General features: G+C 39.3%; 2 protein-coding genes and 1 long non-coding RNA gene across 8 annotated transcripts; 2 read left to right on the forward strand and 1 right to left on the reverse strand.

The window, feature by feature from the left end:
• The first annotated feature begins 330 nt into the window (after positions 1-330).
• On the forward strand, positions 331-164,483 carry CDC14A (cell division cycle 14A). 6 transcript variants are annotated; one of them, XM_012748620.3, is made up of 17 exons: positions 331-558; positions 2,476-2,566; positions 19,855-19,930; positions 25,368-25,412; positions 31,641-31,733; positions 63,381-63,460; positions 78,008-78,074; positions 80,943-81,005; positions 92,661-92,748; positions 99,742-99,972; positions 105,644-105,782; positions 126,671-126,830; positions 138,641-138,756; positions 139,832-139,879; positions 142,310-142,432; positions 143,158-143,569; positions 161,598-164,483. In XM_012748620.3, the coding sequence occupies exons 1-17, from the start codon at positions 462-464 to the stop codon at positions 161,625-161,627; spliced, it is 1,959 nt and encodes a 652-aa protein (XP_012604074.1). In that variant the 5' UTR covers positions 331-461; the 3' UTR covers positions 161,628-164,483. The 6 variants fall into 6 exon arrangements, with proteins under 6 accessions (XP_012604074.1, XP_012604066.1, XP_012604067.1 ...); XM_012748612.3 differs by lacking the exon at positions 161,598-164,483 and having other exon boundaries at positions 143,158-143,777; XM_012748613.2 differs by lacking the exon at positions 161,598-164,483 and having other exon boundaries at positions 331-534; positions 143,158-143,777.
• Positions 164,484-185,756: 21,273 nt separating this feature from the next.
• On the forward strand, positions 185,757-191,096 carry GPR88 (G protein-coupled receptor 88). Its single transcript, XM_012748649.3, has 2 exons — positions 185,757-186,131; positions 186,567-191,096. The coding sequence occupies exon 2, from the start codon at positions 186,640-186,642 to the stop codon at positions 187,792-187,794; it is 1,155 nt and encodes a 384-aa protein (XP_012604103.1). The 5' UTR covers positions 185,757-186,131; positions 186,567-186,639; the 3' UTR covers positions 187,795-191,096.
• Positions 191,097-240,364: 49,268 nt separating this feature from the next.
• Positions 240,365-243,515, reverse strand: LOC142868463 (uncharacterized). The gene is made up of 2 exons (XR_012917469.1): positions 243,286-243,515; positions 240,365-241,657 (listed from the first exon to the last, which is right to left on the reverse strand). It is a non-coding gene; the product is annotated as an uncharacterized LOC142868463 (long non-coding RNA).
• Between the last annotated feature and the right edge of the window lie 44,843 nt (positions 243,516-288,358).

Below are 288,358 nucleotides of genomic sequence, written 5' to 3' on the forward strand. Positions count from 1 at the left end.
CTTCACTTGGTCGCGCGCTTTCTCCCCGGAGGTAAACAAGCGACCGCGAACGAAAAGGCCGGCACAAATCCTTTCTGTTTCTCGAGAAACCACTCAGAGCGCATGCTCTTCTGAGGGTGGGTGTGTAGCGCCATTTTCGTATGGAAGGGGCTGCTGGCGAATTAGGCACCCCAAAAGGACACTCTGCGTTAAAGTTGCTCACACAGTATGACGAGAAACTAGTCAGGGGCCTCTCGGAGACAAACCCCTTTCTGCAGCGCTTCAGCTGAGACTACGTAGAGAAATTCCTTTGTGTTAATTTTCCCGGGACAAGCGGCCCTCTCCTCCTCCCCCCGCCCCCGCCCGTGCTGGCCTTGCAGTGCTGCCCCGCCCTCGCCCGGAGCGGCGCAACATAAAGATTGGGCATTTCGATGACTTGGTGCTCACTGTCGCGGCTCCAATGACAGGCGGTGGAGAACCAGATGGGAACGTTTCTTTCCCCCGTGAGAACAAAGCACAAGTTGTATCAGAGTCCAGGATGTGCAGAGAAAATCAGTACGTGTACTTCTGAGCTAGGAGGTAGCGCTTCTCTTTTAATTTTGGTTTTTATAAAGATGGAAATCCCCCAGGTGGTGGGAATGGAGGTTGGTTGAAAGGTAAGCTAGAGGTAAGGCAGTGCACAGAGAGGATCTGAGGTCTTATAGAGTGTGTGTGTGTGTGTGTGTGTGCGCGCGCTTGCAAGAGTTTAGAAGAACCTGGGTGAATGGGGCGAGAGATACAGGAGAGAAATCTGGAGTAGAAGACTTGGCGGGTACAGAAAAGGAAGGGGCGCCAGTGCATCCCTGCCTCTGAGGCAGCAAGAGCGTCCTCCGCAACATCCACTCCCACCCCCGCCGGTTCATTCATAAGTTTGTGGCCTAGAGGCCCCGCCCGCTCTCTTGGGCCAAGGGCCCCGTTTCCTGTACTGCAATTGGTGAACGGCACAAAGCCTTAGCAACTGGCTCCTAGAGACCCGCCGGGCGCCTGGTAACTGGGGCGCGGGGTGGCGCTGAGCAAGTAGCTAGGCTGTCCCTTTAAGGGATGGCCGCGGAGCCGTGAAAGTGGAGGGGGCTGAGGGAGGGCGGGGAGGAAGGTCTGGGGGCGGACCTAGGGGGAGGAGGAGGAGGAGGAGGAGGAAGAGTTGCTGTTGAAAGGAGGTGGGGAAGGAGGAGCCGGAGCAGCTGCGGCCAGCCCGCGGGCACCGGAGTCCTGTCCGCTGTCGCACGAGTAGCCACGGGCGCGATCGGGGCCAGACGTCTCCTCCTCCATGATCACTTTGGGAGCCGGGGGAAGACTTTGCCCGGCTGTGAGAGCTGGTCTGCGTTTCCCAGGCGCGGCGGCGGCGGTGGAGCGGCAGCAGCAGCCGGGTCCAAATCCGGGCGGCCACAGCCCCGAGCGTGTGCGCCCCGCGCGGAGCGGGCTCGGGTTCCCCACGGAATGTCCCCGGGGCACCCGGCGCACTGACCCTGCAGCCGCCCCCACCTTCGGCGCCTGCTGCCTCCCTCGGCCGAGCTTGGTGTTCGGGACTGCAAGCTTCCCGGCTCCTGGGCAGTGGGGAAGCCCCCGGGGGCGGGTGACCTTAGCTGGCCGCGACCCAGCCCTCCCCCGTGCGTGTCTCGCTTAAGATGGCAGCGGAGACAGGGGAACTAATCGGGGCTTGCGAGTTCATGAAAGGTGAGGAGCAGCCGCCCGGCATCCTCCAACCCTTCCTCACTCCCAACTCTTCACTTTTCGCCCCTACGTCCCACCCGCTGTCCCCTGCTTCTCTGGGGGCCCCCAGTGTCCTGCAGCCGCTGCGCGCGTGCTCGATCTCTGTCGGCACTCTGCCCTCCCCGAGGACCCCCTGCTTCCGGCTTCTCTGTCTTTCTTGCGTCCCTCCTTCCCTCTGCAGCTCCCTCGGATGGCTTCCTGGCCCGGTAATGGGACAATGCCGGCTTCTGCCCGGGTTTCTGCACTCAGCAGCTTGTGGGGATCCTGCTTCGGTTGACCCACTCTTACTGGCTTCGGTTTTCGGGACACCCCCCCCACCACCACACCCCCTTGTCTCTCCTCCCTTCCTCTTTATGAAGTTTCCGAAGCTTGCAGGGCAGAGGCTCGCCTCTCTTCCCCTTCCGCAGCCGCTGAGGTCTGGAGATTTCGGAACAAAACTTGCACCTCCAGTTCTGCGGGTACCCTCAGTTCCTGTCTCCTCCGGCTGGCCTGAAACGAGAGAGATGCAGGAGCTCTGCCCCCTACTGAGTCCCTGGGCCAGGTCCTCTTCTCGCCTCTCTAACTGTTGTGCTCCTGGGTCTCTTTTCCTTGGAGAGATCAGGTTTCAGCAAGAATTCCACGTGTTAATGGGGCCTTTAAATTATGGGTAGCAGTTTTTGTTTTGATACTTCATATATTATCAGGACCCTTCACCTCCACTTCCCTGCTTCTCATATGTTTTCTCCATCTTTTAAACTTGTCTTTCAGATCGGTTATATTTTGCTACTTTAAGGAATAGACCAAAAAGCACAGCAAATACCCACTATTTCTCCATCGATGAGGAGCTGGTCTATGAAAAGTAAGTTTCTATTTTGTTTTTTCTCTCTCAACCATTTATTTAGTTGTTGGCTTTCTGGTATGGAAACACTATATGCCTTTTCGGTAGTTTTATTCATTTTCTCCCAAAAGTGCAAGTGACAATACCAACTTTTTTAGGCTCAGGTGCTTGGGGAGAGGTGCAGGGAAAATTAACATAATTTGAACCTGTCAGCACCTCAGTTCTTTTAGACATCTATCTGTATTAGTTCTTCTTACCACCACAACAAACAGCAACTGTAGATTCCTAACACTCTTCAGAGTGGGAAGGGACCAGGGAGACACATACTTTTTGTCATTGCCAGACTCTGTAATTGATCTGTGACTCTGTCACTAAGTATTTATGGAGCACCTAGGGTACAGGGCAGTGTGTGCTTAAGCTTTACAGTTCACAAGACTTCTGTTGTATCTCAAGATGTTTTTGTTTGCGTACCTCGTTTTCAGAAAGTGAGGCACATTAGCCACAGGGAGCTGAATCCGAGTCACATCTATGAGTAACATCTATGAGTAACAAATTGTAGATTTTTTATTTGGATACCCCAAACTTCATGATATTCTTTTCTTTGGCTCTGAGATAATGGTATAGGAGTACTCTTTTACTTTCTTTGGTTACTTTGCTTCTGTGGGATTCGAATTTGGAAGTGTAAAATAAATGTGGGGAACTGTTTTCTGTGAAAGACCATTAATCTACGGAAAAAGATATCTTAACACTTTAGCCATAGTAAAAAATTAATTGAAGAGAGATTTATCTCCAATAAAAGCAGCAGATAAGAATAAAAAGGCTGAATTGACTTGATTCTCTTCTTTTATTAAAAGAACTGGTGTTTCAGAGGAGTCTGATATATTCCAATTTAAATATTTAATTTTACTTTCTTGTTATCTTAACCAAATGTGCAATTAAATGAACATAGTTAAATGAACCATAGTAAGCTTTCTAGGATTTCTCTGTTAGGGATATTGGCAGTTTTGCCTAAAGATTTGTCTGTACCACCAGGCCTTTGAAGAGTGAGTATTCTGGACCTTCAGGAACATATCTTTTATTTGATGGCAAACAATCTTTAATAGTTACTTCATCATGGGGATTCTTGACACTGATGTCTTCAGAACGTTTTACCTAGTGGTTCTTGGAGAGGAGGATGCTTCTTGAATGGTTGGAGTGGGAATGAAAGAGCCCTTTGCTGCTGTTCTTGAATGCCCTGAGTTGCTGAGGCAAAGAGGTCTAAATCCCTGGTGTCAGATTACGACTATGCTTCTAGACAGAATGGAGTTATGCGAGGCCATGTACCTGGATGATGTCACTGCCAGCAGTGATAATTGAGTGGTTCACTCTATTGTTGGGAATGTGCATTGTTGTGGTTTTCTTTTTGTGAGTTTAGGGTTTAGGAACTACTCTCATGAGTCTGAGAGTAGGGACTGTCTATATGTCATTATGTTCAATTCTGCAGTGACTCACATGCTAGAGGTTGTTAATATGTCATCGAACAAGCTCTAGTTGCTGAGGTCTGGATCATTTCTCTTGGGATTGCTAGGTAGTAGATCTAGCATAAAATTACATTTAGCCAACTAAACACAGTGCACAATGGCTTTTTTTTTTTTTTTTTTTTGAGACAGAGTCTCACTTTGTTGTCCAGGCTAGAGTGAGTGCCGTGGCGTCAGCCTAGCTCACAGCAACCTCAAACTCCTGGGCTCGAGTGATCCTTCTGCCTCAGCCTCCCGAGTAGCTGGGATTACAGGCATGCGCCACTATGCCCGGCTAATTTTTTTTTATATATATATCAGTTGGCCAATTAATTTCTTTCTGTTTATAGTAGAGACGGGGTCTCGCTCTTGCTCAGGCTGGTTTTGAACTCCTGACCTTGAGCAATCCGCCCGCCTCGGCCTCCCAAGAGCTAGGATTACAGGCGTGAGCCACAGCGCCGGGCCTTTTTTTTTTTTTTTTTTTTTTTTGAGACAGAGTCTTGCTCTGTTGCCCTGGGTAAAGTGCAATGGCATCATTGTAGTTCACTGCAACCTCAAACTCCTGGGCTCAAGCAATCCTTTTGCCTCGGCCTCCCCAGTAGGCTGGGACTACCTGTGCTCACCATGACACCTGGTTAATTTTTCTATCTTTAGTAGAGATGGGATCTCACTCTTGGTCAGGCTGGTCTTGAACTCCTGAGCTCGAGCAATCCTCCCACCTTGACCTCCAAGAATCCTAGGATTACAGGCGTGAACTACTGCGCCTGGCCCCCAGTGGCTTTTTGATTCTAATATTGATGATGAGAAAAGTTTTTTGTGTGATTTTAATGTTGGTATTTTAGGATAGGCCTACAAATTACATTCCTCTTCTATTTATTCTGCTGTATTTCTGGTGTCTTATAAGGAATGACTTGCTGGAGAAGCCTTTAAGTTTATGTTGTGAGTTTGGATGTCGTTTGAAATGATGACGAGGACTCCAGCCTGGGTAGAGTGTGTACTTCTCTTAGTTTGGACTTGCCCTGCCGTGCCACAGTAGTGGCTGTGGTTCTGATTACCCACACCTCCATCTCCATCTTTTTTGTTATCCCATTTTATTGCACAGTGCTAGGTGATGCAGAGAATAAAACAATAGGAATACCCATGTTACCTTCAAGGAGTTCCAAGCTGATAGGGAGAATAATAGGACTGCAATTTGAGGTATATGAAAGATAACTGCCTAAAGAGAAACATGACCCCTGTGTGTTAGGAGAGGAATTCACAGGAGGGTTAAGACATATCTGGTGGAAGAGTCAGAAAAGGCTTCATGGAGGAATTAAGATTGTCTTGAAGGATAGGCAAGGTTTTGTCAGGCAGGAGCATGAAAGGAGGGATCTGAGAAGAGAGAACAGCAAGGGTGAGGAGGGAGGCTCAGGATGTGTGTTTAGGGCACGGTAAGTCCTCCAGTTTGTCTGGTGTCTTTACAGGTCACATGTACGGGATGGGGAACATCGAGCTGAGAGGTCGGTTGGGGGCAGAATGAAGCCAGGATGAGGAACCTGCAGTTTCCTTGGTACACTATGAGACTCTCTTAAGGGTTTTGGGGCAGCCATAGTATGACTTGATTTGTGCTAATTGCAAATAATGGGAAACATTTATTGAGTATTTAAATGTGTACCGGATGCTATTCAGGGTACTTTGAAACTATTAATTCATTTTGTTTTCCCAACAATTCTGTGAAACGGGTATTATTATCATCCTATCATCTGAAGATGAGAATAAGGCACAGAGAAGTTAGGTAACTTGCTCAGGGTCACAGAAATAAGAAGTAGCTGAGCTGGAGTTTGAAACCAAGTCATTTAGTTCTAGAGGACATATATCCTTTTTCAAAAATTAATATGATAGCATTACTCAAAACGGATTGGAGAGGAAGCTAAGAGCCCACTTAGAAAAATTCTGAGATGTTCCGAGGGAAGAAACAAATGTCTTGATTAGATGCTGGCAATAGAGATAGAAAGAAGGGATTTGAGTCCATGTGACTTGAGAACACGGGAGGGTGGGGTGGAGGGGTGCTGAGGAAAAAGAGGAGTCAAAGAAGTCCTTAGGACAGCCTGGGTCAAGGTGGGCCTGCTGGGGCCATTAACCAAGATAAGAAGTGGGGTGGAAGAATTGGCTTTGATAGGAAGATTAGGCATTCTATTTTGGCCAGATTGAATTTAAGACATTGAAGGGATATTTACATCACTGTTAGATATCACATAAATTTAAAGTTCTTAAATTTGGGAGGAAGAGAAGACATCAAGGTCTGTATTTCATAGGTAGGCCCAGGATGAGAGGAGCAAGGGTAGGAGGTGGAAATGAGCAGCAAGGGGGTAGAAAAACACTGAAGGTGAGAGGAAAAAGGGGAGAGGGACTGATGCAATGACTCCATCTAGATAGCTCTGCGTCTTGGAAGTATAGGCTGAGAGAGACTGCAGAGCCCCTTGAAGGACCTGTCATAACCTGGGTTCTGTTTGTGGAGGATGTCCTGTGGTGAGGAAAGATCTTGACTGTCACATAATAATGTGCATGTCTCTAAGGAAGGAGTGTATGTATATTCATGATCACATAGTACCCATACAGCCTTCTGTGTAATTATTTGCTGAATATTAAAATGAAATGCTGCCTTTCCAGCCAGGTGCAGTGGTGCGTATCTGTGTCCCATCTATTCAGGAGGCTGTGGTGGGAGGAGTTCAAGGCCAGCCTGAGCAACATAGTGAGGCCTCATCTCTAAGAAACAAACAAACAAAAAGAAATGCTACTTTCTGGCTAAATTATCACCATAGAACCTGCTACTTTTGAATTGAGAAATAGACTCTTTAAATATCGGTCTATGGGTACTCTAGACACAGCTGTGTTTTGTGCAGATGTTTATTTAGTGTTAAAAGAATGATAGCACTCTGTGATTGAAATGGCAACCTGCTGAGACTCTGGTAGAGCAAATTAAACAAAGTGTTCTCATAAAGTAAGGCTGTTAGAATGAAAGTTTGAATTTTCTGCTTGATTTTAAAACAGAACTTATTAGTATAAAGGCATGAAGAATTTAATAAAATGGAGATGATAAGAAATTGTACTTTATCCTTGGGTTATGATTTCACAAGGCAGAGTAAAGATCAGTGTATAGGCTAACACATTTGTGGTACAAAAATAGCCCCATAAAAAGAGAGCCTTTCAAAGATTTATCTGTATTTGATTAAGCTACAAATAACATACAACTCTCCAGAAAGGCAGATTCTTTGTTATTGGAACTGGGCCCTGTAATACAAATAGAGGCTTACTTTTAATAATTTGGCTCATATTTTTTTGGCTAAAAAGTTAGAGAAATCAAATATGTTAATTTTATAAACTTTATGTGTCCCTCCTAATGGTGATCATGGGTATAGAGTTGGACATTAATGACACAAAAAGCCAGTTTGCTGGAAAGGATAACATATAGGGTCTTCATTTTCAGCCTTGTTCATTATCATTTTTTTTTTCTCCTTTGGTTTGTAAAGGAAAGGTATTGAAAATGCAGAAGAGAGCTCTTTGTGGAGATACTCTGGGAACTGAATTTTAAGCAGTTCCTTAAGTGACTTGAAGAATTTCACCAAATGTTTTAGCATGTTAAAAATGAGCAGCCTCTAATGAGGACTAATTAGCTAAATGGAATATTTAAATAATTTAAAACATTCAATTTTCATTTAACCTTAATTAAAGTAACCTGATATTAATGTAGCCAGGAATTTTTGAATAAATAATTTATAGAAAAATGATTTCTTTTATCTTGTCTATAGCATAGGTTTGAGTCAGAATGTGAATGTAGGACATCTTTGGGTGAATTACAGAAGAACTTCTCTTGCCTAGAGATGTTGGTGGAAATGAGTATTTAGGTTAGATGTAAGTGAGAAAAAATCCTTTTGGTTTTTCCATTTTTATTTCAAATTAAATATAGAGTAAGTAGGATAATTTAATAGGAAGTTAAATGCTACCTAAGCACATACATACATACACATATATATGATCTTATAGGGTCTCAGGGTCATCATGTAGAACCTCAGTTCTCATTACAGATTGCTATGGTATAGACAGAAGAGGAGATTTTGTTGAATTTAGAGACAGATTTCATTGTGAGAACAATAATAAAGCTGTAACAACAACAACAACAACAGCTAACATTTTATAGTCCTCTGCCAGGCAGTAAAGTGTTCTGAGTGCTTTATAAGCACGTATTAACTCAATCAATCCTCAGAACAACCCTGGGAGGTAGGTGTTGTTACCATCACTACTTAACAGATGAGGAAACTGAGGCTCAGAGAGGGTAAGTATATTGACTGAGGTCACTAGCTAGTAAATGACAGAGCCAGAATTAAGGAACAATTAGTCCTCCGAGGAGTCCAGGCATTTCCCAGTTGTCCTGAGCCTAAGGCTGGTGGGGGTGGTGTGAGACAGCGTTGCCCTTTCCTGGCAGACTCAACCCCTTTAACTTGGGTAGTGATGGCTTTAGTGAGAAATATGCCACTGACAGTGTGTGCACAAGCTATGTCCAGATCCTGTCTGGGAATGTATGGTGATTATTAAAATTTTTCTTTATAATCTCATTTTTGTAGATGTAATTTTGTCTTTTTTTCCTTTCGGTGTACTGCCAAAAAGAGAGAAGAGAAATTGAGTTAATTATTATTATATATTAGTAGGACATATGGAAATGAAAGAAACCTAGTTTTTGTAAGCCTGTGAAAACTGCTTTTGTAGGCTGGTGAAATGTTCATTCTGCTTAACTGGTATTACTTAACATATAATGATTTCTGCATAGAATTCTAAAAACTATTTAGCTTTTAAAAGATAGTAGGGTTTACACTTTCTTCTTCCTTTCTCTTTCCCTCTCTCTTAACCTGACAAAAATAACCCAGCATTGTTTAGGGCTGCTTTTTTTTTTTTTTGACCCTCTGTTTTGAACACATTGAGTTTTTGGTGTGTGCTTGTGTATATGCATACCTATGTATACAACTAACATTATGATGTAGTATACATTATGAGGAAGTAGATATATCTGTTTATTTCACTGTTCTTAGTTCTGTGGCCCACTACAGTCAAATTTTTCTTTCTAGATTTTGATTTATGTATAGTTGGTCTCTAATCTTCATAATAATGATAAATTGTGATTGAGTTATTTAAGTTTGTTTGAGATAAGCCTGGTGAAAACATAAAACATAACAGAGGTGCTAAGGAGAGTTTTCTTAACAGGGCTAGTCTTAATCATGCAGCCTGAAAAAGGGATCCAAGTGGGCTGCAGGAGAGCCCAATGGGATCTGTCAGCCATCCAAGTTCTTTTGTGCCAGGTCACCACAGGGCGGCTTCATTGTTTTGTTTGAAGTAGATTCCTAAGACATCAGATGTTCTCATTTGTAAGTTCATAAACACATTCCCAGCCGAAAATAAATGACTTCTACTTAGCAGCAGCTCAATATACCTTTGTGCTTAAAGAAAAAAAAAGGACTTGAATTTTTATGGGAAGTGAAAAGCATAACTTAAAGCTTGTAAGTGGTTGAAAATTGCTACATAAGAACCTAACATTTAGGTGAGATAGATTTTGATGCAAAGCGCTATACTAATGCAGTGGAGATACACGCACATATGTAAGGAAGGAAGTGGAAACAAATATAGTGCAGGGCAATATATGACCAGAGTTGCAAACGTATATGTTAGGAGTCCAAGGAAGGAAGAGCTTATTACTGCCCAGGATTATACAGACTTCATAGAGTGTTGTTTGAACTAGCTTTTGAAGGGTGTGTAAGAGCAAAGAGTACCTTTTATGATCTCTGTGAGGACCAGTACTACTTGTTTTTGCTCACCAGTATGTCCCTAAACCTAGCACAGTGCCTGGCATAGTGATGGGCTTCAGGAATTTTAGTTGAATGAATGAATGAGTGAGTGAATGAGGAAGGAAGTAAAAAAGGAAAGAAGATGTTTTCTGCAGAGTCCTGAGAAAAGGCATAAGTGGTATTTGTGAACTGCCAGATTGTATTAGATGAGGTGTAATATTTGAATAGAGAGCAGTCACAGGTGAGGCTGGACACTTAGTGGGGACTGGATTGTGGAATGCCATTTGGATGTCAGTCAGTTCTGCTTGTTTATGAATGGCAGAGCGACTGATCTACTTCAGGCTTTATTTTAGATGAGTACCCCTTGGCTGGGAGGTGGGGGTCGTGGGAGGTAGGCCACAGCAGGACTGGATTAGGGTTGTAGCAATGGGGAACAGAGAGACCACATGGGGCCGGGCGTTCCGAGGTGGGTGGATTGCTCAAGGTCAGGAGTTGGAGACCAGCCTGAGCAAGAGCGAGACCCCCGCCTTTACTAAAAATAGAAAGAAATTAATTGGCCAACTAAAAATATATAGAAAAAATGAGCCGGGCATGGTGGTGCATGCCTGTAGTCCCAGCTACTTGGGAGGCTGAGGCAGCAGGATCGCTTGAGCCCACGAGTTTGAGGTTGCTGTGAGCTAGGCTGATGCCATGGCTGTCTGGCCCGGGCAACAGAGTGAGACTCTTGGCTCAAAAAAAAAAAAGCCACATGGAGGGGCTAGAAAGAATGGATTGAAGGAGGTGGATTCAAAGTTTCTGGCTTGGGCGAATGGGAGAAAGTGATAACTTTAAGATGAAATACGTAAATTAGAGAAAGGAACAATCTTTTTGCTGTTTGGTTTTATTTTTTTTATTTTTATTTTTTTTTTTTTATTTTATTTTTTTTATTTTTTGCTGTTTGGTTTTATTTTGGGGATGGGAGATAGAAAGTAAAAAGAGGGGTCATTATAATGGAGTTTTTGTCTTTTGTGATCTTTAAGCAGAAAATAGACAATGTCTGTCTTGGATATTTAGATATTATTTAAAAATCAGGAGAGGTGGGTGAGACAGCTGATCTCAAGTCCCTTTCTGGCTTTGTGATTTGAGTTGGGTTTTCTATACTGAATTGTGGAATTCATTGTTTCTTTAAAATTTTTTTAAAGCTTTAGTTTCAGTTTACCTAAAGAAAAAAAAAAATGTTGGTTTTATTAGTCAACTAAACACTTCTAGGACACCAAAGAATGATATGTTGAATGAGAGCCATCAAAAATACTGCTCTATTTATTGAAAGTATGTACTATTCCCAGTCCTTGACAATGTGGAAACATTTGGTAAATGATCACAATTATTTGTGGTTGACAGTGAATTCCTTTATAAGAGGTAGTTTGTGTGAACTATAGTTTTTGAATAAGATATTTCCTTTATTAATTAACTTATTTAATATTTTGGTCTTAAACATGTTCAAATCCTAGTGATAAATTGAAGAATTTGCCAGTTTGGACTAATTTTGTTATAAAATTTTGTTATAAAATTTAAATTTCTTTTGAGAACCAGAAAGAGTGGTTTATTTCAAATTTAGTCACAATGATTGATGTTCTTTAGTAAGGCATTTATTCAGTTTTGTCTCTCTGGGAATGTGGCATTTCAGTGAAGCAATTCTACAGAGAATTGAACAATTATTAATACATCTTGAAGTATCAAAAAAGTTTTATACTTTGAATAATTTATGGAACCTTTGTGAAATTAATCTACATTTCTGCCTTACTGCTCATGATTTACTTTTTTTCTATAATCCTCAGATTCTATCGTTATGAATACATTGGTTGAACGGTTTCGCTGTAATTCAGGGATAGTTTTAGGGGCTCCTGAGGAATAAAGGGTTCTTCGCTCATTTATCAGATGGCCTTTGTTTGGTAAACATCTTGTATCTTTTAGTGGTTTTAATTTATTTGGTCATTTTTTTATTGATGACTTGCTACTGTGAGTTGAGTACTTTCTAGGTACTGCTTGCTGTGGGGTTAGCTTTTGACATTGCTGTCAATGGTACCGGTCACTAGTAGCTGCCTCTTCCCTATGGTCTGCTGATGAGCCTAACTTACCATGGGCATGGAAACCAGATTTCACATTTTAGAAGCATTTGGTCCAAAATAAGACTAAATAGACTCTATGTGAGACTGTAACTCTTTTATAAACATAGCTAAAGGGCGTGGGTTTGTGGCAGGATTTAGAAGAAACAATACAACTTTGTTTTTGGCTTACTTGGGATCTCACTTATATTCCAGATTGGTGAGATTTCTGAATCAGGGATTCTTGTATAAATGATTTCTTACTCTATATATTTTCCTTTCTTTTAAGGATGCGTGGAATTAATATAGTATTTACATTAGTCTTGATGGCCAAATTATTGAGTCTTACCAGTGGAATTAATCTGAAATGTTAAAAATTTTCTATTTTTTTTTGTAAGTGTGAGACAAAGAAAAATGTTTTAAAAGGTCTCTTCCAGGAAGCTGTGAATAATGGGCTTATAAAATACTGTGGTGCCTTCCCAGTTCTGCTAGAACCCTCACTAGTGTTAGACAAGTTTCCTTCCACAGTGCCCTAAAGCAGATTGCCTATAGCTCTAGAAAACCCCAGAGAGTAAGCAGATTTTAACTTGATAAGACTATCAGACACAATTGAGGGGGCTTCTAAGAAAAAAGGAGTTGGGTGATGAATAGTTGGGGTGAGTCTTTTCAGATTGGGGTTACTTTTGGAGCAGGCCACATTCGGAACATTCCAGTAATAAAGATGTGGCTGTCAGGTGAAGGCTGTGGGGGTGCACCTAACCTTTCCGTGCTTAGAGAGGGACAGAGGACCTTGCCACTCTTAGTCTCCTTCCTTCTGAGGTCATTTTTGTCAATTTTGTCTAGTTAGTCTTATTTTGTACCCAAAGCTTATAAGATGTGACATATGATATCTCTCCCCACATTTAACCTGGCATATAGTTTAGAAGGATTAGAACGGAAGAAGGAAGTATTTTTGCAGGTGAACCATCCACGTCACAATCTTTTGCTTATTTGCTCAGTCATCTCTGTGTCAGGTGCTAGGGAAATAATAGTGAGTCTATTTTAACCCAGCCCTGTTCTCAAGGTGCTTATAGTCTAGTGGGTGGTAGGGATGATATAAATCAAATGTTCAGACATAGGATTACCTGTGAGTGCTCTGAAGGACCCACAGTTCTTTGAAAACACATGACAACGGACCCTGTGGGTGGGGTGTGGGGATGGGAGTGGGTCAGGGGACAATTCCCTGAAGCAGCGTGACTGGGGCTGAGACCTAAAGGAGGAGCAAATGTTAACTAGGCTCCAGAGGGTGGCAGGAACTAAAAGGAATCTTGTGGTTGGAGTTTACTACTAACAAAATTGGGGGTGGGGGGGTGCAAAACAAGGCCCCAAAGAGAGAGAGAGGTAGAAACCGTGCCATCTGGGGTCTCGAAGGCAAGGTTAAGGGTTTTGGTTTAAATTCAAGAGCTCAGAGAGGTAATGTGATCATCACAAGTTTTAGAGTAATTATTTTCCTTTCAGAGCCTCAGCCACTTTGTAAAATGTGGGGATCAGTCATCATTCTGTTTTCTACCAGAGCTACTTGTCCACTGCCTGCATAGCCCTCTTGTCTTCAGTACCAGTTATTGAATAATGGGGTTAATTTACACTGCTTGAGAATGCTTCTGTGTGGGAGTGAATTTTAATCTTGCCAGTGCATTCCTGAACACATCTCCTTTCGTTTCCATTAATCTGAGTCTCAAAGGGGGTTTTCCTTAATTAACTCTCTGCAAAGAGGTAAGTCACAGAATTATGGATCCTGTTGCTAGACAGTTCGTTGGTTCCTTGGGATGTGTTGTTTGGCTTTAAGGCTCAGTGGCAGCATGCAACCATTTTATAGGAGCGGCAGCTGGAGCTTTTCCTGACCTTGCTACTTGACTTGGGTCAAGAAGGTACCGAGTAGAGCAGGAGGGTTCCTCACACTCTCATGTTGCACACCTGGACTTTCCAGAAACCTAGGTAATGCATCAAAGGACAGGATTGAGGGTTGGTATTGGGGTTCTCTCCTTCCTTTATGGTCTCAAGCAATGTCCAACTTTATTCAGATAGGTAAATAATAATGATGTCAAGGTTTCTAATATATGAAACTGCTTTCTGTTCTGTGGGAGAACAGAAGCATAGTGAATTTCAGGGAGAAAGTTGTGTACTTCTCCTTCCCTGAGGAGACACTCTGAGAGAAATGCCTTCTGGACCCAGACCCAACACACTGTGAGGACACAGTGCATCAAATAGGGCAAGCAGCCCTTGAGAAACGTTTGAACCACTGGCAGGGGTCCAGTAGGGGTAACTATAGTCATAGACTCTGTAGACTCTGTAATATGTACATATAATAGCCAGAATTGTGATATATGCAATGACGTGATAGCTGGAAAGCACTTTAGAAGCCATCTAATTCACTGGCTTTCTTGATAGATGAGGACGTGAAGTCCCAGAGAGGCTGAGACACCAGAATAGGGACATTGAGTGACCAGACTGAGACTGAAACCACTTGGCTCCTGTGGTGTTTAGCTCTAGGTCAGACTGCTGCGTGTGTGGGAAGCTTGCTCAAAGTACAGCTGCGCTTCCCCAGGAAGTCGGCATCAGTGTGACTGTAGGCAGTTATGCTGTAAGGGCTTGAGCAAAAAACTCAGACTTGTGCCCTCGCCTTAGGTTAGTATTTACTCAGCAGTTAGGCCCTTTTAGAAATGGGATCATTTCCATACATGGCGTTTCAGCCATGTATGGAAACTTTATCATCTGACTGGAAGGGTGCTGATAATATTCTAGTGATAGGGACTATATCAGGTGGTGTGTCTCACCCAGAAGCAGTGCTGATTAATACATTTTATACATGCCACGCATACATATAATCTCACTGTGCTATCACTGCTATCTTAACATTTATCATACGGTAATAATATCTTGTCTTCTCAGTAGGTGGTAGAGGGACTGGTGGTCAACAGGCTTCGTGTGAGTAAGTAGATAAATAGACAAAAAATATCAGCATTGCTGATAAAAAAATTAAAAGACTGGCATGTCTTAAAATGATCTTAAAGATTTTTTTCATCCTATTTTAAAAGCAGTTAAATTTTGAGGGGGGGATTTGTTTTTGTTTTGCAAACACTCTTTGATTAATATACTAACTTCTAGTGCCTTGCTCAGATGAGGTAGTTATAAATTTTGTTGAGTGAATGGGTGATGCTTGGAATGCAGCTTATCTTTTTGCTGAGGAGTTGAAAATTTTCACATGAGGCTTCTAATATGTAGAATAAGGTAGAACAGTGCTTCAAACAATGATTCTTCTGGGAATGGAGTCATATCATAGTTATTAGAAAAAAAACAATGATAGGCTAGGCACGGTGGCTCACACTTATATGGGAGGATTGGTTGAGCCAGGAGTTCAGGACCAGTCTGAGCAACACAGTGAAACCCCATCTCTACAAAAAAAAAAAAAAAAAAAAAATTAGCCGGGTGTGGTGGCACCCAGCTGTAGTCCTAGTTACTTGGGAGACTGAGGTTGGAGGATTGCTTGCGCCCAGGAGTTTGAGGTCTCAGTGAGCTATGATGACACCACTGCACTCTAGCTGAGTGACAGAACGAGACCCTGTCTTAAAAAAAAAAAAAAAGATAAGAAAAACCAAAGATAAAATGATGATACATCATAAACTTCATGAATCTTGTGAAATAGACATGCTGAGTATGAATGACAAAGAGGCTTCTAGCCCCAGGTTCTATTTCCCTTTAAATCTATAGGATCAGCATTTGTGGGTAGTGAGTGACCCTGGTGAACATTTGCACTGATCCTTGGGCTCCCATTTCTTTGTCTTGCCCGTAAGGAGATGACCCACCTTCCTCCTCATTCCCCTCCTCTACTTGTAGGACTCCAAATGCTCCAATTCTTTTAATTTCTTTTCTGTCAAAACAGGAAAGAATTTGATTTTAGCTATTTACACTTATTGAATAAAAGATTGACTAATTTTCACTTAATAATTCATGAGTTTCATTTTAGTTATTGACCTTTAATTTTCCAGCTTTGCTAGAGGAAATTTGCAAATTGGTGGGGAGATTCATTTGCTCATTCTTTCACTCATTTGGAGATGAAGCTGAGGGTACTCTGAAGTAATAACATAATATATCCAACCTTTTCCCTGCCCAAATGAGGCCAGAATACTCCTCCTTTCTGCCAAGACAAAGTGGGGGCTCTTGCTTGGCTGTGGCTCTGGAAGCCTTTTCCTGGGAATTGCCAGAATGGAGAGACACAGTCCAGTGTTATTAACTTCAAGTTCAGGAGCCCATTCAGCACTCAGATTTATTCACAGAGCCTCTAATAGGCTTATCTTTGCCATTTCTCCCCCCTTTTTATGTCCGCTGGTTGATGACCTCCCATTCCTCCTCTTCCACCCCGAGCCCAACTCTCATTTTCCTGCCTTTGTTCCAAGTTGCCCAAATATGTATTTTATGCTTCTTAGCAAATTTTACTTATTTCAGTTGATTATGAACTGATTTTCATTTTGATATTTCCATCTAGCTATTGATTATAAATGTGTTTCCATTTTTCTTCACCTCTGGTGAAGAAGATTCTTACAAAGAAGCATGTCGTGGGAAGGTATCTTCTTTATTCATGGCATTTTATTATACCAGAGTTATTGATAACCAGAATGGTGTGAGTAACTATGACCATTTTTGCAATGATCTTGACATTTTCAGAAATGTATTTAGCTACTTAGAAAGCTACATCTATGTGAAACTATATTATTTTAATATTCTTATAAACATAAGCTTTGTAAGGAAAGGATATATCAAATGACTTTAAGATAAGAGTTTGTTGCCTTTATTGCTCCTGGCTGTGCAAAGTTTTTGACTGAATTTTTTAGTATGGCTTGAAAGCTGTTCTTTATTTTGTGGGCTATGAAGGCTAAGTTTCAAGATATTGTGGGGTAAGAAGAGATATTGTGGGTTAGGAAGTCCTCTAGGTTAAGATTGCTTGTTTTTTCTCCACCTTTAACCTGGCTGTGGCTAAGAAAGGCATAACTTCTTCATTGCAGCTATCTTTGGATAGCAACCTGCTTTTATAGCAACTTGTCTCTTTGAGGGACAGTGAAAGGAGGAGAGAACTACATTTCCTATTTTTCCATTCTCCCCTGCTTTAGTTCCCACACTAGCTTTTTGGAAATATGACATTCTTGAACAAAAGGGGATAAAAATTACCAAGACCTAATCTCACTGTCCGGAAATACATGGGCCCTTGAAAGGAAAGGATATTAATTGTCTTCAAATATTTTATCTATACCTCATTCATGGTACCTGTCAGTTTCTCTAGTCTTTTATAGTTATTTTTGTTCTTGTCTTATCTTTTCATCTTGATCAATATTGTCCATCAGCACAGAACATTGTGTGATTTTGTAGCCATTAGCCACATGTGGCTTTTGAACACATTTCAAGTGACAGGAGAATTTTTAATTTATGTAACTCAATTAATTTAAATTTAAACAGCAATGGCTAGTGGCTAACATGTTGGAGAGTACAGATCAACTTAAAGATGAGGTCTGTATTTGATTTACTTTTCCTGTGTTATTGGATATACGAATTATTAATATTTTCCTGGTGTTTGGTGAAATAGGATCATCTGTTAACCACATTGCTTCCAAAAGTACAATTGACTCTTCCAGCCGTATTATTAGAAACTGTGTAGCTTTGAATTTGAGATTGAAGTTGGTTCGTAATGGTTAGTATGAAGCTGGAATTACATGACTTGAATTCTTTGTGCTTTCCTGAAATTTGTTCAAAGTGAGTTTAAAAAGCTCAAATAACCATAACTAAAAATTCCAGATTTAACTTCAAATTCTACTGGTGTCAATATTCATGTTCAAGTAGAAAAAGATAAGGTATGTTAGTCAAAAGTCTTGCTTCTGTTAACCCAAGGACAAGAACATCTCTGTTTTAGAAACAGGATTGCCTTAATCAATTCTGGTAGGTGCATATTTGCATACAGGTATGCTTCGAGATGTTGCAGGTTTAGTTCCAGACCACTGCAGCCCAGAGTGAATATTGCAATAAAGCGAGTTATGTAAATTTTTTGGTTTCCCAGTACATATACAAGTTATGTTTACACTATACTGTAGTCTATTAAGTCTACAATAGCATCATGTCTAAAAAATCAATGTACATGCCTTAATTAAAAATACTTTATTGCTAAGAAATGCTAATGATCATCTGAGCCTTAAATGAGCTGTAATCTTTTTGCTGGTGGAGGGTCTTGCCTCAATGTGAGGGGTTGCTGACTGAGGGGTGGTAGTTGCTGAAGGTTGCGGTGCCTATGGAAATTTTTAAAAATAAGACACCAGTGATGTCTGCCAGATCACTTGACTCTTCCTTTCATGAAAGATTTCTCTGTAGCATGCGATGCTATTTGATATAGCATTCTACCTACAGTAGAACTGTCAGAATTAGAGTCAATCCTCTCAAACTCAGCTGCTGCTTTATCAGCTAAGTTTTAATATTCTAAATCCTTTGTTGTCATTTCAGCAAAGTTCACAGTTTCTTCACCAGGATTAGATTCCATCTCCAGAAACCACTTTCTTAGCTCATCTATAAGGAGCAACTCCTTATCCATTCAAGTTTTATCGTGAGATTGCAGCAATTCAGTCACATCTTTAGGCTCCACTTCAAGTTCTAGTTCTTTTGCTATTTCCACCACATCTACAGTGACTTCCTCCACTGAAGTCTTGAACCCCTCAAAGTCATCCATGAGAGTTGGAATCAGCTTCTTCCAAACTCCTGTTAATGTTGATATTTTGACCTTCTCCTGTGAATCTTAAACCTGAGGAATCAATCAATCTGTGCTAGCTTAAAACTTTGCCTCTGCAGCTTCCTCACCTCTCTCAGCTTTCTTATAGAATTGAGAGTTAGGGCCTTGCTCTGGATTAGATTTTGGCTTAAGTGAATGTTGTGGCTGGCTTGATCTTCTATCCTGATGACTAAAACTTTTTCCCTATCAGGAATAAGGCTATTTTGCTTTCTTATCCATTCATGTGCTCACCAGAGTAGCACTTTTAATTTTTTTTTCCCAAGAACTTTTCCTTTGCATTCACAGCTTGGCTGTTTGGTGCAAGAGGCCTAGCTTTTTGCCTTTCTTGCCATCGTCACTAAGCTTAATCATTTTTGGGTTTTGATTTAAAGTGCAAGATGTGTGACTCTTCCTTTCACTTGAACACTTAAAGGGTTATTTGTCTGATTTCAGTATTGTCATGTCTCAGGAAATAAGGAGGTCCCAGGAGAGGGAGAGATTCTGTGTTCTTTTCATTTTAGTTTTTTTAGAGTGAGTTCTTGTTGATTGGTCTTAGACTCGTCAGTAACTGGGTTATAAGTATAGCTCATTTTGGATTCATGGGTATTTGTTTATATATACAGCATAGCACCACACTGGGAACTTTAGAAATAAATCAAGAATTTTTATTTCTTTTTTCTTTGCCTTTTATTTTTTATGTTTTAAATTTGTATACATTTATGGAGTACAAGTACAATTTTGTGTAGTAATGGTCAAGTCAGGGCTTTTACAGTATCCATCACCCGAATAAAGTACGTCGTACCCATTAAGTAATTTCTCATTATCTAGCACCTGCTCCACTTCTGAGTCTCCATTGTACATCATTCCACTCTACGCAAGAACTTTTATTTCAAATCATTGTAGGTTTTCTTCTTTGGCACCTCTGTGTTCTTCTCACTAGTAGCTGGAGGGCATTAGTAGAGTGAAAACATTAGTTATTTGGATTACCATAAATCAGATTAGTTATATAATGATCCTTATTTCTCTGAAGATAATTGGAATTTGATTGCAAATTTATCGAAAATAAAAACGAGCTTTGACATCACTGATAATTCTGCTAAATATTACATTTTTTGTTTGTTTTCTTATGTCTTAGTTTCTATGCAGATTTTGGACCTCTGAATTTGGCAATGGTGTACAGATATTGCTGTAAACTAAACAAGAAACTAAAAGTGAGTATTATAGTGATGTTTATATTTTGGTATTAAAATGTTTGAACCACATGATCTGCCCAGTGGGATTGTTGTGCACACACCGTTTACTCAGATAGTCTTTTTTCTTTTTTAATTATAAATTTAAACATTTCAGAATATCACAGGGATACAAACACTTTAGTCAGGTAGTCTCGATCTTTGAAAATTTGAGTAGTTCACTTAGAAGTTGAAATTGATCCTCCCGATGACACCACAAAGGACATGGTAACCTCTTTCATTTTTCAGTATGAATTGCAATGTGAGCTGAATGAAGTCATTGGCATAGTGATCTAAGAAAGAAAAAGCACAGGTTCTTTTTAGCTTATTGTTAACGAGTCTCTATCAAATTCCCTGCTAGGATAATTTTTCTGAAACCTTCAGATCCACTTGTAGACACTGTTACCAGTGATGAAGGGGCTCATCAGGGCTGAAGCTCTGGGACGTGACCCTTTTCTGTCTGATCAAGATTGAAATTTTTGCATATTTCTTGAATGTTATCTCCATGTAGTTAACAGCCGAGTGAAATTGATGAGCCAGCAGTGATGGGGCATTGACTTTACCTGATATGGCAGAATTCATATATTTAGTATTCATTTATAGTTTTGATTTTATGTGGGGATCTGGTTTCATTTTCTGTATTTATACGTGGGTTTTGGCATGTAGCTTTCTTTTTTTCCTCTTTAACCATATGAGGAAGAGTGCCATCTATAGTCCTAGTTTTGGTAAACTTATTTCATCACACAGAAAGCAATATTTATCTATTTCTTCCAGTTTCTAAATGGAGATCTTAAATATTTCAGTTTGAAAGGCAAAATATTACAGAGCAGGTTTTTAAGGATAACTACTAAATTATAATGCTCCGGTATTTTATTGTTTCTGTTAGGTAAAATGTTGCTAGTGTTACATAGTACAGTGCCTTGTACATATTAACTGTTCAATGATTATCTTTTGATCTGTTTGGTATTTATTGAACTTAGGTATACAAGGCAGTCTGATGGAGAGTTTCCTATAGAATATATTATGTATTTATGAATTTATAAATTTTTGCCAATTGATCCCAAAGTGCTAAATGGTCATGGAATGATAACAAAGAGAGATCTTTTTAGTCAGTAATCATATAACATAAAATCTATTGCATTCAACTTTTCTAGGAGTTAACTTACAAAGTTGTGTGGCTTGAAAAGATATATGTAAATTCCTTTAACTAAACCAGATCTGTTTTTCGGAAAAGAAGCAACTGACAGTAATTTAGAAAATAAAATAGAGATTTTTGCAATCATCAAGGAAGTAAATAATAATATCCTTTTTATATAAAAGAACTTTTAATTGCTGAGTTAGCAAGGAAAGGATAATTAACAAATAATTGAAGTTTATCTCTTCTTTTTGAGGACTAAGGAATTTCTTTGCTTTCCTAATTAGTCATGTTGGTATGAGTTGGTATGAACTGGGTATTAATGATCTGGGAACTGAGTACTATGTGGAGTGACCAAAGAGAAAGTGCATTATTAGGAAAATAAAATCACTGGTCTGACTCAGTGTTCTACTTAATAGAAATTGCACAAGAGTAGATGGATTGAATTAAGACTAGTTTTTTTCTACCATATTCTATACTGTACAGTATGGGTAAGTACATATAAAAACTTGTTTTGATTTTCTTTCATTTACAAAGCTTTCTTTCAGCATTATGAAAGTTTAATCTAGTCCCCTTGGTTCGTTTCTGTGATCAGGTAATCTATTGGATGCCTGGAATGAATTAGCTTTAGTATAATAGTGGACACTTTCCTACTTGCTGAAGGATTGAATTTTCAAAACTCAAATGTTAGTAAGTCATGGGTTATCTCAAAGAAGTGTGCCAAATAGAATCTCTATTTTAGGAGAAAAAGATTTACTTTACCAATCCAAAGTTGCAATTGCTTCAGGCTTGTGGAATCTCCATTTCTTCATCTATAGCATAGGAATTACAGAATTCTCACGGGGTGTTGGTTAGTATTATATTAGAAAATAGATGTAAAAAGCTTAGTAAATTTTAAGGTCCTATACAAAATAAAGTTACTAATATAACATTTGTGAATTCTGATTGGAAATATAATAAAGACGGTTCTTCTATAAAATTTATGAACACCTTCTTTCCAGACTTAATGCTGTCATTTCCATATGGGAAAGCTGCCCAATATAATTTTAGGAATCTAAATGACCATTTAGTCAAGACTTAGAAAGGGAGACCAGGGAGAGGTATGTGACTTGCCCAAGGCTGTAAAGTCAGGCCTAGATTCCAGGGTTTATGACTGCATCCTTCCTGTTCTTCTCTCCACCTTCGGTAGTAACTGCAGCTTCTGGTTTACAATCTTCCTGTGTTCACTTGGAGTGTTGTCCCAACTGCTTCACCTTGTCCCATGGTGGCTTCAAGGCTTCTCTGCCTCTTCTGCTCCAGAGACTGTTACTGGCACCCTGGTGGCACTCCAGGCACCCAGAATCCAGACTCTCCCACTTAGAATATGCCCTTCTAGTTCCTTGCCTTGCGCATTCTGTCTCTCTCATCCTACTGGGATCTCTAGACCTTCAGACTCCCTGTTCTCTCAGTCTATTGGAGCCTTGCTGATGTCTTTTGTCTATAGCCCATGGTGGCTTATTTCAGTAAAGGTTTGGACATCTTGCTTTTCTGCGTTTTCCCTTGCGTACCTTGCCAGCTACCACCCTTGGTGGTGTCGTGGTGGATGGTATCATGCACTAATTTACTGGGAAACTGCAGTATCCCTGCCACTCCCAGCCTTGCACTTTACCCCACTGCACGTTAACTGTTCATGCATTTGTTTGTGACGCCCAGTCTGACTGGAATGCCCTTCCCCTCTCGCTCGACAACTCCTTGTTCTTTAATACTTTGCCTCAGCTACCATCCTCTAGGAAGCATCTTCTTGCCCTTCTGGACTGGGCTGGAGGTGCCTCCCTTGTTTTCCCATAATTCTCTGTGCAGGTCTCTATTGTTGATGAATTATAATTAGTTATTTGTACCTGCTTCTCTCTAGACTATGAGTTTCTGGAGGATGGGAGCATGTTATATAACTTTGTGTCCCAGTACCCAGCACAGGGTCACCAAACAGAAACTTCTCTTGACTTTGTCACTTGAAGATCTTCTTTTATCATTTTGCTTCCCAAGGTTTCAGAAGGATAGCCTGCCTGCAGTGTGTTTACATCCTTGCTACTCGCTGATTTCTTTTTCTTTTTCATGTATTTACTTTTTATCGAATTTGTTAACATTATGGAGTTCTTCCACTGCCAAACCATGCCTGAGAATTCAAACAAAGAAATGGTACAATGGACAGCCTCATCCACCTATCATATAATATATTAAAACTTGATTCATGTACATTTTGATATTTTCACAGTCCTTTAAAAAGCTGGAATTTAAATCTGCTCTGGTCTTCCTCGCTGATTTCTTAATCCTTTGCTATCCAACTTTTGCCTTCCCCACTCTACTGAAACTGTTCTAGTAACATCTTAAATGCTGAGTCTGATGACATTTGCTAGGTCCTCAAACTCCTTTACTTCTCTGAATAATTTAGCACTATTTTAATAACTATGTCCTAGGATTCTTCTCTTGTGTGACTTCCTAATTCCTTTAGGCACATTTTATTTTCCAGTTTGGAAATTTTTATTCTTTCCAATAAAGCTTTTGTGATTCCCACCCTTATGTGATAACTTCTGCAGACAGGTAATATTTTGCTGTGCATTCTAGTCCAGACCCAAATTTCCCTTTTTTTATCTCAAAATATATTTTTTCCAGTTAATGCTTTGAAGTGGTGGTTTATTGCTATTTTTTTGTATCCATTTGCATTCTATTCCCAATGGCCTCAGTTTTAATTATGTTGATTAGAATGGAAAATTATCCATCAAACATCTGCTTAGATTAAAAATTCAGAGACAAAACTCACCACCACTAACAAAAACCCTGCTACCTATTTTAAACTGTACTTTCAAAATTGTGTTAATAAATACTACGAGTTTTGCAGTAATAGGTTGCAGTTTGCTATTTCTGGTCAATAGTTATTGTGATGGAGGAAGCAATCAAAAGAGGGAAGATTTACTGAAGTGAGAACAATTTGTAAAACTGGGTATGTTATTTAATGTAAAATGTCATCAATGATTGATGAGTTGACTTATTAATCTGGTATTCCAAGGAATCCATAAACCCTTAAAATTATAAAATTTTGTGTATATTTACATTTTTCTTCTGTTGGATTTATAGCTTTTTGACAGGTTTTCAGAGGGATCCTTGGCACAGACAATGCTAAGAACGCTGGGCTTTAGACTATAAGGGCTTCTGAAAGAGAAGACTGTATTAATAAATAACAAATTGTGCTATTTAACAAAAAACCCAAATTTAATCTCCAAACTTTATTAGTTAAAAATATCTTTTAATTACTAATTTGATAATCTAAAAGTTTTATAAAGGTAATATGACTGAATTGGCTTTTCCTAAAATAGTCAATACAGTTTTAATTATTGATTTCACTTTTCCTCAGGGAAAAATAAAACCCCAACTTGGGAGGAAAAAATATCTCTGAAAAAAGGGGACAGTTTCTAGGGCAGCGATATTTTTTTTTTATTTTAATACCCGGTGTTATGAATCAGTGGGATAATTACAATAATCTCGAGGACTGTTTTAAAAAGGATTAAAAGAATATTCACAGAAATGTAATTTTAAATATACAAAACATCCCACATAGTCCTTTCATTGTAAAAGGGGCAGGGGATGGACATCATGAAATGAACGATTGTACTGAAGCACTGGAAGTACCTGGCAGATGGTGGGGCCCAGGGAATGTCCTTGTTGCTGAATGAATCAGTGCAGTAATCCTATCCTGGAAACCAGGCACCTGCCACCATATCAGGTGGTTGTACACAAGTACTCTTTTGATTTGATTAGACCACCCTCTTATTATAACTATAAAAGCATGTTGAGATTTCAACATGTTGAGATTTCTTCACGTGGATCTCTTCTGTTTCAGGTTCATGGGCTTTGGGGGAGGAAAAAAGCAAGCTACATTCCGGAGCTAGTTCATGTAGTTTAAAGAGGTACAAAGCAGTGTTAATGCTCATGGGCGTGAGCATATACAAAGCTGGCAAGGCATGGGCCTTTTATGCCCATTCGGGGATCCTCAGGCAAGAAGAGCCCCATTTATAGAAAATGCCCACATGCCTTCAGTAGTTATGAACATGATCAAATAATCTTTATGAGCAACTTTTCCTGACATTTTGACTTCTACTTTAATGAAATGTGCTATTTCATTAATGAAATGTATTGGGTCTGAGACAAAATGGACCATACAGAGACATCTTTTTCTTTTTTAAAGAAATTACTCACCTTAGTTTATCATAGCACTAAGTAAAAACATAAACCATATTTTGTTTTGTACAGCCAAAGAAAATTTTCAAGAATATCCCTTTCCTGAGAAAGTTGGAGGTAAAACATGTAAAGGTCGTGGCTGCTCACAGCAAGACCTGTTCATTTTATTGCTTTTGTAGTGAGATGACCACTGATTGCTATGGAGATGCTGATTGCTGTGGCCATTCCTGGGCTAGCCTAGTCACCTGTGAGAGAATGGAGCCTTGGTCATCATGGTCCCTGTGCTGTGATCTATTTAATCAGACTGCCATCATTGGCGGGAGCTTGCTTGTTTAGGGAATTGCATGGGCTCTCTTTTTTATTGAAGAGCATATTATACGGGCTGCACTAATATCTTCTTTAGCTCAGACTGATTCATACAATTTCATTAAACATAGCAATCTAACCAAATAACTTGAAGATTTACTCTTAAGCATGGCAAATGACTTTTCCAAAAGGCTGCTTAAACTCTGTGTTTCTTGTTATTTTGAATTGACCATTACCACTTTTTTATTTTTTTGGCTTTAAGCTTAATTGCATCCCCTTTTATTGTTGAATGGGTAACACAGTTTGTGGTCTCCTGACTTAAGCTGAACAAGTGCATGATTTGTGTTTGTTACCATAAACCAAGGATAGCCTGGCCTGTTTGTTATTTGTGTAGCTTGTCATCATTTTCTTCTCTCCCTGACTTCTTACAGCTTGTTTTTCATAAGGAGTAATCCCACTAGAATGCAACCTTTTACATAGCTTTTCTTTCTGAGATAGAAAATGTCTGTCTGGGCTCAATACCTTTATCTTAATTCGTATTATTCTATTATAGCAGTCATTGTTCTTTGTTTTACAAGTACAATTAAATATTTATTTGATATATTATACACTTACCATGATTTACATAAGAGGGGGAAAACTTTGACTCTCAGGTAAGCAATACAAGTCTAGATGTTTCTATTAGTTTGATTATATTAATAGGTATTTAATACTAAATCCCATCTGTTATCTACTGTTGTTTTGGCCTTGTTTTTTGTTTTCTTTTTGAGGCAGAGTCTCACTCTGTTGCCTGGTCTAGAGTGCCGTGGCGTCAGCCTAGCTCACAGCAACCTCAAACTCCTGGGCTCAAGCAATTCTTCTGCCTCAGCCTCCCGAGTAGCTGGCACTACAGGCATGTACCACCACACCGGGCTAATTTTTGTATTTTTAGTGGAGGCGAGGCCTCAGTCTTGCTTAGGCTGGTCTCAAACTCCTGAGTTCAAGTGATCCTCCCAGAGTGCTAGGATTATAGGTGTGAGCCACCACGCCTGGCCTGTTTTGGCATTTTTAAATGTAACAATTATTATACCTGTAATTAATATCATTTCATTGGTCCTTGTGTGCTGTGAATGCATCCCTATGCAGTTATTCTTTTCTGTTTATAATAAACCTTGGTTTGTAATAAACCAAGATTTGTAATAAACCTTGGCCAATATTTGCATCAAATAGTCATTAGATTGTGAACCTATGAGGCTACAGACCAGGGCACCCTCCCCTGTCACCTCATTGCTCAGCAGTGTTTGACACACAACAGCTGCTCGATTCATGCTGCTAGAACCAATAGAACTTTCTTCAGCCGCAGTATCCTGGCACCCAGATCCAGCAAACTGGTCACCTGTGGGCTGCATTTGGCCCACAGACATGTTTCGTTGGACATGAAACACTGTTTAAAAAAATTAAGATTCATAGTCAACATCTTCAATTTATGAAAACTTCCACAAAATTCTAGATTTTTGGCTTCTTTTAAATATTACAATATCTGACAATTCTGGGCCCAGATTCCTGCATGTGAGCAGCAAGTTGGAGCTTAGAGTACTTTGGACAGGGAATGCTTTTCTAGTTTGCCAACTGCCCCACTTCAAATTCTTGGCCACTGAGAACATCTGAATTTGGAACCTTTAGAATAATGCCATTTAAGACAGCTTAATTATGGAATCATTAAAAAGAACTTGTTCCTAAGTTAACACCTGGAATGCATGATTTACAAATTGTAATCAAGTTTTTTGAGGAATCTGGGGAAATGTATATATTGTAACATGCTTTTAAAAGGCTTATGGCATGATTTGAAATTCCTTTATAAAAATTTAAAGTTCTTTTGGGGTTACTTGACCAGATGGGACAGTGTTTTAGGACCCATGTAAGACATTTCCAGGAGTGGGACCAGTCACATGTTTATGCAGTTCTTCTCCAAAGTTTAGCAATATCTTGCAGTAGTGGATTTCAGTGTGTGGTTCCTGTACCAGAAGTGTCAGCATTCCCTGGGAACCCATTAGAAATGCAAATTCTTAGGCTCTACTGACCCAGATTCTCAGGAGGTAAAAATCTGTGTTTTAATAAGCCCTCTAGGCGATTCTGAACCAGTCTTTTAAGAGGATGAAATATAATGCAATAATATAATAATAAAATATAGTTTCAATTTAGATTTAGTTTTTTATTTCTAAGATATTTTAGTAATATTGACCAATTCAACCTGACAATTATTTAAATTCTGAGCCACGAAACTTGTTATGGCCTCATAATTGAGATTTACACAAATTATCCAGCTCAGTGGAACAGTTATGGGTTTATCCTGCTTATTTGACCAATTTTTAACGTCACTTTGCTATTGCACATAGTATTTTTGTTTTGTAACCTGTAAGCTTCTCATATAAAGCAAAAAGAGTCTGTAATAGAGCATATCGCTCACTGAAAGCCAGCGATTATGGCATTACTTTGCAAGTGTTCTTCTTGAAAGTTTGGGTCAGTATACCAGGCTTCAGAAGAGACAGACTAGAGTAAGGAAGGGGCTGCTGTCCAGTTTGGAGGCATGATGTTCTCCTGGCATTAGGGCAGAATCTGAGAAAACATCTACTGGGTTCATTTATAAAATAGAATCCTATTGTCTCCAAATGTGACTTACTTTCCCTGTATTGTAAAGTTCTTTCATGAAAGATCTGGGAAAATGAGTTAATGTTCTTCTAAAGCTAATTCAGTTATCAGTGTCTCCACTGATACTGTTTATTGTAGGTCCTTTGATTATGAATAGGTTTTTTTTTTTTAAAGGGAGGGGCATATTTAATATTTGAGAGGAAAAAAACATTAAAAGAGTTTTGTATATCAGCCCAATCATATAAACATCAGCTAAACGATTGACAAAATGTTTTGTTATCCCTGAAATTTTTCATTCTGTTACCCAAATATCTCCTCTATTGAACAGTGTTACTAGTATTGAACTATGGGGCAGGGTGACCATAAGAGGGAGGCCTGGGTGTGGTAAGGAGGGAAATTAGGACAGGCCTACAGTATGTAAAATTTTCCTCTGTTTTCATTCACTTTGAATTAATTTTGATTCCTTGAGCCAATTGTACTCTTAGTGATCTGATCCAAGAGATACTGTCTGAGCTTTGCTGAGCAGATTATTTCTTGTCTGTAGTGCTTTTGAGATGTAACTGAGAAAATTGAATTCCAGAAAAATCTAAGCAAGGTAAATATTAGGAGCTTTAAACTTTTCCCTAAAAACCAGTTAGGAAGCTCTCAAAAAAAAAGTAAAAAAAAGAGTTGTATTTACTTTCTGTAGGCAGCTTCTCATAGGAAATCTTTTTAAGTAGTTAAAATTATTTCTAGGTAGACTTTTTGAAAGCCATTCTTTAACTGATATAATTTCTGAAAGCTTGTAAAGTTTAAAAAAATTCTTCTAAAATCTTTAAAATTTTAGTTTGTATTATATATACTTAAAAAGCATTTTTTCCCCCACGATTGGGTATGGTTAAGTTTATGGGAGAACAAGGCAGCTCTTTTTTTTCCTTAAGGAGTATTTATAGGTATGCAGTGAAATGATCTCTATCAGAATTCTGTCCTTTACCTTCATGCTTCCTAGTCCAGAATGGACTCTGTATTCCATATACTTTAGACTAAGAGAAAACAAAAAGCAAACAAACATAAAAACTTTCCCTCAAAACCCCCAAACAAACAAGAAATGAGCATCGGTGATGAAAGAAAAGGTATATGAGTTGTCACTTTGGCAAGTAGATTTATAAAATAAACACAGTTCCATGTTGTTAAATGATTAACAGTAGTTCGTTATGAAACCTAAATTCTTAGGAGAAAAGAGCATCAAAACAGATAATCTAGGCCAGGCACGGTGGCTTACACCTGTAATCCTAGCACTGTGGGAGGCTGAGGCAGGAGGATGGCTTGGGGCTAGGAGTTCAAAACCAGCCTGAGCAAGAGTGAGACCCCATTTCTACCAAAAATAGGAACAAATAGCTGGTCGTGGTGACATGCATCTGTAGTCACAGTTACTCTGGAGGCTGAGGCAGGAGAGTCCCTTGAGCCCAAGAGTTTGAGGTTGCAGTGAGCTATGATTGTGCCACTGCATTCTAGACTGGGCGACAGAATGAGACTCTGTCTCAAAACAAACACAAACAAAAAACCCCCCCAAATAATCCAGACTTCAAGATAGATTTTCTTTCCCACAAGTATTTTTTTAGGGAAGCAGGAAATGTAAATAGTGAGAGGCTGGGAGCCAGAAGAGCTGGTGAGTCCTTATGCTCAGCCTTATTCGTGTGTATGGAGAGGCTGGCCTATGTCAGGCAATCTTTAGGTATTTGAGATTCAGAGACAATAAGAGATGCTTAGGTCTGAAGAGACTTTACTCCCCTTGTGATAAATCAAACTTATGGGTGGGGAACAATAAGTGGCAAAACCAACCAATCACCCAACAAACAAATAATAAAATAGAAAGAGGAAATGTCCAAAAAGTCAGTAGTTCCAAATTGAGAAAGCAAGGAATCAAGTGTCGGCACCAGTGGTTAGTAATCTTGAGGTCTTTAAATAACTTTAGTGCGTTAACTTGACTGAGCTGAATTAAAGAAAATATTGTACTTTTTTTCTGTCTATTTCATAGGAATATTTTCACAAGCCTGTCAGAAAATAAGGGCATTGATAATAAGAGATTTTCTTTGAGTCAAACACTGATTTTTAAAAGTTCAATTAAAAAGGGCACTACCATTTTCAGAAAATGTGATTCTTGGTTATCAAGAATAACCTGAAAGGCCTGATTTGGAGTGATGAAGGCCTACTGGCTCATTGCTGGGGTATGCTTAGCTAGTAGCTATGTTTTCTGTGGTTATGTGCTAGTAGCTACGTTTTCTGTGGTTATGTGCTAAAGCCAGAATGTAGCAGTTTCATCTTAGAATATTCTTCAGTGTGGGAAGAGTTTTTTTTTTCTTTGTAGATAATAGCAGGGTAAAGAAGAGTATGTAGTTGAGCTCTGTTTATATTTTTAAAGGGGTTCTAAAAGCAGGGATTCTCTGTTCAATGTATAAGGTATAAAAAGATGTTTATATAGTCACTATGAATTTATGGACAAATAATAAAATGTACTTATGTGCCTATATTTTGAAAACCATTTGTCAACATACCACAACTTTTGAAATAGGAGGAAATTGAACAAATGTCTTTGAGTTGTGTCTATGTTTTCATTGTCTTATATTTATTTGAGTTTTGATTTATAATTTGGTTTCATTTTAACAGATCTTTTCTGTTACTACTTTTCTTGTTTAGCATGTATACAGCATACCATGTTGATTATTTTGGATTTAGTTAAATACCTGAGCATGCAGCATATTGCTTGGCATACAGCAGGTGCTTAATAACTTTTTGTTTGAATCCATGAATTTAATATATGGATATTGTATTCTATTAAACTGTTTGTTAATATAGTTCTTCTGATGGTTCATCTTTTCTGTTAACCATTTATTTTCAGATTTTCAGATAATTAAAAGGGGATTATTATAGAACATCTTAGAAAGGAAATATTAATATTGGTCTCTAAAAATGAAAAAAATTTAGAAGACGATAGACTGGTTGACACCTTTAAAAACAAACTGTACAATATAGAAAATATAGGTAACTTTCCTGGGAGTAGGAGTGGCACATAGGGAGTAAAAAGGGGTAAATAGATTTTATATATAAGATCAAGATTAAATCATAAAAAATGATTCCTGCTAATAGAGATGCCAATAATGTAATTGTTATTCACTATATGAATTTCTTTTCTTGGAAAGAAAAATATTTGTTATATTGATTCTTATATCATAATTGGGCTCTAAGAAGTCTGAGCTAGTAATCCTCCACCCCCCAATGCTCATGTCCAGATGCCATAGAAATTAAAGTTGAAAGTGATTAAAGTTTACACATTGTGACACATCTTGAAATTTAAGAGATGATATTTGTCTTGTGTGTATTTTAACGTTGTTTCTATGGTTATTCTAACCCTTCTTTATCTCATCTTTCTAGTCATACAGTTTATCAAGAAAGAAAATAGTGCACTACACCTGTTTTGACCAACGGAAAAGAGCAAATGCAGCATTTTTGATAGGTGCCTATGCTGTAAGTATTTTCTTCATAATTATTTTCTATAATCAGGCCAGTGAAATGCCAATGCTGTCAAATAAAATCCAGGTCACTTTTTCAGTGGGATTGGGAGATGGTGGAGATTATTAGCAGTCTGGAAATTGATCTGGGGTGGAAAATGTGGACTAGTGTTGATGGGGTGTTTATAGTCTAGATTTTATTTTCTAGTAGTCAGTGAGAGAATCTTGGAATTGCAATGTGTACCTTGGATTCCACAGTTGTTATAGGTGTTTTAATAAAAAGAGTGTCTAACAGAGCCATTTCCAGGAAAAAAATACATATATGTGTGTGTCTGTGTGTGTATGAATATGAATAAAGTATAATATTATGGAAGTTTTTTTTTTGAGACAGAGTCTCACTCTGTTGCCCAGGCTAGAGTGCTGTGGCATCAGCCTAGCTCACAGCAACCTCAAACTCCTGGGCTCAAGCAGTCCTTCTGCTGCAGCCTCCCGAGTAGCTGGGACTACAGGCATGTGCCACCATGCCCGGCTAATTTTTTCTATATATTTTTAGTTGGCCGATTAATTTCTTTCTATTTTTAGTAGAGACGGGGTCTTGCTGTTGTTCAGGCTGGTTTCGAACTCCTGGCCTTGAGCAATCTGCCTACCTTAGCTTCCCAGAGTGCTAGGATTATAGGCGTGAGCCACAGTGCCTGGCCATTATGGAAGATTTTTTTTTTTTTTTTTTTGAGACAGAGTCTCGCTTTGTTGTCCAGGCTAGAGTGAGTGCCGTGGCGTCAGCCTAGCTCACAGCAACCTCAAACTCCTGGGCTCGAGTGATCCTTCTGCCTCAGCCTCCTGAGTAGCTGGGACTACAGGCATGCGCCACCATGCCCGGCTAATTTTTTATATATATATCAGTTGGCCAATTAATTTCTTTCTATTTATAGTAGAGACGGGGTCTCGCTCTTGCTCAGGCTGGTTTTGAACTCCTGAACTTGAGCAATCCGCCCACCTCGGCCTCCCAAGAGCTAGGATTACAGGCGTGAGCCACAGCGCCCGGCCTATGGAAGATTTTTAAAGACAGTTGAGTGGTTCCTTTTTTGGGAGAAGAGGAAATCCTAGATTTTATAGTGGAGGATTGTTATTATTTTTATCATCCATTCATTCATCTTTGCAAATGTTTGCAATAATAGGCAAACAGTATAAATCTTGCGTATATTATAGCCTCCCTAATAACTAGATAAGACTTTTTAGAAAATAATTTTGATTAGAAATTTTGTTCTCTGCCTGCACTAAAATGTCAATATGAATTCCACATGACCCATGCTAGAGAGTTTTGAAGTGGATGTTTCTGGAATTTCCTATATATGCTGGGATTGAGCAAAAACATAGAAGGTAGAAACCATCAGGGCTAAAACATACTTGCAGCCTATAATATCTTTTCAGGGATGTGTGTGTTATCCAGTTAGTAGTATGCTGGTATAAAGGTTGGAGAAGAGAGGTGTCATTTCCCCTCATTGGGGAGGGCCTGTGATCCTCTGGTGCCTTCGAAGCAACACTGCTGTATGGCGTTTCAAGGGCCTTATTCTAACGACCTTGAGGGAAGGGGCACCAGCTACTAGACATCAAATTCTGCCACATCAAACCTAAAGCTCCGGGTGAAGAAAGCCCAGCGGTATTGTTGGAAAGGCTGTCAACTGCTGCAGGGTGAGGCTGAGAAGAGTGACAGGCTGTCAGCCAGGCTGAGGCTGGGGCCGGGGCCTTGCTTCTAGCACTGAGGAACCCATCTCTGCCCACTTATCCTCCCTTGACCTGGCTGCAGCAAAACCTTGGGCCATTCCTTGTGGGACTGTTGCTTTTTTGCCCTGTAGTTGATAGCATGGTATAGTACAAAGAACAGTTGCTAAGAATCAGAAAAGTTAAGTTTTTCATCCTGAAGGGTCTCTGTGATGATGGACTTTATCTCTCTTAGCTTTACTTAGTTTCCTTATCTGTAAAATGAGAGGGTTGGATGTAATGACTCCCACATTTCCTTCCAATTCTTAGGATACTAGGATTATTTGTAGTGCCAGCCAGGCTATTGCTTTTATTTTAAGAGCACACATGAAAAGGCATGAAGGTTCCGTGAAGTGCTGATAAGCTGAAGTAAGCGGGTGTGCTTTTTACTTTACATTGATAATTGCTATTTATTTGTAACTCATAATTGACATTGTGATTAAAATATAGACAGCGTGTATCATCTCTCGATTCATGCTTTATAAACAAGCATGTCTTTCCTGCAGGGGTTTGTAGTGCTTTGTGAACATGTTATTTGTGGATCCTTTGTCATAAAGGATTGCCATCAAGAAGAGGTCATCTGCTGTTCTTCTCATTTCTTTTTCCCTCTTTCCCTCTCTCAACCTTTCTCTTTCTTCTTTCCTTTTTAACTCTTATTCTTCCTGTTTTGTTTGGTGTGGGTCTTTCAGCAGGCTACCTCTAGAATTTTGAAAGGAATTTTAGTTACAAATGTATTGAGCTTGTGATAAAATACTCTGTGATAAAATGTGTCTTCTAATGCAGAAGTTTCCATTACTTTAAAGCAACCAAAGGGAAAACAAGCAGTCCCAGCGTGGTGGAAGAAGTGCTGAGCACAGCATGAGCTTGTCTTCCACACCAGTTAAAGTCCTGAGAAGCAGTGTAAAGTGATTATTCTCGTATTGGTCATTTCCAGATTGATTTTCTTTTCTAATTTTAGAAATGCATTCCCCAGAAAGCTTTTTGACACAAACTCTGAATAAAGAAGAAACTAAGAATTATGGTCTATTTTTAAAGAGAATTTTATGCTTCATATCATGTGTACTTTAATTGTTGATACAGTTAAGAAGATAGTCAATTATGTGCATCCTTCATACATCTCAGTTAGATGTCACATATGTTAAATGTTTCTAGTTGTATAAGTCTCAAAATAGGGCAATCTTCTCTGGATGTAAAGGACCTTTGGATCAGCAGTATAGCCTATATGGAGCAAACTAGGTAGGTGTGTTTTATCAGAGAGAAGTTCTTAACAGTGAAACTGTTCCTCTTTTAAAAATGTATAATCAGCCCTCTCTCAAAGGACATTGACTAATAAAAATATTATGTATTAAAACAAGCCTTTCTCTCTGAGCCTTATTTTTCTCATTTGTAAAATTTGGATGATCCCAGGGTTTCCTTATCTACCTCACAGGATTATTATGAAGATCAAATATCCAACTGCCTGTTTGATAGCTCCACGTTATATATATAAATGATATCTCAAATTTATTGTGGAAAAACAGGAATTTTTATTCTTTCTTTCTCCAAATCTATTTATTCCCCTAGTCATTCTCTTTGTAGTAAATGGGCCACCATCAGTGACTTGCTACATCAGAAGACATAGTCATTTTGATTTCTTTTGTTTCCTCATCCCACATTATACTTTTTTATAAGTTTGGTCAGCTTTACCTCTGAATCATGTACTGAATCAGAATATATCTTTCCATCTCTACTGCTATCACGTAGCCCAAGCCACTGTCATCGTTTTACCTGGATAACCACTACAGCTTTATATGTTATCTTCTTTTTTACATTCTTGCTTCCCTCTAATTTAGTTGCCACACAATTATCAGAGTAATCTTTTAAAAATATAAATTAGATTCCGTCATTACCCATAGATCTGTCTAATGATTGCTCACTCTTCTTGGCATAAAATTTATTCTCCTTACTAATGCCATGAAGATCCTTTCTGATCTGACTCTGTCTACTCTGTGATCTCCTTGCTTGAGATGTTCTTATCACGCTGGCCTTCTAACCATGAACATCCTATGCTTGCTGCCACCAAAGGGCCTTGATATTTCTGCTTTTTATCTGGAATGTTCTTCAGAACTTTGCATGCCTGGTTCCTTCTAATGTGTTCATCTCAGAGATTTTTCTCTCAAATTCCACCCTGTAACCCTCACCCCTAGTCACTCTCTAGCCCTTTACTGTTTTATTTTCTTTACAGCATGCTACTATTACCTTGTTTGTTTATATTTTTACTTACTCATTATCTCTTTTCCAGACCTGAGGGTAGGGACCTTGTCTGTTTTGTTCATTGTTATATCTAGAGGGTGATAAAATATTTAACAAGGGGTTAGACCTAGGTATTCACCAATTAAATTGGAAGGTGGCGGGGGTGGGGGGGGGAGGGGGGGCAGAATCCTGGAGGCTTCCTGCTTTGCTAACCATGGGCAAGTCTAGGGTGGGGGTGGGGTCCCAAGGAAGAGATCAGGGTTGCCAGTGTGGAGTGGGATGGGATACTGTGGGCAGCAGCTATTTACCAACTGGTATGGAACTATTTAGTATTTGAACACTGAGTATCTGCTTAGAGCAGTGCTTGGCACAAAGAGGTGCTCTTTAAATGTCCACTGAATGAATAAATAATGGGATGAGAAAATAAGAAAGAAAGCAGGCAATATATGGGAAACTCCTCTGAAAAAGATCAAGTTGGACATAAAATATAAAGTGATGTCTTCTCCATTACCAGAGTATTTGTGCTAATGACAGGCCAACTGTGCTAATGATCAAAGCCAAGATTATAGACCAATGGTAGTACCTGGTATACAACGTCATATCACTACCTTGCTTTTTCTTTTCTTTCCTTTTTTGTTTTTAATAAACTTGTATTTTCTCAATTTTTTATTGTGGTAAAATACACATAACATAAACCTTCCTATCTTAATCATTTTTAAGTGTACATTTCAGTGGTATTAAGTACTTGCATGTTGTTGGGCAGCTGTCAACGGAAAAAAAGCCAAACTCTGTAAAATAATTTTAAAGAGATTTATTCTGAGCCAAATTTGGGAACCATGACCCAGACAGAGCCACTCCCAACAGGTCTTGAGCAAGTGAACTCGATGTGGTTAGGTTACAGTTTGGTTTTATACATTTTAGGGAGGCAGGGACTACAGGTAAAGTCATCAATCATTACATAGGAAGCATACATTGGTTTGGCCCAAAAAGGTAGGACATCTCGAAGTGGGGGGGGCCTTACAGGTTATAGGTGGGTTTAAAGTTTCTTTGGCTTGTAAAAGACATGAAGCTTTGTCTAAAGGCCTGAAATGTTTTAACATAAGGAGCTGTTATCAGAGATAATCCACTGGACATAGATTTGTTGTGTAAATTGAGGACCTGCAGGTTTGTCTTGCGGGGGGGGGGGCATAAGGCATGTCTGACTTCCCTCCTCCTGGCAGAGAATTTAATTTTAGGATATTCCTTTGGCCACTGAGGGGGTCCATTCAGTCAGCCGGTGGGGGGTGAGCCTTAAAATTTTATCCTAGTTTACACAGCCATCACCATACCTCACTTTTGTGTGTTCCATCATGTAGCAAATATGATGTGCCTACAGAGTCAGGGCTTTGCTTGTGGTTTCTTTGTTAGAAGATGACTTCAGGTATTTCACAGAAGCTTTTGTGTTCCTGTTTCTTTACATCTAAGTGGAGGAAAGCCTTACTATGCTTCATCTCATAGGGCTGTTGTGAGGGTCTAAGGAGATAAAATATAGACCATCATGTTCAGTAGGGAATCCAGGGAGAAGGAAACCCTTCTCTTTGGGTGATCTTAAAGCCAGGGTTGTTGGAGTGATGGGGTGATCTTAAAGCCAGGGTTGCTGGAGTGATGTGACCACCAGAGATTACAGTGGCACTTAACAGATGATAGGTACCCATTTTAAGGAAGTCCCTAAGCTGTGACATTGTGCTTCTTAAAATGGAGGGCTCAGGTTTAAGACCTACTTTGCCAGAAAAGTATTTCCCTTCTAGGGCAATACTCAGTGCAATTTTAGAGTTAGGGTGGTTAGATCATTATAGCATCCTAAACACTCTCATGTGAATTTGAAGAAGATAGCTTTTAAAGATCTTGAGTGTGAATTAATTAGGTTCTTGCCATGTGCATAAAGACCAACTCCTCACCAGTACCTGCATTATTATACTCTGTCACTTTCAATTCACAGGCCTATGGCAAGACAGTCCAGGAGAATTTAGATTAGGTCATGATGACTGAAGAATTGGGAAATCATATGAATGAGGAGAAATTAAAATAAATGTGATTGTTTAGCTTAGAAAATTAAGTTCAGGGTTTAAAGAATTAAGACTCTCTTTTCAGCTGTGTGGAGGAAGCTTAAACAGAGGTGGTAACCACATTGCATTTTCTTTAACCCACTTGCTAAGTCCTCACCTTGCTAAATGAGAGGTCTACATTATGCATTAACTGAGACTAGCCTGAACCACATGTCATGTCTGAATTGAGGATGACATGGCTGAGGTTTATAGACTTTCTAAGCAAGTCTGCATCTGCCATTTATTTTGTTGAGTACTTAAATGGCCTAAAGCTGTACTCCTATGTCTATGGCTGATTGCAAAGAAGCCATTTTCCATCTGGCATGGTGGCTGAGAGCTGTGACTTTAACATAGCCGCAGGCTCCCTTACCTTCGAGTCCAGCTCTTAGTTGTATGTCCTGAGCAAGTTATTGAACTTATCCAAACTCTGATGTTTTTCATCTTTGAAACAGGGATAACAGCACACTATTTTAGTTGTAGTGAGGACTAAAGGAGGTCACGCATGTAAAGGTGTCATCTGTGCAGTGTCTGGCATTGTATGCACTTAGGAATGTCTAGTTGTTCTGGGCAGGGAAGCTGTGTGGCCTTCCAAAAAGTTTTCTGAGCCAATCTCCTACTTCCTGTTACCCTTTTGGGCTCAGACACTTAGGCTACCCCCTGAAGATCTGATGGCCGCTTCCTCACTTTTTGTCTGTGTATTTCCCCCTGACCATCCCATTTTAGGCTTAAATCCTTCCTTGGCTCAGTAGTACTCAACTGCTGCTAATCTGATTATTGCTTAGTGTGATTCACTGGAAGGTGTGATTGTGAACCCCCTCCCCCATGTTGTTTGCATTTTAAAGGAAGAACTAAACCTGATGAGTTTCTTATTTGTGAGATGTGTAGTTAGGTATTCATTAGCTCAGTAAATATTTAGCTCCTATGAGCCCTGGCTGGCACTGTGGTAGGCCCTGGGGAATAAAAAAAAAAAAAAGAAAAGAAAAAGGAAAAAACAATGTCTAGCTTCAAATGGGGCACAGATGAGCAATAGATAATTGTGAAATGTGCAGTAGGTGCAAATTTGGATAATTGTGAATTCATTCAACACATGTTTGTCAAGCTGTTATCATACAAAACAGGCCTTGCTCTAGGAGTTGAGGATACTAAGGTGAATGAATGACTCCCCTGCCTTTTGGTGTGGGTGTGGAGGAGGCCTGGAGTCAAACCTGGGGAGAGGGAAGGGTCAAGATGGCCAGTCCCAGCAAGCCAAGTGGTAAGGGACTGTCAGACAGGGGGAATAGCATGAAGGTGAGGATGATGTTTCTTTTGGTTGAGAGAAGATTGATTATTTTAAATTTTTTATTTTGTTTTAAAAATCTAGTATGAAAAGGGGAAATTTAATGAGAAGATGGGGTCTTTTTTTTTCCTTATGATTAAAAACTTTTTAAGACTTCAATATCCTCAGAAAAAATAAAAAAAAAAAACTTTAAAAAGTGGCATAACTACATTATAAAGAAAAGTCAGAAAATTCTTCTATAGTTACATCACTCTAAACCTGAACTATTTTTTAGATGTAATTGCAGTGTAATTTTGTGAGCTTTTTAACACTTAGCCCACATGTTTTGCCATTTGCTACTCAGATGATCAAATATTAATAATATTCCATTTAGAGGGTATAACATCACTTGTTTAACATTTTAGATTTCCTTCAAAAATTTTTATAATGTGACAAACATCTTCTGCATTATAAATCTTTCTTTTTATAGATTTTTGTCTAATTCTAAAGACAAAAATCCTAGAAGTAGGATTCATAGATTTTAAAAATCAGCATTTATAAGGCTCTTGGGGTATAATGTTATATTTAAGCTAGTTTATACTAAATTTGGTATGTGAAATTTTCAGTTTCATATACCTTTGCATATTGGGAATGAGCATTATAATTTTAGAAATTTAATTGGTGAAAAATGCTACCTCATTGTTTTACTAATCATGTTTTTGATTAATGAGGTTTATTCTTGTAGTTTTATTTATAGGTTTACTAACTTTGAATGGTTCGTGTTTTAAATTTGTTTCCTGTAATTGGACCATTTAAAAGTTGAAAAGTGGCAATTAGTTTCTTTCCTTTAAAAAAGGAAGTCATTTACCTGTCTCTAACTTCTATTAATAGATGCAGACCACTAGAAATCATGCCCATCATTTGAAGTTTCCTTGATAAATTAGGAAGTCTATAGACCTTAAGTTCTGTTACTCGTCAAAATGCTATATTAATAAGTACTTCTGTATACCTATATACAAAGATGCTTAATTGGAACTCCTGATAATGGACCTATTGATTATTCAACACTGAGCTGTCTGCTACCTATTCAGAAAGTTATATTCAGAACAATATTCTTTAAAAATGGTCAGAGGCTGGGCATGGTAGCTCAGGTCTGTAATTCTAGTACTTTGGGAGGTCCAGGTGGAAAGATCTCTGGAGGCAGGAGTTGGAGACCAGCCTGGGCAACATGATGAGCCCTTATCTCTAAAAAAAAGTAAAAAAAAAAATAACTGGGTGTGGTGGCACATTAGTGCTTGTACCCCTAGCTACTTGGGAGACTCGGGGGGTGGAAGTATTGCTTGAGACGAGGAGTTCAAGGCTACAATGAGCTATTATCGTGCCACTGTACTCCAACTTGGGCAACAGAGCAAAACCTTATCGCTAATTAAAATTAAAGCAAAATAAAAGTGGTTAGAGTGTGTATGTATTTAAATCACTGGTGGACATTGATATACCTGGTCAATTAACTGTGAATTTGTTTTTCTTTTTGTTTGGACCACGTATGTTACTTTTCTTATTCTCTAACTCAATTTATCCATAAATTGTGATTTCAGAACTACTTTAAATTGTCATTAAAATTTGTAGATTAAAAAAATGTCATATAGAGGTAAAATTATCAAGAAAAATGGTTGTTCAAAATAATAAAGGCATTTACTTTAAATATTTTTTAAAACAGTCATATTAATATAATGGATGCCAGCTACTAGTGTTCTGTTATCCTTCTCTGTGTCTTCTTGGTAAATCTAACAGCGATTGCTACTGCTATAGAAATTTTTGGAGAGGAAGGGAGGGGTGGTGCAGGGCTAGGGCAGGGCACTTTCCTGTTTTCAGTTCCTTCCTTTCATAGTTTGATCAGTAAGAACCTTTTTGTAATAATGCCTGTAAATGGGTCACACAGTCTTTTATCCTTGTAGGCTTGTGTTTTTTGTGGCTTTAAAACAGAACAGGCTCCCTAAAATCATACAGCATTTTCAATTTCATACTCTTTGAGATTGGGAGTTCTGTTAGTCTTCTGCATATGAGTAGAGCAATAACATCTCTTAATCAGCTCTGCTTGCATATTTCATTTAGCTGTGGGCTAGGTAAATTAGCTGTTTGCTTTTCATTTTTGTGGAAGGTTTGTTTCTCAAGTTAAACTGCATAAATCTTTTCAGTGTTTTTTTCTTTTCTCTTTTTCCTTTTGGCATTCTGATAACAAGCTTCCTATGTGTGTAGATAAACTCTCAAATTTATCAAGACATTTATAGTTACACACATTCATTGTATTTAGTGCTATATATTTAGTAGTGATGTACTATGTATGCTTACAGTAGTTTATTTACAAATTTCTGAATCTTATCGGAATAACATATACTTTCTATGTGAAAAAAACTTACATCTGCTAAATTTATATAGTGAGTTAAGGGGATGTACTTTTTTAGCACTTGAAATTATTTATTTACCTGTTTATTATCTCTCCCTTTAAGGGAAGGAACTTTGTCTTGTTCCCCACCATAACCCCAGCATCTAGAATAGACTGACACATCCTGAGTGCATAATACGTCTTTGTGGAATGAATGACTAGATGTTTACCTGATCAATAAGTCTTAGTTGATTATCTTCCACAGTTTAGTGGAAGTTTAATATGGAGTAATTTAAAAGCTGGAGTGCTTAAGCATAAATTATGAAGTCGGTACTAATTGTAAAAATAACAGCAAGAATCACAGTGTTTTGAGGCATTTATTAATTTTCTTAAAGTTACTGAGTAAAACAAGATGTTTTATATAGAACTAAATTTGTTCTACTGTATACATTAATACTGTACATATTAACACAAACATTTGAAATTAGTATTATGGATGATAATCTTAATTTTAGCTCCAGCATAATTTCTGTTTTTCTAAACAGATGAAAATCCTTGTTTATATACATATGAGTAGTTGCTAACAAATGTCAGCAATTTTTTTAGCAGCCATTCTTGCAGACTCGGGATAATTTTCAGTAAAAGTAATTCAAATGCTTAAAAGAAGAATGCTAGAAAATTTTTAATCAGAGTTGAATCTTTAAAAATTTTAACTATGGGCCAGGCCTGGTGGCTTATGCCTGTAATCCTAGCACTCTGGGAGGCCGAGGCGGGTGGATCGCTAAAGGTCAGGAGTTTGAAACTAACCTGAGCAAGAGCGAGACCCCATCTCTACTAAAAATAGAAAGAAATTAATTGGCCAACATAGAAATATATAGAGAAAAACTTAGCCGGGCATGGTGGTGCATGCCTGTAGTCCCAGCTACTCGGGAGGCTGAGGCAGGAGGATTGCTTGAGCGCAGGAGTTTGAGGTTGCTTTAAACTAGGCTGACGCCACGGCACTCTTGCCCAGGCAACAGAGTGAGATTCTGTCTCAAAAAAAAAAAAAAAAAAAAAATTAACTATGTGCATTCATTATGGGAAAAAAAATTTCAGAAAAGAGGCACTCAAAGCCCTGAAGACGTTATCCATTATCGGAGTGTGACTTGAAGTGTGTTAACCGTGCTTGATGTGACTGACAGCATGTCCTGTACATATGCACCTGGGCTTCAGCTGGCATTCACCCGAGTGGGGGCCATCAGTGTTCAATTTTATACAAGTATCTGGGCAGAGCAGGCTCACATTTACACATATTCCCTGTGCAGAGCACAGGCTTCTTAATCAATGAACTATTTACTAGAATATATACAGAAACTGAAGGTGATTCTTTTAACTTTTTATGCAAAATGAGATTATTTGGCTGCCTGATAATTGCACCATGGTAAAATTTGATATATTTCTTTATTTTTTTTTTGAGACAGAGTCTTGCTTTGTTGCCCAGGCTAGAGTGAGTGCCATGGCATCAGCCTAGCTCACAGCAACCTCCATCTCCTGGGCTCAAGCAATCCTACTACCTCAGCCTGTAGCTGGGACTACAGACATGCGCCACCATGCCCAGCTAATTTTTTCTCTATATGTTAGTTGGCCAATTAATTTCTTTCTATTTATAGTAGAGACGGGGTCTCATTCTTGCTCAGGCTGGTTTCAAACTCCTGACCTTGAGCAATCCGCCCACCTCGGCTTCCCAGAGTGCTAGGATTACAGGCATGAGCCACCGTGCCTGGCCTAAAATTTGATACTGAATGCATTTGTTGTGTCTACTGTTTTCTCTTAGTTTAAAAATAAACATGTTAATTAAAAAGAAAAATAGACCCACTTTTGCAGGAATGCTGAAATATCTCCACAGGAAACTCACTAGGAGGAACCCTGCTCCAGTTCTTCTTTCTCATGTTTCAGTTGGAGAATCTGAACCCAGAGAGGTTGAGTACCTTTGTCCAACATCAAACCCACTTAGTGAAGAGAAAGATGAGAATCCAGATCCCTAAGTTCCTAGCTGGGAGCTTTATCCAGTGACAGGATGTAACTGAGCACTGCTAGTTTTGGGACAATACACTGCATCTAAACCGTAATAGTCTGCAGAAGATTAAAAGTGACATATAGTGTGGAAGGATAGAATTTTCCAGTTAGTAAGCAGTGTTATAGGCTGGGTGAGGTGGCTCAGACCTGTAATCTTAGCGCTTTGGGAGGCCAGAGGTAGGAGGATTGCTTGCGGCCAGGAGTTAGAGACCAGCCCAAGCAAGAGTGAGACCCCATGCCTACAAAAAAATAGAAAAATTAGCTGTGCATGGTGGCATGCTGCCTGTAGTTTCAGCTACTTGGGAAGCTGAGGCAGGAACATCACTTGAGCTAGGAGTTGGAGGGTGTAGCACTCTAGGCTCAGCAACAGAGCAAGACTCTGTCTTAAAAAAAAAAAAAAAGAAAGAAAAGAGAAAAGCAGTATAGTAGTGTTTCAAACACATTAGTCATTCAGTTTGTCCAGGTAGCATCTGAGCTTTCATTCTGGTTAATGGCGCTAACACCCAAGATACTTCTGTGTACCAACCAAGTACAATAGCAGTTCTTCTTATATTGGTGGTGTCTGTCGATGTGTTAGGGAAGGTCTAAGTGTAAGGAGGGATGGGAAATAGCAGAATCAAGGGTGGCTTGGAGTGGGTTGGGCTAGTATCTCAGGACAGAGTTTTTCAAGCTTTTTTCACCGTAATCCACTATAAGATACACACTTAACATTATAGCTTAGTACACGTACACACACCCATCACATGGATAATTGAAATAAAAGGTCCATGAAAGCATTTTTACCTTAACAGTGTGTGAAGAATACTGACATTTTATACTCTGGTCTATTTTATTTTGAAAAATTGTCTTTACCCATAAAATTGAGTTCTCTACTCACTAATGGGTTGTGACCTGCAGGTTGCAAAACACAGCCATTGGAGAATCTACCTACTGTGCTTAGATCCAAAAGGTATTTACATGTTTTTTAGGGCATCGATTTTGGCACTGAATGTGCAGGTGATTGTTCGGCCCATCTGGGTTAGTCTACAGTTAACGTGAACAGCTTAAGGAAAACTGAAAGTGTTCTGAACTCCTCAGAGGCTCTTATCTCTATCAAGATGTACATCTGGCTTCAGATCTTTTTTGTTTGTTTGTTTAATTCAGTTGCTACTTGGTTCTTAGGACAAGCTGAGTTTGTCTTAAGCCTTTCAATAATCTTTTGAAATGTATCTTTTCTTAATCTCACTTTTATTTGAATCATTATGGTGCTCTCAAATTTCTTTCATATGCATCTCTTCTTCCTGGCAGCCAAAGGTGCATTTATTCAGCTTAGGACAACCTTGAATGAGAAAAGCCTGTGCTTGGGTCAGCACTGAGGAGCCTGCTTTCCTGGGTCCCTCATGTTGGTGGCTCCTCTGGCTTAGTTTCTAAGTTTGTGCTGCTAAGCTAGCTCTGTAATGCTCTGGTTTTTTTTCAATTTGATAGAGTGAGTAAAATTGTGGCCTTTTCCTCATTTGGGAAAGTGAATTAATACATTAAAAACCCTCTCCAGAGGTACTTTCTGAAATTTTAAATAAAGGAGGAGCTAACTGCAACTGCTGTTGAGGTTGCTATGTGTTCAGCTGTTCCTAAGGTTTTTAGTACTCAAAACATGGTTGTCACGCTCATAAGCTTAGACCTTGTCCACGTAAATTACTGGGTTCCCATGTTAGCGCCACTCTGGTCCTGTGTCTTTCTTAATTCTTTTTCTTGTTGCTCCTCTGCCTTAGCCTTGCTTCCCCCAAGTCCCCCATAACAAATGCTTGTAGGGCCTTTGAATTTTCATAATGGAAATCCAGGCTTTTAATTGATGAGGACCTAAAGCCAGGGATGTAGTTACCCCATGGGTAATAAAAGTAAATGGTAGGGCTGGGAAAGTGTAACCTCAGACTCAAAGAAATATTTAGAGGTGCTGCAGTACCTTGTAGAATTATTTAATAGGGGAGAAACATTTGTGGTTCATAGTTTGAAATTAATGAGCAGAGAGACAAGCTTTTCCGTGTGAGTATACACTGTAGGATGAATCAGACTTACAATTCTTTTGAGAGTGGGTGTGTGAGTCATTTGGTGGGCCTGCTTTGGGAAATTTCTTAGTTAATTAAGAAAACCATAATCCTCTTCTCAGATAAACCTTTCCTGATGTTTTCTTTCCTTAATTTGTCTGCCTACCCCTCACTCACCCTCCTACCCCTAGCTGTTCACTTTGTCATTTCCTTACCACCAGACCCAGAATATGGCTTCCTCCTAGTTTTTCTCCCCTTATCTTGCAATTCATTGTGTATACTATGATCTATTAGAATTGTCGGGTTTCAGGTATGAAATGATGGTTCTTGGTGTGCTCATGGCCAAAGAAAGACGAGAGGCACCAAAGTAAGGCAAGCATGAAAATGAGGTTTATTGAGAAGAGAAAGATAGGATCATAGAGCAAGGGCAAAATACAAGTTTACAGAGTGAGATACATATGCCACAGATGACGACCAGACCCATTGTCAAAAGGAAGGGCTTGGTTATGGTTTCAGTCTTGTTGGACTGAGAGAGTTGACAGTTGGACAGTTGAGAGTTATATGACCTGAGTCTTACTACACATGCGGATCTCCCATGAGCCTCTCAGAAAGCTGGCTGTTCTCCTAGGCCACTTTCCAGACTCTGTGGTATCTATACCCCACTTGGGCTGAGGGCTAGAGAGTCCTTTGGATTCTTTTACAGTTGGCCACCAAGTTCTGATTGGCAGATTCGAAGGGTGTTACCTCCTCCCTCAGGTATGGGAGTCACTCTGGACAGGATTAAGGTGGGGTGGCACCAGGATGGGGGCCCACTTTCGTCCCTAGGGGACCTGGAATCCCTCACTATCTACCTACCTAACAGAAAGAGTTCCTTGCAGTTACTTGCTTTGTACTCTCTCCCCCATAAGAATGAGCTCCTTGAGTAAAGGGATGACTCTTACTCATATTTGCAACCCCAGTGCCTAACAGAGTGCCTCTCTGCTATTTCTTAAAATGTTTTATTTATTTTTTTTAATTGACTATAACATCCATATTTAAGGAATGCATAGTGATGTTTTGATACAGATTAATCAGCATACCAATCATCTCAAACATTTATCATTTCTTTGTGTTGGGAATATTTAATATCCTCCTTCTAGCTATGTGAGACTATATCTTGTTGTTACCTATAGTCATTCTATAGTGGTGTAGAACATTAGAACTTACCCTATCTAGCTGGAATTTTGCATCCTTTAATAAATCTCTTTCTATTCCCCCCACCTCCTACCCCTCCCATCCTCTAGTATCCTCTGTTGTACTTTTTATTTTTATGAGATCAGCTTTTTAAAGCTTCCACATATGAGTATCTCTGCTATTTTAATGAATAAAGGAATGAATGAGGGAAACAACCCTGGAGGGAATTTTGATTCCCAAAGGAATCTTGTGTTAAAGAAGAAATGATGCAGAGGGACTCCAAGCTCAGGGTCTTCATCATACCACTTCCACCCCTAGGCCCTGCCTTTATTGTTGTCTCTAAGGTCCCAGCTGCAAGGCTTTTGATTTGAAATCAACTGCTTGTTAAAACTTATGGAAATGGATCCATCATGTACAAAGAATTTAGGAATATGCTGTACCTCACTTAATAGCATTATGGGGTATTTACCTGTCTTGGAATTGGGGAAGCCTTAAATCTCATTAGTTTGAATGTGGTAAAGTATTTATGTTCCCTTTAGAAATGTCTGAAATTTTGAGAAAATTCTCAGTTCCTGCAAGTGAGTTAGAGTTTTGGCAGTGAGCTACATATTTTACCCAAATTTTAAGGTTTTTGTCCTCTCTCTCCCCACCCTCAACACATCTGTGAAATGTAATGGAAATAGTGACAAAGTGAGGATAACATTTTAAAAGTTTCCCAAGATCATTTTGTTTTACTGCCTCTAAGATATATGAATTAAAACAAAAAACCCAAAACGTTTAAAATATCCTGGCATTGGGCTGTGCTATTAATATCATTAGCACATAGTTTTAAAAGTATGTATTAATATTAGATGCTAGATTTTACATGTGTACTGAATGATGAAAGTATTTTTACTTTACAGAAAAGGAAATCAGGTTTAAGTTGTCGATTAGGATTCTTTTGTTACAATTTAACATTTTGAGATTTACCCAGAATGGGAATCACAGGACTCCTTCTATTAACTCCATTTCACTTATTTGCCTTTTTTTTTTTTTTTAAGGAACATTGGTTGACCTAGACCTCAGGTTAAGTACAGAAACTTCAGGATGAGATTGGAGGGTCTCTGACTTTTACAGTGTCTACTCCAGCAGTCCAGAGAATAACTTCCCCTCCGAAGAACTGCTCTAGTAGAGCTGTATGCAGTGATTCTTGGTTGAGTTGCAGGAACAGACACACCTTAGAGAGGCTCTCTCCTGCCCTGCCAGCCACCGCCACCCCTCTCCACTTCTCATCCTCACCCAGAGAGAGGATGACCCAGAGAGATTAAGTATCTTGTCACAGGAGGCAGAACTGGCAGGGACAAGAACCTCCAGTATCATTGGTATTCTGGTCCTCTTCCCCTCTCCCTTAGCAGGCCTAGCTGACAGAGACATCCCTCATCCATTGTGTGAAATCACCAGTTACCTCTTTTCTCATCGACCACAACTTCTTTTCTCCCTGTGTACCTCTCCCTCTCTGTTATTGTTTTTTTCTATTTTCACCCGTTTCTCCTTCCTCTGTTCTAACCACTCCTCTCCTATTGCTGTGTTTTTCCTTCTGCCTCCTCCTCTCTTTTCTTAATTGGCTAATATATAGAATGGCAGGGAGTATTGTCATAATTGGAGTTTTCTGGTTGGTTGTAACAGAAATGGGCCCTGACTTACTGAAGCTCAAAACTTAATAATTTTCCAGGTAGTCTAGTCCAAAGGAGAAAGTAGAGAGTTGCCCGAAGCCTTCCCTGTTTAATAAAAACTCTGCATTCATTTTGATGGGGGAATAATCTTTCCTTCTCCCCTTCTGTCTGGTTCATTTGTTCATTCTTTCATTGAACAAACATTCATTGATCACCTGGGCCAGACACTCTTCTGAGCTCTAAAGATATGGCAATGAACAAGAGAGGTAAAATCCCTGTCCTTGCAGAGCTTAGATTTTGCTTGGGCAGCAAATCAAAGGTCAGTGAAAACCACTGGTGAGGTGCTGGTGAGTGGCTGGCTACTTCACATTGGAATGATGAGGAACCCTGGCAGAGCCACCGTGGCTAGAGCAGACGCTGCAGAGGCGACTGCAGGTGATGAGGGCTGAGGTCTCTGCTGGGCCCACATGTGAGAGTGAGTTTAGATTTTAGTCTCCATGATGTGTGGAGTTATTAGAGAGTTGAAATGATCTGATTTGCACCTATAAACACCTTTTAAACTCATCTTTTAGAATGCCACTTGAAGCTCTATATGATAGGATGATCTACATGATTCAGATTTCTCTTTTTTTTTTCTTGTCCCATAAAACACAGAACCATTCACAGATTTCTCTTATGCTACTATGCCACAATGGTCTAATTTCCCTATCACTTTCCCTATCGTCTGCATATTTATGTCCCTAAAATATAACTCAGTGCCTACAGGTCAACATGTGAACTAAGAGGTGGATTTGTTACATGGGCTGTAAAGGACATTGGCAAAGCCTATTGGTGTTGTCTTGGAATTTCATTGAGAATGTAGACCTTTGTTTTTATATCACCTGTCTCTTAAAGCTAAGGGAATCATATTTATTTCTTTCTTTAAATTTATTTTTTAAATAAATAAATAAACATGATTTAAGCTTATTTTTAATTAACACATAATAATTATACATATTTATGGAGTACAGTATGCTATTTCAATACCTATATACAATGTATATTGATCAAATCAGGATATTTTGCTTATCTGTCACCTCAAACATTTATCATTCCCTTTTGTTGGGAACATTCAAAATCCTCTCTTCTAGGTATTTGAAAATATAGGATAGATTACTGTTAATTATAATCAGCCTACAGTGCTATAGAGCACTATAACTTATTCCTCCTATATAGCTGTGATTTTGTATCCATTAGCAAATCTCTGTCTATATTTCTCTCCCCTCTTCCCAGCCTCTAGAAACTACTATTTTGCTCTACTCCTATGAGATCAACATTATTAGCATCCACATGTGAATGAGATCGTGTAGTATTTATCTTTCTGGCTTATTTCACTTAACATAATGTCCTCCAGGCTCATTCATGTTGCTGCAAATGACAGGATTTCATTCTTTGTTATGGTTGAGCAATATTCCATTGTCTGTCTGTCTGTCTGTCTGTCTGTCTATCTATCTACCTACCTACCTACCTACCTACCTACCTACCTACCACATTTTCTTTATGGATTCATCTGTTGGACACTTAGGTTGATTGTATATCTTGGCTGTTGTGAATAGTGCTACAATAAACATGTGAGTACAGATATCTCTTCAACATACTGATTTCCTTTCCTTTAGATAAATGCCCGGTAGTGGGATTGCTAGATCATTTGGTAGTTCCATTTTTAGTTTTTTGAGGAGCCTCCATATAGTTTTCCATAATGGCTGTACTAATTTACAGGGAATAATGGTTATTTGTAGTTCTGTAGTATAATTCAGGTATTTAGCCTGCTAAATTGATTTACAATTGATTTATAATTGATCTACATTGATTTACAAAAGGATAGTACCTTAGTGGTCCCTATCATAATTATATAATATAATAAATACCCATAGGCCTGACCTCATATTTGGTGAATTAGAATCTCAGGGAGGAGAGATCAGGATATCTATATCTTTTCTTTTTAATTTTTAAAAAGTTTTTAAAATTTACTTTTATTTAAAGAATTTTTTTTTTTTTTTGACACAGGCTCTTACTCTGTTGTGTAGGCTGGAGTGCGCTGGCTTCATCATAGTTCACTGTAGCCTTGAACTCCTGGGTTCAAGCAATCCTCCCACATCTGCCTCCCAAAGTGCTGGGCCTACAGGCATGTGCACCCACACTTGTCTAATTTTTAAAATTTTTTGTAGAGACTGGGTCTCGTATTGCCCAGGCTGGTTTCAAACTCCTAGGCTCAAGTGATCCTCCTGCCTAAGCCTCCCAAAATACTGGTATTACAGGCATGAGCCACTGCACCCAGCCAAAGATATCTATATCTTAAAACAGCTTTAAAGGTTTTTGTGAGTAATACTTAAAGTTGAGACCCCCTGGATTCGAAAATCTAAAAATATCAAAGGTATACTCGATGAAGTCAGGAACATATTTGCTTTGTTCTTGGTATTTTCTATGGTGCCTGGTACCAGTAACTCTTTGATGAGTGAAGACATGAATTATCTGTATGTAGAACTGTGAAGAAGTCTCTGCTCATCTCCTTCTTTCCCTTTCTCCTTCCTCATTTTCCTTACTACTAGTAAACATTCAGTGCAAGTCTTGTTGTTGATCAAAAGATGGGGGTGGAAAATTGCTGGCCAGGGGTGAAGGGGGGCTGTTTTCTGGAAGTAGTGAGGTCTACCTATAGTAGTTAGCCAGGATGGGAGAGAGGTCCCCAGCAGCTGTAAGGAAGGTGGATAGACTTCCTATATATTATGTATACTGGATATATATACAGTAGATCTGTTGGTGAGTTAAAGTTACTTTTTTAAAAAAAATTGATAGAATTACACTGAGAATTAAGTTACTTTTTTTTTTTTTTTTTTTGAGACAGAGTCTTGCTTTGTTGCCCAGGCTAGAGTGAGTGCCGTGGCGTCAGCCTAGCTCACAGCAACCTCAAACTCCTGGGCTCGAGTGATCCTTCTGCCTCAGCCTCCCGGGTAGCTGGGACTACAGGCATGCGCCACCATGCCCGGCTAATTTTATATATATATATCAGTTGGCCAATTAATTTCTTTCTATTTATAGTAGAGACGGGGTCTCGCTCTTGCTCAGGCTGGTTTCGAACTCCTGACCTTGAGCAATCCGCCCGCCTCGGCCTCCCAAGAGCTAGGATTACAGGCGTGAGCCACAGCGCCCGGCCTAAGTTACTTTTATTTAAGGAGTTGCCTTTACTCATTTCAATTCTATTTGTAGAATTAGTAAACCAATGTATATAGGGAACATGGTTACTTAAAAAATTTGTGCACATTTAAGAGTGATTAATTCTGTTATCTTCTTGAAGGACAGTCCTGTCATGTGGCATATGTTTGAACAGTTCAGGCTAATGCATAGAAAAATTGCCACAGAATCCTGTCTGTAAACATCTGACTGGTGGGCAGAACTCTTGTTTCTCCTGCTTTCTCTAAGCAGCAAATCTTTTGTAAATAATGGAAGAGAACAACCAGTTCCTTGTTTGATGTTCATTGTTAGTTTTCTTTTCTTAAGTAAATTCAAAGAACTTTGGCTTACAAGTTATTATGAGATTGTAGACCTGAGATTTAGTTCACATGCTGTGTGCCTTCTGTCTTAGAAGTTTGGATAACATCTCACAAACTTCTTAAAATTTGAAAAAGAATAAGATGGCTGTATTTGAAAAGGCTTTTAAAAATTTTAATTTTAAAGACAATTTTATTTAAAGTCCCTTGGATACATGCTGTAGTTACTAAAATGAATACCTTGGGTTGTCTGGTCTACCTCCTTCCCTTCGCCTAGGAGATCATGGGCTGCCTTAAGTTGCCTTAAGTCGATGAGAAACAACCCACTCTCATTGAGTTCTATCCCCGGCAAGTTTGGTAGGCTTCCTCCTATGTATACCCGGAAAGTTTTTGAACCTTTTTGTTTACTTTTGTTCCCAATTGTTTCCCTCTAGTTACAATAAGAAAATCTTTCTCCTCTCATACTTGCTCTGCCTTTCACTTCCTTAGATTTGCAGTCAATCCTAATCATAATGCCAAATATTGAGAACAGTTATGCATTTCAAAGTGGAATTATATATAACAAAGTACCAATCAAGACATTAGAAATAATTAAAGGTTTACTTTAGAGTCCTTATAAACATATTCTTGATTTCGTCATGTTTTTCTAATCTAGTTTTTCCTCAAGTATTAGCATTGAGGGAAGAGAATTTAAAAAACAAACACACTTATTTAATTTGATTATTTTAGTTTTAAGTTTCTGAAATAATGTCTTCTACATTTTATTTTAGATATATGATTTTAATTATAATATGGAATATAGTATCATTTTTAGACTAGCCTAGGAAACTTACAATCTTAAGATTATAACTTTGGGAAAATATTTCCAGAATTCAAAATATTATCCCTTACAAATCCACTTTTGGACTATAGTTTATTTGCAAGTTAAGGACTGTTTGTAGTTGATAATAGGTGTTAAGAGGATTAAAACATTGAATCATAGTCTATTATAGTATATCTACATCAGTTCTTCATCATAAATAGATGGTTGGTTGCCTTTTAAGCTTGATCAAATTCAGTCATTGGTTTAAAGAATACACTTTTACCTTTTTTCACTTTTCTTTCTTCATTTGGAAGGTTTTTTGAAATAAGACTCATACTATACTCAGAAGTAAGCAGTGAACTTCAGCACCAGGAGTTTTTAACATGAAACTATTCCATTTGAAAGTATGTATTATTCAAGTGATATTCAGGAGTGAGTCTATTTTGTGTTTTATATAGAGGCTGCCTTCTGATGACGAGTGATAGATGATGTATGAGGTCATGTTGTAACATAACAGCTCTGTGCTCAGCTTGTGTAAGGCTAGGGACTTAGGTTTTCTCCTTTCCACCTTTAATGGGTCCTTTAGGTGTCTGTTTGCTGAGAGCATTGGCTTGATGTTTCCTTGGTTTGCTTAATAGAGAGTTGGGCTATTTCAATGTGATACAACCAGCTCAGTGATGTCTGTGTTGTTGGAATGTGAGCTCACCTCAGGCAAAAGAAGGCCATAGTGCCACTGACACAGTGCTAGCAAGAGATGTATATTTGTCCTGGCTGTAGCTGTCTTTTTTGGAAGGATATCTTTTTAGGCTAATTATGAAAATGCCAGCTCCCATCAAATTATATGGGAAGACACACATGGCTAATGTTGTCTGTAATTCTCCTAAATTGCCCATCAAAGAGCTCTCACTGGTTTTATTCTAATTATACCCATGAGAAGGGTGGGAGAATATTTCTATTCCAAACTAATTCTCAAATGCATAGAATAAAGTCTGCTCCTTGTTGACTGTATATCAAATCCCAACTTCAAATTAGATGTCACATGAGTATTTCAGAGTAAACATCACCTCGAACAAAAAGCATAGTTATTTCTGGACCTTGTTCTTATAAGGATGCGAAATTAATATTTTTAAAATAGAAATAAGCAATGGAGATAGGGACCTGATGTCAGCTTCTGCTTTAATTCTATAATTAGTCTATCCTCCATATTTGTTAAGCAGATGCATTGTCTTGTATTTTGCTGACTTCATAATCTGTGATTTATAATAGACTCAAAACTTGAAGAACAGGAAGAGTGACTTACTTTCTTTTACAATATGTTCAAACAAAGACTGTAGAAGATAAGATGCATTCATTCTTATTCTGTTTTAATTAGACTATTTAGCATGACATTTTAAATAGAATGAGCAAAATACAAATTATTTTAAATATACAGTTGCATTTCTGGTTTGTAATCTGACTGACCTATCTCATTTGTAAGTAATTGTTTAACACTGAATATTTCTATTTCCATAGGCAATTAAAACAAAAGAAGAACTGTCTCTACATTTGAGAAATGTATAACTTCTTCCATTTTTTTAAAATTGTAAAGTTGAATACAGATATTGTTTTCTCAGTCACTGGATATAATGGGAGGAAATGATTAAGAATAATATGTGGCTAAAAATAAAATGAAAACATTTTATTTGTGCTTGTGTATGACAAGACTTAATGTCTTCAGGAAAAAGCAGTTTATAAATTAAGTGCTCTGACATTTAAAAAGTCTGAGGAACAAGTTTTGAGAGCTAAGGAAGAGACTTTAAAAGTTTTATGTTTCAGCTTTTTGCAGTTTCTTGCCTCTTAGTGTGCTTTTGTAGATGTTCTTTCCATGGACTTTTGTGATTCATTCTTTGCAGGTAACTGGTAATTGCTTTTCTTTCCTAAAAATAAACCCAGCTTGGTAATCTTATTCTTTTGTTCATGAGAAGTTCAAACAGGAGAAAATGAGTAAGGTACTAGTAATATTACCTCCCTTCTGTTGACATGTGCTTTGTTGGAGAAGGACATGGCCACCTCAGGGAGCTCCTGTTATTTTGACAATGGGTTTGATAAAGCACCAGCTGGTGGCATTTATTTTATGGTTGTTGATACCAAGGCACCAGGAGACTAGGGAGGCTGTTTGAAGAGGCAGAACTGAGGGTAAGGTCAATGTCTGTACTTTAAAATAAGAGGGTTGAACTAAATGATGGTCTCTGTGTTATGGTTTTGATATATAGCAATTATGAGGGATGTTTACAACTTCATGCTTTGATGTTTGTGTACATAGATAGGCTTTAGGGCTTAGGTGTGACAAAGAGAAACAGTGTGAGTCCAGCCTCACATGGATATAAGGGAGTGAAAAGGAGAAAAAAATATTTCGGGTGCAAAGTTTTCCTTTCTGTGGGCCCTTGCTACATGTAATAGAAGAACTATGTGCTAGATATAATTCTGAGCACTTGACATATGTTATTAAATCATTTACTCTTCCCCACAAACAGCCTTGTGAGGTAGTTACAGTTACTGTCCCCTCTTTACATGTAAGGAAACAGAAGCTTAGATAATGTCATGCCTCCTGTAGGTGAAAGAGCCTAGATTTGAACCCGGGCAGGTTGGCTCTGGCCTCCAGATGCCTAATCACTACACTCTGCTGCCTTATTCTCTAGATGATGGTCAGTGTTCTGTGTCTGTGTTGTGCTTCTCCTCACACAAAGTGCCCGCTATTTGTGCAGCCATCCAACATGTTTTCAGAGTGTGCTATGTGCCAGGTACAGTGTTGAGTCCTGCAGATGCAGAAGAAATCTTGCTCTCATTAGCCTAACAGCTTAGGTGGGGAGACGGACTAAATCAAGTAACCACAGAAACAAAGTGGTGTAAGAATTCGAAGAAGGGCAGAGAGCTTTGAGAACATAAGGCAGGAGCCTGATCTTATCAGGTTTCCAACAAGCCTGTCCCAGTTTACGGGCCGTGATCCCAAGGAAGGGGAGGAGGTGGCCATCTGAATGGTACTATGATGCAAGGCTGGCTCAGCTCAGGTCTGGTCACCTGGGACCATTCCCCACCCGCTTTAGAGCTTTTACTATCAATGTCTTTAAGCTCCTTAACGTGGTTGCAAACTCTCTTGTGTCCTCATATGCATGCCAGTTCCTGTGCAAATTGTAAGCATTAAGTAAATACTTGTAGATTGAATTACTGTCAAGCCTGGTGATTTGTGTTCTGTTTTACCTCCTGCTGGCTGCCTTTTATCAGGTATTGGGAGTGGCTGAGTGTAGCTTCAGATCAGACACAGGGGAGGTGGGAGAATGAATATCCAGATCAGGGAGTCTGCCTTGACTCTAAATACTTTCTGTAAGCAAATACAAATCATTTGAGCCAGAGCTTTTATTTCTTAAATCAGTCTCTTTATTACTTTGTCCTGTAGCACGTTGGAGAATTGACTCTACGTGGTTTGATGCTCTCATACAACTGGGCTTGGGAAGTTAATTTTACTAGCTCCTCTGGGCATTACCACTAAAGTTATAGTGACACATTTTTAAAAATCTCATTCACTAATTATTAATTACGCTGAATTAACCCTCTGGGGTGGATGCACTCTTACCTTTGTAAGTTTAAAGCTCACTTACTAGATATACATTTACTGAGCATCTAGTTGATAGAAGGCATTGGCAGGTTTATAAACGTAGGGAGAAACTTGGGTACTGCACTACAGAAGCTTTCTACTTTAGTCTAAAGGAAAATAATCACAAAAGAGCTGTGAGGGGGGCCAGGCGGGTGGCTCACGCCTGTGATCCTAGCACTCTGGGAGGCCGAGGCAAGAGGATTGCTCGAGGTCAAGAGTTCGAAACCAGCCTGAGCAAGAGCGAGGCCCTGTCTCTACTATAAATAGAAATTAATTGGCCAACCAATATATATATATATATATATATAGAAAAAATTAGCTGGGCATGGTGGTGCATGCCTGTAGTCCCAGCTACTTGGGAGGCTGAGGCAGTAGGATCGCTTGAGCCCAGGAGTTTGAGGTTGCTGTGAGCTAGGCTGATGCCACGGCACTCACTCTAGCCTGGGCAACAAAGTGAGACTCTGTCTCAAAAAGAAAAAAAAAAAAAGCTGTGAGGGGCCCATCAGGAAGTGGTTATGAGTGTCTCTGAGGGAGACAGACTGCCTGACTCCACGTGCCCTAACCCTGTGACCTTGAGCTACTGATGGTGGTTCACATGTAACATGGAAATGGGGATAGTGATTGAGAAGATTGATGAGCCAAATGAAAAGTGCCTAGAATAGTGCCTGGCAACATAGTATGCACTGTATGACTTTTGTTTTTTATTATTTTCATTTTCACTTTTATAGTTGTATTTGGAGTCCTAAGAGTAAGGGTTCTGAGCTAGAGAAGAAAGGCATCATGGAGCTGGTGTTTGAGTTAGGTCTAATGAAATGGGAATACGTTTAATAGGCAGAGGTGGTGAGCGAGAACATTCCAGAAAAAAGGACCCCTCAGATGCCAGAAGGTATCAAGTATGTTTAGGGAATGGTGAGGAGTCCAGGTTAGTGGGTGGGGTCATTTGATGAACAATGACAGAGTCACCTGGAAAGCGAGGCTAGGACCATATCTTGGTGAAGTGTTGGCAGTCTGGGCTTTTTGAACAGGATTGAAACTTCAGAGTCTTGCTGTGGCGCCACTGGAGCAGGCAGGAGGAGGAGGCAGAGAAATGGTGTTAGTCCTAGAGTACGGTGGTAAGGATTCAGAAGTGGTGATGATAATCACAAAAGGAAGGCGAAGTGTAGATTCACGAGAGAGCTAATGAAACTTAAGAGTCAGGGCTCTCACTTGCTCTGGCCCCTCTCTCAAGGTTGTTGAAGGGGCAAATTTTTACAAAATTTGAAAAGATATTTGTATCCTCCTTCTTCTCTCCCCAAACGATGTGTTTCAGCCTCCCAAACTTAGGTCTACCTGCTAGCTGAGAGAGACTGTGGAGAGAGAATCAGTCTGGGTATTGATTTGATGAGAGTGGCCCAATGAAGGAGAGGCCAGAGTCAAAGGTGACTTTTGGGATTATAAGACTGGGTGACTGGGAGGAACCTCAGATGGGAAAGGGGGATGTTGGGACAAGCCAATTAGGAAGCAGTGGTTTCAAACCAAGTGAGTGCGCTACACCAGTTAGCTTTATTAGAGAAAGAAATATTTTCTTACATCTGCACACCCCTGTTCTCAACTGTTGTCTTGCAAACCTGATAATTTTAAGTTACATGGTACTGAGGAAAAGGGCATGAGCATGACCTCTAATTAATGAGCTAGATAGAGCCCAGAGCACATATCATAGTGACATCTTTGTAATGTCAACATTAATATTCTGTGTCTGCTAAACCTGGTTGTCTGAAACTTTTAAAGAAAATCTTTTTTTTTTTTTTTTTGTATAAATATTCCATGTTTGGCGATTCTTAGTGCTTTTAGACTATTTTCAAGTAGTAACATCTGTTTTCTGGAAACTGCTATTTTGAAGAAATTTAATTGACTCAGAAATGGTTGGAATGCTAATTTCAATGCTATCATGTCAATATTGTTTCAGTGGCAGTACCTAACTGGGAAAGGCTGTCCTCAGCATTTGTTTCCTCTTTTTCAAACAAGTAAAATATTAAACAAATAACAGGAAATCAACTTCCAAAATTAAAGAATACTGTCTCAGATAGCCAAATTGAATATTCAAGAGTATTGTCACTTTCCAAATCACAAAATATAAATATAATTAAATATAATTAATTATATTTAAATATAAATATAATTAATTATATTTATATTTAAAATATGAATATAATTAATTATTTATATTAATAAATAATTAATATAAATATAATTAATAATTAACAGGTCTCATTTTTAAATATATTTAAGGAGTATATGTGTGTGTGTGTGTGTGTGTGTGTATGTGTATGTGTAGCACTTTGCAGTAAAACTTTTTTTGGGAAACAATAACACCTAAAAACAAAGCTGAAAACATAGTAAGGTTTGAGGCCAATGTTTCCAGGGAAAGATCATTAGCAAATTCATGACTCAGAGTCTGGTTTAGACCTCTATACTAAGCTATTTGTTGTTTTAAGAATAACTCCTTGTGTATCAGAGAGATTAAATTATCTAAGTAGAGAAATACAGTTGTAAATTCCAAAATGCTTCTGAAATTCACATATATTATTTTTTGACAAGCTTTAAGGATTTAATAACCTTAGGATTTAGTTAAAAACATGATTTAGAAGTATTTGCAGATGAATTCTAAGAGGATTTTATTTAACATCCCATGTTGGTCTAGTGTTCCTGTATAAAATTAGTATGAACTTGGTGTTTGTTACATTATTTCTCAATGTGCAGCATACACAAATGTTTTAAATTTTGAGAGTTGTGTTTTAATTTTCATTTATGTGTAGACTCAATGGCAGGTTTTCCCTTTATAGCAATGATATAAAACATTTTACATCAAATTGATTTAAATTAAACGAGTATGTCTATTTAAAAAGAGATGGTAATACAAGATGGTAGATGTGTGGGAAATTGGGAAAGTTAATGCATGATTAATTGAAGTTTGGGCAACATTGGCTTGTTGGTAAACAATATAAATTATATTGGCTTGTACTATAATTTTTATTATGTCATTGAATAAAAACCTTATAGCTGTTGATAATATATATGTTAGAATACTGACTCTTTAAGACTCTTTTATTAAACTGAAAATTATTTGGCTTCTTGGTACCTGGCATCAAAGTTAATTGAACAGAAAAAAAATCGCTGTAATTGGTTAACTCCTACTCAGTTAAAAATAAAAGTACATGTTAAATGCTATTCTATTGAGACGGTTTCTAGGACTTCTTGGCAAGAGTTGGGCAATTTTATAAAAATGAGGCATGTACTGCTTAGTAAATTGGTCTGGTGTACCAAGCATTATGTGAACGGTGTTTGTTAAGTTGTATCAGTCAAAACTTTGGGAAAATTCTTCTGGTTTGGGTTTACATAATGCTTATACCTAGTGGTAAGAGTAGACGCTGATTTTTTTCCCCTTAGAATCAGAAAAGGAAAAAATCAGGATATTTAGAAGATGCATTGAAATTACTTTTTTCTAGAAAATACTTTTAGAAATATTAAAGTATCAGGTAACAAATTTTTGAGCATTAAATATAGACCTTATTTTTAGAAAGAATATACATTTAACATTTTTTAACTGATTTACTTACTTCACATTTAAAAAACAAATTTATGTGCATCTGTACAAAATATAAGAAATGTGGTGATAGTAAAAAATATAAAGTAGAAAGTTCCCCTTTCTCCTTCTAATCTTCACCTAGCCCTATTCTTCAGTGACAGCTATGACCTATTAACAGTTGGAAGCCATCTAAGTTTTAGAGTCAAGTGTAATGGCATTTAGGAACTTGAAAGAGTCTTTTTTCCATAGTTATGCTTCCAACTGGGTTTATATTTTCAAGCAGATGTGATGGAATTACTGTGGGCTTTGGAGTCAGATCTATGTTCGAATTCTAATTCCATCATAGAAGCAACAATGTGAATTTGGCAAATTCCTTACCTTTCTGAGCTTTAGATGCCTTGACAGCAAGGCTTAATAACTGTTTCTTTCTGAGCTTTAATCTGAACTAATCTTTCTTTTTTTCTCTCTCTCTTTCTCTTTTTAATAAGAAGTTTAAGAAAATGTGGCATAGGAATACATGACATATTTTCTCCTGGAGAAACAGATTTTGGTATTTTAGTGACCCAGCATGTATTCATTCAGTAATACACTCATTTATCAAGAGAACATTCTGCCCAAGTACCTACCTTCAGGTTGTAAAAGGTCAACCTGTAAAAGATGCCCCGGGAATCTTCCTGGAATTTAGATAGCCTCTGTTGGGTTTCACTTTGCACTTATCAATAATTGAGCACTGGGATAAAAATAAAAACAAAGGCTCTCATCTTACAGTGTGCGAACATGGGTCATGTGTGCTAAGTCATGCAGGTAAGATGAGGAGCAAAGCCCTGTGGGGTAGCCAGTCTAAAGAAGTGGGCTGGTGCCTCCCTCCTACAGAAAGACTGCCTCAACATTAAAGGGAATTAACGTAATTGCTCCCGAGGAGGGAAATGTATTTTGCTTTTCAATGGTTGTTGTATAAGCTTTAATTATCTAATCCATACACAGAAGGTTTCTACAAGCAGCTTTCCCTTTTAGCAGCCGTGGTCACCTTTCAAATACTGCACCGTCTTTAGGCTTAAGAAATCACTGCCTTATAACCAACTCTGTTATATAACCTACCCATTAGGGTACAGTAAAAACCTTTTGTAACGTTGGTTACTGAAAATGGTCTTTAGAGTTAGGGTTGGTTTAAATGGAATTTTGTGATTATTTGAACTGCAGCTAGAGTCGTGATTCTCCATTTGTATAGACTCTGTGCCTCATGTCTAGCTGCACTTTTACAGTTATTTCCTTTTCAGTCTTGTTCTTTTTTTTTTTTTTGAGACAGAGTCTCACTTTGTTGTCCAGGCTAGAGTGAGTGCCGTGGCGTCAGCCTAGCTCACAGCAACCTCAAACTCCTGGGCTCGAGTGATCCTTCTGCCTCAGCCTCCCGAGTAGCTGGGACTACAGGCATGCGCCACTATGCCCGGCTAATTTTTTTTTTTATATATATATATCAGTTGGCCAATTAATTTCTTTCTGTTTATAGTAGAGACGGGGTCTCGCTCTTGCTCAGGCTGGTTTTGAACTCCTGACCTTGAGCAATCCGCCCGCCTCGGCCTCCCAAGAGCTAGGATTACAGGCGTGAGCCACAGCGCCCGGCCTCAGTCTTGTTCTTGTTTCATGCCTGTTTAGCTTTGGTTGGTGTGCACTTTATCAGACCTTCATGTTTACTTGCCAGATGAAGTAATGGGCTTTGTCATTAAAGTTAGAAGTTTAAAAAAATCTATTTATTTTACTTTTCTTTCTTTAGAGAGTTCAGAATTGACATGTTTTCTAGCACTTAAATTATTAGTAAGTAAATACATGTAATATATTGCTAGGGGAATAGCTGAAAGCTCAAAGAAGCTTTGTAAGTAGAGAGCAAAACCCTACTTTTTAAGAACTGGGACTCTGCCATTCTTGTCACCGAAATGCATAGGGTTTTGATGTTGGGATGTGTTAAAGGAAATAATGCCATTAATTATAGGTAGAGAGGATTTTAAGAATTAAATTAGATTCTAACTATAGAGGAAAAGGACCAATGTCCTCAGGTGAGAATTAAAAAATTAAATTGCACTCTTTTTGGTTTGTATTGCTTTTCATATCCTCCTGACCACTGCCTGGCTTTCTCTTGCCCTTCCATCCTCTCTCTTTCCCTCCCTCCTTCTCCCTGCCCTAGCCACACTGAGCTCTCTGTCCAACTCTCTAAGCTCTTTCCTATCTCAGGCACCCTTGCCCTTGTCATTCCCACTCCTGGAAAACTGTTCCTTTTTTCCCTTAGCTTTCCCCATGCATCTCCCCCTCCATTTTTTTTTTCCCTAAATGTCACCCAGAGACTCCTCCCTGACTACCCCAAGTAGCCCCTTTCTATTCTCTTTCCAGGACCCTGTTTCTTTCCTTTTCAGCACTTGTCTCAGTCTATATTTATTTTTGTTAATTCTTGTCTTTGCTCCACAAGAATGTAAATTATATTAAGGGAGGTACCAGTACCTGACATAGTGCCTGGCATATACTACAAAGTCAGTAAGTTCATTAAATGAAAGTTGTTCGCTGGTTTTAAGAGCTCCTTTTTGTTTGTGTCTTTCTTTAAGATTAGTTTATCATGCTGAACCAGAGGGATTTAAGTATTCCTGGTATCAGGAGTCAAGCCAAGGTCTGGCGCGGTGGCTCAGGCCTGTAATCCTAGCACTCTGGGAGGCCGAGGCGGGCGGATTGCTTGAGGTCAGGAGTTCAAAACCAGCCTGAGCAAGAGCGAGACCCCGTCTCTACTATAAATAGAAAGAAATTAATTGGCCAACTAATATGTATATAGAAAAAATTAGCCGGGCATGGTGGCTCGTGCCTGTAGTCCCAGCTACTCGGGAGGCTGAGGCAGTAGGATCGCTTGAGCCCAGGAGTTTGAGGTTGCTGTGAGCTAAGCTGATGCCAGGGCACTCACTCTAGCCTGAGCAACAAAGTGAGACTATAAAGAGTCAAGCCAATATGTTTTCCAGTCCTTCTTACCTATGCTCATTTTCACCCATTTCATTGTGATTTTATTGAGCATGTAGAGAACAACATTGGCTTTCCACAGAGTAAATAGACACTTCAGTAGATCTCCCATGGGTATTGTTCTCACTGTGAGATGACTTTCAGAATTCACCAAGCACTGAAATAACTCACAGCAGATCTTTTATGAAGGACAAGGAAGCCTGCATTGGTCTTTGGTGAGCACACAGTGTAATGATGGAGGTGCAACTGTCGCTGCCATTGTGTCTATTCAGTGCATCCTTGTAAACAGCCCAGGATGGCCTCTTTGTAGATCTGCCCTCTGTCTCTAAGCCCTTTCCTATCCTTAAGCCAAAGACTGTTGCTTAGCTTCAAGCTGAAGAAGAAATTTTGCAGTTCAGCTGCTATCTAATGATCAGCACTATCACTATTGACAGTTGTCACTTAAAATGGTAGAAGTGAAATGCAAATTTGGTGAGTAATAGAATTAGTTTTGTGTCATTCTTTGGTATTCTAAATGTTGCTATTTATCTGTCTTAGGTAATCTATTTAAAGAAGACACCGGAAGAAGCCTACAGAGCACTCCTATCTGACTCAAAGCCCCCCTATCTTCCATTCAGGTATAACTGCTTGTCAGATGGGCTAGACTTTTACTAGAGAGCTCACTACTTCAGAGTTGGGTGATGGTGTTTTGAAATTGTCTTAGGATTGTAACTATTAAATGGAATCAAATGAGATGGTAGTTTTTCTTATTATATTTTATAGAGTTTTTACCCCCCCTAACTAGTAGGAATAAAATAGCTTTCTTCTTTTAGGAATTTATTTTTTCCTTTGAATCCTTTCTATATCTTGATGGTTTGCTTGAAGTACCAAGAGTACCTGATGTATGAGCTAATAACCATGTCAAGATTTGTTAGATTTCAGTAATCTATATAATTGATCCAGCCATTCTTTCTTTCATTTCATGGATGTTGATTGAGCTGTGACCATATGTCAGGGGCTGGGGATATAGAATAAGACCCTCTAAGTACCTTCTAGGAACACATGTTTAGTGGGGACCCTAAATCATCTGTTTAGCACACAAATCTGACATCCCCAGGAAGGCTTTTTCTCATTACAGTGTTGGAAAAGAATATAAGTATCACTTAAAGAAGATCTCTTAAAAATTTGGGGAAAACTTGAGCTTGTTTAAAAATTAAAAGGTAACATACATCAAAACTCCCATATCAGTGCATTTCTGATTGCGAATCATTCTAATATTTTTGCCTTTTTGCTTATATGTATGTCAAAATCTACAAGCATGGATATTACTTATTATTTTTACTATTTATTGTAATTACCAACAACAATGAGAGAAAGAAACCAGATGACTGAGGAGACCTTTTTGTTTGTTTGTCTCCCTCATTCTGCTGTAAACTCTCAGAGGGCAGGCCCCAGTGCCTTACACTTAAAAGCGCTTTTAGTAAATATTTGAATGAATAGACTAAGACCTAATGCCTTAAGATCCAAGGGTTTCCCACCTCTGTCTCTGAGACCACAGGATTTATTTCCCTGGGTGAGTGAGTGTCAAGGTGTGCATTAAGCACAAAATGCAACACCCATTGTGCTTAATCTCAGTGAAAGCATTTGGTAAGGTATTGGATTGGGATTCTGAGAGGAAAATGTCCTCAAGCAACCTGAAGTATGAGCTTATTAGCCATTGAAGGACAGGTAAAACTTGACAGGTTATGTAGAAGAGAGTTAATGGTAAAAGCATTTTGTTTTTCCTTTCACTTTTAATGGCTCCTATAATTTGAAAGTCCTTTGTGAAATATAATTGTGTTTTTTTGGAAAAGGGAATAATGATAATAACTTCATTTAACCTCTAAGCAAAATGGTTAGGAGTTATACTTTGGAGGCAGAGACACTTCAAAGGAAGCAGAACGAATCTTCTTACTATTTGTAGTAAATAAGTATAAGTAACTTGGGCAAATTAGCCTCTCTGAGCCTCAGTTTCTTTATCTGTACAATGGCTTCAGAGCTATTCTGGGGATCAAATGAGGTAATGCACTTATTCCTCTGCCAGATGTAGTATCTGCTTTTGTTTTTCTCATTGTTGTTAGTACATCCACAAGGATATCCTTAAGCCTATAAAGATGAATAGGAGTTATTTCTTCTAATGATCTCACATTCTAGAAGGGGCGGGCAGATCTGCAGGCTTACAATGAATTGTAAAAAAGTTAGGTTGTATAAAAATAGAAATAAAGACGAATTCTGACAAAGATTTATGAAAGTGTCAGACTTATTCGAATTAAGCTTTTAAAGAAGGATAAGGGTTTGACAGATAGAGAATGGAGAGGTGGGAAAGTCAGGCATGGGTATGCCTTGTGGAAAGCCCTGGAAACGTGTGTGGTGTCTGAGCCAACTTCAGAAGTCCGCTGACCACAGCGTCTGTGGTGGGAGGAGGCACCTACTGTGGGGATTACAGGCGCACTTTTCCTGTGGACAGTCAGGGCACCTTACATTTGTTTTTAAAATCAGAAAAGCATTTGCAGTTTTTCTTTTTTTTAATTTTGAGAAAATACATATGCACCTGGAAATTGTAATGTTATAGTATTTATAAAATTGTAATGCCCATTAATAGGCCCAATGGATAATGTAGATATTTAAAAACTTTTTAACTGGAATGTATAGATTAATTTCAATGCTTATAATGTCCAATTAGAAGTTAAAGGAGATACATTTCTGTTTCACTAGCCAGATAAGCCTGGCTATCCTTAATTGTTAATTTAGATGAATAAATTGGAGGAGGAGGAACTAGTTCTTACTTTAAGCATAATTATATTTTAGCTTTTTTGTGCTAGGTAATTAATTTGTTTCCTGAGAACTAGAATTTTTGAATAATCAAAGGCCAGAATGGAAGAGAAGATAGTAAGGAAATTATTACTACTTAACATAGAATTGAATCATGATGATCTCAATTGTAGCCTATTTTTCCAAATGTTTTTCACCCAAATGTTTTTATTTAAATATTTGAAGATATAAATACATTAACCTAGTTCAGAAATTTAAAAAATATTTAGGAAGGTTTAAATGGAAATTCTCCCTCCCTTGGTCCTCATCTGTCTAATCCTTTCCAGATAACCTCTGGTATTAGTTGATTCTATATCGTAGAATTTCTTTATGTACATATAAGTAAATACAGACGTTTTTCCCATTTTTATCACTAAAGGTAGCATACTGCATATACTATTCTGTACCTTGATTTTTCTTGTTTAACTCGTGGTTATCTTTCCATATTAGTAGATAGAGAGCTTCCTTCCTCATTCTATCTTATTGCTGTATAATGTACAAGAATGCATTTCACCAGTGTCTTACAGGTAGATACACAGGTCATGTCCTATCATTTTAATTGTAGTTTTTTAATTCACATGGTCTCAAATGTATTTTAAAAGTAAGAAACTGAGAAAATGCTGTAGCAGATTATTATAGCATTGTTGTTAGACATAAAGAGATTTTAATAATCTGTTTACATAAAGGTACTCATTATATGAAAAAAAATGCTTAACACATGAGGCATTGTTCCTTAATTTAGGCACCCATTTCCTATTAAAAGGTTGACCTTGAATGTAACTTTAAGTTGGATCTTTCTGATAATACAGGATACCAAGAGTTGTATTTACATGAAGCTGCATTTCTAAATCTAGACTTTTCATAAACCATGCATTTGAAGCAGAAGATACCACAAAGTACTGCATTTATAATTTGGTGAAGGATTTAGTTGAAAGAATACTAGTAGTTTCTGGAAACTTTATTTTTTTGTGTGTTAAGACCTGAGTTGTTTTTAGTCTACAGCCCAGGCTGGACTGGGACTAATGGAATATTACCAAGAATCATCTTCATACTAATTTTGCACAGTCATCATGGCCATAGTCATCATTATAATCTGGATTTTATCATCTACCAGATTTTTTTTTTTACCCCATTTCTTTTTAAATTATACTCAAAATTATCTTCATTGTCTATATTTTTTCAACTACTGCTAATTAAAAATGGGAAGCCTTAAAGGAAGTTCCATTTAAATGTAATTGTTTTAGTGTTTAACATTTTTAAAAAATGAAGATGATTTTGAAGGCTTGTTGAAGGTGTGGTTGGTATGTTCATATGCACTCTTCAGTGAAATGCCTGTGCTCCATTTGTGCTATATATTTTAGTGTCTTTCTAATAAAGGAGTTTTATGGCTACTATGAATTTAAATAATGCTGTTCTTCAATATTTATTCATTTAGCAAACATTTATTTGGGCAATCATTTCTTTAAAGGTTTTCCTTGTTTTTATAGAGGCTTGGCAGGTCCTTTGCCTGTAATTCCCTATGATATTTTATGTGTTACAATGCTACATGTATCATTAAAGCAAACATCTTGTATTATAATGACTTATTTGCATGGCTCACTCTTCTCTTGAAGGATAAGATTGGGTTCTTTTCCTGTTTGTGTCCTAGGGGGAGTACATTAATTTATTATTATTGCTTTTTCTGTGCCAGTCACTGTGATAGTCCTATGGATCAAAAGATGTTTAGGACTGCTTGGTTCCTGCTTCAGGGGAACTCAGTGTATAGTTTGTATAAATGTATAGTATGTAAAACAATTAAAGTGCTATATTGGAATTAGAAGATAGGTGTTAGGGGAAGCACTGAGGGAGAAGGTTTAACTCTGGAACTGAAGATTGGAGAAGATGTTAGGGGTAGGCCTCATAGAATGCCTTTCATGTTAGGATGAAAACTGGAGAATAATAATCCAGGTGCTGATTTTAGGTGCTGGAATTTTTCAAAGAGAAAAAAAGATTCACTGATCAAATAAGTTTTAGAACTCTCCATCTTGGAGATTTGCAAAGCACATTCCCATTTTAAAGATTCTGAATAGTTCTGAGTAATGAAGTAACCTTTTAACTTGTGTAACCCAGAATTTTCCAAAGTACTGATTCGTTTCCTCCTGCCTTGCAGTTTCTATTTACATCCACTAGAACTAATGTTCTGAAACACTCTGAGGCATGTTTCCTGATCCACACCTCTGTGGAACAAAAATCCCTTGGGATTAGAATAATACGCTGCAATTTGTGGAAATGTTTTTTTTTGTTTGTTTGTTTACTAAGAGTCTTGGAAATAGATGGCTCATCAAATAGTGGTATTTTATCTAATGTGAACAGGAATATCCAAGTTTTCTCTTAGAGCAGATATGTGGCCAGACATATCCCTTAACAGAGGATCTGTAGACCTCCCATGGGCAATACTTTAATTACATTAGCATTAAAATGGACCCATAATGTTGGTGTTGAGGGAGGTGTTTGTTGTGTTTTGGGGGATGACCCTTAGTGATATCCTAGTTGCTGAGCTATGTGGTTGAGTCTTAATGGGAAATCTCAAAAGCAATTATTTTAGATCTTCTGGGCATGCTAGAACTTGTAGGTCTTTTAACAATGGCTCAAAAGGGTCAACTACTTAGGACTTGGCATCAGGCTGCCCTTTTTCTTCTGAAGTGAAGTAAACATGTGCTGGTAAATGTTAGATGTTATCATAAAATATTAATATATCTCTTTACATAAAACAGTGGACCAGATATTTGTTAGCTTAAGTATGACATTGTGATTTTTGTCAGTTTGTGTAGCAATTAACATGGTACTTCAAAGGGAAAGTTCTCCTTATTATGTTTTCCTCTTGAGTATCAAAAATATGAAAACAAAATTTATTGTATGCTCATTTAAGACATTCCTTTCATTCTCAGCTTTTCCTCACTGTTTCTCAGTCTTAGTCTTTGGGGTCAGTTCAGCCCCATGGATCATTAATAAATGTTTGCTTGTGGAGCTTGGTATGATGGAAAAGAATTCACATTAGTTTTGAATAGTGAGGATGTGCCAATTTCCTGAGTGTTGAAAATAGATGGCTTATCCAGTCCTAACTTTTGAATCCATTCTTAACAGTCGGGGCATATTTGAGTAACTTGGACCACCATGAAAAAAGACGCTTTATGAGCTTTTTCTTGCTAAAGTGGTAAATAAGTACCACTATGCAGCATCTGATAATAGAAACACTGTCAGTGCCTCTGTGACCCATTAAGTACACACATGGAGGTGAGTTACATCTATTCCGTTTTTTTTTTCTGCTGAAACAAGACTGTGCTTCAGTGTTGTGACAATTGACTCAGACTACTTTTTTATTCCCGCTTTTATGGTTCTGGATCACTATTACCAAACTCTCTGTAGTAGGGTTAGTGCCATACTTTTTGTACTCTTTATAATAGTACCTTTCCAGTAGCAACTAAGTACCTTAGTTGATAAAGATGATTTAGTATCAGATTGCAATCATTTACCTTAATGGACATAGTAATGGTTATTATTTTGTTGAATGTCTATAATGTAAAGCTATTATTTTTGATACTTGAGTTAAAGACAATTAACCATTATTTATATTTTTGAAGAAAAATTAATGTGGTTAAATGGGTGTCAGATATTGATCAAAGGCCCAGAGCACAGCTCTTGATCAGTTTTTATGGTGTTTTTGCTAGTTTTAGACAGATTCTATTCTGCTGATTTTATGTGATCTTTTAAACCATGACTTAAGAATTGAATTTTCACATTATCTCTGTTTCTTGAGATGAGCCAAATGATAAATGTGTAGCCTTGTGTTAAATCTGAAAAGCAGGAGATATTCTGTTATGTTTTTTGTTAGGTACTGGTTGTGTTCAGCTTTTGGCCCTGTTCCATGAAGCCATTTGAGTTTGCTCTTTCATGAGTGGGAGATGGTTTTGTTCTCCACACTAATTCTCACCAAGCATATTTTCATCTTGTAGTCCTCAATAATATAAGCGAGTATCTCTTTCTTTTCCTGGTAGCTGGTACATAAGTGTCATGAATTTATTTAGAGACTGGAAGCTAGGGTGTACTGTGGATAATTGTGTAAAGTATTTTAGGCATTGCCTAGTTCCCAGGTGTACCTACAATATAGTCTTAGGGTTCAACTGTCCAATCTGGTAGCTACTAGCTATATGTACTATTGAGCACTTGAAATTTGTCTAGTCCAAATTGATAGAGGTTATAAATTTAAAATATGCATTGGATTTCAAAGATTTAGTATAAAACAGGAATGTAAAATATCTTATTCATAATGATGTTGATTAGTGCCAAAATGATAATGTTATAGGTATATTAGATAAACAAAATATGTTATTAAAATTAATTTTACTTTTTTTTTCTTTATTTAAATATGGTTATGAAAAAGTTAAATCACATATGTGGCTTTCTTTTGTGGCTGGCATTATATTTCTGTCAGACAGCAGTGATGTAGAGTATGTTTTTGCGACTGTACATAGCTTATAATTAAAGATTGTTTTATATAATTTTTGTTTTAAAATGTCAGTAGTTTCCAGCCACTAGAGATATTCAGGCATAAGCCGAGTGAATTCCTGGTAATGATCATTTATTCATTCCTCCATTCATTCAACAACATCTATAACATAGTAATGTGCCCAACATTGTACTATACTCTGCACACACAGACATAAAAAAAACATTTTCTGTCCTTAAGAAGCAGACAATCTTATGGTGGTTGTGAGAATGGGATTCAGTTCCATGCTTAAAAGCATCCTTAGATGACCTTTCAGATCCTTTCTCACCCATTGTGCTGTAGATTTTACATGCCTCCTAATTATTTGTTATCCAGAGAATTTACAGAGAATCATGGAATCAAGACATATGTAGATCATAGTCATTCCCAATATTTCTTAGTCCCCTTTCCTTCAGTTCTTTTTTTATTTTTTAGTGTAGTCTCCACACTGTAGACATTGTGCCTCTGTTCTCTGTTCTTTCCTCATTTTGAACAACTTTATTGCTATTATAGAAGTGCTTTCTTATTGTTTTGTGTAAATATAGTCTTTCCTCTCTGATTTCATCTTTCCATTATTAATATTTATAAGGTTGCTGCATTCTGAGTGATTTCTTAGATTCTTAGGTTGCAAGTAGTGGTGTATTGGCAAACTGGCTGTATAAGTAAAAGCTCAATTTCATGGTGTAAATACACGCATCACTGCTGGGCTCTTGAAATTTCTGAATATTTAACAATTGACTGTTGAGAGCCTGGATAAGACAGCTCTAGGACACCAATGAGTCAAGTCAGGCCCTTTCTTTTAGTATCCGATTGTTGATGGTGATTCTAGTTTTCCTAAGTTTAATTTTCCTTTTGCTTTTCTGCAAAACAAATGCAAAAACATAAAATGAACAAAAAAAAATCCCAATTGCTCCATATATTCAAATATTCATTCCTTTGGTTTTTCATTGAACAAATATTTATTAACTATAAGCCCCTTCTAAGGTCATAGTTGGGTGGAATTTTATACTCACTTAATAATAGCTTATGGTTCAGTTGACTATCATGCCAGAAGTCACATTTAGAAGGATAGAATTGCTGGGATGGATGGAGTTTAGATGGCCAAACATGAGGCTGAGTTAAATTTGTATTTCGATGTCTATAGACAGCTGTTGGCTGTAACATTAGTCTTCTGTATTGGGGGTTAGAGACACATGATTTATTCTTCAGCAGAGATGAATGATTAGAAACCCTGGGTGGTTGGATATTACCTGATCTCCTGAATGAAGAGCAGCCTTGTGTTTACCTGTTTAGCAGAGTAATGCAATACATGGTAAAACTATCATGATAGATAAGGGTAAGAGCCGAGTTTTCCCAGGCAGCAAGGGGTGTGCAAATTTATGAGGGAGGTGGAAAAATCCATGTCGTCTTAATTCTACTCAGTAGATAGTTGGGTCAATAAGTACGAAGGAGTGAATGAATGAATGTATGAATGAATGAATGAATGAAAGAGCAAACCAGGAGTTAAGTAAACAATTGGGAACTATAACTACAATTAAAAAACTGGGAGTGTAAATTTTTTAGCACATTGATACAGTGATTTAAATCCTGAAAGTTCTTTGTAGCCCTCTAAAGCATCTGGGTTAAAATAAACCAGTGTGTTTAATGCCACTTGACAAAGGAAGAGAAAACTACCTTGAGCATTACTGCTCTCAGCTTTATTCAATTAATACTCTTTGGCAAAGAACAGAGGAAATGATCTTAAATGGATGGAAGGGATTTGGGGTTAATGCAAAAAGCTTTTCTTGCTAGTGAGGATTGAGGTGTTAGGCTACTTGAGTTAACAAAAGAAGTCATAGGAAATTTTCTTGGGATGCGCTCCCAAGCTTCTTTACTTAATTTAAACATTTATTATCTGTTTTGTGCCAGGTGCTAAGGACACACAGTGAATAAAAAATGTATAGCTCCTGCCTTCTTTGAGACAATTATATATAGAGAGACAGAATCAAAATAAGCACACCAGGATAAAATTTCAAACCGTAGTTAAGTCCAATGACAAAAAACATTTAGTGACCTGACCTAGCCAGGGTGGGGTTGGAGATTTTCCACCCAAGACAAGTAATCTTGGAGCTCAGATCTGAAGGATGAGGAGGGTAACCTAAGGCAAGGGGGAGTAGAAGAACATGTGACTGGCGGATGTGCAAGTTCCGGGGGAAGAGCCCAGTGCCCGTGTGAGGAGCTCAGGGAAGGCAGGGCCAGATATCCCAGGGCCTGTGGCCACACTGGGGATTTGAACTTTACCTTGACAGCAATGGGAAGTCAGTGAAGGCTTATACTCAAAGAGTGACCCAGATCAAATTTGCCTTTTAACAATAATACTCTGGCTTCAGTGAAGAAAAATGTTTGGGTGTAGGAAAGCTGTGGAGTTGGAGAGTAAAGTGCATTCGAGAGATATTTAAGAGGCCAAAACAAGAGTGCATAGTGACAGATAGGATAAGGGGAATGAGAGAAAGGAGGGGCGTCTGGGTCCTAGCTTGAGGGACCATGGAGCTGCCTTTAACTGAGACACGGTGTGCTATAGGACTAAATCACTGTTACTGTTGTTTTTTTGGGATGTGGGCAGATTCAAGACGTCCTTCTTACACAGTGAGTTTGAGACATCTTTAAGACACCGAATGGAAATGCCGTGTAGGTGGTTGGCTACGCTGTTTTTTTTTTTGAGACAGAGTCTCATTTTGTTGCCCAGGCTAGAGTGAGTGCCATGGCGTCAGCCTAGGTCACAGCAACCTCCAACTCCTGGGCTCAAGCAATCCTCCTGCCTGAGACTCCTGAGTAGCTGGGACTACAGGCATGTGCCACCATGCCCGGCTAATTTTTTTTTTCTATATATATTAGTTGGCCAATTAATTTCTTTCTATTTATAGTAGAGATGGGGTCTCCCTCTTGCTCAGGCTAGTTTCGAACTCCTGATCTTGAGCAATCCACCCACCTTGGCCTCCCAGAGCTAGGATTACAGGCGTGAGCCACCTCGCCTGGCCCGGCTATGCTGTTTTTGAAGGTTTAAGGAGTTCGTGCTAGAGAGGTGAATTTGAGGGGCATCGCAGAGAGATGGTAGTTTAGATGACATTGTCTGGGGCAGTGGCTCTCAAAATGTGTTCCCTTCTAGCAGCAGCATCTGCACCACCTGGGAACTGGCAAATTCTCAGGCCCTCCTGAGGCCTGTTGAATCAGAGGTTTCAGGTGGGGCCCAGAAATCTGTGTTTTAAGGAAGTGTCCAGGTGATGCTGATGGACACTAAAGTTTGAGAGCCCCTGGTCTGGGGAAGGAGTAGGGCGTGAGATGAATTTGGGCCTAGAATTGAACGTGGAAGAGGTCTAGCTTTTAAAGACTGAGAGGTGTCAGGCGCGGTGGCTCACACCTGTAATCCTAGCACCTCTGGGAGGCTGGGGCGGGCGGATTGCTCGAGGTCAGGAGTTGGAAACCAGCCTGAGCAAGAGCAAGACCCCGTCTCTACTATAAATAGAAAGAAATTAATTGGCCAACTAATATATATATGGAAAAATTAGCCGGGCATGGTGGCACATGCCTGTAGTCCCAGCTACTCGGGAGGCTGAGGCAGAAAGATTGCTTGAGCCCAGGAGTTTGAAGTTGCTGTGAGCTAGGCTGACGCCACAGCACTCACTCTAGCCTGGACAACAAAGTGAGACTGTGTCTCAAAAAAAAAAAAGACTGAGAGGTGAAGGATGATTTTGCACAGGAGATTGGGAAGTAGTGTTAAGAAAAGTAGAAGGAAAATCCGAGAGCCAAGAGAAAGAGAGTATTCAAAGAGGGGAGTTACTTGTTGCTGACATATTAAGTAAGACGATGCTGGCAAAATGTTCCCTGAGCTTACAATAAGTAAATCCAGAGAGACAGAAAATAAATTAGTAGATTGCCAGGGCCTGAGGGGAGGGGAAATGGCGAGTGACTACAAATAAATATAGAGTTTCTTTTTGGTGTGATTAAAAAATGAGTGGGAATGACTGGCGATAGTGCACAATGTTATGAATATACTAAAAACCACTGAATTGTACACTTTACAAAGGAAGATGAGTAATTCTTTAGAGAAATCTTGTTTCAGAGGCCAAAGGGAGTGGTAGCTGAGGGGAAGATGTAGAGTTAAGGAAGTTTTGGATGGTTTGTTCTTTTTAAAGATAGTAGAGACCTGAAAATGTTTAAATTCTGAGAGAGAGAGAGAGAGAGAGAGAGAGAGAGAGAGAGAGAGAGAGAGAGAGAGAGAGAGAGAGAGAGAGAAGAGAAGATCAGTAGTGTTGAATGGTGATATAATCTCAGAGTAGGAAGGGATTTTGAGGTTAATAGAGCCTGCTGGTGTTTTCCTAACCCCTGACCTCCATTTCATATTATAACACAGGTGAAAAAAGGTCGTCAAGAGGGATCTTGCAATTCAAGTTTGAACAAGATGTGGGGCAGGTATCTTTGCTTCCTTCCAGGGCTAACCTATTTTGAGATAGTTCTAACTGTATTGGCGGGTTGAGAAAAATCAGCAGGGAAGATTGATTTATTAAATGGGAGGTAATGTTGCTTTCATAGAGTAAAATCTCTCAGCTTCTTAAATGAACTTTTAATCCAGTCTTTTCCTTCATTTTCACTTCCATAAGAACCCAGTGCTGCCAATTCCCAAGCCTTTTGAGACTTATATGGTATGTAGTGTGACAACCATGTCTGATCTTTTCACTGTCAGCTTAGTATTCAGTTTTCCTGGTCTTCGAACTTATTTACCACTTGTCCATGTGACTTCCAGTTTTCAAATTTTTTTGTCTCTTCTTTTATTCTCTTTGTCCTTTTTTGGATGCCATTAAAAAAAAGATGCCTTTTAAAAATTCTCTTTTTAGTGGATTGGTAGATGCATGGGTTCAATCTTCCATTTTTACCTTTCTCTCTTTTTCTCCCCCAAGAGAATATATAACACAGTTGTGTGTCCCTTCACTGTTAGAGTTACTCTCCTGTGACTATGTATGAGCCACACACTACAATAAGCCATTTCTTTTCTGCTCAGTCTTGGGGGGTAGGGAGGAGTAGGCTTTAGGAAACTAGTGTCACCATGTGGCTGTCATGAGAGTTAAATGTGCCAATGCATTTAATATTATCCAACACAGTAGGCACTCAAAAAAAGGTGTGTCATCTTCTTTCCTCAGTATGGAGGATATGACTTAATTTTATTGCATCCCTCATTATATTTCAATTTGTAAACTTGTGGGTATCTTTCCAGCCTGCTGTGACTGATTTGTATCCTAATTCTGTCAGATGGCTTATTAACTCTCCCTTCTAGCTTTACAGACTTGCAGATTTGATCACCAAGTTACCAGAGCTCTCTTTTCAGTCATTGGTAACAATCGTGGCTATGATAGGACAAGAGATGTCATCACAGTCTCACCATACTTTGCAGACATTCTGAAAGACTAGGTCTGGAGCTTTCTCAGGAAACTTGTATTTATGAAATTGTTTGGCTGAGTCTAGAGGTGGGAAGATATACTTGAAAGAATAAGGGGTATCTGCACTTCTCATAATTTGATTTTACTCTTTTTAAATACAAATACATGTTTTAACCCCTTTACAAAAATTAAAGCAGTAGTTTTTAACCTAGGGTCTGTGGAGAGAATTCAGAGTCAGTTCATTTAGATGAGAAAAAAATTATATCTTTATTAATACTAACCTTACCTTATACCTTATAAGAATATATTCAATTATAAATGTTGGATATAAACTGTAGTAGTATTAGCAATATAAGTGAATTTGTCACAATAGAAATCACAGAAATTTTTATATCATGTTATAGCTGTTATATCTTAAAATATTATTTATGCTTATTCTTTCCTCAATTATAGATTATTAGAACCACCACTAGGTCTTGTTATATATTAATTTAAAAAGTACATATTGGAGTATTATGAATTTGTTTTAAAATACTTTGCTAACTTTATTTAAATGGAATTGAATTAGTTTTCTGTTAATCCTATGTAGTTTATTTTGTGCATTAAAAACATTATTCTCAAAAAATGGGTCCACAGACTTCTTCAGATCACTGAGGGTCCATGGCACAAAGATTCTGAGCCTTTGTCTCAAAAAGACAAGTGTCTGCAAGGGAATGCATGGTTATTTATATAAGCTAATATTTTATCTTAGATCCCCAGATACTCTTTTTTTGGCATAGTCCATTAAAATTTGCTTCCTAATGTCTACATCTTTGCAAGATATTTGAAAGGGGACTATTTTGTTTTTTTCTGACACACGAGTTTGATGGTATTTAAAAACAAACATAAAAACCATAAAACCACCTCTTGAAATCAGACTCAAATATCTGGAATAACTTTGAAGTTTCAGGACTTAAGAAACATTTCTGTTAAGCTGCTTTGCTAACTTACTATTTTTATATTAGGCTATCAGGATGTTGAAACTCAGTGATGATGAAGTTACATTTTAATTTATGGCTTAGCAACCATAGGTACAAGTTACCTTGGATGGTTAGTGATAAAAGGCTTTGTTTTATGCTAATTATATGTTAAAGCCCTTAAAGATTGTGTTCTCCTCAAAGGACATCTTTTGACACCATCCTGGAGGGCTGATGTTGTGTACGTAGTTCATTTGACTTTGTCCAGGGCAGGTGCCTGACAGCTCTGCTCCTTGCATCAGCAGGTCAGCAGTGGGGGCTGGGCAGAGAGACTGAGAGCCTTGGGGTCAAGTTTCTTGCTGTGGACACCTTGGAACATTGCTAGTGTTAAAGCTCTGGTGCCAGTTCTTGCTTAGCTGACCTGAACATGATACTTTAGTTTTATGTTGCCTAAAGCAGGCCTGCTAAATTGCTCTAAAAACTTAAATAAAGCATGAAGCACTCAATTTTCGGTGCAGTGGGTTCTCACTCCTTTTGATCAAGCACTTCATGATGCATTAGGAACTCTCATGGATCCTAGTGACGCTGAGAGGAGATTGTTTAGAAGCGTGACTACACTGTTTTTTTTTGTTGTTGTTTTGTTTTCTTTTTTTGTAGGAGAGGCATGGCATTTAATCCAGGAAAACACCTGCTAGGTTCTGTTGACCTACATACAGTGTCCCCTTATCTTTTAATGCTTGTATTTGCCATATTCCTGGTAGGAGTTTGTTTCTCTGCTAGGATACCTCTCATAATGATGACTGTTTTACTTAAACAGTTCAACTCACTGTTAATAATGGTTATAATATTTTGTTTCCCATATGTCAGGATGTGAAGGACTTTACATATTTTATTTATTTTTATTAAAAAAATTAAAAAAATTTTTTTAAGAGATGAGGTTTTGCTATGTTGCCCAGGCTGAACTCGAACTTCTGGGCTGGAGTATCCTACCGCCTCAGCCTCCTGAGTTGCTGGGACTACAAGTGCCACTCTCAGCTGACTTTACATATTTTCTTGATATAATCTGATAAGAATCCTATGAATGATAGCTACTATCATTAACTTTATTTCACAGATGAAGAATCCAAGACTTGTAGAGGTAAAATGACTTGCTCAACTTCCTGGGCAGTCCCTGGCGGGGTTGGAAGTGGAACGAAGGCAGTCTGACCCTGGAGCCCAGGCTCGTGAATCTGCTTTCTTATTAATTCTGCCTATTAGATTAAAGTGATTTCAGAAGTGCTTCAGGTAAGCCTCAGGAGTAGTTCACTAGTAGGACATAATGTGTAAGTTTGCCTTGTTGATAACTGTGAAGCCAAAAAACACGTCTCCAACTGACTTTGGTATTTTATTATTTGAATGTTCTACATGCAAAGTTTTTAATGTTGAGTTTATTTATGTTTATAGGGATGCTTCCTTTGGAAATTGCACTTACAGTCTCACCATCCTCGACTGTTTGCAGGGAATCAGAAAGGTAATAATTCTCCTTGCTATAATTGACACAATAGTTTAAAAATATGAACAAGGAATAATCTCAGCATCCTTACTTGTGGTTAGGAGAGAAGAAAGGGGAGCCAGTAAGTAGAAGGTTTTCACCTCTTGAGTGAAGACAGATTTGCAAAATACAGATAATAGGACAAACTAGGGGGAGGAAGAGAAGGACCTTTTTTTCTCATTTAAACTAATTATGTTCTAGGACAGATTTATCAGCTCCATCTGCTGCTGTGCCTGTGACATTGCTTGTCAGCTTCATTGTTGAGCTTCATTATCAAGCTTGATCTTGGTGTGAGAAAGACAGGAAGTTATCTAAGCCACTGTTCTCCTCTTTTAGTTGGTCTCCACCCCAGACCGACTGAATATAAAACTCTGAGGTTGGGGCCCTGCAGTATGTGTCCCTCCAGGTGGTTTGATGCACTGTAAGGATTGAGAACCAAATTATAGTTATATAGTGTGTGTGTGTGTGTGTGTGTATATATATATTTTTTGAGAGCTTTTGGAATATGTTTTAGAAACATGAATTTACAATCTGAGAAGTCATACAAGCTATTCTGTAAATTCTTGAGTGTGGGCTCAAATTACATAATTCCATATTGAACATCTAGCCAGGATTTGGTATCCATCAAGAATGTGTATATTATATAACCCATTGGGAAGGGTCACCATGGACTAGAAATACAGCAATATTGGTATTTGGTAGACTAGAAATACTAAAAATATTGGTAGCAATTCTAGCTCATTTCTTTTCTTTGATATAATATAAAACCAATTTTGCTATGTTTTCAGTTGAGAAAATCAGTATAATAAATATGCTACCTGTTTTATTCATGTTTGTTTCTGACTTTGACTTATCATTTTAAAAGGAATTTAAAACCTCTCAAACTTTAAAATAGTTTTCAAATATTTTTTTCATTTAAAAAACAATGGAAATACTCTAACCCACCCTTGCAAATGATATCACCAAAATGCACTTCCAGTAATACCAGTTAAGAAATTTTATAGAGATATAACCTAACATTTAAGCCATAATTATAGCATTTAGGAAATACGCTTGAGGGGGAAAATCATTTATTTATTGTTACTATTATTATTTTGCCTTTCCTACCATCTGGTACGGACATTTCTTTTAACACATAAGAAATTCACAAAGAGTTCACATTGGAATATCCCTGTTTGTTATTATGGTAACTAGTAACTTGCTATAGATATGAACATCCTTCCTGCTGTAGAAGAAAGGTATGGCTTTGTTTATAAATAAGGTCTTCTGTAAACTTATTGTTTCATCAAATGTTGGGGGTTTACTCAAATATAGATGAGATCTTAGAGGATCTGATAGATTGTTTAACAGGTGTTTAAGCAACTGAAACATTTCCCGAATGTCCATTCTCTTAGGTAAGGCACCATGTTCTGGCCTATTTTTATGGGAATAAGTGGTACTTTTCTGAGAATGCCTATAGAATATGGCCACATTTTTGCCTTTTAGGGAGCATAATTTTTCTGATTTTGAAGTATTGAAATTATCATAAGAATAGTTTATATGTTACGTGAACTACTATACACAGAGACGTATATAAACACACACTTCGAAAACAGAAACAAAGAAAAGTGGATCCTTCAGAATCTGTTTTTCTCACTGTTTTCTCTGGAATGGTGCATATGGATTAACTAGGTTGTTTTTTTCTTTCTTTTTTTTAAAGGTGGAATAATTTAAATAATTTGTTCTGCTTACTCTAAGGGTTGTTTAAGCTAGTGTTGTCAGAATTTAGCATGTATAAGAATCACATAGGAAGGCATGCTAAAATGCTGATCCTAGGTTATATCCCCAGAGAATCTGATTTAATAGTTCTGGGATGGAGCCCAGGAATCTGTTTTTTTTTAAAAATCTAAGTTACTCTAAGTGTTTCTGATGCAGATGGTCCTTGTTCTACGTTTTGGAAAAAACACTGGTCTCTGAAGTGTTTTCAAAGATAGATGTGCTGGAGCTTGGCTTACTAGTTTCTTTTTCTATTTTTAATGACTTGATCATGTAACTTTTAAATGTACTTGTGGTTTTGTATTCTCTTGTAATCTGTATAGCTTCACCTTTTATAAAATAACAGACTCTTTGTCCACTTTAAAATATTAGATCTGAGCAAGGGGTAGTTTTTAAAAGTTCTAAATCATTAGTTACAAAAGGAGTATGAAGTTTTTCCTTGTGTTGTTAAAAATATCAGTTCTTCCTTCTGAATTGTAAGAGCAGTCAGGTATACTTTTACTTTGTCAGAAAGTATCGCCATGAAACAACTTCGCCCAAGGTAGAGTTTTAGGAACAAATAAGTACCTATTAGGTAGAACTATTTGGGTTGTGGGTTGGGAATGGGAAGGAAAAAAGAAAAGTAAAAATACCTTTTTTTTCCTTGTGTTAAATAACTTTTTATGATAAGAGGAAAATAAAACCTACTAAAAATAACTGATTTTTCTTCTCTTATCTGAGATGTTAATCACTATGATATATTTTATGATAGGTATAGTTCCCAATGGGTTCTAACTGTAAATGTGCTATATTCCATTTTATATACATAATTCATTGTACATATAAAACTAATGTAAATTAGAATTCAAGAGGCATCTTTTGTGGGACATATTTTCATGTCATTCTAAGTATTTAGTTTCACTTCTAAGACAAAATTAAGGCAGTATTACCAATGTTATAGGATGATTTCTAGGTATACATTAAAAAAAAAATCAAAGGTTTCAAGCTTTCTCTTCTAGGTCAATAAGGATCATTTTGTAAGTAGGAGTTCCAAAAATGTATTGTAGATATTATTATTTAGTGTGGAAAAGCTAATTCAAATTCTGCTTTTAGGGATTACAACATGGATTTTTTGACTTTGAGACATTTGATGTGGATGAATACGAACATTATGAGGTTTGTACTTTTAAATTTTTTACAAAACATAATTTCATGCTGATTAATTTGTTTTTTCCCCTTTCATGCTCAGGTATTGCAAAGTGAGTGGCTGTTAAAGAAAAGCATTCTGGAATTTTCTATAGTTGTCAGCTTCATCCTTTCAGCTCTGGTTATTGCCTTTGAACCAGGAATCACCAAAATTTTAGTTTGAGAACATTCTATCGTCTATCTATCTATCTATCTATCTATCTAGTCTCTTAACAAACTTTTATTGACAGTCACTTTGTACCATGAGTTTATAAAAGAAGACAATTTAAAAGTATAGCTGGGTAATTAAATTATATGTTACATTTATTTTAAAATTCAGGTTTTATTTAAAACAAAACTGGATTTGTGTTTTATCATATTTTTCACCTTATAAATTTTAATTTGAAATATGGCTGAATTACTTAGGTCTAAAAGTTGGCTGAAATTTTTTCCCATGGCACCATTAGAAAGTTTTCGAATACGTCTTCTTGCCTGCTCACTGGTTCAGAGTTTATGCAAAGGGTGTCCATGCTAGGTTGTGCCAAAGGACACATTGAAGAAGAGCACTGTCTGAGTAGTAGAAGGAGGAGTCTAGAAGTAGTTAACTTTTCCTAAAAGATGAGAATCCTGTAGAATGTGAGGAGGCTTAACATTCTCTGAAAGTGAGCTCATCTGTTGGGCTTCTCCAGATGAGTAATACAGTTCATTATTGTCCTTAGTAAGACAGGGCAGCCCTCACATTATGGGCTCTAATCCAGCATACATCTACTTGGCTATCATGCTTACATGTTAAATTTAACTTATCTGAAAAGGAATTGATCATCTTTTACCCAAATATGGTCTTCTACTTTATTTGTTAATGGCATTGCCATCCTACTGTTCACTTAGACTCAAGACTAGAAACATCACTTTCTTTTCCTCGCTAATCTAGTGAGCATTTGAATTCCTGTTGCTGGTACCACACGATGTTATTATGTCTCTCCTTCCCCCTCTGTTCTTACTTCTTTTCCCCTGGCTCAGGTCTCACATCTTCTCCTGTGGACTATGTATTATGACCGTTCTCTACCTGAGCACTGTCCCCTCTCCTCCCAGGCTGTCTGGCACACACTCGACTGAGTGATCTTAAAACCGAGCTCTCATCTTGGCTTGTTCTTGGCCCCCAAACTGCCTTTTGTTCCCATTGCCCTGCTAAAATGAGGGTACACTCCCTTGTCCTGGCAGTCTTAGCTGTGATGATCTCCAGCCTGCTCTTCAGCCTTGTCTCCTGTTTCTTCACCGTACGCACTGTGTGTTCCCGCCCCTGCGAGCTGCTTATGTACTGTTTTCTGAATAGCTCTGTGCCCTGGCTGAGCTTGCTTTCTCCCAGATCCCCGTCTCCTTTACCTTTCCTCTCCTCCACTTGATGTGTGTTCAAACTCAGGCGTCACCTCTGAAGTATTCCCTCCCCCTCAATTTCATGTGTTGCGGTTTGTACTTTCCATTTTTCTTACATCATGGCTATTTGTGTACAAGCTTTATTCTCCTTATTAGATCAGAAATTCCCTATGGATGGGATTATGGCCAAATGGAAAAGCATATACTGTGTTCTTGGATAGAAAATCTTAACATCATAAAACTGCTGTTTTCCCCCCAAATGAACAAATTTAGTGCAATGTATTAACAATCACTAAAGAGTGTTCTCTGTTTTATACCCTAAAACCATTTTTTGGTAGCATTTTTAGCGGAGGCAAAAGGACCCTTACCTCAAAAAACTAGAAACAAAGGGAATATGCACTTATAAGGGAGAAGGTTGGATAATCTGTAGTATATATAAAAATCATGTCATATTATGTAGTTACTCAAAAAATGAATTGAACTGCAGCACTTGTCTTGGAATGATTTCTATAGTGTATTGTTAAAAAGAAAAGATACAGAAGAGTGCTTATAATCCCTTTTTAATAAAACAAACAATATTCTCATTCCATTCATGTAGGTCTATGTCTGTATTATATGGCCAGATTTACTTTGAAGCTAATGAAACTTAAATTTTAGAGATTTCCCCCAACCTCCATCCACTTGCATGGGTACCTTTTAAGGTCATATGCCTAATTTTGTGTTAATAATTTTGCATGTTTAAAGTAGGCTCCCAAATTAGATATGTTTTAGGGCCTTCCAAAACCTGAATCTCTGCCCCATGTAATGTAAGCATGGAGAAAAATATATGGTGAAACAGTAAAGCCATTTCAGTTGAGGGAGAGATCCAAGGTGAGTGATAGAGAGGAAGAAACAAATATCACACTAAAGAGAAAAAACTAGTTGACATTTTATTTATTCCTTCACTTCTCTCTCTCTCACCCCCCCCCAACTTTAATGGTATTATTGAGAGTTAGTTGAAAAAGCTATTGAAAAACCTGATGCAAACAAAACAATTTCATTCTTGGAAAGCAACCAACAAATAAGCAAAAATCTGGAAGAATGTGGTCATATGTTCACCTGAATTGACAATGATAACGACCAGGTATCAAGACGGAACAGTCAATTTTGATGAACACTTGAAAAGTTTTCTGCCAAACAACTTCCTTTTTGAGAATGATTTATCTATTCTATTGTATAAAGCCTATAGAATAGAAAACCACAATAAAAGTGTGATTGGCAGTTGCTGGCATTTCATAAATGTTTTCTTAAGGAATAAATGAATAAATAAAGGAGCTCTTTTCTGACAATCCGTGAGCCCAGTCATTTGCTGTCATAACTTCTCTTGCTATTTGCCCTGGTCTAGTGAGTCTGGACATTTGGTGGGCTTGTGGATTAGCTGAATCCATACATTTCATTAGCTCCAACAAAGTTGGTATTCCAAGGAAGGTATGGTAGTTTTCAAAGTAAAATTTGATTGTTGACAGCAGTTGGTGAGAATGTAAGCCTTAGATGATTGGGTGATGTTCAGGATGCTGCTTTGCAAAGGCACTTTTTTACTAAATACACTTAATATATAATATGGCTGAAGAAAAAGCCTAAACCAATAAGACTGCGTCTGTATGTGAGATTAAAGGGGAATCTTATGATAAGAAAGCTACTTATAAATGCTACTAATGATGAGGTCAGCAGAGCATGGGAAATGCTTGTATAAAGTCTGCAGATACCTCTGCTCATTCTGCAAAAGGTTATATCTATCTTCCTCCTGGAATTCAAGTGCCTAAAGCAGCACTGTTCAATAGAAATATGAGAGTCTCATTATATATCCTAAATACTCTAGTAGCCACATTTAGAAAAACTAAAAAGGAATGATGAAATTAATAATATATTTTACTTAATGCAATATATCTAAAATATCATTTCAACATGTAATCAATGTAAAAATTGTTAGTGAGGTATTTTACACTTTTCCCCCCTTTGAATTTAGCCTCTGGAACCCAGTGTGTAGTTTATACTGTGGCGTAGCTTAATTTGGACTAGCCACTTTTCAAGACACGGTAGCCACATGCAGCTAGAGTACAGATTCTGCAAGAAGGACAGGCTAGCCAATGTACAGTGCACTCATGTCCATCAGAGTGACATGAAGCCTAGGAGAGGCAGAAGAGATTGTATATCCTTACTTCATATGATATAATTGTTCACACGAGGGTTAATTTCAAGGCCCTGTCATATTTAGAAGGCTTGGGGTGAGACACCTCAGGCTCTTGCTTTATTTTCATGTGACTTGCAAATGGCCTATTACATTTTGATAAACAACACCAGGCCTTGTCTTCCATCTTGCAAAAATATTTTCCAAAATGTGGTCTTTCCAGGTCCTTTGCCAAGCTGTTGTGGAACTGTGCAGTTCCTCACATTTGCACTTACCGAGCAGATATAATTCTGGCAGCTAAGCTGGGAAGGTTCAGAAAAGTAACTGCAAGGTAGTGGTCCAAAAGCTTCCTCTCGGAATCAGTGTCAAAACATTTGTATTTTCCGAAGAGATTTCTTAAGGTATTCTCAAAGAATCTGAAAACTGAGAAAACAGCCTCTCCTTTGAAATCTAGCCATGGATCAGTTCAGTTCAGAAGAATAAAAATAGACCTTTTGTCATAGGGAGAAATAATGAAAGTGAAAGAGCTTGAGCATCCAATTAAATTATGTACCTGTGGATATGTGAGGAACTGTACACTCTCCAGTAATAAAGTTTAGTGGTTAATGCTAGTGTAGGATTATGTTATCCTTGAAAGAACTTGAAGTAGCACCCATATATAGAGTTTGCCTTCAGTCAACTTTTTTTTTTTCTATTTTTGGTGGGGTAACTGTCCTTACCAAACAATACTTTTCCTAAACACCAGTGATCACTAATGATGCTACTCTTAAGCAGTTGTTACGCATCAGATAGAATTTGAAGTTGTCTTTAGTTGGTTATTTTAGTTGTTCCTGAGAGGCTTTCTACTGTTGGCCAGAAGGCTTGCCATTTTTGATGATGTCCGTATGTTGGTCATACACAGATGAACTCGCAGAGAAGCACAGAGGAAGTGTTATCCTGTAGCAGTACCCTGTTGTTAGTTGGGAATGGGGGAAGAAATGCAGAGAAATGGCACTTCAGTGGCAGCATTTGGGGGTGCCTCATTACTGTGGCTTCCATTTGTTACCCCATTCTAAACTTGGCCCATGCAATTTCAAGGCGCTGCCTTAAATACCCTTTTGGGGATTAGATAGAGCTTAAAGTTCAAAAACGACTTTAAAACTGAGAAATTACTTTGACTTCTTTCTCTGAGTTATTTTCTATCTGCCATTATCTTCTTCTCCCAATAAAGCATTCTTTTTTTTGGGGAGGGGGAACCCCCAACTTTCTGTGAGGTAGTTTTGTCAGTATGAAGATATTTTCCGGAATATCAAGCTGTTACTATTGCCTTGACCCTGTGCTTTTACACACTGCCCAACCTGGGCCCCTTCATTACCTTAGCCTGCTTGATGGAAGTCCGAGCCTCACTTGGCGACCACTTGCCCCATGACAGCACCGGTGACTGCCTGCTGGAGAGCAGAGTTACCGCACAGGGCTTCCTTTTGTTTCTTTCTTCATGGTGCCAAGAGAAAATGATAATATTTACTCAATACCCTGTGAGTATAGCTCATAGCTGTTGGCGACTGGCCCAGGGATTCTGGCTACCCAAGTCCCTGCCCGGGCAACTCCATCTGGTCACACTGGTTGGGAAGCTTTGTTTTGCAGAAATAATGGTGCACAGATGAGCATTTGTTATATGAGTCAAGAAGCCACATTATACTCCTTATGGCCTCACTCTCACAACTTTTCAGTTCATTTATTGAACAGACGTTAAGTGCCTCCTATTTGCTCAGTATATTTGCTAGGTCCAATTTCTTTTTTTTTTTTCCAGGAGACCACTAGTAATTTTATCTCTCCATATGTAGGGTTGGAGCCTTTGCTCTTGTCACCTGATACCCTAGAATCCATATGTTCTTGTGGCTCATTCTGCAGAAGTTATCATAAGCGCCATTTTCATGCTTATCGAATTAATTGTCTACACAGAATTTCTCACTGATCCATAACAGGCTGAATGTGGAATATTCTCCTCAGACATTGTAGCATTTCACAGGTCACCCTTATTGCTGTCTTTATCTAAGGGTGCCCTTTTGGGAAAAGAGCATTTCTATTTTATAAAGCGATTTCCCACGATCGTAGCCACATTACAATGCAGCCCATCTGGGAACTGTGTATGAGAAAGCATTGGTCCGTTCTGGATTCCTGGGATTGGGTCTTTCTTGAATCTTGGGCCTCTTTGATCAAGTCTTCACATTACTATCAGAGTGTAGGTTTTAAAAATTAAGGCTGATTATATTATTCCCGTTTTAAGTCCTTCATGGGCTCCATGCTGACTAAAAGTGTGGAGGAAATGCAGACTCCTTACTATGGCACAAAAGGTGCTTGATGTGGGCTTGTCCCTCCTCTCCACCCTTGTCCTTTCCCATTTCTTCCTCATACCTGCATTCATGTAGCTTCCCGGATGGCGGTGCTTCTTCATGATTTTGTGTCTGTGGACATGCTCTTGCTTCCTCCTGCGTGTGAGCTCCTCTTTCTGGTCCACTGTGTTTATGTGGCTGACAGTCCTCAGTTCTACGGAAGCTGTTCTCATAGCCTTGCATGGTACTCTGTTTGCACACCTGGTCTTCCCTGTACTCTGTGAGTACTTTCAGGCAGGAACTGTGTCTTATTCCTCTTTGTTTGAATAAGTAACCTAGTAGCACGATACATTCATACTGGGCATTAAATGTTTTGAAACCAAAGAACTAGTGAATAAATGAGTGAATGAATACTAAAAACAGGAGTATACGACATTTCAAGATATTTTATGTGACCTGTTTTCAGTGGAAAAGTGACTAAGATATGTTAATTAAGAATCCAACCTGATTTTGCATAATACTCCCCAGGGGACAAATTTACCGTGGTAGACAACTTCTTGAAATGACGTTTCTTTCTTTCATCACCAGCTAATCGGTGCTACAAGAGTAAAGTTTTTCTTAAAACAGTTATTTACAACATGGATTGCTGGATATGTAATCTAAGGCTAGGTCTGCATGTATCATGTAATTTAGTTTAATATATGCCTGGGGACTGTCTCCAGGGTGACTATATCGTCCTTCATTGCATAAGTAAATTATCAGACTTACCAGGTGGTGTAGACTCCTGACCATTGCCCCTTAGCGTGTACCTGTAGAACCAGTAACGTTTATTAGGCTTCCTATCTCTCAACCAGTCAGTCACCTCCGGTCAACAGCAGGAGTTGGTGATGTTGAATGCCCAAGTTATGATGTTTCAAGATGTTGCTTTGGATTGGAATTTGTATGGCAGATTATTAATAGAATGTAATCTGGATGCTGCTTGGTCTTTTTCATGGATTATGGAACTAGAAGAATGGGAATTCTTGCTAAAGGATTTGGGTCATGCAAGCCCCAGAATGGAAGCGTGTGGGCATGTCCTCACCACTTGGAACAATTAAGGAGGTGTGTCTCCCATGGTGATTTGACTATTAGAAGAATTCCCCTGGAGCCATCCAATTGAGTACACCACTCAAAGGCCACAAGTTTAAGGAAACAAAATTACTTCCTGGCCACTGCATCTGCAAAAGTGGAGGGACCCACAGTGTTCCCACAGCTACAAACGAGTTCTATCCATTGTTCAGACATCTTGTTGGTTAAGTCTGTACAATGTTTTTGAGGTCCACCCTGTCCTAAGCAATTCCTCGTGGGTTTTTTCCTCATCTTTAATTATTGTTTGGTCTCTGTTTCCTCTTTTATCTCCAGACTTCCTTAGAGAGCAGTCTTGACTCTAATTATGGTCTGAACTCCACTGAAACTGATCTTGCTAGCACAGGAATTAGCAAAACCGAGTGGCTCTGCTTGGTCTTCTTCCTACTTGATTTGCTCTGTGGCCACTCCCTAATTTGCCTTCCTTCCCTAACTCATAAGGCTCTCTTTCATCTCTCCTCCCTCCGTGTCTGGCCATCTTTCTCAATCTCCCCCGCAAGTCCTTTCTCTTCCTTTGCCCACCCTTATATGCTGCTGTTCCCAAGGGCCTCATGATTTCTGGTTATATACACTTTCTAGGATTGAGTGCACCTGTTTCCAAGTTATAAAACCATGTATGTGCTGCTGAGCCCCAATCATTATGTCTTTAACCCTGGAATACTATCTGCAAATGCGCACTGTATTTTTGCTCCCCGTTATTGTATCAAGCACAGGTATTCACTGGTCTGGATTGTCAGACAGGTCCCCTAAATGTTCACCCTCCCCCATGGCTCTCCTGCTGTCCCTCCCCCCCGCCCCCCCAGCTATTGCAGCAGAACTGGAGCAGTCATCCACACGAGACACTCACTCCTCCTTCCCTCCACCACACTGTTCTCTCAAAGGCAAATCTAAGTTAATAATCTAGAGTTTGATTATGATGTGACGTCAAATGGCATGTCAACTTGATTTAAACCAAATAGTTCAAAGGTTTACTTTATAAGCTCATAAAGTACCAACCTTCACAGTATATTTGCGTTTATATAACACAGCTATACTGTCAACACTTGCTTTATTGTTTTAGAAGTTAGGGAAATATAAAGGAGGCACTTTTAAAATGAATTTAAAAAAGACGTTGTATCTTTTTAAAATTTTACAATAAAAATATTTCATAATAGTCTTTGTGCCACCATTACACTTCTTATGGACTTCTATTATAGTACTTAAAGTTTAATGCAACTTTTTCTTCAATGAGCAAAATGGAGACGATAACACCTACCTCATAGGGTTGCTCTGAGGATTAAATGAGTTGCATGGACTAGAGTAGTTTCTAGCACAGTCAGCGGTATACATGAATTTGCTGCCATTATCATTACCCTTGTTTGTCCCTCCCAGTTCCCTTTGGACTCCTTAAAAGCACAGAGAGAAAGCTTTTTATTATTTTGTGTGCAGCAGCAAGTTGTAGTCCTTGATATATAAAAAAAATGCTCAGCAAATGTTTGAATGAATGTTGAATTGAACTTCAAAATTGTTTCTCCATGTAGTCTTAGAAAACATACCTGTTGATAAAAGGAAACCGATCTTGTAATTGTCAACCTCAAAGACTATCTTTTCTATCTTACCTGTGGGTTTATGACAATGGTGAGAAGGACAAATATTTTTCAGTGTTTGGACTGAAATATATATTTGTGACCATTATAATAGAAACATAGATATATTACTTAGAAGTTATAAAAATTCATGCTTTCAAGTCCAATTATAGTTTAAACGCACCAGGAGAATTATCTATTCAAAACAAATCTAGTAAATCTTTTGTAGACTGAAGAATCCTATGGTAAAGTGAATAATAGCACCTAAAATATTAATTTCAGGAATTCAGATTTTTTATTTCAGGGTTTTCCTATAGTGAAGAACATTTATAGTTGTTCTACATAGTATTTGGTAAGTAGTAGGCTTTAGATTAGAAGAGGTTAAATCATACTTTTACCTCATCCTTGCTTAAGTATTTGTTTACCCAGTGTGGTAGGGTTGGAAAGTACCTTAAGTTGCTGTCTCATCTAGATTTCTTTGAAGACAGAGAGAGAGAGAGAGAGAGAGAGAGAGAGAGAGAGAGAGAGAGAGAGAGTTTGTAGTGTTGAATTAGAAAAACTAATTTGTGTCATGTATTTTATTATTGATAAATATTGACATTTGTATTAGTAACTATGAAAGAAGGCATAGATATTAATTTTGGAAGATTACCAAAGTAAGCTTATATTAGTTCAGTTAAAAGCTGTAACTTTTATTAATTTTTTTAGATTTAGATCTAAGGCCTAAATATCTTTGTTTATTCCATCAACCTTATCCAACCTGCTGAATATAGCCCAGTGTTATCTAATGTTTATCATTTTGTGTAGGAAGATTGAGAACATATCCTTTTGGTTCTGAGTAAATGTATTTTAGTGAGTCCCTTGCCTCTCTGAACATGATTGGTTATAAAAAGTTACTGTTTAACCAAACAGATGTCTATAATCCAAGTAAGCAGATACCCCACAATATATTTATCTAGCCTACTTGGTGGTCAAGAATACAGAAATAGTGAACATGGAAACCTGTTTTCTTTTACTGTTCGTAAAGAATTGGTTTTGGTCTTGATTAGAATATACCTATATTCTTGAATCTTTAAGTAGTATTTTAAGCTTAAGAATTACTCATGAGGAATAGTGGATCATTAATTTGAGACTTTTATTTAAACAAGAAAATATTTAATTACCATAAAGAATTATATATATGTATGTTTTTTTCAAATTGTTATGAATAGCTATGTTCAAGGTTTAATTTGGCATGTTTACTCCTCATAAAACTCATAGTGTCTCTAAGATTTTACTTAGGGCATTCTGGAGATGCTATGTTTGTTACAATTAGATTGATACAATCAGACATTTATAAGTTGTCATGTAAAGTTTCATTTATAACTTTTTAGAACTCTGCATTTTAAAAATGAAAATTACACAGTCAAGTTTTGATTTTCACAGAAATAGTAACAGGTAATGTAAATAATTAAAGCAGTGACCCCAGATTTTCTTGATAGCATTATTATAACCTATTCAACAAATATTTATTGAGTTCTTATAGCAGAGTGCAGACCCTATAATTGGCTCACATTCCTACCATTGTGGTCCCTGAGATGTAATGGGGTGGGAGAGAGCTTTCCGTGTGGGTAGCCTGGGATGGCGCTGTGAAGAGCACCGTGTTGCGCCCCTGCCCTGAGGATGGAGACTAGGTTGAGGGTGGGGGTGGGTGGCTGGTGGTGGTAAAGAAGGCATAAGTGAAGAAGTGATACAAATATTTTGTGATACATTGCACAGATGCCTCCCAGTTACCTGCAAAATCTTGGGTACCCTGAGCCCTGCCCCACTGTCCCATGGGTCCAGGCACATGGGGAAGGGAAGAAAGCAGAGGAGATGGTGGAGCTATGGGAGAGGGCTTGGCCCCTTTCTTGGTCTTTAAGCCTTTTCTGAGGTTCGCTTAGCATGTATAGACTAGAGACTGACAACTGGTGATCAGAGTCAGCCCACAGGTATGTTTTATTTGGTTTCAGAGTATTTAAAATCTTTTTTTTTAACTTGTTGTAGGTGTATATATATATATATATATATATATTTTTTTTTTTTTTTTTTTTGAGACAGAGTCTTACTCTGTTGCCTGGGCTTGAGTGACGTGGCATCAACCTAGCTCGCATCAACCTAGCTCACAGCAACCTCAAACTTCTGGGCTTAAGCAGTCCTCCTACCTCAGCCTCCCAAGTAGCTGGGATCACAGGCGTGTGCCACAACGCTCAGCTAATTTTTTCTATTTTTAGTAGGGACAGGGTCTTGCTTTTGCCTCAAGTGATCCTCCCGCCTCGGCCTCCCATAGTATTGGGCTTACAGGCATGAGCTACTGTGCCTGGCCTTTAAAATCTTAAAGTAGTTGACATTTTAAAAATAGATTTCACATGAAAATCCAGATGGAAGGTCAGCTGCATTCAGTTGGCTTTCCTGCAAGGTGACCAATTAGCTAGAGCTAAGGAGCATCTGCCTTTATGTATGTCACCTGTCTGACCCTTGTTTGGGTTTGTTGCCCCTGTGATATACCTTGGCTGACTCTGGTTTTTGCATACTTTGAGGGTTTGATGAGCCTCTAACCTTCACTCCTGCCTCCTGCTGTTTCCCAGTCTAAAAATCAGCATTGACAGCAGATACCAGCCTATAAAAACAGAAAAAAAATTGGAAGTGTGTTCATCATGAATCTGATATTTACAGATTTTTTTTTCCACTGTTTTAAAGTAAGTTTACCATGTTCATGGAAAGTGGTTACATTTTCCATTTTCTCTTACCTCCCTTTATTTATTGCTGGGACAAGCAGTGTTTGTTTTCATTTCATTGCAGAGTGACCAGGAGACAAACGTATTTTAAGCAAAATACCTCTATCATAAATAAAGTTTTCTGAAATTTTCATACAGTCTAGACAGAAAATTTTCTGAAGTGGATTGAATTCATAAACAGCATTTTGAGAATCAGATACATGTTTTTATTTTAAGCTATATTATTTTGTTTTCATTTATGTTCAATTTGCACTAAGTGTGAAAAGCAGTTTTATGTGTACGGGTTTACTATATTGTATAAGAATTATAAAATATTTTTCTTCTCTTTTCTCACAAAATTCTGCCAGCGAGTTGAAAATGGTGACTTCAACTGGATTGTTCCAGGAAAATTTTTAGCATTTAGTGGACCACATCCTAAAAGCAAAATTGAAAATGGTAGGTTTTTCTTTCCTTTATCATTCAAAAATTTATTTTAGTTCATCTTCTTTAATTTCTTAATTTCCTCAGATAATCCTTTCCTTTGATAATATTCTCCAAAGTATTAACAATTAAAAAAGTAGTAACTAGTGTGTTAAATATTATACGTCCAGTAGGTGGAGCTGTAATCACTGTTTTAAAACTAAGACATTTTTAGGTTGCCTTAAATAGTATGTTGAAACCAATAAGCAGATTGCTAGAATTCTATCAGTGGTTCTTAGATTTATTGGCAGTAGGAGTCCCACATATCAAGGTATTCTTTGGGGAATACCATATTGAGTAACGATGGTAGCAGTAAGTGTCATTTATTGAGTACTTATTAAGTGCTAGTTACTACGTAATCATAGCATTATTTCGTTTAATGCTCACACAACTCTATGAGATGTAGATATTATTGTCTCCATTTTTACAGAGGAATGAATTGAGGCTTTATTAGTAGGGAATTTGTCCAAGATCATAAAGTTAAGGCCGAACTTTTACTCAACCCAGAACTGGGCTCCTAAACATTGCTGCTGCACCTGATATTTTTAGTTCTGTTGTGACAACTAGGAACAGTTTTCTAGCTGATAGTAATTAAATTACTTATTTGCAATATATGGATAGCCATGGGCATACATATTCAGGAAAAAAAAATAAAAGCAAGACAAAAAATAAACCTGTTAAATAAAATATGATCAGCTATGCAAGGTTTTGCATTAATACTTATTTTCTACTTACACATTTTTTTCCCATCTGCTAACATTCCCTAGAAGAAAAGTAATGATACACATGAAAGATTTAAGAATAATTTATGGAAGTACATAAAATTTAAAAAATATTATTCATGAACACAATACTCCTGTTTTGCTCTCTCTGATCACAGAGGTGGAACACCAGTGTTCTGAGGGAACCTAATTTGAACCCCCTGGTCGAGGTTTATTCTTCTTTTATCATCATCATCATCATCATCATCACCACCAGTTATTTCTTCTGAAATGTAGTTTCATTGTGTATTGTTATTCATGCATTTAGATTTTATAATTTGTTTGAGTTTCCACAAACATGCTTATCATTTCATACCTGTGACATATCTAACAGGGAACTCTGCTTGAATCATGGTTTTTCTTTGTGGATGGGCAATCCAGGTCTAGAGAGTTAACAGGAGACCTCTATGGTGAAGCCAGACTTAGATCATCTTATTATAAGAAAAAAAATCTTTTTTACTCTGGACATTGATTAATTAACCTTTGTCATGTTGGGTTTTGGGGAATAATATGCTGCGAACCCAAGGGAACTGCTTTCTGACAGTTGATCTTTGAGATAAGATTGATTAAACCTGCTTTCTGTGCAAAATTATCAGACTCAGTCCTAGGAAATCTTAGTAGGGGCATTGTGTCAGTGGTGGCTTTATTGTTGGGTATTTGTTTGGCAAAGTTGAAAGAAATTCGCTATTTGGGATTCATGTATTTGACCAAGTTTTCCTCAAATGGAAGTTGAGAAGTAAAATTTAAAAAGTCATTTAAAATGTTTTTATATAGGTAATATGTATGTATTCATAAAAAGAAAAGAAAATGCAGATGAACTGCTAAAAATCATAAAAGTGACCTATAATTCTACCCAAGTTTACTAGTTTTATTAGTTGGTGGTAGGTGATTCTAACTTCTTCCATTGGCCTTTCTGTATTTATTTGTATACATTTTAACTCTCGATGTATATACACATTTTATATGTGTATGTATACACCCATTAGAAATTTTTTTTAATAAAAATGAGGTCATAATTGCTGTCTTATAGCCAGCTTTTTTCTCTTAACATTTCACAGACTTCTTTCCATGGCAGTAAATGTAGATCCACATTATTATTTTCGATGACTGCATTGTATATTGTTTAACCATATGATTGTGCCATATTTTGTTAATTTATTTTTGAATGAGACCTAAATTGTTTAGTTTTTCAGTTTTTTAAAAACTGTTGTGGTTGGCAAACATGTTCATACATCTTTTTAAAGCTCTAGTTTCTTTTCTAAATTTTTAGAAGTAGAATGAGTAGTTAAAAGATATGCATATTTTCTGTAATCATTCCTAATTGTCAAAAATCTTAAAAAAATTTTTTGGTCCTATATTGTAATATGGGGAAAAACTTAGAGCCAACATTTATTTACCTGCCAGGAGTGGTGCTAAGCCTCTTGTACACACATCATCTGTTTAATAACCAGAACCATCCTCTGGAGGAGGTGGTATTTATTTTATGGAAGAGAAGATGGAGGCTTAAAGGAGTTACCTAACTTGCCCAAGTTCATACAGCTAATAAGTGGCAGTGTATGGATTCAAGCATAGGGTTTATTTGATTCCAAATTCTGTGTTCTTTTTAATTTTATTATAGAGGACATGACATACATGCTCTGTAGAAAATTTAAGTAGTAGAGAATAAAACTCTTTAAAAAATTATATAATCAAGAAATAACAACTGTTAAGATATTGCTCTCTTTTTTTCTATGCAGATATTGTGCCCTCTCATATTGAGAAAAAAGGTCTGAAAGTGCTACTGCCTAATATTTGTCTGCTTTTGTGATGTCTAGAATAATTTCATTTAAGGCTGCCATTGATAAAATATTGATGTTTTACTGGAATCCTTAAGACCTGATAATCATTGGAAGCTTCATTTTTTTTTGTAAAGGACTTTGTAAATATTTTTGAACTTAAGAAAATAATTTTGTGATGGATGGAATTAATAAATTTGATCCAATTACAGTGAGATCTTGGTCTTGGTATTTTTTTTTTTTTAACTGAGTTGAGAAGCCGTGTGTTTTCCTGAGGAGGCCAAAAGTCATTTTAGGGGTTTGTTAGTAGAAAAGCTGAGATTTTAAAGGGATTAACAATCAATTAGCTGTTGCTAGGAGGTATCAAAAGGAAGCCCTAACATCTTGGGATTTGGGCAGGATGCATTAGAAGAGTCTTAAGTATGTGTTGTGTCAACAGAAAACAACCATCAGTTTCTTTCAGCCATCTTGATTCACATTGTTTTCATAGTGGTGAGACGAGCCCAGCTTTTTTTGTTAAATAATTTTGAATTGATAAATGAATGATAGCAGAATGAAACATGTTTTGGATTTCAAATTTTCTGAAAAAAAATCTCTCTTAAGGGGCAGTATCACCTAATTTTATTTAAACACATGCACCAAACATACATATACAGAGAAAGATAGCTTGAGACTGAGAACCCCAACAATTTGAAACGGCAGCCTGCTCATTTAAATGAGAGAAGCCTCTGTAAAGAGCCCAGGCAGGAAGAAGTCTGGCTGCATCCCTTGCTGGCTGTGTGAACTTCAGTGAGCTCCACAACTTCTCTGAGCATGAGTTTTCTTGTATTAATATATCACAATGGAGGAAATATAATGGACATTGCAGGTATCTAGTGAGGATTAGAAATATTGTATGGACTGCTGTGCACAGTATCGGGCACATAATTCAATAATAGGTGCTTATTAGATAGCAGATACTATGAGTATATTTTTATTATGAACAAACCTAATTAACATTTTGTCTCTCTACATTTGCCTGCTCAATTTGAAGTTTTTATTTTTAATAATGGATGAGTGGACTAGTTACTTGACTCTGCTGTTCTTTGGTTTCTTAACTTTCAGATGAGGGCCTGGGAAGAGATGCATTTTAAAAGCTCTGAAATTCTGTTTCTTTGATCAGTTCAACTCCTGGGCTCTGCTTGTGCGTCTCTGATGCCAGGGCGCCATCTAGTGGCCAGATAGAGTAGGGGTCAGATGAACTCTATCAGCTCTGGGTAGGCTGGTGCACAGTGCTAAAACCGGTCTCCCACAAATAGCATCCAAATACATCGATAACACCTACAAACAGTACCTAGTTTCCATTTCTTAAAGTTATAACTCATTTGAAACAGATTCAAGGATTTTTATAAAACCTGTTCACTGACTCGAGGACGTACAGCTCCTAATGTTCATGTCACGTTCTCTTGTTCGGAGGCCTAACAAACAGAGACAAGTTGAGTCTTACTTGAAATCAGCCCCAGCCCAGGTGTTAGAGTCTGACCTCAGGGTTCAAATGCTGGCTCTACCTCTCAATAGCTGTGTGTGCATGGCCAGTTCACTGTCCAGCCATCAGTAATTGAATAATTGCAGGGTTTACGGAGATAATCCACTTAGCATAGTGCCTAGCACATAGTAAGTGCTTGATAGATGTTAGGTGCAATCATTGTCATTATTGTTATTATTTTCAATGTTCTTTGGCATAATTGGACAATTCTGTTCAGCATTCCTTTCTTAAAAGCTGTCCATCATTTCTCTTAATAGTCTGTTTAGGTATATTAGCTATCCTGCCATTTACTCCTGATGGAAATCCATGTATCAAAAGAGAGATTCTTACAGCCTTGGTTTTGGGGGGAGGGGATAGACACTAAACCAACCATTAGCACACTGGGTGACAGGTGCCATCATCTCCATGGTGTGCTGGGAACACAGAGGCAGATGCTCTCTGCCTGCCACACCTAGAGAAGGCTTCCCAAGTGTGTTTGTGAGCCCTTCTTTCCATTTCTCACATGATAGAAAAACTATTATTTCCTCATGTGAACCACAGTCCTTTTCCCCTTTAGGCTATATATCTGTTGCTGGGAAATAATTCGAGCAAATAAACCAACTAAGTAAATAAACTTGATTTTTGCAAGTAGAAAGCATGTGTTTTCTCTACATGTGTGTACAAGTTACTCTTTCTGCACAGAAGATTTTAAATAAGCTCTGTATTATCTGTTTGCTCAAAAGCAACATGACCTGTGAAAATCATGTATGTGGATTAGTTAGGCCTGCCTTCCAGTACTTTCTCTATCCCTTGTATGACTTTGGCCAAGTATCCCAGTTGGGGCTCTGGTTGCAGGCAGAAGAAACAACTCTGGTAAACTAAACCAAAAAGCCATTTACTGGAATATGTTGGATAGCTCACAGACTTCAAGAGAAGTCTGGGAATGAGGCTTAGAAAATAAGCAAGGTAAAAGGGAGAGAGTATGTCAGCAAGAATATGGGCCCCACATTAGGTATTTCAAACAGAAGGAATTTAATACAAGGAATTTGTTACTAAGAAGACTAAAGTTTAAAAAGGCAACCCTGAAGAAGCTAGAGTATTATGGAGAAAACAGCTAGTACCTTTAAGGCTGGGGGGACAAAAGGGACAAAAGTGGAGTTCCTGAAACCTGAGGGCTCTGAGGAGGAGCCAGATAGCTGGTGCACTGACCACTGAGGGGAATGCTGCACAGCTAGTGTTTAGACTTGGGGGCTGAGGAGTGGAGACCGTGCCCTTACCTTAGAGGCCAATAAACTGTGAACTAAGTGCAGCTGGCTGGGGCCAGGAGTGCCAAACTCAGCTGGGAGCTCTGGCTGCTCCAATCTTCTGCTGCTAAAGTGATGCTGCTGGGAGAATAGGAAGAATTTCTTCTCCCTCCTCCAGTTGCCCTTTAGTCCCCGCCCCCTTGTCCCCATTTTTAGAACCAACAGGAAGCCAACTAGAAATGTAGTCCAGGAAATGTAATATGTATACAGACCCCACCCCCAGCGTCACAGAGCAGGGTATAAGAGGGTTGGCTTGGAGCTGAGAGGAAATAGGAAATGACTAGCATAACAGGAGCCAAGGCAACAGGAACTACAGCCAAGGGCATGGGGCAGAAACTGCCTGGTTCGCTTTCCTAGCTGCTGCTGATGCCATGCTTGGAGCCCACCTTCATGAATGGATTCTGAGTAAGATCGGTTCACTCACCTGGCATACCATGAATCAGTGAACCCTGAATGGGTTACAGATACGGCAAACCACTATGCTGATGCATTAACCCTCTTAACCCCTGAAGCTGCCAGGCAAGGCCTACGGTGGCCAAAGCCCCCACTGGTCACCTTGGCTGATTGGCCCAGGCTAGGTCTATAACCCAGTTGATTCTGTCACTCCCAGGAATACTCACTTGATGGTGGAGCCACTTAAAGATAGAACAGTGTTAGAGACTGAGCATGTTTTTCCACAAAAAAGAGAAACATGCACAAAAGTTACTCTTTTTGGTTTTTTAATTAAAAATTATTTTTAATTGACAAATAAAAATTATATATATTGATGGTGTACATGATGTTTTGAAATATGTATGTATTGTAGAATGGCTAAGTTGAGTTTTACATATGCATCACATCACATACTTATCATTTTTTGTGTGTGGTAAGAACACTTAAAATCTACTTTCTAAGTGACTTTCAAGTATACCATACATTGTTATTAACTATAGTCACTACGTTGATCTCTTAGACTTACTCCTCCCGTCTAACTGAAATTTTGTATTCTTTGATCAACATCTTTCCAACAACCCTCTTTTAGTTTCTTTTTTTTATTTTTTAGTTTCTTAATCTGTTAAATGGGGTTAGCCATTCTTCATTTAACAGGTTGCTTTGAGAATTATAATAGAAGAAAAATTATATGCAATTGTGCCTTGTACATAGTAGGTGCTTAATAATCATTAATCTCTGTTGTGGGGGGTTATACTATACATTAAACTAACATATGTCAAAAAAGTTTTAACTAGAGTTATTAAGAAAAAGTACTTGTCAAGTGGCAAGTAATACTCCATGGGGAGTGAAGTCACCAGGAATCATTGGAGATCTCCTACTACTTTAAGAATGCATTTGTTTTGGGTGTAGAAAGGACTGTGCTTCCAGGATTTGAATCCTAGGATGTTGAGGTTTCCAACTTCAATGAGCTATTTCCAATACTTATGGAAGTTTTTTTTTAAACCTCCGGTGGGGTTTACAGTTATACAGACTGCTGCTTTCACCAGCTTGCTGTGACCTTTTACTTTTTCATGAAACATGCTTTCCTCCTGAGCTCTGTTGAGACTTACACACTTTATTGTTGAGGGTTTTGCGTTTCTGGTTATGGAAGATGAAATGCATGCCTTTCGCTGACTGCTCCTTCCTTCCTTTAGGTTATCCTCTTCACGCCCCTGAAGCCTACTTCCCTTATTTCAAAAAGCATAACGTGACTGCAATCGTGAGGCTGAACAAAAAGATTTACGAGGCAAAGCGCTTCACAGATGCTGGCTTTGAGCACTATGACCTCTTCTTCATAGACGGCAGCACACCCAGCGACAACATCGTGCGAAGGTTCCTGAACATCTGTGAGAACACGGAAGGGGCGATCGCGGTTCACTGCAAAGGTGCGTGCCAGGGCCCAGTGGTAGCTGTGCTTGTGGGAGGGGGTGAACCCAGAAAACAGCAAATAACATAAAACAAAACCAGTTAGTGCCTTAGAAAATAAGGACGTTTTTTATTTCAGAAAACTGGACTGGAACACAAACCCATTTTAATAACTCCTTCCTGGTCAGGCTTGCTTGGGTGTGGACCATTGGTGGTGGTGTGGCTTTCTTGATGAGAGACTTTTTCTGACCTTACTAACTTGGCATGCACGTGCTCATGGACACCATGTGCCACGATAAGGGGAAAACAGAAGCAGCATCCTTGGGTTGGCAGGAACACCTTTAAATAGGTACAATTGTCAAGAGCATGGGTTGTCAGTTCCCTGTTCTCTGTTTCTTTCAGAATCCCTCATCTGTTTGCCATCCCCTTGCACCTAGGTGCTTCTGCTTTATGAGCCAGCTATCGGGACCCCCATTTCCCTTTCTGCCCTCACCTGCCCTCCCCATCTTCTGCCTGCCCTCCCCATCTTCTGCCTCCTGGAGCAGAGTGTCTTCCTTTCCTGTTGCTAGGGGCAACGGCTTACTTGCTGCTGGTGTGGTCCTGCTTTTTGGGAAGAACTGAAAGACTTGGTTATGCAAATTAACCTCTGGTTTCTGGGGTGCGTGCTTCGGGGCAGGAGTAGTTCAGAGTATAAGAAGGTGCAGGATTGCCAGATGTAGCAAATACAAATATGGGATGCCTAGTTAAATTTCAATGTTAGGTAAATAAGGAATACTTTTTAAAGTATAACGTATGTCCCAAATACTGCAGGGAACATACACTCTACTTTATCTGGCAGCCCTGCGTCAGCTAATTAGAAAATATGAAATGGCATTTGCTCTAGGCTTAGTTGTTAGATTCTGAGGAGCCTCAAATTCCATTCCATTCCCGATCTTTCAGTAGGGTGGAAGTTATTTTACTGGAATCTTTGAATTCAGTGATTAAGAAATCACCTTGGCCACCCTTAGGATGGATGGAGCCTCGAGCTCCTCAGGCGCAGCTTTCCAGAGCGCCGCTGGGTGGCGCCGTGGTCGTGGGTTTGTGTCTGAGAACCGGTTTCCGTCCTGTGTTAGGCTGGCGGTCTGTCTCGCAGGCGTTGGGGCTGGCGCTGCTCTTTTCCCGTGCCTGGTGCTGCTCCCGCTGACTTACTCCGGCGCGTGTGGCTTTGGTTCTGACAGAAATTTTAAAGATGCCGTTTTGTAGGCCCTTGTTTCTATGTTTAAGGTTTGAGCAGGTGGAGGTAGTTTGCTGAACGCGGGAGCAGGGATGGGAAGCTGCGGTTCCCCGGAGACCGGGGAGACGCTAATGAGCGGCCCGCGATTAGATGAGGGCTCCTGTGTCAGGCTTGGTCCACTGGCTCTTCCCTCGCCCCTCCGCGATTCCGAGCCGGGCGGGGCCCTGGCTTTGGGGACATCCTCTCTCTGGTGTGTGTTGGGGGGGGGGGGTCTGTCAGGCAGGTGACTCTTGTTCATGCGTTTGTAGGTGCAGCTTTCAGGCCAGGGTGGGGTGGCAGTGAGTTGGCTTGTCCCGGGCGTGATTCATTTACACCCTAAGTTCGCCTTTCCATTTCATGTTAAAGATTGCCCAGGCATGAGGGAAAAGCCTGCATTTCACATATTTTAACCATCAGAACTTGAGAGCTAATGGGAATATGGCAGCTACCAAAGTTTAGTAGGAGACAGTCGTATCTTCTCTTTTGGAGTTTAGTTTCGTGTCATAAAAAGCAGCATTTTACCTGAGATTGATTTGGTTTTGTTTCCTAGTCAATAAATGTTATGACTACCAGGTCATATAGTTTATCCATGGATTAACCATCCGTATCTTGGATTGGCAAAGGGCAAAGAAATGCAAAGATGTCATTAAAACTCAGCACCTGGCCGGGCGCTGTGGCTCACGCCTGTAATCCTAGCTCTTGGGAGGCCGAGGCGGGCGGATTGCTCAAGGTCAGGAGTTCAAAACCAGCCTGAGCAAGAGCGAGACCCCGTCTCTACTATAAACAGAAAGGAATTAATTGGCCAACTGATATATATATATATAAAAAAAATTAGCCGGGCATAGTGGCGCATGCCTGTAGTCCCAGCTACTCGGGAGGCTGAGGCAGAAGGATCACTCGAGCCCAGGAGTTTGAGGTTGCTGTGAGCTAGGCTGACACCACGACACTCACTCTAGCCTGGACAACAAAGTGAGACTCTGTCTCAAAAAAAAAAAAAAAAAAAAAAAAAAAAAATTCAGCACCTTTCTCGGTTGTATTCCTCTCCTTAGAGACTCTGTGAAAATAAAATTCTCTAGTGTTAAACATTCTTGTTATAGATATTCTCTGTATATTCTTGACCTGTGAATGTTTATCTTTTAAGAAATATATATGCATATATATATTTATTTTATATTGTAGAGGTTTTTAAATCTTTATTTGAAATCAGAACCTTTTTAAAAATTAATTAATTTATTTTTTTATTTTAGTGTATTATGGGAGTACAAGTGTTAAGGTTACTTATATTTCCCATGCCCTCCTCCCCCCTTGAGTAAGAGCTTCAAGCATGTCCATCCCCCAAACGTTGCACATCTTACTCATTGTGGTTGTATATACCCATCCCCTCCTCGCCCCTCCCACTTTCCCACCCTCCCGACACCCGATAAATGTTACTCCTATATGTCCACTTAGGTGTTGATCCGTTAATACGGATTAGTATTAGTAGAATGGGTTCCAGCTGTATCCAGGAATATACAAGAGGTGCTATAACACCATTGTTTCTTAAAGCTGAGTAGTATTTCATGGTATACATATACCACATTTTATTAATCCACTCATGAATTAGATGGGCACTTGGGTTGTTTCTGTAGCTTTGCAATTGTGAATTGTGCTGCTATAAACATTCGAGTGCAGGTATCTCTTTCATAAAGTGACTTTTGATCTTTTGGGTAGATGCCCAGTAATGGAATTGCTGGATCAAATGGTAGATCTACTTGTATCGCTTTGAGGTATCTCCATATTGCTTTACACAGAGGTTGAACTATTTTGCAGTCCCACCAGCAGTGTAGGAGTGTTCCTCTCTCTCCGCATCCATGCCAGCATTTATTGTTTGGGGACTTTGATAAAGGCCATTCTCACTGGAGTTAAGTGATATCTCATTGTGGTTTTGATTTGCATTTCCCTAATGATAAAATCAGAACCTTTAACAATGAGGTCAGTTCTTGCATAGGAAGGTCACATTTACATATGGCGACATCTTGTTGAGAGTGTTATTTCATTTGTTTCCACTTGTACACACATGTAGTGTTCTTTTATAAGGATTATACCTTTGGTTTAATTAGAGTTGTATTGCTTTTCATAGCATACTTATCTGCTATAGGCCTGCTAATTATTTTGACATCTGCCCTAATTAAGTCAGTTTAATTTTCTGGGAATTCAAGCAGCACTCAGCATTTTAATTGAACTAAAAAGAGGAAGGAGAGAGAATCTTATCCTATGTCAAATGAACTTGGGTAGCTGCTGAAAAGAGAATGAATATGTCATGCCTCAACATAAGGTATTTTATAAAGAGATAAACTAGAAATGAATTTTCTGGGAATGTGTGAAACCTGACAACGATTCAATACCTGCATTTCACTTTGTGGTTGATAAAAGAGATAGCTGTGAATTCCTGAAATTTTCTGCCACAAATAATAGTCTAAAACACAGCAACATTGTGATATTCCAGGATGTGATTATTGATGTTCTATAGGGATTTCAGAAAATGCCTGGAACTGTAAAGCAATTGGTGTTTGACTTGGTATAAATAGAACACTTTTCAACATCTTGTCATGCTGTGCCAGGGAGCCCTTTAATTACAAATGCTTTAAAAATTTTGTTAAAGTTTTTATAGAAACTTAGTGAAATGTTCCTATTCTGTTCAATTGTGGTAAGAGCTCCTAACTATTGAATGCTAAGTACGTTCTTTTTATAGATCTAAATTATAGACTCTTTTTAAAAGGGGGAAGCAACTTTAGTTTCAGAGAAATTTGAAAATTTTCTGCACCTCATTTTTGGTTGTGAGTATAAGTAGGAGCCTGAGTGAGGGAGGCAGACAGCTCCGTGGACGAGGAGGGAGCAGTGAGGGACTGTCGTTTGCATTAAGAAGGCTGTCCTGTGTCCAGACACATACCCAAATCAGTGGCTTGAAGGAGGGACTCTGGAAACCAGCTGGGCCCTGGCTTCTCTTCCAGGACGTTCAGTTGTGTTTTATCTACGTGAGTTACCTATAGTCTTGTCGGGTATCTGGGGAATTAACATCTGTAGGAACTGGCAGAAGCAGAAAGGCCAATTACTCTTAACTCTGGCTATTAAAGGAAGAGTCCACTGAGACCGTAATTAAACCTCACCCTTTTCTAAAGAATGTAGATGTTTGATCTGGGGCAAAAGGTACGTCAGGTGAAAATAATACATATACACTCCCCTCTTCTAATAAAACAGTGTATATTGTATATATACTTCTTAAAAAGGAAGGGTTACCAGGAAGGAAATGTCAGGCATCTGTAGACATGAACTTGATTGTCATTTCATTTGCATTTTTGATATGTATTGTTAACCCAAGCAATATTGCCCCCAAGGAAGCAAAATTGTTTTTTGGGGGATGAAAACCCTTTTTTTTTTTTTTTTTCTGTATAAAGCACAGATTTACATCCACTACATAAACAGATATGCAGTATATCTGTGGCAGGAAAATTTTGTGGAGGACAATTAGGAAAAAATATATTTTAAGAGGCTCCCAAGGAAACAATAATGTAAAAGAGGTTGAGGGACATTGATTCAAAGATGTACCTTTTTCACATTTAAAAAGTTTTGAAATTAGGATGGCTCTTAAAATTGATAGCATGTCATAGTTTAATTTCTTACTTAGTAGAACTTAAATAGTGGTATATGTTACACCATTAGACAACATGATGGTGTCTTCCATTGGCAGAAATATTGTATGTTTTAAAGTACTGGGGAGATCAGAGAAGATTCCCTTTATTATTTGACCAAAGAAAGCTGAAAAAAAGAACCCCTCAAAAGTAGAAGATTCTTAAACATATCAAAAATGAAGTCATCATATTTCCTTTTCTTTTAAATACATATATATTTTAAAAATAATAAAAAATATTTTTTTTACATTTTTAAATTTTTTCCCTCTATTTCCTCTTCTAACAAAATGTTTTAATGGATGAAATTGGCATTGTACCAGATCCCTAGGTCAGAAATGTGAGTCGTCTTTAACTTTTCCTGTGATCCAGTCCTAATGGATTTCGAATGCAGCTCTTTCTCCTTATTACTGCAGCCTACCTTCATCCCACCCTCCTTTCCTACCCTCCTCCCAGCTCCTTTCAGCCACCTTTGCTCTCCTGCCCTTGCTTCCATTTCTCGTCTCTGGCCTTTCCTATACAGCTGTTATGCTGCTGCCAGACCCATTTGCATTCATCATGTCACTTCTTGCCTCCAAATCTATGACAGCTTCATTTTGTCCTTTCCACTGTTTGAAGAAAAATACAGATTTTTACAAGATAGTAGTTTATGTTTATTAGCTGTTGATAATGCCATTACACTTGAATCCAGTGTAATTTCTGGTTTGATTTCAGTGTTTTTGTGGGTGCATTTGTTGTACTTTGTATTTCTTATTCTGTTTCCCTCTCTTACAGCTGGTCTTGGAAGAACAGGGACATTGATAGCCTGTTATGTCATGAAACACTACAGGTTTACACATGCTGAAATAATTGCGTGGATCAGAATATGCCGGCCGGGCTCCATTATAGGACCCCAGCAGCACTTCCTGGAAGAGTAAGTCTGTTGTCTCCATTTAGCACATTACACCCTGTTCCTGGTCCTCTCTACTCCTGTTCTCTGGGTTGTGGACCGTGTCAAGCCTGTGGTTATAAAATGGCTGCATTGTTAGAGAAGTGTGTGCCTTGAATAGAATATTGTTGATTTGACAGCTAATGCATTCTAACTCTGTACCTTTTATATCTCTTAGATCAGGTGAGAGTGAGAAGAAAATCACAGAGCCATCTCTGCCTACCCTTTTTCTGTCATTTTCTATGTGTGATCTGGCTACAGTGCAATTTTCTTATGTCATCCCACTTGGCACTTTTCATTCTTTTCTTTTGTTTGCATGTCTAAAAGCAGAATGGAAAAAAAAACAAAAAAAAAAAGCACAACTAAGGTCAGTCAGTGATTTTGGTAAGATTGCTGCTCTCCTGACAACTAACTGAGCTGCTGATGCAGCTAGAAATGCACCCAAGAAGTTACCAGGGAAGGAAAAATAAGAGAACAGGCCCTGCCACTAACTAGCTTTTTGACCATTATTTAGAAGAATACTTATAAATTCATCCATTCACTCATTCATTCATTTACATATTCATTCATTACCTTTCTGTCTCATCTCCAGTCCATGATATGGAGAGATTTAACCCATAAGGACACAGTCCTTTCTGGTCCTTCTGCTTTCTCTTTAAGCTATTAGAACTTATTATCAATTCACTCATTAATAAAATTGGCACTAAGTTGATATAGGTTGAGCTCTCAGTTGTTATCAATTAGTGATATACTGAAACTTCAATGTTTTTCTTTTTAGCTGAGATGGCTCTATTATGATTAGAATTCTTTTCTATATAATTATTCCTTTCCAATTTGAATAATTTTAAGTTAGTAAGAAACAATGATCATGACTTTCATAGAAATTCATGTGAGATGCCCATAAAACAATTCTGTTATTTTAGAGCTTTATTCTCGATCAGATTCTTAGCCAGTGGTTTTCTCTATTTTGCATTTTGTATGTCGGTAGCATGGAGCTTTGTGTTGTGTACCTTCTAGATCCTTGTTTTACTAATTGCTTGCTAAAGTTGGATAAATGGCCTTCAGGTTAAAAAACAAACTACTTCTAAGCCTAGTTCTTTAAGCCATTTAATCAGCCTTTTAAAATTATTGCCTGGAAGAGTGTTCATTCAATAGTTATTCCTTGAATGTTCACGTTGTACCGGGCAATCTACTTACTAGGTGCAGCTGACAAGGCGAGGAGATACAGCAGAGAATACCAGCGGTCAAGGTCACTTAGTTTTCTCAGGGTGTCAGATACCACAACCCACCCACTTATGCCTGTGCATTCCTTCCTTCCTCCCTCTTGTGTCCCTTCTCTCTGCTGTATCTCAGAATAATACAGAGAAAATTAGAGTTATGAGGCAGAGGCACACTAGGTTGAAGAAAGGGTTTTTAATTTATAGATACTTAAGCTATAAAATTTAGAAAATTTCCTTAGGTGTGAGTCAATACCATAGTTTTCCAAGTAGTTGTCTTAGGTATAGGAATGACTTACTTGTATAACTACAGGAGTGAAATAAATCGTAATGCTTAGATTACAACCTTCCTGAAAACAGTTTTTTGTTTGGTTGTTTAGGCACTATACCTTTTATATTTTGCCATGTTTCTTATAGAGCTTGCATGGAAAAATTCGGTGTTGCTCATGGGCTTGCCCAGGCTTTATTAGATCACCTCCTTTATTAGAATGGTCTATGGCCCATTCTGCTTATGCCTCTGAATGGCACCAGAGCTATTAATAGTATTTTGCTTGATGTGTTGTTCCTTTGTTTTTTCCTCCTCTTTGCCCTCTCCTCTCCTGTTTTTCCCTTCCAAGCCTGCGTCTTGATGTACCCCATGGCAAAAGGCATGGCTTAGTGCATTGGTGACACTATGCATCCTACAGATATTTGTTGGGTGTGCTATGAAAAGTGTGAAGAAACCAAGGAGGGGATGACTGGTGGGGATGGGAGAGGTCTTTGCATTGGTGGTCAAGGAGGGCTTCTCTAAGGAGAACTGAGACCTAAAGGGCAAGAAGGAGCCAGTCCTGTCAAAAACCTGAATTGTGCCCCATGCAGGGGACATGTGAAGTCCTGAAATGGGAGCAAATTTACCATTTTAAAGCCCAGAAAGAAGATGAGTGTGGATGGAATATAGGCCAGGAATGGGTGGCTTGAGAGGTAGGCTCGGTGAATTTTTACAAGGCCAATATATCATGTAACCTTCCTTAGATAAAGAAATAGAACATTTCCAGCACCTGGAAGTCCCTCCTTTGTCTTCTTCCATTCAATGCCCAGTTCTTCCACCAAAGTAACCATTATTCTGACTTCTGACACTGTAGATGAGTTTGCTTGTTTTTGAACCTCATATAAATGGAACCATACAGTTTATATGTCCGGCTTCTTTTACCTCGCCTTATCTTTGCTGTTGTGTATAGAAACAGCTTATTCATTTTCATTGCTGTATAACATTTCATTGTTTGAATATGTGACATTTTAGTTCTGCTCTTGGTGCATATTTAGGTTGTGTCCAGTTTTGGCTGTTGCATATCTTTTGGTACACTTATCTGTTAGAGGTATACCTTGAGTAAAACAGTTGGCTATGTGTGCATTAAGCGTTAGCAGGTACAATTAAAAAGTTTTCCAAAGCAGGTACACCTGTGTATGTTGTCGTCAGAACCGGTTTATCAGTCTTTTAAGTTCAAGCCATTAGATTTTTTTGGTAATGATAATTTGCTTTGTAGTTTTAATTTGCTTTTTCCCTGATGACTAATGAGGTTGAATAGCTTTTCATTTATTTATTGGCCATTTGCATATTCTCTTTTATGAAGTATCTTTTCATGTTTCTTGCATATTTTTCTATCAGATTGTATTTTTATTGTTGATTTGTAGACATCTAAATATTCTGGATCTAAGTACAGTGTTCATTATATGTAATGCAAATACATTCTTTGCTCTTGTGGTTTGCATTTTCACTCTCTTAGTAGTGTCATTTTTTTGTTTTGAGACAGAGTCTCACTCTGTTGCTTCGGCTAGAGTGCTGTGGCATCAGCCTAGCTCACAGTAACCTCAAACTGTTGGGCTCAAGTGATCCTTCTGCTTCAGCCTTCTGAGTAGCTGGGACTACAGGCATGCGCCACCATGCCTAGCTAATTTTTTAAATTTTTTTGTTAGAGACGGGTTCTCACTTTTGCTCAGGCTGGTCTGGAACTCCTGAGCTCAAACGATCCTCCTGCCTTGTCCTCCCAGAGTGCTAGGATTATAGGCGTGAGCCACTGCACCTGGCCAGTAGTGTCTTTTTGAACAGAATTTTACAATTTCGCTGCAGTCCAATTTCATTAATTTTGCCCTTATGGGTAATGCTTTCTGTGTACTACCTAAGTGACTATCACTGTCAACTCCAAAGTATGAATGTATTATTTTATGTTACATTTAAGAAGCTTTTTTGATTTTTTTATTACATTTAGACCAATAATTCCTCAGGAATTGCTTTAAAAAATATATTGTGAGATAGGAGCCAAGGTTCTTTTTTTTTTTTCTCCCCATGTGGGTATCCAGTTGACACAGCAGAATTTATTGAAAAGACCATTTTGCATTGCTCTAAAGTGTCACCTTTATCATAAATCAAGTGTGTGTATATATGTGAGTTTGTTTCTAGACTCTGTATTCCATTCTATTGGTTAATTTGTGGGTTTTGACACCAGTATTTATTTCAATGTCATAATTGCAGTTCTAAACTAAGTCAATATCTAGGAGTTTAAATCCTTCAGCTTTAATTTTATTTAAGAAAATCTTTGTCTCTTTTTTTTTTTATCTATCTATCTATCTATCTATCTATTTATTCTGGGTAAAGATGTTGTATATTTCTACTTGAAGTTATTGGATGCATTATATTAATAAATGGTATAATCTTTTGGGTTTTATTTTCTGATTGTTTGAGGCTGGTATATAGAATTCTTTTCCTGCCCTGACAGTTATAGCCATCTTGCCTGGAAAGTTTATTTCACATGCTTTTCTCTAACCATTCTAAATGTAACCTCATACCTTCTCTGAGCTGCATGTTATGGCAAATATGGTTTTTCTTTTGCCCTTCTTATATTGCTCTTGCTAGTTGATAAAAGCCTATGTTTCTGTTACATGTAAACCATTTAGAAGAGAAGGACAGAGTTTATTCCTGGTCCACCTTTCTTTCAACAATCATCCCTAAGTTCCTTTTAAATAGTTATTTTCCATCTTAACCTTTGCTTTTTTAATTGTCTGTAAGTTTCAAGTTTTTCTTAGTGGTCTTTAACGTACCTGACCCTGTTCTTATCACTCCTGTCTACCTTTGAGATAGTCTCAAAGGTGGCAGGGATCCCTCCCTTCCTCCCTCTCGCCCTTCCTCCTTTTCTTCCTTCCTTCCTTCTACAAATATTGGTTGAAAGCCACTATGTGTTAGGTAGCGTTCTAAGCACTTGAGAAGTTGCAGTAAAAGTGAAAAATGAATTTCTGACCCATGGAGCTCACATATGAGAAAGAAAGAGAGATAGAGAGAGAGAGAGAGAGAGAGAGAGAGAGAGAGAGAGAGAGAGAGAGAGAAGGAGGGAGGGAGAGGGAGGGAGGGAGGGAGGGAGGGAGAGAGGAGAGGAGGGAAAGGAGAGGAGAGGAGAGGAGAGGAGGGGAGGAGGAGAGGAGAAGGTATTAACAGAAATGAATAAATTTTATAGTTTCTCTGATGATGACAGGTACTATGCAGAAAAATAAAATAAAGCAGAGAAGAATAAGGGGTGGAGGAGAAGGCAGTTTTAAATATGTGGTGCTGAGGGGGCTCACTGAAAAGGCACTTGAGCAAAGATCTTTAGAAGTGAGAGCAAATCATGTGGGTAACTTAAAAAGTTTTTTCTGTTTGCTTTTATTTTTTCCTTTTTTTACTGACAAATAAAAATTGTATATTTATTGTATATGACATGATGTTCTGAAATATATATATGTATATATATAAATATATAGTGGAATGCCTAAATCAAGCTAATTAACATATGTATTACCTCACATACTTATTTTTTGTGTGTGAAATGTTTAAAATCTACTCTCAACAATTTTCAAGTATACATTAACTATAATCATCATGTTGTACAATAAATCTCCTGAACTTGTTTCTTCTGTCTAACAGAAGCTTTGTATTCTTTGACCAACATCTCAATTCAATCCCCCTCCTCCCCTCTCCCCCAGCCTCTGGTAATCACCATTCTACTCTCCACTTCTATGAGACTGACTTTTTTAGATTCTACATGTAAGTGAGATTGTGCAGTATTTATCTTTCTGTGCCTAGCTTATTTCATTCACTTAGCATAAGGTCCTCCAGGTTCATCCATGTTGTTGCAAATGAGTGGATTTCCTTTTCATAAAAGGCTGACTAGTATTTCATTGTGTATATATACCACATTTTCTTTATCCATTTGTCCAGTGATAGACACTTTGGTTGATTCCATATCTTGGCTCCTGTGAATAGTGCTGCAGTGAGCATGGGAGTACAGATATGTTTTTGACATAGTGATTTCATTTCTTTTGGGTATATACTCAGTAGTGGGATTGCTGGATCATATGGTAGTTTTTTTAATTTGTAATTTTTTGATGAACCTCCATACTATTTTCCATGATGGCTATACTAATTTACATTTCCCACATGGGTAATTTGGAGAAGAAGGTTTCACACTAAGGGAACAACAAGTGCTGAAGGTCTGAATGGGAATGTGCTGGAGGCCACTGTGGCCCAAAAGGAGAGCAATAGGAGCAATAGGAGGTGAGGGCCAGCAGGTGAAGGGGGCAGATCAATCTTGCAGGCTTTTGTGAGGACTTTGGCTTTTCTTTTGGTGAGATGAGAAGTCAGTGAAGAGTTTTGAACAGAGGAGTGATGTGGTGTGAGTCACATATATTTTAATTAAAATTTTTATTTTGAGATAATTTTAGATTAACATGCAGTTGTAAGAAATAACACAGAGAGATACTGCATACCCTTTACCCACTTTCTCCAAATGCAACATCTTGCGGAACTACAGTAGAATATCACAACTAGGACATTGACGTTGATACAATCAAGATATAGACTATCTCCATCACTACCAGAATGCTTCACATTGCCTTTTTATAGCCACACTCACTTCCCTCCCATCCCCATCCTCATCCCCTGTTTAACTCCTGACAACTGCTAATCTGTTCTTCTTTTTTTAAATCTTATTTCAAGAATGCTATATAGATGCAGTCCTAGTGAATATAACCTTTGGGCTTGACATTTCTCACTCAGTATAATTCTCTGGAGATTCATCCTGGTTGTTGCATGTATCAGTAGCTTGTTTTTTTATGGCTGAGTAGTATTTCAAAATGTGGATGTTTGTATATAGGTTTTTATGTGAACATAAAATTTCATTTCTCTGAGATAAGTACCTGAGAATGTAATAGCTGGGTCATATGGTACATGTTTAGTTTTTAAGAAACTCTCAAACTATTTTACACAATGGCTATATCATTTTACATTCTTACCAGGAATGTATGAGTGATAAAAGTTTTTTTTTTTTTCATGTTTGTCTGCATGTAGTGGGGTTATTATTTTTTATTAGCCATTCTGATAATGATATCTTATTGTGGTTTTAATTTGCATTTTCCCCTAAAGTAATATTGTTGAGCAACTCTCCATGTACTTATTCACTATTTGGATATCATTTTGCAGGAGTCTCTGTTCAAATTGTTCACCCATTTTTTGTTGAGTTGTTTTGTTACTATTGAGTTTTGGTAGTTTTTTATATATTCTAGTACTAGTCCTTTGATAAATGTTTTGCAATTTTTTCCCCAGTCTATAAATTGTCTTTCATCTTCTTAACAGGGTCTTTTGTAGAACAAAAGTTTTAAATTTTGATGAATTCTAATTTATCAGTTTTTTTTTTTTAGATCATGTCTTTAATATTATCTAAGACTCTTCACTTAGCCCTAGATCCCAATGATTTCTCATATTTTTATTGTAAAAGTTTATGTTTACATTTAGGTCTGCAATGGATTTTGCATTTTTTTTTTTTTTTTTTTGGTGAGATTTGAGTCAATGAATTTTTTTGGTCTATGAATATCCAGTTGCTTTAGCACCATTTGTTGAAAAGGCAATCTTGTCTCTATTGAATTGCTTTTATGGCATGATCAAAAATCAGTTTGGTATATTTGTGTGTATCTATTTCTTTGTTTTCTATTCTGTTTCGTTGATCTATGTGTCTCTTCTTTCTCCAATACCACATTCTCTTGATCACTGAACCTGTGTGAGCTTTAACATCATGAGAGTGATTCCTTTCACATTCTCCTTTTTTAACAAATTTGTCTTAGCAATGCCACTTCCTTTTCCTTTTTTTTTTCCCCTTTTCCTTTTGATGTAAGTTTTGGAATAATTTTGTCTGTATCTACAAACAATCTTGCTGGGATTTTGACAGAAAATGTGTTAAACTCCTGTAGCAATTTGGGGAGAATTGACATTTTTACTGTTGTTGAGTCTTCTTATTTATAAATATAGTGTTTCTCCATTTATGTAGATCTTTGATTTCTTTCATCAGCATTGTATAGTTTTCTGGATTTAAGTCCCTTTTTTAAATTAGATTTACACCTAAGTACTTAATTTTTTGAGTGATTATAAATGGTATTTATATTTTTAATTTTGATGTCCACATGTTCATTGCTAGTACGTATAAATACAATTGACTTTTCTATGCTTACTTTGTATCCTGAAACCTAGGAGTTTTGTGTATGTGTATGTGTGTGCACATGCACATGTGTGTGAATTCTTGGAAATTGCTGTGTATATAATTATATCATCCACAAAAAAGACAGTTTTATTTCATTTCCAATCTGTATGCATTCTATTTCCTTTTATTCCCTTTTTGCACAGGCGAAAACTTCCAGCACTGTGGTGAATAAGAGTGATGAGAACACACATCCTTGTCTTGCTTCCAATCTTGGGGGGAAAGCATTCAGGCATTCACCATTAAGTGTAATGCTAATTGGAGGTTTTCTGTAGGTGTTCGTTATGAAGTTGAGGAAGTTCACCTCTATTTCTATTTTTCTGGGAGTTCTTACCATGAATGTATGTTGAATCTTGTCAAATGCTTTTTCTGTGTCAATTGATATGATCATGTGACTTTCTTTTAATATGGTGGATTACATTGATTGTTTTTCATATACTGAATGAACCTCGAATTTCTCGAATAAACCTTACTTGGTTATGGTTTGTAATTCTTTTATATAGTGCCGAATTCTGTTTGCTAATATTCTGTCAAAGATTTTTTATATCTATATTCATAAATGATATTGGTTTGTAGTTTTTTGGTACTGTTTTTGCCTGGTTTTTGTGTCAAAGTAATACTACCTTCATAAAATGAATTAGAAGTTGTTCTCTCTTCTATTTTCTGGAAGATTGTGGAGAACTAGTGTTGATTCTTTAAATGGTTGGTAGAATTCTCCAGTGAAACCCTTTGTGCTTGAGGATTTCTCTTTTGGGAGTTTTAAGGTTATAAATGTACTTTTTCCTTAATAGATATAGGGCCATGTAAACATTCTACTTCACATTAGGTGAGTTATAGCAGTTTGTATTAATATTTTTAAAGAACTTAGCCCATTTCATCTAAATTGCAAAATTTATTCCTTTATGTTTACGGGATCTGCAGTGATATTCTTGGCTTCATTTCTGATATTAGTGATTTGTGTCTTTTCTCTTTTTTTGTCAGTATTGCTAGAAGTTTGTCAGTTTTATTGATGTTTTCAAAGAACCAGCTCTTTTTGTTTCATTGATTTTTCTCTATATATTTTTTGTTTGTTTTAAATTTCATTTATTTATGTTTTTATATTTATTATTTCCTTCTGCTTGCTTTGAGTTTATTTTGCTCTTCTCTTTCTAGGATTTTGAGGTAGGAACTTAGATTATTGATTTAAGACTTTCCAGTTCTATTCTAATGTATGTATTTAGTGCTATACATTTCTCTCTCTTAGCCTTGCTCCACAAATTTTGATTTCATTGTATTTTGATTTTCATTCAGTTCAGTATTTTTTAAATTTCCCTGAGACAACTTCTTTGAGCCATGGTTTTTGGTTTTTTTTTTCCCTGAGACAATTTCTTTTCTTTAGGTTACATGTGTTGCCTTTCACTCCCTCCTCACCCATCCCAGTCAGAGCTTCAAGCATGTCCATCCCCCAGATGGTGCATATTGCACTCATTATGTATGTGTATACCCATCCCCTCCTCCCCCCTCCCATCTACAGAAACAGCAGTGATATAGCACCTCTTGTATTTTCCTGGGTGGAGCTGGAACCCATTCTACTAAGTGAAGTATCCCGAGACAAGTTCTTTGACTCATGGATTATTTTGAAGTGTGGTATTTAGTTTCCAAATATTTGGAGATTTTCCTGTTGTCTTTGTTATTGATTTTTAGTTTGATTCCATTGTGGTTAGAGAACATACACTGTATGATTTCAGTTATTTTAAATTTGTTGAAGTTTGTTTTATGTCCTAAGAGATGGTCTATCTCGGTATATGTCCTATGGGCAATTGAAAAGAATGTATATTCTCCTGTTGTTGGGTGGAGTGTTGTATAAATATTGATTTGATTCTGTTGGTTGATGGTGGTGTTGAGTTGTTGAATCCTTGATGATATTCTTTCTGGTTGTTCTGTCATTTATTAAGAGGGGTTTTATAGTCCGTAACTGTAATTATGAATTTGTGTATTTTTCCTTTTGATTCTATCAGATTTCGCTTCATATATTTTATAGCTCTATTATTTGGTGCATATATGTAGGATTGCTAGGTCTTCTTGGTGGATTAACCCTTTTATCATTATATCATGTATCTCTCTATCCCTGGTCATTTTCATTGTTCTGAAGTCTACTTTCTTTGTTATTACTATAGCTAGTCCTGCTTTCCCTTGATTAATGTTTGTATAATATTTCTTTTTATATCTTTGGGTTTTCAATTTGCCTATATCATTATCTTTGTAGACAGTATATAGTTGGGACATGGTTTTAAATTCACTCACTTAATTTTTGTTTTTTAATTGGTATATTTAGATCATTACATTTAATGTAATTATTGATATGTTGGAGCTTAATCCTGCCATTTTATTTTTTGTTTTCTGTTTATCCTGTTTTTTTTCTGTCTTCCTGTGTGTTACTTGAACATTTTCTAGAATTCCATTTTGATATGTCTGATTTTGAGCATCTCTCCTTGTGTGTTTGTGTGTATGTTGTGTATATAACTTATCAGAGTTTAAAATGCTGTCATTTTACCAATTTGAGTGAAATATAAAATCTTACTTCCCTTTATATCCCTTTACCCTCCCCATTTATATTTCATTAATGAACATTTAGAAGCACAACAGTGTTAAAATTTTTGCCTCAACCATCAAACATCATTTAGAAAGTTAAAAGGAGAAGAAAAAGTTTATTTCATTTACCTACATTATTGTACACTGTAATCTTTCTTCCTTCCTAATATTCCAAGGTTCCTTTTTTTATCATTTCCTTTCTGTTTAGAGAACTTCTTTTAGTGATTCATTTAGAGTAGATTTGCTGCCAACAAATTGTTTTTGTTTTCTTTCATCTAAGAGTGTTTTGATTTCCCCTTCATTCTTGAAAGATATTTTTGCTGAATTCCCATGGATTGATAGTTCTTTTCTTTCATCATTTAAACACTTTTGTGTCATTTCCTTCTGTCCTTCAGGGTTTCTGGTGAGAAATCTGCTGCTGTTGAAAGTTTTACCCACATAGGTATGGAGTCATTTTTTTCTCATTGCTTTCAAGGTGTTTTTCTTTGTGTTTAGTATTTTGGCTATATGCCTCTTGGTATGGATTTCTTTGGGATTACTGTTTTTTGAGGTTTGTGAATGTTTAGATACATGTCTTGTCAAATTTGGAAGGTTTTCAGCTATTATTTCTTTAAATGCTTTTTAGCTCTGTCCTCTTTCTCCTCTCCTTCTGGAGCTCTGTTAATATGAATGTTAGATCTTTTGTTAAAATCTCACGTGTCCCTGAGGCTGTGTTCATCATTTTATTTTCAATGTATTATCTCTTTGTTATTTAGATTGGGTAATTTCTATTGTTCTATTTTCCAGTTCACTGATTTTCTCTCTTGTTACTTGTTCTGCTGTTTAGCCCACTTACTGCATTTTAAATATTTGTCATTGTGTTTTTCCATTCTAAAATTTTGATTTGGTTTTTCTTTGTACCTTCTATTTCTTTGCTGAAACTTTCTATTTTGTCAGTTGTTTCATGTGTGTTTGTAATTGTTTGTTGAAGCATTTTTGTCATGGCTACTTTAAAATCTTTGTCATATAATACATCTCTGTCTCATCTTGGTGTTGGCATTTACTGATTGTCTTCTTTTCATTTAGTTGATTTCAGTGCCAGAAAATGTCAACCTGGATATGTAACTACTATACTGTGAGACTCTGGATCTTACTTAAACACTGTTTCAGCAGGGAGAGGTGGTGGGTGAAGGTTGCCACCTTAATTCTACCAGATGGAGGCAGAGGCCCAGGTTTCCCACTCAGCCTCTGTTGATACCTGAGGTCAGGGTACTTCTTGTTACTGCTGGGTGGGGGTGGGAACTCCAGCTTCCCCACATGGTCTCTATTGACATTGTGGTGGGGTGGCCGTGTTACTGAAGGGTGGTGGTGAAAGTCTTACTCTCTGCTAGGTTCCTCTGACACCATTCCAGCTGGTAGGGTAAGAGGTGCCTGCCACTGTCTGGTTGGGGTGGAAGTAGAGAGTGTGGCCAGGCCTCATTACCTGGCTTTCTACTCAGCCTTCTTTGATACTTCCCTGGCGAGGGAGAGAAGGGAATAGAGGTGCCTCCTTACAGCCTGGCAGGGGTGGAAATCTAGGGTCCCCTCTTAACCTTTGCTGGCTTGATGGAATAGGGCCGTAGTCTTTCTCTCTGCTCCTTCCCCTACCCCATGGTGTTTGGCTGGAGTAGAGCAGTTATTGTCTAATAGTTCTTTTGTCTTACTAGGATACCATTTTTCTGGTCCTCTGACTAGAGAGAGCAAGCTTTTGTTGAGGCTTAAAAAAAAAAAAATCAGTTCTGTTGACATTTCTGGATTTCCACTATCTTCAGCTCCAAGACCAGAATATGTAAGGCAAAAAGAAAACCCGGGGAACTCGCCACCATGTTGTTACTTGGGTCTCAAGATTCTAATCAGTCTTCCTTCTTCTCTTTATTTTTCAGAGTCTCCTTATGTTTGTTTTATATATAAAATATAGGATTTTAAATTTTGCTTAGTGAGAAGAATAGGGAAAAGTATATCTACTTCATTTCCTGGAAATGGTGTCATTGCCTTATGTTTTAAGATAATTAGTCTGGCTATAATTTGCAGCATGGAATCTGCTGTGGTAGGCTGAAAAATGTCCCCAAATATGTGCATGTTATAATTTCTGTCAGTGTTACTTTATATGGAAAAAGGGACTTTGCAGAAGTAATTAAGGATCATGATGTGGGGAGGTTATTGTGGATTATTTGGGTGGACCCCATATGTCACAAAGTCCTTATAAGAGGGACACAGGAAGAGGCGAAGGCAATATAACAGAAGCAAAGATTGCACTGATACAGTTTGAAGATGGAGGAAAGGACCATAAGTCAAGGACCGTGGGTAGCCCCTGGAATTTGAAAAAGGCAAGGAAAGAGATTCTCTCCTCAGATCTCCAGAAGGAACCAGCCCTGCCTACACCTTGACTTTAGCTCAGTGAAACTGATCTCAGACTTCCAACTCCATATCCGTAAAAAAGTAAATTTGTCTTCTTTTAAACCACTACATTAGTGGTGATGCTTTATAGCATCCATAGTAAATAAATACATCTGCTTTGTGTAGATAGACAATATGTACAATAGGATGTGCAGATCCTAATGATGAACATGCATATTCTGAACTTCTCTTATTCATCATACTTTCTAATTTGGAGCATTTGACGTAGAGGAGTCGTGTGATTTAAGTGTTATTTAAGGAAGATTGGGCTGCAACAGTGTGTAAGATGAATCAGATGAATGAATATTGGAATAAAAAAGGCTAAAAAGGCTAAAAAGGAGACTACTACCATCCATCTCAGGGAGACAGGGGCTAGAAGTGGGGCTGAAGAGTTAGAGATGGGTCAGGGACATTTCAAGGAAAACAAATACAAGGCTTTGAAGACTGAATAATGATAGAAGATGAAGTGTGAAGTCAGTGATGACGCAAAAGCATGAATAAGTAATGTGTTCATTAAGAAAGAAATAAGAGGACAAAAAAGTTTTCTGATGAAACTGTCAAAAATGACTGAACAAGCTAAAAGGATTGTATTCTTTCAGAGGCTAAAAGCCAATCAGTGCTTTTTAGATAATGTTAATTCCAAATCTGTGACTGTAGAAAGGCTGGCTTGTCATATCCTGCCAGTCCTTGAGGACCAGAATAGGTCCAGGTGTGTAATTTCTGTGTCTTAAACAAACATTCCTCTTAAGTCACTGGCAGTAAGAGGGATGTTTATTAGCATCCTTGTGAGTTGTTGATGAATTTGCTTATTGGCAAATCCAGATCTCTCCTTTGTTTCAGTATAAAATCGTATATTTAATTTTTTTTAGAATACAAAGATCTGTTTGTAAAACAACCATCAAGTATTTTCCTTCTACTTAAAGCTAAAGTTCTTAAGCCAAAAATACCATTCTGAACCCCAAATGTGTCTTCTATCAAACATCCTCAAGGTTCTTAAAGTGATACACAGATATGTCTTTTTATTATTGAGCCAATTCTGAACTTATCCTTCTTACAGACAACCTTTTGAAGTATAAAGGTGGATTCAGGCTGCTTTTTACAATTTGGTGATTCTATTTATTGAATGTTCACTCTGTGGCACTATGCTGACCTTTCGATCATGATCTGTGAAAACTTTAGTTCCTTATAAAGGGGTCATTGAGGGGCTAGTGTTGGGCTTCCATGGGGACTTCCAGCCCACAGAGATCCTTTACTTATAGGGTGCAATATGACATTTTTATTTTAAATTTTCTCTTGAGACAGACAGAACTCACATCAAGCCTAAATCTGCAGGTAGTCCAGTCTCTGCAATACGGAACTTCCATTTTGAATGAAGCTGTCTTTAAGAAGTATCAATTTTATGGTTGAACTTTTTTTCATTCTTAAATCCACAAATCAAAAATTCCCCCCATTCTGCTTTATTATCATAGATGTTTTCATCAGCTTTCAGTCAGTTGGATATTTTTCAGCATTTTAACTTAGCAGTATGCTTTCGGTTGTCTTCAGTTCTTCTCAAACTTAAAAGAGCATAAGAATCATTTGGAGATGTTGTTAAATGCAGTTTAACAAATGCAGTTCTGATTCAGCAGGTCTGAGGTGGGGCCTGAGATTCTACATTCCTAACAAGCTCCCATGTGAGGTGGTGCTGCTGGTCAGTAACAAGGGTTTTGGCTCATCCTTACTCTGTAGCTATCAGTTTGGGCTATATTTCAGTTTGGTGTTGATAAATTTTGGTAAATTTGGTGTTTGGTAAATTTCACAGTTGGATTGAGCTAGATCGGAAATTAATAGCTTAACTAACCATTGCTTTTATTTCAGGAAATTATCAAAAATAATAAGAAGAAAACCTGTTTAGAAAATGGAAGAATGGGTGAAAAAGTCTGTGATGGTTTACATTTTAGTTGGAGTTGACTCCTACCACTTCCTTTTATGATTTTCTTTTAGATACATGCTTTAGGTCAAGGGATGTGGATTAAGTTTTTTTTAATAATTATGTTAACAATTGAAAATTTTGCCTTTCCTAAAATCTAGAAATTAAAATCTGAAATGTTATAAAAATAGGAATTTCACAATAGAAGATGCTGTTTATTAGAATAAAAAACATATTGCATAAGTTCTAGTTTGTACTATTTATTGAAAGTGACATTTTTGTGGTAACAGTTATAGAAGCTTCTGATTATCTTTGCAACATTTACTGATTTCATCATCTGATCCATTTATTGATGGTTAGTTGACACTGAAACTTTTGGCTAAGCAAAAAAAAAAATCCTAATATGGGTTCAAGTATTAAGGATAATTAAGTATATATCAGAATTTTTGGCAGTGGTCGCATCAGAAATTTATCATTAAATAATCATGCCAATTACTACTCTTAAAATAGAAGATCGAATTTTTAAATAATTTTTGATTGTAAAAAATGTGTAACATAAAACTTACCATTTTAACCATTTTTAGGTATACAATTCAGTGACTTTAAGTATGTTCACAATGTTGTACAGCTATTACCACTATTTCCAGATTTTTTTCATCACTCCAAATAGAAACTTTGTATCTATTAAACAATAAATTCCCATTATCCCCTCCCCACAGCCCCTGCTAACCTCCATTCTACTTTCTGTCTCTATGAATTTGCCTGTTCAAACTAGCTCATCTAAGTGGAATCATTCAATTTTTGTCTTTTTGTGTTTGGCTCATTTCACTTAGCATAATATCTTCACAATTCATCCATGTTGTAACATATAATAAGAATTTCATTCCTTTTTGAGGCCAAATAATATTCCATTGTATGTATATACCACATTTTGTTTATCCATTCATTTTTGGATGGGCATTTGGGTTGTTTCCACTTTTCAGCTATTGTGAATAATGCAGCTATGAACATTGATGCATGAATATCTGTTTGAGTCTCTAATTTCAGTTCTTTTGGATATATTCCCAGAAGTAGAGTTACTGGATCATGTGGTAGTTCTATGTTTAACTTTTTGAGGAACTGCCAAACTGTTTCCACAGTGGCTGCACCATTTTACATTCCTACCAACAATGAATGAGGGGTTCAGGTTCTCTGTATCCTCACCATGAATGTTTTTTGTTTGTTTTGTTTTGTTTCCTGTGCTCTAAATAAAACTATATGAAAAGGGTTAGAGATGGGAAAAAAGTATTATAAGCAGTAACGCATTAGGCTTCATTATAAAGTTTGTGTTTTGGCATGGCACACCAATGACCTAGCCCCTGATTATGGGGTTCTGTACATAAACTAGATGTAGCTAGTTGAATCTTTTGAAGAATTCCCTAATATTTTTCCTTCTAGCTTTGTTTTCTTGTGTATTTCAGAATCAAGAGCCTTCTCCTATACCTTCAGAAATTCTTTTTCTGAACATCCTCCTGCTAAATCTTCCACTTGTACCACAGTATCTGTAGAACTCCCTAAGTACCTGTCTCCTTCCCATCCCCTGCATCTGGGTTACTGCCTTAAATCTGTATTCCTTTGATAACAAGTTAGACCTTTTCATTAGTCTGATTCTTTTTTTTTTTTTTGAGGTAGAGTCTCACTCTGTTGCCTGGGCTAGAGTGCTGTGGCGTCAGCCTGGCTCACAGCAACCTCAAGCTCTTGGCCTCAAGTGATCCTCTTGCCTGAGCCTTCCGGGTAGCTGGGACTACAGGCACGTGCCACCATGTCCGGCTAATTTTTTTTTCTTCTATTTTTAGTTGTCCAGCTAATTTCTTTCTATTTTTAGGAGAGATGGGGTCTTGCTCTTGCTCAGGCTGGTCTCGAACTCCTGAGCTCAAGCAATCCTCCGGCCTTGGCCTCCCAGAGTGCTAGGATTACAGGCGTGAGCCACCTTGCCTGGCCTAGCCTGATTCTTTAGGCCAGGAACTGTCTCTGTTTGCATAATAGCCCTGGGAGGGTGGAGTAAAAGGTACACAGGACAGGTTTGGTGCTCAAGTCATAGCTAGAGGAGGCCTAGACAAAACTAGAAAGTGGGTTTGGTTTCTATACAAAATGACCAAGTGATGGCTTTGGATGAACACTGGGATTAGGGCTGGGTTGTCCTGGAAAAATATGTCCGGGATGGAAGAAGTGATGAAGATGAAGAGTTAAGATGGTGTAGAGGTAGGATTAGGTTGGACTTAAGTGAGAGAGAATAGGTCAGCAACAAACAGAAGCGGCTGCACAATGACCTTCATTGTGTTCTGGACTCAAAACCAGAAATATTTATCATAGTGCAACTGACTTGAGTTTTGATAAAGGAATGTTAAGAAGGAAATTTTTAAAAAGACCTGTGAAAGCTCTGTGTCAGAATCAACTACAACTTGGCTCATAATGAAGCCACGTTATTTAGTCTTTTTCTTATGTCCCATTCCTGGCTAGCCCAGACCTCCTAACCCAAGTCCAGCACATGGCCAAAAACAATTACCCCAACACTGGCTGCATCTCTCAAGCCTCTCTTCAAGCCAAGACAAATCTCTTCCTTTCATTTTTAAAGCATGTGTCCTATTGGCAGAGGGTCAGTATTATTTCATATTCTCTTAGAAGATGTGCTATGTTATTGGAGAATTTACTCTGAGCGGATGTGTTACATAAGGTTTGATTTTTAAATGCTAAATACTTAAAACTATGTGTTTTACTTCTTTTGTATGAGATGAGGCTTTTAAGGAGTAATAGACGCCACAATAAAAGCTAGCGTGGTTTTCATTGTCAATAAAAAGGCATTTGCGTGAAGTGCTGCTTTTTCTCAAGAAGCACTTGCGTGCAGCATCGCTTAGCAACACACAAATCAGCTTTGACACCTTATTCATCTTTAACATTCAGGTTCAAATCAAGTCTTTCCAGAGATGGGACAGATTGAGTCTTTTAAACCAAGCAAGTGAAAGTTGTCACTTTGTAATTTTCATCTTTAGGTTGGCAGCAGCATCAGAGTTTTTATTTTATAACTTATTTTGGAATTGGAATTTTTCTTAATTCAGCCTCTTCAGTCCTCCTTCTCTGCCTCTGTTTCCACTTTGTTTTTTTAATCCTAAAGACCCTTACAAGGTCTTCCCTTCATTTTGGGGATCAAATTTAAATTCCTTAGCATGGCATGCAGGGCCCATAATGAGCTGGTTCCCGCATACTTCTCTAATGTCCTCTGCTTCAGCCAAATGAAATCACTCATTTCTGCAAACATGCTGTGTTCTTTGATATCCCTATTTCTCCAGCCCACATCGTTTGCTTTGCCAACACTCTTTGCTGGCTAAGTCCTGCTTATCTTTCCAGGTACTTTAAGATTCTTGGAGAACTTCTCTTTGATTCCTTTAGATTGAATTGGGGGTCACTTCTCCTAAAATCCTGGGCAAATCTTGATGCAATCATATTGGATTCCAGTTATTTACTTTTCTTATCCGAAACTGGGAATTTCTTAAGGGATAGAGATTCAGTCTTTTATCCTTATATTCCTGTCCTTTCGGTGTATTTCATTTATCTAAATTTCTCACTGTTTGTGACAGAGCTGAATCTTCTCTGCCTTATAATAGTATTAATAGGTCTTTATTCCTGGTAGTTTTGACCAGAGGTTCAAGGCATTCATTTATGAATTTAACAGTTATTTTTTGAATTGTTCATTCTCTGTCAAGGACTCTGCTACTTGTTTACTGCTATTTGGAGACCATTGATTCAAGCATCAAATAAGGGGTTATGCCAGATCTAGCATGAAATAGAAAATCTGGAGGTATAAATAATTAAAACAAAAATTTTTAAAGATGCCAAATGTAAGAGAGGCTATTCCATGGTTTTATAAAGATTTCTACAAAGGAGAAAAATGTTAACAAGAGTGTTTTGAATACATATTTTTACTGTTGGTATAGAAAAATTAACTGTGACTATGTGGTATGCTAACCTCACCAATTTACATATCCTAAGCTCAGAAAGTACTCCTTGGTGGTTTGCTTCCATAAAGCAAATTCTGCCATGATAAAAGGCAGGTACTGGCTTGCTCCCTAGTGAATTGGTGTGTGTAGATTTCTAGAAGTTTTATTTTATTCATATATTTAAAAACTCACCAGATTTTTGTTTTTATATTCAGTCTATTTAGAGAAATATACTGGAAGTTTCTTAAGATAATTTAAACTAGTTTCAATTTTAGAACAATGTTAGAAATGGTAAGTTTATCTTATATGTGGACAACATTGTATGTTTAGAGCCTCTATTCTCGCTGTCTCAGAAATTGGATCTATTTCTTTTTCCTCTTTGTTTTATTGGAAAATATTGGAAAATGGACAAAAATTAAAAGCAAAAAATTACCTCTTATTTGGAAGGATAGGATATTGTATTTAAAAAAGTCCCCCAAACCCCCAGTCCTATGTCATACTGTTAACATTTTCACATTATTCTACTGACTTCTAAAGGTGCCTTATAAATACTATTGTTTAAAAAATAAAGTGACATATTGTCTATCTTTTGTGATAGCAACTTAAAAGGTTCCTCTTCATACTTATCTAGCTTTGCTCTGCTTTGATCCTTATTTTTTAGATCACTTAAGTTTTCCAAAAGTAAATGAGACACACTGTTTAAAAAGAGTCTAATAGTTTAGGCATTATGCAGTAGAAAGTGAAAGTTTCCCTTATCATGATTATTGGGGAGGGGTAACTAATTAATATTTTGGTATACATTCTTCTATATGATTGTAACTTTTTCATTGTAATATCCTCCCTCTCACCTTTTTTTGAACAAAAATGGGAATCACACTTTCTACACTCTGTCACTTGTATTTTTCACTTATTAATTCTTTATTTCATGGCCACTCTTCCCTGTTGCTACATGTAGGTCTGTCCTAGGCTTTTTAGCGGCTGCATAATATTTCACATAATGGGTCTACTAGAATCTAATAACTTGGTTTTCCACTAGGGTGTCTCCAGTATTTTGCTGTTGCAAATAATATTGCAACAAGCATTTGTGTATCTTGTACACAGTGTGAATTTCTGTAGGTGATACCTAGATGTGGAATTGTGTGGTTGGAAAATCACATGTAAAATTTTGCTATGCTTTAAAGGTTAACCTTTTCTTCAAGACTTTCTATAGCATTTGACCATAAACAATAAAATTCTGATTTGAGAATAAACTTTGTTTAATAAGAAAGAGGAATTCTTTTCCCGACGGCCCAATGAAACATTCAGTGAGAGTTTTGTTTGTTGGTTTTTCTCCTCATCTTTTGACCTAAATTTTATGTGATATGTGGAACCTTTTAGAGAAAATATTACTTGGTCTACCTGTTGCTTTACAAAAGAAATCTATGTTTTTATTGGTGCCATCTCCTTGATAATGCTGTTATTTCACTGGAGATTGATATTCCTCGTGATGAACCACAATATTTTTAGTTCGATTCTATTCTGCACAGCGTGCTATACAGTAGAGATAGAACTATTCTGTGAGGAAATTTATCTTAAAAGAGATGTATGAAGGTGACCCCATCAATAAAAATTGAAGCCCTGGATTGTCTTCTTATAACTTTGAAAATAGTTGTGATTGTGCCTTGTTGAATTAAAGCTTATAGATGAACTTCAAACACATTTTCTTTTCCTAAAGGAAGATCTAATTGAGGCTATAATCCTTGCCTTTAAATTATAAGAGTGGGTTTCTAAAGTTAGGTGTTGAGGGCCTTTCATGGTGACATACACAAGTAGATGTTTAGTACTTTTTGGGGTAATGAACTGTTTAACTCAAGTTCTCTTGCCTACATTTTTGAGTTCCATTCATTTCCTTTCTTTTTATAAACAGACTTATCAAATTGCCATTTGAGAAATATCTTGCAGATTTGAAATGCATATTTAAGACAATGGGCTCATGGTCTTTACTGCTGTGGAATTAGTCTTAAGCATCTGAGGGTCTCAACAGTCAACCCACGCATGTTATAGAGACAAACTCCAGAAGATGGATGTTTGTGTTTAAGATAGAACTTTATTTTGGCTTTTTGAAAGTGACTTTATTTTTCTTTATTCTAAGATTTCATAACCTTTGGTTTGTAAATATTTATCTGCTAACCATTTTCTTTTTAAGACATCATACTTTTGAGGAGATGATGGTAGTTTATGTTAAAGATTACTTTGTTTTCTCTCTTTTTTACAGAAAACAAGCGTCATTGTGGGTCCAAGGAGACATTTTCCGATCCAAACTGAATAATAGATCATCCAGTGAAGGAAGTATTAACAAAATTCTTTCTAGCTTAGATGATATGTCTATTGGTGGAAACTTATCTAAAATACAAAACATGGAAAGATTTGGAGAGGTGAGTTTTCTCCATGAAGATTCTATCTCCTTAAGGCTAACACTCTGCATTGGTTTCCCAGTTGAAGACGTAACATAGCAGTATCTTTTCTCTGAGATGCTGAGAGTTCCAGATCAGCAAGAAGTGGAGCAAAGAAGTCAATTACCCTTAAAAAGAAAAAAAGGTGTAATTTAAGGGGAAAAATATAAAGGAGGCTCCTCTGGTTTGGAGAATATTTACAGAAAGGAAATAGAAAAGCAGACTTTTTACTTGAAAATTAAAATAGATATCAAGAAGAAAAATTTAATGTGACAGTTGAAGAAATAGTACATACCACAAGTGGTACTTTGAAAGCCTCAAATTGGCGATGACTTCTAAAGTAAATGCAGAGTTGAAAACATAATTAGGGGCAACATGTTTTTTTAAAAAACTAAGACTATACTATAAGTGAACCACTTTAAATAGTTGGTACATATTGCTTGATTTAATCTTCATAACTACCTGGTGAGTTAAGTTATATTGTCTCTATTTTATAGTAAGGAAATTGCATATAACTCAATGTAAAACATGATTCAATCCATGTCTGTCTGATTTCAAACTTGTATTTTTTTCTATTATACCCTGCTACCTCTGAATAAAAACAGAAGTGACTTACTAAGAATTGGGATTATGAGCATTTTTGAAACTAGAAGCAACCTTGAAACCATTTGTTCTAGTTGCTCCCTTGTACAGATAAGAAATTGGGGTCCCATAAAATTTGTTATTTGCCCAAGGTCCCAGAATTGTTTAATACTGGCTCTACTTTGAGAGCTGGTCATTCAATTTCTAGTTTAGTTCTTCCTAATAAATTATGCCTGAGATAAAGCTAAGTACCTGGTTTATATTTGGTTTATATTTGTATATCCCTAAAGGAGCAAAAAAAAAAAAATGTTAAAAATATTTAAGCAGCAAGTGTAGATTTACATTCTATGAGATAGTGACCCTTTAGACCTGGACAAATGCCTTAAAAAGATACTGTGCTTCCAGCTTAGCCCTCAGGGAACCCAGAATGGAAGGAATGCAGCATAACTCTTTCAGGTCAATGATTGGCATCACAAACCAATTTCTTTTAGCAAAAAAAGAGTGGCTGGAGATCAGAAGAATAAGTTTTCTTCAAGGACACAGGATGAAGACTACTGAAAAACCTGTTTTTTAAATCCTGTGGTATGTTCTCCAGGACAGCCACTGATGAAGTGGCTAAGTTTACTTGTTTGAGTCATCTGTCCTGACAAAATGCAAATCGTAGCCAAGGTTATGTTGATGTTCAGTGCCGTTGTTGACTTTTCTTGTCTCTGTGTTATAACCTGGCTTATTATAATAAAAGGCAAACAAAAAGAATCTGAGCTAACATTTTCATGTGATCATAGCTGAGCAAGAATAATTTTTCTTGCTCTGGTCAGTATTTCCTTCCCAGATTGAGTTCAAGTCAACAGGCCTTTGAGTTATGAACTCTGAAAAAACAAACATGAAAGTTTATCCCTCTATTGGAGAAACATATTTACCTTGCAGGAACATAGTGCATTCTATATAGTGATCTGTATGAAATTAACATCTGGTAGTTAGAATATTTCATTCTTTTAAAAATTTTCTTATAGATTTATGGGGTACATATGCAGATTTGTTAAATAGATCTATTGTGTAGTGGTGAAGTCTGGGCTTTTTGTGTAACCCTCACCCGATTAGTGTACATAGTACCTACTAGGTATTAATAGTTTCTCTTTCCACACCTCCCTTCCAAGTCTCCAGCATCTAGTATTCTACTCTCTATGTCTGTGTGTACACATTATTTAGCTCCCACTTATAAATGAGAACATATGGTATTTTACTGTTTCTGAGTTATTTTGCTTAAGATAATGACATCCAATTCCATCCACATTACTGCAAAAGACATGGTTTTTCATGGCTTAGTAGTATTTCATGTATATATATCACATTTTCTTTATCCAATCATTGGTTGATGGACACTTAGTTTGAGTCCATATCTTTGCTGTTGTAAATAGTGTTGTGATAAATATGAGTATAGGTATCTTTTTGATGTAATGACTTCTTTTTTGGGGGGTAGATACCCAGTAGTGGAATTCCAGAATTGAACGGTAGATCTATTTTTAGTTCTTTGAGAAATCTCCACACTGTTTTCCATAGAGGTTGTACTAATTCACATTCTCACCCATAGTGTATAAGCATTCCCTTTTCTCCACATCCTCACCAACATCTGTTGTTTTTTGAGTTTTTAATAACAGCCAAAGAACATTTCATTCTCACATATTTTTAGACCCGAATTTGTTGAACTTAATTATAATTAACATTTATTTATCACTGGGAGGGTAAGGAATGCAATACGATTGAAATTTAAAATGTTACTTTAAATATAAGGATATATTCAGATGTTGGGGGTCTACCATACCCCCCTCCTTCCATCTTAGTCCATTTGGGCTGCTACAACATGAACACTATAGATTGGGTGGCATGTACTTGCCATCAAATTGGTACTGAGTGATTATCACTCTGGTGCTTAAAGGGTAGTGGTGTTCACCAGGGGTTGGGGGGGGTAGGCCCACATCTGAGGGATGTGGAGAGCATTGTGGAGGGGAAGGGCATACCTCTAACCCTTGCTAGGGAAAGGCAAAGATATAAAATGTAACCAAAATGTTAAAAAAAAAACCCAAACATTTATTGGGTGTCGGGCAGGTGGTGGTGGGGGGGGAGGGGCTGGGAATATACACACATAATCAGGGCGATGTGCACTGTTTGGGGGATGGACAGGCTTGAAGCTCTGACGGGGGGGGAGGGGAGGCAAGGGCAATGTACGTAACATTAACATTTATACCCTCATTTTATGCTGAAATAAAAAAAAATAAAAGAATCCGATATGATAAAAAACTTTTAAAAAACCCCAGAAATTTATTTTTCATAGTTCTGGAGGCTAGGAAGTTAAAGATCAAGGCACCAGCAGAATCAGTGTGTGGGAAGGGAAGGGCCTGCTTTCTGGTTCATAGATGGCCCTGTCTTGGTGCGTCCTCACATTGCAGAAGGGGCAAACAAGCTCTCTCAGTTCTCTTTTATAAGGTCATTAATCCCATTCATGAGGGCTCTGCCTCATGATCCAATCACCTCCCGAAGACCCCACCTCTAAATACTGTCATCTTGGGAGTTGGGATTTCAACATAAATTTTGGGGGGGGGACACAAATATTTAGATCATAGCACAAACTCCCCCATAATTATTTGAGCCTTAGCCATTGAAACGCTATCGTTGCTGAAATTAGAGGACAGAAATGAAAGAATTCAGAGATGCCAGAGAGTGATGGTACGGTTAATATTTTTACACAGTGACATGTATGTGGGTTTTGGACTGCTTTGTAGCTAGTTGGTGCTTTATGCAGGTAACTCTTTGAAACTCTTTTCTTGCCATGCTTATCTGGTGCCAGCTACGAAATGTTACATGAATATGGGAAATTACTCAAAATGAGACTTAATAGAGTTAATGATACCTTTATTGTTCTTGTAAATTGCAAGTAGAAAAATAAGTTGAGGGTGCTGTAAAGATTTAATGTCTTTCAAGCTCCATATCAATGGTCAGAGTAAAAGCCCACAGTCGTTCTAGATTTATTTAATTTGTATGTACAGAAAGTACAAAAAGGCGGTATTCTGTCTAGAAGTTGCCTTTTAAAAAAATAAATAAATAAAAGACTAAAAGCAGGGATTTTTTTTTTTCTCCCTAGGCCTACAGGAATTTTCTTGTGATTAGTTATTAGGAAGCTCTGTAATTGCCTGATTTGGAGAATTTGAATATACAGTTTCTCAGTGCTTAGGAAGCAGGTAAAGGAAAACAGCAGCAAGAATGATGCAGGTCATAGTAATGGTTTAGGTTGTAGCTTTAATGAATTTAATGAGCTATGAGAAAGCTTTTTAAAATACAGGCATTACCTCTTTTGCTCCTGGCCTTCAGTGCTGGGCGAGGCACTGTGAAATATACGCAGTCCGTCCTATGGTCTAGGTTAGGCTCCCTGCTCCTGCTCCTGTTTTGTGCTGTACTTTTCCTCCAGGGTCCTATCTTGGCCTCCCTGCTAGGGGATGTGCTCTATAAAGGCAAAGACTTCTGTCTGTCCTCGTCATGATTCTATTCCTGGCCCCTCAGGGTCTTAATAAAGTATTACATGAATGAATGAAGAAGGCTTATGGTTTTAGAGAAAAACAACAACAACAACAAAAACCAAAGGGAAAAAAAAAACAACAAAATAAAAACCAAGGACAGAGACACAAAACTGGTAAAATCCAAGAATCACAAGGGCAGTGTGTGCTCAAATACAAAATAGTACCAGCAATAAGTGCTCATTTTGACATTCAGGGGCCCAAGGGTCCATTATGGATTGAGGTTATTAAAAAATGGCTTTAAGAAGATGGAATTTAAAGTACTTTATTTAAAGTGCAAATATTCAATGAGGGTCTTGGTGTGCAACAGCTGCCTAAATATTAATAGAATGTACTACGTGCCAGGACTGTTCTAAGCACTTTATGTTAATTAACCCTTTTAATCTTTACATATGAATTAGGCACTGTTACTAGGCCCATTTACAGAAGACGTCACCCAGGTAATGAAAGTGAAGCCATCTGCCCCAGGTCACCAGGTACATGGTGGCGCTGTCATTTGAACCTGGGTGCTCTGGCTCCAGAGTCTGCACTGAGCCACCCTCCTGGGAGGCCTCCATGTGGCTTTAGTACATTATATACAGTAATTCTGAGCAAAACCTTAGCCAGCCTCTCCTAATAAATTCCTCCTGGAATTACAAGTATTTTTATCTTCACTTTTTCTACTCTAGGGCTCTCGTCCAATATTGGCCTACGAATTGGTAAATGTTCTTGACTTAGAGATATTAATTAGATACAGGTGCTACTAGTGTTCAGCCAAGTTCACATAAATCGACAATCAAGTAGACAAGAATGTAGTGTTTTAAGTACATCTTTGAGATATTGTGATTTATAAAATCCATCAAGTACTCATAAGCAGGGTACATCTTAGAAAAATCTATGAAGTAAAAATTAAATCCCAAAGGCCTTGCTTTTAAGCACCTCGCTTTCTCCTCTTATGGCAATGAAGGTGTTGCAGCTCCAGTCTGAATACTGCTGGCATCCGCCAGAGGCTGTCAAAAAGGAAGTGACAGCACACAGAATCATGGTTTGGGAGGACCACTTTGGCTGTGCTGTCATGTGGGGCTGGGGGTGGAAGGCCTGGGAGTTAGTCGTGGGGGAGGGGTCCAGGTTTTAAAGGTCCCAACCAGTGGCAGCAGAAAGGGCAGGCAGAAGGCAGATTTGGGGGACTATGATAAAGTCCAAACTTTCTGTCGTTTAGAAGCAGCTTGTTACAGAGATGACATCTTTGCCTTTCCCCAGCTTTTACGTCTCATAGGTTCAACATCTGAGAGCTGAAAAGAACTTGAGAGATGACCCAGCCACCTTTCCTAGTCAAATCGTTTAAATCTGCTAAAAATTCCATTTTCATCTTTATCTTCCAATTCTTTCACTTCTATTTTTACCCTTTTCTATTTCAAACCCTCTATTTATGTCATTTTTCTATTATGACTCTTCCGTCTTTATTCCAAAGTGTGCTATAGTCTATCTAATGGTTCTTTTCTTAATGACACTTTCTGCAGCCTGCCCCCTATAGCTTACTCTGCCACAATTTTAATTGATGTGTTGGTTAATAATTACTTCATCCAACTGAAATCTATGGACACAATTATGTATTTTATTTTGGTTTTCATCTTGTCTATATAGAGAGAACAACTGGTGGAATAAAACAAATCTTAATTCTTTATGCTATTATTTATTTTTACACTACGTCACTATGTGTAAATAAGTATATCTTTAAAAATTGTACTTCTGTAGGTACAGTATTTTAGTTTTCTGTCACTTTCCTACGTTTACGTAGGGCAGTCTAGTATCCATAAGAAAGAGTGTTGAGGCTTAGATCTTCCAAAGGGCAGTTGGGGGGTTCTGAGAGAGACCCCTTTCCGATGGGGGACAAAGATGTGACGTCTTCCTTGGACCTGGCATCTTCATCCTTGCTCACCAGCAGTCCTGTGGTTTTGTTTCTTTTCAGCAGATACCAGGGAATCTACTTCTCCTTGACCAGCTCAGGGCAAGAGAGACTCTGCTCTGGTATTTTGTAGGGAGATGGGCAGGAGCTTAAGAACAGAAGGGAGACCCAGGTTGGGTTCTCCACATTTGTCATTTGTGATTGTGTTTATTAGTCATCATGAGGAATGAATAAGGAGGAGGCTTAATGGCACCTGATGAGAAAAGTCTTCAGGCTGTCCCTAGCCCACCAATTCATGAGATTGATTTATGCCTCACAGTATAAAAACAGCATTTTCTAATAAACATTTTCTCCCATAGGCTCTTATAGCCTGGTATGTATTATAGGCTCAATCCCCTAATAAATATAAGGCTTGGTTATATCCACATCTGTGTGTCCTATTCAGTACTTCAGGAGGAGTACTTTTTAACATAGCACTCCAGGAGGAGTACTTTTTAACGTAGGATAGCCAAAGTCCTTTTTAACATAGCATTTCGGTTTCTTAATTCTATAATTTAATGTACGTGTGTATTTGAATAACACTGTGTAACTCCTTTTGCCAAGAGTTTGAAGGGTATTTGTCACTTACTGAGAATTTTATGGTTTATATGTTCTCTGCCCCTTAGTCCTAAAAATACCTCAAACTTCATACAATAGCCACAGAAACAAAATAAAGGAAGATTGGTTTAGATAAAAAAATGATTTATGCCTTTAGTAGATTTCTTCAGACTTATGCTGCGTGTCTAGATATTTGTCCTTTCTTCCCCTTTCCATAAATGCAGATTTCCACGCAGTTGCGCATACCCTGATCCAATCCTTGTCTCTCATCAGACCACTGCATAGCCACTTAAATATGTCCCCCAGGCTTGACCTTCTCCAATTCATTCTCCTCACAGTGATTAACTGGACGAGAATATTAGGGACATATGCAAGTGAAGGTTGTGTGTGTGTGTGTGTGTGTATGTGTAAAGAACTTTAAAAAATCAATTTGAAAACACAAATAGTATGAGAATCCTCATGATTGGTAAACATAAAAAAGTGTTCTACTTCCCTAGTGATAAATGAAACACAAATTTAAATGATGAGATGCTATGTATGCCTAACAATGTATTAAAGAAATGTATGCAATATCGGCAAGCATTTAGGGACTAAAAAGCTCTGAAGCATTGCTAGTTGGAATTTAAAATGGTTCAGGCTTTTTGGAGGGCAATTTGATAATATGTAGAAGATGACTTTAAAATGAATTCCACTTCTATGAATTTGTCTTAAGGCAATAATAGGACAGTGTTAAAAAAACTGTGTGTGTATAGAAGGATCCTTGTTTATAGTGATAAAAGAGTCTGACCGAGGGTATTGGTTAAATATTTAATAGTAAAATTTGGCATATCTAGATAATGAAATTCTATGGAGCCATAAAAGGTAGAGGTCTTTTTTATTTGTCCTGAAAGACTTCCACAATATATTTTTAAGTGAAAAAAGTAAGTTACAAAGCAGCATATGTATATGATACATCTCTTTTTGTAAGGAAGAAGTATTAATATGTTGGAGGGGGGTGTGTATAGCACAGGGAGAATTGTGGAGGACTCTTTGCCAGAATGTCAATATGTCTTGCTTCTGGTGGTAAATATATAGGTGGTTTTAATATTTTTTTCATGCTTAGCCTGTACTTTATTACTTATGACAAACAAATATTATATAGTCAATATATATCTATAGATATATGTGGTAAATATTTCTGTGTAAATAGATATAGTAAATCTATATACACTTTTTTTATTTTAAAAAAAGACATGGGTTCCCTCTCCAGAGGTTGAGAGCTCAGACTCTATTTATTTGTTTATTTTTTAGAGACAGGGTCTTACTCTGTCACCCAGGATGGAGTGCAGTGGCACAATCATAGCTCACTGCAGCAGTGAGCTCCTGTACTCCAGCAATCCTCCTGCCTCACCTTACCGAGTAGCAGGACTGTAGGTGCAAGCCACCACACCTGCCTAATTGTTAAAAAATATATATTTTTAGAGGTGGGATCTCACTATATTGTCCAGGCTGGTCTCTAACTCCTGGCCTCAAGCAATCCTCCTGCCTCAACCTCCTCTTGGGATTGTAGGCATGGACCACCACACCCAGCCTTTGGACTTTATGTATTGTTTTCTTTTTCTTTGAGAGTGAAGGTACTTAATTTAAGTAAACGTGAGAGAAGGAAGTAAAAATATGTTAAATCTGAATAGTTAAGTGCATGGCTATGTGTTACAGTATTTTTGTTTTCTATTTTTGAAATATAATTTATGAAAAAAGATTTTGCTTGTAGGATTCACAATAGAACGAGAGAGAAAAACACATGTAAAATAATTATAATTAAAATATACTATTGGTGGCCGGGCGTGGTGGCTCACGCCTGTAATCCTAGCACTTTGGGAGGCCGAGGCGGGCGGATTGCTCAAGGTCAGGAGTTCAAAACCAGCCTGAGCGAGACCCCGTCTCTACCAAAAATAGAAATAAATTAATTGACCAACTAAAAATATATATATACAAAAAATTAGCCGGGCATGGTGGCGCATGCCTGTAGTCCCAACTACTCGGGAGGCTGAGGCAGTAGGATCACTGAGCCCCGGAGATTGAGGTTGCTGTGAGCCAGGCTGACGCCACGGCACTCACTCTAGCCTGGGCAACAAAGTGAGACTCTGTCTCAAAAAAAAAAAAAAAAAAAAATAATAATAATAATTATAATTAAAATATACTATTAACTTTTTGTCTAAATGTATATCTTTTAAAATTAGTTTTCATTTTTTTCAAATAATATAAATATTTGATATTTAAAAGTATCAAAAAGTGTTAAATTCTAACAACTAACAAAAAATATGAGTCACCTGTCCCATCTTTCTGTATGTCCAGACCCACTCTCAAAGGGGGAAACCTCTAAGCAAATTATACTGATATTTTTACTGTCATATTTCTAAATACCTTGCTTATATTGGTATTTTTTGATTTATCAATTTTGGGCATTTTTCTATTGCCTCCTGGTTATCATAGATTGGATTTAGCTCTTCTATCTTGCTATCACCATCACTCCTTTTGGCTTCCCAATATAGTTATATCATAATTTTTGGTCAAACCAAATAATGTGCACATTATTACTATGTAAGTATTGTTCACCATTGAGCTTAGTAGTGAACTATGACTTTTTCCTTTGTTGAACCTCTCTTTGTTTTTCCTAGAGTTAATTGCCTTTTTTATCTGCATAGTTTTCTATGCATTTGGGAAAAGATAATGCCACCTCCCTCCCTCTTCCCCTAAAAGTTTTGCCAAGCAATTTTAAATTTTTTCAAAATCACAACAGAGCAAAACATCTTACCAATTCCATTCATTTCTCCTTTCCAATCTGAATTGGTTGTTCTTAGCCCTAGTATATAGTTCTGATGTTAGAACTTTTTCTTCATACTCCTTAGTTGGAGCCCTAACTTTCCTGGATCTCATGTTGTCTTTTTTCCTTTTTCCTGAAGCACATTCTATAATAGTTTTCTCAGAATGATTGTATAGGGGGTAAATTTTTGGGTCTTTCTTCTACCTTTACACTTGACTGAGAATTTGAATTTTAGAATTACAGATTGAGGCTCACTTTTTCTTAGAATTTTGAAGGTGTTTCAGAGCAGAAGATCCTCCTAGATGGAGGAACAAACAAGCTTTCTAGGCTTTCCAATGCCTACAGAGGCACCCAGTTGACAAGGAAACTGACTGATTGTGGTAAAGATCCTGCCAGGTCTTCCAAGTAGCTTTCTGGGCCTATCTCCTGAGGGCCTATATATTATACTTCTTGGCCTCACTCCATATTCTGGAAACTCTGGCTAGGTGCTGGTCCTTCCATCAGGCATAAGTGTAACTGGTTATATCCGAGCATGCTGAGTGCTTACTACAGTGAGGTGAAGCTAAACTCACCTTGTCAGGTGTACCATCCTGCTAGGAAACCTAGCCTTCAGACCCTCCTGATTCTATTCCTGTAGGCTTCCTTAGATGGTAGCGAGTTCTTCCCACATTAGGAATGCATGGACAGAAATGAATGGTACAACTAGTTCCTGGAGACTTTATAAGAGGGGCAACTTGTGACCCTAAGAGACCCCTCTGACATTGAGGCTCCATGGTCCTATGACTGTTGAGCTGGTGTTGTCCTTGAGCAGGATGACCCTTCCTGGTTTGTTGACCTGCTTCTCCTGTACTTTATTCTTTAAGACTCAGCTAAGGAATTGCCTCCTCTAGGAAGCTTTTGTCCTTGTTTCTTCTTTCCCACTGGTCTTGTGCTTTTTATTTCTTTTTCTCTTTTTAATTTCAGAGATATAGTAGTGAGGTATAGACATGCCTACTGAGCCCCAGATGTATTTATGGAACCCAGCATGAGTGGCAGGGAGTAAAGAGGTATTTCTATCAGAAGTGACCAGAATGTGACTGACAGAAGTATATTCTTCATCAAATAAGAGTTTTAATTTGAAAGAGGGAAGGGGACTATTCTGGCTGGAAGAGAGCTTAGCAAATTCAAGTACTTTGATTTTTCAGGTAAGGAAAAAAGGCAAAATATAGTCTTCACTGGTGCAATGTTAGTGTGCTATGGCATATATTTTAGAAAGAACATTGCATCTAAGGGCTAGAAATTTGATTTTGAAATCATAACTCTGTCATTAAGAGTTTAGGGGAGCTTGAGCAATATTTCTAACTTCCCTGAGTACTTCATTTCATCCATAAACTAAGGGTAACCCCACCCACACAAGGTTGTTGTGAGAATTAAATGTGAGCTGGCATGTGAAAAGACATGTCATGGTACTTCTGTTTTTCATACTATAAAAACTTATTTCAGAAAAAACATGTTTTACCAACACAGTCCTTTAAATCTATCTGAGGAGGGCTTGAATGCTTTTACTAGTGTTAAATGATTACTGGGTTAATAAATTACTGTGTTTCCCAAATTATTTTATCTTGCATTTTTTTAGAACAACTAACTGTTGTGTGGTGGCTCACACCTATAATCCCAGGATCTTGGAAGGCCAAGGTGGGAGGATTGCTTGAGACCAGAAGTTTGAGACCAGTCTGGGCAACACAATAAGATTCCATCTCTGCAAAAAATAATAATTAAAAAAAATTAGCGGGGTGTGGTGATTGGCACCTATAGTCCCACTACTCGAAAAGCTGAGGCTGGAGGATCCCTTGAGTCCAGGAATTTGAGGTTACAGTGAGCTATGGTTGTGCCATTGCACTCTAGCCTGGGTGACAGAGCAAGGCTCTGTCTCAAAACAAACAAACAAACAAACAAAACAAGTTATGGAATTCGCAGTGATGGCTCCTGGTAGTATCTGGAAATATACTAGTACTGTATGTGTCGAGCCAGTCTATGTCTAGGCTATACTCCCAAGCATGATTGTGTCTGTGTGAGAGTCTCTTTGGTTGTTGGTCCATTGTAACGAATAGCTCCTTTTAAATTCTACCACATCTATACTCATGCTTCTTTGATTTGAAATTTAACCAGTATATTTAACTGGCAAATAGTCAAGTGTTCTGTATGCATACTTGGGCAATGCCGAATTCTTAGTACATTTAAGTGGTTTGAAATAATCTACGTTAAGATACTCTGTATAAGATATATTTCTGTATAATATATAATCTATTAAGAAATCTATATGAAGCAAAATTATTCATAATGACTTTTTTCACGGAATATGCATTTTTTTCCCCAGAATAATTTAGAAGAGGATGAAGATCTGGAAATGAAAAACAGTATAACTCAAGGAGACAAACTACGTGCCTTAAAAAGTCAGAGACAGCCACGCACCTCACCGTCTTGTCCATTTAGGTAGATCCCTTTCAAAATTTCAAATACATAGTGTGCTTTCCTTTGTGTATAGAACATTCAGTCTTCTCTTTGGAATACCAATCGAATCTACAGATACCAAGTTTACCTCATGTTTTTTGGTTTGTTACTATTTTATATTGTTTATTATTTATTTTATCACTGTTAGGAAAGTTTAGAAGCGTATTGAAGCAACTGCTGCATCTCAGTCTCTGGAATTCTACCCTAAGCTGCTAAGCACTAAATTATTGCTGGGACTCTTGTTTCAATTTTCATTTGGATTTCTGCCCTTCTCCTGTGAGTGGATGTCTTGTCTTACGGTGAATCCTCACAAGTGTGCTGAGGCTTTTGTATTGAAGTCAGAGTGTGTGGAAAATTATTGTGTACCAGGCTTTGGTATATCCTAACTCATTCCTTAGCTTTGCCTTCTGTTTTTTGAGAATGGAATAAGCAATTCTTTCTCGTGCCTATAAAGTTATAAGCCATCTTGATTTTGAAGTCTGAAACTACTCATCAGAATCAATGATGGGACTTGATTTCTGCCACAACATGAGAAACCTGTTCAAATTGGGGGAAAAAAAGAAAAAGAAAAAAAATTCAGAATTAATGTAGGTAGAGAAATCTGTAAATATCATCAAAATTCTTTATTGTAATATTCTGGGTGGCGAGGCCCCAGCCTACGACTGAATATAATGAGAAACAACTACTTCTGTTTGACTTGCAAGTGAGAGACTTGCATAGTACTAAGGATGTTTGCCAGTGTGATAAACATCAAACAGATTCATAGGAAATTTAGTTTTCGTGTGTTATCTGGCCAAATTATTGCATTTAAGTCAGATTGGGTCTTTGAGTACTAGTTTGCTGATCTGAGAAATAAAGGTTCATGATGCTCAAAGTTGAGGTTATCATTTTCTGTAGTACGATGTGGACACGGTGCTTAGTAATCTAATATCCATTTGCAAGGTTTCTCCCTTTTGCCAGTTTAATATTTTGACTGGTTTGACACCATGTGATATGCCTTTGGTCTTTGTTAAAATGTGCAAACCTGGTGATATGTGTTTGTCTTTGATTTCCACAGGTCAGATGAAACGAAAGGACAACCAAGAGCAGTGTCCCAGCCTTTCAGGTACTGTTAATGAGGTCGAATTGCTACTAGCTTTTAAATATATACTTCCTTTTAGACATATTTTCCAAGCCTCAAACTGATGAAAATCAACTTTACACAGCTCTTCGCTTTTTAAATTGCGTTCTTTCTCTTTTGGCTTGTTACAACGCACCTTATTTTTAATGTTTACTATGTAAAGGATTTTTGTTTTGGTGACGTGCCCATGGGGCTGTGCGGCTGTGGTAGTGATCTTGACGTGTTTTGTGCTCTCAGTCCTTTGTTGGCATCTCTAATAAACTACAAGCAGTCTGCAACTTTTCTTTCAATCCAGTGATAGATTTTGGTTTGATTTTCCTTTTTTTATTTCTCTTAGTCCTCTTTCACCCTATTTTTGCATGTATCTATTCCCTTTCTTTTCTAGTTTTATTTCCTCCTTCTTTCCTTTATTTCCTTCTTCCCTATCTTCCATTTGAGGAGGCAATGTTAGTTTTTTTCCTCTGGAAAAATGTCCCCTGAATATTCCTGGAGTGGTACCAGGATGCAGCACAGGGCTTGGGGAGAGCAGTGGAAATGTTTGGCCAAGACTGTTGGTGAAATAGGGGAAAGAGGCTGATTGCCTCTTCACCTCTGGTTCTTATTTGTCCTTTGGTTCAGGATTGTTTAGTGGGGGCAGTTCTGAGAGGTCCCAGGCTTCTCTGGAAGCTTGTGCCCTGGTTCCTTATACAGCTTTTCCCATTTTTGTTTTAGAGGCAGAATATGTGCTTAAGCAGTTGTTTAGAGGGTAGATGATGAAGCAAAGAGTTTACAAGTAAATGAGCTTTTCTCTAGCAGATCAGATAGGAAAACTGAGTTCAGCTACATTAAGTGATTTGTCCAGGATAGAACAGATTTGGTGTTGAAACTATAACTTGGCCCTGGCTATCCAGATTTGAGTCAATTTCCCCTTTTTGTCCACCTGGAAAATGTTAATTGGGCACCTGCTCTGAGTCCTGCATTGTGCTAGCTACTGGGAATTGAAAAGAGAGACAAGTCTTTGTTCTCAAGGAACTTACATCAAATGAGGGAAATAGACAAATATCAGGCGATGAAATATGATACAAGAGCCATGATTTACCATGAAAACATATGATGAAACAGGATGCTTACCCTGTTTGGGAATTCAGGCAAGCCTTGCTGGATGAGGTCACAGTGACAGGAATGGGTCAGATGGAGGTGGGAAGTAAGAAGCGGAGAGAGGTAAGGAGAGAAGATGCCCTGGCAGGAAAAGTCGCATAGGCAAGCTGGACAAGGGTGGGAGTGCAGTCCAGTCAGGGAACTCGAGGCATTGTGTGGAGCTGGAGTAGGGATGTCCAGTGGGGAAGTGTGGATAGAAGGGCCTGCTCAGAGAGGCAGGTGCCAGATTTGGGAGTGGTTTTATAAGCCAAGCTCAAAACTTTAGGCTTCATGGGCACTGAGGAAAGATTAAATGCTTAAACAGTAAAGTGACATGACGAGATACTTTAGGTTTTCCTGGAGGCTATTCAGAATTTGAATTGTTAAGGAATAAGATTAAATGATGCTACTAGTAGTAAAGGATAAGAGATAAAGATGGCTTCACCCAGGGCAGCTGCAGGGTCGAAAGAAGAGGATAGGTTTGAAGTATAAGGAAGTGGAAGCCAAGGACATGCTGAAGAATGAATGAATGCCAGTGGTGAAAAAGGGCAGTGACCAAGGAAGACAGGATCATGGTTAAGAGCAGGACTTTGTCTTTTTTTTTTTTTTTTTTTTTTTTGAGATAGAGTCTCACTTTGTTGCCTAGGCTAGAGTGAGTGCCATGGCGTCAGCATAGCTCACAGCAACCTCAAACTCCTGGGCTCAAGTGATCCTCCTGCCTCAGCCTCCCGAGTAGCTGGGACTACAGGCATGCGCCACCATGCCCGGCTAATTTTTTCTATGTATATTAGTTGGCCAATTAATTTCTTTTTTTATTTATAGTAGAGACGAGGTCTCGCTCTTGCTCAGGCTGGTTTCGAACTCCTGACCTCGAGCAATCCGCCCGCCTCGGCCTCCCAGAGTGCTAGGATTACAGGCGTGAGCCACCGCGCCCGGCCAAGAGCAGGACTTTGAATCCTAGATTTGAATCCCAGGTGCCACTTGCTAACTGAGTGACTTTGGATGAGGAATTTTTTCCTTTGTGCTTTCGTTTCCTCACTTGTGAAGTGGGAACAGCAGTATTAGCTACCTCATAGGGTTATTGTGAGGACGAATTGAGTTTAACCTCTTTAAGGCTCTCGGAACAGCTCCAGGCAGAGTTAGAGAGTGCTGTGCACGTTCACTGCTGCTGCTGCCACCATTGTTAGGAACCGCCAGGGTATCTGTCAGACTTATTAATTTATCTTGTCCTGATTAGTTGCTGAATATTTAAGATTACACTGCTCGAATGTGACATTTTGCCCATTTTTCTCCATAAAGATTAAGTTCGTCACCACAAGTATGTACGCCTACTTTGAAGACAACAAAAGTGGCTTTGTCCCCTTCTGCAACGGCCAAAAGGATAAACAGAGGTTCTTTATCTTCCGGCCCCAGTGTAAGAAGGTAATTGTTCTCTCCCTGTTCCAAGGTACTGACTCAGGTAAAGGAAGTTTGCAGCAGGCAATGAGTTGTTTGGCTATAGTTTTGTTAGAGGAGAGGACCTGGGGGAAGAGGAGAAAACACAAAAGACTCTGTGATCTTCTGGGGCTTCTGTTCCTATTTGGCACTGGGGGGATGAGGCTGTGGAGGGAATGGTGTAGAGCATCCTCTTCTAGTGACTCTCAGCTTGCTTAATGTGATCCAGAAAATAGAGTTTAGTTGCACTTACTAACAATACCTGGTATTGTCATTTCTCACCTGTTGTGTATAGGCAGGTGAGAACTCAATGGGTAGGGAGGTTTGATGCAGTTGTGTTATGGAATTTGTATAAATTAAATCTTGTACTTAAGTCTGCCCTTAACTCTCTGCTTATAATATAACCCTGCTCATTTACATTCTGCCTCAGGGGGCAAATAGAACCCTCAGATGTTCTATTTCAAGATCTCTAGTGAAATTGTTTTAGCAAACTTCTTGGGTCCTAGTTGACTGCTTTTGAACTTGATATGGGTAACTAAAGGCCACATTTTATAATATCACCAAAAGCCATTCTGTCATCATTTGCATGGATCAGAATTGTCTTCATCACATTCCCCTAATGTTGTGAGTGTGTGTTTTATAGAGACATGAGCTCTCTGTGAGTATACATTGTTGTCTGTGTTTTTTCCCTCCTCACCTGTGTTTCCATTCAGCTTTTCCATAAACTCCAGGCTAGCCAGCTCTCTAGGGAACTTGAATGCTGCAACAGATGATCCCGAGAACAAAAAGACCTCCTCACCCTCTAAGGCAGGTTTCACAGCCAACCCGTTCACCAACCTCTTGAATGGCAGCTCCCAGATAACTACCAGAAATTACCCTGAAGTCAACAACAACCAGTACAACAGAAACGGCAGTGGTGGTGGCGGCGGTGGCGGTGGTGTCGGTGGCGGCGGCAGCGGTGGCGGCGGAGGCGGTGGCGGCGGTGGCAGCAGCAGCAGCGTGGGCAACCTGAACAGCCACCTAGGCCCCCAGGGCGCCAAGACTGAGGAACCTGCCACCATCCTCAGACCCTCCTACACCGGGCTTTCTTCTTCTGCAGCGAGATTCCTGAGCCGCTCTATCCCCGTAAGTTCGCAGACACCACCACCTCTTGGTCCTCAGAACCCTGAAGGCAACTTTTGCGCCTTGCCTTCCCAGCCGAGGCTGCCACCAAAGAAATTTAATGACTCCAAGGAAGCCTTCTGATCGATGCCTTCCCCCTGTGCTGTGAAACTGTCTATGCACTACACATTCTACTGGCTCCTCTTCAAGTAAATGCCGAGTTTCAACTGGGTTTTCTTCCTTCCTTCTTTTTCTTCCTCCTTCACCCCAACTCCTTTTTAAGTGGTTTCTCTTCCAAGGGAAACAGCTTTCATTCCATTCATGATGGACACTGGTGACTTAAGTTACTTTTCATTCAGTTTTCAAATCACCCTGAGTATCTCGTACAAAGCCAGGAGCTCATTCATGCGATAGATGGTGTTTGCTTTGGTTATGGTGATATAGAGAATTATATTTTTCTGCATCATAGATCAACAAATGAATTTTGGAAATATTAAAATGTGGAAGGTGCTGAGTGAACAGTATCGACCCAGAACTAAGCATCAGGCCCTTGAATATTTCACCTCCTGCAAGGAACTGACCCAGAATAAATTAAGTGGCAAATGGAGGGTGTTTATAAGAAAGGCTTATAGGTAGGGGTGCAAGGGGAGGAGTAGGCAGAGTATTAGGACGATGTTTAAAGTTAGTCATCACTCTTCTAAAGATAGGTGGGAAGATCTCCACACACATTTTACCAATGAGATCTTCATTTAGGTTGCCAAGCTTCCTTTTTAATGATCAACAATCCCTGATAGTGTAAAATCTGTTGGTTAACCCCTTCTACAAGTAACTTTAATAACATATTTTGATTGCCTCTAGGGGCATTGGGATCTATAGGAATGTGAGTTTTTTTAATTATTTATTTATTTATTTTTTATTTTACTGTATTATGGGGGTACAAGTGTTAAGGTTACATATATTGCCCATGCTCCCCCTCCCCCCTCGAGTAAGAGCTTCAAGCGGTTTTAATTTGAGAGGAACAAGGACAAATGGGAAGGAGAAATAGATCCTACGTATCAAGAAAATGTGAAGCGTGGTTGAAACACTCACTACACTGAGGGCACAAGAAGCTCCAGCATGTCCTGGAAGGCCCTGGCCTGTCTTCCTTCCACACTCACTATTCTTTGTACGTTTCTCCAGCCACCATCCAGGGTAAGACTGCTTTCTGCAGGGGAGAAGATGGGAGGAGGAAAGGTGCTGGTGGCCGTGTGCTGCTTATGGCCTACTTAGCAAAACGACAGTCCCTTGGTTCACCCTTAAGGGGACCCACTTTCCTTAGTTGGCAGTTTAGAAACCATGAAGATGTTTTCTAACATGAGGATGCAGGTTGTGCGAGTGTGTGTGTGTGTGTGTGTTCATGTATGGGTGTGTTGGACTCATTACCACTCCCATCCTTACCTTAGTCCTCTTTTCAATTTTTCCTCCCTCTGTCCACTTCCAGTTCTTCCCCTAAGAGGAGTTCTGGCACATGGGATTTTCCCCATCTGATTTTAGTCCCAGCAATGTTTTTCAGCATTATTTTAGATTCTTTTATAGGTTAGGGCCAGTAACTGCCAACCCATTTACCCTTCAATCTGATTCTAATCCCACTATGTAAATTGGGTATATATGTATCATAAAACTTAAATCCATGTAGCTGTGGGTTAGATATAAAACGATAATGCATTTAAATTTTCATAACTATGTTCATAAATCATAGACATCACAGCAGGAATTGAGTTCAGTCAGTATTTTCATATATTGACTGTGGATCAGTCTCTCTTTTTAGATCAGAGTACAGATCTTTCCATTTTCAGAAAAAGTGTTAAAGATATATAGATAGTTATATAGGCATGTGCCGCATCACGATGTTTTAGTCAATAACAGACCACATATATAATGGTGGTCCCATAAGGTTATAATGGAGCCGAAAAATTCCTATTATAGCCTAATGACACTGTAGACATCATAATGTCATAACACAATGCATTACTCACGTGTCTGTAGTGAGCTGGTGTAAATAAACCTCCTGTGCTACCAGTCGTATGAAAGTATAGCACATACAATTATATAGTGCATAATACTTGATAGTAAATGACTGTGTTACTGGTTTATGATTACTATACTTTTTAATCATTATTTTTAGAGTATACTCCTACTTATTTAAAAACAAGAAACTTAGCTATAAAACAGCCTCAGGCAGGTCCTTCAGGAGGTATTCCAGAAGTAGGCATTGTTATCATAAGAGATGACAGCTCCATGCGTGTTACTGCCCTTGGAGCCTTCCAATGGGACAAGACGTGGAGGTGGGAGACACTGATACTGATGATCCTGACCCTGTGTAGGCTAATATATGTGTTTGTGTCTTAATTTTAAATTAAAAAGTTGAAAAAGTAAAAAATTATGAAAAAATTTTAGAATAGAGAAAAGCTTATAGAATAAAGATATAAAGAAAGAAAATATTTTTGTATAGCTATATAATGTGTGTTTTTTTATTTTTTTATTTTTTGAGACAGAGTCTTGGTTTGTTGCCCAGGCTAGAGTGAATGCCATGGCATCAGCCTAACTCACAGCAACCTCAAACTCCTGGGCTCAAGCAATCCTACTGCCTCAGCCTCCCGAGTAGCTGGGACTACAGGCATGCGCCACCATGCCTGGCTAATTTTTTCTATATGTTTTTAGTTAGCCAATTAATTTATTTCTATTTATAGTAGAGACGGGGTCTAGCTCTTGCTCAGGCTGGTTTCGAACTCCTGACCTTGAGCAGTCCGCCTGCCTCGGCCTCCCAGAGTGCTAGGGTTACAGGCGTGAGCCACCACGCCCAGCCATGTAATGTGTGTTTTAAACTATATGTTGTTACAAAAGAGTCAAAAGTTAAAAAAAAAAATTATAGAGTAAAAAGGTTACAATTAGCTAAGGTTAATTGGTTATTGAAGAAAGATTTTTTTTTTTATAAATTTAGCGTAGCCTAAGTGTACAGTGTTTATAAAGTCTACAGTAGTATACAGTAATGTTCTAGGCCTTCACATTCACTCACCACTCACTCACTCACTCACCCAGAGCAACTTCTAGTCCTGCAGGCTCCATCCATGGTAAATGCCCTAAAATGCCCTATCCAAGTATGCCATTTTTTAATCTTTTATATTTTATTTTCACTGCACCTTTTCTATGTTTAGATATGTTTAGATACACAAATACCATTGTGTTACAATTGCCTATAGTATTCAGTACAGTAACATGCTGTACAGGTTTGTCATCTAGGAGCAGTAGGCCATAACATCTAGCCTAGGTGTGTAGCAGGCTATACCATACCATCTGGGTTTGGGTAAGTGCGCTCTATGACGTTTGCACAATGATGAAGCCGCATAACGATGCATTCTCAGAACATATCCCCATTGTTAAATGACACATGACAATATAAGTATCTTGCAGATTTCATGGCTAAAGGTTTTGTGTAATCCACATTTATAGCTGAGTGCCAGTGGCATTGGTAGCTTGACAAGAATAATGTTCTATTTTTTCTAGATCTTAGTTTTCCTCTTTGCTGGAGAAAGCATGGGGGCATTCTTTTGACAATTCTTGATCCCTGCCAATGTTATTTACAGTCTTAATTTTGGTTTCATTCCATATTTTGTTATTTCTTTTCACCTCTCCACCTCCTCCTCCTCATCCGACTCTTCTGGCTGGAATAGAATGATTTTCCAATAATTGAATTTAAAGTAATTGTGCAGGCAGTTGCTGCTACTCCCGCCTTCTCCCTCCTAATTTTGTCATCTAAATGTAAAGAAAAACAATTAGAAATAGAATTGCCAGCACGACAACATTTTCTTCCCTCTCACCCCAGGAAGTAAGAAGCAGCAGGTCTTCATAGCAGACCCTCCCCTTTATCTTTGCCTGGAAAACCTCCTGTGGCTAGGGAAAGCTCCGGGTCCTACCCCTGCTGACATCTGGTAGAAAGTCGAAATGAAGATGGAAATTTCCACTTTGTGTGGAACAATGTAGGAGGTCGCGACTTGTTTTCATTTACGGTCCATTGCAGCTTTTCTAATTGTAGTGGGTTTATTGTCTAAATAAGATTGTCATTCTTTCCAGTGCTTCTGAAGATGTGGGACTTAGGATCCTTGAAGAACTAGCAATAAACCACTTAACAAAAATGTTTTTAAATCCTTAGGTAGGAAAATGAAGTCTGCATGGCAATATCCTCCCAGCACCTTTTAAAAAGACCCAGAAACTCTTATGGGATGGGGTGATGGGTGTTTAGAGGGAGTCTAATATTTTAAAAGCTACAATTAGTATCTCTTTTGAAAGCTGCAATTGCTCTCTCACTTTTTGCAGCAGTTCAGCCCCCAGAAAAATGTAAAAATGATTTCCTTGTTCTGTCATTAAATGCTTTACCACAGAAAACAAGAGCTAATGTTAAGGACTCCTTATGGTTGTGACAGCATGCTGAGAAATAGTCAGACTTTATTTTTATTGCTCTGGCCTCATTTGCTAGTCTTGCGGTTTCAATTGCCCTGTGCTATGCACATACCAGGTTTCATTTCTGTTGACCCATTTACTGTAAAAAATTAGTTTCACTCCCTGACGCTCAGAGGAATTTTCAAATGCTTAAGAAATGAGGGACGTGTGATTATGGCGTGGGTGGGGTGGAAGTATTTTATTAAATTGAAATTACTTGTGGTATCTGTCTTGAATATTTGCTAGGTTTTATTTTTATGACACTTATCACTGGATTGCTATTCACCTCCGTTGACCTTACCTGAACCCCCAAGTCTGGGTTAGGTCATGGTGCTTCTCCTATAAGCTTTTCTCCATCCCACCTTGGTCTTAATCACAATATGCTTCTCACTCTGAATTTTCATCATCCACTGCTGTAAGCTCTGGGAGGGCAGGAATGGTGTCTCTGGGTTTCACAGTTATGTGCCTGGCAGATAGTAGGCACTCACTGAGTATCTGTTGATTGGATACAAGTATGGATGGATGTTTAAATGAAGGAATGTGAGAAGAATTATTACTTCTGTTTTAAAGATAAAAATCTTGGCCGGGTACAGTGGCTCACTCCTGTAATCCTAGCACTCTGGGAGGCCAAGGCGGGAGGATCCCTCAAGACCAGGAGTTCGAAACCAGCCTGAGCAAGAGCGAGACCCTGTCTCTACTAAAAATAGAAAGAAATTAATCGGCCAACTAAAAATATATAGAAAAAAATTAGCTGGGCATGGTGGCACATGCCTGTAGTCCTAGCTACTCAGGAGACTGAGGCAGAAGGATTGCTTGAGCCCAGGAATTGGAGGTTGCTGTGAGCTGGGCTGATGCCACGGCACTCTAGCCTGGGCAATGGAGTGAGACTGTGTGTCAAAAAAAAAAAAAAATCTTGAGGATCTGAGAGGTTACATAATTTTGCCCAAGATTGTACTGCAAATATGCGGCAAACCCATCATTTGAACCAAGGTCAGCTGTAGTTTGCCAGATGATAGATATTGATTTCAGCATCTTATTCCCCTGTTCAAAAATGACCAATGATCCCCTAATGCCAGAACATTAACCCTGAAATTCATGGCTGAGATTCAGGCCCTCTGTACTGTGTTCTCCTATTGAATCTGCGCCCCTGCATTTAACCTACTCCTTCCCTGAACATTGTGTTCCCTTGTCCTCTTCCCCCACTGTGTTCTCGCCTACTCCTGGCCTTTCGGAAGCCCTTTCTTGGAAGATTCCTGTCCTCTTCACCCGTTTTTATTCTTAAAGACATACATTACCTTCCATCTCCTCTGTGAAGCTTTCCCTGATAAATTCAACCCACCCAATGTTTTCCTTTTTAACTTCTGTTCCTATTCATGGTGAATATTTAGTACTTTATTTTATCAATTATAGTGTTGCTATTACATACATGGACATCTATATTTGCTTATGTATTATCCCTTTATGCCAGGCTTGTCTCCACATTTTAAACTTTGTTTATGAAATATAAAACTCTTTTGTATTTCATGATTTCTAACACAGTTCTAGACACAGATGGGAAAGACTGTATAAAATACTTGGTTTAAAATTGAAAGGAAAATTGAAATTAAATAGTATGTACTTTCTCCTTTACTGTAGCATTCTTATACCGCAGTTGAGACAGGCTGAAGTGTAGTCCTCTGTCGCAGTGGTGGGAGCCATTTTATACCGCACCTGTTAGTGCTGTTCTCTGGTGATGGAGACTCTTGGGTGAGTTCTCCAATTCGAACCTGACCACTGTAAGAACAACCTCGATAGCCTATGATCAGGTTAAGTTCTTCTGTGTTCTAACATCAGGTAGAATATATATAAATTTTAAGGAATTATTAGTCCTTAAAGTAGGACTTGGAGTAAGATCAAAATGTTGGATTCCAGCTTTGTAAAATAACCAGTGTGATGCAAATCTACTGGGTGATTGGCACGTGCATTAAAGCATGCTTCATTTTTGCTTTGGAATAACGTTAGTGGTGACAGTGCTAAATTCATACTTTTGATTGTTTGAACATCCATTCCCAATAAAATGCTACTACTTTCTGCTAGTATATAATAGCTTTTCCTGGTGTAAACTTGATGTCTTTTCCTTCTGTCTATTCTGTTTTAGAAACTGTCATCCTGGCCTGATTTTAAATGTGGCATTTATTCATATTTATTAATTAATATTTATTAAGATTAAAGTTTAGTACTAGCTTTCTAACCTTTTGTCGAACATTTAAGTTGCTTTGGTATTTTGTTTTTTGGGTTTTCTTTTTTGTTTTGTTTTGTTTTTGAGACAGAGTCTCACTTTGTTGCCCGGGCTAGAGTGCCATGGCATCAGCCTATCTCACAGCAACCTCAAACTCCTGGGCTCAAGTGATCCTCCTGCCTCAGCCTCCAGAGTAGCTGGGACTACAGGCATGTGCCACCATGCCCAGGTAATTTTTTCTATATATATTTTTAATTTGTTTGTATTTTTAGTAGAGATAGGGTCTTGCTCTTGCTCAGGTTGGTTTTTGAACTCCTGACCTTGAGCAATCCGCCCGCCTGGGCCTCCCAGAGTGCTAGGATTACAGGCGTGAACCACCACGCCGGGCCTGCTTTGGTTTTTGAATCTCTCCTTTTTTGTTGTGGCATTGCCATAGATTTGATGCAATTTTTCAGCTAAGGGAGACTAATAATATCAAGAATGTTAGCTCAATCTCAGTATTGAACCACATGTTTGGCATTTATTCAACATTGCTATTCTTTTTTTCCTTTCCCAAGGGGACTTGGAAATGTTACTTGACAATTAAAGCATCAAATTGTTTTGAGGTGAGCGTAGTTCAGATGATGCCTTTAAATTTGCATATAAGCTATTTATATACACACAGTGTTGGCAGATACTTGTAACTGTAATTTAAGTTTCCAGTGTTAAATGGTGGTTTACATTAATTTTCTGTATAAAGCCAGTCACCTATTTTCGACTCTCCATTTGAAACGAGTCTTTCAAACACAAAACTTACTTTTAAGTGATAAGGTTGATCCAGAAATGTATAAAGAATAAGAATTGGTTTATATTCTCAAATGCATTAGAATTATTACTTGCTTTGGTTGTTCCAATGTAATTTTACACTTTTTTTCTTATGTAATATAAACAATACTGCTGGGTCAATGGAAAATAATCTTTTTTTAAAATCTTGGCTTTTATTTTTTGGCAGAGAGTTAAACAAAGTGAGTGCTCTTTATATATGCGTAAAACCTTGTCCAATTGAAAAAAGTTATATCTGATATTTATGTGTGTCTGCCGTGAGCTCAGTGTTGTTTTGAGTGGAGCAAAGTAAGACAAAGGTGCCTTTGTCCCCTGCCAGATGGAAAGCTCCATGCAGGCATCGTCTGGCTTCACTGATCTGCCCTTATTTTTTGGTTCCTTCTCTCTGTCTTTGCACGGCTGCCAGAAAACACTTAAAATATGCTTCCTAATTTAAGCCTTTGTTTAAAACACTTCTGTGTTTAAAGAAAAAACCAATTATCCTAGATTATAAGATTTTTTCTTTTTCCTTGAAAGTCTGCAGTTTCGCCACAACATATTTAGATATGGATTCATTATAATTCATTGTGCTCGGCCTCCCTGTGTGCTTTCAGTCTTAGAGCCGATGGATTTCTCAGTTAGGGAAGAGTCTCAGACATTATCTCTTAGGATATTGCTTTCCTGCCTTTCCCCCTATCTTCTCCTTTTGCAATACCCCCTAAACTTATGTTGGAGCCTTTTGTTCTGTCCTCAATATTTCTTACCTTCTATTTTTATATTTCCTCAGCTCTGGCTGTATTCTTGATTGAATTCCTGCTGTTATTTTTTCATTCACGAATTGTCTTTAACATGTCCATTCTGGAGTATGTCCCCAACTCATTGACTTTTGATTTCAATGGCCGTATCTTTCTTTTCTGGCATTTCTATTAATAATTTGTTCCTTACGATAGCCATGTGTTCTAATTTGGACCTGCTTGTTTTTGTTTCATGATTTCTTGTTCTTTATGTGGACACTTTTCACTTTTTCATCTTGACGATCTGAAGTGATAAGTCATTTTGATAATTGCTTTGATATTTGCATTTCAGCCTGTGAGAGTTTGTCTCCTGGTTGCAGACTGTGTCAGTTCTCTTAGTGTTCATTTTCCTTGTGTGTTATGGAATTGTAGTTGGTAGGTTTACACTGGATAGGAGCTTTTTTTTGTTTCTCTCCTCTCTCTGTTTTTCCCTCCTTAACTGCTGGCCTTCTTGTTGGCTCTACCTGATCCTTTAGGTCTTGCAGTCTAGAAATAGGTCTTAATGACCCAGGCTCCTGTCTCTCGGTGAGCTCGGCCCAGGCTTGCTTCTCAGGTGGGCACATGGCTCCATAGCACCCCTGGCCCGAAGGCAGTGGTCCCAGCTTCTCACAGCCTCTTTCCACAGGTGGGATAGCCTGACCCTAGCCCGAGTACCAGGCCAGGGGCATTTGGCCTGTGTGGCCACAGGGATGGAACACCTGGCCACCTCTGCCAGCTTCCAGCTCCATAGCCAGAGGCTTGCCGCTGTCTTGTTTTGATTTCTGGGCCACAAAGATGCTTATCTTGCTTTTGAGTCCTGCTGTGCTTTCTTCTTCCTCTTTTAAAAATGCTTAATGTATACCTAGAAGGGTAGTTTAGAGCATAACTTTCAGTTCCATCTTGACATGAAGTAGCTCCAGTCTCTCCAGCTTGCCATTCAGGGCCTGTTTAAGTCTTCTCCAACCAGCTTTTCAAACTCATTTCCCTCTACTGAGCATGAACCTTTTGCTTCTGCCAGACAGAGTTTCTTACGTCCTTGAGCAAGCCCTGCTCCTCCTGCCTCTATATTCTTCTTACATGCTGTGTTCCCAACCTGCTCTCCCTTCCTCCTCCCCTTAATTTCTCAGAATCCTTCCCATCAGGAGTTGGTCTGAGTGTTAGCCCTTTCTCTGTGAACCCTTTCTTGACCTCTCCCAACTGTAGCACTCATGACATTTTCTGAAGCTGTCCTGCCTGTCGCGGGCACTGGCCTACACCCCCCCCCCCTCTTGTATTGCAGGTCATCTGTCTCGAGGATGTAGGGTCTTGGGTCTCCACTGAATTGGTTGGTAAACTTGAGGTTAGAAACATAAGGTTAGAAAACATAGTCTCTTATTTTTGGTATCTCCACAGCTTCCAGCATTTGGCTATGCTTACCTCTGTGATTATGGGCTTATTCATTCTATACTTTCATCATTTCTATTATAATATTGAGTAGGTCATTTTTTTCTTTCCAAAATTGGAAATTTACTATGTGTATGTGTGTGTAAAAGATCTTTGGCCCAGAAAGGCATATTTGTATTGCAATCCCCTTATACACAGACACACAAAGATGTGGTATGCATGCACATATGAACAAGCACAGACACCACATGCATGTTACTTACTTGTAAAGTCACTGGGTTTGCCTCTAACAGGAGTCTTTAGTAAATGACACAGGCTCTCCATGAGAGCGAATGCCTGAACAGCTCAGTGGCTAACATGTGGGAGAGAACTGTTTTATCAAGTTAGAGGCAGATATTTTCCTCTCTTGGGCAGACCATTGTGAGCCCCTTCTGTTATGAATAAGCAGTAAACCAAAGGAGAAAATCAAGAAGTCTTCCTTTGAAAGTGAGAAAAATAAGCTTGACCCATTCCGTCCTGATTTCCCTCATTTACTCTTTAAGTACAAATTACGTACTCTCAGGTAACTCCCAGGTCTTTAGAGGGAAATGCTGTGCTCTAATTTCCTATTAGACACCTCGTTTCAACACCCCCCTCTCTTTTGAGAACATCATCCCATGACATGAGGATCTTTTTGTCCTCATCACTGTCATCTACCCACTTTCATCCCTTGAGGACTTGTGCTTCTACTTTTTAGCTACGAGACTCAGAGAGGCAATGACTTGCCCAAGGTCTCATGGAGACCGTATTTTAAACTTCCTTAACTCCAGGATCTTTATTTTTATTCACTTGGAAATCCATTTATTGCTGAGAGCATTGCTTCTGACATCTTGATTCCTCCCAGGCTCCTGTCAAACACTTCCCTCCTCGGCTAACTCTGCCCCGTGACCTCTTTCTGACCCTGCCTATTTCTCCAGCCTTCTCAGTGTACTTCTTCCCTTCTGTAGCCTGCATAGTTATTTCTGCTTCCTTTTCCCAACATCTTGGGCATTCTTTCTGTAGCCACTTTATTAGCAGCCTCCAAAATTAGATCAATTCATCAATCTTTTGTATCTGTTCCTCATCTTTCTCTTCTGTGCACCGTTGGCGAAAAATCCCATAACTTGGCCAGTTGGCTCCATTTCAGATGTGTTTCTAATACACCTGGCCCCTCAGTGCTCAGCATTAGTTTACTTATCCCTTTTTGGCTCCCCTCTCTCTTCCCCACACTGGCTGTCCTGAAGCTTTTTAACATTCTCACCAACACAACTCTTCCTAGCAGCTGGAGCCACGCGACCTAGCCTAGAGACTTGACGGGAACATAGAATTCATCAGAAGTGATTTCCTTTAACTGCCTTCTTCTCTCCCTCAACGTTTGTCTGCATCTGCACTCACTCTTTTTTCCCTTCCCTTTTAGATCACAGGAAACCTTACTGTTTTCCAATGGTAACTCCATCTACGATACTGTTCTTTCCAACTCTTCCTGGAAGTTGTCCCGTCCACTTCCTTCCCTACTTGTATCTTCAACCTCTTCCCTGGCAAATGTGCACATCCAAATTGGTAGGCTGGTGGGGGATGTGGAGGAGTCTTCCCTCAGTCCTGTCTTCTTTACAATTTCTCCTTTATGGCCAAAACACTTAGAGAACGAGAAGCCCACATTGCCTCTTCTCTCATCTTTGGTGTTCTCCTGCTCTGTAGCTGGGAGGTGGCCCCCCATGCTCGTGAAAGTGTCTCCCCAGGTTACTGCTGACTTCTTCAAGGCCAGATCTGAGGGTCTCCTGTTAGTCCTCATTCTTCTTAGTCTTTCTGCAGCATTTGGCAAAATTGGCCACCCCATTTCTCTGTCGTTTTTCTTCCCCTTTGATTTTTGGAATATTATTTTCCCCTGTTACTCATTCTCCTCCCCCTCCCCCAAATCATTATATATTTGTTTTCCTTTGCATGCCTCTTAATCATTTTCCCCAGAGCGTGGACCATAGCCTTCTTCTCTCTTGGGGTAATATCCTGAGCATGTATCTACACTCCCAACTTCCTGTGAGTGTTACCTGGGATGGGGAGAAGACATGTTCTTTCAACCGCCAGTTTCCTCTTTGGTTTTCTGGCTCAGTAATCTCATCTCTATTCACCCAGTCCTCAAAGTTAGACATTTGGAATCATCTTTGATGCTACACCTGCCTTTCCAAAGCTGTGCTGCATCCAGGCACCGAGTGCTATCAGTTCTCCCTCTGAAACATCTTTCTGTCCCTCCATTCTTATCACTCTGCTGCCCTAATTGAGGTCTTCATGAACTGTTGCATAGCCCTTTACGTTTTCTCCCTGCCTTAAGTGTCTCTTGCTTTTAATCTGTCCTTGATACTGCTGTCAGCGTTAAATTTCTAAGACACAGAGCGAATGAAATCATTTTCTTTTTTGGCGTTGTTCAGTGGCTCCGCTCTGAATGATGGCTTGCCCTTGAGGCTTTTCCCTTGTGCCTCCCTGCCTCCCTTCTCCCCAGCAGTCTCCCTGGCACCCTGGCTGGCATTCCACAAGAGTGTCACACCCTGCCTTGAGCCTGAACCCTAGCATGCGTAGTTCACTCTGCTTGTTCTCCTTTCTCCCCTGGTTTTTTATTTCCTGGCCTGGTTCAATAATCTTTTTGATAAAGCATTTGTAATCCACCCAGAATGTCTTTTCCTTCTTGACTCTCATGGGATTTTGTTCATATCCCTGGTCACCTTCATATTATAGTTGGTTATACATGATTCTTTCTTTCCTCTGTTAGCTGTTAAGTGTCTCGGAAGCATCTTTGTGTCTTGAGGTTCCGTATTTAAAGAAGTGCCTAATAAATATTTATTGGCTAAAAGTTGGATAATATATCTGGGTCTGTGCATGTTAAGCTAAAGCGTTTGGGAGCCTGTGTCTCATTGTTAGCATATGAAGCACTAACAAAAAGCAAAACGAGTTTTCAGCTTTATCTTTGATATACAGTAATCTGGAAGTTGTATATTTTTTTCTAGAAATATGACTTTACTAAAATAAGAGAAAATAAAATTTACCAAGCTTACATCAATATAATTTCAGTGTTCAGATGAACTGAAAACACTAATGTAATGGTTGGCTGAGTCAAGCTGGGTGTCAACAATCTGTCATCTAACAATTGAGCTTTTTGTGATTGTTGAAAAGCATATATTAAATTTCCCCAGAGAAAAGAATCTATTAAAAATCATGTAGGAAGGTGAAAGAATGTTTGATATAGCATTTTAATTAACCCAAATTGGCTTGTTAAATCTTGGGGTCCCTGAAATGCATAAACACTATAGAAAAATATATACACCCCTTTCAAAGCTGATTTTATCACAAACCTTAGTCTTTTGTGTTAATATTATGCTAATAAAACCTTATCCAGCTCTGTTTCATCTAGTGTTATTGGAGAAGTATGTATTATATAAGCAGAGGCAAATACTTTTCAACATTTGGAAACCACATTTGTGGAAATATGTATCAATGCATGCATTTTGCACGTTAATTTATAAACAATACAAAAATTGGGAACTCTATTTACAAAGACATAAAGAGGCACAGGAGTATAGAGGCAGTTACTTTTCCCCAGTGTTGTATTTGTTCACTAAAACTTAAAATATTAGAAATACCCTGTTGCCAAACATGTGTTTTTTCCTTTATCTATCACATTAAAATAAACCATTTATTTTAGGTGCTTTTTGCCTCTGCAGTTAGAACTCAAACTAGGGATAACTAGTAGACTATATTTTTTCTTCCTTAAGGGACTTGGAAAATTGAAGAAATGCAGGAAAGAAAAAGTCAGTGTTGCAACAGTCCATGGAGATTTTGGGTCAGGACTTTGACCTAGTAGGATCCCAGGCTATTGGGTCCTTCGGTTTAAGATCATTAAGACGTTGTTTCGTTCATTTCCTGGCAATGACCTTAATCTTTAGTTATCCTTTACAGTGTTCTGTTTTTGATAACCAATTTATAGTTTTATTAATCATCTGTATAATATTTATATCTATAATTATTAGACACTTTTCTACCATGATTAGATAACTGGGCTGTTTAAAAAAGAAACACCTCCAGAATAGGTAAATTTTTAAAGTTACTACCTACATCTGCCAAAACAGATTAGTAGCAGATTTCTAGAACAGAACAAATTGTCTTGATCTCCTTACCTAACACGCTGTTTTATGTCAAATCTTACTGCTTTCAGAGAACAAGACTTCTTGATGGAAGCTTATATTTTGACATAAAAATTTTGGGGGCTGCAAGTGTAAGGCAATTTTATCTTTATTTTTCAGGTTGCATATTGCTGTATTATTAGTTTAGGGTATTCATACCATAATAATACTATAGATTTATAATAAACTTGATCTGGTCCTAACTCAATATAACACTGTTGAACTTACTGACCAAATGAACTTGGATATTATATTTGAGAAATTAAAATCTCTTGGTTATATAAACAAGTGCTAACTTATAAAATAATATTTACACCTCAGGTCTCAATTTCTTCATAACCATCTCCATTGCCATTGTTAATTTTTTTTGTTGCTTGGATTTCAGATATTTTAATTCATTATGGTAACAACAAAAAACATTGGCCAAGCAAAGCATTTACTTAGAATACTTAAGTATGATACTTTGATTAATTGTACTGCTTCTTGTTTGAGATATAATAAACTAAACTTTTGATTTGAAAAAAAAATAATACTTAAGCATGGATGTTCTTATAAAGAAAATTTCTTTTAAATTTAGAATATTCCTGAAAATTCTTTTGGATTCAGACCTGATGAAAATTATTTAAAGATATATTTATCTTTTAATGTAATAAATATTATATTTAAAAAAGTAGTTTAATATTTCTTCATTCGCTCAGGATCATACCCTGCCTAAGATCATTATTTGTGTCTGTATCAGGGTGGTAGAGAATGTTAGATTGAATATGTAGTGGTCACAGGATAAATGCTAGAAGTTGTCGAGGACTATGTTGGCTAAGGGTTTGGGCTTTTGAGACAGGCTGCTGGGGTTCAAATTCTAGCTTCTGCACTTCCTAATTGCATGATCTTGGGTAAATTGCCTCACTGTTTTGTGCCTCAATTTCCCTGAAATTCCATTTTGCCTGTAAAATGAGTTGTCTGGAACATTTAATAAGTGAATACGTATAAGATGTTTAGAACTGTGCCTGGTATATAGAAAGTACTCAGTAAATAACTATCTCAGAATTGACCTGCCAAGTAATATATCTAATGCATTAAGAGCTCCAGATAATTATACTTCCATGAATCTATTTCTTGAATGATATAATCAATAGCAATAATGATATTCTTATGGAATATAAAATACATTTACATTTTTCCTATAAAAAATTAAAATGCCAATAAGTGGCTCTTGTCTTTTCTGGAATATTAGTAATTTTACAATGCATGGACATTTGGAAGACATTTTATATAGTTGGTAGTCCTACCTGTTACTGTGAAAGAAGCATGAAATTTCAAAGCATGAAGAAGCTTTGTTATAATGTGTATTAGGTCACACTAGGAATTAAAGCAGCTTTATGTATCTATCTACCTATCCATCCTCAGTGCTAAGACTTCAAATGGGGAATACTGGCATTTTCCCCAGAGGTTTCCTCAACTGTGGCCATGTACAAATGACGCAGAGAGACCATCAATACAGCCCCATCGTGTAAGAATGTGGTGCTTGAAGTGTAAATATTCCTGTCATCTCACACTGCTGCTCCCCAGTGAAAAGGCCTTGAAGTGTTAGTTATGATTTTTTACAGTAAGTAGGTCTTGTAGACTTGAACAATTCTCTTCTTCCTTTAGTCCATTAAGATTTTTATTTTAGATTGAAAATGAAAAGAAGTTAAATTTGTTACAAAATACTGATGTCAGAATAATTTGCTAAACTCTTTTTACTGATCTTTTATATCCTTTTAACACTCTTTATACCATATAAGGCAACCATGGAATGTGTTTTGTTTTGGGAACTTTGGTATTGTATTTTTATCTCCCAGTGCCTAATATATACAATTGACGTTTAGTAATTGTTGAATGAAGGCAATAGCATGACAGAAGGTCCATTATTTTTGGTCAAATTATGTCTTCACTTGTTTGTAGAAGCCCACAGGGCAGGTTAGGCAACATGAGAGAGCAGACCAGGTGGGTGGAAAAGGAAGCAATAGGGCTTGTGGTGAACTGTGTCTGAGGTTGGATTAAACACTAGCCAGAGTTTGTGGGCTGTGCTACGTGAAAGCAAAGACTTCGGCCAGAAGACTCAGGAATATATACTTCACGTGAATAATAGAAATCCTTAAAGTGTTCGAGACTATTTCTGTTTTCCAGTTTAGTGGGTACCATGATTCATAAAATGAATAAATGTATATATGCACGCACACATATTTATCCCCTATACATTGAAGTACACATAAATACTCTAGAAGAAAGTTTAATAATGGTCACTTGTCTGTAGAGTATCTATTTGCTGTATCTCCATTTATTGAGAATTGATAGAGCTTCAGAGGTGCTTGCAAAAACAACTTTGTTCTAAATGTGTAAACAGCTTAAGGAGTTTTCTAATTTCTGTTAGTGATAACACAAACAACTGTTCTAATTGGAACACAAGTAAAAGTTAAATATTCCCAAGAAAGCTCTGGCTGATGGATAACATGCCTGCGTGGCATTCTTGCAGCTGGGGGGACTTCCCTGGCTGTCCTCTGACTACTTGCCAGACTCTAGAAGAAACTGGGAAAAAAGCTGAAAAATGACAGTCTGTTTTTATGCTATAATTGCTAGTGTAGTAATTGGTATCCCACGAGTTAAATGTACATGGGCTTCAAGGTATTGAACCAGTTTCACTGGACTTTCTCAGCATCTTACAGCTTTTATTCCTCCTATAAGTTCAGGTATATTTATAGTATAGTGCCTTATTCTTAATCATCTCACTCCTGTTTTGAAGCCTTAGCATAAACCACATCTGGTATTGAGAAAGTCAGCTTGCCAGACCTTTTCCATTCCTCCCAGTAGATCTTGACATTTAACCTCTTTCTTAAAACTTGAAGCCCAGAGCACCACCCCTTTCCCTTACCACTCCCCCGCCTAATCCTCTGCTGGTGCATGCTGTTAATAACATATATTGCTATTTAATGTTGACACCTGTCTTTTCATTTCACATGTGTTACGACAGTGTGGCCTTTTGCACTTTGAGGTCAGGGATCACAGCTTTTTGACTCACTGTGTTAATAGGTACTTAGTAAATGGCTGTTGTTAGAATTTAAAATTCACTGGGGTTTTGAAGCTCAGTAGAGATAGTTTGAATCCTTTTGTAAGCTCTTTGGAAAATGGACAGATCCTTTTTTAATATACCTAGATCATCAAAATTGACCAGTGTTAGAATTGATTAGACCTGTTAATAAAATACTGCAGATAAATTTGAGAAATAATTATTGGGAGAGAGAAAAGGGCATTTGGTAGAAAATCAAGTAAACTTCGTTGTTCTAAGTATTTTTTAGAAGAATTGTGCAAAAAAAATATTGTTAATGTTTAGATTGATTTATGTTCCTTCTTTATTTATGTTCCTTCTTTTCTAACCATCATTTGCTGCTTAAAAAATATGTTTGGCAAACTTTCTCAAGCTCTCTTTATCTTTTCTGGTTTATGTCTGTTATCCATGCATTCTGATTACATATCCTAATCATGCTCCTTTTATATGTTAGTATCTAATATGGGATTAGATATTAGATACTAACCACTAGTATAAGTGGGAGGAACTTATATTGCTTACTTGAAAGTTGCCTACTGTTTATTGAGTTTTGATTGCAAGACTCTTCCCTTAAATGGTTTTGTGTCTTAAGCTGGTAGTTCTTTGTTTCCCCTTAATGGAAAGGATTTGTAAGGTGTTTATTAAATTCAAGCATTATAAAGGAATTTATTTAAATGACTGCTAATTCTACTTCGTTAGAAGCATTAACATGCCATCGGTACATACTGAGTTAAATTTAATAAGTATGTATCTTCTCAAAGTATATACTAATAATCTTTAATTAGTTACAATTATCATTTAATATTTTTGGGTAAAACTCAATATTATTGCATAAAAGCTTAGAAATGAGTTTAGGCTACCTCTCAATTTTGAATTAATGCTTAATTTTTAATCACTATTAATATTTTAAAATGTAAAGTTTTCTTGTAATCACTTTACCTAATTGAATATCTTATCCTTATTTAGCACATGTTTTGTTTCCCCCATCTTTTTGTTTCTATTGTTTCTTAGTTTATGTCTCTTTTATATAATAGAGCTAAACGCTCTTGTGTTGAAGGAGGAAGCTGAATGACTTACTAGAAGTTTTACATGTGATGGAATTTAACCTCAGTTTATCTCTTTCCCTGCACAGTCCCTTCAGTCTGAATATGTTCACTACTAAGGCCTTGCCACTCCGGTGAACGCTGTTCCACTCTTAGACACAATTTCTTCATCCGGACGAGCAATGTAGAGGGAAACAACTTCCTGCTGGAAGAATATCTCTGCCTTCTTACCTTAAATTAAGGAGAGCACTAAGATAACACCTCCAAGAGACTTGAAACCAAAAAACTGGTTAATGACTACTATAAATGCACTGAAACTATGTTTATGGAGATTTCAACACTTTTTAAGGCAGTTTTAATGTTGAATTTGGTATTTTGAAAGGTTATTTTTAATGTATTTCAGTACTACATTTATTATTACATTTACATGTACAGTGTTAACATTATGTATGTATTGTGAACTTTAAAAGACTATTTTGATAAATTTATAAATATATAAAATTATGTAAAAACTAGACTATATTTTGATTTAGATTTTCATGCTGTTTGCTACCAAAAATTTGTATTTTAAATTTGTTTAGTTTTAGTATGGTTTTGTCTACCATGAATAAATAATTCCTCCTTGTAAAGAAAGAGTAAGAGAAAGTTTTAGGAAGTGATTTTTATGCTTCTACTAGGAATACAGCAGATCAGTTCCTTCTTTTGGGAAGCCTGTCTACGTTTACCCAGTTTATCTCTACCAAGAGTATCTGATATGCCTTATTTAGGACAATTTCCTTTCCTTTTGTTTTTGTTGCCGAGCCAATTAAATTAGCTTTGCATCCTTGGGGCCTTTAAAAAAACTTAGCATAGTTGAAAATCAGAATTCACCGAATATTTCTCCTGAAAGCATGGTGTTTCTCTATGAAATGACTCAACATTCCAAATGCTTTTATTTCTTTCTTCCTTTCAAAAGAGTTCTTGACGTGAATAAAACATCCTACTTTTGGTACGAAGTTGTTGTTTGCCGTAATCACACATGGTCTGATGCCAGTTTTAAATCAATGAAGAAAAAAAAAATACAGAAAAAAGATGCTGCTAAGTAGTTCTCTGTCTTAAAGGAGATATTTTTAAAACGGAATATGTATCTGTATTCTGTCTGCATAGCTGGAACCTTACAAAAAAATAAAAGGACCCCTCTTATAGGTACTCAGAGCCCTTTGATGTAAGTGTAATCTTGTTTTAGGTCCTCAGAAGCCTGCAGGCTTCCTTTCTATGAGGAGTCGGGGAGCCTTAGATCCGGATTCCCTTCCAGGCTGCTTAAGAGTAGATTACTCCGATCTTGCAAGTGCTAGTTAAGTGGATTCATATGAAGTGTTTACTCCCAACCATTAAGTTACTTAGAATGCATTTATTAGGAGGGGGTCCCTTGAGACGATATGCTTCCGCAAAACATTTTTGTTCATGTTGTATGTTTTTAAAAAGGCATTTGAATGAATGTTTGACTCAGGTTTGTTAACCTTCAATAATTGCAGTACCAAAAATTGCACTAAACTGATGAAAAAAATGAATTGTATGTTTTAGGAATAAAAATTACAATAAGTGGAATGAAATTGTTTATCTTTTCTAAAGCTGAAAAAGTAAAATATTTTATTATGAGTTATTGTAAAAAAATTGGTTAATTGTACAGGAAGATGATAGTATTTTTTCAGATAATCATTGACAAGTAATTCAGATGACGTTTGAGAAGTAGGGGAAAGGGAAACCATGTTGACGGTTTTAGTTCTGTGAACACTAATTTGTGTGCAGCTCTTAAAATGATTGTAAAGTTGACTACTGTAAATTTTCCATAATTTTGTGTTAATGTCATATGTATCTACATGTGTATGTCTTAAAACTATTTTACACATGTATGTACATAGACATACCATGAAGTGGATGTATATAATATAGAAAGTATATAGCAAAGTAATTCTACTCCAATAATAAAAATTGTTTGACATGTATTTTCTTATGAATAGTTTATCTTTCAAAAGATATTTTGTTCTATTTTAAAGTGTAGAAGAATACACTGTTAATAAATAAAAGTTTTATGCAATTTACTTATTCCTTTTATAATTTGGATTTTGAGTTATCAGTGTACTGAAGTCTCTTTATAATTTTTTTATTCAATATGGTTGATGCCTTTTGAGTTTCTCAAGATCTCCATTCTTGTTTTTTAGTTTATCTTTTATTGACTTTCCAGGTTGTTGCCATTGCCTGAAGTACATGGCGCTTTGCTCAGAAAAACTTTATACTTTGAATTTCACAAAAGTCAGATAATGTTAGGTTCTTGCTCTCTTTCTCTTTCCCTGATTTTCCTTCCTGTTAATAAAACACTGATCATGATCAGTGTTTTGGTCCTGTTTGGTCATTTATGACCATTGATGACTATTGTGTGACACACTAGTCAGCAGTTCCTTTTGGGGAAGAATGGCCATTTTTCTGAAGGGGGAAATTATAGAAATAAATCAGATGGAACAAACCTCACGTCTGTTGGATCTGAAGAGTCAACTTAGGAGAAAAAAGCTACACTATTTATCAGAGATTTTTATATATTAAATTGGATCTCTTTTGGTGGTGATGTTTCTTTTTTTTTCTTTGAAATCTTTTTTTAGAATGCAAAGGAAAGGTTGTGGGTAGGAGGGTAGTTACACTTCTGGAATTGGGAATCAGTAAATAGCTGTCTTCACAACACTGCATGAAACAGGGGGTACCGGGACTGTCATGAGACCACATCTTAGGGAAGGAGATTTCTTAATGGATCCATGAACCTATTTAGAAGGGCAGAAAAATCTCTCTTTCTACGGATTGAGTTACTATGAAAAAGAAAGCAAAAAAAAAAAAAATCAGCTAGTTTCAACAAATTTTTTGCCTATTGGTCATTGAGTTCACATGATTTTGTTAACCTTAGATTTAAAATGATTTATAAATCTCAAAACACACTTGGAAAGACTACTCAATACATGTATATCTTCAGCTGTGATTCAAATATAGCAGGAACACGAATTTACCTACTATAAGCTACACAAATGTGTTTTCGAAATTGTTTTCACTTGTATGCTTTCTTTGGTGGCATGTAAACCATTAATCTGTTAAAAGTATCTAATGAAACCAATTGTTGGCATATAAGCTGAACAGCACTCTATGGCGTTTCATGTCACATAAGAGGTCTGTGCTCTTTCTCAAAGTACCATTATACAGCAGAGTTAATGACGCCTGCAAAAGCCCCGGAGTCCCCTTTGCAACACTCAGCAAAGCAGGAATTTGGTCACCATGTATCTCCTCAGAAGATTAATTAGGGATCGTTCTAATTACAGCAGAATATGATTTACAACATAAGATAAAGCTCATTTATTTACACATATATTGCATAGAGTTAGCAACCACGGTGTATAAAGGAAAGTAGGAAATAATCGTATTAAGTTATTTTGAGCTGAATTGAAATGTTAATATATTCCCACCCAGTTCCTTCTCTATGGATTGAATTATGATAATTATATCAAGAAGGAGAAAAACAGCTTTTCTAGAGAATTTTAAACTTTTTTTTTTTTTTTTGCTAAGTGCAAGTAGAAACTTACACTAAAAGTCTAATTTTAATGTGAAATATATATATTTAGAACTGGTTTGAAGTGGACAAACATAAATAAGCTGACTTTTTCTCTTCTCGTGCCTTGTTTTAACCCCATAGCACCAAAATCAAGGTAAATTATATCACCACTTGCTGTTCCTCCTTTGGTTTGAATCAAATTAACCACATATTTTTGAGAAGTTGGACTGCGGGTGAAAAATGGGCATGGTAGCAACTGTAGAAATGACTCTAGCTGCAAATATTTACATTAAACTTCAGATTTAGGGGTAATGACCTATAAAACGTATATTCGTCCTCAGTCACTATGCCTGTGCGGTTGGTTCCAGGATGCCCATTGGTACCAACATTCGAAGATGCTCAAGTCCCTTACAGAAAATGATGTAATATTTGCATATAACTTATGCACATCCTTCCATATACATTAAATCATCCATAGATGATTATGATATCTAATACAATGTAAGTGCTATGTAAATCATTGTTATACTGTGTTAAGGAACAATGACAATAAAAAGTCTATACATGTTCAGGACAGATGAAATTTTTTCTCCCAAATATTTTCCATCCCTATTTGGGATGTGGAACCCATGGATACAGAGGGGCCAATTGCAAAATAAACAATTTTGTTTATTCATATTATGGCTGTCTTCCACAAGGATATGAGGTGGCTTCAAAGAACAGAGCAGGTGTACCACAGAGGAGTAAGGACAGGCTTTGGACACTGAATTTTGAGGCAACTGATGCTTGGGCTCAAAGCTGAGAAAAGGAGGCCTGTCGAACGTCACCAGAAATCTGTCCTTTCCTAGGTTGGGCATATTCACACCAAATACACATGTTTAGTCAACTCCAGAACACCTCATTGGGTTTTATTTTACTCAAATATGTTTAAGAAGAGATTATCTCCAAGTGAGATTATCAGTCTTGACAACCAGATCCCCCAAAATAATTATGTCAGGTACGTGGAATAGAAAGTTTGAAAGACAAATTGAAACCAGACATCAGAATAGTATAACGATACTAAGTATCTATTGTCTATCCGACTACCTACATACCATATACCTGGCTTTTACCAGAGCTAGTATAACATTTGCTTTTTGTATTGCAAAGTTAAATAAAACTTGGAATACACAGGGGTCCCAGATGCTTGAAATTAAAGAAGCTGATCCTTTCTTGTCTTTGTAAAAAAACAAAAAAACAAAAAAGAATAAACCTCTGGAGAGGGAACCATTTTCTAAACTCTAGGTTTCTTGGAGGCAGAGACTTTTAACACCATACTGCACAGTTTGTCTTACATGGACAAATATAAATTAGATACCATACTCCCACGAGTCACATTCTAGACAGTTTTATCAATCTTAGAAGAATGTAAGCATTAATTTTTCAAGCAGCTGGGGGTTGAAGAGTCACGTGGCATCTGCGGAGTATGACCAGCACAGGATTGGATATGCCTAGCTTTTTCTGACTGGAGGAAATGCATTATATATTCATTTCCTCCTTCTCTGCTGGCCACTTTTCATACCCATCTGTTTCACAAGTAGGGCAGACAATCCCAGAATTTTCTTGCTGCTTGAGAGGTAGCTAGTAGCTTACTTTACCATTTAGGGGCCTTCAATGACCAAGGAGTAAGTGGTCAGCACCACGTCAAGTGGAAACACTGTAGAAACTACACACAGCTACGATCTGTTCGCAGAGACATTGGTGGCAGGATCACTGGGCTGGGAGAGTCTCCTGTCCCATGCCCACAGAGCACCAGCCTTGGCACTCTCTTTCTCTGATGTTACATCAGAGGCTGAGTGAGGGACACTGGCCCTGAGATGTCCGCCCTGTCGTGACAAGAAATGGGCTGCTGAGTGCAACCTTGAAGATCGACTAAGCTGACAAACTGAGACTTTGGTTTGATCTATTTTAAAGTCAAATCTGTTGGGGGAAATTATCCCTAATTAGGGATTTCTGTTAAAGTGACAGGTAGTTAGGATTGTTAATTTTTAAGGTAAACCAAAAGAGGAAAAGTTCACCCATCCTGTCCGGAGGAGAGACGAAAGTCGATTACCAAGTCAGGATCTAATTATTTGCCTCTTGAGAGAGAGAGAAAAGCCCTGTGCGTCGGGGTTACCCGAGAGCTCTCCCAGTTTCGATGATTCTCTAGGACTCGCAGCCCTAAGATTTCTTATGGTAAAAAAATACAAAGCAAAATCAGCAAAGGGAAAAGGCGCATAGGGTGAAGAAGAAACCAAGCACAGGCGTCCATGAGTCCTCTCCCAGTGGAGTCACATGGAAGGTGCTTAACTCCCCCGGCTCGGAGTTGGGACAAGTGTGAAGCTTTATCTACCAAGGAAGGTCATTAGAGACTTAGCATCTAAAAACCAGGGTATTTACTGGGGGCTGGTCATGTAGGCACCCTTTGCCTAGCATAAACCCAAATTCTACATGCCCAGAAGGAAAACAGGTTCTTAGCATAAACCATATTGTTGCACAGTCTAGGCACAGTGAACCACCCTTATCATTTAGAGGAAGTTAAAAATCAGTGTAGGGATATAAATCAATTTGGGAACCATATAGTAGCCAAGTTCTCAGGCACAAGCCAAGGCCACCGTTGCAAGCAGGCCTTTCCAAGGGCAGTCTCAGGCCTACTATTTAAATATTTTTTCTGTATACTCTGTAACATAGCGAACTAATTTTGTAGTAACTAAAACCCATTTCAAGGCCGGGCGCTGTGGCTCACGCCTGTAATCCTAGCTCTTGGGAGGCCGAGGCGGGCGGATTGCTCAAGGTCAGGAGTTCAAAACCAGCCTGAGCAAGAGCGAGACCCCGTCTCTACTATAAATAGAAAGAAATTAATTGGCCAACTGATATATATATATAAAAAATTAGCTGGGCATGGTGGCGCATGCCTGTAGTCCCAGCTACTCGGGAGGCTGAGGCAGAAGGATCACTCAAGCCCAGGAGTTTGAGGTTGCTGTGAGCTAGGCTGACGCCACGGCACTCACTCTAGCCTGGACAACAAAGTGAGACTCTGTCTCAAAAAAAAAAAAAAAAAAACCCATTTCAATGAATGTACAGTTTTACCTCATGAAGTTGCCCCCACACCCCTGCTTCCAGAAAACTTGTTTGTGCAGAAGAGCTGTGGTCTAGGAAACAGGAGCTCTATCCTTTTGGGACTCCAGTGCTCCAGATGGGCCAGAGTTCTGGTTTCTGTTTTGTTTTTAAATGAATAAATTCAAGAGTGGCACAGCTTCCCTTTATAAAACACTCTCTTGGCCATAGTAAATCTGCTACCACCCAATGTCTATAATATCCCAATCCCTTCAGGCCAGATTAGAGTAGGAGAAATTCATCTTCGTTTTAAGAGAAGAACTTATCTACAAATTTTGCTCTCAATTTCTATACTACTTACCTGTTATTTGTAAATGAAAGAAATAAAAATGTAGGTTAATGCAGTTTGTAAAATACTGTGATTTTAAGAATATCAAAAAGAATAGTAAAAAAATTAAAGTAAAAATAATTATTGCAAAAATATAAAGGCCACACTGAGGCTTTTAAAAAATATGTACTTAAAACAATAAAAAACATAAAATGATAAAATGTTTATATAAATTGATACATCTCAGGGCTATAATAAGATAGTGTATAGATTACTTATAGATTTATGGCACTTGGTACATTGTTTGGCCCACAGTAATTGTATTATTAAAATTTCCCCAAGGCCTAACAATTTTCACAAGTCTCCAGATGCCAGGCTGGCAATCCAGTTAGGTAATTTTGAGCTGACAAAATGTCTTGCTTGTGGGTCTTATCCTTAGAATATTCTGCCTGGGGATTTCGACTCAGGAGATCAGTGCAGGGTAGCTCACCCTTGGGATCAGGCTAAATGGAGGAAGGCCTGGGGGCACCTACAACTTTCCCTGCTTGTTTCTTTAAGAGTGCTTTCAACTTTTATTTTTTTATGTTTTAATTTTTCATTTTTTAAAAAAACCAAGTCTTTTAAAATGGTATTCTTACCTTTTCAGTCACCATCTTACATATTTTCACTTGCCTCAAGTTGATCCTTTTGGTAGTCAGCTCACACTCTACCTTCTCAGGAAGCCCTTCCCACTCTGGGTTTGGTGAAGTATAATTTTTTTCTCTCACTAAGCTGTGACATCCTTAATTAGGGTTGTATGCCTTTTATTGCTGTAACCCACGTAACTGACACATAATAAGCTTAGGTTAGGCCTTTCTTTTTAAATTCCACTTTGCTTTTTTTCTCCCCACATTTTCTCTGAGTTCTTCAGAAATTGTGTTACACGGATTCACTTTCCTGACTAGACCTCTAGCCGTTAGATCTAGAAGTCTGAGTGGAGTTTGGTTTGGGGAAGCTTCCGACCAGGAGCAGAACTTTAAAGAGGCTTTATCAGAAAGGATTTGGGGAGGTTTAACAGGCTGTTGCCTGTGGTGAGGGACTTTGATGATCCAGAAAAAAATTAAGACAATGGGAAGGAAATCCAAGATGAGAACTCACATTTACCCACGGAGATTGCAAAGTTGGCTGTGGATTGATTATTCATTCACTCATTCGACAAAGTTTATCAAAAGTCTATGTGAAGCAACAGATGTAAAGTTAAAACCACTGTGCTCAAGTTCACAGTTTTCTAAGGAACACAAACACTTAAACAATGGGGGAGACACAGTTGTTGGTCAATGGGTATAAGGTTACAGTTATATAAGACAAATACATTCTGGATATCTGCTGTACAACATAATGCCCATAGTTATCAATATGGTGCTGTGAACTTAAAAATTCGTTGAGGGTAGATTTCATATTAAGTGTTATTACACAAAAAGGGAGGAGGGGAGACACAAGGAAACGTTTGGAGGCAATCGATATTTTTATTACCTTGATAGTATCGCAGGTTTATGCATGTGTTCAAACTCATCAGATTGTGTACATTAAATATGTACAGTTTTTATTATATTTCAATTATATCTCAACAAAGCTATAAAAATCCATATAAATGGAAGGATATCACATATTTATGGTACTGCCAAAGAAATATTGTGAGATACTACTCATCAAATAAATTTATAAATTAATTGTAATCCCAGCAAAAATTCCAGAGAGTTTTCTGGAAAAACAAAAAAACAATAGCGGTGCCCAGGCTCTATTCCAGATCAAGTATACCAGAACTTGGGGCATGGAGCCCTAAGATTTTTTTTAAGTTCTTTTTTATTTAAAGCCTTGCAAGTAATTCTGAGGCACAGTAGGATTAAAGATTAAGAACCACTGATATAGAGAAAAGAAGACTCAAAATTATTTCAGTTTTAGGGTTTTTTTTTAAAACAATTTTAAATACTTCATGTCATTTAAGGCTAGGAAAGGAGTCAAACTTTCCAAACATTTAACAATGTCGCTTTAAAATAAGATTTCTAATACTTCAGGGCGGCTTTTCAAATTGAGATTTAGATTGAGAAATCACAGTCTAAATTGTACCCCTTTGTCTGTCAGTGAATATCTTGCTCAAGAGATTGTGCCAGGAACTGTGGGGTTACAGGGTGGAACAAGGAGAATCTGTCTTCTCCACACTTTCAGCCATGTCTTCAAGGAGCTCACAAGCCAGTTGGGGAATTTGCAAAATCATGTGTTGGCTGGTCTTTTGTGATCATGAGAGAAACCCAATTTGAACTAAGTTTAGGCCACAAAAAGCCTGTGGAACCCAAGGAATGGTGAGTGTTCGGGCTTCAGGTACAGCTGGAACCAGGAGCTCCAAACCAGCAGGAACACTCTATCTCCCTCTCTGTGTCGTGGAAAATGTGACAGCAGCCACACATTGCAACTTCAGCTTCAGTTGCCTGGGACACTGGCCAGCTTCTCAGCCCAAAGTCACTTGGAAGTGACTCACAATCATCTCTGGACCTATAAAACTGTGGCTGGGGTGGGTTGGGGAGTTTGGAGGGCTGGGCTTACAAAGAATGGGGAACTCCCCTTTGAAATCAAGTAAAAATATAGTTTTTGGAACAATAAGAGTCCTAGGTCCAAAAAAGTATGTAGATGGAGGGGTTTGCCGGGCAGACAAAACAAGTGTCCACTACAAAGGTGGCATATAGCAAGGCAAAGGTATCACAGGACAGCACAGGACAGCGGTATAGTACAGACGTAATGGCCGAATGAATGGTATAGCATATTGCATTATTCTGCCTAGAAAAAAAATTCTAAACCTTAGAAGCAACTTCTCAGAGTTGGGTCTGTGTACACACTTTGACTTCCTACCACATGAGAGGTGCGGAGGTGGTTAGGATAAAATGAGGCAGTGCATGGAGGGTGTTTAGCACACAGACCCCACACCCCAGCAAGTTGGAGGGTGTTTATCACTGCAACCCCACACCCCAGCAAGTTGCCAGCACAGGAGGGTTGAGTTCGGTCTATGTTGTTTGAGGGACATCTAAGTGGTGATGTCTAACACACAGCAGAAATGGAGTGAGGCCTGCAACTCTGAAATTCCATGACAGAAGCTTCTAACCTATATTGGGCAGTTGCTTTCACTGAGGCTCAGAGGGTGGCTCCCAGCATCCAGGGGAGCTTTCCAAAGATTATAAAATAAAGGGATATGCTGAGAACACGGCTTCTGGAAATTGAGAATGCCGATTTGCTTCCGAAGCAAGTGGCAGGCACCCTATTTCTGATATGAGGAAAATAGAAGTAATTTTTTTCACCACCAATGATTGCCTCAATGAGGTAGAAACAGGATAGTTGTTTTATTTGTTCCCTAATTAGTGTAATTTTGACATTAAAATTATGAGAACAATTGCTTAGGTATTTCTTAAGTTATTTTGTGGTTTGTCACTTCTGCTTAACTCTAATTTAGGATGATGACAATTGCGGCCAAGTAGCTAAAGTGTATGATCCTTTTTGCTATCTATGTTATATGTGAGAAAACACACACACACACACACACACACACCCCTCTCTTCAAAACGAATTTGATCTTTCCATTTAAATTTCCTGAAATAATTCCTAAAAGCTTGAAAACATGAAACTCCATTGAGTTTCTATCTCAATAAGACAAATATTTTAAAGCAGATCTTAAGGAATAAACTACATTAAAATTCTTACTGGGAAAAAAGTCACTTCTGGACAGATCCCAAGCCAAAGTAATTTTAGCTCAAATTGGTTTTCCTGGAAAAACTGAAAATGTAGTTCAGAAAAGAAATGCCTTGGCAACTTCACAAATCAATACTCAAAAACAAGATCAGCCTAAATATCCTTCAATTCAGTGCTTCTCAAAGACTAGCATGGAAAGAATCTTGTTTAACAAAAAAGCTTGTTAAAATGCAGGTTCTGGGGCCCTGCCAACAGATCTAAACCAGACTTGAGTTGTTTAAAGAAGAGTTGAAGATCACAGCTTAATTAACTCAGAAAAAGACAAATGCAGAGATTTATAAAGTAATAGGAGTAGAACAAGGAATCGTGTGTGTGAAACTCTTTCTTAGCCCATTCCAATGGAACCACCTGTCTTAGTGTTGTGAGACAACCTTGTACAAGGCACAACTCCATCATTCTGTGTGTGACTTTGGGTGAATCATTCACTGTGTCTGAGTTTCAATTTTCTTTCCAGTAAAATGAGATCAGATGGTACCTTAATCTGTTTGGGTTGCCATAGCAAAATACCATAAACTAGGTAGCTTGTAAGCAACAGAAATTTACTTCTTATAGTACTGGAGGCTGAGAATTCCAATATTCAGACACCAGAGTATTTGGTGTGTGGTGAGGGCTTTCTGGTTCATAGATAGCACCTTCCAGCTGTGCCCCCACATGGCAGAAGGGGCTAAATAGTTCTCTGGGGTTTCTTTTATAATGGCACTAATTCATTCATTCATGAGGGCTCTGTCCTCATGACATACTTACCTCTCAAAAGGTCCCACTACCATCAACTTTCGGGTTAGGATCTCAACATAAGAATTTTGGGGGGACACAAACATTCAGAGATAGTAACACAAAGACATAATAAAAAAACATGTAATCTTTCTGAGATTACAAACTCCTTTGAGAAGTGAATAAAATTCTTTAATCTTTTCTCCAGAAAAATTTATACATTTTTGCAAATTTAGGTAGGGCCATAGTCTCATTAAAATGCCTATATGGACTTCCTATGGCAGTAGCTCTTAGAGGGGAAAAATTGGGTTTATCCAAATACGTGTTTCATAAGCACCTCCACCCAATTTAGACCTGTCCCTGTTGAAGAGTCATGTCACTTTTTGTCCCACACTCCCCCACTCCATGTTGGGAATCACCGTTGTCACTTATATGTGCACTTATAGTAAGTGGAGGCCACTGTGTGAAGCTGTTTTCTTAACTTTAATCATTATTAGACCTCTCAGAGGTAGGCAACATCATCACCATTTTACAAATGGGGATTAAAAAAACCGAGGTTTGTAAAAGTAAAATAACTTACTCTAGGTCATGTGGCTAATAACAGACAGACCCTGAATTTGACCCTGATCTCTCAACCTCTGTGGCAGGGTTTCTTAATCTTGGCACTGTTGCCATTTGTCTCGGATAATTATTTATTGTGAGGGTGCTGGCCTGTGCATTGCGAGATGTTTAGCAGCATCCCTGGCTTCTACCTATTAGATGACAATAGCATCTCCTTATCCAAAATTTGAAAACAAAAAATGTCTCCAGAAATTGCCAAATGTACCCAGAGGGGTAAAATCATCCCCATTTGAGAACTGCTGTTCCCTGGTTTACTGCCCTGATACCACCACCATAGTGAGCTACTCTTATTGAGGTGAGGCTCTTGAACCTCAGGTCTGATAGGGCAGGAGAAAGTGGAGAACTGTGATGATAAGGTTTTATGTGCCCCAGGTAAGGAATTTCATGGTGAAACAAATTCTATAAACTCCATAAATTCTTAACTTCTAAAAGCTCTACCGTTAGTTAGGTTTTCTTGTGATGGTGAATGCTCACATGTAGTTGAATTACTCCCAAATCTGGCTATAAAACAACCTAACATTGTTCGTTTGCAAAAACATGCAGTCTAAACAGGCCCATACCAACTCAATTCTCAGTTGTATCATATCCGAGAGACCAAGATCTGAGGAAATACAGCTGGGATTTGAAATGTGATTTTGGATAGCCTCAGTGTTGTGCTTGATGAGGTTTCTCTGGCTTGGCTAAAGCATAGATGAAAGGCAACAGGAAATTAGCACTTTTTGCTACTACTTATCCTTTGGTTTCCCAAAGTATGTGAGACATTTGCTATATCATGTTTTAGGATCATGAAAGTCAGTACTAGAAAAGTCCACATTGGACCCTGTCAGGGGTGGGCGGGCATGGGGCTTTGTGATGGGGATTGTTTTCAACAAAACTCTTTTTACAAATAATTTAGGGGGAGGAGAGGCAAGATGGAAGACTAGAAGCAGCCCATGTGTGCTGCTCTTAAGGAGAGGATTGAAAGATGCAGGTAGATGCTCACCTATGGATGGAGCTTCTTGGAAAGAGCATTATAAAACACCAGAGAAGTGATCAGAGTGAAGAATGTGATGGGGTGGGTCATTCCACAAGATCAGAAGGCACCTGGATGAGGCATCCACATATGGGGAAGGATGGGGAGGAGCCCTGGGGCTCCACACTCCCATCATGGGCCCTGCAGTCCAAGCTGTGAGGGGGCCTCCAATGCCACCACAGACCTCTGGACTGACTGGGGAGCTGCTGGAGTCTGTGCAGTGACATTGCAGTGGAGAATGAGCACAGCAGGGACATGGTGGCTACTGTTCCTGGCTACTGCAACCGATGCCATTCTGAGCTCTCAGGTCCTGGGTGCCATATCTACTCGGGCCTCAGCTTTGCTGCAGCTGCCTCTGCATCACCCCTGCTGAGCCAGGGAAGGAGGAGGCAGAGTAGATGCTCTCCGGTGCCATGCCCTGTGACTGAGAGCCGAGCACCCCTCCTGCCAACAGGGGATTTGAGCAGAACAGGTGCCACAGATGCCACAGACCGCACGTGAGAAAACTGTGGGGACTGCCTCCACAGGATCTGGGCAGAAGGATAGTCTTGGCCACCTGGTGGCCCTGGCCCAGCAACCTCACCTCCACAACCCCCATGCTGCTGTTTGCCCCATGTTGCTCCACCTCCATGGTTCTTGCATTGCTGTCTGACCCTGCAGCCCTGCCCATAAGCAACTGCCCTGTCTCTAGGCCACAGCTCTGGCTCCAAGGCTCCTGCTGCCTCCAGGCTCCACCCCTGAGCTCTAGTGCTGTTTCTGGGCCCCTGGACCCAGCTCTGAGGCTCCCCACAGCCATCGAGCCCCACATCCCACCCCTAAGTTTCCTACTGGCCACCTGGCGGGAACTGCCCCATAGTCCAGTGCTCTACCAGGGACCTGCCAGCCGTGAACTGCCATTGCACCTGGACTCAGTTTGAGAAAACACTCATAGCCCAGACACTCATGATCATTGCCTAGATAGCCTCACCCATTGCCACTGTCACCTCTGTGGGGAGACCCAGGCAAAGTAATCCCTCATAATGCCAGCCTGTGTGGAGAAGGTCTTGCCCAGCCCCCAACTCAAACTTCCAACAGTGACCTGGGGGACAAGCCACCACCCCACATAAAGATCAACCAGAACCAACTTGAACTGTAGCAATCAAAGGAAAATGGGACAAAATAGAACAGCTGCATTACAGGCTTTCAGAGCACCCACCCCTCCTTTGCTGGGTTAATCTCTCAGAGTAGGACACAAAAGCACCATCTAGGGACCTCTCCTTCTTCTCACTAAGTAGGAGAGTTCCCAGCAAAGGAGAACAGATGCACTGCAAACCTATCAGCCCTCAGCTGAGAGACGAGGATTCAGATGAGAAGAAAATGGCAAAAGAACTTTGGCAACATGAAAAAACCGACCAGTTCAATGCCCCCCCAAGGGATCACAATGGATCTACAGCAAAAGACCCCAATAAAAAGGAAATTGTCAAAATGTCAGAAATAAAATTCAGACCATGGATGGCAAATAAGATGAATGGAATTAAAAAGAAAGTTGAAAACCAACAAAAAGAAGCCAAAAAATTATTTCAAGACATCAATAAAAAAAAAAAAGAAAAAGTTGCTAAAGAACTAGACAACATAAGAAAGGATATAATAGAACTTAAAGAAATGAAAGAACCATTTAAGGAATTTCAAAACATGGCAGAAAGCTTAAACAATGGGCTCAGCTAAGCAGAGGAAAGAATCTCAGAGCTTGAAGACAAGGCTCTTGAGTTAACTCAGTGATTCAAAGATGCAGAAAAGAGAATAAGGAAGAATGAACAGTTACTCAGAGAAATATGGGACTATGTGAAGTGAACTAATATATGAATTATAAGTATGCCTGAGGGAGAAGAAGAAAAAGCAAAAATTATGGAAAACTTGTTTGAAGGATTATTGAAGAGAACTTCCCTGGTATTGCCACAGATTCAGATATCCAAATACAAGATGGTCATTGAACACTGTGAAGATTCATAGTAAATAGGGCATCTCCAAGACACACAGTCATAAACTTGGCCAAAGTCAAAATAAAGGAGAAAATTCTACAAGCAGCAAGATAAAAGTAACAACTAACCTACAAAGGAAGACTCATCATGCTAACAGCAGACTTCTTTTTTTTTTTGAGACAGAGTCTCGCTTTGTTGTCCAGGCTAGAGTGAGTGCCGTGGCGTCAACCTAGCTCACAGCAACCTCAAACTCCTGGGCTCGAGCGATCCTTCTGCCTCAGCCTCCCGAGTAGCTGGGACTACAGGTATGCGCCACCATGCCCGGCTAATTTTTTATATATATATCAGTTGGCCAATTAATTTCTTTCTATTTATAGTAGAGAAGGGGTCTCGCTCTTGCTCAGGCTGGTTTTGAACTCCTGACCTTGAACAATCCGCCCGCCTCGGCCTCCCAAGAGCTAGGATTACAGGCGTGAGCCACCGCGCCCGGCCTAACAGCAGACTTCTTAGCAGAGATCTTATAAGCCAGAAGGGCTTGGAGCCCCATTTTTAGTCTTCTTAAGCAGAACAACTGCTAGTCAAGAATTTTTGTCCTACATACAAAGTTTCATGAATGATGGAGAAATAAAGACTTTTCCAGACAAGCATATGGTAAGGGAATTTGTCATTAGCCTTGCCCTACAGGAAATCATCAGAACTACATCATCACAATAGATACCCACAGTGCAAAAACACCCAAAACTTAAAGCTCACAGTTTTTATAAAACAACAGCACAAGAGGGAAAACAAAACAATAAGGTATCACCCAACATGATGAACAGAACAGCACCCCACCTATCAATACTATGACTGAACGTGAACAGTGGTCTGAATGACAAACTTGAAAGATATAGACTAGGTAATGGATGCAAAAACACAACCCAAGTATCTGCTGTCTCTAGGGAACACAGCTAACCCAGAAGGACCCACAAAGACTCCAGGTGAAAGAATAAAAAAAATGTTCAACTTAAATGGAAACCAAAAGCGATATAGGTATAACCATTCTCATAGCAGATAAAATGGACTTTATATCAACAATGGTAAAAAAAAAAAGACAAAGACAGTAATAATATAATGGTAAAGGGAGCAATTCAATGAGGAAACAAAACAATCCTAAACATATATGCACCTAACACAGGAGCTCCCAGATTTGTAAAGGAAATCCTACTAGATCTATGCAAAGAGATTAAACAGTAGCATCATAATTTCCAGGGACTTCAGCACCCCACTGATAAAGCTAAACAGATCATCAAAGCAGAAAACAAATAAAGAAACAATGGACTTAAATGGGATGTTGAAACAAATGGACTTAACAGACATTTACAGAACATTCTACCCCAAAACTACTGAATATACATTCTTCTCATCAGCACATGGGACATTCTCTAAGACTGATCATATCTTAGGCCACAAAACATGTCTCAGCAAATTCGAAGAAATCAAAATCATACCATGTATCTTCTCAGACCACAGTGGAATAAAACTAGAAATCAAGTCCAAGAGAAACACTCAAATCTACATGATGTCATGGAAATTAAATAACCTGCTGCTGAATGACCCTTGGGTGAAAGATGAAATTAAGATAGAAATGATGAATTTACGATGGAAATCAAAAGATTCCTTGAACTTAATGACAAAGGGGACATAGGTATCAAAATCTATGGGATACAGCAAAAGCATTCCTAAGGGGAAAATTCATAGCCTCAAATGCCTACATCAAAATGACGGATCACAAATTAACAACCTAATATCACATCTCAAGGAACTAGAAAAGGAAGAGCAAACCAAACACAAAATCAGCAGAAAAAAAGAAATAAGAAGACTCAGAGCAGAATTAAATGAAATGGAAACCAAAAAAGTTACAAAGGATCAAAAAAACAAAAAGTTGGTTCTTCAAAAATAAACGAAGTCAATAGATTTCAAGTTAGATTAACTCTTTCTCTTGAAAAAGATACTTGAGATGGAAATCTTGATCCCACATATCAAAGGTTCCCAAGGGACCTACTCAGTCAGTACATGTTTAAGTATTTAGAATGTGTCAGGCACTGTAACCAAAAAAAGAGCTTTGCTCTCAACTAGCTCACCATTTGGAGAGCAAATACCCAACATGTGAGAAGTCTGACTGTGGCAGTGATACACTCAGGTAATTTGCTGGCACACAGGCTGGATAATTTGGGTGTCTTAGTTTGTTTTCTGTTTACTTAGAATACCTGAAATTGGGTAATTTATAAAATAAATTTATCTCTTACATCTGTGGAGGCTAAGAAGCCCAAAGTTGAGGGGTCTTCTTGCCATTGGGAAATTTCTACAGAGTGGGAGGTGACACAGTGCACCACATGGTAAGAGGCCGAGTGTGTCATCAGGTTTCTCTTCCTTTTCTTATAAAACCACCAGTCCCACTCCCATGATAACCCATTAATCCATTACCCCATTAGCCTATGAATCCATGAATGAATTAATCCATTCATGAGGGTAAAGCTCTTATGACCAATCACCTCTTAAATGCCACACCTCTTAATACTACCACATTGAGAATTAAGTTTCAACATGAGCTTCGGAGAGGACAAACATTCAAACTATAGCAAGAAAGAATTCCTTCAGTAGGTAAAGTCTGGGCTCGGACCTGGGAGATGAATAGAACGTAGCTGGGGAAAAGTGAGGGCAGGTTGTGGGGGCAGAGAGGCAGCTGAAGGAACAGCATTTCCCTCAACAGAGGAAGATGCCCAGATGGCAGAGAGGAGAAACTGGGGCACACTCAGAGAAGGCAACTTTCACACTATGGCTAGAACAGAGATAGAAGAGGGAGGGATGGGGTAGAGAGGTCACATGGGGACTTCTCTATGCAGGGTTGCTTTAAGACTTCTGCAGATCTAGATACTTTTGGAGACCCCACTGCACATTATATCAAACATATTAAAATGTACCCCAATTCCATCTTAAATTATAAATAATAAGTTGAATTGTAGTTGACTACTCAATAACATATTAATTTCTCTTTAAAGGTTTCCTTTTGTATTCAGGGCCATTAATTTTTTTTTTCAGATACCAAACATTTTTTTATTTTATTTTATTTTAGCATATTATGGGGGTACAAGTGTTAAGGTTACATATATTGCCCATGTCCCCCTCCCCCCTCTAGTAAGAGCTTCAAGCATGTCCATCCCCCAAACGTTGCATATCTTACTCATTGTGGTTGTATATACCCATCCCCTCCTCGCACCTCCCACCCTCCCAACACCCGATAAATGTTATTCCTATATGTCCACTTAGGTGTTGATCCGTTAATACCAATTTGCTGGTGAGTACATGTGGTGCTTGTTTTTCCATTCTTGAGATACTTCACTTAGTAGAAAGGGTTGCAGCTGTATCCAGGAATATACAAGAGGTGCTATATCACCGTTGTTTCTTAAAGCTGAGTAGTATTCCATGGGAGATACCAAACATTTTTAAAGGGTCTTGAAAAGCTGGCAGGCTCTGAGCTCTGTGCTTATAAGGCCCAAATGATAAAACTGACTTGGCCTCTGTGCCATAAACCTGCAAGTTGCACCCCTTCCACCCCAGGATTCAATCTCTCATTTTCCTGCTCTGCTGAACTTTGGCAGGGCCACGTGACCATCCAGCCAGGGGTCCATTTCCCAGCTTCTCTTGCAGCAAGAAGCAGCCGTGTGACCAAAGTTTTGGCCACTGATATGTGTGCAGAAGTGATGTCTGAAATTTTCAGGTTACATCCTTAAAAAGGAGGATGGCTGCCCTCCCTTTTTTCTTTGTTTATCTCTATGGGCCGAAATTCGAACATGGTCTTGGTGAAACAACCTCAGCCATGTAGACAAGGATAACCTTAGCATGCACCTGAGTAACCTGTAGAGTGTGTTAAAACACAGATTACTGGGCCCTATCCCCAGAAATTCTTATTCAATGAGTCTGAATCATTTCTAACAAATTCCCAAGTGCTGCTGCTGATTAGAGACCCCATTTTGAATACTATTGACCTAGGTGATGGTGGTATAGACAACTGGATTTCTAGATTACCTTGTGGGGTAGATCTGCCTTCCACCTGGGTTGCTCATTGCTCATTTAACTCCGTGGGAGAAAAATAAACTATTCTTTATTTTCGGAACCACTGTAGTATTGGGTCAGCTTGTTACAGTGCCTTAATCTATAGCAGCTAAGCCATGTTTAGGAAATTAAACTTTACCAAGGAAGGCAACACAGTATAGAGGTTGTGTATGGGCCCAATAACATACGTTTGAATCCCAGTTCTACCACTTCCTAGTTGTATGGTCTTGGGCAAGTTATTTAACCTCCTCTTGATTCAATTTTCTCATCTATTAAATGGATATAGGGGACAAGGTCACCGAGAGCTCATTCCCTTTCTAGACTATGTCCAGTATCAGGACCCTGGAATTTCCTGCCCAGTGGCCATGAGCATGTGTCCAAGTTCTGCTTGAACTTCTTTTCTGGCTTATCCCTGGAGGCTGACCATGTCTTCCAGGTACCACCCTAGGTCTGAGATGTTGCCAAGAGTCGGCTGTGTGACAGGGGTGTGGATGGGACTTGGATAAGCAGGCTGGAGTGTACCACATTAAACAAGAGGCCTTGATGGCATGTGATGACAGAGCAGAGGGTGAGGAGAAATATAGGGGTAGATGGCAGGCCAGAGACATGTTCTCCAAGTTGTCACATTCCAGTAGCCTGGAGCAACCTATGAGTCTGAGAATTCTACATTTGACTCTGGCTTTCTGCTTATCATATAAGTATATTCATCAAGTTAGGAGAATAAAATGTATTTAATAGCCTAATTTGTGCATTTTAAAATGCAACCCCCCGCCCCCATTTGAACTCCTGCCATGCCCTGCAAATTTAAGGGTGGGCCTGGGTTCCTTATAGGCCTTACATGTGATTTAAATGAAACAGGGTATGAAAAATACTCAAAACAATGCTTGGTACAGATAGTATGTACTCAGTAACATTAGCAATGGTGGTGTTTATGATTCTCCTGAGGGAGATTTTATCATAACCCTGAAACTAAGAAAGGACAAGATGACACAAGAAAATTAAGCTAAGTGAGTTTTACTTATGATGCAAAGATCTTAAATAAAATATTAGTAAGTAGAATTGAGCAGTCTATTTAAAAAGTATAACATTAATATATCGTGACCAAATAGGGCTTATCAGAGGAATACAAAGATGACTCAACTTTTTAAAATATATCAAGTATAACCCACATTAAGTTAAAGGGAAAAACCATTCATTTCATATAAAAACTCTTACTAGAATTAGATCGAAATGTCCCTGACTTATAGACAATATATCAGAAAACTAAAACAAACACCATATTTGATGGTGGATTGTTAGAAACACCAGGGTAACTTACTGGGGACTTTTAACCAAAGCGTGACTACAGGAGAAAGCGATGGATGAAGGGGTAGAGAGGCCAGCCTGGTGGAGAGTTCCATTAAGTTCCACAAAGTAAAGAGGGCAAGGAGGTAGGGGTCACCGGGTCTGCTCCTCAGAGGCTGCTGCTGACCTTAGCCAAAGCTGTATCTGTGGAGTGGTGAGAGCTAAAGGCAATATGGGTGGGCATTCAATGGGAGAACAGGAAGTAGAAACAGAAAGCAAGCAAGTCTACTGGAAATGGAAGTGAACTATGTGTAGGCACCTCGACAATGAGGTGAAATTCCAGGGAAGTTTTATTAGGTTGTGGTGAAATCAGCATTTTTGTAAGGCCAAAGGGCAGCAACCAGTGGAGAGGAGAGAGACTGAAGATGCATCATATGGGGTGATTCGTTGAGTAAGTTCCTGCTGGAGCCATGAGGAAAGAGATGCTCATAGAAACCACTTACTGTGTTACTAAAAAAAAAAAAAAGAAAAAAAAAAAGAAAATGAAATAACTTATACTTCCATCCATTCATTAATTCAATAAGTATTTGTTAAGTATCTACTATGTGCCAGGTACTATCCTGGTGCTGTGAATAAGATAGAAAAATCCTCACCTTATATTATCTAATATCAAGCGTCCTCACACTATGACCCGAGGGCCACATGCGCCCGCTGAGGACATTTATCCAGCCCGCCAGATGTTTTTGCCAGCCGCTGCCTGTCCTGCTTAGCAGCCTACTCGTGCTGGGCCCACAGTGCACACTCTCCAACGGACTGAGGAACAGTGAACTGGCCCCCTGTTTAAAAAGTTTGAGGACCCCTGATTAAGTTACTTAAGATGAAAACAAAACCAAATCCAAAAACAAACAAAAATTTGGCCCCTGTCAGGTTAGGGCTAAAGGAGACACAGCCTGGGCAGAAGTATGTGTGACTTAAGAGCCTGAAGTCCCTCAGCAGGTACTTTGCTCATTCTCAAAAAGAACACGTGAAGGAGCAGCTGGGACCAAGGATCTGTAATTTGAAGACCCTCTTGTGACATTCTATCAGAGTCTTTTTTTTTTTTTTTTTTTTTTTTTGAGACAGAGTCTCACTTTGTTGTCCAGGCTAGAGTGAGTGCTGTGGCGTCAGCCTAGCTCACAGCAACCTCAAACTCCTGGGCTTGAGTGATCCTTCTGCCTCAGCCTCCCGAGTAGCTGGGACTACAGGCATGCGCCACCATGCCCGGCTAATTTTTTATATATATATCAGTTGGCCAATTAATTTGTTTCTATTTATAGTAGAGACGGGGTCTCGCTCTTGCTCAGGCTGGTTTTGAACTCCTGACCTTGAGCAATCCGCCCGCCTCGGCCTCCCAAGAGCTAGGATTACAGGCGTGAGCCACAGCGCCCGGCCTCTATCAGAGTCTTTTAAGACTAAGTTAATGTGAGAGAAAAAACTATTTCAATGACAAGTTTCTTTTTCTTTTTGAGACAGAGTCTCACTCTGTTGCCTGGGCTAGAGTGCCGTGTCATCAGCCTAGCTCACAGCAACCTCTAACTCCTAGGCTCAAGTGATCCTCCTGCCTCAGCCTCCCGAGTAGCTGGGACTACAGGAATGCGCCACCATGCCTGGCTAATTTTTTCTATATTTTTAGTTGGCCCATTAATTTCTTTCTATTTTTAGTAGAGACAGGGTCTCACTCTTGCTCAGCCTGGTTTCAAACTCCTGACCTTGAGTGATCTGTCTGCATCGGCCTCCCAGAGTGCTAGGATTACAGGCGTGAGCCACACTGAGCCTGGCTCCAATGACAAGTTTTAACAATAAATGATTAGAAGAATCTCCAGCAGGCTTGCTGTACTTTAATGTAGCCAAAACCTCAATAAAGATGAATGACAACAGCCAAAAAGATGATGTCAAATGCTCCTTAACGTCAATAAACTTGATATCTAAACCTCCTTTGAATAGCATGTCGCTGGTTTTCTTTGACAATGACCTCCTGCCCCCAGCCAGTTTCACTCAGGTACAGCCCAACTGGACTAAATCCATCAGTCATGCTCAGTCTTACCCTCATTGGAGTTCTTAACAGTCATTAACTAACCATATTGGTTTGAAAAAAGAAAGAACAAAGGCAAGGAGGTAACTTATGACCTTCATCCTGAAACATTACTCTTAGGGACAGACTGGAAAAGATTCCTGCCATATGACCCAGGACTACATTATAGTTTAGAGAGAAGAGGTATATGCTGAGTGTCAGAACTAGGGAGAAAAAATGCTCAATTCATGAACAGGGATTCACAGAAAGTTGCAGAAAGAGAACTTGAAGTCACTGAGTGGAAACGTCTTATGTGACAGCATGAAAATAATCCATCACAAGGCCAGTTGATGGATGCCTGGCTGGGGCCCTAGGTGTCCTGCAACCCCACCTAGCAGTTTTTACACTATGTCTTGTTACCATATCCCACACTGGGTTAAATATTCAAATACACGATTTTCTTATTGAAAAATGATTTATTAGAGAGGATGGCTTTTGTGAAAAACTTCCCACATGGAATGGATAAACGAGTGCTTTTACCAGAGAAGATTTCAACATCAGACTGTAAATCTCTAAGACAGACCATAAGATAAAAACTCCTGAAGTGAAAAGCCATCTTTTTTGTTCACACTGGGTGGATTATTCAGGTTCCTTGTTTCCTCTGACACCTATTTTTAAATAGACTTTATATTTTAGAGCAATTTTAGGTTCACAGCAAATTTGAGCAAGAGGTACAGAGATTTCCCATAACCCCCAGCCCCACACATGCCTGGCCTCCTCCCTTCTCAACATCCCCACCAGAGTGGTTCATTTGTTATAGTTGTTGAATGTACGTTGACACATCATCATCACCCAAAGTCCACAATTCACATTAGGGTTCACTCTTGGTGCTATACCTTCTGCAAATTTGGACAAATTTGTAATGACATGTATCCACCATTGCATCATAGAGTAGTTTCAGAATTCTAAAAATCCTCTGCGATCCACTTATTCATCACTCCCTTCCCCCTAACCCTAGCAACCACTGACCTTTTGACTGTCTCCATAGTTTTGCCTTTTCCAGAATGCCATATGGTTGGAATCACACAGTGTGGAGCCCTTTCAGATTGGCTTTTTTCACTTTGTAATAAGCATTTAAGTTTCCTCCAGGTCTTTCCATGGCTTGAATAGCTCCTTTCTTTTTGGCACTGAATAATATTCCATTGTCCAGATGTACCACTATCACCTACTTTAAACCTTCTGACCACTTCATCTTTGCCCTCTAACCATTTTATTACTAAAACACAAGCCAAACTTTGGTAAGGAGTTTGGTGATGAGAACTCTGGTGATGAGAAAAAACTGAAATTATGATTTAAATTGGGGATTGGAGATTTTCTGTGGATAATTATCCATGTCCCACTTTACTAAAGAAAAGATGAATTTCAATTGGAATGTAAAGTAATCCTCCCTGAAAATGTGGAAATGAAGAGATCAGTCCCAGGTATTGGGAGTGTATTTATCTCTAGAAAAATTTTGCCCCCAGAATGCATCAGGTTGAGCTGAAAAACACTGGGGGTATATTAAATTCTATTCTAATATTGAAGGGAGAGGGAAAAAAAGAAGGAAAGAAAAATGAAGCAGAATGAAAACTAAGGTGATGAGGGAAGGAGAGAGAAAAGAGAAACTCGTTAACTACAGGACTTTCTGAGCAAGATATTTTTCTTCCTTTTACAAGTTAGAAGCTATTGAATAATTCATGCAGAGCGTGGAAAGGCTGTCTTTTCTCTGGGTGATGTATAACTGAGCAGGAGAGAGCTTCGAGTGGGTTCACCACATCAGCCACCACTCTTGCTTCTGAGCACAGGGTGCTCTCCTCATGAGCTCAGCTTCTGCTTTTGCAGCCAAGCATTCTTGCTGCTGCTGCCTGCCTGCCCACCCGCCCGGGCTTGCAGCCCTGCTGCCAGCTGAGAAGTCTCCCTGCAGCTGCTGGCTCCTGCCTAGGACCATGTGTGTGGATGCTGCTTAGGAGAAGCGGGCACTTGCTCCTGGCACTGGTCCCAGCTGAGTTTCTCCTGTTGATTTCTGGACCGCAGATGCTGTTGCTGAGGAGGTATTTCCTGGAATCCCTCTCTCTACATCGCCAGCTAAGGACCAGCCCCAACACAAGGTATTCCATCCCTTTCCCCGGGGCATTTTTCCCAGCTGGGATAGCTCTATTTTCTCCTCGAAAGCAGAGGCTCCAGCTGGCAATATGTGTGTGTGTGTGTGTGTGTGTGTGTGTGTGTGTGTGTGTGTGTGTGTGAGTGTGTGTGTGTGAGTGTGTGTGTGTGAGTGTGTGTGTGTGAGTGTGTGTGTTTTGGGGGGAGGAAAGGGGAGACTGTTCTTGGTATTTCTCTGTCCCAGGGCTTCCCCCATGCCTGCCAAATGCAATGCAAAGAGGCCTTTCCCCTGGATCTGGAGACATTTCCGAGGCAGGCACCTGTCATCTGCCACCCCCGTTCTCCTCGAGCTCCCTTTCTCCCCCTCCCCCAGCCCATTATTCTGCTTCAGCCTTTTGTGTTGGTGGCAGAGGGCTGAAGGGCTGTCTTTGCCCTCCCGGCAGGCAGGCAAGTGTCAGGATGGGCCGCGCTGCGAGAAGGCGACGCTAGCGAGCGAGGTGTGAAGAGTTGGCCAGAATGACCAACTCCTCCTCCACGTCCACCTCCTCCACCACCGGGGGATCGCTGCTGCTGCTCTGCGAGGAAGAGGAGTCGTGGGCGGGCCGGCGCATCCCCGTGTCCCTCCTGTACTCGGGGCTGGCCATCGGTGGTACGCTGGCCAACGGCATGGTCATCTATCTCGTGTCGTCCTTCCGAAAGCTGCAGACCACCAGCAACGCCTTCATCGTGAACGGCTGCGCCGCCGACCTCAGCGTCTGCGCCCTCTGGATGCCGCAGGAGGCGGTGCTCGGGCTCCTGCCCGCCGGCTCCCCGGAGCCCCCCGGGGAGTGGGACGGCGCCGGGGGCAGCTACCGCCTACTGCGGGGCGGGCTGCTGGGCCTCGGGCTCACGGTGTCCCTCCTGTCCCACTGCCTCGTGGCCCTGAACCGCTACCTGCTCATCACCCGGGCGCCTGCCACCTACCAGGCTCTGTACCAGCGGCGCCACACAGCGGGCATGCTGGCGCTGTCCTGGGCGCTCGCCCTGGGCCTCGTGCTGCTGCTCCCGCCTTGGGCGCCGCGGCCCGGGGCTGCGCCGCCGCGCGTGCACTACCCGGCGCTGCTGGCCGCCGCGGCGCTGCTGGCGCAGACGGCGCTGCTGCTGCACTGCTACCTGGGCATCGTGCGCCGCGTGCGCGTCAGCGTCAAGCGGGTCAGCGTGCTCAACTTCCACCTGCTGCACCAGCTGCCCGGCTGCGCCGCCGCCGCCGCCGCCTTCCCGGGCGCCCCGCACGCGCCGGGCCCCGGCGGCGCCGCGCACCCCGCGCAGGCCCAGCCCCTGCCGCCCGCACTGCACCCGCGGCGGGCGCAGCGGCGTCTCAGTGGCCTGTCGGTGCTGCTGCTCTGCTGTGTCTTCCTGCTGGCCACGCAGCCACTGGTGTGGGTGAGCCTGGCTAGCGGCTTCTCGCTGCCGGTGCCCTGGGGCGTGCAGGCGGCCAGCTGGCTCCTGTGCTGCGCCCTGTCCGCGCTCAACCCGCTGCTCTACACGTGGAGGAACGAGGAGTTCCGCCGCTCCGTGCGCTCCGTCCTGCCCGGCGTCGGCGACGCGGCGGCTGCCGCCGTTGCAGCCACGGCTGTGCCCGCAGTGTCTCAGGCGCAGCTGGGCACCCGCGCCGCCGGCCAGCACTGGTAACCCCCCCAGGGCCCGAGGGAAGCGGAGATTCCCGGCTTCCACCGTCTTTGGTCACCATCTCCTCCTTCCCTCCTAAGTGATCCCCTGCCGGAAAGAAGACTTCCGCGGCAAAGCCAAAAAACCAGGGCAAAGATTTTGCCTTTGACCCCAGTGGTGTACCTGAACCAAGGCCTCTGCATAAATGGGGCCCCCGAAGTCATTTTGGACGGCCACCTGATTTTTACCCTTTGTTTCTGTGTTTTAGAGAAATCCTAAAGTCAACACTCCAGAGACTTCAAGAACTTGCAAACTGCCGTTTTAATATAACTGGTTAATTTATTTCAACAGAGTTTGTTTTTGAAAAAGAGCTTTCTTAACATATAACTCTTCCCACCTTCATTGTCTTATATATGAAGCGCCTTGAGTGTGCATGAGCCAAAGGAAGTAATACTGAGGAAGGAAATAATATGTAGGAGGTATTTTAGGAGGTAATCTGTCTTTGATGATGCTTATGTTCCAATTTAGTCTTTGTTAACCTGGAAGATTGAAGCTACAAAAGTACACACCAGTGTGAGTTTCCATTGAGACCTTAAGCCCTTTATTCTTAAAAGGGTTTTTATAAAGTCATTCTTGAATGCGATAGAATCTTAGCCAGTGAGAGAAAAAAATCATTTTACACTCCCTTTATTGCACTCATAAGATGGAAAATCGGCATTGAGTGTTAACGTGAAAAATTTGCAGTTAGATAATTGATGGTCTGAGCCAGCGCTTGAATTTTGAAAATAAATAAGGAAGTTATCTATTTTAGGTACCAGTTTCACATTTTCTATAGCATGCACACTTGTTGCTAACCTCATTTTGTAACCAATTTATTTGCCTTATGAGTGTGATTGCAGCTTTGAACATTCTGTACTATAATGGTTGCTAAGGAGAATAAGTCCTTCTGTTTCTCTTTAACATTTAAAATATCTCAATGCACATGATATAATTAAACACTAATAATACCATGACTGTATAGCTAATATTAGCTGCTATTGCATGCTCCTAGATGCTAGAACTTATTGGGCATGTGGTATGCTAAAGCGATACCCATCAGACAAGGACATTTTACTTCTTCCAGACACCAGAAGAAATGGCCTTCAGTTATTTGAAAAGAGACACAGAGACACCTCTGGGTACGTAGAGTTCTTGTCTTGACCCAATTTATGAGAAAACTCCCAATTGGGACTTTATCTTGCAAATGGAATCACAGTCAAGATGGATCTGCAAAGCCAGCTGTGCTCTTTTAGGGTTTAAACAAGCCACACATTAGAAAGCAACACTGTTTTTATGTAGTTCGTATATATTACCATAACATTTAACATTAATATTGTGACTGTTGAAGGAAGTATAATAAACTCAGTTATATATAATGAACGGTTCAAATGGGAATCTGTTCTCAAATGTATTATTTGAGGTTTGTCATTTTCACCTTTGGTTTACTAAATTTTTCTAGAAATATCTGAAATTCAAAATTGTGTAAAATCACTTTATAAAAATAAAATGGGAAGAAAGTGATTTTAACAACCCATATGTTAGCATTCTGACTGCTAACTGCATCAGATCTGGGCCCAAACAGCTACAATTAACTGCATAATTCAGGACCAAAACCGGTTTGCTTTGTTGCCCTCCCGGACAGTTGAAGCCAGGATATTAGGAATGCTTGTGCATTTGAATAATTATGGGAGCTGCAGGAAATTTTTGACTTGTTTTTAGTAAAACAAAACAGAACAAATATGTTCATCACCAATAATAGATCAGCAGCCATTTTATTAATCTATCCCTTTGTGCATGTACCATTTCTCTCTTACTAAAGTTTCATCTGTTCCCATTTTCTTTGATTCAAATATTTAATTAAAGTTCAATAACCATTCTTCCGTGTTTTTTTCTTCTTTTGTCTCTGGTTTTCTTGCATATCTCCTTGAGAACACTGTAACAGAGGACATGGTATTCCAAAGCACTAGCGATGAAAGTAGCTTCTTTTTGCTGGCTTTATCTCATTTTATTTTTAGTTTCTAAAATTATTTCTACTTGCCATAATTAGATAAAAGTCCATATACTAGCATTCAAAAGAAATAAGTATAATTTCCTTTCTGTAAGCTTTGGGGAATAGGCTGCAAAAGCAACAGAGAGCTGAGGATTTTCCTTTCTTGTGGGGAGAGGCAGTTGGGTGACACTTTTATAAATCTCTTTCAAAAAAGTCTTCTTCTAGTTGGGCCTTTATCCTTGCTTTTCACTGTGGATATTGCAAATGATTTCTCCCGCTGCTCATATAAACATTTGCCATCCTTTAATATAAATTAGCTTTTCAACTATATACCTGTATCTTGCAATGTTTCTGGCTAATGCTGAGAACCATCTCTTGCTGGCTCCATGCCACGTGGCAGGCCCACTTTAGATTAATTTACTGGTAGTTAACTCCATAGGACTGATTCACTTTTAATTTCAAAGTAGCAATGATGTGTCTAAAATTGCCTTACTAGGGCACTAGCTGTGAGTGTTGGAGTTATTGCTTTTACAAATTAAGCTAATGGAGATTGTGTTTTTACTTAAATGAAACCACATATTATCCACTCAGGAATAAAAAATCCTAATTGCTGTCGTGGGCTGCCCTACTTTGTCTTTTCTATTCTTTTCTTTCCCTTTAGGTATATGCCTATTAAGGCATATAGCACCCGCCTCCCTTCCTCAGGCGTTTTCTTTCTTTCTTTTTTCACATGGACTAGAAAGAAAGTTTATCCCCATGCATGTTAATGGCTAAATGCTTGGATGTAATAGGTATTATCACTAGCATTTCCAGTCTTCCACAATGACACATGTGAATAAAGACGAATTGTGTTTTTTACAAGTGTGGTCTTTGTTTTAAATACCATAGGGAGAGTTCCAAGGTCAAATAAGTTTCCCTGTGTCTCAGAATTAGGCGGAAAGTTTTCTATACTGGGGATATTTTTGTTTTTCAGGAGGATCCGGGTGCAAGGATGGAGTGTAACTGGGGAAGAAGGAAGGGGCTCACTTTAATCCTTTGATAAAGTCCTTTAAAAGATCTGCTCACTGCTGGAATTTTGGTCTGTTTTGAACTCATGATGGAGTGTAACCTTGTTCTTCTGATGACAACCATATTGGCCAACTTCACTGTTTCATGTGTAATCTTTGTTCTGTCTCAGGATTCAGACAATGCTTATCTGGTCCTATGAGCTGACTTGACAAAGGACATGAGTGGCATAAATTTAAATTTAAGAATATTAAGAAAAATTGTAGATGTCCCTTACTTTTGAGGGCTGTCCTTAATGTTTGTGGGTTTTGGGGCAAGAGCGGAGCTCCAGATGGAGCTCTTGTTCTTCAGGAACAAGGGGGACCCTTTCTTCCTCCCTACTCTTGCTTTGAATATCTCAGGGGGCCTCATGCATATGTGTGTGACTCAGCCCACATGTCCAAGCTCTGCCCACATCCTTCTCTCAGCCAGCTGCCTTGCCTACCTCTGGGATCTAGTGGCACACGAACAGGGGCCAGAGCATGCCCTGAAAGTGGCCTCAAGCTGTTGGGGCAGGGAATTCTTATTGAGGGAGGTATGGGATCTAGGCGATACCTTGCAGTGGGACACCTTGCCCTGTGGGAATGGTGGCCAGAGGAGGGCGGAAGCAGGTGGTTTAAAGCATGAGACCTAGAGTGGAACCCCACTTTCTCCATAGGCAATAGTGCTTTCAACACCCCTTGCACATAGGCCCTCTCCAGGCATCTTTCCTAGCCCCTCCCACCAGTAGGGCCTCCTTAAACATGCGCTATACACAAGTTTTGCCCAGACACTTAATGTAATAAGTGAGGACTATGGTGAGAAGGGAGTAGGAAGGGTGTAGATGAAACAACAGATTGGATATTGATGGTTGTTAAATGGGAGGTATGGGTATGTGGAGATGCTTTGCACAGTTCCCTCTATTTCTGTGGTATATCTTTAAAAATTTGTCATAATGAAAAGTTAAAAAGCGAAGCTTTTTTTTTTCAAAAAAAGAAGAAAAAAAAAAAAAGAAAGAAAGGAGAAATGGAAGAGAAAAAGGAAAGAAAGAAAAATAACTAACACCCCTAAGGTCACACAATGGATCAAATGAGATTCAAACCTTTGTCTGACTCCAGAGTGTGCGGTTGAAAGTTCTGTACTGTAGGGTAAAATCGAGACTTTTAAATAAGATGTGGAATTTCATCCACAATATGACCATTCCCCAATTTTCCAAATATATCTCTCCCCAACTTGCATTCTTTGCTATTGCCCAGTTGGTATGTACTCTGCCTTCCAAACATGGCCCATGCTCTGTATCTGAGTCTTGGTGCATTCAAAGACCTTCCTGGGGTGTCCTCGCTTTTCATTGCTTTTCCAACCTTCATCTTCCGTTCCAGGAAGGCTCATTTAGTTTCTATTCCTCATTGGAGCTCCCTGCCCCAGTTAAAAGCTCTGCTTCTACTTTGTTCTTACCATGTATCCCCTTCTTATATTATCTCTTTCTTAACGTGTGTGTCTTGTCTTCCAAACCACATAGGAAAGGGTTTTTTTTTTTATTTGGGGGAGGGTATTTTTTATTCCTTTGATTTTTTGGGGTGGGAGAAAAATACCATCTTTTATCTTTTTTGTAACCAGTTTCTGAAATATACTATATATTTTGATATATGTTTATAGTTGAGGATGGTAATTTTAAAAGAAAAAAAGAATTGGTCCTTTCTCTTGCATGCTTATTTTTCTCTTAATGAAGTAGACCTAAGACTGAATCCCACCTCCCAACTCACATCTTACCAAGAGATATTCCAGAGTAATAATGTGGGATTATGAGCTAGGCATATAAATCACATGCTGTTGGTGCTGTCACTTGAGGGTGATTTATACACCTGTCACATCCAAGCTCTCTCTGTTCACATTGACGAAAGCAACAATAAGAAGTTTTGGTCCTAATTACTATTTTAAATTCAAGATCAAATTACTCAAGATGTGCAATTATTTCTCATGGCCTTGCATACAAAAACTGCATATTTTTTATTTTAAAAGCCTTAAACATTGCTAATCAAAAGCCATGCGATTTTGCTAGAATGCTGGGGGAAATAACTATAGGAATGTCTTTATCCCTCTTGGCCAGTTCACAGGAAGATAGACCTGAAGAAAGTGCTAGAAACATCCAGGCCACTCCTTGCTATTTTTAGATAGAAAGTGCTTTAATTTTTAATCTTTCCTGATATAAATTCAGCCCATTTACCATTTTTCTATTCTCGGGGAGTAGGAAAGCATGAAGCATCCTTTGTGTCTGCAGCTGTGACAGATACTCTGCTTTTAGCCCACTGAAAGCTCTATGAAATGTCAGGTTGGCTGATTCCCCATTACTACAAAAATTTCCCCTGTGAAAGTTTTATTTTTAAAAAAAGTTTACTTTTTTCTATCTGAAGGTTAATGTCTGTTTTCATAGGAAATTTGTAAAATACAGAAAATAAATTATATCATCCATAGTTACACTTTCCAAAGATTACCACTTTTAACATTTTTTTTTTTGAGATAGAGTCTCACTCTGCTGCCCAGGCTAGAGTGCCATGTCATCAGCCTCACTCACAGCAACCTAAAACTCCTGGGCTCAAGCAATCCTTCTGCCTCAGCCTCCGGAATAGCTGGGGCTACAGGTGTTCACCACCACACCCACCTATTTTTTTCTATTTTTAGTTGCCTGGCTAATATTTTTTTCTATTTTTAGGAGAGACAGCGTCTCACTCTAGCTCAGGCTGGTCTCAAACGCCTGAGCTCAAGCAATCCTCCCATCTCAGCCTCCCAGAGTGCTAGGATTACAGGTATGAGCCACTGTGCCTGGCCACACGCTTAACATTTTGCTGTACTCATCTGCTGTTTTCTCTCTCTTTTCCTATGCATACTTAATTGTATGTAATTATAGCCAGAAAGTATATACTGACATATATTTTATTTGTTTGTGTGTGTATACACACTCACCTATGCAGAGAAAGGGTAAGCTGCTGAAAGATGTTATAAAGTGGGGTCTAGTGACAGTATTTGCAACTGATGCTTGTAACAAAATACATTCAATTGCAAGTAGCAGACTACCTCACTGAAAGTGGCTTAAACAATGATGACATTTATTCGTCACATGAAAGAGATGTCTGGAGGTAGGTGCTTCCAGATTTGGTTTAGTAGCATAATGATGTCATCAAGGACATGGATTCTTTGCATCCTTCTACTCCACTCTATTGGGAAACTTAGACTAATGGCTATTGCCTGTCTACCAGGCAACTCACTTTACCTCCAAGGGCTAGACTAAAGCACGGACAAGAAGCCAAGATTCCAATAGGGTGGAGCTAATTAAGCAAGGTCTTGAGTGCAAGAGCTGTGATCTCTTTCTTCTCTCCTTTCCACCTGGACCAGTGACAGCTAGTGAACCTGCATATTCCAAGGATCAGATAGGTAGGAAGGGGGTTTAGGAATGAGTCAGTAAACCTACTTTGGCACTCACATTAACTGGTATCCTCCAACCTGCACTTTATCAATAATAGAGATGATATTTTGGTTCACTGTCTGCACACTTTATGTTCTTATTTATCACATAGTTTAAAATCCAGACAGTGAAGAAGGTGCTAGCAAAATCCCTTCTTGTGGAGACCAGATGAGTAAGAAAATGGTATTCTCCTCTCAAAGTACAGACCCTGTGATTTTAAACCAGAGTGCAGTCAGGAAGGACAGGTGAGCTTATGGTGGAGTCACTCAGATGAGCTATGGAATTGCTTTTCTATCTAGTTTTATTAATTAGAGGAAATTCCTCCCAATTTCTGAACATAGGTAAACTGCCAGTTGTATCAGGGAGCATTAGCCAGGTATCATTTAAACTAGACCTCAAGTGCAAACTTAAGCTATAAACAAGTGTAGCCCCCAGACCTGGGAAAGAATAATTTTTGCCATATTTTAAAGTATGATTGAAGAAGGAGGTGATCGGTTTGGAGAAGAGAAGACTAAATGGAAAAATAAGGTTGTTTTCAAATATCTGAAAGGCTGTCAAGCAGAATAATAATACTAGCTTCTGTTTATTGATAATGTTCTGTGTGTCAGGTACTGGGCTATACACTTTATATACATTACTTCATCCAATTTTCACAACAATCCTATAAGACAGGTATTACAGTATTTCAACTTTATAGCTGAGAACTCTGATTCTTTGAGAAGTAGACTTGCCAAGGTCATGGGCAAGGGAAAGAACTGAGAGTTGAACTCAAGTCCAGCTGACTCAAAAGCCTAAGTTTGTGAACATAACATCAAACTGCAGAAGAGGGAGCCAAGTGTGAGGTTTTAGGGACAAAATTTGACTCAGTTGGTGGGAGATGAATTTCCTCTTAACATGAGAAAGAACTTTATCTCAATTATAGATGCTCAACACAATTTGGGCTATCTCAGAAGATTGTGACCTACCTAACACCTGAGAAATTCAAGTAGAGTGTGGAGGATTAACTGTAGAAAGAATGTCTAATTTACTGGGAAGTTTTACCAGATTAATTCTGAGATGTCTTTCAAGTCTAATTTTTATGATTATATAATGTTTCTTCTTCTGCTTGGAAGTGATAAAATTTTCTTGCCCAGGGACTACAGCATTTCAAATGATTAATTACTGCATCAATCAATAGGGAAGCAAGCCTAGGTAAAAAGGGATGTTTCTTCTTGGGCACAGGGTCACAAATATATCATATTCTTAGTGACTTTGCCCCCTCTCTTCTTGTCCCTATTAGTCTCCTTTTTGTTCCCACCTCATTCCCAAACCTTTTAGTGGAATATAGACTGAAAGAAGTACAATTTTCTCAGACTAAATATTGAGGCCTACTATACCACCTAATTCATGTAAAATCTTTTATAAGTACAAGACTTTTAATGACTTTGTCGAACAGATTTTGGAGAAGACTATTTGGATGAGAAATAAACTGTGGTTGGCTCCTGTGTAAATGCTACCTGTGATGAAAATTGTTCCTGGCTGAGTTTTTCTCATGTGACAAAGTCCCAAGCAAATCTTAACTAAAGTCTACTTATTTGTATGTTCAGAACTAGTATGGCTCAGTGATGATCTGGTTCCTCCCAATGTTTTGACACTATGATAGATGGATTGATGTACTAAAATTTACCAATACAAAAGCTTAGCAGAGCTATTTTGGATTTGTTGAAGACCAATAATAGAGTCTACTCTATATAAACCTAAAATTTTCAGCCTCTGTGTTTTCCAGTTTGCTTGAACAAAAATTTTGAAACTCCTTGAATTATAAGCACTAAAATATCTTGGCATTAGAATATGGAAATGATGCCACTGACCTTCTTGCTTTACCAGGAGTGAGTACAGCTTTCTTTATTATCTCTATCATTGTGATTATCATTATCACAGTCATCATCATCATCAAAAATTGTTCACCAACAGCTCAGTGCAGAGCATTGGGTTATGTATAAGTTGGATTTTGCTATTTAACAAACTACCCCAAAATGATGACTTAAGAAAGCAATCATTGATTAGCCCATGATTCTGTGGGTTAGTAATTTGGATGGCATCATCTGGGGGATTCTTTTACTGGTCTTGGCTGAACCCACTCATGATTCTGCAGTGAGCTAGTGGTCCATGGTCCACACACCTGCCTGGCATTTGACTGGCTGTTGGTTGGACTTGGACTTGAATGGCTGGGCTAGCCTACGCTTATTCACATGATGGTGGTCTCAAAGTCAAGTTTCTGTTTCTGCTACATTTGCTAATGTACATTGGTCAAAGCAAGTCACAGTGTCAACCCAGATTTAAGGGGTGGAAAACTATATATTCCACTTTTTAATGAGAATATCTTGAAAGTCACATTGTAACAGTATAAATACAGGGAGGAAAATGACTTTTGGTCATTTTTACATCCCTGTCCTTAAGGGTCTCACATTCTCGTTATGGAGATAGAACAAAGGTATGAACACAAAACTAGCCGTCCTAAGTGTATGCCCCAATAAAGTAGAACAGAGTGGGAAGAGATCAGTGAATCCAGGATTGCTTCACAGAGGATGTGGGGTTTAGAAGAATGTGGGAGAGGGAAAGGCATTGCAAACACAGAGAAAAGTAGGAGCAAAGATATCATATTCGTTTTCTGTTGTTGGCATAATAAATTACCAGGAACTCAGTTGCTTAAAATAACACAAATTTATTATTTTACAGTTCTATAGGTCAGAAAGTTAAAATCAAAGTATTGGAAGGCTGTTCCTTTCTAGAGGCTGTCAGGGTGAATCTGTTTCTTCCGCATTTGGCTGTTGGAAGGTTTCAGCCTTTTGCTACTATAGCACTGAGGTCCATGTTTTCTTGCAGGCTATAAATTAAAGGTCGTTCCCAGCTTCAAGGGTCTGCTGCTTTCCTTGGCTCAGGGATGCCTTCCTCCATCTTCAGTGTCACCAACAGTGGCTTGTGTCCTTGTCATGTCACATCTTTCTGACTTACCCGTCTGCCTTCTTGCACTTTTTAAGGACTCATGAGATCAGATTGGGCTCATCAGCTGATCCAGGCTAATCTTCCCATCCCATCTTTAGCCTTAATCTTAAAGCAAAGTCCCTTTTGTCATATAAAGTGACATATTCACAGGTTCTAGGGATTGGGGTAAGACATTTTGGGGGAGCCATCATTCTGCCTGTCACAGACACAGAAGCAAGACTGTGAATGGTGTAAAGAAAAAAGTTTTTGACCTCAAAGGAAAGAGTTAAATTGGGGAAAAAGAGATGGAAAGTAAAATTTCACCAATCCAATGCACTCTTTGTACTTATCCTACTCTTGGGCCAATTTTAGGACTGGCCTTGTTACGCCTATGCCTTCCTTGACTAAACATAAAAATCTTGGGCTTCCTTAGTGATTCTGAAACTTTTTTCTCATTATTAATCAAGAAATATATACAAAGTTTTAATTTTTCATGTTTGTATTACAGAACAATATTTTTTAAAAATATAAAATTATATTTCACATATACTTAAGAAGCTATGCATCCCCTCTGCAACCCCAGCCTACCTGCACCCAAAAGAATATGTTATACAGGCCTCCTGTTATCTTTTCACTTCCCACCTCTGCACACCCCCAGGAAATAGGGTTCTGTCTGTGAAATATCTGTGCTGGCATCACATTTCAGCTGACAACTTTGTTGACACCATTTTTTAATCCAGAAAGTTCCCTAGCTTGTCTTTAAACCCCTTGTCATCTTCAGGACATTACATAAATTGCATTGATTGGTGGGAATCTATAATTCATTTTTATATGACATGATGATATTTACAAATATACTATAAAAACTTATAATTATACAATGTTGGTTCCTTATTAACCAGTCGTATCATTGTAGAACATCATGTCCCTGACTAATCTCACAGCCAAATTTTGTTTTTGTTCTCTTTGGACTAAGTTTCTACTACTCAAGTTTGAGTCTACAGTATTATTACAAAAAGTATGGAGGACCATCCCTATTCTGAGGAAAAGCAGCAAGGAGCCCAATAATGGCTCATTGAATATCTGAGCTGGGGTGAAGATTAAAGGAGAAATGCTTTTTTGTCTTAAATTATCCTCTTTCTTTATAAAAAAAAAATCAGTTTCAATTTACTCTGAAAAATGTAAGAACAAGAGAACTCATTTGCAGAGATGAAAATCTGAAAGCATAAAGGAATGATAATTTGCTATAGCTAAAAATATACCCCAAATTGATGCATTTCCATCACATGGGTTGTTAACAGTGTGTCCAGGCTTAATCTGCAAAGAAAGATACCTCATCAGAGTAGTCAAGAATCGGATACAGTTGGTTTTAATGAACTTTCCTTCCAAGTTTAATACATTTTAATAATTTTTTCATTCGACTTTCTCACAGAGACAAGGCATAATTATTATAGTTTTGCTACCAGTTGCTTATAGTGAGCCTACAATGTACCTATGTTAACTATGCAGTTGCAGTCCCTGTCTTCAGGGGACTTAGGGAAACATAAAACAAATAACTAGACACCTAGTTCTTTCATTGCAGTTGGGATAAGACACAAAATGCAAAAGTGTGAGGTGCTATGAAAATTTACAAAAGGAAGAACTAAATCAGTTTGAAGTGTCAGATCAGCCTTTCCTTTTTTTAAAATTTATTTATTTTTATTTCAGAATATTATAGGGGTACAGACACTTTGGTTACATAAATTGCCTTTACACCAACTGAGCAGAGCTACAAGCATGCCCATCCCCCAGACAGCACACATGGCACCCATTAGGTGTGAATTTTCCCATCCCCTCCTCCCCCCTCCCACCTGTCCGACACCCAATGAATGTTACTTCCATATGTGCACTTTAAGTTTTGATTGATTTGTACCAATTTAATGGTGACTGAGTGTGGCGTTTGTTTTTCCGTTTTTGTGATACTTCACTTAGAAGAATGGGCTCTAGCTCCATTCAGGATAATACAAGAGGTAGTTTGCCATTTTTAAATGGTTGACTAGTACTTCATGGTATACATATATCACATTTTATTAATCCACTCATGTGTTGATGGGCACTTGGTTTGTTTCCACATCATTGCAATTGTGAATTGTGCTGCTATAAACATTTGAGTACAGCTGTCTTTTTTATAGAATGTCTTCTTTTCCTTTGGGTAGATGCCCAGTACTGGGATTGCTGGATCAAATGGTAATTCTACTTTTAGCTCTTTGAGGTATCTCCATATTACTTTCCATAGAGGTTGTACTAATTTGCAGTCCCACCAGCAATGTATGAGTGCAGAACAACCTTTCTAAGTGTCAAAAATAAAATTAAAGTTAGGAAAAATTTAAAAGTTTATTGTCAGACAATAAAAGAAAATACAGATCACCATCTGGGAGACCTCAAACTCAAAATGGTAAGAAGCTCAGAGGCATATCATTACAGGGTAGCTTAAAAAGTGAAAATGAGGAAGTCATTTAAACTTTACAATGATTGGTTATTACAATGGGGTTTCCAGAGGTCAGGGGATAGGTTAAAAGTTATTATCTTATGCCATTTTTGGAAAGAAACTTAAATTTTGTTTGTGACTATCACAGGCATTTACATAAAATAACCTAAGTTAAGTTTCACTTACATTCAAATACTAAGCTAGGTTAAATTTTGCTTATATAACTAACCTAACTGGTTTTGTTTGCTCAGAGAATTATCAGGTCCAATCTCCATTTTATTTTATTTTAATAATTTCCTGAAAAAGGAGAAATGCTGAAAGCATGAACAAATAGTCACAAGGGAGGTTCATATGATGATTATGGGAAAATAATAGCCAAGGACTAAAACATTCTTTGGAGTAGAGATTCCCAGGAGCCAAGATATAACCAACTAAATGAGTCAGTGAAAGAAGCCTCACCTGTATGATGAAAGACTTGTATCTGATCTTTAAGATTTTACATTTGGTCAACAATTTCTGGTTTATGAAACAACATTTTTCACCAATGACAACACATATGCCTCATTGAGCTGTTTGGGTGTCTAAGATGCATTTATTTTGTATTATAAAACTATTGAAGCATGGCTAGAAAACTCAGTTTGCAAAGTTTGGAGGGAAGTAACAGTGTAATTCATGCTCTAAAGTGTTAGAGAAATTTATATTAGCTGTTTCAAATTCAGAGATGCCAGTATGAGGAATTAAAGCTCTGACACATTCATGGCATCCAGTGTTGTGTATAATGAGATGGCTCATTATGTGTGGATTTATTTTATGTGATATTATCTTACGAACAAAAAAAAAATCAAGATTGGTGGTTTCATTTGCAGATAGCTTTTTGTATATATATATTGGGAATTACTAGTCCCAGTCCACAATGACCATTCCAATTTGGAGGAAGTTCCTTGACATAGGGATGGTGTTATGTCGGAAATAGAGTCCTGTTCCCCTTAGGGATAGAGTTTTGATGTTCTTGGTTTGGGCAATTTGTGGATTGATTATCCTGGGTTTCTTTAAGAACCAAAGAGAAAGAAGCACTTCTAATCACTAAATTTAGGCAGAAAGAAGAATTTACTATAGGATTTGGGATTGGAAAACACTCATTCATGGAAGTTTTATTAGGGTCACAGTGTTGGTAATGAGTATAAGTAGAGGAGGACTTTCTACAGTTCTACTGAGAAAGTCTAATTCAGTTTTATTACACAACTGGCAGGTGATGAGTCCCAGAGAGGGGACATCAGTCTGATTACTAAAAATACAGAGTGGAATTTTTTCTTCTAGTTGAGGATGAACAGGAAATATAATTGGAGAGGACTGATTAGTTAGGCTTTGGTGATATCTTTATATCCATTGGGTTAATATCAAATTGTTTTATTAGCAGGATGTAACTGTAAAAATATGTCAGATTCTTCATCAATATGGACACATATACAACATTTCACCTGATTAGTCATAGATGCTATTTTTTTTTGTACAGTGTCTATGAAGGGGTATTCACATTCAATGTTAGTAAAACTTAATAGAATTAATAGTAAAGATATTTTAATTATGGTTCTAGTGGTCTTGTTCCTTTGTCTTGGGAAAGAGCTCTACTTTGTGAAGTCATCTGCTTCTTAGGAAAACTTTCCATTGGATATCCTTAGTTTTTTAAGTCAGCTATGGGTTGACAAGTCCAAAAATTTAAGGGCGTTCTTTTTATTTGTAAGATATGGACTCAGGTTGAATACCCTGTAATTTTATTGCTTTATGTGAGATTAAAAGAACCTGATAGGGTCTTTTCCTATGAGGCTCAAGTGCAGCTTTTAAAATGTTTTTTTTCCAGAATATCTGGCCACTGGGCTCCAACGTCTAGGGCATGAAGTTATCACCAGGCAGAGGGTCTCTCTGAAGACTTCTTTTACTTGTTGGAAATAAACTTTGGAATATTGAATTAGTGCTTTACAGCATTATGTCAGAGTTTATAAGAACTGGAAAAACACATGGCTCTACCATTAAGGGCATGGGTTGTCCAGTAACAATTTTATAGGGAGTTAAATTTATGTTTTTTAAAGGATGCATGTCTTGTTGACATAAGGGATCAAGGCGACATCTTAGGCCAAGATAATACTGTGGTTTTTGTTAATTTTTCTAATTTTAATTTTAGAATGCCATTGGTGCATTTGTCCCTCTCTGAATATTGAATATGGTAAGGACAATGATAATGCCATCATGTTTGAATGGCCTTGTTTAGTTGTTTTATATTTGTCCAGTAAAATGAGATCCTCTATTGCTGGAAATTTCACTTTGGGGAAAAACATTTTCTAATAATTTTTTACTACAGTAATTGCATCAGCCTTTCATCAGGGAAAGCCTTCTGTTCATCCAGAAAACATACATATTTTTATAAGCACATATCATTGACCCATGGAGCCAGGAAACTGAATGAAATCCATTGGTCAACGTTCAAATGGTTGGGGAGCTATCCTGGGGCTACTTTAATGGTCTATCCGGGATTATTGGTTTCACAAGCCAACCATTGATTGTATACTTGTCTGGCCACATCGGAGCAATCACTCCACTAATTTTTTTTAATGATTTGTGCCATTTTATGAATATCATAATGAGTTTCTGAGTGCAAGGCTTTCAGCAAAGAAAGTTTTAAAGACCCTGAAAGTACCAAGCAGCCATCAGGGCTTTTCATGTTTTTCCCTGTTTTGTGTTAAAATTTCATCCTTTATTATACCAATCTTGTTTTTCTAATTCAGAAGTATAATATTGTTTATGGAATAACTTGTCATAAGTTATTTGGTTTGGATCAAACTGTGGAACTCATTCAAGTTACATTTTGGTACATTAGGTATTTCTTGAGTTGCAGCCTTAGCATGAAAACTGGCCATGGCATTTCCTTGATATTTACAGTCTGATTTACAGATACAAGCTTTAATTTTATAATAGCAAACTGTGGAGGTAGCACTTGTGCAGAAAGAAGATCAGCAACCTGAGGACCATTTTAATAGGCATGTCATTAGATGTCCCAAATCTTTTTTCCACAACATACCAAAATCATGGACTACTCCAAAAGCACATCTGCTCTCAGTATATATATTTACAGTTTATCTACTTCACAGGCTTGAGTGAAGGAAAATAATTCCACAGGTTGGGCAGCACTAAATTTAAAAAGTACTCCTCTTTCTGATGATTCATGTTGGGTTGAAACAGCCTATCCACTCTGCACTTTCCTTTAGAATTTTTAGTACAGGAGCCATCAACATGGATTATCAACTCTGAATTAGTCAAAGGTAAGTCTTGTAAATCCAATCTAGGAGTGAAATTTTAATAAACCAATTCAACACAATTGTGAATCTCCCTTTCTCTAGGCAAAGGTAAAAGGGCAGCAAGATTCAGAGAGTAACATCAAGTAATATGTAGGTTTGAAGGAGCTAGTAGCAGAATCTTGTAAGTTGTTAGTCTGCCGGCTGAAAAAATGTTGGGTGTGTTCAGTATTTAATAAACTTTTTACAGCATGAGGAATTTGCAAACATAAAATGATTTTCTTAAACAAATTCTGAAGAGCATTCTACAATTTTAGCAGTTACAGCTACTGCTTTTAAACAATTTGGATATGCCCAGGCTATTGGGTGCAATTTCAGGCTGTAATAAGCGTTAGGTCTATTTTTTTCCCCCATGTTCTGGAGTGAGGACACTTAAAGTCTGATTTTTCCATTCATGGAAAAACAATGTGAAGAGTTTAGAGTGACTGAGAACTCCCAATGTGGGAGGATTTTGTAAAACCCATTTAAATTCATTAAAGTTTCATGTTTTGTTTCCCAAGGAAGAGGCTTCTGAGTGTTATTTTTGGTCAGTTCATAGAGTAGAGAGAGGAAAAAAAATGGGATCCCAGGACATGTAACATTCTGCAAGTCCAAGGAATATTCTGGGTTGTCTTGTAGTCATAGGTTTGGGATAATTTGGGGCAGTTCTTATTCTTTCTGGATACAGAAAGATTTATTTTGCAGATAAATCATGATCCAGGTAATGTACTATTCTTTATCAGAATTGGAGTTTATTCTGGGAGGCTTTATAGGTTTGCAAGCAGATTGTTGCAGCAAATACAGTTGGCCCTTTGTGTCCTTGGGTTCTGCATCTGTAGATTCAACCAACTGCAGATCAAAAATATTCTATAAAAAAATTGCACTTGTACTGAACACGTACAACAGTTTTCTTGCCATTATTTCCCAAACAATACAGTATAACAACTATTTACATAGCATTTACATTGTGTTTGGTATTATAAATAATCTAAAGATAATTTAAAATATATGGGAGGATGTGCATAGGTTATATGCAAATACTATGACATTTTATATAACGGACTTGAGCACACTCAAATTTTAATATCTTAGGGAAGTTCTAGAATTAATCCCCCATGGATACTGAGTGATGATTGTATATCAAATGAATTTCTGAGCCCTCTTCAAATGAAGAGCAAAGAAACAAACCATCTACATATTGAATTAGGGTAGACTTTCTGGTAAATTATAAGATTTTTGAATCCTGATATAAAACTTGTGAGAAATACAAAGAAGCCTTGATAGATTCCCTGAGGCATAACTGTCCAAGTATATTGCTGGTTTTTCCAACAGTACAATAATAAAGGTAAACAAATATGGGTTCTCTTTTTCTATACAAATGTTTTTTAAAAAGTGGAGCATAATTCCATTACTGTGAACCATTTGGATTTAGTGGGTACATTTTCCAATAGGGATTTTGTGTTAGGGACTATAAGAAATCTTAGAATAATTTTATTTATAGCTCTAAGATCTTGTACAAATTTTTATTCTTTTCTGTGGGTTTTTTACAGGTAGGATAGGAGTAGTGCAAAGTTTGGTACAAGGAGTAATAAGCCTCTGTTTCATTAAATCTTCCATTATAAAAGTGAGCCCTTGTATGGCTTTAGTTTTCAAAGGGTACTAAGGCAACTTAGAAAGTATTTTCAAAGGATCAGTCTTAATTTTAATAGGTTCAGCACTTTTGACTTTTCTTACATCTATAGAAAAAGAGGTCCATTCAGTGTCAGGAATTTCAGAATGATCTATAATATCTATATTTTTATGAAATTTAGTAATCTCCTCAGCACAATCAGTTTGAGTTTGGAGAACACATAATTTGTTTAAGTATCTCATAAATCTTAAATTTCTAAGGTTATTTCTCCTGAAAAAAATTTAATTTGATCTCCCAGTTTAGAAAGGTCTCTACTTAGGGCAGTATCACCTATTATAAAAGCATGATTTTCAAAGAAAGGGCTGAGGGTAATGGTCACAGGTTCCAACAAAAAAATCCTTTATTTGATTGGAAACTCCCACCACCGAGATATTTTTTTATTACTCTGGGGAAGTTCTTAACGTATTATGGTGGGCTTTAAAGTAGACAGAGTTGCTCTGATATCTACCAACACAGTCCACATTTCTATGTTTATTTCAAGTTTAGTTTTTCCTTGTTGATTTAAAGGAATTACTGGAAGTATCTTACCTTGTAATTTGTTGGAGTCCCAATAGTACTGACAGTTATCATAGGAGTCAGGAAGTGGAAAGTCTCTCTTTTGTGCCCAGTCAGATGGCCTAGGCTGCTGTTTTAATGGGTTTAAAGGACAATTCTTTTTCTAATGTTCTTTTTGCTTGCAATGATAATGTGTCTTTATTGAAAGAGTTGTTGGGTAAGGAAAGGTGCTTTAAAGTTAGGATTAGGGCCCTTGTAATTGTTGTAATTGCAAAATCATCAATTTATTTGTGTGGTGGTTTCTTTTTGGTTCTAATGTTCTCCCAAAATGTTTTGCTAAATGTTATAACTCTGTTATGAGAGTCACTTCCCATTCTAGTTTATGTTTCTTTAATAACTCACTTCATCTTTGCACACAATCCCTTAACAAAGTGGGCTGGCACAGCCTCTTCATCATTTTGGCCACTAAGGCCAGAGTACTGTTTAAATATTTCTTCTAAGCAGGTACAATAATCCATAGCAGATTTATCTTTTTCTGTGAGCAAGATTGGATTATGACCTGTTATGGTTTGTCTCCTCTGAAACTCATATTTCAGTTGAACCCCCATTGTAACAGTACTAAGATGGTGGTGGCTTTAAGAGGCGATTGGGTCCTGAGGGCAGAGCCTTCATGAATGAATTAATACATTCATGGATTAATGAATTTATGGGCCAATGGAGTAAATCATGAAAGTGGGTTAGTTATCACAAGAGTGGGTCTCTTATAAAAGCCAGTTTGGCCATCCTTACTGAGTCCCCTGCCCATGTGATGCCCTGTGCCACCTTAGGACACTATAGAAAGTCTCTGCCAGCAACAAGGCCTTCATAAGATCCAGCTACCAGACCTTGGACTTCTCAGCCTCCAGAACTATAAGGAATACGCTTTTTTTTCTTTATAAATTACCTAGTCTCATATATTCAGTTTTAGCAACAGAAAATGGACTAGACACAGCCCAATCTATTCCCATAGGAAAAGCATTAGGTATGGTTTCAAAGAGCAATTTTCCTATTTTTCTAATTGCTTTTATTCTACTCTTAGAAGAATGCTTGGCAAGATCTTCAAAATCTTTAGTGGGATCCTTCCAATCTATTTCTTGAAGCCATTTTTGAGCATCTCCAGGACTGACTACCATGTTAACAAATTGATATAAATTGGGGATTCCTGGATCATAAACACCAGAAAGCATTTTAAATTCTTATTTAAATTTAGTTCATTTTTAGGGTCTGGAAAATTCTTTATAATGATTTGGAGTTCAGCTTAAAACCAAGGTTTAGATTCTGCTGAGGCTACTACCCCAGGTTCATTAGAAAGTCTTATCTTAAAGGGCATTTGGTCCTGAGAGGGTTTGGAAGAAACAGCAAAAAGTCAAAAGGGTTAGTGGATTCACAATAATCAGGCAACAGAGGGTAGAGAGGAGCAGAGTGATTAACAGGTGGTTTTGTTGTGTCAGTAGAATAGGTCTGAATTTGGCCTTTAATTTATCATTAGCACACTGTAAGGATTAATTTAGAATGGTTATTTTAGAGTCATTCTATCTTTTAGAAGCCTTTACATACCAATCAAAGAATGTATTCTATTAGTTTGGGGAGGCTTTATATCATCTTTTTCAAAGTGCCTCTAAGATGGACTATTTTATCTAAGTTAAAGGTTCCTCAAATGGCCACTACAATTCCAAACTACCCTTAGTAAAGTTCACCCATTTTTCTGAAAAGACATAAGATCCCAGTCTGTAGTTCTTAAATATACAAGTATCTGGAGTTCCAGGTGGAGGATTTCCAGATCATTTGGACTTGGAAGAACCCATCCCAGCCTTTGGTTTCCCTAAGATTCCAAGTAAGCTCTGGAGGGATCGGGGAGTCTAGCCAAAAAAGCTACTCTTCTGGGACCCAGGGAAACACAAATACCCACCCTCTATTTGTTGAACAGAAAAGGGTAACTTACTCAAGCTCAGACATACAAACAGAAACAAATAAAATAACTGTTTTTATAACAGAGAGCTCAAATGCAAAGATAGTGGAGCTCAGATTCAAGACAAACTTACCCAAGAACTCTTCAGTGGGCGACAAAATGTGATGAGCTGTGCGTCTACCTGCACCTGGTTCCTCACTGGCCTCGGGGCTCATTGAGGGGTATGTGTGTGTGTGTGTGTGTGTGTGTGTGTGTGTGTTATTCAGATCCCACTTCTGACACCATAAACTGTCAAAAATAAAATCAGATCGAGTTAGGAAAATGTTAAAATTTTATGGTTATAAAGCAAAATAAAGCACAGATTTTGATCTTAGAGATCTCAAACCCAAAGTGGTAGGACTCTCAGAGACATGTCATTATAAAATAGCTTATAAAGTAAAAATGAGGAAGCCATTTAACCTTCACAGTGATTGGTTATTACAATGGGATTTTTCAGATATCAGCAGATTGGTTAAAAGTGATTAACTTATACAATATTTGGGATGTGAATTAAGTAAATTAAGTTTTCCATTTATGACTATCAGAGGCATTTATAAGAAATAATCTAAGTTTTGCTTATGTTCAGAAATCAAGATATGCTAAATTCCACTTATGTGGCCTAACTAGTTTTGCCCACTCAGGAAATTCTTAGGTCTGGCCTCCATTTTATTTTAGTTTAACATAAGAAAATGACATTTAAGAGACATGATCAATTAGAGTTAATCAAATGAGGCTGAGTTGGGAGCTGGTACTGGGAAGAAGAAATCAGTGTCAGGGCTTCGGAATGATCTGAGTCTCCTCTTTCTCTCGCATCTCATGGTCAATCCTGTAACCAGTTCTAGTGACTCAACCTTCACACTACATCCAGAATCCTCTCACTTCTCATCACTTTTATTGCTTCCACCCTAGAGCAAGGCACCCTCATTTAGCACCTGAATTATTGCAAGAGCCTCTTACTGGGTTCCCTGCTATTTCCCTTGAACCTTTTACAATCAATATTCAACATAGTAGCTAAAATGCCTCTTTTAACTGACAAGTTTGATCAGGCATCCTCAAACTACATCCCGTGGGCCACATGTGAGCCACCTAGCACATTTATCTGGCCCTCCGGGTGCTTGTGCCACCGCTGCCTGTCCTGCTTAGCAGCTGACTTGTCTCGGGCCCACAGTGCGCACTCTGCAACAGTCTGAGGGACAGTGAACTGGCCCCCTGTTTAAAAAGTTTGAGGACCCCTGGGTTAGATGATGTCATGCCTCAGCTTAAAATCCTCTCATGGAGTCGTCTCTTGCTTTAAAAGCCAAAGTTCTCTCTAGGACCTTCATGACACCATGAGATGTGGCCACTGTCAATCTTGCCGATCTCATCTCTTAGTGTTCTCCACTCCAGCCACGCCTGCTTCCTTGCTGCTTGTCTTTGAGGCATTCTCCCACCGCTCCCTGCTTCTGATGTGTACAGCTAAGTACTTTTATTAGTGTCTGTATATCTTTTCTGTGTTTTCCTTACAAATATGAGCTCATATAATCCTTATTTTCCTTTCTTTTTCATACAAAAAATACATACCATATATACTTCTGCACCTTGCTCTTTTTCACTTAGTCTGGTAGATCTTTTAATATTAGCATACAAAGAACTTCATTCTTTTTATAGCTGCCTTGAATTTCTTTGAACAAATAAATGTACCATGATTTGGTGAACATTGATGAATATTGGTGAACAGTTGAACTGTTTCCAAACATGTTCTAATACAAATATTGCTGCAATAAATAACTTTGTACAGATAACTTTTAATATGTGTGCAGGTAAGATACATATGGGAATTGTTTGGTCAAAGGGTAAATGCATAGGCAGTTTAGAAAGATATTGCCAAATTGTTCTTTCCACCTGCAATGTAGGAGGCAATCAATATTTTCCCACATATCAACAATAAAGTGAACAGTCACTCTTGGATTTTGTCTATCTACATTATAATATACTAATGCTCAATATGGATGTATTTCCATTTCTATTATTATAAATAATAATGAATTGATGATATTTAGGTGTTTAGGGGCTCTTTTTTCCCTTTTTCCTCTGAATTGTCTTTTAATAAAATTTTTTGGTTTTTGTTTTTTTACCTATTTATTCATTTTTTAAAAATAGAGATAAGGTCTCACTCTTGCTCAGGCTGGTCTTGAATTCCTCATCTCAAGCAATCCTTCCACCTTGGCCTCCCAGAGTGCTAGGATTACAGGCATGAGCCACCAGACCCAGCCATTATCTTTTTAACTTTTGGGTTATTCGATTTTTCTCAATTTCGAGGAACTCTTTTTTATATGAAGATGATAAGCCCTTGTCTGTTACATGAATTGAAAATATATTTCCTCAATTTGTCATTTGTTTTTGTCTAGCAGCAGTTTTTTGTTTTTGCACGGTTGAATTTATGAATCTTATATGATGCTATCTCATATAAGTGCTGTCCAAGAGAAATATAATGCAAGGTGCAAGTGTGAGTCACATAAGAATTTAAAATTTTTTAGAAAGAGGAGAAGAGAGAAGACTCATCATTAAATTGAGACCATGTTCCTTAGGGGGCATGATTTTCTGACCTCAAGGAATTATGCAATGGCATTTCAAGGGGACATATAAACAAGTGAAATTGCACCAAACAGGATTCAAGTCATTGAAGATTTCTCTTTTATTTTTCTTTTCTATTGGTAAACATGACAATGGAGCATGATCAAAGTTAATTTGGGGATTTAATCTCGGCAGCAGTATGGTATAGAAACTCCCTCTGTGGGAGAAATTGAGATGAATTAGAAAGATTTGTTAGGATGAAAAATTTATTTTTAAAAATATTTTCCCAATGTCTTTGAATCTGGAAACTTCACTGTGTAGAATAAATCTTTCTATTTACGACTGGAATCTTGGTAATTTTTATTTGAGGCTGGTTAAATTTATGAAAGTTCCAAATAGATTATTTGGAGAGAGGGTCCTTTCAAGGAAATAATTATCTACCTAATTAATCTGGATTATGCTGCCCAGCTATGTATAAACATATGTTTGAATATGAATTTTTGTGTGCTAAAAAGTAAGAAGATTTTTATCATATGGAAAAACATATGCTAAAAACAAACACTGCCCCTCACTGCCTGCCATTTTTTGCTTTTTTTGTTGTTTTTTTACTCTGAAGGATTTATTTTATTTTTATTTCAGAGTTTTGTGGGAGTATACATGTTTTGGTTACATATTTTGCTTTTGTATAGTTTGAGTCAAAGTTATAAGAGCACCCGTCACCCGGTTAGCGTGCATTGTACCTGTTAGGTATGAATTTACCCACCCCTCCTTCTGCCATTTATTGTTTTTCAGTGTAACCAGATGAAATAAAGGTTACTTAAAACTTCCTCAAATTGATCACCACACACCTATTAGAATGACAAAAATCTGGCAAGGATGTGGAGCAACAGGAACTCTCATTCATTGCTGGTGGGAATGCGAAAGTCACTTGGAAGACAGTTTGGTGGTTGCTTACAAAACCAAACATACTCTTGCCATACAATCTAGCACTCTTGATCTTTGGTCTCTAGCTACTCAAATGAGTTGAAGAACCTACATCCATACAAAAACCTGCATGTAAATGTTTATAGCAGCTATATTCATAATTGCCTCAAACTGGAAACCTCTAAGATATCCTGCAGTGGATGAATGGATAAACTGTGATATACCCAGATGATGGAATATTATTCAGTGCTAAAAGAAATAAGCTATCAAGCCATGAAAAGACATAGAAGAACTTTAAAAACCACATTGCCAAGTGAAAGAAGCCAGTCTGAAAAGACTGTATATTTTATAATTCCAACGATGTGACAGTCTGGAAAAGGCAAAACCATGGAGCCAATAAAAAGGTCAGTGTTTGCCAGGGGTTGGAGGAGGGCAGAAAAGGGAGGAGGGATTAAATGGTAGAGCACAGGGAGTTTTGAGGATAATAAAACTATTCTGTCATTATACATTTTTCAAAACCTATAGTAGGTACAAAACAGAGCATGAACCCTAATGTAAACTAAGCACTCTAGTTAATTATAATGTATTCATATTTTTTTTAATTTCAAAGTATTATGGGGGTACAAATGTTTTTGGTTACATGGGTTGCTTTTGTAATGCTTGAGTCAGGGTTAAAAGTATGCCCATCACTCTGATATCGTTCATTGTACCTGTTAGACAGGTTTTCACCCATCCCCTCCTCCTTCTTCCCCACTGCTTGATTTCCATTGAGTTTTACTTCACTCTATGCACATGTGTGCTCATCAGTTAGCTTCAATTTAATAGTGAGTGCATATGGTGTTTGTTTTTCCATTCTTTAGATACTTCACTTAGGTTAATGGTCTCCAGTTCCATCCAAATTGCTGCATAAGGCATTAAGTCATCCTTCTTCATTTGAAGTCCTCAACCCCAGGCTATGGCCCTGTACCAGTCTGTGGCCTATGAGGAAATGGGCAGCGCATCACCACCTGAGTCTGCACCACCACCCCTAACCCACGGCACCCCCTTCCAACCCCCAACCTCCACCCCTATCCATGGAAAAATTGTCCTCTGTGAAACTGGTCTCTGATGCCAAAAAGGTTGGGAACCACTGTTCTTCATGGCTGAGTAGTATTCTATAGTATACATATACCACATTTTGTTAATCCACTCATGAATTGATGAGCATTTGGGTTGATTCCACATCTTTGCAATTATGAATCACTGCAATAAACATTTGAGTGCAGGTGTCTTTTTGAGAAAACAACTTCTTTCCCTTTGGGTAAATACCCAGTAGCAGGATTGCTGGAGCAAATGGTAAGTCTACTATTAGTTCTTTGAGGAATCTCCATACTATTTTCCATAGAGGTTGCACTAATTTACAGTTCCATCAACAGTGTATAAGTGTTCCTTTCTCTCTAGATCCACACTCTAGCATCTATTGTTTTTGGACTTTTTAATAAAAGCCATTCTGACTAGGGTATGGTGATATCTTATTGTGGTTTTGATTTGCATTTCTCTGATTATTAGTGGTATTAAACATTTTTCCATATGTTTATTGGCCCTTTGTCTATCTTATTTTGAGAAACTTCTGTTCATGTCTTCTGCCTACTTTTTAATGGAGTTGTTTGGTTTTTTCTTGCTGATTTGCTTGAGTTCTTTGTAGATTCTGGTTATCAGTCCTTTATTGGTTATATAGCTTGTGAATATTTTCTCCCATTCTGTAGGTTGTCTATTTGCTCTGTTGATTATTTCCTTGCCTGTACAGAAGCTTTTTAATTTTATCAATCCCATTTATTTATTTTTGTTGTTGCTGTCATTGCCATTGGGGTCTTCTTCATAAATTATTTGCGTAGGCCAATATGTAGAAGAGTTTTTTCAACATTTTCTTTTGGAATTCTTATGGTTTCATGCCTTACATTTAAGTGCTTTATCCATCTTGAATTAATTTTTGTGAGTGGTAAGAGACATGGATGCTGTTCCATTCTTCTGCATGTAGCTATCAAAATTTCCCAGCACCATTTATTGAACAGGGATTCTTTCCCCCAGTATATATTGTAGTCTGCTTTGTTAATAAATTCAGCAAAGTTTCAGGTTACAAAATCAGTGTATACAAGTCAGGAGCATTCCTATACACCAATAACAGTCAAGCTGAAAGTCAAATCAAAGACTCTATGCCATTCACAATTGCTACAAAGAAAATAAAATACCTAGGAATATATGTAACTAAGGAGGTGAAAGACATCTACAAAGAGAACTACAAAACACTGGAGGAAAGCAATCACAGATGATGCAAACAAATGGAAAAACATATCATGCTCACGGATTGGTAGAATCAACATTATTAAAATGTCCATACTACCCAAAGTGATTTACAGATTCAATTCCCACCAAAATATCAATGTCATATTTCACAGATCTAGAAAAAATAATTCTATGTTTCATTTGGAACCAGAAAAGAGCCCAAATAACCAAAGCAATCTTCAGCAAAAGGAACAAGTTGGGAAGTATCACACTACCAGACTTCAAACTATACTACAGGACTATACTAACTAAAATAACATGGTATTGGCACAAAGGTAGAGACATAGACCAGTGGAACAAAACAGAAAACCTGGATATAAAACCATTCACATACGGCCAATGCATCAGTGTTGATTCATCAGTTGTACCCAATTTACCTCACTAAGGCAAGATGTTAATATTCGGGGAAAGTGTGTGTGAAGGAATATGTCAAAGCTATGTATATTCTGATCAATTTTTCTAAAACCTAAACTCCTAAAAAATAAAGTATATTAATTTTTTAAAATCCTTAAATTGTCAGTTCTGTCTTTTTAGGAGTTTGAGAAAGGATAATATATATTAGTGGGAGTACAAATTCCTATACTATTATACTTCCTTTTCCTTATATTGACTGCTGGGGTGGGCAGTTGTAGAGAAGGAAAGAATAATTTCTCACAGCCTCTGCCAGTTCCTCTGAGACTCCAAGTGGATGTCTCTTTGCTTAGCAGAGCATATCAGTGTGCCTCCGGATATGCCAAGAGACAAATGCCACGTATGGAGCCAGAGAGAAAAAACCTCTCTGCAAATAAGGCAAAGAGACTTTTGGGGTAGGAGGGTGGGAGAGGAAGAGGGTGCTGGGCTGTAGGAGAGAGGCTGGATCTTCTGGAGAAAGGCAAACCCAAGATGTTTTTAATATAGCATGCCTAATATTGTATATTCAGTTGCTTTTATTATTGTGGTATAAAATCTCTCTGCATTCTCAAACCTTCAGTAAAGCCTGCCTGGCCTCAATTGTTTACATGAGTTTTTTTTTTTTTTTCCAAAGAATTCTAGAATATTAACGAGAGTGGGGGTTAGGGAGATGAGTTGCATTTGGGGAGGGGTGATGAAAAGAGGATGTGGGCCCCAAATGAACTTGGATGTGCGGCAGAAGCATTCACTTGAAGCTAGAAATGACCGTGAAAAGGTAAGCCCTAAGATTCTGCAGAAATCTTGGGTAGAGCATTGAACTTTCTACTCAGTGAGGGGTAGGGCCCAACACAGTTTCACATCAATCTCAGAGGACAGGGTGATTTCTCTTTACATCTGGATTATATGTTTTAAAGTCATTTGGTTTTAAAATTAAAGTATTTCCTCTCTTCAGTCAATGTCTTATCTTTTCTGTATCTGTGGGTCAGTGGGAGGCAGCTATGGTTCAGCTATGTTATAAGTAGCTGACCAATCAGAGAACTTATACATGATCCAAAGAAGTAATATAAACAGTGGGAAGAAAGCAATTATTGCATTGACCCTATTCTAGGCAGTATATAGTATAATGGGTCTATGCCGTGTGTGTGTGTGTGTGTGTGTGTGTGTGTGTGTGTGTATAAAATCTCATCTCATGTATTTATTTATTTGAGACAGGGTCTCACTCTGTCACCTGGAGTAGAGTGCAGTAGTGTCATCATAACTCACGGCAACCTCAAACTCCTGGGCTAGAGCAATCCTCCTGCCTCAGTCTCCCAAGTAGCTGGGACTACAGGCACATACCACCAAGTTCAGCTAATTTTTCTATTTTTTGTAGAGATGGGGTCTCACTACACGGCTCAGGCTGGTTTTGAATTCCTGGCTTCAAGCAATCCTCTCGCCTTGGCCTCCCACAGTGCTAGGATTACAGGCATGAGGCCCCACACCTGGCTCTCATATCTTTTAATCTTAACAAACAATCCATTTTGAAAGTTAAGAGACTGAAGCTCAGAGAGTTTGTCTTGAAGCTAGTAAGCTTAGATTCAGGTTTAACTGATAACAAGCTTTGTGCTATTAACCTTCAGTATAATGGCCCAGGAAAGATTTGTCAATTTGCTTTCACTTCTGGCTTCATTTGGTGATTTAAGGACTTAAGGACATGTTACTCCATTTGCATGGACAGACTATCTTCTCAGTAAAAGAACTAAAGGCTCCATGGTGTTTCTGATAGGCCTAAGCTAGGAAATAAAAATAATTCTGAGATTTGAACTGCAGATGAACTTCACATATTTTTAGCAGGACTTTGTGGGTATTTAGCAGAGCCTGTTAGTGTTTTTGATTGAAATTGGAATTTCAATTGCATTTTGAATTTTTAAAATGTACTTCCATAATTTTCTTCTGTCCTTATCCTCCTCTTGGTGCCCCCACCCCCAGCACCCTGCCTTCTGCACAGTAGCTTTGAGGTAGAGGACCTGGGTTATTGACCAAGGTCATATACCTGTGAGAGGCTGTGGCAACAATGTGCCAACAAGCTGGCCATCCCTCTGAAACTTTTCCACACAGATTTGTTTCAGATGTAGCAGTGTAAATACAGGCTCTGGTTGGAGAGATGTTGTAAATAAAAGTGACAGCCTGTAATTTTTTCATCTCTTTTGTTTCGAAATTTGCAGAGAGATTATTTGAGCTGGCAGTGTAGGGCATTCCAGATCAATCCCTTTGAGAAAGAAGCACAGTTTACTTCCCTTTTCTTAATTTCAAGAGAAGCTGTACCCTTCTCAATGGTTATATGCATTTTTTCAACTGTGCTGGATATGGCAAATCCTATCTTTCATATCACCTTAGCAACAAAATGCCTCTACTAGTTTTTACAGTTTAGAAAGAGATAATTTGTGCATTTCACTGGCATATAAAAATAAACATTTTTGTAGTGTTGAAGGATACAGAAGATTAATCAAATTCTCTGTGTAGATGAAGAGCCTTATTCTGAAAGTTATAAGATGGCACATACACACACACACACACACACACACACACACACACACACACACACAGGCAGTCCTAGGTTAAAGAAAGTTAAGTAATTTTCTATACCAGATCTTGCTAGACCAAGAACATTCATCTACACTAATATGGAAATATTGAATTTTTGAATTGTTACCTGTGGACATGTGATATTTCATTCACATGAAATATAATTTTGGTAAATTTTACCATATAAGTGAAAGTGAATTTTTAAATTGTTTTTAAAGAAGAGGTATTGTGTTTTGGGATTTTCCCCTGCATAATTTATTGAAGTGGACATTATCAAGTATCTGTTTAGAATAAATAAATAAGCAACTATTTATGCTTTTCACAGAACTGGATTTCTTTTATAAATATACCTCCTAAGCCACTATGTAGGCCAATCATATCCCACAGGAATGTGAAGATTGCAGTTTGTCATTTCCCTGACACGTCACTCACCCCCAGAGAGGCTGGTTAACCACAGTTGTTGGAACTCTGTAACTCAAGTGTAAGAGTAGCTTTACAAACACATTAAATCAAGTAAAAGGTAATTGTCTGTATTTAGTGACTAATAATCAGCAGTAAAGACATGGGCATTAGGAAAAACGTTCAGAAGGAAATGTTCATGACATGAACATGACATGCAATAAAACAGGAAAAGGATATAAAAGGCATATAGATTGAGAAGGAAGAAATAAATCTGTCTCTGCAGATGACATGATTGTTTATGTAGAAAATCCCAAAGAATTGACTCCCCCAACATAAATTTTCCCAGAACTAATTGGCAAAGCAAAGTTATAGGATATCAGGTTAATCCACAAAAGTTAATTGCTTTCTTACATATCAACAACAAATAATTAGAATTTGAAATTAAAAATACAATAGTATTTATATACTATTTATATTAACACCAAAAAATAAAATGCTTAGGTACTAACTTAAATAGTTGAGTATAAATCTAATGAAATATGAAGATCTATATGAGGAAAACTATGAAATTCTGATGAAAGAAATCAAAGGTCTAAATAGATGAAGACATATTCCATATTCATGGATTCATCTTAACATTGTTAAGATGTTAGTTCTTCCCAATTTGATCTATAGATCCAACACAGGCCCAATAAAAATACCAGTAAGTTGTTTTGTAAATACTGACAAACTGATTCTAAAGTTTATATGGAGAGTCAAAAGACCCATAATAGCTAACACATTACTGAAGAAGAGCAAAGTTGGAGGACTGACACTACTGAACTTTAAGACTGCTTATAAAGCTACAGTAATCAAGACAGTATGATATTGGCAAAATGACAGACAAATAGATAAATAGAACTGAATAGAGGGCCCAAGAATAGACCTACACAAATACAGTAAACTGATCTTTGACAAAATAACAAAAGAAATTCAATGGAGAAAGGATGATTTTTTCCAACAAACGGTGGTAAAATAATTAGACATCCACATGTGAAAATAAGTAAATAAATAAATCTAGATACAAAACTTACAACTTTTACAAAAATTATAATATCTCAAAATGAATCATAAGCCTAAATGTGAAACACAAAACTATAAAACTTCTAAGATAACATGGGAGAAAGCTTAGGTGACCTTGGGTTTGGCAATAAGTTTTTGGATGCAGCACCGAAAGTATGATCTATGAAAGAGAAAATTGATAAGCAGAAATTCATTTCAATTAAAACTTCTGCTCTGTGAAAGACACTGTTAAGAGAATGAAAAAAACAAGCTATATAATATTTTCAAAATGCATATCTGATAAAGGACTTGTATCCAAAATACACAAAGAACTCTCAAAACTCAGTGATAAGAAAACAACTCAATTTAAAAATGAGCAAAAGATCTGAACAGACACTTCGGGAAAGAGAATATGTAGATGGGAAATAAACAAATAAAGAGATGCTCAACATCATATGTAATTAGGGAATTGCAAATTAAAACAACAATGAGACAGCATTACACACCTGTTAGAATAAAGAAAATCTAAAACACCAACACCACCACATACTGGAAAGGATGTGGAATAACAGGAACTCTCATTCATTGCTGGTGGGAATGCAAAATGACACAACCACTTTGGTAGTTTGGCAGTTTCTTACAAAACTGTATGATTCAGCAATGAACCTCCTTGATACTTACTAAAAGGAGTCGAAAACTTATGTGCACACAAAAACCTGCACATGGATGGTTATAGCAGCCTTATTTACAATTGCCAAAACAATTTGGAAGCAATCAAAATGTTCTTCAGTAAGAGAATGGATAAACAAACTTCATTACATCCATACAATGGAATATTATTCTGCACTAAAGGCAAATGAGCTATCAAACTGTGAAAACAAAAGGAGGAATCTTAAATGCACATTACATATTACTAGATGATAAAAACACAATCTGGAAAAAGCTACACATTATATGACTCCAACTATGACATTCTGGAAAAGGCAAAACTATAGAGACAGTAAAAAGATCACTGATTGCCAGGGGTTGGACATAGAGGGAGGGAGGAAGGGATGAATAGATGGAGTACAGAGGTTTTTGGGGGAGTGAAACTATTCTGTATGATATGGTAATGATGGACACATGTCATTATATATTTGTCAAAATCCATAGAATTGTACAATACAAATGTGAACCCTAATGTAAACTATGGACTTTAGTTAATAACAATGTATCAATATTGGTCCATCAGTTGTAACAAATTTACTACACTAACGCAAGATGTAATTACAGGGAAACTGTGTGTGTGTGGAGAAGATAGAGAGGGTATATGAGAACTCTGTATTTTCTGCTCAATTTTTCTGTAAACCTAGACTTCTCTGAAAAAGAAAATCTGCGAATTAAAAAAAAATGAATCAGGGATTACGAAAGGACAGAGCAAGTGATTTTGGGATGAATGCAATTTGCTTGACCTAGAGCCCAGCTAGCTCGGAGCTCTCTTAGAAACCAAAATCCACCGGGTTTCCTAAGCTCATTGCAGATGAGAACTTTGCATACTTGGAGAAAGTACGACTAGGAAATTCTCACTGAGGAAGATAGAGTGAGCAGTGATCAAATTGGCTGATAGGAGTGCCTCTTTCCTCATGGCCTTCATTGGTGCTGCCACCTATGTTGGAATGCTGACTTGGCTGCCACCCATAGCCACCATAATCAACTGCCTTACCCTAGAAATTAAAAAAAATTCTTTTATCAAGAATCCTTCTACCCCAGATATCACAAAGCTTTTAGGCTCCTTTGGAGCTTCTCTTGGTCTTTTTTTTTTTTTTTAACCTGGGACAAGTTTCCCCAGGGTCAGAGAATGCCAAGGTGACTCAAGCCAAAATAGCTCCCAAGAGTCCCCATCTCCTCTGCAAATCACAGTACCAGCAAACTCTTGGTGTCTCTAGCCACTCCTCCCATCACTCATCCTCAAAAGGTTGGGTTTGTGCCTCCCAGCTTCCCTCCTTCAAATTTATTCCACAATTTTAATTCCTGGACCCAATCATTGGTCAAGAACATCATTCATCTTTTACAAACACAGAGAAAAAAGTACTTTAATATTTGTCCTCTTTACTGTTTCTTGCAAAAAGCCCGAATGTTTCTTAGTGACTCTGGTCACTTCTGCAAGGACAGATTCATTAGTGTCTTCCTTGGATCCTCTCATCTCATATAAAATAAAGGATGCCACACCACTTATCTCTTTAGCCTTCTAGCCTTCTATGAAAGGAGGGGATGGGTAAATTCACACCTAATGGGGCTGATGCACACTATTGGGGGTGATAGGCACACTTATAACTTTGACTCTAATGGGACAAAAGCAATTTATGTAACCAAAACATTTGTACCCCTATAGTATTCTGAAATAAAAGAAAAAGAAAAAAGTTTGCAGGATCATATCATGAATTCTATGATCAGCATACAACTACGGTTTTGGAGAAAAAAATCTAAAACAAAAAAAAATGAAATAAACAATCTGGTATACTTGCAATGAAGTTCTATGTCTCTGCAGAAATTTGCATATTTGTGGATATTTCATATTGGACAGAAAATTTATAATTTCAAAAAATTGAAGGAAACCTAAAACATATTCTTTATAACAACAAACCGTTGCTCTTTAATGCTTTTTTCCTCGCGACATAAGCTGCTTTAAGAAAGGTGGCAAAAGCTTTAATGGATAACATCGTGCTATTCACCTGAGATACTTGGACAGAAAATTGGCAAATTTGGTACATGATTTAAGGAGTGAAACTTTATAGATTTTATAAAACTAAATTGAAACAAGCACAGATATTTTCTACTGCCAAATGGTCAAAACCTTAAATTGTCTTTAAATCTGAAAGACTAAGGATTTTAGGGAAAAGGCTACTTCTAATAAACAGCAATATTACCGTAACAGGAATAATAAGCAAGTTCACAGAAAGCATTCAAGAAAAAAGTAATTAAGTAAACATTTAAAACAATAAACATTGTTTAAAACTAATAAAAGAAAAAAGAGGACTTTTCTATTAGCAGCAAGGGATATTTTGTGTGAAATTGCCCCTTGGTCATTGAACATAATGATTCAGGATGCTTCTGAGTTCTTTTAATACTCTGTTATGGATTTATTATTTATTAATTAAGTTACACTCTTTCTGAACTTAATTACTGTGTGGCTTCCATTGTACAATTATAAAACTCATTTCAACAATACAAATGGAAGTGTGGCTGCTTGCTTGTGCCTTGATAGACTTGGTTCACTTCCCCAGGTATACCGAACTAGAGACATTTTTCTATTGTAGACCTTCTCATGGGAGAGCTTTTGATCTCTAGAACCTGCCCGTTGGTCCAGGGATGAAATTAAGAGTGATCTATAGAAATATGGCCCATCTCCCTAAAAACATAATTGAGATTTTGGGATGATTTCCCATGGACTAGGAACCAAGGTATGAAGTCCTGTGTTTGTAAAATCCAATTTTGCAATATGAAATTCAGATATTTCATGCAGCTAACAGGTAGAAAAAAATGGTGAAGGGAAGGAAGATCCTACAATAATAATAATAAAAAGGTATGAGACAGAAACATAAGGATGGTCTTGAAGGAAGTCCCCGAAAGGAAAAGGGAGGAGAGGAGCAGAGAGGTTCTAGAAGAGAGCCAAGACTGCAGGACTATGAAGAGCTGGGAACCAGCCACAAGTTCGGGCCACAGGAGAGAATGGGAGGGGTGGTGAATGCCCTACAACTTGGGCTGGCTCTTGCATCAACCATGTGGCTTCCAGTCTGTGTAAAGCAACCCAGACATCATGACTATGGAACCTGCGAGAACTTCTATTCCTGTGTTTGTGGATTCTACATTTGTGTTTCAAAATTATCTCAGATACGTACTCCCTGATATCGGGCTCCTCCTCTTACGTCACCCCTGCTTCCTCACCACACCGGCCTGGGGGACCCAGACTACTACCACTGCCTCATGCCATACCAAGCCAGTGTTTGCCACTGTTCAGGAGCACACTAAGACCATTAGGACCTAAATAATGCTTTCCTCTTAAGTAAATAAAAAATTTGAAATACAGAAACTTTGGAGGGAAAATCTGAAGCTCTTGTGTTGAGGGAGGGTGCTTTGAGAATCTCTGTGGTTCTCTGGATCCTGTCCTTTGAGATGGGGAAGGCAATGCTGAGCTCCATGTTTGTTTGGATGGTGAAGCACCAGGGACTTCTGTTGAACAGACTGTTCCTGATTCCAGGGCAAGACTGCTGAGAGTGCAAAGTTCAGCCTTTAAAATAACATCTCTCTGGACAAGCATCTGTCAACTGGGCAAAGGGCCTTGTGTATTGCAATGGGACAAAAGGTAACCATGGAATTTTGAACTTTAGCAAATAGAGAGGGGGTTGTGGGTTCCAGGAAGCTGCTTTTTTTAGTCTTTTTTCTTAGGAGAAGAATAGACAGTTTATTAATTGGCCAACTTGTTGGCAGATTCTCAGTTATTATTGACACTCTTGTAGACAGTATCTGACAAAATAGAACACTGATCAGAGCTAATGATTGCCAGGGGCTCTGGACCCAACCTGGTGTCTCTCCCTCAATTTCTTTTCATTTTGCACAGAGACATTTCAATTAGGGTAATTGAAATGCTATTACAATCTGTGAAATCCTGGGCAAATTATTTATATTTCTGAGTCAGTTTCCTTTCTGTAAATTGAGACTAAAAGAGACTTGATGTGGGAAATAAGTGAAATTTCAATGTAAAAGCCCTAACACATAAGAGGCATTCCATAAATTCTGGTGCCTTCTTCTCTTTATCTCATGTATTAGCTGACTTCTTCAATCCTTTCTCTTTGTAAAGATTTGTAAATAAGAATGTAAGGAAAGTTTACCTACTGATTTGTTCTGGTGAAAGAGATTTGTTTATTTAATAAATGTTCACAGAATGATTTTCATATGAAGGTGCATGGTGGGCTCTAGGGGAATAATGAAATTGTACACTACACATTTCATACCCTCAAGGAGCTTCTAGAGTAGTAGAAAAGCTAAGACAAGACATAACAGGGATTCTGCAAATGGATAGATAATAAACATGCTGAGCGTGTGTAGAAGAAATAAGGACATCTCTGGTTGGATTGAGCATGATGTTGGGGACAGAAAGGAAGCAGCATGTACTGAATGCTTACCAAGTGCCAACACTGGGGTAATGAGCACGCATATGTCACCAGATGTAATCCTCACAGCAATCCTGTGTAGCATGTATTATTAGATCTATTTTACAGGTTAAGAAACTGAGGCTCAGAGAGATAAGGAAATTATTTGAGCTCGAGCAACTAGTAAATGGTGAAGTTGGGCTGATAAGCAGTTTTATCTGACTTCTCAGCTCTTTTTCCCTATCCCACACTGCTTGAAGGTGGTAGGGACAAAAGATAATTCTAGAAAAAAAATGACTTTTTTTTCATAGGTGGAGATGGAGGAGGGTTCTTCCTTTTGCAGGTGAGAGAAGAACATGAAGAAAGTTCTGAAACAGGACAATGTAGTCTCACTTCTGGTTACGTGATCTTGCCAAGGCACCATTTCCATGAGGCAGGCCCATCAAACAACTGGATCCAGATTGTCCAATTTAGGATCAATCTGGGGTTTACATGAAAATGCACTGATTAATTTAAAGAAATTGAGAGGAATTCTGCTTGGCGCAGTCACCTGAGAGCCAAATCACAATTCTGCCCCTGCCATTTACTTATTGAGGTTCCAAGGCTCCAGGAACAGCGTTTGTCCTCACATGTCTCAGCTACTCTCCTCTCTGCATCCTTTAGGTGACAAGTGAAAGTTTTGTTTTGTTTGTTTTGTTGTTTAAGAAATCTCGTTGAGTTTTCACTGTTGCCCTGTTCAGACTCCAGGGACACAGAGTTTCTGGACAGTTTGGAGCCTCTCCAGGAACGCTAACCTCAGAAGGGCTTGCTCTGAAGGGGGGAAATGCTTGCTTTTCAAAAATGCCTCCTTAGGGAGGCTGTCAGCTGCTTCGTTTTTGTACAGTCAGGGAAATTTTATCCTCAGATAAGGGATTTGAGAGCAGTTGGCTGTGATTGCCTAAAAGACTCCACAAGGACAAATGTGCAGAACACAGTCACCTCCATTACCCAGGGGCCAAGGTCTCTTTGTTTATACCCCTTGTAGCTTTTCCTGCATTCCTCGCCTGTCTGTCCCAAACTTGTACCCTGTTCTGAGTCTGGAAGGAATCACAGCCAGTGCAATTACACATGGAACAATCTACAGGGCATCAATAGTGGTGTCACTTTTTCTTTTATTCATTAACTTGCTAGTTCATTCATTCATTCACTCTACTGATTATAATTTTATGTTGTTAAGAAACAGCTGATACATAGTATCAGTGTTTTTCTAGCCACAAGCCAAGGGAAGGATGCTGGCTTCCTTTTTGTCTCTTTTTTTCTTCTTCTTTATTTCAGCATATTACGGGGATACAACTGTTTTGGTTACGTATATTGCCCTCGCCCTACTTGAGTTGCCTTTGTCTCTAAAGCATGTGAGAGCAGGGTTTCTAAAGAATTAAATACTTTGATGAATGGCATTTTTGCCACCCCACCCCCCCCACCCAATCAGGTGGCTGAAATCATTTACTGTGGAAACATTTGACACTGAAGGTGAGCCAGTTTTCCATCTTAGCTCTCCCCTTAGGATCTGTGAAATATCAAAGAAGAAATCAGAAGATGTAAGCAAGTGGGCTACCAATGGTTCAGGTCCAGGTATGCAGCTAGAACTCATGTCCATCTAGCATCCAACCAGGCATGGAGTCTTCTTTCTGGCAAATCCACCCTTCTGAAGGCCGTGGGTTGGTCTGGTTTGGGTTGTGGGTGGGTCTGCAGATGCAAGTCATCTGGTGTTTCTTTCCCAGTCTCCCGGTCTCCATCAGTCGGATGATAGCATCACGCTTGTTAATAAGCAAAACTCATCAATAAGAGTTTTGTTTCTAGTTATGTCCTGACACATCCTCAGGAAGGATGGCCATGTAAAGACTGTAAAGAGAGTGTATCGAGAGCTTCATCAGCAGCGGTGTATCATATAGGAGGAGGGCATCCCCTGAAGGGATGTAAGGGAGATTTTATAGTCATTTCTGAAGTCAATGTCAGCCAGAACACCAGCGTGAAACAGGAGTGACTCATCGCGGTGAGCGGGCCCCAGGCAAACGTGTAAGGTGGTTCATGCTGCTGTTTGATGTCTCCCATGTTTCTTGTTTCCGCTTTCCCTCTTCCTAGCTTTAACAATACTGCCACTACCCCGTAGAAGTGACTCAATTTGATATTTCACTCACGGGACTTTGAATGTGTTTAAAAAAAAAGGAATAAAGGCTTCAATGTGGACTCCCATACATCTGGGAGCTGAGAGGGAGGGCCTGTAAGGGGGAAAGCTTTCTGAAGACCCTGCAATCTAGAGATGTAGGTGTTTAGCCTACACCTGTTCTTGACTTCTCAGCAGCATATGACATATTGACAACTCCCTTTCCTATGAATCTCTTTCCTTGGATTTCTGTCACCATACTTTCTTCTTCCTCCATTTTCCTGTCCAAAGCATCTCAGGTCCCCTTGATGGGTTCTTCTCTAAACCACTTCTAAATATTTGTTATTATTCTCAGGGATTAGTCTCGGGCCTTCTTTATTTCTTTCTCCACACTCTCCCCCTAGGTTGCCTTGTATATTCTCATGGCTTTAAAACCCATCTTCATGCAGGTGTCTCCTAAACTTCTATATTCATCCCTCTGGGCCCCAGACTGATCCAAACATGTACTGGACATGTCCAGCTTAAAATAGCTAAACCAAAACCTTTGCCTTTTTACTTCTAAAACTTGTTTCACTTCTCCTCCAGTCTTCCTTATCTTTTTTGTTCCAAGTGTGAAATGAAATTTATTGAGGAAGGACAAGATAGGTTTACAGAGCAAGAGCAAGACACATTCGCCATAGACCATGGATGGAGCCCCCTGAGGGTTCTGTCACAAGAGGGCTCTGATTATGGTCTGGGGTCTTGTTTTAAGTATCTGGATTGAGCCTTCCTCATGGTTCAGACATCGCCACTGAACCACTTTGATGCACAGTTAACGACGTGATAATTAGCCCTAGGTTACTCTAGCTCACTTTCCAAATCCTACTGTGCCTGTACTGCCAGTCTTCCTTATTTTAATAAACAGCACTACCATCAACCTGATGTGTTATCGAGAGCCACCTTCTTTTCTTGTTCTTGCCAGCTATATCTACTACATCATCAAGTCTTGTCAATTCTACTACCAAAGCACATCTGAAATCTAGCACCCTTTCTCTATCTCCATTGCTACATTCCATGTAGCAATGCCACTATTATATGCCACTATTATATGTTCCCTAGACCTCTGCAATAACACCTTAACTGATCTCTGCCTCTTGCCCCTTCCTCACCCCCCACCAAATATTCATAAAATTACATAAAAAGCAAAAGTATAGTGATTTAGTGTGAATACTCTGGAGTGATACAACCTGGGTTTGAATCCTGGATCTGCCACTTACTAACTATACGAATTGAGACAAGTTATTTAAGTTTTCTGTACTGCAATTGGTTCAGCTATAAAATGATAATGTTATAGAGTTGGTTTGTTATACATAACGATGATTAAATGGATTTTTTCCATTTGATTGAATGAGTTTTTTAAATGAGTAGAATAGTGCCTAACATAGAAAACTCTTATTAACATGTAAATAAAATCATGTTACTCTGTGCTTAAAACCCTTCAATGGCATCTCATGTACTTGTTATCAAATTCAAGCTTCAAAGCAGAGCCTCTAGTTCCCACATGACCTGGACCTACATCCACTCTGACTTCACGTCTGTTCACTCTTCCTCCCTCTCTCATGTGCTCCAGACACACAGAGCTTCTCTCGGGTTCTCAGGCAGGTCAAGCTCTTGACTGTCTCCAGGGTTTTTCACTTGCGGTCCCCATTGCCTGGAATGTCTTCCAATGCCTGGGTCCTTCGCTTATTTCAGACTCAATCACACATCCTCTTCTGGCCATGCTATTTAAGGTAGGTTGCCTTCCTATTTTCTATTGTAGCTATCTTATTTGTTTTCTTCATATCACTTATCCCAATGTTTAGTAATTTTATTTGTCACTGTTTTCTGCCATCCTCACCAAAACACAAGTTTCATGAATCCAACAGCATGACTATCATGTTTATTGTTGGATCATCGGTGCCTTAACACAGTGCCTGACATCTAATAAGTGCTCATAAATATTTACTGACTAAATGAATGAAATGAATGACTGTTAGGTCGACCTTGACTTTCAGCAGGAACTCAAGTGAAAGAGAGAATTCAAGTTCTGAAGAATGCATCAGATAACATACCAAGAAATATAGCCCACCTGACCTGCTTTGTTGTTCAATAAAACAAATAATACAGTGGACAGTTGTCAGTCTAGGGAAGGAGAAAGAGTTCTGGATGCAGAGCCAGAAGTCCTTGGTTCTCGTCCAGGATCTGATACTAACCATCTCTGTGACAGGCTGTACACATCTCAGAAACCTACTTTCTCATTAAAGAATGAGAGTAGTTGGAATAAGCAACCCCTAAGGTTCCTTCCAGCATAACATTCTGTTTTGGATGCTGCATTTCTGCACAAAGAAGATAAAGTTAGTACACCATTTAGTTCCCATGGAGGAGATAAATCACTGAGTTTTCAGGGAATCAAAGAATCATCTACAAGTGCTTGGACAGACTATCTTTGGAATATTTTAAATAGGTGGGAATTCATTCATTTAACAATGATTTGTTGGCTTTCGTGTTCAATCTGGAGTCATGCTCACTGCCACATTGCCTAAAAGAGCTCCTGTGCCTTCTTTGTTTCCATGGCTCACAGCTCAAGCAATCTTTCACCACACACACACACACACACACACACACACACACACACACACACACACACACACACACGCACGCACATACACCTGCCTTAACCCTAAGCTTTTTACTTTTACCTTGTTGCCTGGAAAAACCTCTCTTCTAACAATTTACGAAGAAAAAAATATCCCTGATCCCATTAGATAAGAATTATTGGGTTATACATTTACCAAGGGAAAGGGAAGACAGATTTTCTGCATCTGCAGTCCCACTCACCTCTGAAGCCTTTGAGTGTGCCCTGGCTCCTGCTGAGAACTGCCATGAAAGTCTCTGTTCAATTCTTCCTCTCCCGTGCATTTGGCTACTTTTTCACAAGAACAATTTAAAAATACTTTTGACTCACTTAGTAGTTAATATTAATATCACATTTATGTTAATATTTAAATTATATAATTTTTATTTACTTATTTTATTTATACACATTTATTTATCATTTTCATATACTTTATAATATGATTGGGGGTGAATGGGCTCTCCTATGTTTGGTAGAAAGATAAGCCTTCATGCACCATCTCTTATTGTCCAAATTCTACCAAGTCTTCCAGGACCAACTCACATGCTGCCTCCGCCATAAACTTTTCCTTCCTTTGAGCTCTGGCAGCACTTTTAAAAATTCATTTGTTTATCTAGTCACTCATTCATTCAATAAATATCTACTATGTGTAGACAAAAAAAAAACCCTCTGCTCTCATGGCGTTTATCATCTAGTGGTGGGAGATAGACAAAATGTGTATATATTATGTTAGATGATAATAAGTATGGAGAAAAACAAGGCAGGAAAAGTTATAGAGAGTTTCAAGGTTTGGGGGATGGCCCAAAGGAGAAATGGCCTTTAATCAAAGATCTGTCAGAAGTGAGGGGGTAGGTTGGAAGAGAGAGAGCTCGAGGGGGAGGAAATGACAAGTGCAAGGCCAGTGGTTTAGCCTATTTGGGCTGCTAACAAAATACCTTAAACTGGGTAACTTATAAATAACAGAAATTTATTTCTCCCAGTGCTAGAAGCTGAGAAGTCCAAGATCAAAATACCAGCAGATTCAGTGCCTGGGTAGGGCCTGCTTCTGGTTCATAGGTGATTCATTCTCTCTTCATCCTCACTTGGCAGAAGGGATGGGTTAGTTTTCTGAGATCTCTTTCCTAAGGGCACTAATCTCATTGATGATGGTTTCATTGTCATGACCTAATCACTTCCGGAAAGCCCCACCTCTTAACACTATTGCATTAGTGTTAGAGAATTAGTGTTAGAGAATTAGATTTCAGAATGTACATTTTGGGAGTTTACATTCAGACTGAATAGCATTATGCTCCTGATCTTCATGGGGAGTGGCAGGTTGTTCTCCATGTCACTGTTAGAAGCTCCAGCTGGGGGCTGGGCAAGACCCTCTCCATGGAGGCTGGCATTGCGGGGGATTGCTCTGGGCATTTCTCCCTATGGAAGTGACAGTAGCAGCTGGGTGAGGCTATCTAGGCAGTGGTCATGGGTTTCCAGGGTATGGGTGTTTGCCCGAACCAGGTCCAAGTGTGATGGCAGCTGGAAGCCATCCCTGATGGAACATTGGGCCATGGGGTAGTTCCACCAGGCAGCTAGCAGGGAGCCTCACTGCTGGGTCTGGGAGCCTAGTGAGAGTGTTGGAGCTGATGGGATCCCTGGAGCCTCAGGGGTGTAGAGCCTCAGGGCCTGTGGTCAGCCCTGGAGAGTCAGGGTTGGAGCTATGGTCCCAATGGCATTGGTGAATCCTCCAGGGCAGATCCTCAGGGCCCAAGGGGAGCACTTAAGCCTCACGGGCAGAGCTGCAGGGCCCAGCAGTGGCACTGGAGCCCCAGTGGGAGGAACCCTGGGCTTGCCTTGAGGGCAGAGCCTTAGGGCCTGACGGGGGCACTGTAGCCTCTGGGGAGGAGCTATGGAGCCCAGCCTCAGCACTGGTGCCTCATGGGGTGAAGCTGTGGGCCTCAGGGCTGTGATGAACCTAGGAGACAGAGCCTGGGGCCTCATGATGGGAGCACTGGAGCTTTGTGGGTGAAGCCACAGCCTGGAGGCAGGGCAGGAGCTGCATGGGTGGGGGCTGGAACTGTACAATGGCACAGGAACCATGGAGGTGGAGGCCTGCAGGGTGGGCGGCAGTGTGTGGGTTGCGGCGGGGGTGGGGCTGTGAGGCTGGGGATCCCAAGCTGCCAGGGCTCTCCCTCTGTCTTTGTCCCACAAAGGTTGTCCCACAAGGCTTCTCAGGTGGCATCTGTGGTATCTGTGGTGACCATTCTGCCCAAATCCCCTTTTGGTGGGGAGGAGTACTCCCTCCCAGTCATAGAACACAACACAGGAGAGTAGGAGAGTGCCTGTCCTGCCCACCCCTTCCCGGGTTCAGCGAGGCAATGCAGAGGTGACTGCTGCAAAGCTGGGTCCCTTGCAGCGCGGTGCTTTGTGCCTATAGCTTAGAATGGCATTGGTTGCAGTAACCCAGGAATGATAGCCATCAGGTCCCTGCTGTACCTGCTCTCCCATGCAATGTTGCTGCACAGACTCCGAGCAGCTCCCTGGTCAGACCAGAGGTCTGTGGGGGGCCCCCTCCTAGCTTGGGCCACAGTGTCTGAGGGGTGAGTGTGGAGTCCCAGGGCTCTCTCCTCCTGACCTTCCCCACGTTTGGATGCCTTGACCAGGTACCTTCCAACCTTCCAGAATGAATCCCCCTGTCACCTTTTCCTTCATTCCGAATGTCCCCTGTCACTTCAGTAATTCTATGTTCTTTCCAAGAAGATCCGCCTGTAGGTGGGCATCCATCTGCAACTTTTGATCCTCTCCTTGAGAGCCATGCACATGGGCTGCTTCTAGCCTGCCGTCTTTCCCCTTCCTGCAATCTTCTTGATTATATGTTGCTGTACTAGGTTTGGGGGTCTTATTAGAGGGTTTCTTGAATCTCCCCATTGACTTCGATGAGTCCGGTTTCATGTTTGCTCTGGGTGCAGGAAACATTCAATTAGCTTCTTGATTTCTCATGAAGGGCATTTGTGCATTGTTGTTGAATCAGTTGCTAGTGGGAGGAGGAGTGTGCAGGGCTTCCTACTCTGCCATCTTGCTAAAGTCACCCCTATCAATTTTTAGTAGGTGAAGAAATATATTTTGAAAGATTCAATAACATGAGATAACACATGTAATGTGCCTAACAGAATGAGTAGCACATTTTATGTGCTGAATGCTATCTAATAATACTAGTGGCAATGATAGCGATGATGATAATGATATTAACTTGTTCAATGTCACTTAAGTAGTGGTGCTAAAATTTGAACCCAGGAACCCTTGATAGTTTTATGAGGAAATTAACTTGTCAAAGTTATTCTATCTTTATTCCTTTTTTATTACACAAAAATGTTCTTACACTGAAAGTGTGATAAAGAAAAACAAGTCACTCACTCATAATTCTACCATTTCAATATAATAGGTATCATTATTTAATGTGATTTTAGATTTGTAAAGTTTGCTTTAAAAAGTATTACTGATGCTTTAATTTGCCTTCTACTTTCTAGGACCCTTCTAATTTTTTCAGAGTAGGAATAAAACGAGAAAAGTGCTTTTTCTTCCTCTTTTTCTTCCATAGCTTTAAAATATCTAGATTGTACATCTAATTATTCTAAATTAGAATTATGGTGGATCAGTAATGATTCAGGGAAAAGAAAATTTCATAATTATAAAGAGAAAAATGGAAAAATGCTGACAGTTGTGGTTATGGAAACATCTAAAGCTTTATTTAATTGAAATGTGATATTAATTTATCTGGTGGAGTTGAATACAGTGTTATGATGAATAATCCATTCCTTCTCATCAATTCTTTGATTAGAATTAATATATTATCACAAAGAATATTTGGGAAGTGTTCATCATTTTCTTCTCTCTTACCCACATGATCAATGTAAGTGAGAATTCACTCATTCCCCTTATCTGCTTCCCCTGGCCACCCCACCCCCAGTAATCTCATAGCATTGATTGAAAAATAGCTTTATCCATTTAGACTGATTTGTATTTTTTAATGATAAGCAATAGAAATCCAATGAGAAATTTAATTCAAATGTGACTTTGTTAACCTCTCTATTAGATGGATTTCTAACCCCAGTAATAATATTAGACTCTTCAGCTCATCAAAGACAGTGGGTGTGCTCATGAGACTTTTTGGAAAGAAGAAAGAATTTAACAAGCACTATATAAATACCACCTGAGTTTTGGCTCCCATCCATCAACATTTCTCCTTGTACTTCTGCAATAGTTTCCTATCTAATTATCTTGTCTCTATTTTCTGTATCCCAAATTAATCTTCTATATAACCATCAGAGTTATCTTCCTTCAGTAACAGACATTGGACCATATTATTCTTCATTCTTTTCCCTTAATATCTTTCAGTGCCTTTCCAATACCTGCAGGACAAGTCTGAACTTTTTGTCATGGTATACAGGGTCCTTCATGGTCCAGATTATGCCTAGTCCCCAAATTTATGTCTTTTTATTTCACATTGTACATTCATTCATATCTATAACCTAAAATTCTTAAAGCGTGCTATTATTTCATTTGTACCTCTTTCCTTTTGCATCTGCTGTTTTCTTCCCCTGGAACACTCTTCTCATTTTCCAGGGTAACTTTTTCACCCTTCGTAAATCAGCTTCTGCAATACCTGCTCATTATGTTTCATGATAGACACTAGTGAGCTTGGTGTTCACCAAGCCTCACTTCTTTTTCCCTCTGGAATAACAATTAGACTGTTTTCCTAGGCTCCCTCAAAGTTAGATATGGCCTGGTGCCTGAATTCTGATGACAGAAATGTGGGTGAAAGTGATTTATATCATTATATCACTCCCAGACCTGACCACGACAGCCTTCTGTATAATACTCTACGCTCTCTCTAGTTCCTCTTCTTCTGGCCAGACGCAGCGGATCCAGCGCAGAACTCCAGAGTCTTAGTGGGTGGTAGAGCCGCTAGTCTGGGGAACATGGTCACCCCTTGGGCCACCTGCCTGGGAACATCCATGTCGGATTGCAGCAAGAACAAGGAGGGAAACTTCATCTTGTTAAGTCGCTGAACTTTGGGGTTTGTTATAGCACCCAGCCCACAATGACCAATATACCCTCTTTGGTGTCCCCTTTCCTCCAAAGTGCTTACCACTCTGACAAGGTTATGTGTGAATAAAGCATCTTTCTTTTCAGGCCCAGATCTAGGACTGGCTTATTGACCTAAATGAAAAAGTGAAACTCTCTTCCCTCTTAAAACTTACATTCTGGCGGACAAGACAGATAATAAATGCTTAATAAAAATATAAAATATAATTTTAAGCAAGGATAAGTGCCGTGAAGTGATATAAACCTGGGTAAAGGGATGGAGCAGGAAGCGTGAGGGGTTTACTTTTCATAACGTTTCAGGGAAGGTTTTTCTGAGGATGTTGTATTGAGCAGGATCAGAATAAAGTGAGGGATGAGCTGTATGCTGTTTGGGAATGAGGCAGGGGAATACAAAGAGTTCACGAAACAGTGCAGGAAATAGCATGGCTATTTATATCAGGGCTATCAATAGCGTGAAGAAGAACAAGAAGCAGGAGCACAGTGAGTGAGAAGGGGGAAGGCAGAGGGGGTTGAGGGTGGTGCCTCAGATCACGAAGAGCCCTGAAGGGCCTGGGACTTTACACTCTTTTGGAAAGAGAGAGGCATTGGAAGGTTGTGAGCATCGAGTAATATTTTAAAATAATTGCTCTGGGGAAAATGATTTAAAATGATTCTCTGATGTGTAGAGAATAGCCTGGGTCTTGGATTTACGTGGCAGACTCCCACTGGTCTCCAGTGCCTTTGGCCCACTAAAGGCTTTGTCTCCAGTTCCTCCTGAGCAATGAAGCCAAAGCCTCCTGCTTCAGCAATGTCTTGCAAGCTTCAGTGCTTCCTTCGTCTCCTGCTCTCTTGTCTGACTTCAGCTGACTTCCCTTATTTCTGCCTGTCCACCATATTGCCACTAACCCTAATTGCTTCTGTTTTTTTGTGTGAAATAAGAAGCAAGTCTTTAGTTTGGAATGAGAATGAGAGCGTTGATGGAAAGAAAGAGGAGACTGGTTGATGTTGAGAGTGGGAGGGTAAATTCACTTGGGAAATGTAGGGGTTTTAAAATCTTATTGTTTTATGAGAGTAAAAGGGATTTGTCAGTGATCAGCCATTTTGTCCAAGACTATGGCAATAGAAGGATTAAAAGATACAGTCCTTTCCCAAGAAAGGTAGGCTAGTTTGAGAAACAATGAGTACCACATGAAATAATTAAATGGCTATCTTTTATTCATTTGACCACTTATTTATCAATGCTTATTCTAAATCAGAAGACTAAAACACAGTCCCTGCTCAGAGTCTAGTAGGGAGAGAATAAAAATGAGTTCTCTAGTAGCCGTATGTACACAGCCCTGTGGGAGCACCAATGGCAGCTACTCAGTTTCTCTGATGAGGGGGTTGGAGGGTGTGATCAGGAGCAGCCCCGGACAGCTGAGCTAAGTCCTGAGGGATAAATAGGAGAATCCAGGTGCGTGACTGCAATGGGCAGGGTAATAAAAGATCCAATGAAGAACTGAAAATGCTATATACATACATAATGAGTGAGATGTGCACCATCTGGGGGATGGTCATGATGGAGACTCAGACTTTTGGGGGGAGGGGGGAAATGGGCATTTATTGAAACCTTAAAATCTGTACCCCCATAATATGCCAAAATAAAAAAAAATAAAAAATAAAAAAAAAAAGAACTGAAAATGCAATGTAATTCAGAGATGAATTATTACTGGGATTCGGTGTAGCTAGGGAAGGCTGCGTATAGGAAGTGGGACTTGAAGGATTGAAAGGACTTGAAAGGGAGAACCCATGGGGAGGAGGTTTGAGGCTGAGTGAAACATATACAGCAGAGGCAGGAGTATTCATGGCATGTGCTGGGTGTGGTCAGGAGAAATACATGATGTGAGCCATCACAATCACGAGCCCCGTACGTGGTACAGGCTGCCTTCTCCCTCTGCAGGGTTATAGGAGGGACGGGGCGGGAGAAGGCTAAATGGGGTGATGAAACTAGATTGTAGAGGATCTTGCCTAACTCCAGGGTGAACTTCTGATGTTCAGTTGTCCTTGGATGAATATGAAAGGAGACATTTTCCCCGTTGTCTACTTCCGCTTCAGATAGCCTTAGCACATCGTTGAGTGCAGTCTGGTTCCTGCAGCTATTGAGAACGTTTGGTGACGGACTAGTATCCCACAGGAGGGAAGCTAGGTGGCACTGCATTACTGCCCAGCCACTGCTCCTGCTGCACCAGGGGTCCCTTTGGCTGTAAATCAATGTTGATGAATATAAAACCATTCAGTGGAGCTTCGAGATAGATGGCCTGGAAGTCTTCTAGAGAAAGGAAATTTGTTTCTTTTGTACATTTTACGCAATGAATCATTGTTATTTGGCCCCAAGTTAGCTCGCTGATCTGTCTGAATTCTCCAGTGAAGAACATAATTCTATTTGCAGATGAAGATCACATTGTATTTTGCTATTTGAGGAATTCTTTATTATATTCCATAAGTAAAGCACTGAAGTGATTAAAGATAGCCCACTCTTTCTTTCTAAGCTTCAATAAGGAGAAAAATGTCCTTTTTTCTTCTTCAGTTAGAATTCAAAAGATAGAGAAATAAAGCTTCCTCCCCCTACCGCCCCTTAGTAATAGAATTAGGAAACCCACTGAGAGTTCATGATAGTTAAATAAGTGTTTGCCTGGATAAACTGCTGCTGTTTTGATTTCCTCAGTCTTTCTTCCTGAGGAAAGTAGCAGTAAGAGCTATGTTAACTTAATAACACACTGTATGTGACTGTTAGTGTCCCGACCCGCGGGACCTTCTGTTACTCACGGGGGCGAGGGGGACCGTGCCTGAAAGAGATGAGCGAGAGAAAGAAACGAGACCAAGCGAATGATTGTCAAGGTCTGCTTTACTTAGATTCTTAGTAGGTTTTATAAGCATACAAAAACAAGGAAGTAGAGGCAAAAAAAATAGAGTGTTGACGATGAGGCTTGGGTCTGGGTTAATCAGCCCCAATTAGCGTCTTATCGGTATCCTGTTTTTGACTGGTTACTCATCTCTAACCTGGCAGGTGGTCGGGAACAATTGCAGTCAGCATACCCTGGAGCATCCCGCGGTCAGCACGTCATGGACTGCATTCTTCTCGGAGCTATAGCTGGAATTTTTCAGGGCGAAGTCCGTGTGTAGGACGAGTCATAGGAGAGTTGAGGGTCTTTGAGGGTCCTTGCCTCTAACATCTCCCCCTCTCCTTATTAATATGAGGGAGGTTTATATAAGTTGGTGGAGAGCCTGTCTTAGGCTACGCGATGTGCTTTTGTGACCAGCACCCCAAATATAAGATCTGGCGATTAATGTGAAGGTGAGGCCTCTGTCTTAGGCTATGTAGGTGGCATCTAGCTCTGGCACTTCTGATTATGAAGTGTGCCCCCGGGCATGGACCTACAATATTTTCGTCATGGAGTTACCTCACAGCTGGCGGGGTGTGCACCTGGTACACGGCATCGCGATAATTCCGTCATGGGCGTCTCCACAGCCTTTGGAACCAACTGCGTTCTATGTCTGAGGCAAGGTCTGAGAAATTTAGACCCTCTGTGGCTGAATGGGGAGACTCTGTATGGAGGTCTTCTCTGGAGCCTCTTTGTTTTAGCCATTGGTAAAACACAGAGACCGATTTTTGTGTGGCTGCGTCTACTTGCGACTTGACAAAGTTGGTTAGTTTTTTGAATGCCCAAGGCCCAAAGGTGAGGAGCAACAGAAAGCCTATAAGCGGCCTTAAGACACTGGGAAGCAATGTGGATAGCCAGGGGGATGTAGAAAACCAATTTTGATACCATGCCTCACTTTGTTTTCTCTGTTTTTTTCTATTTTCAAGGCTTTGTCTAACTTTTTTAATGCTATCTTTTACCAGGCCTGTTTTGTCTGCGTAGAAGCAGCATTCTTCTTTGAGTGCTGGGCACAAACCTCCTTTTTGGAGGAACACTAAATCTAAGCCTCTTCTATTTTGTAACACTACCTCAGAGAGTGAAGCGAGGGACTCCTTGAGATATTTTAGACCTTGCTGTAGCTCTCGGAGGTCATTATCGATGGCTACAGAGAGCTGTAGGTATTGTTGATTGGAGGTGACCAGAGAGGCTATGCCTGTTCCAGCCCCTGTGGCACCAAGGCCTAGAACAACTGCGAGTGTTATGGCCGTGATGGGTTCTCTCTTTACCCGGGGCATTGTGGTGCCTCGCTCCCAAAACTGAAGTAACTCATTAGCAGGATGTACAGTGAGCCTGGGGAAGAGCATGACTAACACACAGTATTCTCTATGCTCAAGAAACGTTGCAGAGACTACATACGGGGTAAGGCCGGAAGAACAAGCAAAATAAGAGGTGTTAGATGCCTGAATATACTGAAAAGTGGAGTTGACAGTAATTGACTGATTACATATTTTCTCTAAGGGTGCGGGGGGAAGCATTCTTGGGCTAAGAAGGCAAAGGCCTAGGCCTGTGACTTGACTGAGTGTTAGGCCATCATGGGTCTCTAGGCCCCATCTGAGTCTGCTGGTGTCGTTAGTAAATAATGGCTGACCAAATGTAGCGACGCCTTCATAAAAGGGAGGCCGGGGGGAGTAGCATACCCAACACTCCTGATATTCTGAATTATTGGCCTCTCAGATGGTCCTGACAGAGGCGTTGACTAAGGAGAGAATTAGTTCTGCAGAGGAGGGGGGCCCCTCGGGCAGGGTAGGTTGGTATAGGGAGGTGCTGAGCAGAGGAGGGGACACAGTTGGGGAGGAGGGTAGGTCCCTGGAGGGACCGTGAGGTCGAGGTGGGTGTAGGTCGTGGTTAGGACCTATTGCGACCGTAGGACCTCTGGGGAGGCTTTTAATTAACTTGATTTTAAATGTGAGACCAATGTTTTTTCTAGATGTGTAAAGTCTAAGTCCCCACTCAAATCCCCTGGACTGAGCCCAGGAAACCTTTTTTCCAGCTTTGGTGAATGAAATTAACAGGGGGTTGCACCACTGGTTTTTACACTGAGGGTCAGTGGGGGGTTGTGGGGCGTAAGGGGATGAAGGAGCTCGACGGGGAAACTGCTTTTTGACGGTGATATAATCCCAGGAAGAGGAGGGATTCCAGTAAGCATCACCGGTGGTCTCACAGCCCCAGGAGACACAGAAGAAGTCAGGGGCGTAGCCACACTGGTAGTTGTTGGTGCGAGGCCGATGGGCCCCTGGGCAAACATAAAAGTCTATATACCTTGTTGCGGAGCGTCCGGCTCCCGAGGAACAAAGGCCTGGGGAGGAGTCAGCTGTCGGAGGAGCTGGCTGAGGGGCGAAAAGTGTGGGAAGGCCCCACGCAGGGTCTTTAGCCCTAAGAGCTAACACGCATAGGTCAATTTTTAATGGATCCCATGGTATAACTGCAGAGAGACGTGAGGAGGAATTAACAACGTCTCCTGCCTCATTAATTACCTGCCATGTATAGTTGTAGATCTGATGGATGTTGGTTGTGATGGTGCTCTTGATCACGACTAGAATCAGGCATAGGAGAGGCAGCGCCTTTTCTCGGGGAGTCATTGTATTTCTGGAAGAGAACAGAATTAAGAATTCTTCTCAGGGGATTCCCTGGGTGGGTTATATAGCTTAATTGCTCTCTCTGGTAGCCATTTGGCGTTTCCTGCCTGGGTATCATAGATGCAGGCATGTCCTTTTCCCCATATGAGGACAGGGTCAGGCCCCAGCCATTTGCCTGTAAGCGGCTCTTTCCATAAGGCCTGTGCATAAGTATCCGTGGTGGATGGGTGCCAAAGGCAGTCAGCGGCCGTTTTGCCGACAGTGTCAAAGGTGAGAAAGTTTAAAATGAACAGGGCATGATTAAGAATGGTTTTGGAATTACCTGTTAAAGGGTACAAAATTCTTCCTCCCGATTGTAGTTTGGAGAGCATATTTTTTAACGTCTGATGAGCTCTCTCTACAATACCTTGGCCCTGAGGGTTATATGGAATGCCTGTAACATGTTTAATACCTAACTGAGCACAAAAACTTTTGAAATTGGAGCTGACATATCTCGGGCCATTGTCAGTCTTAATAACTTTAGGCTGAGGGAGGGAGGTGAGACAGGCTATAACATGGCTGATAACGTGGCGGGTGGCCTCGCCTGTTTGTAGGGAAGCAAAGATAAATCTACTGCAAGTATCTATAGAGACATGTACATATTTAAGCTTTCTGAAAGGGGGGTAATGAGTGACATCCATCTGCCAGAGCTCCCCAGGGATCAGGCCACGAGGGTTGACTCCTAGGTGTGGCTCAGGGAGAAGGGTAAAACAAGCCCTGCATTGGCAGACGATTTCTCTGGCCTGTTCTCTAGTAATGGAGAATTTAAGCCTGAGGGTATGGGCGTTGAGATGGTGTAAATCATGAGCCTGGCGTGCAGCGCAGACAGGATTAACAGTGATATTGTGAACAGCACCTGCAACGCGAGTCGTCTGATCAACAAGATTATTTTTAGCTACTAGAGGCCCAGGAAGGCTAGTGTGGGCGCGAATATGGCCTATAAAAAAGGGCGCGGAACGGGAGTGAATGAGTCCTTGTAGTTGCTGGAACATTTGAGTGGTATTGTTGGAGGGCCGAATATGAGGCACAGTTTCTAAAGTGGCTACAGCATGAGCAACATAAGAACTATCAGTATATAAGTTAAATGGTGACTGTTCTACGTATTTGAAGACTGCGACTAAGGCCGCTAATTCAACCAGTTGAGCAGAGGAGAATCTGGTGGGAAAACTGCGGACTTGGCCATTAATGCTATAGGCCGCGGTGCCTGAGGAGGATCTGTCAGTAAAGACTAAGACGGCTCCTGGAATGGGGGAGACTCTTGTTTTTTTGGGAAATATTACAGGTGTCTGATAGAGGAACTGAATTAGTTTATTAGGGGGGTAATGATTATCTAGTTTGCCCTGGAAAGACGTACAGTTAACTGCCCAATCATCATCAGTTTGTATTAGCCACTGAATTTGAGAAGCATTGTAAGGGAGTATTATGATATCTGGATCCTTTCTAAAGAGCTTAAGGGAGTTTTTTTGCCCCAATCGAATAATTTTAGCTACTAAGTAAGGGTAGGTGGGAAGGACTTTAGGGGAGGAAGCCGATAGGTGAACCCAAAAAAGAGGCTTGCCCTGCCAAAAGAGTCCTGTGGGCGAAAAGGGGGTGGGGAGGACAATGAAGTACAGGTGGGAATCTGAGAAGTAGTCAATGGCCTGGGCATTTATGGCCTGCTCGACCAAATTAAGCGCTTGCTGCCCTTTTTTAGTTAGGGAGCGGGGAGAGGTTGGGTCAGTATCTCCCTGCAGGATGTCAAATAGGGGTTTTAACTGTCCTGTGGTGAGTTTTAAATATGGGCAAAGCCAATTAATGTCTCCTAAAAGACGCTGAAAATCATTAAGGCATTGAAGAGAGTCTTTCTTGATCTGTACTTTTTGGGAGAGGACCTTATTGGGGAATAATTTAAAACCTAGGAACAGGTGAGGGGGACAGAGCTGAATCTTTTTGGGGGACAAGCGGAGGCCTCGAGCTTGTAAGGCCGAGACAACCTGCATAGTAACTTGATGTAAGGTTGCCTCGTCGGCTCTGGCAAAAAGAATGTCATCCATATAATGAATTATATATATTTGAGGATGTTGAATTCTAAAAGAATTAATTGTCTGAGCTACATATTTTTGGCAAAGGGTAGGGCTGTTGGCCATGCCTTGAGGCAATACTTGCCACTGGAAACGCGGGGAGGGTCCTATACAATTTACTACGGGAAGACTGAAGGAGAAGCGCTTACAGTCATCTGGGTGCAATGGTATGGAGAAGAAGCAGTCTTTTAGGTCAATGACTATCTTATAGTAGCCTCTGGGGATAGCTACGGGTGAAGGCAAACCTGGCTGGAGTGCCCCCATGGGAACCATTGTTTGATTAACAGCCCGCTGTCACGCCCGCCTCGCCAGCAAGGAAGACGCGGCAACTGGAGTTCTTCTGACCGTGCTTTAATGGGGTTCCCTTTAAACTTACATGATACGGAAGACACTGAGCACAAGCTCTCACACACTTATATACTCTAAAGAAGGAGGGAAGTGATGGGGATAGGTTAAAAGCGCGCGAGGGTTGTTACTGATAGGCCAAGCTAGGATCCTTCATATGCATACTTAGAGAACAGGCCAGGACTTACTCTGCGCATGCGCTGAACTTGTTTACTACAGGCGGGCCACCGGAAATCGGCGCCATCTTAATGGCGTTGTCACCGCGCCCCACATCTCCCCCCGTTTTATTAATTTAATGAGAGCTGAGCAACCGTTCAGCACCGTCCTTCGACCGTGCGATCAAGGTTGCAGAGCCTCACTTTCACCAGCAACCACCTTACCTCGTGCAATGAGCAAAACTCGGAGGTGTGCAAAGGCTGGCTGTGGGATAGGAGACATGCCTTATCTGGTGCAATGGGAGGAATCCCTCAGAGTGCAAAGGCCATGTCTGCCAAAATACCTGGGGGTAGGAACGCGTGCAACCCAAAACTAGGCTAACCTTTTAGCATGGTCAACCACACCTGTGTAGGCTGTCCCAGTTCAAGCGCAGCAAATGCCTGTGCCAATACCACACAAAGTATGGCCCACAGCCCGCCGCCAGCCGCAGCAAGCAGCAAGACGGCCGTGGCTGCAAGACCGAAACAGAGTCATATTTAGGCAAGCGGGTAACAATGGCAGAGGGGTGAGACGTGGCATTCTAACACAATGTATAATTGCACGTATTAGAGGAACAGTTCACATGTGTACCAGAGGGTTTTTCCGTGGATACCACCCAGATAAATGGGGGCCAAACACAGACAGGTGTAGGGGCAAAGGTCGAGTTTCGCCCTCCCGCAATCACCCTCACAGAACCCTCAAAAGAGTCGCTAAGATTCCATGCGAAACTAGCATTCCCTGCCATACCCCCAGCCACCAATGGACAGGGGGGCCAAGTCCGTGCAGCTTCCGTTAACCCCACACAAAACACAAAGTCCCCTTCAAGGAGAAGGATCTATTTCCCTCCAGTTAAGCAGGGAGCTCACGGGCTCTCAATAACAGTAGGCGGGGGGAAAACTGATGCGTCATGTGTCACAGGCAACGGCAGGGGAAGCACTGACAGGATCCCCCAGCGTGGCTCCGCTGCCATCCTCGCGATCATCCATACTGTCATCAGGAGGAGTAGCCACTGGGTCCCCATGCTGCTCTGGAGGCTGCTGCACCGTTCTAGTCAGCCACGTGGGCACCCAGATGGAATTGTCCTGGTCCTGTGGAAAAATACAAATAGCTCCCCTGGATCTCATTAACACTGGATCCGGGCCTTTCCATAGGTTAGACAACACATCTTTCCACTTCACTAATTCTTTCTGTGGCGGAGCAGGCGTGACATGCCTGTCTGCTGCCTGGGTGATAGCCCTAGCTGTAGGGCATCTCCCCCTTTTTGTTTTTGTAAGTACATTTTGAGTGTGCCTTGAGCACGTTCCACGATGCCTTGCGCTTGAGGGTTGTAGGGAAGACCGGTACGGTGCTCCACACCCAAGCGAGTGCAAAACTGCTGAAAAGATTTTGAGGTATAAGCCGGGCCATTATCTGTCTTAATAACCCGGGGCTTGCCCCAGGCTGCCCAAGCTTCTAGGCAGTGAATGATAACGTAACTTGCCTTTTCTCCAGCCAGAGGCGTGGCATGAAGGATGCCTGAGCACGTGTCAACAGATACGTGAACATACTGAAGCTTCCCAAAGGATGGGACATGAGTTACATCCATTTGCCACAGTTGTAGAGGACGCAAACCCCTAGGATTTACGCCCGTATGAACAACAGTGCGAAAAGGAGCACAATTTGGACATTGCGGTACAATCTCACGAGCATCTGCACGTGTGATGCTGAAAGGTTTCAGCTGGCTCATGATTAGGCAAAGCTGAGAGAAGGGGCAGTCCTCTCTGAACAGGCCCCATAAGCTGCATCTGGGCATTAATTGCTCTAAGGTCATGCAACAATCTCCATTTACCAGATCTTTTCTTAATCACAAAAATAGGGGTATTCCAAGGAGATTGAGAGGGTTCAAGATGCCCAAGAGTAAGCTGCTCTTGCACTAGATTATGGGCCGCGAGTAACTTTTCAGAGGGTAAGGGCCACTGGGGTACCCACACTGGCTCCTCTGTTTTCCAGGGTATGGGCAGAGGATCCCCAGTGGCGAGTGGCCCCTAAGAAAAACCCAGCCCTTCCCAAGGCGGGGCATGCGGAGGTGGGCGGTACCGCTCACAACCGGCCGCTTCCTGAAAAACTGGTTCCTCTTTCTTTTCTAGTTCCTCATCTGACTCTGGGCTACTGTCGCAGTCCGACTCAGAGTCAGCAGTGTCAGATAAATGTAGATTGTCAAAATTTGGTAAGGGGTCACAATTAGGCAGATCGGGCTGCGCTTTCCCTCCCTACATTTTCTTTTCTAGCGCTTTACACTTCCTTTTTTGAGCTCTATATTCCTTTTCTCTACCTTTTACCGCGGTCCCTCCCTTACTGCTTCTCTCTGAGCTTGCTTCTTGCAAGTCACTCAGTGCTCTTTGGCTAGCTGCTACGCGCGGGCCTGAGCTTTCATCATACAGGCACTCCATAATTAGGTTGTAAACAAGGAGAGTGCCTGGCCTCAGAGTCCCCACACTATGAAGGTCCCGTCCTAACTTCCCCCAAGAGGGAATAGTCAAAGAACCCGAGTGGAGGAACCAAGGAGCTACACGGTCCACCTCCTTCAAAAATTTTATGAGGGTCTTTTCCTCACAGTGCACTCCTTGTGATGCTAAGAGGTTCTTAATAGGCCACAAAAAGCGCCGCAGCGGAATATTGCCCATTTTTTGGAAGCAGGGGAGTTTTGGCCATCCCACACGTCAGTTCTGAACTCTACCTCTTCCGAGGTCGTCTTCCGCTGGTGCCTCAAAGTTGTTTCAGTTCCCGGGTTTCGGCACCACTTGTCGCGCCCGCCTCGCCAGCAAGGAAGACGCGGCAACTGGAGTTCTTCTGACCGTGCTTTAATGGGGTTCCCTTTAAACTTACATGATACGGAAGACACTGAGCACAAGCTCTCACACACTTATATACTCTAAAGAAGGAGGGAAGTGATGGGGATAGGTTAAAAGCGCGCGAGGGTTATTACTGATAGGCCAAGCTAGGATCCTTCATATGCATACTTAGAGAACAGGCCAGGACTTACTCTGCGCATGCACTGAACTTGTTTACTACAGGCGGGCCACCGGAAATCGGCGCCATCTTAATGGCGTTGTCACCGAGCCCCACAGCCCGCAAGTCTTGTAGCAGCCGCCACTTGCCAGTCTTTTTTTGAATGACAAAAATGGGGGTGTTCTATGGTGAAGTAGAGGGCTCTATGTGTCTGGCAGCTAATTGTTCTTGCACCAACGCTGTAGCTGCGGCTAGCTTGTTAGATGGGAGGGGCCACTGATCGATCCAGACAGGTGAGTCACTCTTTTAAGTGATTTTATCTGCCTGAAGTGCAGGGGGATTAATGGCCCTTACAAAAAATGTTCTTTGAACCCTAGTCCTGATCTGTCTGACTTAGGGGGGGTGGTCAGGGGTGTTCTTAGTCCCTGACCCTCCTTGCCTAAGCCCTGTCCTGGGAGGAATCCCTGTTTAAGCATTTGGCTGGCTACAACTTCATTGGGGCTGCACATAATGACATTCATTTGTGCAAGGATATCACGCCCCCACAAGTTAACAGGCAGGTTTGGGACTACAAAGGGTTGGGTGGTGCCTTTATTTCTCTCAGGGTCTTTCTATGTTAAAATTTTTGAGCTCTGGAGAGTATTATTAGACTGTCCTATACCTTGTAAGTGTGTAAGTGAAGGCTGCAATGGCCATGATTGGGGCCAGGCGTCCTGGGCAATAACTGTGGAATCGGCGCCAGAATCAAGAAGGCCTTCAAAAAGTTTACCATCTAATTTTAACCGCAGGGTGGGTCGTTTTTTGGTGATAGCTTGGACCCAATAAAGATCAGAAGAGCCAGGGCAGGAAGCACCTCGGTTAGAGGTGATGGCTGGGAAGGACGTATTAAGGGGCAAGGGCAACACCTGAGCTAAACGCTGTCCCTTAGAGACACACACAGGGCCGGTAAGCGTGCTGGCTAAGATGTTAATCTCCCCGGTAAAGTCACTATCTACTATGGAAGGGTGGACTATGAGCCCTGCAAGAGTAGAGGAGGCTCGGCCCAGAATAAAAAAGAACATATTAGCCGGTGGGGGTCTAAATGAGCCAGTAGGCAAAATTTGAACACCATCCTCAGGTTTTAATATTGTGTCGGAGGAGGCACACAAGTCCACTCCTGCGCTCCCTGTGGTGGCTCGGAGCAGTCTAGGGGCTGGGGATCCTCTTGTCGGCTGTTCCCCGAGGCCGACTGAAATTGAATAAGACAAGGGGAAGGGCATGTTGGTCTTTCAGGATCATTAGGAGAAGCCGACTCTCTGGTCGCCTCTAAAGAAGTTTTTAAAGCAGACCGTGACATGGGTCGGAGGCAGAATTTTGCTACTGAGAGCAGCTGCTTTTTATTGGGGTCTGAATCTGTCCCTTCAACAATATCTCTGATTAGTCCCTAGTACGAAAAAACAGATACAGGGACGGCATCTGGGCCCTGATTTAGAAGTAAATCATTTAAATCTCTACCTACTTTTTGCCATTTATGTGGGTGAATCTCAGGTCCACCAATAATAAACCAAGGACAAGCACAATCAATGAACACAAAAAACTTTACTAAGTCTTTTTTTCTTAAATTTCTACCTACTTTTTGCCATTTGCGTGGGTGAATCTCAGGTCCACCAATAATAAACCAAGGACAAGCACGATCAATGAACACAAAAAACTTTACTAGATCCTTTTTCTTAACTCTAATTCCTCTCTCTCTGAGTGAGGCCTTGAGATCCTTAATAAAAACGGCCTCCTTAGACAATGAATGGCCCATCTCGATGGGGTGACAATGTAAAATTTTACTCACCAGACTGTCGACTCTGTGAGCGGCAGAACGAGGGTCTCTGTAGGGTTTCCTTCGGCCGAAGAGCGCTCTGTGGCGTCACCCGACAAAAGTCCGTACCTCGAGCCCCACGTTGGGCGCCACTTGTCCCGACCCGCGGGACCTTTTGTTACTCGCGGGGGCGAGGGGGACCGTGCCTGAAAGAGATGAGCGAGAGAAAGAAACGAGACCAAGCGAATGATTGTCAAGGTCTGCTTTACTTAGATTCTTAGTAGGTTTTATAAGCATACAAAAACAAGGAAGTAGAGGCAAAAAAAATAGAGTGTTGACGATGAGGCTTGGGTCTGGGTTAATCAGCCCCAATTAGCGTCTTATCGGTATCTTGTTTTTGACTGGTTACTCATCTCTAACCTGGCAGGTGGTCGGGAACAATTGCAGTCAGCATACCCTGGAGCATCCCGTGGTCAGCACGTCATGGACTGCATTCTTCTCAGAGCTATAGCTGGAATTTTTCAGGGCAAAGTCCGTGTGTAAGACGAGTCATAGGAGAGTTGAGGGTCTTTGAGGGTCCTTGCCTCTAACAGTTAGTAGGCTTCAAAAAACTAAGGCACTTGCCTGTACAGCAGAGTGAGATGGGAAAGGTGTCTAGACCCTCTCCACTGATAGAATATGTTGGTATAAGGTAGAAATTCACTTTTGAAGAAATTAAGTACAATGGAGAACAGGTTTGTCTAACAATCTATTTTCTAGAGGCATTCTATTATAGTTTACATCAAAACTTTGCCCCCTCCCTATTTTTCTCTGGACCTCTAGTTATTATGGTATAAAATTATGTGAACTAGCTGGGTGTGGTGGCTCACATCTGTAATCTCAGTGACCTGGGAGGATAAGACAGCCTGGGATCACTTGAGCCCAGGAGTTTGAGGCTGAAGTGAGCTATGATCATGCCACTGCACTGTAGCCTGGGTGACTGAGGGAGACCCTGTCTCTCAAAAAAAAAAAAAAAAAGTTTTACCTAAATTAATAAGATTAAACAAAGCATTTAAACACAATCCTACTTAAAGCATCAATTTCAGTGTCACCCCTTGTAGGAAATGAGGGGCTATCTGGGCCACTGGCCAGATCTGGGCCATGGATGAGAGTTTATTTTGGGCCAGTAGAAGCCAGCTGAGGAGGGGTATGCACTTCCCAAGATCGTACAATGTGGAAAGTGCTGGCAACATGGCTCCATGCTAACCTTTGAGGTGCAGCAGAAAGTGGAGGAACTTGAGAGGTCAGACCCAACTCCAGTCCATAGGACAGGATAGGACCGTGACAGGTAAAGCCAGGAGCCTGATGGTAGTGGATGGAAGTGGAAACAGGATAGGATGAGGGAAGACAGCCTGCAAGGGGTACAGGACTGGCTTAAAGGTACAGCGTTGACTGGTGAAAACCATGCTGTTTTCTAGGCGTTTTCCTGGTTGCGTGCTCACATACTTTTGACACAGCTGAAATTATCACCCATGTTTAATGAGCCTTGACTCTCTTCTCTGTGAAGGTGGAAGGACTGCAATTAACACACTTTTGGACTTGCTCTGAATCACATTTTTATTACCCTCACGAATAGTCGCACAGTTTTATATTTCCAGCATTGTGTTGAAATACATGTATTTGGGCCCTAGTACTATAAACAATCTGGAACTATCCTATCCAAAAGTAATAATAAAAGTGGCCATTCAAAACTCATTAAGATGTCGGGATACACCAAAAAATTACAGTTAGTGAAATAAGCATGGTAGGCAAATATTCTGTAAAATAACCAGGTTTTTAAGAACCTGATTTGGATGGACTGGAAAGTCAGAAAAAAAAAAAGACATAGAATGTTTCCTCTTGTGACTTTGTGCATATTACAATTGCCTTAGGTTAGAATCAATCAGTTTGGTTTTGAAAAAAGCCCAAATGTTTCTCTACAGCAGGCGTCCTCAAACTACGGCCCGCGGGCCACATGCGGGTGTTTTTGCCCGTTTGTTTTTTTCACTTCAAAATAAGATATGTGCAGTGTGCATAGGAATTTGTTCATAGTTTTTTCTAAACTATAGTCCGGCCCTCCAATGGTCTGAGGGACAGTGAACTGGCCCCCTATTTAAAAAGTTTGAGGACCCCTGCTCTATAGAATAGGTAGTCCAATTTGAAAAACAACAAAAACAAACAAAAAGCAAACTCACTTCTTGGTGAAAAGTCTTGTTTTCCGTGTTTAGTAAAACTTTTATTGTCAAAATATTTTTCTTCCCCTCAGTCGTAATCTTTCTCTATTTTATCCCACTGGGGGAACATATTTCTTCACTTCACACAGTCATGAAAGTCACAGAGATCTGAACCAGCCTGTGAACCCCATGGCTTCACCATAGGGGCTGAATCATCATAATTTTTCATAACAATAACAGCAAACACTTATAAAGCAGTCATTATGTGCTGGGGTCTATATTAGGCTTTTTACACATATTAATCAATTTAATCATCATAATATTAATAATTCTATGAAGCAAGTTGTCAATTTAGTAAAATTCAAAGTAGTTTTCTGGTGTCATGTAAGGACTATTGTGATCTTCTGGATATTGTGAAGTTATTTTTCATCCAAAATATTGCTTCCACATTTACCTTGTAGAAAAGGTTCTAAGGATCTCTGTTCCTTTTTAATGTCCCAATTTTCCAAGCAGAAAGCTGATTGGAGACGTGAACATATTCTTCCTTGATTTCCAGCTTAGATATAATATTACAGCAAGAGCAGAATTTATTATCCCTCAGCGGCTTTACCGAAAAGCACATCACATTCTATCGGCTGGGAAAAGGTTTGTTCTGTCCTCTTTAAAATGCATAATTGTGTGTTTTATTAAAGCAAAAGTTAAGAAATTTTCTTTCTTAGTGGGCCAAAGGTAGGCAATGCTCTCGCAATGACTTCCAAGTGCTCTGTTGGAAGAAGCTTGGATTGTGAATGTGAATTTACCTTCTGACATGCTGCTGGGAGTCCAAAGATGTGTTTAACGTCAGCCAGTCCCTGCATCTTCTCCAAAAATAAGGGCAGTGTCAACACCTCAGTTATTAGGGTTATAGGTTAGTTTCCTCATTCAGCATAACCTTGGTTTCCATTCTGATGACCCAGGGCAGTATGTTTTCTTTCAGCTTGGCAGAAGTGGTACAAGGTTACTGTTAGTCAACTTTGTCTCATTTTTTTTCTTGGTATTTATTTCCTACATGAAGATCATGAGTTGAGACTGGCTGCACATGCTCAAGCTCTGCAAGATGTCCCAGGGCACACTCAGTCTGGTGTCCAGAGAGAGAGCCCCGAGCCTAGAGTCCATGTGCCACCATCACTGGTCATTAGCTTTGGTGTCATGGGACAGTGACTCAATCTCTTGGAACCCCAGTTTCCTCAATATTAAGTCAGGAGGGTTACACAAAATAGTATAACAATATTAATGTTAATAATAATAATAGCTGACATTTATTGGGTGGTTTGCCAAGAGCTTTACATGGCTTCTCTCACCTAATCAATACAATAACAATATAAGGCAGGAGCAATTATTACCCCATTTCACAGAGAGTTAGTTGACTGAGCCCACCTACTTGTTTAACATCACGTAAGTGGTGGAGTCAGTACTTCCGTCCAGGACACCTGACTCCATTTATTCTCGAAGTGTGATCTGTAGACCAGCAGCAGCATCAACAATATCTAGGAACTTGTCAAAAATGCAAATTCTTGGGTGCACTTTAGACTGAACTGAATACAAATCTTTTGGGTGGAGTCCAGAAATCTGTGTTTTAACAAGCTCTTTGGGTGATTCCACACTAAAAGTTGAAGCTCCGTTCTAGAACCTGTTCTCAACCCCTATATTGTGGTTTTCTACATTCAATGAACTTTTCAGAGTGTCTGGAAAGTTGCCCAATTGACTCTGGTTGGCTCTGTGTCTGTCTCCTTCTTTCCTCACTGCTTTGCATCTGCCCATCTCTCTTGCAGCTGTGTTCCTGACCCAGAGAATGGCCTGTGAATAGAGAAGAAGCCAGGGGCATGTGAAGATTGTATTCCTGCTGTCACTGCCAGTGTCCTCCCCTTGGCTCATACATCATCAAATCCAACATATAATAAATACACTTCTGCAGCCAGAAATCCTTCCATTTTACAATTCAAAAAAATGCTCAAACCAATGGAAATTCTTTTGAATGTGAGAACTTGTGCCTGTTAAATGCACAAGCTTCCTCTCATTCCTGCCACAGGGACTTGATAGCCTTTATCTGTTCCAGGAGATTTCAAGGCTCTTAGTTCGGTTGTGTGAGTTAACCAGAGAACATGGCATACTTCTCTTTCTCTTGGAAAAATGTCAAGTTATGTTTATGACCACCAATGATAATAGATGCTGTAAATACAACAATTTGGAATATAGCCAGATTGTTATATAAACCTTCAGGAGCTTTTAAAAAGTCTTCTAGGAAACAAAAAACAAATGGAATTCTTCTTTTTTTATGTGGCCTTCAATTGATCCTAGTAATCAGTATATACCATATTATCAATATATGCCTTCAAGGAGTCTGAATTTCTTCCACTTGATTGCAAATATTGAAAGGTCTGATAGTAAGTGTTGCATTTATAGAGTGTTAAGAGAAATATGAAGATAAAACAGAAAGAAAATCCCAGTAGGGAAGAGAAATATATCAATTTATATTTTTTCAACAAAGTTTTAAAAAAGTGTTATTAGAAAAATTCAGATTCAAAAAGTATAATAAAGTACAAGGGGAAAAAGAAGACCATCCACACTTTTATTATTCAGCACTAAACACTAACATTTCAGTGTGTACATCTTTCTGGACTTTTTTGGTTTGCATGTATAGACATTTCTACTTTAGATCTATATTTTACCAAAAACTAAATCCTACTTTGTACCCTATTTTTCAAATGTAGTAGTCGTGGTTCTCACTTTATGTCAACATGTGTAGATGTGCAGAGCTTTCGGGGGCACTCTTCTTGCAGAGAGGAATTGACAGCAGTCACTCGTGTACTTCTGCTGTTGTCGGCTCAGTGTGTCAGATGCTACTGCCGGAATCATCACGCAGTGTCACCTGTGCAGACGTGGGGACGCGACCAGGCAGGCAACATGATATGCCTCCTACAGGTGGTCACTTCAAAACCAAATAGAGTGACTACAATGAATCTCTTGTGTCACTCATTCCATTGCCCACGGCTTTTTGTATTTTAACTTACTAGGGACTATGCAGTTCCGCTTCGCAAAGTTCAACTTTAAGACGCATTTTCTATGATTAATAGTTCCCTTCCCTTACCAATACAGACATTCCAAGATAAAGTCTGACTTCATTTCTTTTGTTCTTTTTTTTCCCCTCAGGAAAATTCTGCCCCAGGGAAAGCACTTTTAGGGAGATTCCAGGATCAAATTCAGGCCACTCGAGACATGTCTTAGCTGTTTGGTTCTTAGGAATATTTAGAGCTAAAAGATTTACTGTAAATTTAAAAGGATGTAGATTTAGGCTGGATCTACACATGAATTGGCTTGGAAAAAAAGTTGAATTCAGTAAAAAAAAAAACTAGCGATGAACTAGATACCAAGTGAGTATAATTTGCTGCATTTTTCAAGCTGATTTTTGTGGGAGGCTAAAATTTTTTTTTGTGGAAGGTTTTTCTGTCTTTCAAACAGAAAGTCTTTACGACACAATATGCTTTGCTAAGAGATGTCTAATCTAAATAGTTCCCAATTCAAGAATGGAATAATTTGTCTGAATCTGAAAATAGGCAGGGGCAAATTCTTTATTTTGGTAAAATCCATTAATTGGAGAATGTACGTTATAGGCACTGAGGGAGAAAAGTCACCCCTTTCTGTTCAGGTTGTGAGTTTCAAGTAATAACAGCAACTAGAGTGTGACGTAAGGAGTATCAGAACAAATTCTTGAAAATGTACTGAATTGTAGTCTAATGGTCAGAAAGTATCTGTATAGCTATAAGAATAAATATTTTTTTCCTAATGGTTGCTATAGACTTGTAGTGTAATTTGATAAGAATTCCTCTACTATTCATACCTCTTTCAAGACAGATATATGTAAAGCAAAAGTAGTCTGGCTTGTCAACAATTTTCACTTTCTGCCAACCTAAATCATTAACATTTTAAGTCTTTTGTGTCTTCTTTTCTAAAGAATAGATAATATTCTTTATTATCTATAAAAATTATAAAGAAAGAAATAGACTGCAAGTTATGTATTTAAAATGTAGCAAATAATTCTAGTTTAGAGGACAGCCCCTAGAAAAGAAATTTAAAAACTGAACCTTTTCCCCTCATTATGATCACCCAAAGTCAAAACAATCCACTGAGAATAAGACAAATGGGTTATTTGAAATATGAGAGTAAAAATAGCATTGAAGAGAACAAAATGTTTTCAAAATCTAGTTTGATAATTTATGTAGATGCTCCCTCCTCAAGGAGTTGGAGCATATTTTCCATCCCTTAGAAATGCTGCAATAGTGATGATTTCCTTCCAAAGCGTACAGTATGGAAGTGGGGGGATGGATAGTAACTTTACAGTTGAGAAAAATGGGAAATGCTACCTCAGCCAGGTAATTAAGGTTAACATCAATGGTGACAAGACATGTTGAGACCATTTATCTTATGGTCTTTCTGCCCTGAACCCATAACCCCCTGTAATCAGAACAAAACAACCCCCCCAAAAACCCTCAAATTCCAATAGAGGGGTGATATAGTTTAGATATTTGTCCCCTCCAAATCTCATATTGAAATTGGATCCCCAGTGCTGGAGGTGGAGCTTAGCAGGAGGTGTTTTGGTCATGGAGGGCATCCCTCAGGGATGCGTTGGTGGTGTCCTTGCAGTAATGAGTAAGTTCTCTATTAATTCTGTGAGAATTTCCCCAAGAGACGGTTATTTAAAAAAGCCTTGCACCGTCCTCCTTACCCCCATCTCCGTCTCTTGCCATGTGATTTCTGCGCACTGGTTCCCTACCTCTTCTGCTATGAGTGGAAGCATTTTGAGGCCCTTCCCAGAAGCCGAGCTGGTGCTGGCATCATGCTGCTTGTACCGCTTGCATGAGCCAGATAAACCTCTTTTCTTTATAAATAACCCAGTCTGGGGTATTCCTCTATAGCACCATAAATAGACTAAGACAGAAAACGGTATGGAGGAGTAGGGCATTGCTATCAAGATAAAGCAGCTTTGGAACTTGGTAACAGAGACTAGAAGGGCTAGAAGGGCTCAGTTGAAGACAGAAGACAAGGGAAAGTCTGGAACTTCTTAGAGAATGGTTAAGTGGTTGTAGCCAACATACTGACAGAAATATAGACAGTGAAGGCCATGCTGACAAGGTCTCAGATGGAAATGAGGAAATTACTGGGAACTGGAGTAAAAATCACCCTTGTTAAGCCTCAGCAAAGAACTTGGCTGCACTGTGCCCATGACCTTTTGTAGAGGGCCAACCTTAAGAGTGGGGACCTAGGGTATCTGGTAGAAGAAATTTCTAAGCAGCAAGGTCCTTAGGCTGTTGCATGGTTACTTCCAACTGCATACAGTGAGCTGGTAGAGAAAAGGGAAGCAGAGTGGAAAATTTGGAAAACTCTGAGCCTTGCCATGCAGTGGTAGAGAAGGAAAAAGCATTTCCAGGAGAGGAATCCAAGGGTGCTGCTGAGCCACTGATTGATAGAGAGATTAGCACAGGCAAAAGGGAGCCAAGTGCTAAGAGTCAAGGCAAAGAAAAGGCCCCAAGGCCATTTCAGAAATCTTCAAGCCCAACTGTCCCATCACAGGCCCAGAGGCATAGGAGGACAGGATGAGTTTTAGGGGCCAGACCTGGGTGCTGCTGCCCTCTGGCACCCTGAGATGCTGCTCCTGGCACCCTGGCAGCTCTGGCTCCAGCTGGGGCTCAAACAGCCCCAGGTGTAGCTCAGGCTATTGCTACAGAAAATATAAACCTTGGTGACTGTCACGTGGTGTGAAGTTGGCAGACACCCAGAATGCAAGAGTGGTGGAGGCTTGGCAGCTTCCGCCTAGATTTCAGAGGCTGTATCAGAAAGCCTGGGTGCTGAGGGAGAAGATTGCCACAGGGCTAAAGCCCCTGCAGAGAGACTCTACTAAGGCAATGCTGAGCAGAAATGTGAGGCTGGAGCCTCCACAGAGAGTATGTATTAGCGCAATGCCTAGTGGAGATGTGAGGGCAGGGCCAGCAGATCCTAGAATTATATTGTCACCAGCAGCTTGCAACCCACCCGGAAAAGCTGCAGGCACTGGACTCCAACCCAGGAGAGCAGGCACATGAGCTCTGTCCAGAAAACTATAGGCATGGGACTATCCAAGGCCTTGAAAGCCCACTCTTCACAGCAGTGTGCCCAAAATGTGGGACATGGAGTCACAGGAGATTTTGAAACTTTAAGGTTTAATGTCTGCCCTGCTGGGCTTTGGACTTGCATGGGTCCGGTTAGCCCTTTCTTTTGCTGATTTCTCCTTTTGGGAATGAGAATGTTTACCCAATGCCTGTACCACCACTGTGCCTTGCAAGTAAATAACTTGTTTTTGATTTTACAGGCTCATAGCTAGAATAAACTTGCCTTGAGTCTCAGATGAGACTTTGGACATTTGAGTTGATGCTGGAACAAGTTAAGACTTCTGGGGACTATTGGGATGGAATGATTGTATTTTACAATGTGAGAAGGACATGAGATTTAGGGGGCCTGGGGTGAAATGATATATTTTGGATGTTTATTCCCCCAAACCTCATGTTGAAGTTTGATCCCCAATATTGGAGGTGCCTAATGGAAAGTGTTTGGGTCATGAGGGCAGATCCCTCATGAATAGCTTGGTGCCGTTCTTGTGGGAATGAGTTCTTGATCTATTAGCTCCCCTGAGAGTTCCCTTGAAAGCTGGCAATTTAAAAGAGCCGGGCACCTTCCTCCTACTTTCTCTTGCTTGTGCTCTCGCCTTGTGATCTCTGCATGCCAGCTCCCTTACGCCTTCAGCCAGGAGTGGAAGCAGCCCTAGTCCCTCACCAGAAACTGAGCAGATGCCGGTGCCATGCTTCCTGTACAGCTTCCGAGCTGTGAGCTAAATATGCCTTTTTTTCTATATAAATTACCCAGCCTTGGGTATTCCTTTGTAGTAATATGAATGGACTAAGACAAGGGGTATCCCATAAAAATCCCCGACCACTGTCCATGGCGAAGGGAATGGAGCATGCAGCAACAGCAAGTGAGGAAGCACGCAGAGAACGTGACTCCCAGGCTTGGCTGGGGCACAGAGCAGAAAGGAGGGAGCAGTGAGAGACACTGAGGCCACTCACGAAGGGTCTTGTTTACCAGGATAAGAATTTCGTCCTTTTCACTGGCAACGAGAAGCCTTCAGAGGCTTTCGAAAAAGGAAATGGATCTGGTCTTGCTATTGAGAGATGGTTCCCACTGAGTGAGGGGAGGGGAGCAGAGAGAGCACATTTGGCCCTCCCCAGGTCGAAAGAGGAAGGCAAGAGGCTACAGTAAGGCGATGAAGAGGATGTAGGAAGAACAGATTGTTGGTCACGAGCTAATCTCCCTTCCATTTGCACATTATTTACTCATTCAGTTGGCCCCTGTGTACAGCCATGAAGGTAGAGCACCGCCTGTGAAGGGGGAGGAAGTTGCACACTGCATGGGTGGTGTGCTTGGGAGCTGAGGGGTGTGGCCTCAGCCTGGACACGGGGCCAGGTGCTGAATGAACGGTGCTGACCAGAGCAGGTACAGCTTGATTCCACATGGAGTGCTCCCTCCAATCAGGGCCACACCAAGACTGGTGGCTGCCTTGGGCAGGGGAATAATTCGGTATCCTGAAAACTGAGGGAGAGGAGTCTGAGGGCTGTTTGCTGAGAGTACCCTGCCCCTTCTCTCTGGTCCAGAGCAATTCAGCTCTGGCTCTAAATTTGCAAATCTCACCCAGCAAAGCAAAAGCCCTGGGGCTAATCCTTTCTATTTCTTTAGAAGGAGATTTAACTTGTCCCTTTGGCATTTCACTCTTCATTGGGATGCGTGTGATGTTCCTTCCATTCATAGGCAGTACTTTAACAGTGGTCACACTTCTTTCCTCTCACTATATCCTGGTGAAGTTCTAGCCAGCAGGTGGTTGTGGCTCCCCTTTTAGATTCATGTTTGGGGCAGCAGTCTGGCTGCATTGCCTCTTAATCTAGCTCTAGTTTAATGTGGAAAATAGCCATTAAATGAATCTTTATAACTTTTTCACTGGAGTTAGCTTGATTTTATGACCTAAAATAAATGACATGATTCTCCCAGCACTCCCAGGCAAAAATCTTGACCTTTGTTCTCTCTGTCCATTCTTGAAGCCTCCCAGGGAATAAATAGCTCAAGGCCCTAAGCTGCTTTCTTGGTGCAGAATAGACCAGGGTGGGAGCAAAAACCCAAGGGAAACAGGTGATTTTATACCAGATATAGATTTTTGCCAAGAAAAATAGATTCATTTCTTTAAATAATAAGCTTTTCAATGTAAATGCAGTTAAATAGCAGCAAGAAGAACAAGAAGCAAGGCATAAGCTTGGTTTCGGTTTTGGTGCTATATTAGAAATGAAAGGCTCCAAACTGAAAAAAAAATAGATTGGGCACCAGCAAACACAGCCTTCGATTCTTTTTGAAATTGGCTGGTTGGCAATCGGCGATTTGTTTGGTTAAGTTTGACTTCAGGGCCTATATACTTATTTCTGAATACTTTCCTGGTCCCTCCACACCCTTTTGTGGCTAGCTGCTATTTTTTCTTTTCTCTCCAATCTCTGCTAGCTAAATCTAATCCAGACGGAACTCAACACATGTCATGCTTATCTTAGTGTGAATTTAAGCCACACTTATTTTTTAAAAGGGTTTTTTATATTCAGCTTTGCCTTCCGTGTAAAGGCTAATGCCCTGGTAAAAACACTGCAGGCATAAACTGGGAGTTTGGAGGTTTTAGGGGCTTGTGTGGAAGGGCTGCTGGGAAACCTCTGAATTCAAACACCCCAGGGGCTGCTGGTTTGGCTGTGCACTCAGGGGCAGAACAGCAGCCACATAGCATCATGGTTGTTGCTGAAGACCCAAGAGGATTATTCAACTCTCCTCACCCTCCAGGCTCCTCAAGTCGTTCCCATTAGTGATGCTGAGGACACAGTGGTTAGCTGTGTTAGTGGTGAGTCTGCTAGCCATCTGACTTCCTTTTGAACTTCAATTCCCTTACTTACTAGTTGGGCAGATTACTTAACCTTGGAGCATGCGACACTTCATTACACTTCAGTAAAATGCGGATAATAATAGACGCCACCTCAGAGAACCGTTGCTATGAAGGTTGAATGAAATGCTGCTGCCTGGTGCTTAGCCCTGCACCTAGCACTTTTGTCAAGCACTCAAGTAAGCTATTAGCTATTACTGCAAAAAAAAAAAAAAAAAAAGAAAGAAACCAAACTAAGAGTATGCTTGCTACTATTTTCCATTGAGTTTGAACAAACATTAGCCCTGTTTCCACTGAGAGGAAGGGGGTGCATAGATGGGAGAGAAGAAAGGTGAGGGTTTCTGCAAGCTCTAAATGAGCGTATCATACAGCTGATGACACTGATGCAGCCCAGGCAACTGCAGAGATGTTCTGAGTGACACTTCTCCTACTCCCTGAAGGCTTAGTGCTGAAATAATGACATGGATGACAGGTTTTCATTTTCCCCCCAATTTTCCTGCCTACATGGTTAATCTCGGGGCTCTATCTGTGTGCTGCGCCTGATGAGGAATACAAAATTCTAACAAAGATGTCTAAAGTGTACTCATTTTTTTATCCAAGAATATTGCATTGCAAATCCATCCAGGGACTCTGGTGTATCAGATAAACATAAACGTCATCATACCATACATCAGGATTTTAAGGAGCTGCATTCTGGGCCCAGTAATTTGAGCTCTCACTGTATTTAGACAAATTCAAATAAAAAAAAAAAACAAGCCACTGCAGCAGTTATTAAACATTAGAATGAGTTATTTAATAGAGAATAAATTCTCATTTCTCTGAGGTTGGAAGTGACGTTGCCTGAGGGAAGGATGAGATAACAGGATTTACTGAGCTCTCTCTCAGTCCTGAATTGTTCAGTGACGGCTCTTGTTCAAATGCCTTATATTAGCCATTGCTCACACTATCTCAGAATTAACTATATTTTTGACCTTACCTCCTTTCTGAGGTAGAACATACTAGTATACCAACATTCAATGTCATAGATCTAACTCTCCCTGCATCTCCTACGGTAGTTAAAATAATTGGAAATAATGCTAAGCATTTATTATGCTATCTATCAAACCGAGTTCTTAACAATATATGTATTTTATATCCTCTGAACTCTAAATTTTATTTTTAACTTGCTACTTGACAATGCCACTAGATATCTCATAGGCATTTCAAACTCTATAGGACCAAAACAAAACTTATCATTTACTCTTATAAATCTATTTTCTATCTTAGTAAATGATACCCTTGGCCACCCAGTTGCAGAAAAACATCCTTGATTTTGTTATCTCATTTGTATCCTGCATCCAACCTATCGGAAGTTCCTGTTGTTTCTATCTCCAGCATAAATATAGAATCTTCTCATTTCTCTCTAAATCCATTCTCACTATGGTAGTCACTGACATTACCCTTCACTTTGGCCACTGTGATAGCATCCTCACCTTCCAGCTTTCCCATTTGTCCCCTAAATCCATTATACACAGAGAGGTCAGAGTGATCTTTTCCCCCAACATTTTACTATGAAAATCTTCAAACATAAAGCCAAGTTGAAATAAATTTACAGTGAATATTCATGAACCTACCAACTAGATTCCACCATTAACATTTTACTTCTGCTTGCTTTGTCATATTTCTGTCCATCCATCCATTCCTCTATTCATCCATGAATCCATTTTAATTTTGGTGCATTTCAAAGAAATTGCAGATATCAGTGCCTTTCCTTCTACATACTCTGGCAGAAATAGAATTAACTGGAGTTCAATATTTTTGTAGGTTTTTTTCTTTTAATGTAAAATTTAGACACAAAATTTACATTTTCTGAGTTATCAAAGATAGATTACTAGCACTCCAAAAAATTCCCTGATAGCCTTCACAGACAATCCCAGCCCCCAACCTCACCCTAGAGGAAACTAATGCTATAAGGTTTTTCTACTGTAGATTAGCTTCTCCTGTCATAAAATAGCATATAATGAAATCATATAAAATGTTGCCTGTATTAGTGAATTCATTCCTTTTTATTGTAGAGTAATAGTCCATTTATGAGTATTACATACCACAGTTTACTATTCTTTACTGATGGATATCGGGGCTGTTTCCAGTTTGGGGCTATTACAAATAAATCTGCTGTGAACATTTTGCACGAGTCTTTTTTTTCCCTTTTCTTTTGCTAGTTTTTCTTTTTTTTTATTTTAGCGTATTATGGGGGTAAAAGTGTTAAGGCCCCCCTCCCCCCTCGAGTAAGAGCTTCAAGTGTGTCCATCCCCCAAACATTGCACATCTTCACGAGTCTTTTTATGAACACATGTTTGCATCTGTTTCGGGTAAATACCTAGAAGTCGAATTGCTGGGTAAGAGTGTATGTTTATTTTTAAAACACAGTGGCATTTACAAAAGATATCCAATAATGTCACTCCCCTGTTTTCAATTCTCTAATGACTTCCTGTAATAATTAGAATGAAATCCCACCATAGTACAGGCTCAGAAAGTTCAGGCTTCTATCTCCCTCCCAGCTCCATCTCATCCTACTCCCCTGACTACATCTTCTACCCCATCCCACGTGCCAGCTGGTCCTACCCAGTCTATTCCTTAACGAGCCAAATGTGTCTCCAGCTTGCTCACATCCTTGCTGTTACCCCAGCCAAGACTGAGAGTCCCAGGGGGTCAGCTGGACATTCTTGGCCTCTTTTAAGGTCTCATTGTTCCATTGCTTATTCCTCAGATACTGGTATTCCGGGGTTCTTTCCCTGGTCTTATTCTTGTTGCACTCCACACATTCTCCCCCGGAGAGCTCATCTATGTCCACAGCTTGAATCACCAACTATGTGTTGATTGTTTCTTCAGCTACATCCCCAATGCAAATGCAGGGAGGTATTGGAACCTTTCTGATTGCATGTCCTGCAGGTCCTATGTTAGTCTCCAAAGTGGCCCTGATGAGCTTTGCCTCCCAGTCTTCATAAACTCGGGAGCCCCTGCCCTGGGAACTCAGGCTGCACCTGTGGCTTATGCTTAACAAATGCAGTGCTGCAAAAGTGACACTCTGTGAATCCCAAAGCTAGGTCATTAGAAACTTTGTAGCCTCTGCCTAGGCCTCTTAAAATGTTTGTGTTTGGGATACTATCTCTTATAACCCATCTATCTGCTGTGAGAAGCTCAAGCCACATGGAGAGGTCACAGGTAGGTGGACAAGCCGAGCAGAGCTCCTACTCAGTAGCCAGCATCAGCTGCCACTCACAGGAGTGAACCATCTTGGATAACCAGCCCAAGTGAGCCTTCGGATGATTGCAGCCCAGTCCACACCTGACAGAAACTATATGCGAAACCCCAACCAAGAATGTCCAGCTGACCCTGGTCAACTTCCAGATCATGAGAAGGAATCATTAATTATTGCTTTATGCCACTAAATTTTGAAGTGGCACATTATGCAGCACTGTTGTGGAACAGGCATTGCAGATGCAATGTTCTTACTGTCTTTCTCTTAACCTGGTCCTTTTCTTACATACCCCATTCTGGTTGATGACAACTATAAACCCAATCCTAATCCTGGAAGTCATCCTTCTTTTCTTTCTTTCTGCATCAACTTCCACATCCAGCTGGCTTCCTTCCCAGTTCTACAAATTCTATCATTCGAACAGCTCCTCTAATTTGCTCCTGCTGCCTTAGTTGGACTCTGCTATGGTTTGAATGTATCCCTTGAAAAGCATATGTTGGAAATTTAACAGCCATTGTAACAGTATTAAGAGGTGGACCTTTCAGTATTAAGAGGTGGCCATGGGGGCTCAGCTCTCACGAAAGGATTAATGCCATTATCATGGATCTGGATTCCTTACAGAAGGACTAGTTCAGACCCCTCTTGCTCTCTCTCTTGCCCTCCCTTTGCTCTTCCACCATGGGACAATGCAGCAAGAAGGCCCCCAGCAGACACTGGCCCCTTTATCCTGAACCTCCCAGTCTCCAGAGCCCTGAGCCAATACATTTCTGTCCTTTATAAATTACCCAGTCTCTGTTACAGCAGCACAAAACAGAATAAGATAGACCCCCCTCACCATTCCTTATCCACACAGTTACATTACTGTCTTAACTGGTCTCCTGCCCACTGGCCCCTCCCAAATCCATTCTCATCTTCCTAAAGCATGGACCTCTCATAGCTCCCAGTTGTTCTCAGGATTAGGTATAAATGTTACCAGGGTACAAGATCCTTTAAAATCTGGCCCATTGCCCCTTCATCTCCACTTACACCTTGCTCCCCCATGACTGCTTGGACCCATTCATACATTTTCCCGGAAGGATCTGCCCTCCCCTTCATCTCTTCTGTACACTGTCCCACGGTGGTTAAGAGCTCAGTCTTTGGATCCTTACTGTGGTGTTGTTACTTTCTAGCTGTGTGACTTTGGCCAACTTACTTAGTCTTTCTGTGTATCAGTTGCTGCAATGAAAATACTAGTAGAAACTCCATCATATGGTTCTTATAAGGATTAAAAGGATTAATACAGGTAAAAGGGTTAGGTCAGCACTAAGCACATAATAAACACATCAGTATCTAATGAGTCAGCAACTGTTGGCTGCTATTGTTATTTTTCCTTTCCCTTGAATTCTCTTTCCACCTGCTATTCTTGCTCTTATTTGTCCAGAAATCCCTGTATGTCCTGCAAGACTCAGCTCCAGTGTCTTACCTTTAGGGAGTTGTCAGTGACAGTTCTAACAGAGCTCTTGATATATGCCCCTCACCCCCTGCCCCCATGCTTTGTTGATATTTTATTATTGTACTTACCACTCTATACTTCAAATATTTAATTGGTATTAGGCAGAAAAACTGGACCTGAGTCCTAGTGCCTGGTACATGACAGGAGCTCATTACATATCTGCTGAGTGAATGATGGATGATCAAATGACCGAACGGAAGAAATCAGGGCAGAAAATATCCCCAGTCAGCTTGGGGAGGTGAGAATTCAGAAGAAAAGAATGAAGAAGATTGGGGTTTAATGAACATATTTGTGCCAGTGAAACTTAGTTGTGGGATATTGCTGTTCATTATTATTTTGTTTTCTTCCCAAATACTGTGAGTTGTACAGACATTAATAAAAATTGCATCTTGAGCCTATTATTGTATGGTCAGCCTCATTACCTCTGCCTAACCTCTGCCCCATCACTAGGGAGGTTAACACTCCCCAAGGGGGTCGGGGCACAGTCCTCTGCATTGCTCTGAACAAACCACATCAATCCAAAGTATGAGAAACTAAGCAGCCTTCTTCACCCAGGCAATAGCTACACCCTGGCTGCAACTCATGCCAAAAGGGCCTGATGAAAGTGAACCAGGAGTGAAGAAATCAGGGCAGCTTGCTCATGACACAGGGAATGCAAAAGCTAGAGTCTGATCACTATTATCGGGGTGGGTAATGAGAAGAAATTTTCTCCCTGAGATTTGAGACTATCCGTACCTGAGGGATTCCGTCTCTTTCCACGTGCTATTCTTGCTCTTATTCGTCCAGAAATCTCTATATGTCCTGCAAGACTCAGCTCCTTATTTCAGGCGTCTTTGAGAATAACCAGGACATGAATAAACATGATTTTTGAGGTTCCAGAGGAAGCATACGTTTGTCCTCTGCATCAGAAAATAATGTCACTGGTCCCTCCTGTCAGGGCTTGTGCTGGACTCTCTCTTCTTCGTGGCCATTAGCACTGGAGTTGGACAGTCTAAGGGCAGGAGTGGAGTTCTGCTGCTTATAAAGGATGACTGTGCTTTGCTTATTTTTTTTTTTTTTTTTTTTTTTTTTTTTTTTTTTTTGAGACAGAGTCTCGCTTTGTTGCCCAGGCTGGAGTGAGTGCCGTGGCGTCAGCCTAGCTCACAGCAACCTCAAACTCCTGGGCTCGAGTGATCCTTCTGCCTCAGCCTCCCAGGTAGCTGGGACTACAGGCATGCGCCACCATGCCCGGCTAATTTTTTATATATATATCAGTTGGCCAATTAATTTCTTTCTATTTATAGTAGAGACGGGGTCTCGCTCTTGCTCAGGCTGGTTTTGAACTCCTGACCTTGAGCAATCCGCCCGCCTCGGCCTCCCAAGAGCTAGGATTACAGGCGTGAGCCACAGCGCCCGGCCTTGTGCTTTGCTTATTTAGGGCTACTGTCCATGCTGTGACTCTCAGGCAAGAGTTTTGATCCAACAGCTGCTCCCAGGGTAGGGTAACATTGGAATGGAGGCTTGCGCTGCAGCCTTCCCGTGAGTGGGCCTGGGCCCTTCAGCTACTGTAGCTCTTACTGTCTCTGAAAGCAATGGTAGGAATTCTTTCAGAACCTCAGAGGAGGAATTAGCCTTTTGCAGAGACTACAGAGAATTCATGGGATACAAAAATCTCCAGTCTAGGAGGGAGTCCCAGGTATAAAAACAAAACTGTAATATATTTTATGATAAGTGCTTTGCTTAAATATACGGGACTGTGTTCACTCAGTTTCTCAACAAATATTTATTGAGCAACTTCTGTGTGCCAGGTCCACCTTAGGGGCAGGAACTACTTATTTATCTTCATGTCAGCAGCACCTGGTGCAGTGCCTAGCCCATAGTGTGGGCTGCAGACTGTACACAATGCTATTTCCCTTAGCCTAGCCAGAGTGCAGGGTGCAGCTGATGGGTGGGATCATGGCACGGATCTTCTTTCTTTCCTTGGAGCTAACTAAATTTTCATGGGACTTAAGGCTTCTGATTTTGGCCTTAATCAGCCAACTAACTCCAGTTAGAAGGGCAGTGATTATTTGAATTGCCAAGATACTATTTAATGAGGATCTTTGTGACTAAGCTCTTAAAGCTGAAACTTAAGAAAGTAATATTGGCTACAAAACCTTGTTGGATAAACATTGCCACTCCCTTGAAAATTCTGGGAGTTCCAGCTTGGTTTCCAGCTGACCTTTCCCTGCCATTTATCTATTTGTTTAGCACTAACATTTTTTTAAGCTTCCAGTGTATACGGAATCCTACACTGGGTTCTGGGAAATACAGTGCGCTATGCTCCCAGTCTGCAAATTGGTCACATTTTAAGTGGGAATGCAATAAATGAAATATTCAAACAGCTTAACAATGATAAACAGGGAAAAACAACTTTTATGGGCAATGGCTTTCAGCAACTCCAGACACAGTCTGGCCCAAGGGCTTGGCTATGGGACTGCCTGTCACAGAAAAGTAAAATGTGGGAAGAGTGTTGAAACATCATGGAATTAATGGTTTATTCCTTTTCATCTTTGGATCTTTGTACATGCTGGTTCTTCCTTTTCTCACCCCAACCCCTCTATTATCTTTCTAACTAAAACTCTTATTTTAAATATCAACTCTGTTTTAATCCTGGGAGCCCTTGGTGACCACCAGCTTACACGCACATGCACACACTGGCACACACAGAACTGTGCTAATTGCCCCTTCTTTGTGGCAGCAGCAGCACGCTGTGATTCCTCCATTATGATAGCATTTATCACAAGGTATTGTGATTTCTTCTCAACTTCTCTGTATTACTCTTGCCCACTGGATTGTAAGATCTGCGATCGTAGGACCATATCTATCTTGCTCACCATTATATTCACTGACACAGAGTAGCCATTCAATAAATACCGTGTTTCCCCGAAAATAAGCCCTACCCATACAATAAGCCCTAGCAGGGTTTCTAAGCATTTGCTCAATATAAGCCCTACCCCAAAAATAAGATCTAGTGATAGGTGTGGCTACGCAGCATATCTGCACAATACATGCATTTTGTTGTGGAATGGGAAATAAGATGAGCAGCCCTTCTCATCTGCCCCATGAGAGCTCTATTGCTCGATGTGAGAGATTGGGGCTGATGGTTCTAAAGAAAATAGAGTTGCAAGAAATTAAGGATGGAATTTGGGGTTTGGAGAGTTATGATGATGTTCCAGAAGAAGATGACTTAACTATATTTGAATAAATGTAGATTGTTGTACCATACTTTAAAAAAACCACATCCCCTGAAAATAAGCCCTAGGGTGTCTTCTGGAGGAAAAATAAATATAAGACCCTGTCTTATTTTCGGGGAAACATGGTATGTGCTGAATGCATGAGTGAATGAAATGAATGGCAGAACCAGCATTAGAGTAAAATTTTCATGTGTTGTTTAATTACTTTGTGCCATAACTTCCTAGGTATTTTATGGATCTCCAATTTCTGTGAACTTATAGATAGCATAAAGTTGTTGTAGTGATATATTGTTTGTTAAATGCCTCAGTTGCCTCTAGATTCAGTGCTCATTGCAGGAAGAAGTGTGTATTACTGACAGGAAAGTCACAGGCTTGATCCCTGCATGGACCAATTGGATTCTCATCTGGAAATCTCTGCCTTAAATTGAGCTGCTTTTAGATTAACTATTTTGATGTATTCACTAAAGCGGGCAAACTATTCAGACAGACTAGGAGATAGGGTATTATTAACTAAGCTACAAAAAGAATTCCAGGGATACATGACCCATCAACTTTCTTTTTCACGGAAATCAGACCCAAATCTGTGGAAAGAACAGGAACCATATTCCAAAAAATACAGCAGTCAACATGAGGGCTAAATAGTAAGGAGTGCTTAATCCGAAGTAAATGAATTTCATTTCAAAGAGCAAAGCAGCTAAAACTTATGATAAGTCTTTGTTTTGAAGTGTCCTTCTCGAAGGTCATCAAAATAGGTTTTAAGTTAGCTTCCCAAATCCAGTTTTTGCTCTGTTAGTTATTAGAGATTTTTTGAATTAATAATCCATGCAGAACTCTGGACTCTGCCCTGCTGTTTTCTACTTCCTGGCGTGGTCATCCAGGAAGGAATTCTTCTCTATGTTGAAGGCAGGCGGTGTAGAGATGGGGTCCCTCCTGCCTGACATGTCATATGCTTCCCAGAATCTTAAAGATTAAGATGAATCATTATAAGTGAATTGATCCCAGACAGAGAACACAGAGGGCTGGTACATGTTTGTTGTAACCTCCAGAGAGAGCTCTCCATCCCATTTACATGTTCTTGTAGGGTGTCTTCTGTATCGTGATGAATGAGCCATCCGGAAGCCAGACCTCCCACTGCCTTGTCACACAGCCGTAGTTTCATCAGAGGTCCTGTGCATCTGGATCACCCTCTAATCACAGGCCACATTATCTGTTGCAAATGTTTAACAAACAAGCCCACCCTCTCTGGATATGATTTTCGTATGTATTTTTTATTGTGTGAAAATGACTGTGCTTTCTAGCTTGATACACTTGGATTGGTTGTTCACATTGAAAATGAATTGGCAGTTACTCAACTTCAATCTAATTTTATATACCATAGATTGAGAATGTTGAAGTTAAAAGCCTTTCCACAATCGCAGATTAGGCATATGCATAAGAGAGAGAGTGGACGAGTTAGGACTTTTGCCATTCCAGTCAATAGCTTGATCCATCAGATATTCAAAAGGGAACTGGGAATATCTTTCACTGATGTGAAGTCCTTCTGCCACCATTTGCAGTGATAGAACCTGTGAAGTGTAGTTGTTAAATTCAGAAAGACCTAGGATCAAATTTTACTTCTGATTCTTGCTAGCTACGGGAGCCTGGGCAAGTCATGTGTGACTTTAAGACTCAGTGTCTCTATGCCAAATCATTCTTATGAGATGATAATATCTTAATAAAGTTAAATCATTTAAGAGTTAAACGAGATAATGCATAAAAAAAGCATGGCACATATTGAGCACTCCATGAATATTATCTTTATTGATAATGAAGGTTCTTATTTAAATATATCCTGCATTTTAGAAATTAGAAGTAGATTTTTGGCTGAAACCAATCCCTGAATGGTAATAGAGAAAACTGTTCCAACAGGAGCATAAGGGAAACGAAAGTTGAGGAATAGGGTAATGTTTCTAATTTTAGGGTTTATGAGAAAATTCATGTTTTGTCACTTGGCAAATCAGGATCACATTCTGAAAGAGTTAAAACAGCTTCTCTTTAAATGAACAAACTTCCCTCATAAAAATTTTTCTCAGATGAAGTTGATAGGACAGTTTTTAAGAAATAAATTTTTCATCCTTGTGTGGGTAATGCAACTAGGGAAAGAGAGTAGCTATCCCATCCAACTTGCTAATTGCAGCTACTGTTTCTTAAAAATATTATTTTTTTCACCAAAATGATATTGTTATTAAATATCATTGAGGTTCTACCTGGTGACAAAAACTATGCTTAGATATAGGGGATCAAATATGAATATAACATAATCCTGCCTTAAGGGTTTTTAAGTGGATAGAATATGCCCATTAAAAAAAAGCCATGCTCAGCATGAAGGGTTAAATGCCTTATAACTAACTGATGATCGATAACAGAAGAGTGATTAATTCTCATACAGGAAGAGAAGACTTGGGGCTCTAGTTTGGATTCCACCACTTACCAAATTTCTAACGTGAGAAAATTTACTTTAGCTCTTTGAGATTTCAATTTTCCAAAGGCAAAATGGAAATGATAACATCTTCCCTCCCATTCCCATAAGGTTGGTGTAAGGTTCAAAGGAGCTAAGGTTCATGATAACACTTAATAAATTATAACACTACTTAACTGATCCTTGCTGTGATCATTTTCCTTCTGCCTCCTCATAGAATGAGACTGTCACAAACTTTGTCTTTTTTGTTTCCTGTCTTAGCTTAATGAATTAACTGGAAGTCATTTCACTGTATGTGTATTGAGTGTATTGTGCACCCATCATCAAATCTTATCAAGCCAAAGCAGGAGAACTAAACATAGACATCTTGACTCCTAAGTAATCATCTAATACTTAATCCTGAAGTCAACATTTTTAGAGAAGGAAAGATATTCTCTAAGGATTGACCTGTTTCAGAAAGGAGCTAGTATTTACAGTGGAGAAAACTGAATATTCATTCATTGAACACTAACTCAATAAATGTTTGTGAAGAGGCTACCAGAGGCCCTGCCGCCGGCTGGAAGGACGAGAGAGAGAAAGGCAGGGAGTTCAGTCCTAACATTGATCTTTGCTGGTAACCTCTTGGCATTGGATAAATCATTCATCTTCTTGTACTGTGGTTTCCTGCTCTGTAAATGGAAGGTCAGTTAGGTGCAAAACACACAGTCAGTATTATATTACGTATTATGAAAATATTGAAATACAGAGGCAAAGTGAAAACAAGAAGAGTACGAAACCCCTTTGTGTTCAACTGTAAGAGAGCTGGTGACTGCTGCTTTTGGCAGGCGTGAGGGGGCAGCGGACGGGCAGTGTTGGCGGAGGCCAAGCTGAGCACTGGGCACATAAGGAACACGAGTGTGTCAGGAACGGGGAGAGAGCAGAGCAAGGTAAGGCAGCCAGCTTCCAGCCTGGGAGCTTCTGGGGTGCCTATCGGGGCTGAGCCAGGAAATAGTTCTGTTACAGCTGTTAGGAAATTTTAAAACTATTGTTACCATGGATGGAAGGGATTTTTTTGTGAGATGATGAGAGATCCCAAATTGTGTCTGTGAGCCTACGAGTGGGTGACGGCTGTATACTGGGTAATTTGGCACTATTCTTCATCCTAGATTGTCCATATTTCATGTGTGTGGTTTCTTATCTTACTGTGAAATATGCTAAACATTGATAAAAGCAGTATTTAACTAAAAGAGAAAGTAAAAGAACGTTAATAAGGCAGTTTTCAAGATAGGAACTGAAATGGGCTCCAGGCTTGCCCTGAGAGGAAGAGAAGGAACATGCATTGAACTCACGTGGATGCCTGCTGGGCCCTGGGCATTTTCACATCTGCAAAATAACCTTATTATTGCCCAGAAAGGTGGTTGTTATGCAGATCTGAAAAAGGAGGAACAGAGAGAGTAAGCAACTTTACAGTCAGGGGAGGACAATGTTACTAAGCTCAGGTTCGAACTGTGGAGGGTGTGAAGCTATTCTCTCAGGGACGCCGTCACAGACTTAGCGTGCTTGGCATACTTACTTTATCTTTAAAGAATGGTCTGTACTTGGAAAGCAGAGAACCCGCTTTTGTACACCTGTTAGTATTATCGGAAGATGTCACTAAAGTATAAGGTACTTGGACTGAGGCACAGGCATGTGAGGTTTCTGTTGTCACCTTGTAGTGACTACTGGGGCCAGCATTTCACAAAGCCTGCTTACCCCTCCTAGTCAGGAAAATCCTGCAGGTTGGGGGAAGGCTCCTCAATCCCACTGTCATTTGGAAACATGTCCAAGTGGAAGTGGGCTCTCCCCTTGGCAAAGGCAAATCTTTTCGAATCTTTATAGTTTCATAGACTCACAGAACTTCAGAGCTGAAGAGACCTTCAAGATAGATGTTTTTGCCCCATTGCTCAAGTCTAAATTAGGGGGAAGCTAGGGCAAGAGTTCACTTACAGCCCTCCCATCCTCCTGTACTCAATATTTTCCTGTCTGAAGCACTGGGTGCATGATTAAGCTCTTTAACCAATTCCTGAATTTGTAATTTATGAAACCAGGAAAAGGGCATTTATCATTTGAATCATCCCAGAAGTGGGATGTGTCAGAGTTAGGGAGAAAAAAATTTCTTCTAAAAATTTTATTCTAGGTAATTTAAGGTGACTGCACCTGCCTGCTTTAGAGACTTGTACATGCGTTGCTCATCCCTGGACTGAGTCCTCCCAGCCCTAGTAAACTCAGAAGTACAGGCCCTGAAGGGGCCTGCTTGATGGTTCCTGTCAAGGATAAAACTGAAACTAGGAAGCCTTTGGTTGCTGACTGTCAGATAAACTTGCTTAAGTTGTCTGCCAGAAGCAGTGGATCATATGAAAAGCCACATGACTAACCAGAAATAATTGGAGCTTAAAAGATGCCAGGGTCGATGAATAAGATTTCTTCCACCATGGGATCTAGTTAAAACAAATTCACCCACTCACAAGTTCTGAAGTCCCATTATCTTTTACTCTGGTACATTTCACTTGCCCTTATGTGGCAAATTAAGTGATTTTTTTTATTAGCATAGAAATGTCAGCCTTATTGACTATAACTAGCTGTTCATTTATTTCTGCTTTATTATTAATTCATTCATTTATTCAACACATCTTTAAAGCCTACTGTCTGCTAGGTGTGGTGGAAGAAACAAATAACAGTTTTTTTTCATGCAACTTTTTCTGATATCTCCAGTGTGATGTTATCTTTCTTTTTCCTGAAACCTTGTAGCTCTTTGTTTACAATTTTCCCAATGGATTTATGACACATTGCTTTGCATGGTAGCAACCTGAGAACATGTCTTACAGTACTATTGAGAACTAAGACATTGCTTTACAAATTTGTGTGTGTCCCATGGTACTTAAAGTATTCTTGGCATAGAGTATGTTCTCAGAATTGTGGCATGAATGACTGAATGAATATTTGTTGAACTGGAGAAGAAGTTGGTTCAGCTCAGGCTAAGTTGTGCTGCTATAACAAACAACCCCCAGATTTCAGTGTCTTATAACATAATGATGCATTTCTCATTTATGTTAATGTCCCTTGTGAGTTAGGTGCAGCTTGCTCCTCATGTTCTTTGTTCTGGGATCTGGGAAGGAGAAGCAGCCATTAATTGGGACAAGCTTGTCTCATGGTAGGGGGACAAGAGAGATGGCAGAAACATGTCATAGATCAGAAGTGATATATGTCACTTCTGCTCAAATTTCATTGGCCAAATCAAGTCATATAACCAAACTGTCATGGGGGGAAAACAAGTATAATTCTTCCATGAAAAAGACAGTGACTATTTAAGATGAATAATATAATCTACTGGAGAAGTCATCCCTATTTTTAAAGAATTTAAAATATAGTTGAGGAAATAAGCTATATACAAATAATAATAATTTTAAAAGTGAAGTGAAAGCAACATGTTATAGAGGTAAGAGGAAGGAGAGATTTCTTTTGATTGGGGTTAGTCATAGAAGGCTTAAAAAAGGATGTGTCCTTTAAATTGTGCATAAAAAAAGTAAGATTTTGTAAGAAGGAAATGGGGAAAAGGTGAATACAAGAGTATTAGGAAAGATATGAAGGTACTCAAGCAAACTATATACTTAGGAGAAAGTGAAAAGTCTACTTTTGGTGGAGGATAAGGTGCCACATAGAAAAACAATAGTGCTTTAAATTCCAAAGTAAGGAATTCAGCATTTCTTCAGCAGGCAATGGCAATCCACTGGTGGGTTTGGAAGCTGATTGAAGAATGGGTTGGAGAGAAGGTGAATATATTTATGAGGCTACTTAAGGAGTCCATGCAGGGAGACTAGAGGCATAACCAGGGCAGTGACAAGTATGACTAGAACAGAATGTACATAGGAAAGCTGCAAAGGAAATCAACAAAGATTAAAAAGAGATGGTTTGGAGAGCAAAGGAGCAAAAGAATGAGAGAAATTGAAGACAATTAGGCAGTGGCAGTACCATTAATGAAGTTAGAAAAATAAAAAAGAGAATTAACTTGTAGAATGGGAAAATAATGTTTTATTTTAGCTATGCTGACTTTGAGGAATTTTAGGTAGAAATGTTTAGCAGGCATATGGAACTATGGGAATGGAGTCTGGATTTTGTGGCCGTGGTTGAAGATGTGGACCTGTGAGACTCTCTGAGAGGTGACAGTTGCAGCCATGGATGTAGATGAGAATCCCAGAGGGGAAATAGCAGCTGAAAGGCAGAGTGTGGAGGTCTACCCACAGGCAAGGGTGTGGGAAGATGAAGACACACCAGGTGGGGAGGCTAAAGAACGCTGACAGGGAGGAGAGGAGGACAGAACAGGGCAGGATCAGCTAAGTTGAGGCAGACGTGAGGCCGGGGAGCAGGGAGAGGTTAGCAGTGTCAAATACTCTCGAAAGTGCCAGGGGGATGAGAATGTCGAGAGTGGCACTGAGCTCAGAGTAGGTGATCACTGGTGGTGATGATGGAAACAACTTCAATAAGTGATGGAGATGCTTTTGTGAGACAGCTGATAATGAAAATTACAGAAATCGAATGATGGAGGCGTAGTTGGCAGGGGTGGAATCAAAAGTACGGTTATTGTGGTAACTTCTGAAAAGAAGATGGACATAGTCCATGAGTGGGGTGGGCAGGAGGAATGTATGCACTAAAAGAGAAATTGTTAGTGAGGCAGAGTGATTGTAAGGTACCTCTTACCACAGCAGAGAATAGGGAATATGTTCTTTCTTTAAAATTAAAAAATAATTATTTATTACTGAAAACCTAGGCCAGTTTTTTAAAATTTTATGCAGCTTATTGCTTCATTAAAATTAAAAGCATGTTGTTTTTGTTTTTCTTTTCAACACCTCAAGAGGTAGAAAGCACATTGTATTAATAGCAACAATTACGTTTTTTCATTTCAAAATATTACAGGGTACAAATGATTTTGGTTACATTTATCATTTTTGTTATGCTTGAGTCAGGGTTATAAGTGTGCCCATCACCCAAATAGTGTTCATTGTACCCATTAGGTAGGTTTTCGCCCATCTCCTCCTCCCCTCCTGCTTGATGTCCTCTGAGCTTTAATTCCCTGTATCACATGTGTGATCATTGGATAGTTCCAATTTAATAGGTAGCACATGTGGTGTTTATTTTTCCATTCTTCAGATACTTCTCTTAGGATACTGGTCTCTGGTTCCATCCAAATTGTTGCAAAAGGCGTTAAGTCATTCTTCTTAATGGCTGCATAGTATTCCATACTATACATATACCACATATTGTGTGTGTGTGTGTGTGTGAAATCTAATGTTTATTAGCAGTGAATAAGTTTTAAAACGCCAAAGGAAATAAAGCATCTTCACAATTCTTTTTTCTCACTCTTATCTCCAAGGTACAATATCACAGTCAGCGTTTTAGGCATTGAATATACGTGTGCTAATTATCAAATAATTCTACTTCTATTTCAAAATTTAAAGTATAGAAAAGAACAAGTTTAAATTGAACATGAATACACTTTTTTAGTGGATTATTATTAGTTTTTTAAATTTCAAAGTATTATGGAGGTGCAAATGTTTTTGGTTACTTGGATCACATTGTAATGCTTGAGTCAGGGTTAAAAGTGTGCCTATCACTTAGATAGTGTTCACGGTACCTGTTGGATAGGTTTTCGTCCATCCCTTCCTCTCCCAACCCCCGCTTGCTTTCCTTTGAGATTTACTTCCCTCTATGCACATGTGTGCTGATCAGTTAGTTCCAATTTAATAGTGAGTACATATGATGTTTGTTTTGCTATTGTTTAGACACTTTAGATACTTAGGATAATGGTCTACAGTTCCATCTAAATTGTTGCAAAAGGCATTAAGTAATTCTTTTTCATGGCTGAGTAGTATTCCATTGTATACATATACCACATTTTGTTAAGCCACTCATAAATTGATAGGTATTTGGGTGGATTCCACATCTTTGCAATTGTGAATTGTGCTACAATAAACATTTGAGTGCAGATGTCTTTTTGATAAAATGACTTCTTTTCCTTTGGGTAAATACTCAATAGTGGCATTGCTGGATCAAATGGTAGGTCTACTTTTAGTTCTTTGAGGAAGCTCCATACTGTTTTTCATAGAAGTTTTACTAATTTGCAGTCCCACCAACAGGGTTTAAGCGTTCCTTTCTCTCTTGAACCACACCAGCATCTATTGTTTGTGGACTTTTTAATAAAAGTCATTCTGACTGAGGTAAGATGATATCTCATTGTAGTTTTGATTTGCATTTCCCTGATGATTAGTGGCACTGAGCATTTTTTCATATGTTTATTGGCCATTTGTCTGTCTTCTTTTGAGAAGCTTTGTTCGTGTCTTTTGCCTACTTTTTAACGGGGTTGTGTGATTTTTTTTCTTGCTGATTTGCATGATTCTTTGTACATTCTGTTTATTTGTCCTTTATTGGTTATATAGCTTGTGAATATTTTCTCATGTTTTCCTGGATGTTCTTGATTCTTGTAGATGTTCGTCAATGTCTGGCCATTGAAATGTTAGGTATTTATTTTAATCCTTGCAGTTTGGGCTTATTTGAACTCATCCTTCTTGAGAAGACTTTCCAGATATTCAAATGGAATTGAGTGTTGTGATCTACGTTTTGGTCACTGCATCAGTATCAGCACTGGGGGTGTCCCAAGCCTGGCAATGCTGTGGCTCTTGCAGACTCCTGGTGGTACCACCTTGGTGAACTTGAATAAGATATGAAAAGATTCCCTGGATTACCAGGCAAAATATTTCACTCTCTTCCCTCACTCTGTGTGCTGGGCTGCCGGAGTTGGGGGAGGAGGGATGTGGACACTCCCTCATGGCCACCAGCTTCAGATCACACCTGACGCCAGCCCAGTCTCACCCAAAGCCCGTGGTGACTGTTGCCTGGCTACCTCTGGTGTTTATTGAAAGCCCGAGGGTTCTTTAGTCACCCTGTGTTGAATCTTGCCAGGACGCAGTCCTTTTCTTCAGTCCTTCTGGCCCAGAGTGGGTCCAAAATTGCCATCTAGGAACTGAGGTCTGAAATCAGGGGCTTCAGGAGTCTGCTTGGTACTTTATTTTACTGTGGCTGAGCTCATACCTGAGTTACAAAACAAAGCCCTCTGAATTCTTCCCTTTCCTTTCTTCAAGGGGAAGGAGACTCTTGAGCTGCACTACCTGTAGTTGGGGGAAGGGTGACACAGGCGCTGGCTTGGCTGAGCTGTCGGTATCTCAGTGGGTCATGTGCACCCATGTTCACTGGCTCCAAGCCAGCACAGTCTCAGGAATTGCCCAAGGACTTCAGCGCTTGTGGCCCGACTGCCTTATGAATTTAGTCCCAGGCACCAGGCTGCTTTTGTCAGCCAGTGGTGGGGCTAGTGGGAACTTGGGTTTTGGGGCAGAAGATTTCCCTCTTGCTGGACTGATCCAAATGCTCCCTCCATAGGCACCCACAGAATTCTGCCCTGTGCTGTGTACCCCTGTACTAGGGTGGCTGTGAGTTTTAATGCAAAGTTCCACAATCACGCCACCCTCCCTTCCCCAGGCACACGCATTCTCTCTCCACTCAGTGAGGTGGCACAGCACTGCTCACGGATGAGGGAGGAGTGGGGTAGACGATGCAAGATTGTCTTTTCTGCCATCTCCAGTGCCTTTTTCCTTGCTATGTTAAAACCAGGTAGTATGATCGCTCACCTGAGTTTTGGTTCTTCTGAAGGTGCTTGCTTGTGTGGATAGTTAGTGGATTTGGTGTTCATGTGGAAGGACGATGTCTGGAGATTTCTATTTACTCATCTTGCTCCACCTATTGCCAGAAAAAAAATTTTTTTTTGACCTGGAGCTTATTCATTGGTCAAGCATCCTATCAGTGGGAGGAGGGCATTTTAGGCCTTTTTTTTTTTTTTAAAAAGAGGCTGCAGTCAAGACCTTTTCTCCCCATTAGATTGAGATTGTTGGTGCCTCTTCAAAGTGATTAGGACATTTGAAACCCACAAAGCTCTGAGGGGAAGTAAGACCCAACCAGAGCATGATTTTTTGAGGCTAGGTTGCTGTCCCTGACACGAGGAGAGTGTTGTGGGCAGGAAGAATTGGTGAACTCAGCAAAGATAGATGTTTAATAATACTTATTCATTTATTCCTTCATTACTCATTTATCACTCACCTTCATTCAATATTGCACACACTTACCCAGCTCGTGTCAGGTGTTGTTCTAAGTGCTGTAGGCAGGCAGAGCCTCTCCACTCCTGGAGCTTACATTGCTATGACAAACAAGAATGTTATCTGATGTCATGTAATGATGAGTGCTATAAAGAAAAAATAAAGCAAAGGAGTAAAGGATAAATGTGGGGTAGGGTGGGACTGCTATTTCATATCAAGAGGCCCTGATGAAGGTGTCTGATGAAAAAAACACTAACCAGAGATCTGAACGATCCGGAGGAAGCATGTCCCAGGCCGAGGGAGCAGCCAATGCTAAGACTATTCATTCCTGAGGCAGGAATGCACTTGGCCCATTTTAAGAAGTGCAAGGTCAGTGTGCTGGGAATAAAAGGAGTAAACGGAGAGTGGTAGGTGGTAGACATAGAGTTAGAAAGAAAGGCCAGATCATGTGGGACCTTGAAGACTTTTATTCTCACTGTAGTGGGAAATCCTTGGGTAGGTTTTGAGGGAGAAAAACAACATGTTAGGGATTATGTTTTTAGAGGATCACTCTGACTACTTTGGGGAAATAGAGCATAAAAGGGCAAGACCTGACGAAGGGAAACCAGTTAGGAAGCTGTCACAGTAATCCAGGCAAGAGAAAGAAGACAGAGGCTTGAATGAGGATGACAGCAGTGGCGACGGGGAGAGGTGGAAAGACTCTAGACATATTTAAAAATTTTTAATAGCAGCTTTATTGAGATGAAATTCACATATTACAATATTTTAATTGTACCTATTCAATTTAATATTCAAAGTGTGCAATTAAGTGGCTTTAGAGATACCACAGGACTCCATGATGGGGTAGATTCAAAGTGTGAGGGAAAGAGAAGCATTGAAGATATCACTTGGATTATGAATTATGCAACTGCATAAATGCTGGTGGCATTTGCTGATCTACAGAGCACTGGGGAGAAGAACAGTACCTATATAACTGGACCCGGAGATGACTTGTAGGAAGATAGAAAAATGTCTAGTATGTTGTAAATATAAAATTTATTTTTGGCTACCCATTTCTCTACATAACACTTCTTTTCTATTTTCAGACACAGTGAGTAAATCAAAGGTCCAGTTACTGAAATCAGAGAGGTTAAGCAGGGAGACTTATTTGATATTCAGAAACCAGGCTTTGGATCTAGGAAGTTTTATATTTTTACTACCTGGATGCTGGATTTGTCTCTTAGTTATGGTAGAAGATACTTTCTCCTGTAAGCCATATAGCAATTATCATGCAAAGATAGCAAATATCCTGCAATTATCATGCAGGATATCATGCAGGATATTTTCTCTGGGAAGCCAGAAAGCAGATTATCATGTTGGTTATTTTTAGTGGGTCATCGAATGACCTTTGTTAGTATTCTCTTATGGAAAAAGAATAAAAGCATGTATCAGAGCATGTATCCTTGTTGCCCAGTAAATCATTGATAAGTAAAATTTGGTGATCTCCAGTGGGATTCCCCACCATTAATTCTGCAGGCCTGACATTGTGATGTGCCAATTGCTTTTTTGAATTGTGTGTATTTATATAGGGAATTTACAAACAAAATCAATTTTTAGATTTATATATAGAGAGACACACACATATAAGACTCAGGCTTAGTAATAATTTGTGTTCGTTACTAAAGCTATGGATAAAGCAATTGGATAAAAGCCAACTAAGTTGAATGTGGAGAAGGAAATCCAGAGATAAAATTTATTAATGGGAAGTACTTAGTCTGGATTCTTGCCTTATTTTGAACCTTGGGACTCATTTGTCTCAGTTATTTGCTCTTGTGTTACCAACCATACCAATGCTTAAGGGCTTAAGGCAACACTTTATTATTATGTCTTCTAGTTTGTGAGTTGACTGACCTCGTCTGGGCAGCCCTCACTAGGGGTTTTTGCATGCAGTTGCAGTAATCTATCTGTTGGGGCTGGAGCCGTGGAAAGCCTCAACTAGGCTGAGTGTCCTTGATGGCTTCTTCAGCTGCCTGATACTAAGTGCTCCTCCACTTGGCCTTTCTTTCCAGCAGATTAACCTGGACTTCTGACATGGCAACTCTGGGCTCTAAGAAACCTCACAAAGGCTGGGCCTGGAACTGCCATTGTCACTTTCACCATATTATTGGTTGAGGCAGTCAGAGGTCATCCCAGATTCTAGGTGGTGGAGGAATAAACTCCATCTCTAGGTGGGGGTGCAGTATGCACATAGAAGGAGGGAAGAAATTAATCACAGCCATTTGGGAAATGAGCTACATTTAACCAACAGGTAACCATTCTCATCTCACATAGGAATCCTAAGCCTTTTACTGAAAATATTTAAAAATTAATTCTCTGATTACCCATTACAATGGCTGCTGTTTAAAAACAAACAAACCAGAGAATAACTGTTGATGAGGATGTGGAAAAATTGGAACCCTCAGTGCACTGTTGGTGGGAATGTAAAATGGACAGTCGCTGTGGAAAACAGTATGGTGGTTTCTCAAAAAAATTAAGAATTACCAACTCCACTACTAGTTATATACCCAAAAAAATTGAAACCAGGGTTTCAAAGAGATATTCGTACACCCATGTTCATAGAATTATTATTCATAATAACTAAACATGGAAGCAACCCAAGTGTCCTTTGATGGATGAGTAGATAATCAAAATGTGGTATAAAAATAATATACAGTACGATTAAGGCCCAAAAAGGAAGGAAATTCTAACATATGCTATAACATGGATAAACATGGAGGACATTATGCTAAGTGAAATAAGCCAGTCACAGAAAGACAAATACTGTATGGTTCTACTTATATGCGGTACTTAGTGTAGTCAAAATCATAGAGACAGGAGGTAGAATGGTAGTTGCCAGGGGCTGGGGGGAGGGGGAATAGGGAGTTATGGTTTAACAGATACTGAGTTTTAGTGGGAGAAGATGAATGGAGTTCTGAATATGGATGTGGTGATGGCTGTACAACATTATGAATGTATTTAATGCCACTGAACTGGACACTTCAAAATGGTTAAGGTGGTAAACTTTATGTTGCATGTATTTTACTGCAATAAGAAAATTGAAAAAAATCTTCTAATTCAATCCAGAAATAAATATAAACTAAATATCTGGTAACTGACACCATATTAAGTCCATTCTATAGTTAGAAAGTCAGGAATATATAATTGCTTTGCATCTTATGAAACATCCAACATTAGAAAATGATTTTGACGTAAGATCCTTACTTTAGAGATGTTAACAAATTGTTAGATGCTATGTCTGAAAAAATAGATAAGCAGATTTGGATTCTCCTACAACTCTGTCAGGATAAACCATTTGAATACTATTTGACTCTATGTTTAAGCCTAGATCTGTACAGCAGTAGAAAGAATAATTACAGAATCATCCGGTCATAACTTTTTGTCAATGTGATCCATTTAATTTAACTGTGTAGAGGTGTAGTAGGTACGGACATGCGCCCATTGTAGACGTGCACCCTAGTTAATCATGTCACATGTATCACATGCAGCGTGAGCTTACACAAGATTCGGGAGCCAAACAAGTCGGTAACAATGTGAGGGAACAAATGTAGGAGTTGAAGTGATATGTGAGAAGAATCAGCAAAAATGTTGGCAGGTATAAAATCAGGAGGCAACCAAACTTATCGCCAGGAGTTTCTGGAGAAGTGAAAAGGGCAGGCAGCCCAAGCAGAACAAAAGCCTGTTTAAGAACTGAATGGCAACCCAGGAGAAACCCCATCCAGAGAAGAGCAGAGAAATAGCAATATAGAAGCAGATAAGTAAATTATTAACAAGCTGCTTTAAATACTTAAGGAGACGGAGGCCAAAGAGTGCAGGAAGCAGCAATTGAGAAAATATACTCATGAGTTGAACCAGTAATTATTCAAGACAGGAAAGTCTTTTTTTTTTTTTTTTCCCCATTAGGAAAGTCTTTTAAACTCAGCTGTTCAGCTCTTTCCAGTCATCTCTAAAGAAACTTCCCTCTGATTGGACAAGGATTTGTAAAATCCACAATACCTGCAGGTTAGGGAATTCCTCATTCTTGTCATAGAGAGTTACATCACTGCTCTCCCATAATCATAAACTTTCAGTTAACCTATGTAATGTGTTTGCAGAATGTTTGGCACGTGGCACTCTTGGTCAATGATAGTTTCTTCCTTGCTAGCTGCAAGGCACTTGAAAGGCCACTTAGTAAGAATCAACTCCTTCTCTCCATCCTGTGAAGGGACACCTGGTTTGGCCTTGTCATCTATGTGTTAATTACTTTCAACTTGTTTGGATCTCTCATGTAGCCACATGTTACTGCCTAATTTAAGTCAAATTTTTAAATAAAATTAATAGTCCTCACAGTTTCTTGAATGGTGCATATAGATTCCAATCTAGGGACAAAGTTGATAGTCATTGAAGAGTGGCTGCCTACATAGCGTATACAGCAGCGTGCTTTGAGCCATGTTCCATTGAAGCAGAGATAAAAATTGGACCAATAGAAGTTAAGTTCACCAGAAGGGAAAAGATTTGAGAACCACACTGCTGTCTACGATAAGGACTTGATAAGAGTTTTGAAGAAAAGGTCTGACAATAATATGTTCGTTTCTAAGAAATCTAAATAAAGATTCATAAATAAAGGTGAAACGACCTTAGAATGACAAATGCCATGGGAATCCAAGCTGTTACATCCTGTATGAGCAGAAACTTTGAGCAGCACACCCTGATATAGAGAGCCAATAACGAATACCGTAATTCAAGCAGGGAATGACAAAAGCAGCCTTGGTTTCCAGAACTGCCCAGTTAATCAAAAAGTCTGGAACTATTCCCAGATTTTTTTTTTTAAGTCTAGACAAAACCCCAAGATAATCTTTGTACAATTGATCTAACGCCAATGGGATGTGAAAAGGTAGTTAGAGATCTGCATTATTGTGGGGGGTTTGCAGAAAACAAAGTGATTTACAAAAGGAGACTAATACAGAAAAAGTAAACACAAATAATTTGTGTGTTGAGATGGGGGAGCAGGGGAAGGCAGGGGAACGTTCAAGGGGAAGAAGAAACAGTTCTTCAATGTGGAGGAAGTTGATCAGACTTCAACTTCCCCAGAGGATAAGCATAATTTAATTCTTAACTTGTACTTGGCACCAGATTTATTCTCCACACAAACACTTTAATTCAAACCTAGGAAAAACCCTAAGAGAGAAGAGGAGGCATTTTAGTTGAAGGTGGGTGCTTTGGATAAAATAATATATGAGAATCGCTTTATTCTCACTGCTGACTCTCATGTGGAAGTTTCAAATCCCACAGTGGCCAAGGGAAACGATAAAGCTGGATGAGAGTATCACTAACTTCCTTGTGAAAAAGTATTCCTCAGTAAAGACTTGGGGTCCATAGATAGCTTTGTGTGGTGCCAAAGGTCTTAAAGTTGAGTCTAATTAGAGCACTCTCATCATTCCAAGAATTTTTAAGGACCAGAATATTTGGAACTTCGGCATTTCCTGAGAGGCTCAAATAAGTCACATAAAAAATTCTCATTGGCCCCCATATATTACTGATGTAGTTCAAGCACTTTCTGACCTTATTCACTCACTCCTTGAGATTTTACCTAGAAGCACATCTGCTCAATTTAGCCACCTGTAGCTGTAAGTATTCTCTAAGAATATCAAGTGATATAGTAGACACCAATAGGAGATAATTTTTTTCCCTCCTACCACCGCTTTTTAAAAAAATTAGCTAAAGATTGCAAACATAGCCTCCTATATAACCCATAAATTCCACTTCTAAATATATACCCAAGACAAGTATGTCCTCCTCAAATATGTACAAGAGTGTTCATACTAGCTTTATCTATAATAACCAAAGACTGAAAACAGCCCAAATGTCCATCAACAGTAGAATATTACAGAACAATGAAAATGAGCAAGCTATTACTTTGTGCAACAACATAGATGAATCTCACCGACATAACGTTGAATGCAAGAAGGTAGACACAGAAGAATATCATTATAATTCCATTTATATAAAGTTCAAGGATGGACAAAAATCATCTATGGTGATAGAAGAATAGTGGCCATCTTTGGAAGACATTAACTCAGAGTGGTCAAAAGGAAGTCTTCTGGTAGGATAGCAATGTTTTATGTCTTGCTTGTGTGGTAGTTCCACGGGTGTACACACATGTAAGAAGCAACTGAGCTGGGCTCTTAAGATTTAGCACTTTACTGAATGTATATTATAACTCAACTTTTAAAAAATAAAGAAGAAGAAGGATCCTTTTCAGAATTTTATATTTGAAGATCCAAAATTTACTCTTATGCCCAATATGCCAGCTCTTCATTGATGATACATTGGTGATATGATGATGGCTGTATCTAATAATTCCTGGCAAAGGTAGTTTCTGGCACACAATTTTAGAAAAATAGGCATAATAGAAAATTATAGTCAAAATACCTTTTCCATACATATTGGCATTACGAGTAACAATAGAAGCTACTGTTCATTATAAAGATGATACACAATACAGAATGTGGTTTATTTACCTTCAATAGATATTTTTGTCATTTCTTATTGTCCTGAGTTTAAAGAATCCCTTTCAAGAGAACTATAGGAACCAGACCAGGTAAATAGAGCGTATTATGAGATTTTCATAACAAAGTTTATTTCAGTTTGGCTGTGCTATGTTACAAGTGCATTATCAAAGGAGATTAAAGAAAAGAGAGAGTAAGCCCTTCTTCAATGGTTTTATTTAAGTTTTCTTAAAGCACAGTGGTCTCCCATTATCGGTTCTTTGCTTCTGGTAGCTAATATTAAGGGGGTAATTAGTTTTAGAGATCATTTTAAAAGAACCAATTTTTAATTGACCCACTTGAAAAATATCTTTTACCTTGATCTGGCTAATTTATTCTTAATGGTTCAAATAAACCATTTCTATGCCTACAGAAAGTAGTACACAGACCCATTCCAAAGAGGAGAAACTCTCTTGCCATCTAGGGAGTTTGAAAGCCATTTAGGAAACTGAAATATGGCGAAACAACAGAGGGCATTGAGGAGGCAATTGATAGGGAGTGTTTCACTGGGGTGCTGTGTAGGCATTAGTCATGAATGCTGAAGAAATCTAAAAGATAGTCTAGTTTCATTTCCAAATGAATATCGTTTTGTTAGGGGAAATTCTTTGCTGGATACAACTTCATTTATTTAAAGCTATGCCCTCATAATCCACAGTGCAACCAAAAGGCTGGAACAGCAGTGTGAGGGGCCTCAGGTTTATAACCCTTGTCCCCAATTTAACTTCAAAATCCTGTTTCTTGGCTGCTGTTTTGGAACCTTGAGAAAAATTCAACTGAATTTCAGCAGTGGTCATGGAGAAAGCACAACTTAAAAACGAAACACTGAAAAAAAAAAAAAGCTTGAGCGTCTTGTGGAAACTCGAGAAGCCAAACCTTTTAGGGGAGAAGTTCCAGCTCCTAAAGCTTGACGGGTGGATGGAAACCGTCAAGGGAGATCTGTCTAACAGCAATGTAGGGCGTGCTCCTGATTGCTCTTTCTGAAAAGGGAGTCTGTACGAGCTATTTATGGAGATTAGTGGGTAAACTTTCTAGTCAGCATTATTTATAAGTTTCTAGAGAATTTATGAATATTAACATGATGTTGGGGGGAAAAGCTGTGAATGTTATACTGTAGAATTTGGCAAGGAGTTATTTCAGTGGTTTAGAATTAATTTATTCAATATCTACTTATGTTGAACACCTACCAAGTCCCAGGTACTGTGATAAGTATTGGTTGTACAAAGCAGCTGTGTTACTTAAAGACTAGTGAGTGATTCAGACAAATAAATAGGTAACTATTATGTACTTGGATAAGTGCCAGGCAGTTGGTAAATTGTGTGTTATTAACTGCGTACAAATGACAATGGGTCTAAGGCTAAATTTCTTCATCTAAGATAGTGACCATCTTGTACAGTTGCTGTGAGGATTAAATGAGGTTGTGAGTTTTAACTCTTTTTATGTTGTGTGGAAAACAGCAAGTTTTTCTCAGTTTATAAGTAGTCACAGATATAGAGGCAGACTTATACAGGACAGGGCATTGTGGGAGTACATAAAAGGGGCACAGCAGCCAACTTGAGGGCAGACCATCAGAAAAGGCGTCTCTCAGGGGGTGACTGCTAATATAAGACCTAATGGATGAATAGAAGGCGTCCATGAGAGAGAGGAGAAGATTCCCCCCAGAGAAAGTGGTGGACTAGGGCGCAGAAGTGAGAGACAGTGAGAGACAGTTGACAGTAGTTCAGTATGGCTGGAGAGCAGAGTTCCAGCTAGGGAGTGTTAAGAGATGAGGCTGGGTGGGTGAAGTGAGCTAGTAAACTAGCTCTGGGGGCATCTCTTGATTTCTGTGGTATGCATTCCAGTTACCAATGATTTAACAACTGGCTTGCAAAATTCCTCAATTTTTAAAAATCATCTGTGGCAGGTCTAAGTAACTTCCACTCTACTCTGGTTGCTGGGTTAAGAATTTGGATTGCCTCTGGAGCAATGAGGAGTCATCGACATGGTTTCAGACAGGGAGACAGAGCATCAGATCAGAGCTTTAGAAAGATCATTCTGGTTTCGGTGACAAGGAGACAGGGCAAGTCTGGATGGAGGCAAGGAGGCCAGCACAGTGATTCAGGCCAGATATGAAGGTAAACTTAGTGGAGGTAGTGGCAGTTGGGATGGAGAAAAAATTAGATTGAGAAGACAGTAGAGCCAATAAATGATTGATCAGGGGTGGAGGGTTAGGTAGGGGGTGCATCCTAGAAGTGAGTCTGGGTGGGCAATGGGGTGGATGCTGGCAAAATTCTCTAAGAGAGGGAGCTCAGATACTAGGAAACTCTTGGGAGGAGGCACACCAGTTTACGCTTTTGAACTTGCTGAATTTAGCTCCTCACCCAAGTGATGATCTCCAAGAAGCAGCTAGCTCTACACATTTTTAGCCCAGAGAGGGATCTGGAATAGAGGTAGAGGTTTAAAAATCATCTGTATAGAGATGGTAATCAAAGCTCTGTTAGTGCCTGAGATCACAGGGAGACCCCAGAACAGAACCCTCAGTGCACCGCTCTTTAAGGGACTTGGCCAAGGAAAGGAGCATAAAAGGGAGGAAGAAGAGTGGTTGGATTATTGGGATGAGACACGGAAGAGATGATGCATTTTGAAAGAGTAGGAGACTCTTTCAAAAAGTATGGCTGGTCAGGGAAGGACCAGCAGGGTGATGAGTGTAGAGGAAACCGGGAACTAGGAAGAATATGTTGTTTGTGTGTTTGGTTTGTATGCAAAGTGAAAGACATGTTTTAAAATGCTGAATTATTTAACACACGCATAATACTTGCAATGAGCCAGGCACTGTTCTAAATGCTTTACGCATATTCACTGATTTAATCCTCATAAATAGAGATATTCTTATTATCTCCATTTTACAAATGGAAAAAGTAGCCTGAGGCCACGCAGCTAGGAAAGAGTGGAGTCAGGCTCTGTCCCTAGGCTACCTGGCTCCAGTCTGTGCTGTTGACCATTACCTGCTGGGCTCCTGGCTTTGCTCTGCCAACTATGCTGGTGGGAAGGAGGCATCCATGGAGAAGAAGAAGTTGAAGGTGCAGGAGGGGGAGGAAAACTAGTAGATGGTTGGAGGAGAATGAGAGCAAAAACACAAGTGGAGAGGTTAGCCCTCGACAGGGAGGAATATTGAAATAGGAGGGAGAGAGGATTGAAAGAAAGGATAACTGTAGGTAAATGTGTAGATTTGGTGACAAGATATAGAGAATTTTTCAAAAGTATTAAGGGAAAAATGATCTAGAGGCAGCAGTAGGGAGTAATGAAGATCCTGATCTAAACTTTTGGCCCAAAGGTTTTATATAGAATGTGGCTTGAGAGAGCTGCTCAGTGCCTCCGGGTAGAGCCAGGCTTCAATTGAGTCAAGCAGGGAAAGCTCTAGGAAGAGGTCCAGGATGTAGGGAAGCTTAATCATGGGATGACAAGAGTAGAGGGCTCAGAGGAAAGATTTGGAAGGGAGAATAGTTATAGGGATTAAGTTGAGAAGAAAGGAAAGAATAGGGTACCGATTGCCAGTGGGGCTCACGTCTAGCATAGGGATCAAGGATGACAGGGTTGTTCCTACTGTATATGGCGAGTTTCCCTGGCTGAGAGTACAGCAAGGAGCTGGTGCCATGGTTGGGGGAACAGGTGAGTGAGTGGGTGAGGAGAGGAGAGGAGGAAGTGGTGGGAGGCAGGGGTGGTTCAGTAGTCAGGGTACCTTGGAGGAGTTGCACGTCCTCATTCTGTAAGATGGAAAGACTTCAGCCTCTGGCAGGAGTCATGTTGGTCTGGATCCATCTATGAAGTCTCTAGGGCAAGGCTGATAAGAAGGCTCATAGTTTTTTTGTGTGCTAAGAAAAGTTTTTCCTATCTGGTGTTCACGGTATCAAGAGTGACAAGTCTTGCAACGTTTTGTACCAACAGTTTATTTCAATGGATGAATGTTTGGAGTAGAACAGCCATAACGCCTGTCACAAGTTACAAGTGTCCAAGTAGCGGGTCATCTGGCTCCAGAGGGTCACTATAACCACATCATGACGCTATGACCCCAAATATCTGCAGCACACACCAGATAAGAGAAAAAATGCCTTATTAGTGGAGGGGTGTTATAAACAAATAAAAAAAGATTTTAAATATCTCTACAAGAGAAATGGGCAATGGATCCAAATGGGCAATTAACAGGAAAAGAAATATGAATGACCAAATAAACATGCAAAAATGCTGAATCTCACTTATTGTTAATGAAATACTTTTTCACCTGTTATATTTGCAAAGATGTAAATAAAAATGAATACCAGACTGTTGATATCCACTTCTAATGGAATACTAGGCACCTATTAAAAGAATGAGGTACAGCTACATATTCTGCTATGGAAAATCTCCTCAATAACATAAATAAGCAAAAAAATCAAGATGCAGAATACTATATATTGTAAAATACTATTTACAAAAGCTATGGGCTCTGTATATGCATAAATCTACTTATAAATGGTCAGAAAACATTTGGAAGAATATAGAAGAAATCATAACCACATCTAACAGGAGAATGGAATTGGGAGGCTTTTACAGACCTTAAGAAGGAATGGAGACTCTTTTAAAAATGTTTTGCTATGGAAAATTTTGAACATATACAAGGTGGAAAGAATGATATAATTATCCATTTACTCATCACCTGAGTTCAACAATTATCAGCATTACTTGATTGTGCTACCCTTCTGTTTGGAAAAAAATTGACCACTTGTATGTCTTATTTTTATATTTAAAAAACCCCACAACATAATGAAAGTGACTTGCTCCTATGCTCTTACCACCATGGCTTGTTAGCCCAACCTTTAGTCCTCAGAAGCAGGAGAAGCTTTCAGGGATTAAGGCTTTGGGGGGCATTAGCCACTTCCCTTTTGAACTCTGTCAGCTGTGTAGCTGGAGGGACAGCTAAATGTCCAGACACTGTAAAACTTCCTTAATTTAAAAAGAAATATGAAATGAAGACTGTCTGCTCTGTGAGGGGGAATTTAATTTTGCTTACCACGCCCCACCCACACCCCTCAGTCCATGTTCTTATGAAGGGACAACTTAATTTATCCTGCAGCTTATTTTGATTTCTGTGTTAAGGTTTACTCCATTTCCCAGCAGAGCCCAACGCTGGGAAAACAGTGTTTTCCTCCTTTTCAAATTGGTGTGTCTTGGGCAGCCAAACAGCTGCAGCCAAATGTCATCCTTGGTCACACAGGCCTGATGGCTGCCTGATGCTAGAGGTTCAAGGGAGCTTGGAAAAAATACAGGGATTTCCAGGCCCCATTTGGGACAGAGGGCAAAATTCTGCCAACTGAAAATGAAGATGCCTGCTCCCCGCATGCATCTATTCATTTCTTCACCCATCATTCATTCCATATATCCTTGTCTCGGCCAGACTTTATGCTAGAGTTGGGAGCACAAAATTGAGCAGCACATGACCCCTGACCTTCTGTAGCTTATCGAATCTGGAATAAGCTTTCATGATTGGCTTTGCTTCCTCTGCCAGGATTGTTCACCTAGTCTTACTCATCCTTCAGAATTTAGCTTGCAAATCACCATTTCTGATGAACAACATTTACATTTTAGTGTTGCCTCTGCCAGGAACACCCTCCTTGTCCACTTATATATACTCATATATACATATATATACATAAACATATATATGCATATATCCACTTATATATATGCAACACCAGTCTCCATCACTGTAGCGCTGCCTAACTCCTCAGGTCTGAGCTAATTCCAGGGCTTAGCATGTTTGCCTCCCTTTGATTTGCCAGTTCCCAGGCAATGTGGCAAAAATGTGTGAAGTGATGTAACAGCATAATTTTTCTGGGTTTTATCATCTCTTTGACCAACAGTCCCCAAGCCCCCATAGCCGCTTCTCTTTCTCTATGTATTTTATCAAATTACAAATCTTGTCTGAGAGTGTCCAAGGCCCTTCATAAATAACAAGAGCACATGGGTGTCCGGGGTCCCAGCCCTAAGCAGCTAGGATTTATTGCTTGCCCTTTTGAATGGATATTGGTATTGATTTTGAAACTATTGCCTAATCCTTATACCATTTTAAATATCTTAGGTATAAGAGAAATTGGAACTTACAAATGTTATCATAACATCCATGTCCTGCTACAAAAATCTTTGGATGGCATGAAGGTCATTGGAGGGTTTTTTGTATAATTACAGGACTTTTAAAAAAGACTGACCAGCATATGCCAGGCAAAGAATCCTAACCAATAAGCACTAGACCAAGAGGCAGGAGACCTGGCTTCTGCTTCCTTTTGAGGCCTCAGTTACTTTATTCACAAGAAAAAAGGAAGAACTTGGTGTCTGAGTGATTACTATGGTCTCGCCTGGCTTCAAGCGTCTATGAGTCTACAATCCAGGAAGCAAATATTTTCAGTAAATTAAAACAGAAAGTAATTCTCTTATCCAGTCTTCTCTTATCAGCCAAAGGAGAATCTTTCCTGTAAATCATCTTAGGACATTGAGGGATATTGTAATATTTTTGTTTGTGTTATTAATCCTTTCGGTGAATTGAGACACTAACAGGTAACAGGCAAGAAAAAAAATCCCCGTTGGGAAATCAGCTTCAAGCGAAAATTCCAACATCTATTGTTTTTCTTGATTTCTTTTTGGCAAAGATATCTTAATTCAG

Source organism: Microcebus murinus, chromosome 2 (assembly GCF_040939455.1).
Source record: "Microcebus murinus isolate Inina chromosome 2, M.murinus_Inina_mat1.0, whole genome shotgun sequence".
Lineage (NCBI taxonomy): Eukaryota > Metazoa > Chordata > Mammalia > Primates > Cheirogaleidae > Microcebus > Microcebus murinus.

What these genes read in the sequence shown, in the direction of transcription:
- GPR88 (XM_012748649.3), top strand. Translation starts at nt 186,640, where the DNA reads ATGACCAACTCCTCCTCCACGTCCACCTCCTCCACCACCGGGGGATCG.
- CDC14A (XM_012748612.3), top strand. Translation starts at nt 462, where the DNA reads ATGGGAACGTTTCTTTCCCCCGTGAGAACAAAGCACAAGTTGTATCAG. An exon ending in GAGGAGCTGGTCTATGAAAA is followed by an intron (nt 2,567 to 19,854) that starts GTAAGTTTCTAT and finishes CTTATGTCTTAG; the next exon opens with TTTCTATGCAGATTTTGGAC. An exon ending in CAGCAGCACTTCCTGGAAGA is followed by an intron (nt 105,783 to 126,670) that starts GTAAGTCTGTTG and finishes TCTTTTTTACAG; the next exon opens with AAAACAAGCGTCATTGTGGG.